General features: G+C 42.1%; 15 protein-coding genes and 1 non-coding gene across 17 annotated transcripts; 8 read left to right on the top strand and 8 right to left on the bottom strand.

Moving 5' to 3' along the window:
• Positions 1–1,437: 1,437 nt before the first annotated feature.
• Positions 1,438–6,960, bottom strand: arxa (aristaless related homeobox a). The gene is made up of 5 exons (XM_070928347.1): positions 6,771–6,960; positions 5,898–6,459; positions 4,408–4,453; positions 2,425–2,756; positions 1,438–1,699 (listed from the first exon to the last, which is right to left on the bottom strand). Exons 1-5 carry the CDS (start codon positions 6,958–6,960, stop codon positions 1,438–1,440), a joined length of 1,392 nt encoding a protein of 463 aa, XP_070784448.1.
• Positions 6,961–19,197: 12,237 nt separating this feature from the next.
• On the top strand, positions 19,198–26,129 carry hgd (homogentisate 1,2-dioxygenase). The gene is made up of 14 exons (XM_070928394.1): positions 19,198–19,212; positions 20,474–20,545; positions 20,898–20,986; positions 21,084–21,189; positions 21,383–21,442; positions 21,538–21,629; positions 21,768–21,802; positions 21,921–22,000; positions 22,285–22,384; positions 22,916–23,040; positions 24,835–24,939; positions 25,088–25,214; positions 25,593–25,774; positions 25,898–26,129. Exons 1-14 carry the CDS (start codon positions 19,198–19,200, stop codon positions 26,039–26,041), a joined length of 1,332 nt encoding a protein of 443 aa, XP_070784495.1. The 3' UTR covers positions 26,042–26,129.
• Positions 26,130–26,608: 479 nt separating this feature from the next.
• On the bottom strand, positions 26,609–28,638 carry ndufb4 (NADH:ubiquinone oxidoreductase subunit B4). Its single transcript, XM_070928327.1, has 3 exons — positions 28,456–28,638; positions 27,219–27,362; positions 26,609–26,760 (listed from the first exon to the last, which is right to left on the bottom strand). Exons 1-3 carry the CDS (start codon positions 28,630–28,632, stop codon positions 26,698–26,700), a joined length of 384 nt encoding a protein of 127 aa, XP_070784428.1. The 5' UTR covers positions 28,633–28,638; the 3' UTR covers positions 26,609–26,697.
• An 8,133-nt stretch (positions 28,639–36,771) lies between these two features.
• Positions 36,772–41,361, bottom strand: LOC139304569 (uncharacterized). Its single transcript, XM_070928505.1, has 6 exons — positions 41,238–41,361; positions 39,469–39,516; positions 38,215–38,322; positions 37,747–37,863; positions 37,450–37,530; positions 36,772–37,368 (listed from the first exon to the last, which is right to left on the bottom strand). Exons 1-6 carry the CDS (start codon positions 41,358–41,360, stop codon positions 37,297–37,299), a joined length of 549 nt encoding a protein of 182 aa, XP_070784606.1. The 5' UTR covers position 41,361; the 3' UTR covers positions 36,772–37,296.
• A 21,270-nt stretch (positions 41,362–62,631) lies between these two features.
• On the top strand, positions 62,632–152,850 carry myripb (myosin VIIA and Rab interacting protein b). The gene is made up of 17 exons (XM_070928352.1): positions 62,632–62,783; positions 102,810–103,031; positions 128,438–128,574; positions 138,846–138,932; positions 140,532–140,629; positions 140,906–140,986; positions 141,642–141,803; positions 143,710–143,878; positions 144,417–144,943; positions 145,076–145,222; positions 145,324–146,115; positions 146,448–146,510; positions 150,235–150,426; positions 150,553–150,714; positions 150,997–151,092; positions 151,384–151,444; positions 152,807–152,850. Exons 1-17 carry the CDS (start codon positions 62,674–62,676, stop codon positions 152,848–152,850), a joined length of 3,150 nt encoding a protein of 1,049 aa, XP_070784453.1. The 5' UTR covers positions 62,632–62,673.
• Positions 152,851–155,884: 3,034 nt separating this feature from the next.
• prlh2 (prolactin releasing hormone 2) lies at positions 155,885–157,067 on the bottom strand. Its single transcript, XM_070928493.1, has 2 exons — positions 156,905–157,067; positions 155,885–156,090 (listed from the first exon to the last, which is right to left on the bottom strand). The coding sequence occupies exons 1-2, from the start codon at positions 157,065–157,067 to the stop codon at positions 155,885–155,887; spliced, it is 369 nt and encodes a 122-aa protein (XP_070784594.1).
• A 3,173-nt stretch (positions 157,068–160,240) lies between these two features.
• Positions 160,241–160,313, top strand: trnar-ccg (transfer RNA arginine (anticodon CCG)). The gene has a single exon. It is a non-coding gene; the product is annotated as a tRNA-Arg (tRNA).
• A 706-nt stretch (positions 160,314–161,019) lies between these two features.
• Positions 161,020–171,500, top strand: shrprbck1r (sharpin and rbck1 related). Its single transcript, XM_070928314.1, has 14 exons — positions 161,020–161,683; positions 162,916–163,090; positions 164,175–164,252; positions 164,515–164,656; positions 164,758–164,848; positions 165,011–165,332; positions 165,751–165,842; positions 166,064–166,234; positions 168,114–168,274; positions 168,461–168,572; positions 169,020–169,199; positions 169,543–169,641; positions 169,925–170,068; positions 170,277–171,500. Exons 1-14 carry the CDS (start codon positions 161,408–161,410, stop codon positions 170,355–170,357), a joined length of 2,124 nt encoding a protein of 707 aa, XP_070784415.1. The 5' UTR covers positions 161,020–161,407; the 3' UTR covers positions 170,358–171,500.
• A 1,570-nt stretch (positions 171,501–173,070) lies between these two features.
• Positions 173,071–185,369, top strand: oplah (5-oxoprolinase, ATP-hydrolysing). Of its 2 annotated transcripts, none has more exons than XM_070928249.1 (27): positions 173,071–173,241; positions 174,072–174,263; positions 174,722–174,836; positions 175,504–175,627; positions 176,310–176,505; positions 176,728–176,893; positions 177,154–177,292; positions 177,524–177,591; positions 178,117–178,292; positions 178,406–178,531; positions 178,673–178,785; positions 178,871–179,041; positions 179,181–179,318; positions 179,620–179,758; positions 179,913–180,025; positions 180,523–180,674; positions 180,831–180,991; positions 181,086–181,187; positions 181,286–181,460; positions 182,157–182,341; positions 182,462–182,608; positions 182,709–182,843; positions 183,152–183,301; positions 183,435–183,592; positions 183,725–183,885; positions 184,069–184,166; positions 184,504–185,369. In XM_070928249.1, exons 1-27 carry the CDS (start codon positions 173,071–173,073, stop codon positions 184,654–184,656), a joined length of 3,924 nt encoding a protein of 1,307 aa, XP_070784350.1. In that variant the 3' UTR covers positions 184,657–185,369. The 2 variants fall into 2 exon arrangements, with proteins under 2 accessions (XP_070784350.1, XP_070784351.1); XM_070928250.1 differs by having other exon boundaries at positions 178,117–178,273; positions 178,411–178,531.
• Positions 185,370–188,424: 3,055 nt separating this feature from the next.
• foxh1 (forkhead box H1) lies at positions 188,425–192,539 on the bottom strand. The gene is given in 5 exon segments (XM_070928488.1): positions 188,425–189,396; positions 189,677–189,781; positions 190,376–190,867; positions 190,869–190,973; positions 192,471–192,539. Coding segments are annotated over 5 exon segments (1,743 nt in total).
• A 12,371-nt stretch (positions 192,540–204,910) lies between these two features.
• On the top strand, positions 204,911–209,506 carry ppp1r16a (protein phosphatase 1, regulatory subunit 16A). The gene is made up of 10 exons (XM_070928365.1): positions 204,911–205,157; positions 205,777–205,847; positions 206,811–206,956; positions 207,377–207,480; positions 207,672–207,796; positions 207,975–208,100; positions 208,189–208,264; positions 208,354–208,483; positions 208,607–208,769; positions 208,888–209,506. Exons 1-10 carry the CDS (start codon positions 204,911–204,913, stop codon positions 209,428–209,430), a joined length of 1,731 nt encoding a protein of 576 aa, XP_070784466.1. The 3' UTR covers positions 209,431–209,506.
• Positions 209,507–213,777: 4,271 nt separating this feature from the next.
• Positions 213,778–222,917, top strand: LOC139304090 (alanine aminotransferase 2-like). The gene is given in 12 exon segments (XM_070927931.1): positions 213,778–213,830; positions 213,832–213,991; positions 217,828–217,917; positions 218,095–218,203; positions 218,394–218,527; positions 219,120–219,363; positions 219,483–219,562; positions 220,114–220,250; positions 220,448–220,622; positions 221,693–221,848; positions 221,948–222,060; positions 222,295–222,917. Coding segments are annotated over 12 exon segments (1,542 nt in total). The 3' UTR covers positions 222,386–222,917.
• A 69-nt stretch (positions 222,918–222,986) lies between these two features.
• pdia4 (protein disulfide isomerase family A, member 4) lies at positions 222,987–227,256 on the bottom strand. The gene is made up of 10 exons (XM_070928186.1): positions 227,157–227,256; positions 226,499–226,682; positions 226,174–226,379; positions 225,931–226,069; positions 225,555–225,760; positions 225,280–225,438; positions 224,878–225,029; positions 224,446–224,602; positions 224,067–224,300; positions 222,987–223,680 (listed from the first exon to the last, which is right to left on the bottom strand). The coding sequence occupies exons 1-10, from the start codon at positions 227,230–227,232 to the stop codon at positions 223,265–223,267; spliced, it is 1,929 nt and encodes a 642-aa protein (XP_070784287.1). The 5' UTR covers positions 227,233–227,256; the 3' UTR covers positions 222,987–223,264.
• A 1,088-nt stretch (positions 227,257–228,344) lies between these two features.
• Positions 228,345–255,339, bottom strand: LOC139304636 (polycystin-1-like protein 1). The gene is made up of 56 exons (XM_070928558.1): positions 255,155–255,339; positions 254,400–254,534; positions 254,023–254,195; positions 252,909–253,070; positions 252,478–252,791; positions 251,321–251,407; positions 249,731–250,904; positions 249,027–249,192; positions 248,266–248,505; positions 247,879–248,011; positions 247,568–247,771; positions 247,280–247,461; positions 246,965–247,168; positions 246,622–246,785; positions 246,287–246,529; positions 246,062–246,124; positions 245,561–245,785; positions 244,924–244,995; positions 244,677–244,856; positions 244,518–244,595; positions 243,873–244,015; positions 243,187–243,307; positions 242,944–243,076; positions 242,583–242,775; positions 242,375–242,431; positions 241,944–242,267; positions 241,594–241,851; positions 241,405–241,518; positions 241,058–241,209; positions 240,832–240,932; positions 240,328–240,526; positions 240,151–240,234; positions 239,670–239,877; positions 235,679–235,785; positions 235,424–235,523; positions 235,204–235,332; positions 234,924–235,097; positions 234,647–234,833; positions 234,418–234,500; positions 233,852–234,336; positions 233,644–233,728; positions 233,324–233,509; positions 233,130–233,248; positions 232,934–233,044; positions 232,738–232,846; positions 232,525–232,608; positions 231,907–232,079; positions 231,551–231,785; positions 231,188–231,292; positions 230,656–230,796; positions 230,142–230,276; positions 229,782–230,003; positions 229,497–229,649; positions 229,039–229,194; positions 228,802–228,899; positions 228,345–228,702 (listed from the first exon to the last, which is right to left on the bottom strand). The coding sequence occupies exons 1-56, from the start codon at positions 255,337–255,339 to the stop codon at positions 228,345–228,347; spliced, it is 10,206 nt and encodes a 3,401-aa protein (XP_070784659.1).
• LOC139304581 (uncharacterized) lies at positions 236,043–238,712 on the top strand. Its single transcript, XM_070928516.1, has 9 exons — positions 236,043–236,310; positions 236,425–236,466; positions 236,594–236,656; positions 236,944–237,006; positions 237,329–237,391; positions 237,600–237,641; positions 237,727–237,789; positions 238,124–238,252; positions 238,429–238,712. Exons 1-9 carry the CDS (start codon positions 236,043–236,045, stop codon positions 238,710–238,712), a joined length of 1,017 nt encoding a protein of 338 aa, XP_070784617.1.
• A 13,934-nt stretch (positions 255,340–269,273) lies between the features above and the next one.
• On the bottom strand, positions 269,274–271,772 carry skida1 (SKI/DACH domain containing 1). Its single transcript, XM_070928557.1, has one exon. The coding sequence runs from the start codon at positions 271,770–271,772 to the stop codon at positions 269,274–269,276; it is 2,499 nt and encodes an 832-aa protein (XP_070784658.1).
• Between the last annotated feature and the right edge of the window lie 8,032 nt (positions 271,773–279,804).

The following is a 279,804-nucleotide window of genomic DNA, read 5'->3' on the forward strand; positions in this document are numbered from 1 at the left end:
CATTCATTAAACACTACACCGAGTGCAAATGATCAAACACGGTCTCCTGAAATATACACGACCTCGTTTTGAAAATCATCCTTTTTTGTGGTACTTTTCTTTTTTACACCATATGTACAGTTTTCTTTCACACAGTCACGTCATTAGAGACACATCTCAGATCTCAGCTTCGCTCGCGTGTCCTGGAGTCAGACTCAGCGGAAATACCACAGGTGGGGAGGGAGGTGGGGAGTCTCAATTTGCAGCAAATTTACAGAAATCTGGTGCTGACTCGTATGGAAACGACCTCAAATAACCCCGGTTTGATTTGGAGGTTTAAAAATATACATACAGTGGTGCTGCTGAGTGTGGCTGGTGGACAGGCGAGCAGCGGAGAGGAGTCAGGCTTGTGGAGAAGGCTATGGAAGGTCTATGGACCGTTTTCCTTTGGTTCTGGGGGGCGGGGGCTCCTCCAACTCGCCTTTATTATAGACGCAGACTGGCTCAGCCCACATCAATGCATACAGATTAAGCAGTGTTAATGTCGAGCGCTCAGCTGTCCACATTTGAAGTAGCACAAGAATCCTTTCTAAAAGTCTGGTTTCCCCTGTGGTTCTTCAGCTTTTCTGTGTGTGTGTGTGTGTGTGTGTGTGTGTGTGTGTGTGTGTGTGTGACACGACAGATCCTTAAGTAAAAGTAGCCACAAAAAAAAGTACTGTTTTGTAAATATTACTAACAAATTATGTGCAAAATGTACTTAAATTATCAAAAGTAAAAGTACTCCATGCCCCCTGTGTGTGATACTACAATATATTATATTTCTAAATTATTATTACTGATGTGTTGTAGTTGGTTGAGGTGAATCTAATTTTAATATTTTATAAGCTTTAATAAGCTTTTATAAGCTAATTTGTGAATGACAAATAAATGTAGTGTAATAAATATTTCCATCTGAAATGTAGTAGAGGCATCAAATGGAAATATATGTACAAGTACCTCAGATTCGTACTTGAGTACTATGTTACATTCAACCACTAGCACTGTGTGTAGTTAGTATTTTGTTGTGTATGCACGTGGCACACTGTCAAATTTAATTTATTGTCAAAAAAAGAAATCTTTAGAAGAATGTAATCTTTTAAGCTGTTGTAACTGTTATTTAAGTGAAAAACATGTCATCAGAAAGGTGTGTGTGTGTATGGAGTGTAAAACAATGTTACAATATCTGTAATTACCTGACACACACACAAACACACGCTTTTTCTGGCCAGTGCTCTTTTGAATTTGGTCGTGCTACTTTGTTGGGGAAACATGAGGTAACAGGGATGGTTGAACAAGGGGACATCAGGACATCAGCCTCCAGAGGTATGAATGGGTTTTTGGAGGGGGTTGGGGGGGCGGGGGTGTCATGGAATGGGACGTAAGCCTGGGACAGGGAGGCCTATAGCTGGTGTTGAGTGTTCAGCACACCTCCTTCCCCGTGGCTCCGTTGGGGAGGATGTTAAGCTGGGTGAGCTGAGCCGAGTGTTCCTTGGCCTTGAGGCGCAGCGCGGCGATGCTGGAGGCCCTGCGGTCTGCTGAGGAAGAGGAGGCAGAGGAAGAAGAGGACGGGTCAGGGAGGACGGGGCCCGCGTGGGATGGGTTCTCTACAGGAGGGGCGGGCTGACGGAGGAGAGCTGCAGCGGTGGAAGCACTGGTCAGGGGACCCATACTGGAGAAAAGCCTGAGAAGAGACAAAGTTTAAATGATTCATCAAGTCTTATCTTTCAAGCTAAAACTGGATCTTTGCTCTCTACATCAGAGAGCAGTGTTGACTCAAAACGCTGTCTGTATAATAGCAGTAGAAGAAGAAAACCACTGCTTGTTAATTAGGATTTTCACCGTCCCTCAGATGTATTTTATTTCTTCTTCAGTTTGGCTGCAGTTGTCTTAAACCTCTTAAACAGATCGATGTCATCTATTGCATGCTGACTTCTCTAATATACAAGATAAGGTGGAGAGTAGAAGGTTAATAATGCTGTATAATAGAGAGGAAGAAAGCAAATGAGGAGCTAATTGTGGCATATGGAGTGTGCAGTGTCGCCCCCCTCACAGCTTGTCTTGCAGGATCACACGTTAGGTTAATTTATTAAGGCATCTGACAGAGTGATTACACACCACTGTGAATGGTTAACAGTGTAACATATTTGTAATCAGACACTGAGATAAACAGTAATGCAGTGTGACTGAGGATTACTGCATCAGTCGTTAGAGTTGCTTGTGTTAGTTTATTATAAGCTCCGTTGCTGCTGTGAATTTTTCCTTACATGTGCTTGACTGCAAAATTGTAGTCATTTACTGTAAAATACAGGGCTGAATGTGGAGTCCTACAGGTACTGAGATTTGTGTAAATACGTGTAAAGAACAGATATCAGGTCCAAGGGAGGTCTGTGCATGGGTGCAGCTTACCTGCCAAAAGTGGGTCCAATGAAGGCAGGGTGGCGAAACATGGCAGCCGTGCCCAAGAAAGTGCCCAGGCCTAGCGGGGTGGCCAGGGGTGGAGCGGAGCCATTGTGTGGTGGTGGGGCTAGGCCCGGGAAGGCAGCGGCTGCGGCTGCAGCTGCTGTCCAGGCAGACTCGAGGGCAGGGTGGGGGTGATGAGGGAAGGGCCCTCCCTCCAGGTAGTGGCTGAGAGGGTGGCCCGCCGCCAGGGGGCCTGGGAACGGCAGGCCTGACGGGTGGGCCTGTACCCCGGCCTTCTCACGCTTCCTCCACTTGGCTCTGCGGTTTTGAAACCACACCTGAGGGCAGACAGAAGTGATGACACAGGTTAATATGAGCAGATATGGCAATTATTTCATTTTCCTTGAGCTAGAAGGAAGATGTCAGAGGTAGCATCCGATAAATCTTGGTTCTAGGCAGATTGAGATGTTACAAAGAGGCTTGTTGTTTAAAAATATAAAAACAGCTCAATCAATAAATACATTTGCCATTTTTGGTGCATAAAGAGGCCTTTCCTCTTCTCTAAAGGAGATGCTCAGTTGGAGACACATGCTCTCTCATGCTATAAATAATGAAACTTGCTTGTCCTGCTTACATCACAGCAATGTTTCATTGTAATTAACATGACTAGCCTCTATTGAATGTTGTGTCAGTGTAGTCTAATAGTTGTCTAGTTGAGGTGGTGGCCAATAGGCGGAAAGTCAACGGTAATTACCTGCAAGGTAAACCCCGCAGCTCAGTCCCTTAAATCTACTTTCTGTCTAATTAAACCCCCATCCCTGCAGACAGGGCTTCAGATAATTAAGAGCGGTGTTAACAAAAGATCCAGAAAATTACTGCTGAACTGGCTCCAATAACAATTAATGCGCTTTAAATTAAATTCTTAAGAGACGTGGAACAAGTGACTTCCATCCAAGAGAGTATTTAACTTTCCCACGCAGCCACTGTTGCCCAGTTTGCACTGCAGAAGCACGGGGCTCCCACAATGAGCAAAATGTCAACATGAGGAGAGTGATTGAACGAGCGAGCTTGAGCGACAGGGACTGCACACACACACACACACACACACACACACACACACACACACACACACACACACATTATTCCCAGAGGGCTGTTTAGCATTACACAGCCCCTCGGGAATTTATGAGTTTTTATCACCTCCTGATGGCGCCCGTTAAGTGATTTGTTCACCTACGGCCCCTAAAGAGACATCTGTTGTTTTACCGTCGGCCATAACCTCCCGGAGCTTCCACCGTGTTTGAACTGTCTCTCTGGTTATGAGCCCGGGCTTTCGACATGCAAGCCACGCTTTTAGGCGAGGAAGAAAGAGAGAGGGAGGGATGGAGAGAGAGAAGGGGGGGGCAAACACCTTTAATGGTCTCTCATTCGCTCCCAAGTGCAAAGCATCGGATCAATGCAGGTCTATTGCAATCACATAATGGGAAATCAAATAGCATTAGCCCTCCCCTCTCTCTCTCCCTCCCCTCTCTCTCTTATTCTCACATCCTTTTACTCACACACACATCTCGGCCTCGCCCCCTCTCTGTCCCCTCTGATGGGAATTCAAACACCATCTCATCCCAGGAATATAGACAGTGTTTGCTCCTGCACTAAGTGAGCTTTTTATGAATCGCCAGCCTCGGTTTAATTGCCACTAAAACGTCCCTCGTTCGCGTGTAATAACATTCAATAACAGGAAAGACCTTCCCCGCGCAGCGACTGGGGCCATTTAACACATTTTTACTGTAATAAATTACCGCCTCAAATTGGCCCCTTAATCGCTGATCCTCAATCAGTGACGCATATCACCGGTTATTATCCAGAACTGCGCACCAGGGACATTTTTATGGAGGACATAAAACATTAGAGGGTTGTGCTTTTTTCCCTATTTGATTTACAAGCCACAGGCTTCTCTTTTCAGATAAAGATAAACAGAGAGCCACTTACTTGAACACGGGCCTCGGTTAGATCCAGACGCATTGCGAGCTCTTCTCTGAAAAGAATATTTAAAAAGAGAGAGAGGAAGAGGAAGGCAGAGAGACAGGAAGAAAAGATTCAAGGTTACAGGCCACAGTTTGGCAGCAATGTAGAATTGCTGTTTTGTCCCCTCCTGTTGTTCACTGTCAACAATAGACGACGAAAATAGGCTTGATTTTTTTCTCCCCTTCTTGGCATGGGCTGCAGAAAGACGCCATAGCCATATTCAATTTTCCCTGTCACCGATGGGTAGAAATAGGCCTAGTGATTGTTAGATTTTCCCTAGCACAGGCCTGTCACTGTAACAACATAATGGTTGAAATAATGACATCTAAACTAGCCTGCCATAAAGCAATTGACGCTCCCTTCAGCTGCAAGATGGGCTTGCAGTGTAAATTAGACCTACAAGTCGCCTTAAAGTAAATCGATTGGAAAATATGAATAATCCCAATGGGAAGAAAAAAATCGAAAAAGTAGACTGTTGTGTCAGAAAAGCTTATATTTAAAAGCACAAAATTGCGGGTGTATCAATTATCAAAATCTTAATTGAGCAGAAAATAGGTCTGATTTTTTATTTATAGGTGACTTAAATAAAAATCATCATTACATAAAAATCCTAAAAATGTAGCCTATTTTTCTGAAACATTTCTTGCAGCATAAAACCCTCTGAAAGTTCATATAAAGCTCTAGTTCACTCTGTGCGTGTATTTGTGTGTGTACCGGCCCTTGGGCTTGAGGTTAGGCCCGGAGTTTTAAATTTTTTTCACACTGTATTCAGTATCACGTCCAGCAGGTAACCTGAGCTGCAGCGGTTAATTATTCCTCCTGACAATAAAACCGCTGTCACCAACAGGAGCGGATACAGGTAACAAAACGTCCTCATTGTTAGCACTCACAGGCCCTTTGTGTTCACTTATGCAAGGCACGGGTTTGCTGTTTTATGAGGTGTGATCCGCACAGTGTCCAGTTAAAGACGTGTGGAATTACTGGGACTGATTCTGGAGAATGTTATGGGGTCGGAAAGTGTTTATAAAAAATGCAATTAATTATCACTTTCATTAATGGCACTATTAGATATGAAATATTTGTTGCATGTTTTGTGTCTTAATGCGGTTCTTGGATTTAATTTTAAACCTAGCCTTTTGTAATGATATTTATTATAAATAATAATAATAACTATTAGGCTATAAGACACAATTATTGTAGATTGTAATGATAGACGTTTTATATGCATGTAAATTAAAATTCTTGGGCCTAGTTTTTGGTCGTTTTAAATTTGTAAACGCTCATACAGACTTATAATAATAATAATAATAATAATATTAATATTAATAATAATAATAGTAATATTAGTAGTAGTAGTAGTAATTTTATGGAAGACAACATTTTTACATCTTAGAGCAAAGTTTTCCAGACTTAAAATAATAATTTGAAAAAAGAAAATCAACATTTTTTCTTACCTGGTGAAGACGTCGGGGTAGTGTGTCTTCTGGAAAGCCCTCTCCAGCTCCTCCAGCTGGTAACTGGTGAAGGTAGTCCTGTATCTTCTTTGCTTCCGTTTCAGCATCCCTTCCTCCGAGTCACTGCCCGCCGACAGACACACGCTGTCCTCCCCGTCCCTCACGTCCCCATCCCCGGCGTTCAAGCTCTCCCTCTCCTCGTCCTTCGGGGACAGAGCGGCCGCGTCCCCGCAGCTCTCCTCCTTCCCTGCGTCCTCCTCGAACTTCAACGGGCCGAGCTCTACGAGTCCCAGGCTGCCGTCCTCCGAGACCTCCCCGGGACTCTGGTCGCCCTCTCCCCGACTCAGGGACGCGTTCTCCCGGTAGGACTTGCTGCGGCTGATGCTCACCTGCGGCGCTTGGCTGATCTTGAGGCTGTCGCTGGCCTGCTCCAGGAGGAGCCGCTCTCTGTCCAGCGTCTCTGCGTGGTCGTGGAGGTACTTCCCCCCGGGTCCGTACAGCCGGCGGAGCTTGGGGGGCAGGTGCATGTCAGCGCTGAGAGAAAGGGGGTCTTTCGTAGGCCCTGAGAAGGAAGCGTGTTAAAAATGTCAAAATGGCAGCGAATAAGCCAAGCAAACATTTCCCTTAAATACAGTTTTACACCTTCTTGAAGGCATGTAAACAATTCTAGTCTAGGAAAGATTTATTAGCCAACTATTATGAAAACAACGAGACGATTCACCGGGAAACGTGTTGACTTGCTAACTCTTATTGACGCATTAACTACAGACTTTGAGCATAAAACTAGCTCATTTGTTGCACGTTTATCACCCACAATGCTCTCAAATAACCAGCGTCGACTCTCTTTTTAATTTCAGCTGGAAGAAAACTTACTGTCAGCCGTCTTGTCGAGCTCCCCTCTGCCGGGCAGACCCGTCAAACTTTGCGCCCCTATCAGTCTGACCTTACAGGGACTCCGGCGGCCCAGAATGCTGTCTATGCAGTAGGAGGAGAGCAGCGTCGGGGATTTGCTGCTCTTCCTCTCGCCCCGGTCGTGGATATCTTCCTCAAACTGACCGCTCATGTCGACGCTTTGGTTCGTCTAGTTTCGGTAACGCCTGTCAGTCTCCCACTCTCACCCTCTCTCTCTCACTCTCTCTCTCTCGCTCTCTCGCGCGCGCGGTCCGGTGCTCTCTTCTTCTTCCTCTCTCCTCTCAGGCCGGTGTGCCTGTTTGAACCGGGACCGTTCACTCCTCCTCCCTCTCTCCCTCTCTCTCGCTCTCTCTCGCTCTCTCTCCTCTCTCCTTCTGTCTGTCTCTCTGTCTCTCTCTCTCTCGCCCTGCTCTTTCACTCTCGGCTAATGACAGACAGCGGTTTGACTGCCAGGCGCTTCTCCGCTCCGCGCGCTCGCTCAGCATACGTGTAGGCTGTTGTTGCGCGCCTGATTGGCTCGTACGTGTGTATGTGGGGAGAGAGACAGCGCAGAGCTGCTTTATATATTTTACGATTAAAGTTAATTTGAGGGAAAGGCAACAAAACCCGGCATGGAGTGGCTTTTCCTCCGCGGAACGAACTCGGCAGATAAAGTTGCAAAAGCAAAGCACTTTAAGTCACCATTTTTCTCTTGTTGGTTTTATTTTCATTGTACTCCAGTCTGTGTAACGTATATTATATTATAATAATAATTATAATATTTAAAATTCTGTGAGGGGGGCAGCAAAAATCATCTGCACCAGCATGAAATTATTTAATAATCCAAAGATGTTTTTGGCAGACGTGTGCAACTAAGCACAGGCGTGTTTATGATATTAATTAAATGCAACAATGAAGCCAAAAGGTACAAATACAATAATCAGCACAAGACAGAGTGCATAACACAAGAGCACAACAGGTTATTTTTTGTTTGTTGTAAACATTTTGACATGTCACAGTAGAAAGAGCACAGGTGTAAATACAATTAATGAAGGCTGAATTCCATTTAGCTGCTTCAGTTTGTGCATGCTGGCTCACTGTCACACTGTCAGGGCTTACTGGGACACTTGAATAAAACTGAGCCATTGTTAATGTCGTTCTGTACATCTGTAGGTCTACAGAACAGTATTACATTATTATTAGATTAATACAGTACAGTAGTAACAATTGAAGCTGTTGATATTGCTAGCCACTTTTTATGTATGCTACAGGGCGTTGAAGTACCAACCCCTTTTCACAATTCTCTCCCTGATCCCAGTGTTGATATTTACATATCATTTATATATATATATATTATGTTGTTTATATTAGGCTACTTTAAAATTATTTGGAATTTGTACTAATCGAGATAAAAAAAAAAAATAATAAACGAAAATATTAGATTGAAGGTAATAATGTAATTAAATAGGGGATCAGGTTATTTGTGATGATTTTTGTGTAGTCTTAATTCCTCACTACATATATCTGGGCCTACATTCCTTATAGCCTATTTTTTCAGGCCACACAAACTCTGTCTCTTGAATCCTTGTGCCCAGATGAAAGAAAATCTGGCTCGGAGTTTGCATTCAACCTCAAACAGCACCTGGGAAAGCCATGTCAGAGATTGAGTCACGTAGACATAGAAATATCAACACTGGGATCAGAATTTTGCCTAAAACTATTTCAGGTTGCAGCAAAGAAGCATTAATAGGATTAATATCTATCTATCTATCTATCTATCTATCTATCTATCTATCTTTCTTTCTTGTTCCTGCTCTCTCTCCCTCTCCCTCCAATTGCCTGCTCTCTGCTGGAGTTGTGGATTGACTTCAAAAGTGAGGGTGGCGCGACGGTGATGAGACGCCGCACGGGGAGCCGGGATAGCACGCAGGGACTCCGCTGTGGAGAGGGGGAGAGATGGAGAGATGGATCGAGAATGTAATTTTAAATGAAAGTCTATTTAACCCGCTGTGAATGGCATGACCCTTATCCTCGCCTCAGAGCCCATCACTGTTAAAAGGATCATTTTCAGAATTCAATCCAAAAACTTCAGCAAGCTGCAATTTACTCTCTCCTTCTGTCTCTCCTCTCCTCTCTCTCTCTCTCTCTTCCTCCCCTCCGTTATGTATCTGCCCGGGCTCCAGCATCGCAGCAAACGAAAAATAACAATAAAATATAAAGTCTTTTTTTTTCTCTCTTTTATCTATTTTAAGCGATAGAGCTTTATGGCCTTTTCTGTGATTGAAACTGGAATAAGAGCGCCATTGATCTGTTTAGTTAAGGTGCAGGCCGCTTTGTAGATTTAGGGGGCTAAATCCAACCATCTCAGTTTTCTATTATTATTTTTTATTCAACACAAAATTATAACCAACACATATGATATGAAATGTATCGGCAGAATTAGCACTGAAGTAGAAAGACAATGCTTTTATATTAAGCTTTTTATGTGGCACATTCACTCCGTGATAAATTAAGTTCATGTTATCAGACAATACAAAGTCTAATGCATCTATTAAACATGCTGCACTCAGTATTATAATCAGATGCACGCTGTCACCACACGGATGGAGTCAGATTCATTCCACCCGCAACTTTTTTGTGGTGTCACAAACTTCCGAGCTTGTTTATTTGCACGCAAATCAATGTAATGAGTGTAATAACAATATAAAATGTTATGCCTTTTCCTGCGCGGTCACAAACAGACGTGCGTAATACAGACGGGTATTTAGAGTCGCTCTGTAATTTGGGGGCCACAATTTGATTCATTTATCCGCACACTGTTATTAACCCTGTGGAAAAAGAGATGTCAGCCGCCATTTCAGCCAGCAGGACATCCGCGCTTTGTTTAAATGCACTAATTACGCGCATACATTAGAGGGGGACGGAATAGTCAGAGCGCAATTTTCACATTTTCAATTTTCCGTCTATTTGACGTGCAGGTGAAGAGATGGCGGAGAGAGGCCGCCTTCCGTTTCAGCACCACCCCCCCGCCGCCTCCGCTGTATTTGCATAACATCCTAAGTTGATGATATCCAGGGGGAAACACCAGGCTTTATTCTTTCTGTTCGTTTCAAGCTCAGATACTGCTGCTGTGCCACTGTGTGTTCCACCCTCAAAGTCCACAGGCCTTTCTGGCTTTCTTGTGTCATGCACCTTTGCTATTTATTTTAAACATATTCAAGTCAGAAGGAGGGTTTGTGCGTTAAGAGCATGCTAAGAGCACATGCATTTGATCATCTTTGTCCTGAGTGATGCAGGCTGCCTCTGCTCCCTTTCAGCCCGTGCCTCGTCCTCTCCAGTGAAGGCCATGGAAGTGATACTAATGAAGTCCATGATTTGGGACCAGCAGATTGTGCTTTGCCTTGCAGGTCATTCAACTGGCGCCATCTCCTGGACGGGATAGCAAACGGCTCCAACGGGCAAGACCCAGTTATTGTAATGTAAAGACATACACTCACACGTTTATATTCACACATTTGTGTAAAATATAAAAAATAAAAAGTCATTTATTCAAAGGGTTCACCTAGTTATCCTACATTTGCACATAGGCCTATTTTGCTTTCAGTTTTCTGTTATCCCACAAGTTTGTCCCTATGCAACACGTGTAAACACTGAACCCTAACACGCACCAACTGGCTCGTGGCCTTGGTGACGACTCCATCCTCCCATCCATCCTCGCGCTCTGACATAATTGGACACTTGCACTTCTTGAGAGGCAGAGCAGGAAAAGACGGAAAGGAGGAGAGAGAGGCAGAGGCAGAGAGTGTGTGTTGGGAGGGGTGGGAGGCTTTTAAGGCGCGCGTAAGCAAAGTTAATTAGCGGTTATTAACAGCCCGCATAATGAGAGCGAGAGGGAGTCAATTTAATGACTTTGTTAGCGCGAGTTCAGAGCGACAGGCGATGATCGAAACAACAAAGGCGAGCGCGCACGCAGCCATCATCCGTAATTTCCAGCGGTAATGCGGTCTGATCAGAAACAAAGGGTTCTAATTTCGTTCAACTGACTCGATAATTTGTCCTTATGTAAGGAAAATAATTAATGACTTAATGCTTCAACAGAAGTAGCTTTCTTTGGGGGGATTTCGGATGCCTCGTTTGCTGGAGAAGGTCGTAAGGAAATCAATTTCCAGGCCTATAATTATTTACATCATGAATTTAAAACGTGGACGTGTGCCTCTGCTGGCGGTTAGTGCGCAAACGAGTGAGAGTCTATTAGGAGAGGAGAGATGGAGTCTCCAAATCATCTTCCCTCAAACAAATTGTGTGTGGCAACAAATGAGCCACTTGTCATAATGTAGTATTGCAGATATTCCCATTAGAACAAAGAAAATCATGCAGAATCTGAAAGAAATGTAGGGTGTTTAAAGCCACATAGAAACTCAGACCAAAAGATTTGACATTAAAGATCCCTCGTCAGACCAGGTTTGGAGGTTTGACAGATGGTACCTGATCATACCTTGGAGCTCAGCTGAATTGGTGGCCTGTATCTGTTCCCGACAATGTGCCAGGTTATTGTGGCGACTGCATTGCAAAATTATCCGAGGCGTGTGCGTCTTTACGCTTGATTTCATCATTCCACAGATGGCTTGAGTTGGAGGAAAGATGTGAGCGCTATTATCGATTGCGGGGAACATGAGCCGTCTGCGGGCCACTCTTGGATACATGGCAGGTGGATAGGTCACCCGCACGAGAGCGGCAATTTCACGGCCCCCATTGTCTCCACTGATTACTGCTTTGATCACAGGAATCAAGAGCCCGAGACTCTCGTAAACCTACCACGGAGTCCAGGAGCTCGTGAGCTGAAGAGGTCATCATCATCATCATCATCTGCCACATCATCTTCATAACCGTCATCATCATCGCTAGTTGACCATTCAAACCTGGGGTGCCGTGTGTTTTCACAGCCGCATTGCCCTTTTATTGATTGCGTGCCTTAATTTTAATTCGATTGCGCGAGTGTCAAAAATTCCGCAAGAATCATCCTAGTAATGAGATAATCAAAGTAATATATGCAAATCAGTTATGTTGCCAGCTTATCAAAACCGGAGTGCCCCCCCTTGAGTCTGAAGAAGTCCATTTATTCAGTTAGTGGCAATACCTTGCGCAAATGGCGCGATGCAAATGACAGTTGATTAGACTAAATTAAGAACCTCGTTTCTCCCTGACCTTGTCTGAGTTTTATGTAAATTCTTTTTTTCTTGCTTTAATGTGATAAAAATGCATTTTACACCCTGGCCTTTATAAATCTGAACAATATTTTCCATGAGAGAAACAATGGTCAGCCTCAAATAACTCACTGAGTCAATAGCTTGGATGACTCTCTCTGTCTGTCTGTCTCTCACAAATCTCAGTATACCACGACCCCAGTGCAGCTCCCACAGGGACAGAAAGTGTGCCGCTATAACTTCCTTGCTGTGGTGGGAGTGTGCCGTGAAGATAGACTAGGTGTGTGTGCCTCTGAGTGTGTGTCTGCAATCGTGTTTACACGATTATGTGTACTCATGTGTGTACCATAACATATTGTCTTAGGGGACAGAGAGAGTGCAGTTGAGACTTCCTCTCTGTGGGGTGTGTGGGGCCTGTAGATGGGAAAGGAATAAATCCAATATAGATTGCAGGGCTGCGCTGCCTCCCGCTGGGGACCCTCAGACTTGCAGGCCAGGATCGAAGTGCTTTTCTCCCCCTAAATTGGCCTGAGAGGCCGCAGGAGCAGCCAAGCTACACCCCCAACGCTGCGACTGCCTACGACCTAATGATGGTGCTGGGGACAGACACACATATACAAGTGCGTACACAGAGACACCGAAACTCACACACAATCATTCCCAGATTGATATAACATGAGTCGCACACTTGCAGCCGAACACACACTTGGACAAGAAAACCACACAGATATAAACACACCCTCCTTGTTCTCTGATGTTGAACACACTCATTCCTTGTCCAAAAACCATTCACCTCAAGTTTTCCTCTTCACATCTCAGACCAACCCTCGAAACTACCTAGCTAAACTACGGATTTAGAGGAGGTGTCCTCACTACCTGTCCACACACTCCAGAGAGGAGAGGTGAATAGTATAACTGGCACCACACTAAGTGTCTGGACTGATACACACTCCTGCCCTTTGGTTCCCCTACAAGGAAAACAGCACCAGCACCCCAATGCCATTACACTTCTTGCCAAACATCCAGCCACTGTCATTTTGGTTCTGTCCAGGGAGCTAATTCTATTTGTGATGAGATGTCTGATGTGTTGCTGGGTCGGGTCCAGAGACAGTGGGACAAAATATCCTACAGCTGGACATTTGTGGTGGCTCAGTACGCCCCATTACCTGCTCACAGGCCATTTTAAGTTAACTACAGCATGCCACTACACAGCTTATTTGTAGAGGGTAACAGGTTGCAGAGGAGAATACAAAGATATAGAACCACGCATACATATTCACAACTGACAACTGGAATTACTTGGTTTTTGGATGCTACCATGGTGTGAATTGCATATTATTATTAGCTATTGCATTTCAAACGAATATGGCTCCTCCTCTCATGTGTGTACAATTATCTTTTCATAGGAAGAAGAAGATTCATCTTTCAAATATAGATAATGTCATTTTAGTACTTTAGCACTGAACTACACTGTCCTACAAAGGCAGATAGCAGAAACAACAGTTATCAAAAAGCTTTTCAGGCTGGCCAGCAGGTTGTAATACCTTGATTTTATGCCTAATGATAGATTCAAAAAATGAAATGGTGGTTACTGCTACTCTGCTAATAAACTAGCTGGCTTTAGGGGGAGTTTAGCTAACGTTATGGTTTTATTCTCCATCGTGACAGGAGTTAGCTACTGCCTCATTTAGTTATGTGGAATTACCAAGATAGGGTTTCATCAAAATGAATATTCTTAAACAACAGATAACAGCAAGAAGAAAAGCCAATAAGTAAATTTAGTTTTAGCCTTGGCTAGCTGTGGCTATCTCACAAGCTAGCTAACGTTTGACATAGCTGCTTTAACTGTCTTGTTGGCTGTCTCTCTGTGGCAGAGTGTAGTTACTGCGGTTTTACTTATACATTTTAAAATTATAGAAATTATACATTTCTATGATGATATTGAGATGGATTCAGGTCTTGCCTCAATTTTGACCAAATACTTTGGGACTGCATTTTGGCTTTGTAGGGCAGCACAGAGCTCTCTGTTTTCTGTTCATATCTTCTCCTTTGCTACAGGTGTCATTTTGCGCTCTTTAACCTACTAACAGAGAAGACACACTGGAAACAAACAAATTGCGCAACATCGCCTCCGTCATTGTTGTTCGTCGCGGTGGGCGAGACAACGCCAGTGAGTAGCATGCTCATTAGCAAACATTGTGTAAATAAGCAACCTGCACTTTCTCCCACAATTACGTGACGTTGTGCCAAGCAGCACTTTGTTTTTGTTTTGTATCCGTGATCCTGGAGGCCAGGGACATAGAAAAGAGGGATCCCAGAAAGTACAATAAAGAACCTCACCTCCACACACGTCTCACAGCAGATAGACTAAACTTCTTGACCCACCACTGCATTGCTTTTTTATTGTCCGTTTTTTGGCAAAATACTGCACATTTGCTAGACCACACCGCTTGTCAGTCCTGTGTCATCTGGAATCCAATGCCTTGCGAAGCGATGTGCTTGTGTCCCATAGAAAATCACTGTAAGTCATGTCTCATCATACATCATTGGTGTTATTTATCCACTCGCCTCCTTTCATGTCCACTCCGGCTCATCTTTGCAGCACCATCTTGTATTGTTTCTCTCCTTCTTTTTGTCTTCTCTACTATTTTCCACTTTGTATTTTCTCCCTTTCATCTCCATCACCCCTTTCTTGTCTCTCCACTTGTGTCCCTGCTATGGTACATTACATTATGTTTTTCTTACATCAGCCCAACAGTTTGTGGCTATTTCCATGTCTTGTTTTGTTTAATAACTCGTCCGTGGCTGTGAGGAAAGCAACATTGCTATTCATGTGTACAGTATATGCTCTTTCATAATGCAGCACATACACACAACAGCAGAGAAAAATGATTACTAAATACCTTCAATGCAAAGACAAACACATGCAGCACATTTACATAGGCCACAAACAGATACACAACAAAATCCTTTTGACATCAATAATTGGTAAATCCTCTGATTAACTTGTAAGAATTGTCCTTAGAGTGCTTAAGTAATTGTGTTTGTGTGTGTCCTTTTTTATTGCATGCACCCCCCCCTCTCTTTAAAGCACATCTTTATAACCAAGCAATTCCAAAGCAATTTTCTCTGTGGGAGGAGAGTGTAATTTTCTATTCTGTGACACTGTGATGTGTAAGAAACTGGGAACTGGCGCTAAAAGGCGTCTGTAGTGTGTGTCTTGGTGTGGGTGTGAGCCGCTTTAATGGCCAATGCGGGGCGGGTGGCGATGGTGGTGAGCGGGTGCATGTCAGGAAGGCCATCATTTAATGACTCCCAAATAGTGCCCTCCTCGTTAGAGCTATCGTCCTGGAAACACGAGGCTGTGAACCAGGAGAGCGCCACACGCTGCAACAGTCTTTTATCTTCATATTAAACCATTTGCATAACATTACCGCGATAGATAGGATTCAGGAGATACTCAACCTACTCAGGGAGAGACAGAGAGGGTATACTACATGTCCTTGCAAATCTAATCAGCGTTAAATGGAGCTGTCAAATGTGTGTGTGTGTGTGTGGTACTGGATAGCTCATGTCAGGAGTCATTTAACATTAAGCTGCAATAGTGTGTAACAGGGCTGTAATTACAAAATACAAGAATCCAAGCTATTTCTTGTTAGATGTGACATCCAAATACAGCAGTTAGCCACCAATGATACACAAGATGAGGCCAGGTGGTGACAATTCAGATGTCATGTGCTCTTATGTCCTTCACAAAGTTAAGTTTCAATGTTCTTTTCTTTGACATATTGAGCAAATATATGCACAGTAGTAGCAACTCCACAGAATACAAAGAAGTAGCCAATTAGAACAAATTGCATCGCTACCATTTTTTAGATTGCTGGTTTGAGATGATGGTTGGATTTTGTGTGATATCAGCAGGCTAAAAAAAGTCTCAATTTCATGTTTTGTGTAGATTCAACACCTATCCATACAGTATAAAGTGGTGTTTTGCTTTGCGTCGAAAAGAAAATATCGGCCAGCTGCTTTTTCCCTGCTCAAGGAAGAAGAAAGAGAAGACGAAAGAATCTCATTACTGTAGAGAAACAAGAGGAGGAAAGTGTGTAAGCACACACCAATTAGTTGTTGCTACTTGCTACTGCCTGATTAATTTAATCAGAAGTACACTTGATATATATATAAGTACCAGTATGGATGTAGTAAATATGACAAACGGGCAGATACAGCACAATGCACTGCTCTCCTTTAACCATTATAACTCTGGCTATATATTTCTCTATATATAGGTTTGACCATCATCTGAGAATACCTGACTAATGGACCATACAAATGTTTCATATTGTAAAGTATACTGTATGAATGGCATTGCAAAAGCTGAGGAGCATGCTGGAAGCAAAACTGACCTGATAAGATACAATATCATATTGGTCATGTAAAGGCCCTGCACACCGATGGGAAACTCACATGTGATTTAAACTATTTAGCCTGATGAGACCTCTTCTCAGGACTGTGTGGGCATGTACAGACTGTGCTTGATTGACATGTCCCACCTATTGGAGTGGGACAAATTACACCTTTATAATTGTTATTGGTGCATAATCGCATAATTCCCAGCATATATACGCCCAACAGACCCCTGTTCAGATTAAGAACAGGGGTCTGATCACCCAGAATAACCAACAACTGTGTGGGTGTGCAGGGCCTTTAAAGGATCAATTCACCCAAATAACACCATAAGGATCATATGCTAATAAGAGCATATAGCATATAGCCAGGCGGATAGCTTTATTTTCACGAGGCTGAGGTTGTGAACAACACAATGGGATTTTGTTTGTGGTACTCAAAGCATCACCACAAGCTTTATCCTGAAATAATTGTCCCAATGAAAACGGTCCACACCGAGGTCTGCATTGTGTAGTCTTAAGACCAAATACCTGAAAACCTAAATGAAACCACAAAAACAAAACAATCTCCATGGCTAGATGCCACTAGGGGTAGGTGGGATACAATGTGTGTGTGTGTGTGTGTGTGTGTGTGTGTGTTTTAGGTGAAGTGACCCTTTAAAGAAGGTCAGAGTATTGAAGAAAGGGTTTAAAATAGCACATACATTGTAAGTAGATATGAAAGTTTGCGCACTTGCATGTGGCTAGAGATGTCATCACATCACAGAATAGGCTTGTAACTGTGTGTGTGAGAGAGAGAGATTGCTTGTTTATGCATATGGGGATAGACTGTGCCAGGTGAGTGTACCATTTACCATCAAGCCATTGAGTTCAGCAGGCATCTAATAACAAAGCATTTATGGCCCACTTACGCATGCATAGATATAACTGTCAGTCGGCAACAACAGTCTCCTTTCTCCCGTCTCCAGCTATTCCCGCCTCTCTTAAAACACACAGGCACCATCCGGATTGGACCCAAATACTCTAGAATTCTATCATCAGACTCGGGGATGAAATTAAAATCGTTCATTTTCTTTCTCCATGCAAGGAGCAGATCAATTTCCGGAAACTGGGACGTGATATTTTCCTGCCATTGGGCTTTCTCGTCTTTGGCGCAGCACCCTGACTGGCTGCCAGCGGGGGGCCCGGGCCTGACTGCACGCCTCGTCGGAGAACAGTTACTTCTGCCGCGGCGAGTTTATTTGCGCCTCGCTATGAGAATTGCCATCATTTACCCTTCCCCAACACCTCCCAAAAAGAAAAGAAATAGACAAGAGGGGAAGCGAGGCAAGAATGAGAGAGGCGAAATTGATTCTTTTTGATACATGCTGCACGGGGGACATTAGGTACCCCTCGTTTGACCATCTATTTCAAGAAATGAACTGAATAAATTTTGCGTAAAGTAATGTATAGGCCTTTTGGAGGCCTTCTGCTGTTGTTCATATGAAGAATGAATTGCTCTCTACAGCATGCAGACGTTATGCTGTGTATATTATGCCAGTTTTAAGACAGAAGTCAATTAATCATGCAGCTGTACAGGAATGATAACTCACTTTAAATAAAACTGTAACTCAGCTTGTGTTAAGCGTGACAGAATTAAGACCAACTTGATGAACCAGTGGAGCATTACCTCCGGAGAGACGGTGGCCCCAGGTTGGTGGCACGTTCGCCTTCATTGCAGTGTAAACATTTCACTTTGTCTTCAGAATAAACACTCATTTAGAAAAATCAAGGTATAGCAAATTTGGGAGCCTGTAGTGTAGACTCTACTGACTAGATTATTTTGTACAGATGTTTGTTTTGCTGGACGTGATGATGTACATGACACCGTTGTTTGCACAAGCAGTCATGACATCACCACAATTTGCCCATGATGAAATAACAGACTAACACTGTCTGTTACACCATCATTTATAGGCTGCTTATTTTTCCTTTCTTCATTATAGCCTATACAAAGGCTATAATATTTATATTACCAGAGGTGAAACGTAACTAAGTACATTTACTTAAGTACTGTACTTAAGTACAATTTTGAGATACTTGTAATTTACAAGCTATCCAGCAGATAAAGTATTTCAAACCCAACTTTACCAGCTGCAACTTTAAAGTGATGAACACATTAATGCACCAATTCATTATTTTAATACTAATACTTTTACTTGTAACAGAGTATTTACTACACTGTTATTTTTCTACTTTTACTTAAGTACAAGATTTGAGTACTTCTTCCACCACTCTTATTACTTAGTTTATGATAATCTAGCATCCATAGTTTTTCTCTCTTTATCAACATAGCTTAAAAAAAATAAAGTTCATGTCAGGATTGCAGTTGTCTGTGACCCTGGAAACAATAACCTGATACGTGGCCTTCCCTTCCCCCATGGACTGTATGAAATGTGTCCTGTTTGTTACCTGCCTGTTGCACTCAAAGCTTTTAAATGTAGTCCTGGTTCTTGTTTGTCTTGGCAGTGACACCAGTCCTTGTTTGCGCACTTTTTGGCCCTCCGACCGGTCCTCTCCATTTAGCATGAGACCCTGCTGTTGCATCACGGAGCCTGTCAATGCCTAATTAAACCCATATTGAGAAAGAGTAGAAATCCAACCCCCTTTTCTACTCACTTCAAATAACGGCATGCACGCGCTCTGCAGTGGATTTTGGTCGAAGAGAATGCATTAAGAGTCAGGGAAGGATAGCTGCAAGTTAATTTCTCTACCACTGAAACACTTTCAACAGCTACCAGGAAAGTTTTCACAGGCAAAACAATGTCCGGACTCAAGGTAAGGCAGCGTTTACTTCATTCAACACTACTGTAAATATTAGGAAGGTTTATTCCCTAGTGCCTAACTGCGCTTGTGCCCAGCAACAACGGTTTCAGATTAGTGTAAAGGCTAAACGTTTGCTAACATGCTGTGATTCCGCGTTGTTTGGAGACTAAAGGGCCGGAGTAGATCATCTAAATCTTGCACTGAAAGTACGCAAAGTTAAACTGTGCATCCAGCCATCATTAACTTTAACAGAAACAGACCGGCTGACTGAAGGGCGGCGTAGCCTCCGACCAATCAGAGTGCTGCATTCAGCAACTGCCCAGATGTGGTCTGAGACGCTTCAACAGCTTCACAAAACAATAATATTTAAGTTGGAAAGTGTCATTTCAAAAGATTTTTACTTGAGCATTATAAGTTAGTTCTAAACATTTAGTCTTGGTAGTATTGGCTCTCTGTGTATATTAATTAACAGTTTTTTCGATGAAAGCATTTTCACCCGAATAAAGCATCGTTTTCTTGACACTAGCTGAGTGTAATGTCTGTGGGATAAGGGAACAAGTGGAATCGTGCTAGCCTGTTGGCAAACGTTTTCGCTTAAAAGGATTGTAAGAATGATCGTGACTAAATTATTTATGGCTGACAGTTCATGTGATTTTTGTGTCATGTTTTTTTGCCCGTCTTGCTCCTCTAACACGAAATAAACGTATTCGTCTAAGAAAATCTTACTTTACATAACATTCTTTCAAACTGGAGCCTCAAAAACGTCTTTACGCACGCGCCAAAAGCGCATGAACGCGCACATATGGAAACCATCCATGCCTGTGAGTGTCCTTTTTGCAGACTAACAATGACTCAGCAAGATTTCTTTGCATTTGTGCCAAGTTGATGTTTTTTTCCGTGATAGGGGAGACATGGTCACCGGTGATCAGTGCCAGTGTAGAAGGATAGTAAAGTAATATCATAATTGAAATATTGATCAAAAAGTACTGTGGAGAATGTTAGTGCAATTAGTCTGTTTCTGTAACACAACACAGAAATAATGGATGACTGCGAGGGGGAAATTTGGCATAACTGCAGTTTGTTTTATCATAGATCTAATGTGAATCAATATGACAACAATTAACAAAAAGACAAGCCTTAATGACAAGCCTTCACATTTAATTATAACCAGCATGAACACATTTATCGTGCATTACAATGAAGCTGCATGGTGTATTTTTTTTATTTTTTACTTTAACTTGGCTTAACTGGAGTGTCTGTCTTTCTCTTGAAGTACATGAGTGGTTTTGGGAATGAATTCTCGTCTGAAGACCCTCGCTGTCCTGGATCTTTACCTGAGCGACAGGTAACACCACCTGAACACACATGTCATTCATTCATTTGACTATTTTTTTGCTTTAGTGAATGGCATGAATACTTAATGTTGACACCAGGGGTGTTAGGAGGTGTGACTTTTCCATGTTTAACAGGAAAATTATCCCAAGAGGCATATAGTCAGCTCCAGGTTGAATTTATTCCACACATCTATCTCATTCATCATCATTTCTACACAAGTCAAAAAACGACCAGCAGCCTATGTTTTTGGTGATTAAACCGCTCAGAATTTGCACTTGAGCTTCAGACAGACCTGCTAATCCTGTGCGGACACAGCACAGTAGAAACACCTTGTCTAAACACACTGCATTATGTCTCTACAGAACAATCCTCAGGTCTGTCCCTATGGCCTCTATGCTGAGCAGCTCTCCGGCTCTGCCTTCACCTGCCCGCGGACTGACAACAAGAGGAGGTATTCATCTGTTTCTGACATTTAAATTAGCTCACTTACCAATAAGGAGCTTAGACATAAGGAATGACTTAACATTTGGTGCTTTGTCTTTCTCCAGCTGGTTGTACCGCATCTTGCCATCTGTCAAACATAAGCCTTTTACCTCAGTGCCCTGTGGAAATCTAACAGAGAACTGGAACGAAGTGGAGCCTGACCCCAACCAGGTATATAAAGGCTCAAAGGGAAGAGTTCCTGCTCATTTAGTCTTTGCTGCTAGTCTTGTTAAAGCCCCTGAAACATTTTTATTTTGTTTCTAAACCATTAAAGGCCTTTAATACTTCTCTGCACAGATGAATTCCTTTACATTCTCTCTATGTACTGAATAAGTAGATTCTGATGCTGAGGTTTCTCTCACAGCTGCGATGGCTGCCATTCACCATCCCCAAATCTACAGAGAAGAAAGTGGACTTTGTGGCTGTGAGTTTATTTCTTTCTTTCTTTTTTTTAATATTATTCTTTCATTAAAGATTCTCAGTTCACTGATTGGGATTTTGTACGTCTGTATGTTGCAGGGTCTGCATACTGTCTGTGGCGCTGGAGACGCCAAATCTCGCAACGGCATTGGCATCCACGTGTACACCTGCAACACCTCCATGGTTGACAGGTGAATATGTATTTGCTTACAAAATGTGTCCCATCATGTAACAAATAGATGCATTTTCACATATCAAACGGCGACAAAATCTTTGGTTACGTCTTTGGTGATCATTTGCGAGCTTTCTCCTTTTTTTTCTTGTTCCAGGTGCTTCAACAACTCAGACGGAGACTTTCTGATTGGTGAGGAAAAAGGCTGTTGATGTTTTCACTGTCATCTATCATAAGAACAACGATAGCTCAATCCACAGTCCTTCTTCTCCCTCAAATTTTCTTTCCCTTTGTCTGTTTGTCTCTCTAGTACCGCAGCAGGGTGAGATCTTGATCACCACAGAGTTTGGGAAAATGATGGTCGAGCCGAACGAGATCTGTGTCATCCAGGTGAGGTCTATGTTTTTCATCTCCCCAGAAATCTACCATCTTGTCTGCCTCCACACCCCACTTACCATATTTAGAAAGACATAGTTTGATACTTTTCAAAAGTAACCTTAAAAATAGATAACAGTGGAAAGAGGTTTGAGCTACAGAAAGCCTGACCACCAAGATTTGCTATTGCAGCGTGTGTGTTTTCCCAAACACATCCCCTCAGCATCGGTACAGCCCACATTTGATTCATAACAGCACTAAATTGTCCCTCACCACTTCTTCTCATGTGTTTTGTCCAGCAAGGGATGCGCTTCAGTGTCGATGTTTTCGGAGAAACCAGAGGCTATATACTGGAGGTGTATGGTGCCCATTTTGAACTCCCTGACCTGGGACCCATAGGTGTGTTTTTGGGTGATGTTTGTGAGTGTGGATACGTGTAATGTATGTTTATCCTTCCTTGAATTCTGCACACCAACCTCTTTATGTCTGTTTTCTGCAAATCTGTCAACTTTTTAGCCGTGCTAGCAGCATGGCTCTAAAGATGGAAATGTCAGTTGGCTGGTTGGTCCATCACCTCGGTCCATACTGAAATATCTAAAAAATATGTGCAATACTTTATGACCAAATAGCTGCAAAACTAATGGCAGTCCCATCATCCTCAGCTGCACTTTATATTTGGCGCTAATTAACACATGTTAGCATGCAAACATGCTAAACTACAATGATAAACATGGTGAACATAAAAAGCATCAAAGGCAAGGCAGAGCATCAGCATGTTAGTATTGTCATTGTGAGCCTGTTAGCATGCTGATGTTAGCATTTACCTCAAAGTACAGCCTCACAGAGCTGCTAGCGTGGCTGTAGTATTGTTTATAAAGATTTAAATGTTTTTTGTGCGTATGTCTGCATATGTATGATTATGTTCTGCAGGAGCCAATGGCTTGGCCAACCCAAGAGATTTCCTGTGTCCAGTTGCTTGGTACGAGGATCGAAAAGTGGCTACAGGTTACAACATTATCAACAAGTACCAAGGAAAGCTCTTCGTCTGCCAACAGGTGTTTTTTTTTTTGTGTTTTTTTGTGACATTTCAGTGTCTGTGTGTGTGTGTGTGTCAGTACACTCACATGTCCACAGACACTATATGACAGGGGCCCATACATATTGCATACTTGCCCTATTACCCTATTTAGGTTTGTGTTTGCTTCAGTAAACACCATCGAACCGCAAACAATGACTAACAGGAAACTGTTCAAGTGAAGCATATGATCCATTAGGTGCTCCTGCAGATTGAATTGCCATCCCTGATGATTTAATATCGAAGTGTTAGCTGTTATCCATTCAGCAGGTTTCCGCCTCAACTCCCTTATTAGTCTTAATCACTCATAATTAGTTAAGGCATTCTGGAGTTACAGACAGTGTACCTGTGAAGCTTTGCTTTGTAGGAAAAATCCTTCCCAAGTTAAGCATTAATTTCACCGTATTTCACTCAGAGAACGATCCTGCCCCTCCCGAAATGTCCTGTTGGGCGCATAATTGGATCTACACATAATGTCTGGCAGGAGTTTTTTTTTTTACCGAGACAGGGAGGAGGTGGGAGGAGAGCTTTGTCAGGGGTGGGGGTTGGGGGGTTGTAACCGTGGAAACCATGTCAAACCACACTGTTATTATTCATCGTAGGAAGTACACAAGGGCAAGATACTGTCCTTTTTTTGTAGCAAAACAAACGTTTTTCCATCTCTCTTGCTGCCTCTGCTTGACGATCCTCCCCCTGTTATGTGCTGGGTGTCAGAGGTGGAGGCTGCTGGCTGCACCTGACACTCTTTTCCTGGTGTCCACCCTTTCACCGAGCCGGGAGGGTGAAGCTACAGGGGTAAGAAAATAAGGTGGGGGACGTGGGCCTCATCTCAGGGAAGATGCTGCTGCTCCTGTCTGGTCCTGCTGTTTTGTTCCCCCGCAGAGCACTGAAATTGCTCAAATTAACTTATTATTTGCTTGACTGGGCCAATATGTTTGTGTTTTGTGTGCATGTGTGTGCAAGTGCTTGCTCTCCTCCATTTTTTGCCTTCATTTTAATCGAATGGAGTGGAGTTACCATGGATGAATGTCCACGACATTACCTGCGCTGGGTTTCCCAAAGGCCTTTTTGTATGGTAACTACTGTAAATTGTGTGCAGTTAAGGTTTTTTTGGTGTTTATTGGTTGTGAAATGTGTATGAATTCACTTAAGCACATGTTTGTGTATGCATATGTGTTTGTGGGGTTTTATTGTTAGTGTGTATTAGCTGTCCATGTGTGGAGGTGTGTGTGAGCATGTGCTGAAGGAGCACAGAGGTCACTCAGGAGGCAGCTTGAGTTGTAATGAACTATATTGATTTTAGAGCTGCTGTTGAATGCCTTTTTTTCGCAGTGACATTATCAGAACAGAGAAACTATATAAAATTGCTGTGGTTTTAACAATCAAGATAAAGAAATATCTCTGCACCCACTGTTACTGCTGCTCCCTCCCCCCGTAACTGCGCCGCTGTGAGCGTTGAAATACTCAAACTTTGGGAAAGTTTGATTGTAATGCCAATTACCCCATAATACCTGGAGCCTCGTTTCACAAAGAACAGGGGGGATGAAAGAGAAGAAAGAATGAAAGAAGCGCACCCTTTCACAATCAACCCTTTTCATTATGACCAGGTTTTTTTCTCTTTATGTCAAGAAGTACTCTCTCTGGGAATTTAAGATTACAAAGACATTATTCATTATTCCTTTTTTCCTCCAGTGAAAAGCTCAATTTAAAGTCTTATGTGTTTGCTGCTTGGGTAGACTCGTCTTATTTGTTTCGTTCTGTGCTCTGCTTGTAGGATTTCTCTCCATTCAATGTGGTGGCTTGGCATGGGAACTACACACCTTATAAATACAACCTGAAGAACTTCATGGTTATCAACTGTGTGGCCTTCGACCATGCGGTGAGTCATGTTTAACACTCCAGTATATTACAGCATTTTTCGATATACATACAACAAAGGAATGCCTCTTTTCTCTCAGCCTTTGAAGTGATTTGAACCCAACTCTAATTCTCTAGCACGCATGGTTTCACTTGTGATCTTCCTATAGGATCCATCTATCTTCACTGTGCTGACTGCCAAATCCACACGACCAGGTGTGGCCATTGCTGACTTTGTCATCTTCCCCCCTCGGTGGGGTGTGGCTGACCACACCTTCCGTCCTCCATACTATCACCGTAAGACCACAATAATGCACACATGCCTTGCTTCAACTCTAAAGTGGTTTGGAGAAGAATACTTAAAAAAGCAGAAACAATGAATTTTGAAACCTAGGTTAAGACGTGGCTGAATTTGAATCCTAAATTTGAATGGAAATATCGAATTCTGTCTAGTAAGGTGAATTTTGGTCTTGTCATGGAATGAAACAAGCCAGCCAGAAGCTAACATGCTGTATGACTCTTTTCAGCTGAGGTACCACCACAGCACCTTTTGTCTGTTTTCACCGCAGATCTGTAAAGCCATCTTGTGGACATCGGCGTTATAGCTTGCTCTTTATACAGCAAACTGAACCCAGTTCAGTGCTGTGTTACAGCTCCTCCTGCTTGTCTTTTTAGGTAACTGCATGAGTGAATTCATGGGCCTGATCAAAGGCCACTATGAAGCTAAAGAGGAGGGCTTCCAGCCAGGAGGGGCCAGCCTCCACAGCATGATGACCCCACATGGCCCGGACGCTGAATGCTTTGAGAAGAACAGCACTGCTGAGCTCAAACCTGAGAGGGTGGCTGAAGGAACCATGGTAAAAACATACTTATAAAGTTTCAAGGTCAACTAGAGAAGCAACATTAATTTTATATTATAAAAAGATAGAAAGGTTAAATGCCATGAGTGATATCTGTTACATGTCTTTTCCTTCCTCCAGGCTTTCATGTTTGAGTCATCCTTCAGTATGGCAGTGACCAAGTGGGGTCTGCAAACATGCCAGAGACTTGACAAGAGCTACTACCAGTGCTGGGAATCTCTTCGCAGCCACTTTAATCCTGACTGGAAGCCCAGCAAACAGTAGCAAAATAAAGTATAAACCAAATATAGTTGTTATACAAAGATCAAAATCATAACTTCATTTTAATAATGTGACTACCAGCAATCCAATGTTTGTGGAACTTTCTTGGTGTTGTTTGATCAAGTCTGTTGATGAAATTACAGACAGAATAAAGTCATTTATTTTATGCAGACAACAAAGATTTGAGTTGTGCAATAAAAATTAAAACCTGTATGACAAAGATTTGATCAGTGATTGCTATTTAGCAAAAGTTATAGTCTCACTTTAAACAGTGACTTGCTTAAGGGCACCTCAGTGATGAAGTGTATCTCATTTACTTTCCCTGTGCATTTTAATATATGTGGCAAGTGATTTTAGCAGGTGATCTTAGTGTCAACGTTTTCACAACTAAAATGTAAATCCACTCTTGTTGTCTCCAAGGTGAGCCTTGCTGTCCCAGTGTCTGCTGGTTAATATGCCGCACTAATACTTGTCTGTGAATGTGCCTACTCTGGTCTGTGGACACACTTACAACATCATGTGTTTGTCCCACCATTCACACTTTTGTCTCACCAATCAAAACCACATGGCTGTTTTTGACAATATAATTTTATTTGATTAATAATAACTACATGCACTGGCATCACAAGAACATGAAAGAGATCTTTACACATCGCAGCTCAAGATGACAAACTGAATTTGCGCTCGAGGGTTCCAGCTTTAATCTGCTCCTCCTTTCTATCCTGTAAAACAGACGACAAAGAGATGATGGGTTGATACAGTTTCCATGGTAACAGAGTCATATCACCCTCTTCACCTCCTGGACATTTTCTCGACTGCATGTTTTATGAGTGAGCGTTTTATGATTTTCAAGCAGTTTCTTTCCCTCCCAGTAAAGAGAGGGAGACTAACATGATAGCATAGCAGTGTGACAGTTACGGCGAGGTTTAATTTCCATGACAATGGAAAATGAAAGCAGGCAGCAGTCAGTGGGCCGAAAATGTGTATAAATGGTTCTCTAAATTATCAATATTTGTGCCCATGCTTGATGTACTTTGGTCCTGGGTAAAGACCTTAACATGTGCCACACATGGACTTTAATACGCAAAAAGATTGTGTAGTTATTAAACCTGCTGGTGAGTTATGCCATTTATGAAACACTCTGATAATCAAAGAGAGGTCAGTGCATCTTGTCTCATACCCTGTCTGTCTTGAAGAGGAAGTAGAGGCCGAAGAGAGGCGCAATTCCAAACATCGCACCCAACAGAGATGTCTTGAATGTGGGCCTGAAGAACGGGTAGGGGTTACCGCGTGCATGCACCCAGCGTGTCAGGGCAGGGTCTTCCTGTAAAGACAGAAGTATGCAATAAAATGTCAATGATTGCTCTGTAGAAACTGAATATTTGCAGTCGAAAAAAAGATAAAAGTCAAACAGTTATTTACAGCATATTACTACGACAAAGACAGCAAGAGTATTAAAGATAGAGTATGTTGTCATGACAAAACAAGTGCTGCAATCTCTCACTGTGTTGACTAATGCAAATTGATTGGATATAAGTCAGTTTCATTTATAGGCCCAAAAATAACAAATTTGTCTCAGAAAGCTTTAAAATATGTACAACATACATCACTCTCTTTACTTGTGTGACAAGTTGAGGAATTTCAGGCAAGATAAACTCAGTTGTGCGTTACATGGCATATATTTTGACCATGTGCATGTTAATTAGGAGTGAGCCACTGCAGACTGATAAAACCTGATAAACTGAAGTTTGCCTGATTGAAGCAGCTGGGGATTTAGCAGTCTAGCAGACTAGGGGCAGTTTAGTTGCAGGGTTGAAAGGGACAGGTATGTAACGTAGCAGTTATTTCAAATGATGTTTGCCTGGCAAAAGTAGTAATGCCATGTCTATCTCTAGCACTTGACAAAACGTAAAAGATACACCATAGAAAGAAATGTAACACTGATAGTTCAGCTTACACGTTCTTGCACGGACAAAGAATACAAATCCTCTCAGAACACACATTTGAGGGGAGACATATTGAACTGGGCTCCATGTCTTTATACTAGCTTGATGTGACAGTGGATGCCAGAGGAGCTGAAGTTGGAATAAGGCATTTATGAAGTCTGAAAGCATTTTGAATCACTGTAACGTTAAGTTTGCTCAAACATCAGCACCAGTGATCAACCTTCTTCTCGAGTTAGCAAGCTAATGTTACACTTCTGTCTGTCATAAGTAAGCCCGCTCTGATTACATTGATGCCAACCAGCCATGCACGTTTACACAAAGTGCACACACACATGCGACGCTATACTTCATCACTGATATACTTTTGTAAAACTGGGTTCGTCCGACTTATGTGCCCTGACATGTTACCGTTAGCAAGCAGCCTGAGCCACTGTCAAGGGTGACATTGCTAGCTAGCAGGCAGCCACTTACAACGAGCTCTTTTCTGTGCGGGTTATTGAGTTGCGTCTGATACTGCCTCTTTAGATTCGCTCGTAGTGCTGCCCTGTCTTCTTCGGCACGTCGCTGCTCCGCCGAGAGGTTGAAATACTCATTTGGGTCCAGTGTTTTTGGCCGAGTGGCCAAGGGCGCCTCTCGGTAGTCCGCCATGATTGTTTGACGACGGATGGAGTGGGGGAAACGTGAACTCGTGAAATCTCGCGTTGAACGTCCGTATCGTCACCATAGCAACATCAAACTTTCTCTAGCTGGATGTGTCAAATGAAACGATGAGCGCAACCAACAGAAATCAGGACAAGGAAAGTAATTTGGCTGAAAGTGATGATGACTTTCAGTATGAAGAAGTATCTCTAGATGACTGGAGTTTGACAGAAGGGGAGGAAGATTTGGAGGCCACGGTGAAAGCTATTCAAAACCGGGCAGAGGCCAGTGCTGCTGCTGCTGCTGCTCCCAGGCCCAACGCCACCTCCGTCACACACCAACCTGAGGCCGTGGATGACTTTTTACGCAACTTTCTCCTCCAAATGGGCATGACAGAAACACTTGACTGTTTTCAGACTGAGTGGACCGAGATGGCGCAGAAAGGGCTGGTGGATACAGGACGGGTCGGTGTGGTACCGGACGTGTACCATGAAAACAAGCGCCTGGACAACGAGCTGAAAAACGCGCAGCGGGAGGGAGAGGAGTACAGACTAGCGGCCTCTGCTGGAGCTGAGACATTGGTGAGGGTCAAGAAAGCCAGAGACTTCCACCGGCTGCAGCACAAGCGTGTCGTCCAGGAGAAAAACAGGCTCATCGAGGAGATGAGAAAGCTTAAAGTGCAGTGCAACAGCCACGAGCCTGCAGTAAAGCGGATGGACGAAAAATACCGAGCAGTTTTAAAGCAGACCATGCTGGTGACTTTGGAGGGTTACAAGGCCTTAAGACAGGAGAACTGCCAGTCAGTTCCAGTGATCCCACCAAGACCTCCTACATCTGCAAAGAGTCTGACTAGGGTGCTGTCAGTGAAGGCAGATGTTTGTTGAAATAAATGGAAATAAATGGTCTCACATAACTCTCCTCATGTATGCCGTTAAGCCTGTTTTATGAAACTTTCTGTTTTTATCCTACTACAGTGCAGAAGGAAGTGTACTTTACTGCAATAGATTTACTGACTGTTGTCATAAATATTTGTGTGTAAAATAAGATTGTTATTATTTTATCTTGTTAGTTTTATGTTGATCTCATGCTTATCATGGTCTACTTATCAAAGTAAGAGGTGGATTCCCTGTAACAACATCCTAAAGTGTAACATTTTTGGGAAGGTACCAGCGTATGATGTGATTGCTACAAAGATTTGTTGTTATCCTTGAGAGTTTTTGTCCAAACCTCAGGATTCTTGTCTCCATTTCCACACCTTTGCTGTTAACTGTGTGATCTTAAATTTACACTGACTGGTTTGGCACAATTAATATACAGATTGTGGCAGGTAATCAGAGTATGTTCTATGCACTGAAATTCAGATGATCTCTCTCCAGCGTTTTAGTGTTTGTTTTTCTAATATAAATTCCACTCAAGATGAAAAAGTGTTCTTATTTATCAATCTGTCATTATCATCTGTTGTTGAAGTTCAGACACGATGCATTGTAGAATATAACCACAAGAGGGCGATCTTTAGCAAACTTTGGTCACACTACCACAGAGTGAGAATCAGAATCAGCTTTATTGGCCAAGTATGTGTATCATAGACATAGAGTATATGATGTGTACACATACAAGGAATTTGACTCTTGTTTTTCGTTTCATGCAGGAAAACAAAGCCGAACAAGGGTTAACATAAACATTTAACTATTTTGTACATACAAATTAAATATATTTAAAAAGCAACAATGAACAACATACAATGTCTATACAAGTCTGTTTCTGTAAATTGTAAACAAGAATACAATAGTGCAATGGTGCAGAGTGCAAAGAATGCTGGAATAAATAGTGAATGATTCATGTAACAGGTTACTTTATACATAAAGTACGTGGATATGATAGTGTATGCATGTCAATATATAGGATATGCAGCATGCAGGATTTTTATTTGACAATGATGATATGTAGCGACATGTTAAAACAGTGAGTATTTGAACTATAAACTACTATATATAATTATTTATAATTTGAAGGTATAGTGGATGTTTAGTGTTACAGGATATTGCACAGGGATTGTTTCTGACACTATGTCAGTTAACTGTAGCTCCAAGTTAGCCCAGAGAGCAAAAGATAAACCAGTAAAGTACCAGTGCCATTCCTGCTCATATGAATACACATTTTTCCCTTTGACAAACACAGTAATGGCAGCACTTGTCAGCATGGAAATAAGCCACTAAATACGACAGGCAGTGACATTATAGAGCTAAAATGAGATTTTTGGGTACAACATTCATCTGTAGTTGGTCAGAACAAGAAATCCTGGTATTGGCAATGTGCGTTGGAATGCAATATCATCTTCCTACATTCTTGCAGATACATTTCGTTTTGTACAAGTTTATCTGGTTGTTGCACTTTTTGTTACACCGCAGTGATGGAATACAGCCTGTTCACAGATATCTCAGTGGCATTACAAATGGATGATGCAATATATAGATATAACTTCTTGCACAGAAGTTCTTTTTCTCCCCCTGTCACACTTCATACTTGAGTTGTAGAGTACTGAGATGCTGAGAGAGCTCTTTGATCTGGAGAGGCCCAAGCGTAGCTCTACAGTACGTGTGACCAAGTGATTTGTTGTCCTCTCAGGACCTCTAAAGCGCCACCCGCTCTGCAGTTTTAAAACATCCATTTATGACTTCAAAATTCAATGTGAGACCACACTCCTGGACCAACAAGCCTCCCCCTCTCTCTATAATGTTGAGAGAGAGATTTAGCCTCAAATATTAATACGTTTCTGCCCCAGCAGACCTCATGGAGCTGAACTTTGGGAAGTTTCTGAGCTGTGGGAACAATGGCCACAAAAAGTATTTTTTTCTCCCCCATTTTTTTCCCCTTACAGCTTGCGTCCTTCACTGTCAGCTTCCACACCCCTTTATGTCTCTCCCTCCACAGAACATTTGGTATTTTGTTCTTTATCATACATCAGTGATGCTGACTGACGTTTATTTTGATGCACTCACTGTGCAAATCTTTTGACAGATAAAAGAGAGATATGGATGTGATATGGAGATGGAGGCAGTTATAGACTGAGAGATAAAAAAGGAATGAAAAGGCACAGAGGATTTCTATCAGCAGTCTGTGCTACCTTGCAAGGCTTAATCACTCCCAGTAATCAGAAGTTATTTTGTGCTGTTTTGGTCTTTTAAAATGACTTCTACATGCAAGTCTGGCTTGGAAAGTGGAAGTAGGTTTCCTTTTTCCGACCACAAGCTAAAAGTACTTTTCTCCTTATTCTTCACCAAAGGTCCCTGAAGTGGTTTGTGGACTTAGAGACAATGACCTAATGTGTTATGCTGCTCTTTGGTACTTATTCATAATATTTCCTGGCCCAGAGATTCCATTACTCTGCTGCCCTTGAGGAATGTAACTGAGGAATGTAATGTTCCTTTCCACCCTTGTTTTCTTCTACAGTACATAATTGTGCCAGTTTAGAGCCTTTGTAATTTTCACAAATGGTTACAAAGTCAGTGAGGTGGCGGCTGGAGGCTATTTCCAGCCAACATTTTGTACCTCCCAAGCCCATATTACCTTTCCCAGCCTGCCCATCCCTCCATCCCTCCCTCCTGATTCCTCAGGCCTGAGGAGACATGGTCTTTCACAGCCTTTATAAGAAGTTTTCAACTTTGTGGCTCCGTCTTGAATGAGTCGGGCTGATTTGAATTCCTCCCCTGCCTGCCCGACCCCCTTTGCTGCCCCCTCAGCTCCTCTCTCCTCTGACAGCTCTGTCCACTTCACAGCCCGCGACGACCTTCGTGTCATACCAAAGAGAAGGGGGAATGAGAGGGAGAAAACTCAAGATTCAGCCCACTTGGCTCAAGCTGAACAAAATGTGCCTCGTGTCCTTTAATCTTTCTGCCTCTGTGCCTATTTCTCACTCTGAATTCTTTGTCCTGTTTATGCAACTGGGGCTTTGAATTGTGATTGATTCAGAGAGATTGCTTCAGCCTACTTACCAGCCATATATATGATGCGTTGGCTCCTCATTCCTCGAGATATATTTTTAAGAAATGCTGGTTTCTCAATTCATCATCAATTCTCTCTGCCATCCTATTCTAATTTATATCTATGAAATTGATTCACTCTGTCTGAGAGTATTCCCTTCTTAATAAATCAGCTTTCCGTAGACCTGTACAGTGGGCAGCGGGTCAAACTCAGCAATATTTTCTGCTTTAATGTACTGAGCAGGGCAGAGATTTGCCCATGGCAGTGACTCAGCAGGCATCCATCATCTTCAAGGAGAGCTACGCAGATGAATTGCCCAGAGATGGAATTGACAAAATCCTGCATATTTCTTTCAGCCATGCTCATCTCAGAGCACGGCTTTTACGTCAACTTTCAGATTTCTCTGGCAATATTGGCTCCAAACCGAAAGGCGTTTATTGCCTGTGAATTGCTAACAGTGAAGGATGTGGAGATGCCTGATGCCTGTGCTGTTAAGATCAGCATCCAGCATGTTGCTGTTGGCATGTGAACCTCCTAAAACCAATTTTGGTGAAGATTGTAATTTCTTTTCTTCTATTGGGTTAAGCAAATTCTTTAGAAACCCTTTTAAGTATATATAGAGGCTCACAGGAGCCCCACATCAATCTATATCAGTTGATTGTACGTCATTTCACTAAAGGGAAAGTTTGACATTTTGGGAAATACGCTTAGTTACAGATGATATCACTCCCGTGTTTGTAAGGTAAATATGAAGATAAAGCCAAAAGACTGTTAGCTTAGCTTAGCATGAAGACTGGAAACAGGAGGAAACGTCTATCTCTATCTCTGTCCAAAGGTAGCAAAATCTGCCTTCCAGCACCTCTAAAGCTGGCTAATTAACATGCTATATCTCTTATGTTTAATCTGTACAAGCCAAGTTTAAAAACGACAAACGACAAACGACTGCAGTTTTATGTAGGGATTATCTATTTCTTGCCAGTCACTTTCTGAAGTCTTTTCGTGGCCATGAGGCTGCCAGGCAACAAGCAGAGACATTAGCTTCCTGCTGCTTCCAGTCTTTATGCTAAGCTAAGCTAATCATCTCCTGGTTCTACCTTCATATTTAGGATACAGACATACAAGTGTATTTCCCAAAATGTTGAGCTATTCCAACACTGGTGTCTCTCAATTCCTGACTTTTTATGATGATGAGTCATTTATATCCAACAGAAACCATTAGCAACATCATAGCAATCGGTGTATAGTGGTAATTTGTAGCCCCCTAGCTCCAAGGTATACTGAATGACTGTGGCATCAACATTTTGCATTAACTGTAGAGACTGTGACTACAAAGTTGTATTTAAATTAGATTTCAGCAGTGTCAGATACTTTTTGTCTTTTGGTGACAAACTGAAGGGATTGCAGATGGCAGACTGCCTCTGGATGTGCAGACGAAGGCTTTGTTTATAATAAGAAGCTGACAGAGCCTGGAAAAGTCAATGAATTCTGCATTGGCCCATAAATAACCCTCGCGCTGCCATACATGTTGAAAGGTCAGCAGGCTGATATATTGAGCTGACATCACAACACTGTTACTGAGGACTTACACTTATCACACATACATCTCTGTTTCTCTCTCTGCCTTTTCTTCATTAGGGCCAGAATGATGTGACAGGGCCGGGCCGCTGTGACAGCAGTTAGAGGAAGTTTTGACAGGCAGAGTTAAGGAGGCTGTTTGGGGGGAGGTGATGTCAGGCGAGAGACGAGGTGAGGGAAGACAGCCAACGCCCTGTATCTGATCTGATGGGAAGTGGCAGGAGATGAAGAGAAGGAGCCAAATTCAGCCTGAAAGTGTGGTCATAGTCTGAGGTCACAGAGGAAAGATGAGGAGGACCACTCCAGGAATACTGAGCAGGGAATACCTCGTCTTGACTGTCAATCAGTCTGATTCAATGAAGTTAAAAGCTAATTCTGGTTTATTACAGCTTGGGTTAATTTTTTCATCGTTCACTGATTGATTAATTGTTTCTCTAGATGGGGACAACAGCAGACCTGTCTGAATGAACAAGTCAGAGATGTAGCCAGTGATTTGGAAGTCTGGAACCAGCTGAAGTTTTGCTAGAAGTTTTGTTTAAAACCTGTACGATCATCTGACAATGTTTCTTGCCCCATCAGACTTTCCCCCGATTTCAGCAATTAACTCCGTGATTCTAATTTATCACCAATACATATGATGGCCAAAGCTACAGAAAGACCCAGTTTGTAATAATCTGGCATTATCCTTTAAATAGAACAACACTGTTTTCACAAGTGTTTCAACACAAGATGGTTCTGCAAAACCTTAGCTCCTCACTCAGAGTTGATCCTATCTTCCTTATAGACAAACTTGCTACCCTCTGCTAACGTAGAACTTGTTTGTGACTCGTCTTTTCCCACATTGCATGTTGTTTGGGATGAGATGCTCCTGTCAACAGAAACTAATACTTACGCCGTGGTTTCCCCTGCTTGAAAGGGATGTTGACTGCAAGCCACTAACTACACATGAACCTGACTGAGCTTTTATGGGAAATTCTGATATATCACTCTGCTTGCACCATTTCCGACCACAATCCTATAGATTGAAGGCTTCCAAATGATTTTGTTAGTGATTATCATCAGCTTTGTTCTCAACGTCTCAAAGAGATGACTGAACCCAAAGCAGAGCGGAAACAATGCCACACACCATTACACAACCACAATGACTGAAAAAAACGCTATAAGGATTCTCTTTGTGTTGACCACACACAGTGACACACAGTCAGATTGAAGTCTGAACTTTAATTTAACATTTACATCACCAGAGGAAATGGGTTTATATGGTTGATTTCTATTCATAACGTGTCTGTGGACAGTAATGTGGCTTTTTAGGACGGATCCGTTTGTGTGCACTGTCTGCAACTGATACACACACTCGGACACTTTTGCCTCTTTCCATCAGGTCATCAAGCAGGAGTTTCCCAGGATGCATTAGCCCAAAGGCACAGTCAATCAGTGATACCCTGCTGGCAGCCATCACAGCAGTGTGTATATGTCTATATATGTGAGATGATGACAGGGGTGTGAACCGAGGCAGTGTCTCTGTTGTTGCCTCTAAACAGGAATAATAGGATCTTGGTCTTTATCAGAGCATTGCTGTTTCTGAGAAATCACAATGGCATCCTGTGGTGGTTTGTCACCAAGACGACACCAAGACGGTTCACAACCAGCTAATCCAGGTTATCTGATGACTGTCAGCAGCTCGGGACCTTACACTTGTCTATATTCCTCCCAGAGCGAGCTGCTGCAGCATATTCCGCATCATTTATGTGCTTCGGGGAAAATGCCAAGTTTATAAATAACGTTTTGTTGTGTTATTTTCCCTCCTTTCTCTCTGTTGTGTCTATAAAACAATAATAATGAGACTGTGAGTACTGCATGTCTACGTCATGAGCTGAGGGCTTTGATCAGTAAATGAGCGGAGGATGAGTCATCCTATTCACTTAGGTTGCCTTACACTTATACACAGGCTCATTTTCCACATCAGATTGCCTCATACTCTAGATTCTCTGGTGGCCATGCTTTGGGTGGGCCTGAGTACACATTTAGGAATAATTTTTGCTGCTTTTATTTTTAACCCAACATACACTCATCACAGTACAGTACTGTTTTTTCACACACAGGTGACACAGGTGGTTTGTTTGATCTGATAGGCTGTAAATAGGTAGAGACCCAGATGCAGAGCAGCCCTCAAAGATATTTTGTGCACACATTTACGTCAGCGTCCTGCAGAAACACTCAAGCAAATCTTCTGGTCCAGACTGTGTTTCCATTCCTGGCCAAATGAATTAAAAATGACACAAGATATTTAAATAGAAAGGTTGACTCCTGAAACAGATGGTCTGGACTACATTTAGATTTTCTTTCTCTCTCACACACACTACTTGCCCTTGGCTGCTGTAATGTAAGTGGATTAGGGACTTTCTTTGAAAAGAGGTTCTTGCTGGTTTATTTCTGCTGCCATCTTTGCCAACCATACACCATACCTGTAACACTCGCCATCTGTAATTGGAGACTTAGTGGTGTTTAAACCCCAGGATACTTCATTTTATGAATCAGTTGTAGGCAGTGTGCAGAGCCTTGTGTGGGAAAAGTATCGTGTTATTCTGGGAAAGAGAGAAGGAAAGACTGAGCTGCCACAAAAACTGTTACTCAATTTCTTAATGGAGTTCAGAGTGTAAAACCGTTATCCAATTTCATAGAGAAGTCTCCAATGGAGCTTAAAGTGCTAAATGTTTAAAGACTTTTACACCATGTGTCTCCACTAAACCTTTATTGAAATCCGATACAACACAAGAAATATTTCTGCAAAAATATACCTCCAATCTTCATAAGGAATCTGTGATTAAATAGGTTACAACAAAAAGGCAAACTAGAATATTATTATGGGATCTTTTGTGACGTGACTTTATAACATGCAGGAATATATTAGAAACTTAAAATAGTATATATAAAAAGTATCCATAAATGCAGTTGAAACAGCCATGGTGGACACACACATCAAAGTTCTTATTCCAAATGTCTTTTTTGGTTTTCACACCAATCTTCAGTTAGTATACATGTTTTTTTTGGGGGAAAAATATGGACACATTTGTACCATGCACACCCTTTGGTAGACTTTGCCAAATCTTTGGCATTTTATTTTGCAGCGCTCATCTTCTGTATGCTTCTTTTGGGTCTGTCGTTCTGTCCGTCATTCAGTGGATCTCCCTGGAGAGCACACATCATGTAAATATTCATCAAATGTTGTATATGTGTGTGTAGGAGAATACACTCTATAAGATGACTCACCAGGACAGAGAGAGACCCAGAGCGACCTGTTTTCCCCCTCTTAGGTGGATCGATCTTCACCTGTCTCCTTGCTCTAGTCACCTAGAAGTAAAATCCCACACAGACGAGAGTTGTTTGACTGACATTATCTGAATGATGGCCTGATATCAAAAAGCCATTTCAACAAACAGATGATACCAGCGAGTGGACCAAACTGATCCAATAAAACCAAGTAAGGTGGCCTTGTAACTCTTGCCTGCACATCCGGCCTCTTTGCCCCAACTGTTCCTCTGCTCGGGGGTTGCCATGGAGACTCACCTGTAGGGGGTTGGATGTCTTGTCATTGCTAAGGAGGGAGAAGGAGCCGACGCGGGATTTACGCTTGTTCTTTTTCTTAATCGCAGCTTGAGCCAAGTGTCGCCTGGACCTGTCAGCCTAAGAAACCATAGACACAGGGATTAGTATATACATTGATACACACTGTACAAACATTTGTGCTCTCTTTGAATCCATTAAATTGAATTTGGAAAACCAGCCACGTTTTTTGAACATTGCACGATTATCTCCCTCTCAGTGCAGTGTTAGATATACAAAGATGTACTTTTTTTTTATCAAGTTAGTGAACAAATAATGTGGTTTCTGTGGATCATTTCTGTATTTCAACACATACAGATGACACAGTATGACTAAAACTTCACTGGATCTTTGGCAGTAAACCAGTCCCCACCTCCTCTGCATTTGGCTTTGCTGCCTCTGACTCCTGTGTGACTAACAAGAGCGGTTTACCTGGATGAGAGTATTAGGGAAGCCTTTGACAGAGACGGCCCCAGGCAGGCTGGAGTGGCTCAGGTGTGTGGGACCCCTCCGCTCCAACTGTCTCTTACGTCTGAAAACCTACAAGGGTGAGACAGTCACAACCACGTCCACAACCACAGAGAGAAACTCTGCTCCTGCACGTCTCTCTGTGTGCATCAAGTCTTCTGTGAGGTGCTTACTGAGTGGAGAACATAGTTTTTGTTTTGTTTGCCCCCTGCCCTCTCATCCTGTCCTGTCCTGCTCTGTCTTGTCCTTGTCACATTCAGTCTCCTTGTTTTTTATTGGCAGTCAAACTCCAGCATTAAGGGGAGTAAACTGCAAAATTATTATTGTCAGTGGCCCGGCCATTTCCTGCATTGATCTGCATGTAAACGAAGCACTGCTATTGATCCACTCGTTTTCCTAATAAATGGACTGTCACTTTGAGAAACAACAGGTTTCAGTTTGCCTATTAGGACTTTGTGGTACATTTACAATGGTACCGCAGGGCCTGGACTCCATCAATGCCCCCCCCCCCAAGTTATATAAGTGTGGAAATAAAAAGACTTTCTCCTTTTTTTCCAGTCTGTTGAAAACAAAGTAGACTACATTAGCTACAAAATATTCGCCTCGCAATCATTTTGCGACGCCATTTAAAGTGCTCACAGTGATTGCTGTTGACCTACATTTTGATGATTGTTTTAGTTTTCATTGTGGCATGAGCTTTGTGGAATATTTGAGAATTCGCTGCGGCACAACAGCTGTACAGTTTGGAGTTGAAGGATGATTGCAATATGCATGCGTGTTATTGCAGAGATGCACACATTGCTAGTGTGTGTGTGTGAGGGAGTTCAGTAACTTGTTTGTCTTGTTTCTCTCAGCAACTGCATAGCTTCGTCACAATCACATCATGTCCCCATTTGTATCAGTAATACACAGTAATTATTCTGTTTACATGGATTAACACAACTGCGTTTTGTGTTAAATAAGAATGAACTCACACAACCCATCACAACCAGCCTCCCCTCTCCACACCACTCAATCTCCCTCTGTCGTTTATTTCTGCCTCGTCTTTCCACTACCATGATGTCTTTTCCCTTACCTTCCATCTGCTGTGGCTTTCCTATGACCACGAGACAGACTCCCTCAGAGTTAAACCTGCTCTGAACTGGACACAGAAGACCCAAAGGATTTGGTCTTAAACAAACAATCTTGAGTAGGATAGGAGCAAGTGGAGGCACATACCTGTCCTTCAGTTAAGGATAGCGCCCTCTGCTGCTTCTGATCGTCATACTGAAAAGAGGAAGAGGATCAAGAGTCAACACTGATGCTGTTTCTATCTTTCAAAAGTGGATTTACATTAATATAAAGAAATGAATATTCTTACACTGCTGCAACTCAATACATTGTTTTCATACATAGCACTGTTCAAGCACTAGATGCTGCCAGTGCATACTGTGAAAAGCTGGCCTGTGCATTGTTAACTATTTATGAATATGTGACTGTTTGGTAATTAGTTCTCCTGTCCTGACAAAACAAATAATTCTTCAGCACCCAAACATGGCAGCATTTCTGGAAGGAAGCTGGAGCTGTGATCTTCAGGGTGTTGACGACTTTTTAAAATTGAGCTGTATGTGTGTGTGTGTGTGTGTGTGTGTGTGTGTGTAGGAGATTGACCAAAATTCAGCCTCCATCAAAACCTGCCACAATCCATCTGGCTTTCTGCTGTTGCTCACGTTATGTGTTGGCGAGTCCCATAAATGACTCATTTAATGTATTCCGCTCCATTATAAACACAAGTGACCTCAGTGGGAAAAGGCAAAACACAAGTAAACTAAACCAAATGTAGCCTCTGAAAAGATGCTGCATCGGGTATTAGTTAGTTCCAGCCACATTTGAAGCTTATAATTGCGCATGCTGTAATTACAATACAAATAACTGCTGCAGGAAAGCACATATGTGGCACAAACTCCCTCAGATGGAACAGAATTCCCACTGAAAACTTTTTCATGTGTGGGTGAAAATCCTCCTCTCTCCTCCTGCAGCTGTCGGATCCGTTGTCCAGATGAGGGTGATTACTTTGGACAGAACATGAGGACTGTCCACAGAAAAATGCTAACCACAGGTTTAAAGTATAACAGCCGCTAGCCACATGAAAAGCCAAAAAAGGGAGCAGAAAGATTCTGTTCCACAGAAAGGGTGTGTTTTTGGTGTGGTGGCATTATGGCTGTAAAAACCATTACAATGAGACTTTGTTTCTGTTAGAAGAAAAAAAAATTACATGTCTCCACAGGTCAGGGTTAGACTGTACACGTCTCCTGCCCTCCTGAAGCACACTTGACCACAATTATCGTCACTGCAGCCTCTTTCTGAGGAGTCAGAGTGAACTTACATTCCTGCAGAGTTACTGGCTTCCTCTGACCTGAGCTACTGTATCAACACTGACCACACGTTGTCTGAGCAAAAACTGACTAAATCAGTTTGCTACCAGTCATTTCAACCTCTTAAAGATTATTATTCTTTTCATGAATTATACTGATTGATACAGTGAATCCTACATTCACAAATGGATCATCACATGGAGGAAATGTTGGTTAAAAGAAGCTGATGAGTTAGAGACAGATTTTTAAGCTTTGAGTCAACTGAGATGTACAAAAGAGGCTCATAGAAACGTCTAAACTATTTTGTAAATTGACTGTAATTTGAAAAGTTGTATAAATGCTATCTCTTAAAATTAAAATCAAACTGACTCAATGTAACGTTAGAGATGCAGCCCCACTTTCCACTGCCAGCTTCCTTCCTGTCCTTACTGGCCAAAATGCTGATAATTCTTTTCACTTTCATATGAGAGAAGTTAGTTATTATGCAGTTTGGTTCCAGCAAACAACATTTAAATAGACTCAAACAGGCTGCACTTACCTCTGTAGCACAGATGATGACTGATGCCTAATGAACACCTTGGTCACCACTGTCCTTCCCTTAACTATCACATCCATTAGAAGTACGTCTCTTACCTGTCCGTCTGCGGTCTGTCCTCCGACACACAGCTCTCCCTGTGTGGCTCCTGAGCAGTCGAGGGCGTGTGACAGCAGGCTTGCCTGCAGGCAGAGCACGCACAGCCAGATAGTAAACCCCATGATCCAGTCAGGAACGCGAGTGTTCCCAGCCCCTGTCAGCTCCCTGCTTTATACTCTCGGCTCTGCTAATGGGGAACAGATGCAGGGGAACGGGAGGCCATGCCAGCTTCACGCAGACAAACAGCCCACCACAAGCCTGTGCTATGCGCCAGCCAGTGGCCTGCGGTCCTGCAGAAACATGTCAGACATCTTGAGGGGCCTCCCCTTTAAAAGCTGCCTCCCCCTACCCCACTACCCCTACCTAAAGAGGAGTATGAAGGACATTTTCCACTTATGCCTGCACTGCTCCTGCCAAAGAGAGTGTGTGCTTGTGTGTGTGTGTAAATAAGGGAGAGCACAGACAGAGTTGAGAGAGAGAGAGAGAGAGGAAACTTGTGTTGTCAAACCTCTGTACATAACAAATGAAAAATTGGTGGTTTGGTTCTTGTAATGCCTTGAAGAAATGTTGCATTATGCAGTGAATTTGTCTCCTGGCTCAGTCTAGATGAATGTCTTTCTACATGTATACGTGCAGCAGCTGTTTATACAGTTGTGCACTGATCCAACACTTCAGCAAGCCTTTTAGAATTACAGTAATTACTCCTTAGTAGACTTCTCAGTGGAAAATACAGCAGCTATCAACTCTGTCAATCCATCTTTCAGCTTGCACACTTCTGTTGACTGAACGCTGGCAAAGGAGATGAAATTGTGAGCTGTGGATAAAAATCAGTCTATTATGGTTTAGGGAAACTACTCATGATCAATTGGGAAAGAAAAACTAAAAAAATGAAAAAAAGGAAAGTAATGTTTTGAATGGATTTTCTCTAAATTGTACAGTATGTTTTACATTATATGGAAAGCATGTTGAGGGGGGTTAATGTACCTCTGTGGGAGCTTATATGCCCTTTAAAACATAGCACACCATAAAGAATGCATCTCCTGAAGGGGCAAGTTGTACATGAATAGGCACCCTGTCTCAAGGTGTATTACAGGATGGAAAGAGTGAGTGAGAGCGAGAGAGACGAGAATAAAGTCTAATGTCTTCAAGCCCTCAGGCTCCGGGCCACAGAGGAATTGTCTCCTGCTGCGACTGGAAACATGCACTGCTGTGAAAACTGTGCAAATGAAAGGTTCATTTCCGGACCAAGACAAGCCCTTATACCACTTCCCTGTCCTCTAGCATATCACTGAAAGATGTTGCTTCTTACTCAACAAACTTGAAAAAGATTGTGAAAGCGTCTGTAATGTCTCTGACAATTTCCCAGTGAGTCACAGTTTGAGAGGGGAGAATGAGAGATGGTTATTCATCTTCATCCCCAGCTCCCAATCCCCCCCCATCCCCTTTTTTTCTTAGATATCTTCCACGCTGTGTAGGACCCATCGTCGCAAACATCTCCCTGGAGGTTCAGCAAGACCACTGGCTAGACAGCTCCTGGCTAATGATGTGAATTGACCGAGGTGATGTTTAGTCAGGAGACAAAGGAAGGAAAGAGTGACAAATTACCTCAAAACAGCAAACCTTGCTCTACTAGGCAGCCAATCCAAAATGGACTCAAGTCTCGGAGTGGACAAACATGTCAGCCATTTTACTGGATTGACCAAGCAATTTATTCAAGCATCATTCCTTCTGAGAATCACAGTTTGTGCTTCAATTTAAAAAACATCAGATGACTTCTTGTAAGGCATGTCGAAAATCATGTAACCAAGGTTACAAGTTTACATTAACCTCTCACAAACCACAATGCGGCTATGTAAAGAGAGTGACACAGTGGGGGGAGAGATATTTCATACTCCTAATCCCTGTTATTCACTCTATGCTTTCAAGTTTAAAGTAACTTTTTTAATGCATTTCAGGGAGTTAACTGTAAAAAAAAAAATTGCTATGCAGAGCCACTCTCAGTATTCGCCTCCCCTGCCTCCCTATGGGAAGTGTCATTCATCAGCGGCTCTGCTTTGAGCTGCTGTCAATGTGTCTGAGGATGATGCTCTACGGCTAGCAGCTGTTGACCTTGTGAAAAGAAAAAACACCCCTTTTTCCCCCCTCTGCACGCTGTCTGCTCTGACCAGAGATGAGAAGACAGGTAATTTGTGACACATAAATACTTGTAGAAATGTGTTTGTGTCTGTGCGTGAGGGTAAGCAACAAAGCTGTTGGGTAGCAGGATGAGAGAGGAGAGAAAACAGGAAATGTGAGGAAACAACATCTGGATTAGGAGGCATGACTCATGAAGTAATGGATGTTTTGAATTATGTAATTGAAACATCGACTGTCTTACTGCCCCATTTTGTTAAAGGGTTGGCTTGCCCAAATTACAGGGAAGCACTTTCTCACTTAACTCTAATGGTATCTATTCATGCAGATAGTTTTGGTTTTATTTGCCCAGATTTTGAGATATCTGTGTCTGAAAATAACACCCAATACTATGGAGGTGAATGGAACTTTGTTTGTGGTGGTGAAAGCATTGCAAAAAATCATTTAACTTTCCAGACACATTGTCCCTGTTACATAAGAACAATTTTTAGTGTGGCACTAGGGGTAATTTAAAATATTTGTCTTGGTGAGATGGTTTAACTGTTAAAGGAATACTTGATGCTGTGAGACATACTTTTATCCGCCTTCTTGGAGCTACAGCAAAGAGACAGTTAGTTTAGCTTAGCATAAAGACTGGAAACAGGGGGAAACTGCTAGCCTGGCCCTGTCCAAAGCAAAAAATTACGTCTACCAGCACCTCTAAATAAACCACATATAACATGTTCATTAGTGAGCTTTAGAAGTGCTGGTAGGGCGGATATTGTAACCTTTGGAGGGAGCCAAGCTAGCCGTTTCCCCCTGCTTCCAGTCTTTATGCTAAGCTAAGCTAATTGGTAACTAGCTTGAAATTGAATGTCACGACATGCGAGCATTATCAATTTTCTCATCTAATCCTTGGCAAGAAAGCAAAACAAGTGTGTTCTGTCAAGACTATTTATTCCTTTAAAGATGTGTTCAGACAGAAAGTGAAGGGACTTTTTGCAGTTGTACAAACTGTACATTAGCTTTAAAATAGCTAGCAACGGAAGTAACGTGTAATGTGTCTGTGTGTGTTTAAGTTCAGTCTCTGTCTTCTCTGTCTCTGCTTTTTCGTTACTGTATGATTAAGAAGCAGATTCATAAAGTTCTGGGACACATGCAAATATTTTGCTGAAGTTGAGACCTTTTTAACTCACGCAGATGCGTCTTTGCATCAATTTGCTCCGTCTTGGGGGCGATTTTGCTTCTAATTGTGTCTTTCCATTGACCTTATGTGCAGTTGCACTGCCTCTAAAATTTGCATTGCATTCTGAACGCACAGAAAGAAAAAACAGTAAATTAAGAACTACAACTACCATTTATCGCTCTAAATATGTATTTGTATGTGCATGTGAACAAAAATAGCCAAATGATAGTCACTGTGTGTGGATTTACTTCAACCTTGGAGGGCACATAACATGCTTCCAGATTAAATGAACCACTGACACAACAGTCAATTAGCCCCCTTGTGCATCAAGGTGAAATTTGTCCTATTCAGGCCTCCATTTGGCAGACCAAACTCAGTCATGCTCCAAAAAGCACTTTTTAATCATGTTTCTGTGTTATTGTATGCATATGTATGTGTGTGTGTGACAAATGAAGAGAACTCTAATGAGTTTGAAGGGTAAAGCAGTGTGTGCATACTTTATGTCAGGTCTTGTAGATAATAATGAGTGCCTGAAACTCATGTCTCCCCCCTCCTCTCTGTACAACTGGACAGGCTTATAGGTCTGATTGCAAATCGATACTCCTCCACAGAACATTGTCCTCTTCTTTTTCTATGCGGCTGCTTTGGTAACAGCTTTTGAAAGGTGCGAGGGAGACAAAAGCAGTGAGGCTTTCAATCCCCTCATGTGGAAACAGCAGAGGAAGCCAAGGACGAGGCTGAGGAAAAACAGTGCAGCTGTGCTGCAATTTGTGTGTTTGTCATTGAACAAAGAGGGATCATTGTTTGGTCTCTTATATTTCACTTTCCGTTTATGTGTCCTTGGCTGTTTGAGCATTAGCATGCTCACACAGAGGAGCGCTCATTTGACTCAAAGTGAATCTTACATATATCATCAGTTACAGGCAGTATTTGTCTTTAATCTCACATCTGTACCCCGATCTGTACCCCCCCCCACCCCCCACCCCCGCAGCAGTATTTTACTGAATAAAAAGGCACTCAGCAATCACAGCCCTTATTTTCCCACACCAGACAGATGAAATACAGCTTTATTCCAAGCAATCCTTTAAATCCGTCTACACATTACCATAACTTATCAATTTAGACATCAAAGCTGCCAGGAAGAGAAAACATGCAGTCTGTACATAATCAATTAAATGGTAAGTCACCGTGGCTGAGGGCTCAGTGGAAACGTGACATATACACAAATAACTTAAGTGGTTTTAAAATAGTGGGAAGCTCCTATCTTAGTGCACAAAGGCAAGAAAATAGGCCCGGGGCATGTGGTAACATTAATCTATAACAATAAAAGGCCTTGCAGTGAGTGCCTTGTTTACATTATGGTTTGCTGAGTTAAAGCCATTTCATTACGTCTAAATGAATTTTTTGAGGTTTTGATATGATGACTGACAAAATGTGATATGTTAAACATGGGTGCTAGCATTTATGGATGTAAATGATTTTCTTTCCAGTTATAGGCTTTGTTGACAGACATATAGTCTAGATAAAAGGAGAGCACAGGCTGTATGCAGGTTGTCATACAGGTCGTTTTACATGGAGCATGTTTTTTAGCTTCTCTGGATGAGCTTACTTGGCACCATGGCAGCATTTGATAGCTTTTCTTTGCAGATGAGGCATACCAGCGTGGGACAGCTAGCTTCCCCTCTCCACTAAAAGCCATAAGCCAAATAGCTTTCATTCTACAGTACAGATTTTTGGTCATCTTTTGGTCTTAGCTGCGGCATAACTGCATATTTAGCAGGGATGTTTTTGCTGCAGTGATTTTGATGTTACTTGCTTATTTCTTCTGTTTTGATATGCTTGAAACATAATGTGAAATGCATTAAAACAATGGAAATGAACAAATCCCGCAGCACCTTTGCCCATCACCCCACTTCTGGAACCACTGCTGTAGGGGTCATTGAAAAGCATGTGGGACATAAAGCACATAGCACATAAAGAGGATGGATTGGAGGAAATAGGTAAACAAAAGTAAATCCCAACAATTCATTGCAGAATATCTCTCCATTTATACATGTCGACGTACATGTCGATGTCGAAACTCTCAAAGAATAATATACTCTGTACAAGTCAGTGTCTTTGAGAAGATGTAAGATACCATGGTTGTATATAAGTGATACTGAATTGTATCTTTATGGAGACAATGATGAGTAGGAAAGTGCTAATTAAAGGCAACTTGTCCGGTTATTATCACTGGACACCGACCATTGTTCATTCAGCCAAAATACTAAACACGCCATCATGAGAGAGTGTCAGACGTAGTATGGGCCGTGCCCTCTCACTATCTCTCATTTATATCCCATCCTCTCTCTGCTCTGGTTACCATGGCAGCAAGGAGTTTGATTCAAACAATGCCACTGAGGGTTGAAGCCTTTGACGAGAGGAAAGAACCGACCATATCTGTATCTGGGTGAGACAAGGTGTGGACAGGCTCAGTCTGACACACGCATTATTACATACATGTCATACAGCTCTTCGTCTATTTTTATTGGGTGAATATGGATCCATAAAGATTTGTTATTGTATTATTCAGATGCAGAACTGAAATTCTTTTTTTGTCTTTGGGAACATTTTATTATTGACTGCGGAGAGCCCACTAACAGGCCTTTTTGTTTTTTAAAACTGATTAAGTGGCTTTTTGTTCTATACCACATGACAGATGTCTGTGTGCTCAAGTGAGGACTTTTTGTCTGCAACTTTGTCTGCACAATTAACTTGAACATCGTACAGCCCTTGGTAATCAGCAGCAAACCAACTCGCTCCCCAGAATGGGAGAGCAAGATGTTAGCAGAACTTAAATGTGGTAAAAATAATTTAAAATGGTTCTTGTTAATTATGTGCTTACACGTCACTGTGCTACTTTGTTGCATATATAGAAGTGCCTCAATCACAGAAAAAAACTTTCCAAATTAATTTATTTTCTGTGTCTTTTTCTGCCCTTCATTGCATATTAAGTAAAAATCTAAACTAATAAAAACACACTATCTGCAAGCTGCTAACAGTTACCTATTACACACCAAGCAAACATGGAGCAACAATAGCATTAATTTAGAGACATGTTTCTGTCTATCTGATGAATGTAAGTCCAATATTCACTGATCTAGCTGTGCTTTAGTCTCCATCCTCATTAGCAGCTAAATGCTCTGCTATGTTCACCAGCTAGCAGCTGATTTTGTTTGTCTGCCATTTGTCGCTGGGCAGGTAGCATACAGTGGGTCAATCAAAGCTTTAATTCTTTTCTGAAATCAGCTCTTCTGCTTAGGCTTACCATGAGGTCTATGAGAGCAGTGAGACTGAACCAAAACAGTGAAGTTGAGGGCTGTAAAACCAAACCAATGAGCTGAAAGATGCTAAAATGTAGTGATAGTTGGTGATTCTCTGTGGGTTTGTCACTATAAGCAACACCTTTCACATTACACATAATAATCTGATCCATTGTTAATATAAAAATATTGAATAAGTGCAGCTTTAATTTGTTGCATCATCAAACTGGTGCTAGCATGCTTTGAACTAGCTTGTGGAAAGTAGAGGTAGTGTATCTCTGTACTAGAAGATAAAATGAATTGAGCCATTTCATTAATTAATTTACATTTCTTCAGATATCCAGGTGCAGTCGCAGGCTGCTGAAATGATCATAGTGTGGGCTGAAGTTCTCATTTGCTGTATGTGTTAACAAGTGTTGCTGAATCTCAGACCTATTATAGAAATATCTCACAGAGCTGGGTGGCTAGCAACAAAAACACCTCTTTTGTAAACAGCTGTGGCTAAACTTGGCTGGAGAAAACTATTGGCAAGCGAACCGGGAAGTGGAGTGGCTGGCAAATTTACTCTCACTCATCCACATTTGTGAACTAAACACAGGAAAGTGGGGGTGGGCTTGTTCTCAGACTTCTGTGCTGCGTGACTAATATAGTCTGCAAGGAGACTGACCAGACTGTCAATATGTTGTGGTTTCTAAACACTGGAAGGGGAAAGAATTAGTTAGGGGCTACTGGTGGCTAAAAGGAATGTCTTAAAGTATGAGTGCTAGTCTGGAAGGCTTTGCACTGTACAAAAACACAGAGGGAATATCTGACCTTCTGTTGTCCTGACACTTTTCCATGACTTGCCATGTTCATGCATTGCCTTTTTGTTCACTTGTTTGTATTCAAATGAAAATCAGTCTTAATGAACATCTGCTGTGAAGGTATTTTGCAGCACCTGAGAAAACTGGCCCCATCCAGTGCTACCAGCCATGGCTGAGTCATGTACGGCGTGTCCAGGAGGGTAAGGCAGTTATTTTCTATTACGAGTGTGATTTTCCTCAGCTCCTCCTTTAACTCATTACTCAACCCAGAGGACAATCAGCTCTTGTTTATTAGCTGTAACAGGGGAAATGGCTTGATGACTCCCTTCCGCCACCGAAGCCCCATCCACCCTGGAGATTTCTGAAAATGCATTCATCAAATGTCAAAATATTAAATGTGAAACAAGCTACTCTTTTGTCCCCTCTCCATATGAAATAAAATACATTGTCTTTACTCCACACTGTGAGCAACAGTACAATGCATGGAGTGACTCACTATCTTTGTTTGGTGGTTGTGATGCTTTGTTTCCAACACTGGAATGGCCACTTATGGGCAATTAGTCATGCTGAGTAGGCAGAGGCTTCACCTCCACCTCGTCACTGACAAACACAAGAAAATCTATGTTTAAATGGAATAAGCTGAGCGGCTGCTGACTAAAGGAGCCGTTGGTAGTGAGAGCGGAAATATGTTGCTCATCTTGGCGTTAGTAGATAGACAGTAGAGGAGTTAACACACATTATTGTGGGAATAAAAGTAGGACCTTTAATCCAAAATCAATACTTTGACCAAGAAGTCTGTGGTATCTCAGGCCTTTAATACTTTAATAGTTTGATAGTTTACTAATTGTTTTCCATTGAATGTAAAATAATTGGATATGCTTCATGGGCTTGTTAACATCTGCTTTACAGCCACTGCAGTTTACAGGGTAATCATATATAATTCTACTCAAGAGAGGTCTGTCATTCCTTGCTGTTGGAAATGATGCTCTTTATGTCTTAACGCATGCATCTGGACACACTTTCCAACTACAGTGCACATATGCACAGTTAAGCATTCACACATTGTCAAATGTAAAAGGCTTTTTCGAATGTCAACTCTAAAAGTGCTTTAAATTAAAAGTGAATTCTGCAACTTTCCACATGTTACCCTAAAGGTCAGCGAGAGGTAAGTGAAATGACGTGACCAATGAAAGTGGCTCGTTTTCTGATTTTCTGAGGAAACAAGAATCGCCCAGAGACAAATGTCGAGTGTACAATGGATTATGGGATATCAAGAGTCACAACGGATGCAACAACATGCTGTGTAAGGTAAAAGAAGGCTTCATATGATCCTTGAAATGGGACACACCTTGTTGGCAACATATTTATTCTACAAATGTGGACTTTAAAAGAGGTACGAGGTAACACACCAACTACCTCAGTTGTCTACATCTCAGAGGAAGTGGTCCGGCCTTGAAAAGCTTCCCCCTGAGAATCACAGGAAGGAGATAAGTCAACAGGAGCAGGATAATACCACTTTTAACAGGGGGAGACGGAGGCAGGCTTATGTACTGAATGTAGGTCAATATCGATCATGGATCACTGAAGAGAGACTGAATGTTGTCGCAGGTGCAAAAGCCTGTCCTTTTAGGTAAGCACATCGGATGCACCTGCTGTCTCCCTGCAGAGACGTCACTGCGTTTTTATTACAGGAACAGGATCTCTGGGTATATTCAGAGTCACACTGATGGGTTTGAGTCTATTTTTCTCAATGGTACAGTGGGATAAACAGGAAGGCACTCTTTGCTTTCAAAATGATGAATCCTCTATTGTGCTGGCTGGCTTAGTACTAAAACTGATTTAAAATACACCATTGTTATGCAATATAAGTGCAACTAAAAGAAGGAAGAGTTGTAAGTAAATAAACTTAGATTTAAAGGCTAACTTGAACTACAATGATCTTGTGACTAAGGTACATTTACAGGTTATTTTTACCTGATGAAATTCAGTCAATTGGAAGATCTCATGAATACATTTTATGGAAGAGGATAGCAAGCAATTTTGCGTCAAGAAACATTCAGCCGTCTAAAGTATCAGCAGTAAACAGCAGGCTTTTGCTGTCAGAATCCAGAGGAAAAATGCAAATATTCAGATACTGTCATAAAATGGCTACAAAACGCTTCTGATTGGCTTTTCCTACAAATTATAGACTGTATCTAGAAATTAAGAAGAATCCCTACAGTTGAAGTGCATGTTAGCGTGTTGACGGATTTGCATAGTAACCCTAAATCCCCACATTTTGGATAGCAACTCTAAAATGTATTATTTTATAGCCACATTAAAACACTCTTTTTGGTGTATGCGTTATATTCAAAACAACAACTTTTGGGTATATTTTAGGATTTGCATTGCTTTTGGTCAAAATAACAAAATCATGTATCGTATCTTTCAATACCATTATGTCAATAATTCAGAGCAACCAAGTGGCAGGTTTCATTTTGGAGGCCCCCTGGTGGTTGAGCTTTGCTCATGCCTTGTCATTACTTTGTCCAGTGGGTACACATTTGACAGATTGATGTTTTCTGCCTGCATGAAGTTACTGTAATAGTACAAATTGTTGCCTTTCCAAAAGAATCACTGTTACATGTTTCCCGGACAAAACATCCATGAATCAACTCTTACTGGCTGCTAACATATGTTATGATTCCTTGGCCATATATTCGGTTTTGAAGGCTGACATTTGGTTGAAGGACGAGATCATATAGTGTGCAGTGAAGCCCTCAGAGACAAGGAACCTAAAATGCCAACATACAGGCTGTGGAGCTGTAATCTGTCTCCAAACACACAAAAATACTGAATGTCACAGCAAACAACCCCCCCCCCCCCCACACACACACACGCACACACACACACACACACACACACACACACACACACACACACACACACACACGTATGCACGCACAACAACACACAACATGTGACATGGACTGACAGCAATCATAACTCCTCCAGCAGGCTGTGAGGACTCCCATGCTCAGAAAGTCCATCACACATTGTTGACGCATGTTAAGGCAAGCCCCCCCCGACCTGCTGATTGCATTTTCACATGGTAGCTTCTTAGGATGACTGCTGCATGAATATACCCTCTGTTGCCTCCTGTGAGCTTTGTAGGATTATTAAAGTGTGCAAATGCACATACTCTATTGTAAAAGGCAAAATCTCCCAGGCAGAAACATTAACAATACCCACTGTATGTAGCCTTTTAGGAAATGGGACGTGTTTGACGAATAAGCTACAAAATTAAGAGATCATACTTTTATTCATCACGGGTCTGCAGACGTAAATGCAAGGTCATACTGCAAGTGACTCAGCAGCACAGCATAAAGCATAAAGCACCAGTATTACTGAAGCATGAGGCCTTTAATGAGCTTTACTCAAACATATGTGACCAGTTGCCTTAAAGTTGCACAAATGTGCTTGTGACCAGAGGATTGCTGATGTAAAACCCTAGTAGAGTGAGGGGTCTCACTCTACACTGGAGCCACTTAGTGACCTACAACAGAGAAATGGGACTGTACTGGGATTGTACTGGGAGAGTCCATGCCCAGTAAAGTCACTCCTCTTTCGATCCTGTCATGGTGACAGCTCCTCTGTTCTGGCTTTAGTTCACCTGATTAAAGTCAGCATTGTGAAACTAACTGTCACTTTTGTTGTCGTGTTAACACCAGCTGCCCATGTGGTTACATTTCAATGTGTTTGCTTCCTCGGCTTTAACTAAATCTTGCAGACAAAGCAAGTAAAACAGCTGTTTTACAGGCCAGATGTGTGTTATTTAAATCGCCCAGCAATGAGTGCTGAACTATAATAAGCACACTCATTTTAAGGTGCTCCACTGAGCATTCGCTACGCCGCCATATCTGCTCAAGTTAAAGATTTGAATAATCCCTGCCTCTGACCTTCTAGCAATAATTGCCAGGACCTTATATTTCGACGCTAGGCTAATTCTAGCCATGACAGTACAGCATATACAGTAGAATGACGTTTCTATTACTGTATATTTTTAGCTGAAATATTTTCTCACTTGTTTCTAAAAATGTGAATTTGAATCGTGACCTTACCATGTAGCTTTTAGCAGTTAATGTTAATGCAATTTATATGCAGGCCATGACTGCACACAGGAGGGAGAGAGAACAATAGACAAGTAATAATTTCAATAAAAAGTGATGCAGTTGATCTGTATGTCAATCTTTATTGTGTAGGAATTTTACACAGCGTGTGTGTGAATGCACCTACATGGACTGCGTGCTCTTTGGGCTTAAATATTTGCAGTACATTTGGTGTTTGTATTATCGGTGTACATTGATATGACTCTGATTAAAATACCTAAGATTGCAGAGAGACTTGCCACTGCAGAAGCATTGTGACTGTTTTCTGTACGTATTCTATGTAGATCAAGGGTGTGACTGCAGTGAGGCACACAGGTTTCCAGCACACAAGTCCATACTGACTCATGGAGGTGTTTTGTGAGGTGAAATAGGGTCTAATATGTAGAATATGTGACTTTGAGCAGTTCCCCTGACAGTATCTATTGTAAGATGCAGCCTTAATTAGACTTAGGGTAAAGAAAGCAGCGTGATTTATAATCTCCATAAAGTAGCCTATTATTGCAACGCTAGGTGAGCTCTTTATCTTGTTAAAATGTACCTTGTTGAGCAAGTACCACAGCCCCAGAAAGTGTTTTTGCAATGCACCACTGTCAGCGTTTTATTCCCAGAGGCTGTGTACTAATAAAGAGAGCAAACAGGCAGGTTTGCTCTGCCAGAGCACAACTCAGGAAGACAGCAGTGGCCCTGATAGATAGATAGATAACAGAGAAACACATTATATTTATATTTAGTGTGCATTGTGTATTGATGATCTATATTTTTATTTTCTATAATTCCTCTAATATTCTGTAGGAAATAATGTAAGTATTTGATTTCTTGCTGAACTGGAATTTGAAAGTTGAGTAAACAGTAAAGTAGTGAGATTGTTTGGGAGACAGACAGAGACGTGAATCTGAGAGATAGACGCTGGATTCATTGGGATGTTTTCATTTCTCTCTGAGGTTAATTGCACTGTAACTGGCTTTGTGAATGGAGCAGCCAGCCAACACAGTGCCGCCTCCTCCTCCTCCTCCTCCTCTAGGAGCAGCAGTGCCAGATTGGAGCGCAGGATGTCCAGGTGCCAGCAGAACAAAAAAAGGGATTAGATATCAGATCAGCTAAGCACGAAACAGACCCAACTATCTGTGGTTCCCACATTTCCCTCACGGCTCCATCCCGACGCCGCTCTGTGTCACCATGAACACAGGAAGAATCAAGGTTGGGTGCCAATCCCTCACCTCGCTCGCCGTGCGCCCTCCCTCCTCCTCCTCCTCCTCCTCCTTCTTCCTCCTCCGTGTAATACAAACCTCGTGATCGCCCATTCAGCGATTCCTGCGTTTGCTGCTTTGGGGGGTAAAAAATAAGCCGACTCGCCGAAGGGCAGGCAAGCCAAAAGTATCTGGGAGACAGACAGGTGTCGCGGAAGTTTACACTTGCAGAGGCGCATCCCTCCGCGTCTTTTTTTTGTCATTATCTGGGATAACGTGAAAGAGACTGTCACTGGCGGTCATCCGGCACCCACTGATCCTGTGTAAGTGATTCTCCACATCAACTCACTGCGAATAGGTGAATGTTAGCCTGTTGTAATGAGCAGGAAGGAATGGAGACTGAAACATGAGCCTCAGAGTCAGGTGTCTGCTCTAGATGTGTGATCCGGAGGCTCGCTGCATGCATGCTTGCATACCTTTAATATGAAAATGCACGTTTCTGCGAAATGTCTCTGATCACTGATCTTCACTGCCGTTTGCTGCGAGCTGCCTGCTTCTCTGCCCATACATAGGTGCTAAAGCTGACATGTGTCCCCGCAGGGTTTCACACTGATGTTGTCATGCAGTCAGCTAATGTGGCAAGCTGAATGACATGAATAGGTGCTGGTTTTCAGATGAGGAAAGTGCGGATGTGAGGGGCGTGTAATCAGGTGAATTTGCCTCACAGCTCCTGACACAGTCCAGAGAGCTGAAAAGAAAACTAAAAACAGGTCCAGGAGGTGCAGGATGTGACTCATCTTTGTGTGTCGGGACACTCGTACACGTTTTGGTTTAATTAGCAGGAGTCATGTTTTGCCTCAGAGGCTGCAGAAAACCCCAAAGGTATGCAGACTGAAAATCCTTATTTGGCAGCCCCTCTGAGTGGGTGTGCAGGTGGGTTTATTTCTGCTGTTTTGTTTTGTCACCTGTTGACAATAACACTAGGTCATCTTGGGAACCGTTTTAGGGAGACACCATGATTGCATTCACCCACATACTTGGGTGAATCAGTCTGCTATTCTGAGCAATTCATTCAAGGAAGAAAAAATGAAGAGAGAGAGAGATCACTCAGCCAGAATTACAAACCCATTCTTCTCAACACAGTCGTTCTCAACAGTTTGTCACATGCACAATGACTCAGAGGAAGATTCAATTAGCATCTGTTTTGATTCTAACACTTCGGGTCAAAATGTGTTTGCATGTATGTGTACTGTGTGTGTGTGTGTTTTCACAGATCAGCTGCAGTGCTCTCACCTTGCCAGCCTCCTCTCTTGCTCTGCATAGAGTGGTAATTGGCCAGGTAGTGATGGATGTGACACAGCAGGTAGATGTCAAACAGTGACAAATGATCAAGGGGCTCTTCCTCATATTGAGCCGCCGGACAGGATTGTGGGTACAGCACAGGAAGTGGTGCATCTTCACCAAACATGAAGTCTTATTAAGCAAGTTTAACACTCCCACAGTTGATTGGCACACACACCTATTTAAGGTGGGAATATTTTTATCCACAGTGTTGGCTTATTTATTTCTTTTTTCAGAGAACGCAATGGTGCTTTTATTCTTTTGCTAATTTTGCAGTTGTATTTAGTGACACATGACAAGGAAAACATCATCCGAAATAGCAGTACTATAATAGACCTTTTCCACAGCAGACATTTGTAGAAAAGCTCAGGTGTTACTAATAACATTAATGATGGCTATGTTCTATTAAAGTGTCCCAGAGAGCCGTGACAGTGAGCCCGCATGTACAATACCAGGACCCTGAAACTGAAGCAGCTAAATGGAATTCAGCCATCATTGATTTTATTAGTTACACCTGTGCTTTTCCTTTGGTGACACTTCAAAATGTCTTCTGTGAAAAAGGCCCAAACATCAGCAGTAGAAATGATGTAACAGGTATGCATGTCATTTACCTTACATTTTCAAGTAAGGTCCAAGATTCTTTTCTACTGCTGACATGTTTCAACTCTCTCTGTGTGGTGTAGTGTAGCTACTTCCCATGTGTTCAAATAAGGTGTGTATGTCAGAAAGGTTCTGGCCACATTTCAACATCCACAGTATGTCATACAGATCATTTGCTTTTCATAGACATTACTTTTTTGTCCCTGTAGCTTGACGGTTTGCTTCAGTGGTGGTGGAGAAGGGTTTTTACCACATAAAAAAAGGGATGTTAATGCATATTATCTATTGTAATTATCGCTGATATTGCTTTTTAAAGGCAATATCGGCCATATTCTGCATATTATACAGATTTTTTGCAATCATTTCCCTGCCGTAACTCATTTGCAGATGCTTATGGCGTTTGTAACCACTTACACCACTCTTCCCTGAAGGATGTTAGGGTTATTCATACAAATATGAATGAGGTTTCTTGGTGTTCTCATAAATTCATGACTGCTGACAGGCCTGTTCACACTATGCACTGTGCTTCCTTACGTTACAGCTGGTCAGATGGTGGAGCAGTTGGAGGAATAGAAATTAAGCTGACATGCAGAATGTGCCCTCAGCTAAAAGCACCATAGAATAGTCCTGTTGTCCGCTATTCTTGTTGCTTCTCTTTTCTCTCCTCTTGGTGTCATTTTGACAGATACTGGTCATATCCTGGGTTGCAAAACACATGTTTCTGCTGTCATGTGGACGTAGGAAGACAAACGACCAGAGAGACAAAGAAAGGCCATCACTCACAAAAACAGAGCTTGGGTTTTTAAAGGAGTTGCAGTGAGCCATTCCCACATATTTTCAAACCCCCTAACCCTAAACCCACAGTGTACAAGTGGAATCTCCAGCACATATTTCCCATTCATAAATGCGTCACACAAACACGCTAATACAGAATGAATGGCTGTTAATGCAGATCTGCAGAGTCAGTTCACTGTGTTCACCTTCAGTCCAAATAGTCATTTCAGTGAAGTCGTTCTCAATCTCCTTCCCTCTGGCTGTGACGAAACGCTGATCCAATGGAGAGTGTCTAAAACAAGCAGTTCATTTAGCGCTTGGCTGCACCTGCCCTTTTAGTGCTCCAACAGGGCCTTGTCCTCAGCTCGCCCGTCCGCTGCTGACTCTCTGAGGTGATAGACGCCAGCAGAGCCAAGTGCTCTGCAGCGCCATGTAGGATGTGGTTTTGTGTGTTTTTATTTGCTGTATTTGGGATGGGATTATCACTGTGTACATATTTTCATTCAAGACGTGGCTGATTGATGCACACGGTGTGTCCTTTGGGGGGGAAATACAGGTTCCTGTTCATTCTCCTGAGATGTATCAGTATGACCTATTTTCCCTCTAAAGCCATTCTCTCTCTCTCAGTCTGAACGTGTTGCTGTTGTAAGCTGACAGTATTACACTGGCACACTTCATTGTAGTGCCACTCAAAATGTGACAATAGTGACCAAAGTTATATTTGTATATTTTGTAACAATTGTTGGGTGTGTTTCAACTCAGATAATGATGCTGTTAACAGTAAACCACTTGTCTTCAAAACTAATTCACATATGGATTGTTCAAAGGTTACAACTGATGAAATAATGAGCTGTAAAAGAGCATTTTACAAGACTTACTTCCAATCATCTGGCTGATTGGTACCTGCAGCAGCCGGCTGTAGATTTACAAAGTAAATCAAAATCATTTAAGTCCCCATAATTCCCTGGATGCAGCTCTGAAAATAAGAGACACAAGATCCTCGTGGGGAAAATGAGCTGCTGCAGCCGTGACTACCATGAGTATATAGAAAATACCAAGTGAAACTAAAACACAGAAGACAGTTTCAACAATAGGAAAGTGTTAAAAAATGTATGTAATGTTTGTATTGATTCTATAGCCCTGTAGGATGTAGAGAACTTAAGTGAGACAAAGAAAGAATTTTTTTTTATCTAGAATGAGTGCCACATGAAAATACAGCAAAAAGTGTATTACTCTTACAATACATATTTTATACTTACTTTGCAAAGGACTTTTTGTGACATGATTGTATTTACAGATCTTATCTTTCCCGAAACTGTGGTTGTCATGCGCAGAATGCGAGAATTTCTAAAATGTTGCCCCTGAACGTAATTTGGGGTTTTGCAGAATCATCTAACATTGACATTGTTGTCTAGTGATAGGGTTGGATAAATTGTATGTGCTGAGACGTGCACACATACAGGTAAACTGTACTGATCAGAGACTGTGTGATCAACAGGAATGTAATAATCCCCAGTATAGTGTTTATCAGCTGAGGTCAGGGCTGTTTGGGAAATGTGTTCTATGCAATCTAATAGCTGCTGGTAAAAAAAAGACAGCGTGAACCTCCGAGAGGTAGAGTCCACTTTTACATCATCTAACCAAGATGGTGTTCAGTTTAGCTGACAACCACTCTTCACAGAGACATCTGAACGAAATTGGTGGAGCACTGAACCACAGAGAGATTCTCCAATCAGTGTCACTTAAGGCTTGTCTGTTGGAATAGCCCACACTGTGTACAGACTGATAGCTCATCTGTGCTGTTGTTGAGGTGTGTTAGTGTTTCTGCAGGTGTGGTGACAATGCTCCATGGAGCAAGCGTAGATGTGATACATAATGTGCATGTGTGTACATTGTGTGCGCCAAGTGAAAAATGGATTGGCTGTGTGTACAGTTGCTGCCCTCAAGTATGTGCGTCACTAAAGCTTCAGAGGCAGACACTCTCACAGACATAAAGGATGCTCCATCCCCATCTTTGACACCACTCACTATAAAATGGAGGCCTGAATAATTGCCTTCCCCTGTGGCTATACATTAATGGCCATACAGTAATGGTGCATTAATCTCCTCTATACCTTAGGGGAGTAACAGGGACTGAAGACAAACATGTTAGACCAGCCAGTCGCGTTTGGTGTTGTAATATGTTGCAGAGCAGCTGCTAATTTTAGTTTCTTCATAGACTCATTTAGGGCTGAGAAGTTGTGAATGTGGTTTTCTTCGCAAGACACAGAGCTCTACAGTGCAGTGCTGTGAGGAAGTCTTCACCACCTCTTCATTTTTCAGGATTTTTGCAGAAATGTCACTCTAAAATGAGCTGAGATACTGCTGTGGGTTCCAGTCATAAATAAAGAGTCTAAGGGAAGAATCTGAGACCATGATAGTCAATGTTCAGCTGTGAAAAAGATACACCCCCATTGCTTCCAATCATGTCAATAGTTACTGTATACAGGCCAAATTTTGTTGGACGTTGTAAGATTGTTAGACATGATATTGGTTATATTTAAGACACTAGTTTAAATTAAAATTTGTGTTAATATGTGTGATAATATCATCCTCACCTGCAACAAAATCAAACAAGGTAGCTTCTATATTTTTGATGGCTCTGGATAGAACTTTAGGATTGATGATGTGTGATTCACTTTGCATGATATTTGAGATCACTATTATTGCAAATCCTCAAAGGAGTAGTTCAACATTGTGGGAAATATACTTTTTTGTTTTGTTGTTGAGAGTTAGATGACAAGATTAATACCACTCTTGCCTGGGAAACAGCCAGCAGCTGCTTAGCTTAGCTTAGCATAAAGACTGGAAACAGAGGGAAATGGCTAGCTTGTCCGGCACTTAACCAACAGTATAAAACACAACCTGTCGTTTTTGCGCTTTTGTACGGATTAAACAAATTAAATATTAGTCTTTATTTTAAGCTAAGCTAACCAGCTGCTTGTTTGTAGCTTCATATTTACTGTATAGATGTGAGAGTGGTATTGATCATTTCATCACCTGACCGATGGCCATGATTGAGCACTTTTTTTTTGCTACTTTCGCTTACTGATACAGTGAAGCTAGGGCAACTTCCTGCTCATCTTGGACACACAAAAATGAAACTGTACTAAATATTGGTATCATTTTGTTCCTCAGATTACTTGTAATTGCTACTAGGACCCACAAACGAATACTGTCAAAGTCAGAACTCTGCAAAATTCAAGGAAATTGCTTGAGGGTTTTCACCATACTGCACCATCAGGATAGGAATATTTTTGTGATCATTTTTATTGCCACCAATCAAACTAATTCACCAGCAACATTAGAATGGGGATGGAAGAAGGTTTTAAGAGGACATTACATATCTTACTGTAAAGAAAATGGGCGTCTTTATGGCACCTTGAGCATGGGGGTGTGCCAACAGGCTAGGGTAATACAATCCATTGCCTGTGATATGTAGGATCAGTCAGTATGTGTGGAGAAATGCTGGCACGTGTGCGTCCACATGAGTGTGTATTTGAACACTTTGTGTATAAAATGTGATGCCGTCAGACTGGATAGCCTTTCCAGAGGCGAGGGCAAGGTCTCGTATCACAGCGGCTGAATGAGGAGCGTTTGCGAATGGCATTGTGACAGTCTGTGTTTACACTGTGTGATACCAAATGTCTGAGACTGAGCGATTTTACAGCTTTTTTTCCACTGTAGCTGAGAATGTGACAAAAGCTCTTTCTCACATTTTATGTGTGTGTTTGCAATTGCCCTTGTGGATTATTATATTCCTACTTGACTCATAAAAGCATCTGATGGAGATATCTGCAAGGATGAAATGATAATAACAGATAATGAAGATGATGATAACTTGAAAAACAATATTCCTCTGCTTTCGGTGATAGTTTTCATCAAAATGACAACCACTCAGACAAATGAACTGAAGTTTACTTCACTGTGTAGATGCTCGGGGACATCCAGCAGTGATTGATAATATTAAAATGTGACTTGGGAATAAATGGAGCTCAGTCACCCAGTAAAACATGACTTGTTGGTCTACATAAGCTGGATCACTCGCTTTTCTGTTTTTGTAAAATCTGCCAAAGTTCACCAGCAGTGTGTCTTGAGACGGGCCCTGAGCTGAACTGGATTTATGAGTAATATGCTGAGCGAGAGGAGAGACGCTCTGTCGATGAAGCTATTGGCCCAATAATAGAATCGACATAATTGTCTGGCCTTCTGAGTCATCATTGCTCTCTCCACTGGCAGTGCTCTCCCATCTTGTTTAGACGCTGCAGTTAATGGACCTTCTCCTTCTGTCCATCTCCCCATCTGTCTCTGCTTCTCTCTTCCTCCTGTCATCCCTCTGTTTATTTCTATGGGCCGGCCCTCCATCTCACCTCTCCATCATCCTTTCTCCCCTTCTTTGCTCATGTCCGTCTCACCCCACACATGACAAATGTCAGACTTGTTTTTAAGTTAGTTCACTCACAAACTTAGTCAGGTCTCTAACCTTTAAAATATGAAGCGATTTACTGTAAAACCTTTATTGAATGTGGTTTACGGTCAACTATCAAAAAGTCAAATACCACAAAAGATTTCACCAATATGCTGTGTAGCTGAATATCTTATTTTAACGCCCTAGTTAATGTAAGGTTTGCAACTGGATTGCTGCCAAGTGCTAGAACAAACACCCACTGTGCCACATACCAGACAAGCCAAAAAAAACAGAATCCCACAGGCTCCTCACAGCTACCTGCCTGCTTTGCATATTGTATACAAATATACAATTTTATTACACAGAAGGCGAATAGATGCAGACAAACAGAATTGTGTCGTCATAAACGCACTCTTAAATGTCTCAACAAAACAAAGAAAAGTTAAGTTGCAGTCTGTAGTTATTGTGTACATCGATGCATTGAAGTTCAAATTTAAGTTTGATGAACACAAACCACAATTCCCCTTCCAGTATTCATTTGCGTTACAGTAATCAGTTATTGTGTTCATTAATGATAGCCTAATTGCTTAAAGTTGTTTCTAAAAATCAGGTTTTCGTTATATACAAGGAAATTCAATGTTCCTTGTGGCTCTTGTAAATCCCACCAACACCGTGTTTTTGCCTCCTTTTCATAGGTGGAGAATTTTCCCTGCAAAACTGACGCAGATAGTGTGACCTCAGTAAAAGCAGCGTAATCATCCGCTGTTAACATGTCTCCTCCTAATATTTGCCCTTATGCAATGAGGAGAGACACTCCAGCCTGGTGCATCTGTTTGATAAATACAGCACGTGTTTGAGGTAAAATAGGCCACATCTGTGTGCAAAAAAGTAAAATTTGGCCCTGAGTGTATTTGCTCATCACGTTTTAAAGATGAAGTTACTGTTTTATAGCATATCACAAATATTATCAGAACATTTCCAGTCTTTGTGGTTTGTGGTGGGCAGTATTTGTTTTCTTGGTTAACAAGTTCACATCCACTCATCCACTTTTCAGCTGCTCAGAGATCAGAGTTTATGCTGCAGGCAAGCAACTGGCTCCACAATATATTTTGTTCACAAGTCGTAAAAGCAAACATTGCAGCATTATATGCATGGTGAGGTTGTGCCTTTTCAGTGGACCTTTATGTTAAATCTCTGCTCTATCAGGCTTGCTGTTGTCAAAATGTGACTTTTATATTTCTGTTCATTATACCATAAGCTGTGCCAGAGAACTATTGATGTGGTAATTCTTTAGCCAATAGAGGTTGATGAAAGTCATAAATGACTGAATACCAGGTGTACAAGAGACACTTTAAGTGTCAGCTCAAAAGAAGAGAGCAGATTCCACAAATGCCCAAACACATTTTTAATTTCTCCATCCCTCTGTCTTCCTCCAGGGTTGTCCCAGCCTCGGCCCCCGGAGCAGCAGAGCCCGTGCCTCTCCTCGTCCTCCCCTCTTGGACCAGCAGCAGCTCAGCGTGGCGAGGCCAGGAGCGATGGGCCGGAAGCTGGACCTGTCGGGCCTGACGGACGACGAGGCGGAGCACGTCTTGAAGGTGGTCCAGCGGGACATGAAGCTGCGGAAGAAGGAGGAGGAGAGGCTGAGGTGAGACGGGATTCCCCTGTCATCACTTTTTCTAGTACTTTTATACATTTGAGGCAACACACACAGCGAGGAGAGGAGCTGATGAGGAGAGATGGCATTTGCCTGTGAGCCAAAATGACCAGATATAGTGGTTTGACAGCTGACAAAGACACTCACCATGTGTTAGAAATGTCTAGGGTTCAAAAAAGCTAACACGTCTGAGTCTGCCAACAAAACTCCCGGTTGTCGGGTAGTAATGACAAGTTTGCTTTTGTGCACTTTTATGTGAAGTCTAAGACCCATTATTTAAAAATTACTACACATTTGGAGTGTAAATCTCTTATTATAATTGTAAACACATATGCAGTGTGCTAGCTTTACAGCTATACAGATGTAGCAACAGTAACCGGGGGGTTCGGAATTAGCAAATGGTCAATTGCAGGTTTTAGGCAAACTCAAAATAACAGCAAATCTTCACAAAATACTTCATGGTAAATTTAATCCATCTGTTGGTGAACTAGGACAGCTGCTCATGCTATCTTTCCAGCTGCAGTTATTTCTTTACAGGCAGTATGGTTTATCACAGCACAGTTGGGGGCTGTGAGGAGGAAGATGCTTGTCTTGTATTTTCTGCTCGCGGGCTGTCAGGTCTGTGGGGGTCACTCGGTCTGGGGGCCTCGAGGCTCTGCTCCGGTGTCACAGCTTCTTACTTAACATGCGACAAGTGCTGGCCTGTTCCTCCTCCGCACCTCCTGCCCTTCACTTCCTACCCTCCCTGTGACAGCCAGCAGTCAGAGGGGATTCAGTTCGGTTGTGACAGGCCTCCATGGGGGTTTGGCCATCAAACGGGTGATCTGCTTTGTGTTGTTTCAGCAGAACTACAGGGGGAAGTTTTAGTATTAAAGCTCCAGTGTATCTAATGTCACAACAAAATCCAAAATATGTTTCTTGCTGCGTTTTAAGTTTGGTTGTGCCCTATAATTTAAAAAAAACAAATATGCTCCTTTAACAAGCCTACCTACCAGGCCTCAGCATCAGCGATTTTGTTGTGGAGATTTTATGTCTTTCTTCAGATTTGAACGGTGATCCTCAGTGGTTTTGTGTTCTTGAGTGGATGCCATGGGTGATTAGGCTGCTTACTTAGAACACAAAACATCTTAGCTGTACTCTGAGGGGCATAGCGAAGTTGTTGCACAACCCAGATAGCAGGCGTTGGTCTGCGCTGCCTCAAACTCCACTTATTTTCCCAGAAATCACTTTCAAAGCAAAGATGGTGTATTCCCAAATTACTGGGCTGTAAAATGTTCTCCCACCAAGCTGTCATGAATGATCAAAAAGAAGTTATGCCTCTCAGGCTTTTATTACTGCTGGTAAATGCAAAAAGATGAGCGGATTAACGTTGATGTAGTAGCAGGCAGATATCTATTAGACAACAGTTCTTCATAAAAGCAAGCAGACTCTGTTTTTGCAGCCTTATTGAGTTATTATGACTTGTTAGATGTTTTAAAAGCTAGGTTTCCAAAGTAGATACTAGATGCAAACTGACTGAGTCAAATTAGCTTGTGTTGGCAGCTAAAAGTGCTGACACATTTGACATACAGATTTATTTCCCTCTTGTTTTGTTTTAATTTGTGTATTTACTATTAAATGTTTCTTCAGGCAGTGCCTCCTGAAAACCTAATTGATGTCTCAACTCCCTCAGCGTCAGTGTTTAATACACTCTCTTTTTGTAATTTATTCACAGTGATGGAAAAAGTAATCAGATCCTTTAACGAAGTAAAAGTATAAAATAACATACCATAAAAACACTCCAATACAGTTAAAAGTTCTGCCTTCAATATTTTACAGAAACAGAAGTACTATTAGAAACATATTCTTTATGTATCAAGTCTTGGCCCCTTTCAGAAAGTCATATTACTATATGTATTATTTACTGCTGCATTAACGTGCAAGCAGCATTTTAATCTTGTAGTTGATCAACATGGAACTGTGTAGTTTAATCTAAACATTTTATCATATTTCATTCGCCAATAATATGTATCTAGCAACTGTAGCAGTGGAAGTGGAAGAAATACAGAGAGAAGTAAAAATCAGAAAATCAGAAAATGAAAATACAGAAATATTTCAAACTCGCAAGTACAGTACTTGGATAAATAGAACAATTAATCAATTAACAGGAAATGAATTGGCAACACATTTGATTAATTAGGATCAGTTTTTAAGCAAAAATGCCCCAAATTCAGTTCCTACTTCTCAAATGTGACAGACAAGCCAAGAACCAATAGATTGTGATGTTATGAATGATTTTTTCCCAGTTGAACAGCAGTGTATGTCTGTTCCACCTCTGATGTTATAACCTTATTTAATTTCACTGCATTCCAAGGGATCAGTGGACGTACAACTTCAAGTGCATGAAATTTATTTGAAGATTTGAAGTAATAACAAGTGCTGCTCACTACTAAATACTGCTACTCCATTTCATCTTAAGAACAAGGACATGTCCTCTGCCAGTCTCAGGCTCTGGTGGCCTTCCCTGTTGTTGAACTGTTGTCTTGTGAATTGTTTTGCATCAATCACTTTTTTTACTGTATCTGATTAAAGGACAAATGCTTGTATGTTTGTCTTTTGTGTAGAAAAAAGGCAAAATAGCCTTTCATACCTCTCAGTGTTGTTGCAACTGGCCAGGTTACGGAAAGAGACAGAAAACCCATTTGCCTTTCATATGTCATATAAAATGTTTCACATTTCACAGTATAGGAGTATGAAGGCTTGTTTACAGCAGATGGTCGCTGAGTGTTTCAGTAGATAGCTGTCTCCCTGTGGGCTTTTCTCTTCCATGCATGGCTGACATTTGTTTTTCTTCCTTGAATGAAGTCAGCCCTGCAGAGTTGTAAATTACCCTGTTGAAGGATTCATGGCATAGTTTGTAAGCCTCAGCTGGCACTTTCAATGCTCCATTTTAATTTACCCCCATGCTGAATAATAAGAAATGTTGAAACACTTAACTGATATTACCTTCTGTCTCATAAATACTGAACTGTAATAAATATGTAAATAAATTGATGCACGCAGCTATAAGCCTAGTTAGGGGCAGTCTACACTGTTTTTTAGTTCACCTAAAGTTGTAATGTGGGCAACTGCAGCTGGTTTATGATGTCTCTACACTTTTCATGCTTTTATCACTCTGTGAGGGACTTTTTATTATTATGTTGTATATCATAATTATTGTTTGTTTTAAACTGCAATGGAAGTAAAAATTAAACACGAACTTTGAAAGAGCTATATCCTTCTTTGAGAACATGACCCCATGAACAAGAAAATACAGGTTTAAAGGCATTGTAATATATCATTGTATGCTGATGACACTCCGCTGTACTGCACTATCAAAAGTAGTTTGACTAATGTAAATGATTGAGAGACTGGATATGGTACTTTTTAAAAAAAAAAAGTAAATGAAGATAAAACTGATCTTTATTAGTAGCTCAACTGTAAAACCATTCAAAATACATGACGGCCCTGCACACCCGTGGTGCACCTATCAGTGTTTTGCCTTATGTTGCCAGATTAGACCTCTTCTCAGGACTGTGGAGGTGTGTACAGAATGTGCTTGATTGACATCTCCCTGACCACCAGTGGTGCTATGGAGAGATGTTTTTAAGAGCGGGGTTCCCGTTTTATTAGTATCCCATGCATGCTGACAGTCGGTGGCAGTAATGTAGCAATGTGCAAAAACAAAGGCATGGAAGAAGAAGACTGCTAGCAGGCAAACATGTAAGTAAACAATGTAGATCTGTGGGTTTCAAATTTTTTTTTTTAATTGTTTTTAACTTTGTTTAAAAAGAAAAGTTCAGAATTACATCTAAAATTATGATAATTATCTGTCAGACAAATGACATAGTGAAGCCTGTTAGTACATTTCTGAATTGTTGTGTCCATATTCACACTTGAGGCATCTAATTTGTGCTCTGGGTGTCCCAAGAGCTCGGCTTGAAATGACAGGAAGCTGTACCTGTGCTTCTTTACCTTTAGTTCATTAGCTTTTGCAGACTGTGGCTGTTTATGTTTTCTGTGGATCAGTTCTCTAATGTTGTATTCTTCTGTTTGTTTTGGTGTTTTCTGCTTGTTAGAAATGGCTTTAACTGTGGAGCACCATATAACTATGAAAATAAATCTTTAGTAACTTCCGCATGCACCCCTGTTGCTCTGCTGCTAAAGAGTGTGAGTGTGATTCTGCCAATTAGAGAGGGTGAGCAGCTCAACCTCTGGCCTCCACCATCTCAGTGGCCATCCAGCTGGAGAGGCTCATTATGGAGTGGCAGGAAGCTCAGGGGAGTGCAGATGTGGGCCTACTTAACAAACAGCACAAGCACTCCAGAGGGAGTCGGACTGGGAAATGATTATAGATAGAAATAGCTATCCACCACTGCCTCTGTGTGAGTGCTGAGAAGATGGCTGGAGCTCCAGCTATTGGTGACTCTTACGGGTAATTTGCTCTCATTGTTAGGAAGGATCCACTTTACACGTGTGTCTGGCAAGTCCTTGTATGGATGAGGCCAATTACTGTACCTGTAACGCTTACTCCAAAACTCATTTCAATTGCAGCTGTGACGAATCTATCCCTCCTATTGAAAGGCTCCACACTGCTTCGGCTTCTCTGTGAGTGTTGAATAAGGGGAAAAAAAGATTTGGAAACTGAACAATGTTCCGCGGATAAGTCTCAATTATTTGTGAAGTTGTGGACTGATGCTCTCCATAGTCATTCTCTCTCCATCGTATCTTTCTCAATTCCTGGCCCTTCATCAGAGGGTGAAATTTTGCATCAGCAGTTTTAATTAGTCAGTAAAATAGTGACTGTTTTTGTAATGAAGTTGTGTTCAGACAAGTGAGGCTGAGCAGTAACAACAGACATCTTTTTATCTTCTTATTAATGTTTGACCTTCTGCCTTCCCATCTGTAGCTGTTTTGTTGTAGGACTGACTTATAGTATTTGAATCTGCACCCTTTATTTATTTAGTCAGATTTGACCAATGGGTCTAATATGTCTAATGCATCCAAAGGCTTCTGCTTCTTTCTTTCTTTTTTTATGCCGGATGTTGTTTCTTTCAGCTCTGGTGAATGCGACAGGCAGGCAGGTACAGGGAGCAGGAGTCACACCGGGAGGCGAGGATCTTTTTGAAAGAAGGTGGCAGAGGATGTCACTCGGTCAGGGAACTGACCTCTATTTCCTCCTGTATATATCCTCCCGGCTCTCAGTCTAGAGATGACACAAATACAGACACACACTTAGCTGTCCACATAGCAAGAGGACAACTTGAAAAAAAGTATGATTTTTGAGCCAAGATAAAAGCCAGTCAGGTTCTGTTCGGCCCAAATAGCTTGGTATTCATGACGATCGATAAATTGATGTAATTAGATTTCGGAGCACAAGCAGTCAGAGGATATTGCCCTTCTTTGCAGGACGGTCCCTTTGGGCTGCAGTGCCATCTCCTCTATTAAAGCAGCGCTAAATGGGGACAGATCAACCTTCTGACATCGACTTTCATGCCTGAGGTCATGTCCTTTCACAGCGTCGGCTCAGATTTCAGTGTATGCCCACAGTTGTTAAACTTTCCTTGTAGAATATTGAATAGTCTACTGTATGTGTTAGCTTGTGTTTTGGTTTGATGATTTCTTTAATGAAGCAGGTTTCCCAGACTCGTGAACTATTGACCTGAACTTCTCTTTGTAAAGAGAAAATCCTGAACTAGTCCAGCGTAGCTTTGTGGGTGGTTGAATAGCTCCATTGTGTTAATCAGATGTATTATTCCTTTCTTCTCCATGTCTGAGGTGTTTATTCTGTGCCATAATCCAGTGTTGGGTCCTATGTTAACATGTGACGTTCTTTCACATGAAACAGCCCAAAGCAAACACACAGAAGACTCTAAGACCACAGCTTTATGTGGCTAAGTACCCCACCTCCCTCCATCTTTAGCATGAATGTATTTTTATGTAGCAGCCAGAGAAGCGGGTCTGGATAGAGTTAATTTCAGTCAGCCTGTTGTTGTGGCAGTTGTGTTCTCTTGGCTGCGGTTCTCTTTTGGTGGGGATTAGCTGTGTTATTGGTGTGGGTTATTTGTCTGAGTCATGTTGATGTGGATTGTTTTTGATGTGGAAGTGCTGTGTGTGTACGTGCTGATCTCATCAGCACTGAGTGTGTGTGTGTGTGTGTGTGTGTGTGTGTGTGTGTGAGAGTGTGAGTGTGTGTGTTAGTGAGCAGGAAGGACAAATCCTTCTGACCTTTTTTCTGTAGCTACATTGGCAGGTGTATTACAAGTATAATTTTCACATTTTATGGTCTGCCAGGGTAACATTTTGATTGATACAGAACCCATTTGTGCTCACTGTGATGGATTTGAACTGTTAGCAACTGCTAGGCTTAACTTCCTTTATGTGAAGACCCTCCTTTCTTCTTACATCTTATTTATTGTCTTTGTCAGTACATCACTATAGTATTTTTATTTCATTTTATTTTTTTCATCAGGGCTGATCATTATTGTTTGTAATGATATGTAATGGTAGTGTTTGTTTTGACTTTTGTGCTGTAGATGTTTGAAAATGTCATTCTTCTGGTGGACAGGAAGGTGTGCAGATTTATAAAGGTCAAAGTGTAAATAACCTGCAACAGGAAATGTTTATTTCAAGTAGTCATCATGTTTTCAATACAATGACAAATGACAAAACAAGGGGGTGCTTATTTTTTCATTTGTCATTGTATTGAAAACATGATAACTCTTCTCTCTTCTCCCCTTGCTGTTTTGTGAAAGCACATGGAAGCAGAATGAGTTTTCTTGCTGACTTCTGATCAGCTTGGTTGTGCTTTAATTTGTGTTCATGTGTTCAGGGCTGTTGAGGTGATCTGTACAGCTGCCTCAGACTCTGTGATTTCTAATTAGACTTAGTAGATGATATTTAATATAATTAAACTTAATTAGCCGACAGAAATAAAGCCCCCCTGACCACGGCAATTATGCAAGGACATGCTTACGCATACTGTGTTCAGTCTCTCTCGGATACACACACACACACACACACACACACACGCATACGCACTGAGGTCCATTTATCAGAGGTGCAACAGCTCTTTGTATTAACATAATGCAGTCCTTACAGAAAGAGTCAAACATCTTATCTCTTAGAATTTGAATATTAAAATACATTTTTAAGATGATAAATATCTTTTATGTCATGATATATTTGCTCTTATTTTAAAAGAAAATACTTAAAATTACTGTATAAAAAGGACTCTAGGCCTCAGGAGTGTTGGGCTAATATGCCTGATTAAATATTTATTTCAGTAGTGTCTCATTGTTTGTGGCTGCTGTTGAAAATTTAATTTCCACTTTACAGCGAACGTAATAAAATTCAAGAGACATATTAACATAAACTAGGCTGCATAATACATGTAATAGAGTATCTAACTCTCCTGTTTGTGGGGTGGTTGTTTACCGTCTTGAGCAACAGCCTGAACAACTGCACCGGGCTCGCCTCTCTCCATGTTCAGACCGCTTTGGTTGAGCGTTGAAAGAAAGAAAACGAGTTTGGTGCTTGAAATTCCTAAAGAAGAAAAGTGTGCATCTCTGAGAACATCAGTTTGTGTGTGTGTGCCTGTGCATTAGCAGTCTCACCTGAGCAAAGTGTCCTAAACCAGACAGCGGTTTACAGCGTCTGATGGAGGAAGAGTCTGATTTCCCCTGAGTGTGACAAATCGGCAGCCACGCAGCACCGCCGTCCTCCTGGAGCTGCTGAGCCCACTGGATCGGCTGATGAGATAGTGAAAAATAATCCACCGCGGCTACCGTCGCTTTCATAGTTCATATGCCGCTTTCCAGCTGACTGAGTAGATAGATTTCTCCTCAGTAACCTTGCCTGCATGAACGTGTGTGAGCGTCTGTATGTGGCGCGTTAGCCTCAGCTCACTGAGGGTCAAATGGAGGTGAACGGATCACCGCTCAGCCTTGTCTTCCTCCAGATAAACCTGAATACATTTCCACCTAGATAGACTCCTGAAGTTATCTGCAGAAAGACTAAGACAGACTCAGAGAAATCGCCTGAACTGTTGCTTTTATATTTGTCCAGGTCTGCAGTGATTACTTCTGCTGCTGGCCAAATGTCAAGTGCTGTTTCGAGTCAGAGGAAAATAGTTGGTTGCAACAGGACGGTGGTGTTATCTCACTCCCCGTCTCCTGAATCTATCTTCTACCTTCTCCCCTTGTGATTTTCTCATCTATTCTGTTTCTTCCTCTTCCTGCTTTTCCATTAGGTGGTCCTGTCCTTCCAAACCCTGTCTATTTCTCTCCTCCTGCCTCTGTAGATCCTCATTAGCAGCAGCCATGTTGTGTTGAGATGGAAGGCAGTGTTGGATGAGCTCTGTCCAGAGTGGAGTGAGTGATGCTTAGCCAGACAGCAGGGACACTTTGCCTTTTTGTCTGAATAATCACCACGCTTTTCTCACCCCTGTCTGGCTCCTCATTATACCCAGGCCAAGAGACACAAGACTCATTTACCCCTCAACAAGCAAGTCATTCATCCCACGGGCCTTAGCTCCTGTGCGATATTGAAGTGATTGAACTTCTTGCCAGCCGTGTTAATTACGAGGGTTTGTGCTGTTTGCAGGGGTGTTAGGCGGCAAGGCAAAGGTTCAACTGCGCGGACACAGTCGGTTACCCACAGCTTCAGAGATGGGCCTGTCTTTGTGGGATTTCAGAATGAGAGAAAGTGAAGGATCCTCTGTGGGATTTACAAAGCGTCTGAGAGGTGAGGAGGGAGACAGACAGCACACTCTGTACAAGGTGCAATCCGACTCATTACAGAAAGTGAATCCCCTCTTCCTTTTGTGTAACCGCTGCACTGTGGTGTTCCTAAACCCTCTCTGTATTCAGGTAATGTTCTGTTCCAGTTGTCTTGTTCTGAGCTGTGTTTTTTTTTTTTTCCATCACCCACTCCAAGCCTTTCAGTATGCTGTCTGACACTAAATGGTAATGCTGAGGAGGGGGAAATGGAAAGACTTAACATACAGCTGCATCATGTGCTTTTAGATTTTTGATCAGCAAAATGTGGAGCCTGTGGAGAAAGTTGTTTCATATGTTCCTCTCACCTTTTCATTCAATTTCTCTTCAGAGATTGAGTATATAATCTCAATGTATGCAATAACTGCATAGAGTAAAAAAATGTATGCAATGTATTTTGTGTATTACTCAAAGAACCAAGATTCGATCAACATAAAAAAATAATCAATTGATCACTTTAGTCATTTCTCAAGCAGAAATGCCAAACAGTCACTGCTTCCCGCCTCTCAAATGTGAGAATTTGGGTTATATCATTGAAAAAAGTTTGTCGGACAAACAGACATTTTGCATTCATGAAATAATCGATAATGAAAATAATTGTCAGTTGCAGCCCTACAGGATTTATTTGCATATGTATATGTTTAAAGGATCCATATTATGCTAATTTCAGCTCTGTTTTTTTATTCAGGGATTCCACTATAGTAGCTTTGCATGATTCACAATTCAAAAAAGTCCTTATTTATCTTCTACTGGCCCTTCATGCAGCCCCTCAGTTCACCATCGCCGTTTCAGACAAACTGAACAACCTCCAAAAACTTGAAGAGTAGTCCTGAGCAGAGCGGTCCAATAACTTAGACAGACTGAGCGGGTGGATGAGCGTCCCTGTACTTCATGGGCCTGCTCTACCTGGAGCAGATGACCTGCTGGGGGCGTGGCTGAGTGCTGTGACTGTATAGTTGTGACATCACAACCTTACGGAAGTCCTGACGGCACGTTTAAAGGCACAGTTTCTGAATACGGGCTGTGTGCATTTCTCCGTGGACTGAGCGTTTTGATACTTTTACAGTATTTATACAGCACCTAGACCTGCTTTATAATCAAACAAGACATGGAAATCTCATTTCCTACATTATGGGACCTTTAATCTCTAGCTGCCACTTTGCAAAAGAAAGAATAAACAATTTGACCTTTTCAGCTAAATTAGCTTTACGTTTGAAATATTTGCTTGCAAGTGTGCTGCAGATTTTGAAAGATTAAGAGGCATTGTCCTTAGTCACAGGGCTTACTAGCATGCCTCAGTTTGTGGACCAGTTAGCTGGAAAATGCTTTCATTCCTCGTGAAGGCTCCTGAACTAAGCAGCACATCAGCTGAGGCCTGTTGGCAGCACGTCACATCATCGATGACGGGCAGCGAGGAGAGTCTGCAAGACGTTAGTGCTAGTAGTACGTCATCCGGGCTGCACACATGCCGAGACACATGGAAAACACGCACACACGAAATTAAATTAGTGCTGAGCGTTCCCTATAGTCCTGCGCTCCATCCATCCTATTAGATGGGGATCTCCCTCTGCTGCAGCATCTTTGACTCCAAACCTCAAGAGCTCTAATTTATGAGATGAACATAATCAGATAAACCTCCATACATGTATAGAAGAGGGAGACTCACTTGTACTGTAGGGTTGACTGTGGAGCTGATGGTGAGGTTAGCTGGTTAGCAAGGGTTGCTACAGCGCCAACAGATGGGAGTTGAGGGTGGGGCAGTGGAATGTTTTGCCTCATGTTAAAGACCTCTCTGGTTAATTTTGGACGGTCATTGATTCTCATTTTCTCCTCCGCTGGATCTAGAGTGTGTGTGTGTGTGTGTGTGTGTGTGTGTGTGTGCGTGTGCGTGTGCGTGTTTTGGGGGTTGGATCTCCAACTCTCTTTGAGGAAATGAGCAGAACCCAATCAATACCTCCCTCGGGACTGTTCCTGTATTCCATCAGTCAAAATAACACTGACACACACTTGGACTGTGTGTCAAATTTCTGCCTCTTTGTATGTTTGACCCTCACTGACCTTTTTCCACCTGTTTACCTGTATCTTTCCTGCTTTTTCTCTCCCCCGCCATAATAAAACAGAAAAGTGTGAATATGTGTGTACAGTATCTGTCCCGTAACCCCACCCCTCTGTATTGGCATGTGGAGGTGATGGCCTTACGTAGCTGATATGCTCATACAGCTTTGGTGTGTATGGGCTCTCCCTTACAACCCAATACTAAGCAGCTACATAAAACACTCTCAATTAAAGCAACGCTCTTTTCTCACACTCATAAGGATTATGGACTATACTTAAATCACCTCTTAAAACACTTTTATGACTTAGTCCTGCTTTCATGTACAGTCACGGATTTGGATCCTGCCCACTTTTAATGCTTCTTTTTTTATGGTTTCTCTACTAAAAAACATTAATTTAATGCATCTTGTTATTCCTGTTTTATTATTCCTCTTCTTTTGCTTATTTTTAGCGCCTCATGTGTTTTACTATTCTGGTTTGATATGCCATCCTGTCAAGCACTTTATAAAAGCTGCGTTTACGTAAGTGCATTAAATGATGATGCTTAGCTTAATCATATACATACTTTTACTACACAATAATGCTTTTAAGTAAAGATTTTAGAGGAAATGTAATAGAAACCATTTAATTGCGTCACTTCTGCCCACTGAAGAGCTGGCTTTCTCTCTTCTTTCCCATAATTCCTTGCACTCATCAAACTGTGGCTTCTCAAAGTGTGACGTTTGATATTTTGACAGGAAAAAACCTAATGAGTCTCTTGGTATTGTTGACTCTTCAAACGTGTGTGTGTGTGTTCATGTCTGTGGTAGTGTACAGTAACTCCAGGTTTCTTGGAGCCCAGCTGAAACAGTCCCCGTGAAAACTAAACAACTCTCCCTACACTTCTCATGACCTTCGACCACAATCAGATTAAATACAGAGAAGGACATACCAGATCATTGCTACCTCCAGTTTATCCAAATTAAAGATGTCTAAAGTAAATTGTTAGAACCTTCACTAACCACTGTCCTGCCCTCTAATCAAAGTAAAAGAACTCTTAAACTTCAAGAAATGTTATCTCAAATATACAGAAATCTGGATTTAAAGATTGTTTTGTTGCATAAACAATCATACTTGGAGCATTAAAGGACATTAAGTAAACCAGAGATTCAACAACAACGTACATTAAACAACACACACTTTGAATTGAATTAGCCAGACATGCATGAAGACGTTTTCCATGACTTGTAATCAAAACAACCCAATAATGACAGCATAAAGTTGTCCAAAGAATCTGCGTCGCCACCATTAATCTTTACTGTGGCCTGGGGTGAGAGGAGCAGGCGCCGAGCTTCATGGCATCATGTCATAGGACACCTGTGAGTCAATATCTGTCTTATTAATGAGTATTTAAAGCATGCATTAGATACATTCATTGACTTTCCTGTTCATTTACTGGAGGAATGTTTTTTTCTAGATTTCCCTCTGATTGAGAGGGGTGATCTAAACCTTATAAAATATTCATTCGTTCATCATTGTTATAACTCTCTATTTGAATACCTGTAATCTTTCTGCACACGCTCACCCATTTCTGCTAAGTCAAACAAGACCCTCTCTATTGTTTCATCATTTAGGGGTTGCCACTCTACCACCGGTGGCCTTTTTTTCATGTGTGTGTGTTTCCCAGGGGAACCATGGTTGGTTGAGTGACTGGTTTCTGGAGATTATGAGTCACAGCTGTTGCTGCGGTCGGCTCGCCCGCCCCTGTTTAATGACTGCAGGAGTCGTATGCTCTGATAAAACCGTTGCTTTAGTAGTAAACACTCTGCACATTTCTGAGCCCTTGAACCTTTAGCCCAGATTCCTGAAACAAAATGCCTGATCCGATCATTTTTTCTAGCACTTACAGAAAATACTAGAGGGGGAATCATCAGTCAGATTAATTTCATTTGGAAAGAATAATCATGTAACTTCATACAGCATTTCATTTTTAAAGGGACACTCCACCAATTTTACATATCAAAATCAATTTACTAGTCATAGGGAGCACCGGCCCTGGTTGAAGCATTATCTTTTGGCAGTCTTGCAGCTGTTTTGTCATTGTTGATTTGAGATTTGTTAACTTTTTCATCAGTTTACTGACTTGCCATGTTAACCATTATGTTAGCTATCTGAAGCTAATGTGTTGCTAATGCAGCATTCTTGGTAACTGTTAATGTAGCCTACTGTTGGGCTAACCTGGCTGTAGACTTCTTTATGTGTACTATTAGTTAGCTACTGTGTTATATTTCCTATGGAGACTTAGCTAGCAGGGCTATGGAGCAATGTTTTCATGAGTGGGTCTCCATTGTGTTTGTTTTCATGCATGCGCTCCAGGATGCACATGCACGGTTACGTGACAAACGTCCTCCTGGTTTCACACTGTTCTGCTGATCTACAGGTGGCGGTAACGCATCCTGAAATAAAGCAATGCGCTAGCAAAGGCAGTGAAGAAGAGGTCTGCTAGCAAGTAAACATGGATGTCAACAGTGCACACTTTGAAATGATCCAAAAATTGGCTTAGCAAATGTTTTATGAGGAACGAAATGCATTTATTAAGTCTGTTAGACCTCAGAGATTCACACGATGCATTGTTTCCGCCTGGTAATTAATGTGACATTAAAAATCAAGATATCTCGACCACTGCAGAATTGATTTTAACCATTCTAGGTTTTTTATCTGTCTCTTGCAAGTACTTCAACTTTATAGATACTAAATCGCTGGGGTGCTATTTTAAGGAAAATCTAATATGTTAATGAGATCATTTTACATCTCAGGAGAACATTTAGGACTCCAACCTGCCAAAGTCAACTGCAGAATATGGACTCGCTCTGTGTTTTTCCACACTCCCGTCTGTTGGTCTCAAACTGTCACTGGAGGTCAGGAGACGAGAGCTGAAACGTGAAGTCTGTCTGCGATGTGTGATTTGTTGAGGAGAGTGTGGCGACTGCAAGGACGGGCAGGAGGAGGGCCAGACGGATAAGAGGTGGAGAGAGAGAGAGAGAGAGGGAAAGGACGGGTGAGAGGAGGGAAGACAAACTGTTCGAGGATGTTTTTCATCCGTCCTTGATGAGACACAGGAGATGCAGATGCTGAGAGCTCTGCCCCATTAGCCGAGGCTGCTACTGGTTTGTTACAGCAGCTGCTGTATGTTTGTGTGTGAGAGAGGAAGAGTTCCTGATCAAATCTATACTCTACGCGTGCGTGTGTGTGTGTGTGTGTGTGTGTGTGTGTGTGTGTTTGTATGCAGTATCTTTAAAGGCCTCAGGGAGATATATATATATATACATATATGGCTTTATCTCCTGCTCAGTATCAAAATGAAGATGAATAGCGCAGCGTTAATCTCTGGCTGTATGATGAAGTGCACACACTGAAGGCCTTTTCTTAAAGCATGCTGCATTAGATGTAGCTGCATATTGCTGGTGATTGATTGTGTGTAGGGGAGTCACACCTCCTGCAGTATAACTGATTGATTTTGTGTTTTCGGGATGCAACTTTAGTGGCCTGAGTGGCGGAAGCCCACCTCAAAGAGAAAGCGTCTACTATCTTCCTCTGCTGTCATAATCCATCCTGATGTGTCTTCTCCTCTCAAACAACAGCTCAATTTTTAAAATATTTTTTGGGAGGCAGTGAGATGCAGCTATGTGGCAAAATAATAAGCAGTCAGTAGAGGAGCTGCTCGCTACGATGGAGTGCCACACTTTAATTACTCCAATTACTCGCTGAATCAAAGCCAGCTGATTAGAAAACTAACTCAAACTGTAGGTGGGCTTTTGTTGCGATGATTCTGTGTAAAGGGTGGCTGTGGCTCGCTTTTGGTTTTGTCACCTGATCCCGTCATGTCTTTCCTCTTGCCTCTCTACAAGCAACTCTCTCTCTCTTTGGCTGTTTCTCACTCTTCCCATTTCTCTCTTTGATGATGGTGGTTTTGGCAGGTCTGCTAATACCTTTCCCTGACATATATTCCACTTTTCAGTACCCTCAGTACCTCAGTCCAATATCCCCGCTCTCACCTCTGTAGTTAATCACGGCCCTGGTAATGTTCAGCCATCGTAAACACTTAATTCTTGGGGTTGTACAGTATATCATAGCGTAGGTGGATTAGGCCCGTGGCACACTGCTCATCTGCTGGTACACATTTCAGTTCAGCGCTGGATCCCAGCCAGCTCTGCATCTGCAATTACAGTTGTGGTCAAGTGAAGGAAAGCAGTGGTGTAGTCGAGGACATCTGGAGACATGTGGAAATCATATCCAGACTTCTCTTTGTCATTTAGGGAAACCCAACAGTCATCTTTAATTGCAATTAAATATATAGCAAGCCTGGGTTACGTCCTGCTCACTATTTTTAGCCGGATTAACCACTTTTTTTTAGCTGAAGTGGAGAAGACAGATTGATAATCCAATGAAATGTTAACATGGGATGGTTTAGTGATGTAGCGGCACCACCTGCGTTTCTCATCGTGCGACTGTTTTGCCGGGTGCACAGGAGTCAAACTGACCCTGTCGCCGTCCTGCGTTTTTATTGGAAGCTGATTGTGTTTTATGACTGTGTCCTCTCTCTATTGAGGGGCTTTCGCACAGCTGCACTGCTTGGTTGCCAGGCTGTGAGACGCTAACCCAAATATGTTGATGGAGCACTGCCACTGCTCTCCGAGGGGTTGCCAGGCGCGACCGCAAGTTGGATTGTGAAAATGAAATAGCAAAGAATATGTTCTGTAAGTGGGTTTGAGAGCTTAAAAAACATGTAATAGCATACACTGTGTTCAGACAATTTAGTTTTGTCTCTGTACTCCGGCACATTAGATTCAAAAGGAAACAATGACTCTTGAGTGTAAAGTGCTGACTCTCAGCTTAACTTTGAGGGTGTTTACATCCATATCCAATGAACCATAAAGAAATGGTAGCCATTTTTATATACACCTCCTAAGGGTATAAAGCACTACTGTTCACCCAATATAGATGTGAACACCCCCAAACACCCTCAAAGCTGAAAGTCAGCACTTTAAACCCATTGTTTCTTTTGAAATCCAGTGAGCTGGAGAGCAGCCAAGACAATGAAAAGCACATCACTGTCCAAATACTTACAAGACTGCACTGTAGTGTGGTGCTCAGCCAAAGGTGGCCTATTTATGTCCAACAATCCAACTTTTTCCCTCCTTTTTTAAACTTTCCTTGATTAAGGAATAGTGGCTAGGAAAGCAAAATTCCTCTAAACCATTAAAATTCACTCCCAGGCTCCAAACCCTCTCATCTGTGTGCAGTTTAAAATGACCTTCTCTGCTGGGCCCATAGGGAGCACTGTTGTCCATGTTGTCAGGAGCAGGCTGGACTGTCTATACATGGCTGCACTTTGTTCGTCCCACTGGCTGACCACAGGCCTCAGACCAGACTGAGTGACACACAACACTTCTGCCAGTCTCTTTTTAAACCACAACCTCAAATCAGAGCTTTTTTTTTTTTTTGCCATACTCAGGCCTAATGCAGTCTACGTCTGTCTTGTTTTGTTGCCATAAAATATTTGCTGTCAAGGTTTGCTGTCAAAACTATGTTTCAAATGTTCAGTAATGTTCAGGAAAAAAAGATATAACATCTATTTTAAGTGCAAAGAAAAAAGGGTTTTAGTTTTTGGTGATTGAGAATTCAGCATTTTCTCTCTGGCTTTTTGTTGCCTCCTTGAGATGAAAAGTCCAGTGTCACTCGAGGTCTTTATCATTTCTCCATGAGAGAACTGTCTACAGTTTATAACACGTATAATCCATTAATTATAATATTTAATAGGCTCTTCACTGCTTTTAGTGCCCTCCTCTGGACTCAGGTGTCATTGCACATTTTACTGTCCTCCAGTGCTTTGTTTTTCTCAGTTTGGGCTCATTAGCTTCATGTTTACTCATGTCTCAGGTTATTTTGTGATTATACTATTATACTGGAAGGGTGGTTATTATACTTACAATGTTGTGTGAAAAACGACAGATGACTTTGGTATGTGTAAGTTCTCATTAGGCTTCAGTGTGGCCCTGAAAAATTAAATATCAGTGTCATTAAGTAAAGTGTTTAGTCAGTCAAAACAGAAGCTCCTGGTGGATATTGTCCCTGTGAAAACTAACCATTCCTCCCTACTTTCATTTCCGGAAGCATCCAGAGGATGGACAGATGCATACGCACACACAGAGACACACACTGTTTCAGGGATTTCTAAAAATCAAAATAGGCTTTCTTGTGGTTGTGTGCAGTTTTTGATCGTGAGAGTTCAGATCTGTGCTTGTGTGTTTATGCCTGTTGAAAGGAGACAGATTTGTATATCAGAGAAGAGTTCCATTTTATTCATGGGAAATATTGAATTAGAAATGCTGTTACAAGGCTAACACTGACACTTTAATGCATCTCAATCCCAATTCATCTAGACATCCAGTCAAACTTGACCGTGTTTTCACTTGCAGCAAGCCATCACAGCACAGACAGGCTGTTTGGATCGCACAAAGTCCAATAAGGCAGTGAATCGTATCTTTGAGCGGTGCCCGGTGATCGTAATAATTAGCAGGCCGAAAGAAGACGCTCACATAACATAGCTCCAGACGACAGCGTGGCTCGAAATAGCCTGAGTACTCGAGCAGGCAGCACACCGCAGAAAGAGTTGACAGGGGAAAAGAGCGGGAGGATGTGGGTGAGGAGGAGGGCAATAATTAGCTGAGCTTGTCATTCTAGTGATTAAACACTGATTTAGAAGCGTGCTCAGTGGGTGCGTGGAGTTAAATCGGCTGTACTGCTGTTAGTAGCGATGTGACATGTGAGGCCTGGGTCACTGCACTGCAATGCAGCAGTGCCAGAGTGCAGCTCGCTGATGTTTGTTTGTTTATGTCAACACACCAGATGAGTCTGCTCCTGAACAGTTATCCCTTTGGTTAGTGTTTGCATTGTTTCTATGAGGAGTGCTACTTCACCTCAATTCCATAGGATGATAAACGATTTTCATTAATGCTGCTGAAGGAGCTTGTTGTTTTTCTGTAAATATCTTCAAAATGGAAGATGAATTTACTGCACTGCCCTAATAAGTGTTTGTCTCCAGACCTGCAGGCTAAACGCTCCAATAAGTAATGTGCCTTGATGGTTTCTGTTGACAATAAGTATTATTATCCCTCTCAGCAGATACCTACCCTTGCCTGATATTAAAAAAAGGTGGAACCCCTCTTTTATAATGTTAAAATTAATAACTACAGACATTTTGTTTGAACTCCTCTGTTCTTTCCTCTCTACGCTGTATCCCTGAATAAAAGCACAACTTTGAAACTAGAACCTTTACTCCGACTATGCACAGCCGCATTGATGAATATTGCATGAGCGCAATAAATCAACTGTTCTCCTTATTTTCTCTTACACTGCTTTTTAATTTTCCACTAATTGTGAGAAAATTCTCCACTTTCATGTTATGCATCATTCTCCCCAGACAAACCACAGTATTAGTGTTTAGTTTAGATTAATGTTGAAGTCACTCTGGTGCATTTGGGAACCGTAGATTATTAGGTAACAGAGTAACTCGGACTTAAAGCGAATGTACAAACAAAATGATTAAACGACCTTCCTTATGCACAGATGCATCTCTTCTCTATAGTCTCTTGTTGTTGTGGGCGGTACAGTATCACTAATGGCAGATTTAGCTATTTTATGAGAAACACAGTGCACCCAGTAAGCCTCTCTGTGTACATGAGGTATGATTAATGACTGAAAACAAAAATAATATCCAACTAAATAAATAGCAGATGCAAGTGGGAGGCACTTCTGACCCATAGAGCCTGTTTAAAGCTGCACTAATCAATATTTTATATTAACGAATACTCAAATGACTATGTGTAATATGAAATCCACATAGAATTGCACCCAAAATCTGCAGTTCCTCTCAGCTCTGTGTAGCATTTCAGCATCTTTCAGCTCCTTATTTTAGTTTTACAGCCTGGTTCACTCTCACCCCTCTAAGAAGCATTGTTTTCGGCCAAAGCAGGAATCTGTTTTCTTTTTTAGAAAAAATGTGAATATAATATAATAAACCCACTATATGCTAGCTTCTCAGCAACAAACGGTAGAAAGGCAAAGGTCGCGGCTAGCTGGTGAACACAGTGTGTCACCTAGTTGCTAAAGAGCCAGATATTTCACTCAGGAGTTGGTCGAGACCAAAAACAGAACTAAAGACATCAGCTGGATGTGCAAATAGGCAACTGTTTGCAACAATTTCATAACGTGACAATATGTCAATGTTGAGTTTCTACTTTGTTCTGCTGCCCCCAAGTGGTAAGAAAAATAAATGATTACTGCTTTAATGTAAAAGTCAACTTTAAATTTGAGTGGAAGGCAAATCTTATCTTTCTCATAGTGTTTTAAAAGCTATTTAAAAGTTGGTACCAGTGGTGTTGGAGGTGTTCTGGCACAAGCCTACAGTCTGTGTCTTGTTTCTCAAAACTGAGAGCTTCCTTCTTAACCTTCCTTTTAAACCAAAAGATTAAAATCAATAAGGCATGGGAGTTTTAGTGAGGAGTCACCACTCCAACAGTTTCGTGGAAGAGTAGGTTTTAATATTTTGTACAAACACAGCTTTGGATGAACACAAGGTATCTGAAAGTGCCAGTTTCCTGGTTGTTTCCTTAAACACTGAAACCCGTTGTGTGGAGACAAAAAGGCACATATTGATTGTGTCTTGCAGGCCGGTTTGTGCAGTTAGTCATTGGAATGGTGGATGCAGCAGTGACACCTTTTCTCCACTATATCTTGTCTCTTTCACCTCTACTTTGCCTTATTGTAGAGCTAGTTTTTATAACCGTGCATACTATAAAACCAAGCCTAGATGAAACGTATAAATACACGAAATGAATCATTAACAAACAATATTACTTAATGACAGGTAAATGTAAAATATAAATTTGAATCCGTAAAAAGTAAATTATGTAAAATCTGTGAAAATGAATGTTTCATCTTTACCTCTTTTTACCTCTGGCAGAGCCAAGGGGTCTGTGCAGCAGAGTCATTATTTAATAAATTATGAATCACAGTCTTGTTTTTTAGTCCCTACATGACAGGAAGACTGAAGTTGTAATTTCATCGAGCCAGTTCTCAAAGTAACACTGAGCAAAGTTACACTCTCCACCTGAAAGAAATCTTGCTGTAGCAGCTCAGATTGCGGGGCGCTGCAATTTATGGCCCTACTTTGTATTAGTGACACTTTATTATCCTAACGTGCTCTACGTTCAAGTTGGATATATTTATGAAGTAATTTTAATAAGAAAAGGGGTTTGCAGAACATTCAAGTGATTTACAGAACGGTCAAGGGCGTAACACTCTCAAACGAGAAAACAAACACTGCAGGTGAAGACATGATGCTAACTGCAGCACTGACTATTAAACACTTCGCGCTTGTGCAAAAAATATGAGGAGATGCACAGAGAAAATGCATAATAAAGTTGTCCATCCATAGACTCTTGACACCTCAACATTTGTCCACGCTCCCTGCCCTTCCTCTTCACCTCCTGTCCTTCCTGATCTCTCCTAGCACCTATTGAAGTCTGTGTTGCCCTCTGAAATCTTATTCCTATATTACGGTCATATTTTAAGGACTCAGTTTGGGCTAACTGCGGATACTTTATTGTTTTGTACTCGCTGGCAGCTGCGGTGGCACACATTCTGTTTACCACAGGCTCCCTGGGGCCCCACATATCCTGCAATACCTCGATAGTGACTTGCATTATGATAGCATGTTATAACCTTTTTTACAGCCTAGGGCTGTCGTAAGCTACAGTATAGTTTGGTGTTTCAGCTTTATTTGTGCTTTGTCACAATGTCAAGGAGAAGTCAAATATTTCTAGCAAACTACTGCACAAATATTTCAGATTCTGAAGAAATTGCATATTACACATGTTATAAAGTGGGCACATGGAGTTTGAAAGATGTGCATTTTGCAGGCAGAGAGAGAGTGTAATGAAAAACACTATTGCCTTGGATTTTGGTACTTGTAGGATCCACTGTTTTTGGAGCTTGACCCATAAGTCAAGATATCTCAGCCTCTGCTGCTTTGATTTTAACCATTCTTTTTTAAATCTGTCTCAAGTTTAACAAGTACCATGGTTGTGATATATTGAATCGCCCTTTAATCTGTGATATGACGTGTTAATTAGTGAGTTTTAGAGGTGCTGGTTTGTTACTTTTGGACAGAGCCAGGCTAGCTGTTTCACCTTGTTTTTAGTCTTTAGGCTAAACTAAGCTTACTGGCTGCTGGCTGTAGCTAGCTAACAGACATTGTATCTTCTCATCTCACTCTCAGCAAGTGTATTTCCCAAAATGTCAAAATGTTCCTTTCATTTTTCCCTCATTAATCCAAAAAAAGAAAACTGTTTGCACTTTAGCAATGGTCCTTGTTGGTGTGGTGAGAGGCCAGTGTAAATTTGGATCTCACAGTTTGGTGTAGAGGTGTGAGGGGTGTGCAGGCTCAGAGGTGGCTGTAGAGAGGGTTATGGGGCCTGTAGCTGTGTGTGAATCGAACTGTGTGGGACACAAGTGTAGCTGCAGTAGCAGCAGTGATTCATAGAGTAATACTGCCCACCACTGTGTGGAGTTTCAGGCCTACTGAGTGTTTGTGTGTAGGACTGTGTGTGTGTGTGTGTGTGTGTGTGTGTGTGGAAAAAAAAAACACGAGACAGAATGAAAGTGATATTGAGAGATTGGAAATGAGAGGAAAACCCAAATACATTGGACCAAGACCAGAAAATCCAAGTCAGTGTGTGTCTATGTGTGTCGTTTGACAGGCGTGCTCCTTAATTACCCTCACTCCATCTCCGACTCTCACTTATGCCACCTTGTCAGTCATTTCCTGTTGCCATAACAACGGTGGCACCTGCTAATGACATTGGCTTCGTTTTCATCTATCTGGAGATTTAGGATTAAGAGTCATCAGCATGGCTTACACGTATGAACGCATCACCACAGAGACACGATGAACCGCTATTTCATTATTGCATTACCTGTCCAAATGAAGACTACACCGCATATGTATATATATATATATATATATATATATATATATATATATATACACATATATATATATAACCACGATTATCTCAAAGAATGGACATATTATCCTCCAGATATTGGATGAGGAATTTTGCAGATGTCTCGCATTGAAATTGCTTGTTGAAATTGAAATTTCTGTCTTCTCATCAACCTGAAATTATACTCGACATGCTCATACCCAGCAAGGTATCATTGCGCAGCAGCTAAGCCTGTCTTAATGTAGGGATTAATGTCTAGATAAGGATTTGTTCAGCATTAAGCCACTGGGCATTGATGCTCATCTCTGCATATCATCCCAACTGTGAGTGCACATGTCTGCTGATACACAAACAGATGTATGCAGAATGATGCACATGTGCAGTTTTGTTAATGATAAAGGCAATGTGTTGGGGGAGGGTATATGTGAGTGTACTGAAAAGCATTAAAACATTACCCCCAGTTGTGAATCCTAAAAATATATGTGATGCAGTACATTTTTTGGATCACAATTGTCGAGCTATTTCTCTGTACTGACTGGAAGCAATCACCACGAGTCCAGCGATGACTCATCCATGTGTGTTGCGCACACACAGACACACACAAACGCAGTCTTTCCAAATGCTAATCCGTTTTTGTCTCTGCTCTCTACCCACTTTCATCTGGAAATCCCTGTTTGTTTGCTCCAATCCACTGTTCCTCCCCCTCTGTTTACCCTCACTATCATTCACTCCTTCCCCTTCCCTGTCGTTCTCCGTCTACTTTCTTTCATCTCGCTTTCAGCCCGTCCCACCGTCTCTTGCTGTCTCCTGTAGATTGTCCCCTGTCATCGATGTCTGTCATCCTCTGTCTGTCTGCAGTGTGTCTGTGGCTCGAGGCAGTGTTGTCCTCTCATCACCACCTGTCATCACACTGATACTTTTAAGGACACAAAAGACCCCATCCCACCCCAGTATGTTCAGACCAGTGCAACATAGTGGGTTATAAGTGGGGGAGCCATGTTGCACAAATAAAGGCTTTCTTGCCAAGAGTTAGATGAGAAGATTGGCACCACTCCCAGGTCTGTCCATTAAGTATAAAGCTAGAAGCCAGGAAGCAATTAGCTTAGCTTAGCATAAAGACTGGACAGAGCTGTTTCTCTGCTGCTTTCAAAGTTCATAAATACACCTGCCAGAAATTCAAATATTTTTTCACTTTGGTCAAAGCCAAGCTAGCTGTTTCCCCTTCTTTATTCTATAGCTAAGCTAATCACTTCCTTGCTCCAGATTTATACTTAACAGATGGACATGAGAATGGTATGAATCTTAGCTAACTCAAGAAAGCTAATAAGCTAATGATATTTAATCTAATGATGATCTCTTTCTTTAACCAACATTTTGTCTGCTAAATGTAATGCTACATGCAAGGGATTATTAGCTTGGCATAAAGACCGGAAGCAGGGGGAAACAACTCTGTCCAAAGCTCAAAAATACGTCAACTAAGTAACACATCTTTAATTTGAATTCAATTTAAAAAAATGTTTTACTTTGGACAGAGCCATGCTAGCAGTTTACCCCTGCTAAGCTAAGCTAATCACCACCTGGCTCTAGCATTGTACTCAAAGGACAGACCAGAGAGTGGCATTGATCTTCTCATCAAACTCCTGGCAAGAAAGCAAATAATCCTATTTCTGAAAATGTCTGAAAATCTGTTCCTTTAACCATGAATTGTTAGTAGGATATCACGTTACAGAGAGATTGAAGGCAGGAAAGGACGCTCAATGATTTTACTTGCTAAGTAGTTGACTGCATTTTAAATGGCTGATAAGAGCTTGAATTATCTGCAGTCACGTCCATTTTTGAGGCCATTTCTGGCAGGATAAATCAGAACCCATGATCTATACACTGTATCTAAATCCATTTTGAACTTTCCCTTGGCGGTGGCCCATAATTCTCTCAGCCTGTGCCTATGCCAGCCAGGTTAATCCTCATTAACATCTACAAGATGCCCGGGGGAACAATTTGTCATGTACATGTGTGGGGAGTGTGAGAGAACCACACTCTTACGCACACTTTCAATCTACTGTAGTGTCTTGAGCTTTTTAATGAAGATTTATTTATCCTGCAAATTAGGAACATACAGGTCACGTGTCAGATCCACTTTAGTGAGATAAAGCAGCAGCTATAGGTTTAATGATTGACTCTTATGTTTGGTTGAAACGACAATAAAGTTGTAGAGGCAGCAGAAACAACTAAGGTACGGTACATGTACTTTTGATTTTCAGACCTAAAATTTTACTTATTGTATTATTTTATTCTTATTTCATATATTGTAGTTATATATTCTTATGCCTCCTGTTAGAGGTACATACACTTGCTACTGTGTTGGCTACACGCTCTTTGTGGCTAAAATGGGTGCGAGGACAAATAGTGCCAGAACTTTCTGTGGATGTGGAACTGTCTTCCCCTTCCTCTGGGCAATAATTAAGCAGTTTTTAATGAAGTTACAATCATTAAATGCAGCTAGTAGATAAAGAGGCGTACTGTTAGTTACTGTCTGTTTACGAGCTGTGTTGTCTTCTAACGCTTTCCCCCTCCGAGGCCGGGTCATAATAAATGGGAAAAGGCTTTGTTGTCACTTTCGAAGGTCATCTTCAGACACAGCTGAATTATTAGAGGCTAGAATTGATACACACTGTTTGAAGTCGCTAACAGCTTTCTGTGTTTTTTTCTCTCATTGCTGTTGTTTCCTGACATTTAGCTTTGTTTTGTGTTTCTTATGTTTTCACACAGCTATATTCTTGTGTAGCTTTTCAATCATAAATTTACTTTTTACGCAATTAGTGTTTAAAGCAACACTAGGTGAGTTTTGACCACTGGGGGGCACCTCATGAGCTTCTGAAAGTAATACCTGGGTCTTTAGCCTGCTTGATGAGATTCTTCATCTAATTTACCAACGTTAGCCATCAGTTTACATTTACATTGGCTCTTTAGTGTTTAATGTTAGGCAGGTAATTTACACCTGGCCTGTCTGAGCTTCTTTGCTGGAAATCATTGCTTGCCTGGTTGGTGAAGACATTAAGACTAAATTGTATGTTTGGGTTGGTAAGATATAATAATGAGTTAAAAGAGGCTAAAAGCTGCAGCTGAGTTTTGTGTAAAGGATAAGTTGATTAGGTGATTTCTTACTGTCCACAATTCCAATGAATAGACCAAAACCTTCATTGTTGTCCAAAAACTTTTAAAATCCAATCAATGAGCCACACTGTTACACTGGGTGTCATTTTCCTTCTTTGCAATCAAAATGGGCACTGTATTTTATTTTTAGTTAATCCCACATACTTAGGAAATACTCACTATTTCACTAAATCAGCGGCTGAAAATAGTCCCCATCAAAAGCAAAATTTACTCCTGTTTGAGTCACACTAACTAAAAACTACAGTGCCTAGCTGTTTTAGGAAATTATTTGACTTTTTCCAAAATGAAAGTATATATTTGAGAACTTTTTTTTTTAAAGATTTGTCTTCAGTAGGAATAAATGGGGCTGAGAGCCGCAGACAGGCCGGGAAAGGTACTGAGAGACAGACTAACTCATTGTTGGTTTGTCATGGGATTTGATGACAATAAGGAAAATATGCAATTATCACTTGCCCTATCCCAAACTCCCTGTTGGTCCTGAACCACAGTTGACACTTCCACAGAGTCACTATCAAAATGTTAATTTGCTAATGCATGTTAGAATATTTCCTCTCAGGAATAAACACTTTGAATTTGTGATGTCGTTCCATCATCTGTCATAATTAAAAGCAAAACCCTGCAATATACACTGTAGTCTGTAGCTCCTTGGTGTCATTTTTTTGCCCTTTATAAACTTTCCTCTGCTTTTAGAAAAGCTGTTTACATTACAGTTCATAATCAGTTGGTGGTATTTTGCCCTTTTTGAAGGCAGCCCGTTCCTTGGCAGTGGGAGACAGCTGACGGCAATCAGATGGGGAGATAAATGGCTGCCATCGAGGCTGTCTGTTCAGTCGAGAGTTGGGGTTGTGAAGGTTGACACTCACTGATGGTGAAGTAAACACACAGCGTGCCCTTGCATGCAGACTGCCTGCCAAGTCTCTGATCTGCCAGCGTTGGATCTCAACCGAGTGTTCAAGAGACGTGCCATATCAGTGTGAATGGAGTGTGAGAGTGTGCATGAGAGAGATAAATTACATAGTTGTGATTCTGGGAAGAGGTAGAGCGTGTCGCTGTGCTGCAACTGATAACATTACGGCTGGTTAATGTAATAACTGTCTCAGATATTTCACTTTAATTGGTCAAACTATTTAATAAAACGTAATAATATAATGAATCGTCAGATAAGGTAACAACATCACATTACTGCATTGACCAGGAATTATTACTTCGTAAAAGGTGTAGCTAACTTTTAACTTAGAATGTAATAAAAGGAATCTTAAAGGAATGTTATTACACCAATTAAAATACATTACACATATAACATAAAGTAGACTGCACTTAATTACATTTACAGTTTTTATTGCATTTTCATTACATCTAAGGACATTTTATAGCATTCTGAAAACTTGCTGTATATCATTCGACTGACTAACACACACCGTAGTATCAGCTGCTACTGCACTACCTGTTCCCCTGTGTGTGTGTGTGTGTGTGTGTGTGTGTGTGTGTGTGTGTGTGTGTGTGTGTGTGTGTGTGTGTGTGTGTGTGTGTGTGTGTGTGTGTGTGTGATCTTTTCACCTTGTTTTGTAATGTCAGTGGTGGTGAAAGTGTCACCTTCTTGTTTTTTGGTTTGCCTGCTCTCTCATCTCTTGTAAACACACACACTCACTGGGACACCTATGTACAAGGAGCTGTCTCTCTGCTCTTTAAGGCCTTTAAGCCACAGTGTGAACTATGAGTCAATGTCAGGTTACCAATGGAGGGGAATAGATGGAGTGTCAGGGCTGTGTCAGTCCTTGTCATGGTTGTCTCTGGGGTTTGTTACTTCATTGAATTGAGTTATTGAAGAGATGACTGGCCAGGGACACCCTAGATCCAGAGCTGCAGTCAAGTCCAAGACCCAGCACAGCCGAGGTCAAGTCAAAATAGACTAAAAACCCAGACTGACAAATATCCTTAATGTGGGAACACATTAACGCATAAATTTTGACATGTATTGTCGAACAGAGGATGAAAGAGCACATTTATGTCCTTTCTGCTATTCTGCCTTTCTCATATTATCTTATTTTGATGATAACACTATTACAAACTGAACATCTAAATGTGTAGAATAGATAGTAGTATACTTATTTTAGTCTGATTATAAGCACTGCCTTCTCGTCCTACCCTGACTGCACGTCATTGATGACTCGTGCTATAAGCTGACAGGCGTTTATGCCTTCGTAGCTGAATGCCATGAGAAATGGCTTTCTGACTGCTCGGACCATCCTGTAATGGATGAGCCATTTTTTGCCTCCAGCTGAATTCAATATCATTGTTATTCTATGTGGCTTGTACAGCTGCAGAGTGTGTGCTGAGAACTATGTGGCGCGCATGCTAGGATGCATGATTGCGTGTGTGTGTGTCTCTCTGTCTCAGCGTATCTGTGTACATGTTTTGGCAGCAGCTCCTCCTGGCTACACTCTGAGGGGTAAACAGTGAGTTAAATTGCAGTAATTGCTGAAGTGAAACACTTTTAAGTCTCCTTTCATGTTGCAGTAATCTCCCAGGTAGTCCTGGTCATTCAACCTCTGCCTCAGCTACACCTGTCCAGCTGTGATAAATCTCTTTCCTCCACTCACTTTTTTCTCTCTCTCTTTCCCTCTAACTCAACTGCTACAAGAAAGCGAAGGTGACCGAAGCAAGGACATAGTGATGTGATTTTCTCTCTATAAAGCCTTTCTCCCTTCGCAGTCGCTCTCCCTCTCTCTCTTTCCCTAAATCCCAGATGCCTGACTTGTGCGATTGTTTGCTGCAGAGTATTTAGTGCGCGTGTGAGCATATGTTTTGGTTTGGTTGAACACGAGTGCCTCTGTGTACATTTTTGTGTAACTTCAAGATTACACACATGCACACTTCCACCTAAGATGAAAAAAAAAGCTTTTATCAGCGAGAGTGCCTCAGGAAATAATAACCACTGTGGAAATGAATGTGTGTGGTTTGAAAGAACAAGACCACAGTGTGGTCTGGACTCCCTGTGGTGTAAGCTGTCCAGATATCATATATAGAGTATTATGTGTGTGTGTGTGTGTTGAGGTAATTGTATTTATGAGTGGTTCTATTGGGTTGTTTAAGGACGCTTGAACATCATAGAGTTCACTGCAGCTCACAGCAGCCATTATAAGAAAGCTTTGTTATGGGGTTAAAACCATTTCAATAGAATGCAAAATGAGTATGATGAGAAAATACGAGTTTTTGAATGCAAACTTTATTAGATAATGCCTGCACACTAGTTTGGCCTCTCATAAACATCAGTGTTATAATCTGATTTAGTTGTATTCTAATTTAAATTCACTCCTTTGTGTTAAGATGTGCATTATAGTTCTTATATTTTGGAAATATGAGCTCCTCCATCTGTGTGTATGCAGCATGTGCTGTTGGTTCAGGTTTGACTGAGCCACTGAAACAGATCCAGGGACTGTGTTGTTTTATTTTTTCCTTGTGGATACATAGAAAAGGGGAATAAAGACATTTTCATGTTGCTTTTTCCACCTCTGTGTATTGCAAGTGTGAATGGCCAGCAGCAAGTTGCCTGACATGCACTGTTAGGCACAGAGTGTCTCTGTCTTGTTGACTGTTGATTTGCCACCTGCACTGTATTATCATAAAGCCAATATGCATGTCTGTCAGTCGTGGGAAGTGCATTAGGCTTGTTGGTTCGTTATCAACGCTGATCCGTCAGCAAACAGGGCCACATGGACATTATCAGTCATTATCATTTGACCATTCTGTTTGTTCCTTTTTACCTACTTTATAAATCACTTATTTGCAGGCGTATTATCACTGGATTTACTGTTTAACGGAGGCACTCATTCAAAATGCACTTAGCATTTTGAAATGTGCAGCCTCCCTGCTCTTTGTCATTAGCGATCGTTCTGGTGCTCAAATCAAAAGTGCTGTGCAGTTACAAAATGCCCTCCTTTCTCCGGCTGCAATCAATAGCTTTTTCTTCTACATTCAATACCATATTCTGCCTTCTCTCTCCCCAAATCACCTCTGACAAACTGCTGCTCTCCGTGGGCCTGACAATGAAGCACGGTGGTGGGTGTCACAGAACCATCAGTCACACTGCAGCTGTGTATGTGTGTGTTCTGTCTCGACATTCGTGTGTATGGAGTCCACATGCCCTCTTCCTGCTGTTGCCAGAGTGTGTAACGGATTGATTTGATGTGTGTGTGTGTGTGTGTGTGGATATCAGTGTGGGTGTGTGGTGTAATGTGACAAGTGTCAAATGTGTCATGGATCCACAAAGACAATACTCTGCCTCAACACACACACACACACACACACACACACAGTTACAGCAGGTGGGCTATGGCTGCCAGTCAGGCCCCCTCAGAGTCTAATAGGGATCTGGAGTCCCGGTCAGTACGAGAGCCCGGAGCCCCCATTATGTCAGAGCCACAGCCAAACCCCTGTCCCCTGTAATTGAATTGGCATCTCCCAAAAATAACTCCCTCCTCTCTTCTTCTTGGTTCGGCCCTAATTATTCCTCTCTGTCTGTCTTATCCTTGTTCATTCCTCTTTATTTTTCCCCGCATGCAATGCAGCTCTCCTTTCTCATCACAGGGGAATTCAGTGAGCGAACCTCTTGTGCAGCTCCGCTTCTTTGTTGCCACAGAAATAGCCTCTCGTTCCCCTGGCGGCTATCCCAGGCCTCCTCTTAACATACAGCGGCACATCCTCTCACACCCAGCATATATGCACCACACAGCAATATTGTGTGGTACAGTTGCTGCTAACATTATCACTGAGTAGCGAGATAGAAGATCATTGTTCAACTTTACAGGTATAACTGTAGCTGGTGCCTCACTCTATATGACACATTTATATGAAACAAGCTGTAGCATATTTGCGGCATATTGTAGACTGCCATTATTCCCTTGTGGCAGCCTAACAACAGATTGACTCTCCCATTCACTACAAACAGTTCACCCCCCTCCCTTGATGGAGGCACTGGTGTTAGATGTGTGTTCAGTAGCTGCCCCCCCCCCCCCTTTTCTTCCTCACTTGGTATCTCTCGGTGTGGTTGATGCTTAAGCAGCATTCTTGGCTCATTGGGTTGGATTTTCCTATGTGAATAGAGATTATTCAGCAGAGGAAAGAACAATCTGCGCCTGTTACTGTGGCTTGTGAGGGCTACAGCTGCTAATCTGGGATGTAGCTGGAGAGATGGGATGAAGGGATGAAAGGAAGGAGAAGTGGCGTGATGGAGCAGTGGAGTGTTTTGATGAAGAGAAGGACATTGAGGTGTGGATTAAAGGAGGTGTAGGAAAAGTCTGAAAAATATACCTGCACACTGAATATATACTCCAAAAGTAGCCTTTTTTGATTATGACCTCCGTTTGTCTTTGTCGGCTGTGTGTGCTTATGTATCTGACATTTTGTATCTGAGGTATGAAATTCAGTATTTTGAACTTTGTCATAAAAAGTAGCTTTGCTGTCCTGTTTTGCCCATCTTCTCTCTTGACACATGGAAATCTTCTGCTCCAGTTTCAATTTTCTGGAAAACGATTATGCCCGTTGCAGAGAAAGGATGGTCAAATTAAATCCGTATTCCTCTCCTTGAATTTAATCGGTCAATAATGAGTAATAGGATGGTCAAACAATAATACCAGAATGCAAAATGACTGAATTCCTTCACTTCTGAATTATCTCTCACCTTGCTGAGTTTGCAGTAAATTGTCTATGCATGTTATTTTTCTCCTGCTCTTTATCTCTCTCTCATTTTCTCACATAGTTGCCACGCAGGCAGGCCGTTCTGATTGGAAACCGTTATCAGCAGAGCACACATTTGACTTGGATTGTTTCCCAAAGTGAGGGCTCATTATTGGCCTATTGGATAATCGTCACCAGCCAAAGTTGGTTCAGAGAGAAGTCTTCCCATTATCCTGAGGCTTCATTTTAGCTCCGGGGTTCACAGAGAGGAGAGGTGATGGGGGGAAGAGGAGGGATAAGGAGGCTGAGTAGTGCCGACGTATAGAGCCCATAGCTGGAGTGTGTAACGCACAATTTTATGCACTTACAGGCTTGGATGGATGGTAGCACATGTTTAAAAGGCATCAAAAAGTCACAAATTGTTCTCAAGTAAGGAGAAATAATGGAAGGGCAGAAGAAAAGAGGTGAGGAAAGAAAAGGGAAGAAGGTTTAGGAATCTGAACGAAGAATGAGGTTGAAAAAAAGACTGTAGAGAGTTAATAGTGAACGTGACATTATCTTAAACCAGTGGTAGTGTGATAATCTGCCTGGAAGCTGTGTGTAATTGATTCTTCTCCTGCATATAGCCTCTAATAATTGCTCCGACTTGGCCTGTAAAGCTGTGGGTAAACTCAACATTAAAAATGCATTTGGCCATGTCAATATTAACACTCTTAGTACATGCATATGCTTTAGTAACGTTATTACTCTATGTATGCACTTACTGTAAGAGCCAAAAGTGAGTGTGGGCGCCAACTGTTTAAATTAAAATCCGATTATACTAATGCAGCAGCGAGTGCCATGAAAATCTCTGCAGATCTAATGCATCACCTGTGAGAAGATGATCTGCAGGTTAATGAGTTTAAGACAGTGTTGTGAATGACATATATGACTGTAGTTACAGTAAATCATGTTAATGAAGTGAACTGAATTGATTGGAACAATTAATAGTCATTTTGTTGGGTTGGTATTGAGTCTCAGCTGGACCTATAGATCGGAAGCACTTCCTTCATCTTTACATGCCTCCATCACTCACAGAATAGTCTACGTCCCCATGTGTCTTTTATATGTGTGCATGTCTGTGTTCATCCATTCATGCATACATGCCTGCATGTGTCCTTTTTTTCCCATAGTGTTTACTAACATGTCTCTTAGCTCAACGGGCTGGAAAGCCTGCAGGATTGATGTGATGTATGTGGAGAGATGGAGCAGGTCTTTATGTGTGTTTGGTGAGGCTGCAAGAATGAGTCCCTGTGGGAAAACTTACCAGGGGGGTTCAGGAGAAGGAGGTGGGTGTTTCCATTCTGAGGCTCTGTAGGAGGAACTTCTCAGGTACTGTGCAAGGTGTTCAAGCACAAACATATGCACACACAGTTTTTAGGATCCCAGATATACAAGCCAGAACAGCTAAGAATATGTTATATGTTATGTATAATCATCATATCCATAGGACCAGCACCAGCAGTAGACTGTCACCCACAAGAAGGTGGATGTTCTGACATTTAGGGAACTGAATACCTCTGGGATTTATTCTTGCTGTGACATTATGTGAGATCTGAGTGTGTGTGTGTGTGTGTGTAGGTTTATGAACTATTTCAGTACCATTTCAAGTGAGAGAGAAAGAGAGAGGAAGGGAAAGCAACAACGGCAGCAGCATCACGTCAGCCCTGTTGTGGTCACCTTGAGCTTCTCATACGCTACCTAAAAGAAAGAAAAGACATATTGTGCATAAAAAGCATCCACTGCGCTTGTTATTTGATATTGAAGATGAGAGAGAGGGAGAAGCGAAGAGCAGAGAGAGAAAAGAGAGCGAGTCTGTGTTTCGTCTTTACTCATGCAGTGGATGAATAAACCACACCAAGGCCACCACAGAAAAATGAACATGATTAATAATGCATGTTGTATAAATTAGCCTCATTCCTCTCAAAAATACAAAAAAGTTTGAGCTCAGTGTTTAAAACTAGGTTTTTACCACAGTCAAATATATAAATAATGTTCAGAGTGAGAGTTGAGGAACCAAAACGTGGTTACAGCCACTTTTTAGCCATGCTAGCGTTGTTAGTCATGTTAGCAAATGTCAATATGCTAATACACTAAACTAAGATGGTGAACATGGTTAAGATTAAACCTGCTTAACGTCAGCATGTTAGCCTTGTCATTGTTAGCATGTTAGCATTTAGCTCAAAGCACCTCTGCAGTCTCACAGAGCTGCTAGCATAGCTGTTGACTCTTAGCCTTGTTAAATTACAATTTAACAATACAACAATAAAATTATTAGTGTTTTACATTAGCGTGCTCCCTGCTAATTCTTCCATGCCTCTGTAATATATTGTGTTCAGCATTGATGTTTATCCTCGACAGAACCGCTGTCATCATTGCACCTACGCCTTTTATTCATTTTCTCTTTATTACATAATGCTATTTTGGGTCTGTTTCCTTATCATTAATTCTCTTGTACTTGATGGAAACTCCATTTGCACATTGAGGACATTTTTTACTTTCTTTCCCTTTTGTCACAGTGAAAAATATAAAAGTATAAAGACCATAGGCTAGCCGTAATTCATTTACAGACTGCTGAAAGGAAATTCTGTCTCTTTGCTTCCTACTGCCTGTGAGGTTTCAGGAAGTAAATGTTGTCTTTGACATAACTTTGTGTTTTTGCTGATGAATATATTTTTGGATGTTTTTTAATCTTTAAGTAGTCGTGACATTGCAATAAAAGTGAAATCAACTCCACAGCCCCACTGTGTTTGGACTGAGTAACCTGCAGGAGTTAATGGCAGAGTCCTCCAGGTGTCAACCAGGAGAGTTTGGAGGAAGATGACAGGCTGCGGGGATTAAATCTCCATCACTTCAAGTCACTCAGCCCTTGATTTTACTGGTCAGAGAAAATGACCTTGTTTGCTGAATCTCAGCTAAAAACTCTCCACTGTTGTCAGATATATACTTACACTGATTTTCTGGAGTTGGCCGGAACTGCTATTTATCAAATCTCTCTTGGATGAGAGTGCTGTTGCAGTCAATGAAGTTGTACTGTGCAGTCTGAAAGGAATTTTAGCACACATCATCATCTTGCCGTAACTGTAGACTTTTGGGGTAACTTTATCTTCCTTAGCCTGTCATTCAAATGCTTCAGGGCTGCCTAATCGATCAGTGGATTATTCATTTGTCACTTTAAATGTTTTACAGTGATAAATATATCCTTGCAGATGATAGGAATGCCCCCTCTCCACCTACAGGCAATATGATTTCATCTCACCAGCCTCCCCACATCTGCACCTTAATCAACAGCTTGCCGACAATCCCAACACCCGAACGCCAGAAACCCTCTAGCTTGAAATTTATGACCCACGTGCCAGTCTGCCACTGCATTGCAGAGGAGACAGACCATTGAGATTGTCCACAGTGGTTCTCTCTGCTCTCCCTTGGAGCTGGCATTCACGTTGGGTGAACTGGGTAACTCGGCTTCACCCAGTCGGGGTCCAAATGCAAATTTTGCACTTCGATTGATCCAAAATTTGCTCCTGTTCTTACTGCTTTTTTTTTTCCACCCCGGAGGAGATAAGAATTTTTTCCAGCTCTAACAGCACACAGCTTACAAAGATAGAAATGCATGCACACACACACACATAACACACTCTCACAGGCACACACACACAACACAGTGTGTTAATATGTCGCTTCAGGTCAAATGACTGCAGGAAAGGATCCCTAGATACAGACACACACACACACACACACACACACACACACACACACACACACACAGGAACAGGAAAGCAACATCTTCACACTTGAAATTGCCTACTTTCAATTAAAAGCACCTTAAGCACTTGGAAAGCCCTCAATCAATTCACAATTACCAAGTGCATTTAGCTACTGTACACTTGAAAATGCACATCGACCCAGATCAATAGAAACACACACTCAATCTAACACTTGCATCAGCCAGGTGTGCTCCCACATCTCTCTGCTCCATGCCTGTATGATTTACTGGTGTAATGGTGAACAGTAGATGCTGGTGTTGTTGGGTTTCCGCTCCAGCAGGCGGATCAAAGACTCTCAGCTAAATTGTAAATTCACTTTCTCCAAGATCCTCTCCTCGGCTATACCAACACTGGCTTTAACATTACTCCAACATGGCTCCCTCTCTTTTCTCCAGTACACTATCTCCTTTTTTTTTTTTTCATCTTAATTGTAGTGGCTCTACATTCAGAAAGTCATACTGTAAATTGCAAAGTGACATTCTCTGCACCTGGGTATTGTATATTCAGTGTTTATGTGCTGTTATGTCCTCTAGTGTGCATTAATACATATCCCGACATATGTAAAAATCCATGTGCATCATGAAAAGCTTTAACACCACCCTGTGTGCTGTGAAACAGGGTTCAATTTATGCCATTTCAGATTTTAATAGCCCCTCACTATTTGTTCAATAATTACTTCCCATTCCTTATGCATGGAGGTCTCTCCGGGGTTATTTTATGCGTCATGAAACATAAAGGTATACAGTATTATGCCTTAAGAATTAGATGTTGAAGATGCTTAAAAAGTTTAACTGTTCTGATTGTTATTCTGATGCTCATTGCTCATTCTTTTCTTACATATTCAGCTAATTGCATCCCCAGCAATATCTAAATATCTATCTTTTTCCCATAGTCATAATATGGCTACTGATTTCTGTTGTGACGGCCTTGTTTACTTAGTGATGAATATTCTCATGCTCTTTTCTCATCACTTTTTCAGAGATGCTGCCAGTGCTTCAGGAATGGAAATGTTTTCTAATAAATCACCACATACATCATATTGGTGTTGTTTTAGCATTCTTGTAATTTGAGCTTTGTTTTATGGTTGTCTAGTTTAAATAAATTAATTTACTCAGTACCATATGTTACCCCCACCCTCTCTTATGACATTAAATAAATAATTACGTGACCAGGAGATGAATTGGTATCTATAAATACAAACACATTAGCATAACATTACGTATTCTAAACACAATAGTGTTTACTTTGCACCTAAGCTGATTCATCACATTGCTATTGGTCAGCAGTGCATCAGTGTTGAGAGGTGTAACTCTTAAGCACTGCGCTGAGGAGGAGAACAGCTGCTGAGAGGGCGATACATAACCTAAAAAAAATGCAATTGTTTTTGTTTTGTGGCCAGGCTGCCGCTGGACCTCCAAACGCCGTTACCTTGATTACAAATATGGCCATAACATTAATTCAGCTTCACCCGGAAACTTAAGCCTGTCTGTTGGCTGAAAGAGAAATGGGACGTAAGGAGCCGTAGAAATGAGGGGACTCTGAAAAATAACTGTGTTAATAGATCGCTAGCAGAGAGAGCGAGAGCGAGAGAGAGGAGAAGCGGGGCAGACTTTCATGGAAAATGAAAGATGAGAGAGAACCGAGTTAATAGATGTTCAGCACAAATAATATTTGCCAGTAGTGACAGGCTGTCTGAAACACACTGCATCTCGTTAAATCCACATACCATTCTGCTGCCCTGATTTTAAGTTACAAAATGAATTGGTATTCAGCCTTGTGTGCTCTGTTCTCCTCTTAAACCCACTGTACCCTCGACACATTTGCATAATCAATGTAAGACTTTGGTTTCTTGTAAACTTTCAGCATCTAAAGAACTTTGTTGTTGTTCTTAATTTGTCCAGAGCTGCGACGATGGATCAAGCTTGCATAATTAATTGTCTAATGAGCATGTTAGATTCTATGAGGCGGGATGTTAACTCACTGAACAGATTGCAGTGGGCACGTGCATTTCTGATGTTCATAGCTGAATGGCTGCTTTTGTCTGGAGTTAACCTTGCTCTGTGTTCTTGTGAAGCATTTAGCAGATGCAGCAGAGAGCAAATTGGCTTTCATCTGTGGTTAGTCACAAGTTTTTTTCATCGTCTTCACTTTCTCTCTTTGTCCAAACTGCAGAAATGAACGGAGTCCCAATACAGTTCCATTGAAATAACAATTTCCTTGCTTCAAACCTGTAGTCGCTGCCCACAGGAGCAGAGATATCGATTAGGTGTTGAACTGGTCAAATGTAGCTTGTGGGTGACTATAACCGAAACTAGTTCGTTAATCCACAAGAAAATTAATCTGCATTAATCTTTGATAATGAATTAACCGTTTCAGTAATGTTTCATTCTCTGTTTACAGCTTTTACAATGTGATGATTTGCTGCATTTCTTTGGGTCTTGGACTGTTGGTCAGACAAAATATATACACTGCTGCTGGAAAAAGACAGGCACAGCACGGAAGGGAACATGAATAATCATTCATGTATCAGGTTTTTTTTTAACGCCCATTATAGCCTCCTAGAACACATTGTGAAGATGTCACCTTGTTCTCTAGGAGGCTATAATGGGCTTTTTGTGTTTCAAAACAATTCATTGATTTATCCAGAAAATAATTAGCAGATGAATCAATGATGTAAATAACCATTGCGACCTTGAAGTTGACCATTACCAAACTATTATGACAGAATTGAAATGCGTATATTGAACAAGCTGTATTTAATTGAATGACCGACCTTAATGAATTAATAAAAATGTGTGGCTTTGCCTCGACTTGAAGATGAAAGTGTGAATGTTAATGAGTTTAACTTCAATATTAAATGAAATCACTTGACAGGAAAGGTGCCTTAAGCCAACACCGTGTATGTGTGTGTGTGTGTGTGTGTGTGACAGAGGGGGGGGGTCCAAAATCAATTAACTCTGTCTATTTGAATGTTGAACGGTAAGAATTAGTAGCTTAACTATAAGTTAACATTACAACTTTCTGTAACTGAAAAGGGTACTTTGCTAATAAAGAGTGACTCCTGTTATTTATTAGGAGCTAATTGTACCTTACTGGCACCTGGATGACCCACATGTATCTACTGTCATGGCTGCTAGATGAGCACAGGTTTCCGTCTCATTAGCAGAGATGTGAGTTAATGCGAAGGGACGCCAGGCATGACGACCCCCCTCCCCTGTCCTTGGATATATGTGTATATTCGCACACTCATTTAATTAAACGGCCGGAGCTAGCCGCCATAACTGAGCTGTTCATTAAACCCATATCACAGACACAGAGAGGCAAAATGAAACCTGATCTTAATCAGAACTGAAGGAAATGATTTCCAGACTGCTTCTTCCAGTTATTGAGATCTATAAATGTCTGCTGCGTATATTTGGTGTACTCTGTTTTGGGGTGTGTATGTTTTGTTAACCAGATGCTACAGCTCAGACAGGAAGAGTCTCTTTCATGCTGCTTGGAGGTTTCTTTAAATTGTTTTAATTCGATTGGGGGCTGACATTTCCCAGCAGCTGTGACCTTGCATGTGTATGCAGAATACAAAACCTCCCTTTGATCAGTATCTACAGGATACATGTGCCTACCACTGCCCTTCAACACCCCCAACCCCACCCCACCCCCCCTGCCGCCGATTCTCATATGACACTGTATATGAAATGGTTTGTTCATCTTGTTAATATGCGGCTTCTAATGATGCATATGAAAAGCAATCAGTGAGGCAGCAGAGGCTCCGCTTGAGGAGCAGCGTTAATAACTTAGGGAAGTGGGAGATTGCAATGCCCCCACTGACACACGTACACATATTACACACAGGAAATCCACAATATGCTGCCTTCAGCACTCAGTTTTGCTATACACTTAATTCTTCCACGTTTGACTTGGTGGCTTCGTTGAGGTCGGGGTGCCTCTTTTGGGTGTTTTTTGTTTGTGATTGATGTGTGTTTCACATGTGTTCAGACACATGGATTGTTTTCTTGGTATAAAGGATGTTTTTGTTTTCTATATTTTGCACATATCTGTTAGCATATACTGAACATGGCATCTGCTTTGTACAGTAGTTGTGTGTGTGTGTGCAGGATCAGTGAGAGCAGTGTACGCTGTAACCTGGCTGCGTGTAGTGTATAGAAGAGCAGCTTAAATAATTTACTCACCACCCATCTGAGCTGAACCCACTTTCACACCTTGCCAGCAGCAGCAGCAGCTCTATCTCTGCATCTCGGCCTCCATTCACGCCTAATGACAACTGACGGATGATAGGGTAAACATGGTTAAACGTGTTACTTAAGCCCCCCCTCCTCATTGTGTATTATTATCTTAAATATAATTGACACAAGTGCAATATATACTCATGATAAAATGTTTATGATATGAATGTAAAACATTACATAATTTATTGTAGCCTCTGCCTATGGTGCATTGCTCAGTCAGCACAAATCCTACAGAGGAAAAACCCATGTACATAATTTATGTGAGCAGTCGAGTACAGGCCTCGGATAGCGAGGCTGCTTTGCTGGTTAAAACACTGATTAACAACTTATATTATCCAGTCTCTCTTTTCTTTTTATCAGTCGTTGAATATCAACATTTACTTGGTAACTTTAATGTTCTGTAATGAGCAAAATATCAGTGAATTAGTTGCAGCTGTTGCAATGCCAATATCAGCTGTGGCTTTGGATTTCCTTTTATTTTCAAACAAGCTTTGGTCAAGTATTTCAGTCTATAATCCTAATAGTTCATTAGTCTGAACAATTCTCTGCGGCGTTAAGATTAGCGAGACTGTGCTGCTCTTTATTGCTCCTTCACTGCTGTAGTTTGAAACTGTAATTTTTTGGACTGAAGCCCAAACAGTTCTCCAGTCTGACTGTGGAGGCTTTTTTCATTAATGCTGTGTGCTGAACATCACCAGCAAGGGAACCTTCAACTCTGCACTATTTATGCCAATTTCCTATCATCATCCTCATGCTCGTAGTGCTGTCCACGCCTTAATTAACAAAGATACGATGCTTTTTATTTTTGTTTGAGGATGCAGAAGACGTGCATGCCCTGCTCCCCTCAGCTGTGTTTTGACTGATGTGGGCAAACAAGGCATGACAGGTCCTCCCAAATTGAAATGTCAGCCATCACGTTAATTCCTCAGAATCAGTGTAAGACAGAGAGAGGGGGGGGGAGAGGGGGGAGAAACGGGGAGTGGGGAAGTGTTTTCACCAAACCCATGACCCCTTCTGCCCTCCCCCCTTTTAATTTTTAATTTACCACAGCATCTCCAATTATTCTGCATCGCCGTCTTTCTCCGTTTTCACGTTCTACCTCTGGACCAGATTCTCACCACCCTCTCGCTCTCTCTCTTCCCCCTCCCCCTCCTGTCCTCTCTCTCTCTCTCTCTCTCTCTCTCTCTCTCTCTCTCTCTCTCTCTCTCGATTTCAGTGAGATGAAACAGGAGCTGGCGGAGGAAGGCAGCAGATGCTCCATCCTCTCCAAGCAGCACCGCTTCAACGAGCACTGCTGTATCCGCTGCTGCGCGCCCTTCACCTTCCTGCTCAACCCCAAGCGCCAGTGCCTGGACTGCCAGTACAACGTCTGCAAGACCTGCTGCACCTACAACAAGAGGGACAAAGCCTGGCTCTGCTCTGCATGCCAGAAGGGCAGGTTAGTGTTTTCACACACATTCACATACACACCGGCGACAGAGACGCGAGAGATGTAGAGTAATGACAGAAGGATGAATGGGGACGAGGGATACAAGAGGAGCTGTGCATTGTAAATTGGAGAACACTGAAGTTGAGGGGAAACTGGGATGGAGTTAAATGAATAGCGGGCATTTATGGAGGAAAAAGAAGGGATTAAGAGAGGAGGAGTGTTGATGGAATATGGGCACTGAAGGAGACAGATGTGTGAGGGGAAAAAGTGAATGAATGAGAGGGAACGCAGGACTTTGATGGAGTCAGCGCTGCAAGGATGGGTGTTTTTAGGATTTTGTTTGGTTTATGTTTTGGACTCTTATATTAATATCCAATGGAAAATAATTGCTTTCAGCTTTAGTTTCCCTGCCTTGTTAACATTCCTGGGAGAAAATGAGGGAGAAGACGGGGCCATCAAGGCAGACGGTAGTGGAAGGGGGGGGTAGAAGAGGGAAGGAAATTGAGGGAAATGTGTGTGGTGAGGTGAAAAGAAAATATATACACTGCTGCTGGAAAAAGATATAGACACAGCAGGGAAGGGAAGATGAATAATCATTCATGTATCAGGGTTTTTTTTTCAACAATTTCTTGTGAGAAATCTTTGTTGTTTTTTTGTTTCCATCTGCTTGTTTTGAATCCCCAAATATCATCCCTGCTCACAAACTAGAAATCAGGGTTTCAGAGAGAAGAAGAGAGCGAACATTTATGATTTAGAGAGCAAGAGAAAACCATCTGAGGAGCAGAAGAGGCAGGGGAACACGCTACAGCTGGTTGTATTTGAATTTGTTACAGAATGTGTGTGTGTGTGTGTGTGTGGCTGTTAACGTTGTTTATACATGCATGTCTGTCTGTCCAAAGCCTTGGGAGTTGTTCTAGTGCCCGACTCACCATTGAATGATTATTAAGCTCTATCAGTCTGGGCAGCAAGGGTGGGGTATTAGAAATACTATAACGCTGGAGTGTGTGAGTCAGTCTCTGTGATGTATTCACAGCAAAATCAGTTGTGAGCTGGGGATATTAGATAAGCGAATATGCATCATATGTACACATATGACTGTAATGTGTCTTCTTAAGGGTCCATATGTGGCATTGCCATTAATGTCTTCCTAAAAACACAGGTCTTTGGGTGTGATTTAGTACCTTTGTTGTGATATTTAGAGTGCAATGTTTCAAAGAAGATAGCAAAAAGACAGAGATGCAGGTGTGTCGGTGGAGCATTTTGAATCTTCTGCCTGTGTGTTAAGGGTGGGGGTGGACAAGATTGCAGAGCATGACAAAGCTGTCCAAAAATGTGTTGCCCCTCCACTTGGCCTTATTTCTTCCCCTCATTCCCGCAGCTCCGTCTCTTTTTGTCTTCCATTGATTTTTGCTGGATGGTGTATTGAGTTAGACCCGCTGCCCCGAGCGCTGGTGTATGAGACAGGAGGGTGGAGGAGTGGGAGCAGGAGAGACAGCGAGGAGGAGGAGGAGGAGGAGGAGGAGGAGGAGGGAAAGGGATGATGGCAGTCAAAAGAGGTGGCAAGGTTTGCATCGATCACGTCTTCCCCCACACTCTCCTCTCTCAGCGTGTGTCTCTGCCTGGGGCTCAGTAATATTCTCATTAGGGGTTTAGACTGAGTCACAGATGGGCCTGATGTCACAACATTGCCGTCTACCAGCTACATATAAATACAGCACTTTTCATTAGCGCATTAAAAGGGCTTAAATCTGGTTTTAACATGAATTACTCCCTCTCCGGGTGGAGTCGTGTCATTTGGAACAGTGATTTACAGCTTGCACAAGTGTCGAGCTTGAGGCTGGAGAAGCCCGAAACATTATTTTGGAAATAGCTATTAGTCCACCGTTGGCGTGGATGATTGCAAAGAAAAGGCATTGATTTGATGCTAAATAGACTGTAACTGTTTGGAAATAACTACAGCGAGAAGGGATGCTTTCTAAAAGAAGAGGAGCTGTTGTGCAGTAAATACAATGCTAATTAAGTTTTTTTGTTCTTGTCATTTGCATGTTATTTCCAATGATTTCAAGAGAGAGAATATGTGAAATGAAATACAGAGTCAGTCTAAGTCAAGTTGAAAAAAAAAGCATTACATTCATTCATAAATCAACTTATCAGGATCTTCTCCTGAATGTCAGCGTTTTTTGGGCTCTTTTTGAACCATCTCTGAGGGAATTCTGCTGAAGCGAAATGCAAAATCAAATCGCAAAGGGAACAGACCGCCAAATGGTCTCACTCGCATGCACCGGCTGTCCATCAACATTCACAGTGACGTGGCCATGCTGCTCGCAAGTGCGATCCGTCTAGGGAAAGCAGATTTGTAATCATCACACACATGGACACACTTGGAAGCTAAAGTCACCCACTCGCACATGGCTGCACATAACAATCTATGCATGTACATCCAGGCAGACACATGCCTGCAAGCAAACAGACATGTGAGCATGTGATGCATTGATTATGTAGGTTAATTACATTCATGAGCAGCTGTAGTTGAGATGTACACGTCATTGATTGGTTGAATGTTTCAGTTTTTGTCAACTGATATGTTTGTTGATGGCAGATGGTATATAAAAGAGAAAATACTTGAATCAGCAGCTTCGTCATAACACCTTCTTAACACACACACACACACACACACACACACACACACACATGCTCATACACATGCATCAAACACAGCTTTGCCTCCTGAGCGAGTGGGACAAGCATGACCACTTGCAGTCTGGTGGAATTAACAGCATCCTCAGCGCACACACACACACATACCCACCACACATCAATGGTTCGAGGAGAGAAGTCGAAACGTTTTTTGTGGAAACTGAAAAGTAAATTTTTCTTGTTTTGGCTCCACACCCAAAGCAGTGCGGGAGAATGTTAAAGGGGAGAGCAGGAGACGAAGAGAGATGAAGGTCAGGAGCGAGAGGAAGACGGGGAGGGCAATAGGAGGAAAGAGATTAAGAGAGGGGATGACAGAGGTGGAAAGTGCTTGTCCCAATCATCTAAGAGGGGGAATGCCATTAAATACTCTTTTTGTTTTGACTCACACATTGAATTGTTCCTCTTGCTGTTTTATAGTCTTTTCCCTTCTCTACCTTTTTAATTTTTTGGTCCTGTCCTTTTTTATATCCTAACACTCCCTCTCTCTGTCACGTCCCTCTGTCTACCTGATGAAGCCTCATTTGCCACATTTACATTTGAGCTGCTGCACCTCTCTGTGCAGAATCTTCTTAATCTGCAGAAATGGAGCGCTCTTAGCCTCTCTATACAGTCCTCAGGCCATAGGAATGTATATGTATATGTACCTATATATGCAGCGTGTGTGTATGTGCGCGCAGTGCAGAAATAGCAATACACTAAAGTGACAAACTGTTCTTACCACTTTATGGCTTTCATAATCTCATCCTAAAGCATGACTGCGAGGAGATTATAGCATCTGCTGTAGACCTATACTGTACTGTACATATGTACACACACAACCACACACACAAACAAACAGGAGAGGCTTACACATAAGCACATGAACACTGTATACCCAAGTGCGCCCACAAGCACACACACCCTTACTGGACATTTTAATTCAACTGAATTACCTTTTACCATTAAATTCCTTTTAGAATATTTTAATCAGGGGGACTTAATTCTCCATGCATGGAAGCACATCATTGTACTGTGGATAAGTGTGTGCATTGCAAACAGTCTGTGAATACACGCGCAAACACACAGCCGCACACACCTCTCTGTCTACATACACACACATGTACACACACACTGCTGCAGTTATAGTGCGACATTAGTAGTCTTTTAGATGTCAGTCTCAGCGAGCTCTGGCGCTGTCATGGTGGTGTAACCACATAGCTGACAGACAGCTGCACACACACACACACACACACACACACACACACACACACACACACGCTGGTTCTTTGAGATGGGACCGAGCAGAAACTGATTGGCTCGAGGGCCTCAGGACACAAGCTAACAAGCACGTACAAACGCTCTCTAGCCGTACTAGTAGCTTTGTGCTGTAATAGTTTATTCATGCACACACTCACATTTACAGATATCACATGCACATCACATCCATTTATTGCTACAATAGTAACAGGTCTTGCTGTTTGTTTTCAGCTGTAAGGGGAAGTGAATGGATGGTTTTTACTATATCAACCCAAACTGTAGTAGTTCAGTAAGTGATGATCCAGGTGCTGATCAACATCAGGTGTAAATTCTGCCTTTTTTATGGCCAAGAAATTCCCCCTTTCGATATAACAAAGTGTGCATCAGCAGCTATGGAATGTCTGTCTTTTCTCAGTACTACGTCTTCATTTAACTGATTAAAATTGTAGATGTTTTATTTGAATGAATGAATCTTCTTGTGGCTTCATGCTGCTGTTTTGTTGTTGTCCACAAAATGTAATATTGAAATCCTTTTGAGCTTTTAAGAAAATTAGATCCTCTAACTCTTTCATTGATTTTCTTAAACAGGCTGAGAATCCTTTTTGGCATGCTATAACAGGCTTAGGAGTTATGTACAATCACATTTGCTTGTTAAAACACAGTATTGAGAGGCAGGAAATTAACTCTATTTTGTTTCTATGACCCTTCACCCGTCTGTCTGCTTCTTTTCGCCTGCCTCCATATTAAGATCCCCATACAAAAGTGCACATGAATATTTGAACATTTCAAAATGATCCCACAACAATAGAAGTCGATGTGTTTCTATAAAGACACCAGTGCTATAAACTCCATGAACTCTCTCTTGCTGCTGCCAGACAAGCACCTGCGGCTAGGAGAGGCAGAGAGTCACAGTGTGATCTTTTTCTGTCCTCCTTGCGGGGGTATTTTTATCGGTAAGCAAGACAAGTCTTAGACAGGAGGGGTCTGCCCTACAGCACCGAGCTGCAGATGAAATGTGTACACACCGCCACCGCCGTCTCGGCTTTAATAAGGCATTTACATGTCTGTGTCGGTTTGCTTCTTCCTGCTTGATTGCTCTGTGTTTTTGTCAGGTTTTTTAGCAGCTGGATGGACGATGGATTGCAGGACTTATTCTTATGCGTTTTTCCAATAAAGAGCCAAAACAGCAAGCTGCAAGCCACGGTAGATGAAGAATAGAAGCCATTCGTCACGCTGTGGCACTATCAATTTGCAGTGTGGAACTTTTAAACCACACAAGACAACATTAGTGGGAAAGAAAGTTGATGTGTGCAGCCATATTTCATGCTGCAGTCACCAGATACCTACATGTAAACGTGCTCAGGATTTATAAAGAGCTATTTCATTCCAATCAGCACACAAAATTGACTCAATCGGGTGTCTGAACATTCCTGTACTTAGTACCCAGGAAGCTTTTTCATAAATTGAAATGGTTTGAAGAACGCAGAGTGCAGCTGAACCAACTTGCAAACCCCTCATCTCTATGAGCTGCAGGCACAGGAAGGGAGAGCCACTAATCACCCTCTCTCCTTCCATCTCCGCGGCCTTGTCTCGTGTCCAACCCAGCTGACACAGGAGCAACCAGTCGATCGTAACTCTTGGTGGTGATTTGCACTTTAAACCCAGTCGGGCACGACAGCAGGCGCACACACACGGAGAATCTCCTAGTGGTCTTGCCTTTGCTTTGATTTAAATACCATGGTGTCATTAATTGATACATAGCCTAAATCAGAAAGCGTGCTTTAATTTTACTGATGTAATTTGCGCATTTCCTTTTAAAACTAATTACTGCTGAGTTTTCAGGCTTGAAGCAATCTCAATGTGTGCGCAGTACCTATCTGTGTGTGTCTATACTGTGCTGTGTGTCTGTGTGTCCTCTATGAGTGTGTGTGTGTGGATTCCTACTTTGTAACTGCTGCCCATTGTGTGACCCCTTGTGTCCCATGCAAGCACTTTTCTCTGTAGGGGTTGAGGTTTGAAAGCAGGTGATAAATCACTGCTATACAGGTAAACCTGTGAGTACACACACATACTGTACAGACACACACACAAAAAGAATCTTGAACGCTCCCTCTTGTGGGTGTGTTAATTTCTGTCAGTTGTGTGAATGCTGTTGTGTGTTATTTTGCACATATTGCTCTGAGTCATTAATGCCTCTCTGACTTCACTGGTCGGCCTCCCAGGCTTCCTCCGTTTGTGTAGTGTGTGTGTGTGTGTGTGTGTGTGTGTGTAGGTGGGTGTGACTGAATCAGTTACACCTCGTCCAGTTGTGAACCCAGTTAACAGTGAAGCAGCACAGTCTGCAGTTCTTATAACATCTACCTGCAGGTTTGTTCATTTCCTGATTGAGGGAATGTGCTTCATGTGAACGGGGTCATTTGTGGCTCACAGTGCTCACACAGCAGGTGATTGGAAATCTCATGATTCCTAAATCGGTTTATGCAGTAAGTTGGCTGGTGGATCACAACAGAAGCTTGTTGACCCTTGTTTTTATTGTGGGTTAGTGGGATTGGTGACAAAAACTGTTTGCCACAGAGTGGAGCAAGACGCAGGTGACACCCAAAAACACTTGCTTGCTTGTACAGCTTATAAAAACCCAGTAATGCTGCTTTATAGTTGTGTGTTACATTCAAGGGTCAAAATCTCATTTTGCTTTGAGCCTAATTCCCTTCTAGATGGGTAGTGTTAGTGAGTTCCAGAGAGTTTAGAAAGTTACTATTTCTGCTAAAAAAATCAGTATCAATATCCTTGGTTTTTGTTTTGACTTGTGTACTTATTTGTAGTAGTTTTTATTTAATTCTTGTTTCTAAGCGATATTGTCTGTATTGGTCATTTGATTGGTGCAATATCTGTGTGGGTGGACTCTAAAAATTGTTTGTAATAACATATCAACTGCCAGTTAACCAGCTGGGGGGCTGCCCTCTTTTAAAAAATTGAAAAACAGGCATATTAGCTGCAGAATCATTATAGTTTATATTTCCTTACACCAAAAATGAGAAGAATTCAAATTTCAGTTTGATTTTAATGCAGCAAAACAAGCCAAATATATTCTCCAAGAAGGTTCAAACTTTACAAAGACTTTAGGGATTTATTTGCAGCTACTGTTTGATCCAGCGCCGGGGCTTTGCTGCTGGTGAAGAACTTAAGTCAGTTATGTTTCGATCATGGCATCATGACTTTTAATCCATCTACAAGCATTTACAAAGGACAGTAAGCACTGCACACTGATTTACTCAAATAGAAATTTTAATGTCTGTATTGAGTCTCTATTCCCTGAAACCTCCCCTCCCCACGCTGTTGGCTCTGGACTTCAGCGGCTGGTTCTGCAGATGTGATCTATGAAAAACATCTCCAGCGTGGGAGGCGCCCCACAGTGCAGCCAGCCGTGTCTCATATCCTGGTAGGCTGGCAGGAGAGGATGTGAGCTGCGTGATTGGCAGATGAAGTATCTGCTTTCCGATTTAAGAATTAAGTTTGATGTCTTTCACTAAACTTTAAGATCGCTGTTGCTTTTTTGTCCTCCTCCTCTGTATATTTTCTCTGTATGAATTTGGCCTGAAATGATAGAAACCTCTCTTAAGATGCTGGATGAATAGTAATCTTTCCTCCCCTCCTCTAACTTCACCCCTCACTTATTTTCTCACTCTCTCGCGCCTTCATCCCTCCCTCAGGCAGATCATGCCGTCTGATCTCCTGCCACAGTGAACTCTCTGTAGCATAGAAGAAGTAAGATATTGGCACCGCAGGATTTTCATACTCAATGCACATTCCTCGCCTGTCAACCCAAGAGCTCCCTTTAATGAAATGAATTTTTTTTCCAATATCCTAGTATTTCCATTTATACTGTTAATAATTATAATAGTTGTATTTATAGAGCACTGTAGAGCACATTATATGTATGTATATATTGGATATATGCTAAAGACACACAGCAAGTTTCCAACATGTCTGTTTACTTCAAGGGTCTCTGGAGAGTTTTAACTCATCTGCAAATATACTGATCATGTGTCTTTAGAAACTGCATTTTAAGTTAAGTTCAGTGCTGCTGTGTTTTCATTCAACTCATCAGTTCAGGTCAAAGGACTACACGTCAGAAGAACTCATGTTTATATTTTCAAGTGGTCTCTAGATATTTTAAGTTGACTTAACTTGACATTAATGAAACTTATTACGGGCTCCTGCTGTCCTCCACCGTGTTGGTCCAACGATGCTAAATTTCATCTTACCTCCTCTACGACTGTATTGTATGTATTGTACATGAGTGTAATGAACTGGTGGTAAAGCGAGTGATTAATAATTACATGCAGTAGCATATCAGAAAAGAAATTATAACATGCAAATTACGAACTACTTTTAAACACATCACTAAAAATGTGCATTTTATTTAGGCCTTTTCAACAGAGTCCAAATTTCCTCTTCTCAGATTCACATTTCCCTTTTTGTTATCAAGCAGTAGCTAGCTACTTGCACTAGCAAACGCAACAGTTAGCTTGTTGTATCAGCCCTGAAGGACTGTTAAGCTCAGCTCTGTTGCAGCCTCGGGCCTCGCTGCCTCAGCTGTGCAGGCAGGACCCACAGCGGGACTACGGTGGCGTTTGTTAGCTACTGACTACCAGGTCAGTATCAGTGGTACCAGAATAATTACAGACTTTTCTAAATGTAAATAAGAATACAATTTGGCTGTAAGTCTTTAAATCAAAGAGAGGCGTCTTTAGATGTGAAGAAGGTGAAGACAAATGGAACAGAGATGGAAAAGATGGGAATACACACATTTAAAAGTCGTTTGCACTTTTATTTTATGAAAAAGCTAAAAATGTCAATTTTATTTTAATATTTATAGGCAGAATAATTAAATTAATGTAGTAATTGACAATAAGCATTTTAAAACTTGCCTAAGAATAGTTTATATATAGTCAACTGCTTAATCAATTAAGTATCAATTTCTTTTTTTAACCAAAAACTATATTCAGATTATGTGACTATATATTACAGTGAACACTTTCTTTGAAAAGACCTAAGACGGCAGGCTGGTACTCACCAGAAGTCTTTGAAGCATACGCACTTGCATGCTGAGAAATATAATACACACAGCTCACACACATGCACTTTGTGGACTTAATGCTCTGGGAAATAGAGCCAGTGTAAATGAATAACAATTAGCAGAATATGCTAATGTGAGTATCCCACTTTCCCTATACTGCTGGAGTTCTGAAGGACTTCAGATGGTGTGTATGTACACACCCTTACTGCTCTCTCTCTCTCTCTCTCTCTCTCTCTCTCTCTCTCTGTGCTGCATATCAATGGCTGTGCATCGCTCCAGGCCTCTGTCTCATTGCACCCCCTCTGCCATTTTTCAGCACTTTAAATGAGGCTTAGCCGGCGCTTCGCTGCAGAGCTGACTGCACTCCGCTCACCTTGTTTAGTCATGATTTCCCACCTGAGCGAGGAGTGTTGTTTGATCTCATTTGTTTAAAATCATCTGATGTTATTAAGTCCATACCTGCTGGGCTTCTGGGACTAGCAGGTTGGTGCTGGCCGGCTCCCTGTATGCTTGTCTGCTCAACCCCTGTGGTCAGCTCTGAGAGTGCAGTCTGGAAATTCCTTGCATGTTCTTCTTGCCTTAGTCCTGCTATATTTTATAAATAATGGTGTATTTCTGGCATTTGTTGTGGCAATTTAGATAAGACAGTGATTTTTTTCAGTTAATTAGTTAACTTTAATTAATCAGTATATTCATAAATGCTTCACAAAACCATCTGTTTGGTGGAGTAAGTACAGAAAGAATACAGAGACAAGTTTGCCATAATTGGAGACTCTCCATACGTACAGTCATAAGTCAAGCAGAAGCCCTGGATCAGTTTCACAGTAACAAATAAACAGGAGGCAGGCTTCCACAACTCTTCCGCCATTTTTGCTGTGGACCTGTTTCTGCTACAGAGGACGATAACATGCAGAAAGTTATGGCTTTAACTTGCTTTACAAAACTTGTGTGCATTTATCAAAGAATATCTATTAATTAATAATAATAATATTAATATTAATAATAAATATTGACAGCTCTATATTTTAGCTGTTGGCAGTTGAAATACCACAGGACATCTTGCAGCAGGTAGCTGCTATACTGCTGAAACACAGAGTGGCCCAATGCAACCAAAACAACTGGAAAACAATAGGGATCGCTCTCCCTCCCTCCCTCCCTCCCTCCCTCCCTCGCTCGCTCTGTCTCTGTCTTTTGGGCTATTTGTTCAGAGCAGCAGCAGGGGAACTCGGGTGATGCTGTCTGATTCAAACGGGATCAAAGCAGCCGTTCATATCAGGGCTGCCAATGGGAGAGAAATCAAAGCGGCAGGCATACACACATGCACACATATCCAGTTGACGCACACATATCCAGCTGACACACACACATACACAAAGTGAGATGCACTGTGTGTACATCCTGCATGAGAGCTCACAAATACACAAACAGACACATATTACACACAAATGCTCGGGAGGTCACAGCATAGAGCCAAGACATTTTGTGCGTGTACATGTATATGTGTGTGTTTGTCTTATTCTCCAGTTTGTATCTTCTGTGTGTCGGGAATGAGTGTTGTTTCATGTGATGGTCTGATGGTCTGAATAGACCACTAACTGACCCACTGACTCTGGCTGCTTTCAGTCTTTTCTCATTTCATAAAAATGTAATTTGAAGACATAACATTTGACTGTGCTATCTTACAGTGCGTATTTCTCATTATTTTTGCCATTTTATAAACTAAACAATTAAAACAAATGCTAATCCTAATTGAGGGATTAATTAAGGAATGTAGATTATTGCTGCGCCTTGTTAATGCAGTGTGGCAGGTTTTGTTGGTTGAGCATGGGACAGAGGAAAGTTGTTGTTTGCAACTGCGACAGTATTTGTCTTATAAGTCCACATGAGCTGGACACATGTGCATGACAGAACAAATAACATATCAAACTAACTATTCACTGGTGTGTGAGTGTGTGTGCCATTTGTGTCAAGTGTATTTGCTCTCACCTGCAGAGGTGAGCTGCGGAAGCCCTGCAGGTTCTGTAGTGGCTGCCTGAGTTGCAGATTCATGCATTTTGAATGAAAGTCTCTCGATATATCTTCCGGTCCCTCTCTCTTTCTGTCTCTCTCTCACTCTCACTCTTTTACTCATACTGTCTGTCGCTCTCTCATTCTGTATCCCTCTCTCACTCTCTCTCTGAGGCACTGAATCTTTTCCACTCTGCGATCATTTTTTACGCCACTAAACAGCCGCAGGACGCACGTCTCCACACTCTGTTTCTGTTTACTTCAACACTTTCTGAAGCGTACACATCTCAGGCAAATTGGTTTCAGCAAACACTTTTCCCAGCCAGAGTGAGTGAGTGAGTTTGATATCCTCTGAACCTGCCTCCCTTCTCTTCCTCAGTCTGCACTGATGGTAAATATCAGATTGCCTGCCTACCTGCCGGAGGACACACACTGACGTAATGGCTTCCACCTGGTGTCACTGCCTCAAATACCTGCTGGCAGATAAACAAGACATATCTCTGCTCTCTACAAACACACACACACCCTCTCTCAGACACGCACGGATGTAACACAACATGTAGGACAAAGTAACAGCTGCAAAAAAGCTTATTCAAACATCAACAGAATGAAACAAACACAAAGACACAAGGGGACAAACAAGAAAGGGAAGGAAGAAATGAGGCTGATTGTAGGCTAAACACGTATTTGGGTGAGCTCGTCATGCACACTAATCCCTTTCCTCACCACCTCCACATGCCACAACGCACACAGAGCACAGAGCCTCCATCTTGCATCGGCTGTAGTTTAGTCTCATGGTATAGAGGAGACGGCTGTCCCCCCTTCAAGGTTCATTTAACTAAACCTAGCATTTACATTCCTCACCATGGGTTGTTGCTTGCCTATCCTCACAATTAGCTTTCAACCATTTAGATTTACATTTTCTACATTTATGTGATGTTTTCTTTCAGTAAGAAGTTACATAAATAAACATGAACCAAGCAGACAGACAACTTACACGGCCAGCTAGTTTGATTATCTTATTTTGTCTCTTGTTTAAAGGTGCCCTGTGGAGCTTTCTTGTAAACAAACAAAAGTTACATTTACATTCAGTGCTACTCAATAAAACGCATTATTTTCACCCTTGAGGTCTAACAAAGGTGTTGAGTGCATCTCCTTCCTCATAAAATATCTGCAAATCCAATTTTTTAAAAATACATTACATGCAGTATCATTTACATCCATGTTTACCAGCTTGCAGTCTTCTTCTTCCCCCCTTTGGCTGGTGCATTGTAGGATATCTTGGTGTGTTACCGCCACCTGTTGATCAGTAGAGTAGTGTGGCAGGAATGACCGTGTCACTTGTTTACGCACTTGCATGTGCGTCCTCACGATACAAACAAAATGGAGACCCACTCATAGAAAAGTAGCTCCACAACCCACTAGAGGTGCACAGGGAAATGTTACTCTCCAATATGAGTACAAACCCACAGAGGAAACACACATATATTAATTTAGTACAGCACACGGTTAAATATTAAAGACAGACAGACAGAGATTTAATGCATGCCTTGGTATAAGAGCACAGTAATTTGTCTCTAATGCACAAAGAAAAATTAAACCACAAAACACTGTGAATGAGCCCATTTGAAGTTGTTGAGGAGATTCTTTTCATGACAGATTAGTCTATAAAAATACTAAGCATATATAGCTGTGGGGCAAAAGAGGTAAAAGAAAAAAAAAACACCCTTGTATAACAATACTATCCTATCCTTGTGCACTCGTGAACATTATAGAAAAGGCAGCAGAATTATATAATGAAAGATGCAATTGATGAGAAAATCTATTAGGCATTTAATGAGAAACTAGGGCAAGTGTCCCTTGTGCTGACGACGGTCATTAATTAAGGCTTCAACGGAAAAATAAGTTTTAAAATCCATCAGTTATGCAGCCTATGAGAGAACATAAAACTCTTCCTCCTTTGTGTATCACTTTTGCTGCTTCCTCTCGTGCCTCAGGTGCCAAATATCGCACATTGTGTGTCTTTTTGTAATAGTCCTATGATGTCTGAATAAAGTCATTATGAACATTAAGCCACTACTTTAACAGATGAAGCCAGCAATGTGTTTGTATTCCATGTCTGAAAACCAGCAGCTTGCAGCGTAGCTGCATGTCTGTCCATACATTGGAGTATCACCTTGATGTCTGCACTGATCACACTCAGAGGTCATTGATAATGATCAAAACAATTTCTACTGAGAGGCAGAGAGAGAAGGTGTGTGTACGCCCCCGCCTTCCACCCTCCACCTCTCCACCTCTCTTGCTTCATGGCTTCAATTACTCAGTGTGACGGCATTAGCATGAATAATGCAGTGGTCCCCTGCCCTGGCCTGGAGTACGATGTACACCTGTTTGTGCACACTGACATGAGAGAGAGAGCAAAGGTTCTTATGAAAGTCCAGCTGGAATAAGAACAGCAGCAATGCAGAAGCTGAAACAGCAATGTGTTAAACTCTGCTCATCCAAATGAGTTGAATCAATGAACTCAACATTCCCCTCAATATGTAGCTGTCATTATTATCCAGCATTTCTGTGTTTAATACTGTGTGCAGCTGAGCTTTTTTTGCCCTGGGATGTTTTTGCTTCAGGCTCCTCTGATGCTGTTGAGGGATGTTTTATCCTAATGAGGCTTACGTGGGTAATTAAAAGGGCTAGATAAAATGTACCGTAGATTAAGAAATTATAATCCAACTGCATGCTGAAATAGTTTCAAGGCCAAAATGTGTCCACTCACACTGTGGTGCATTTTTTCCAGGTTGGTAGTGTGATCAGCAAGTCACGCAGGGTAGGGTTGACTGTCACAGGTGCCATCGGTTGATGAATGGTGCTGCATTTCATCTATATGGCATCCATCTCCACATGCAATCTGTTATCCTCGCTCTTACTTCACACCATCACCCTTCTGCAATATGCAGTCTGTTCATATGATCTCTAGCCTGATAATACGGCATCCATCTGCGCATGACCACACTGTTACAGTCTGACCACCATCATTTACATCAAACATGAACACCATCCCTTTGAATATTTAGTTTTTCAGATTTTAAAGCTAATATGAACTGTCCTAGAACCCATTCAACAGAGGAATCCCAGAAACGCACCATTATTGACCTCAATCATTTGATACATTTGTCTCCTGAATATCACAATTTATTTGATAATCTGTTACGCTCTACTGTTTTAAGAAACTCTTTGTTACTGTGAACATTTTCTCCAACTAATATAAGATAGAGATCAGGTTCTGATGGGATATAAAGACTGAGAGATATGCATGAAGTGCAGAGACGGATGGATGCAAAAGGCAGTAAAGTCCAAGCTCGAAAAACAAAGGCCAACAGTGGCTATTAATGGTATTTCAGACCAAAGTAAAAGGCTGAGGGAGATTTCTCATCTTCTGTTCCCCTCTCAATCCCTCCATCTGTCTCTGTCACCACAAAATCAGTGATGGCAAAGAGAAAAACACCACGCTGTAAATGGGAAAGGACGGATGAGTAAGAGAGAGGAGATAAACGTGTGTGTGTGTGTGCTTGCATCTGGTGTGTGTGTGTGTGTGTGTGTGTGTGTGTGTGTGTGTGTGTGTGTGTGTGTGTGTGTGTGTGTGTGTGTGTGTGTGTGTGTGTGTGTGTGTGTTTTGTTTGTGATCTGTGTGCCGCGCATCAATGATTCATCGTCATCCGTCTCCCACGCCCTGTCTGCCAGACTGGGTCGGGAGATGGTTGTTTGCTCTGTACCAGTGTGTCATATGAGAGCTCAAGGTACGATCACGTTTGCCTCCGACCATGAAACTGCCCACTCTCAGCACCAAAAAAGGATGCGATGTCACAGGTCCGATTGAGGTAAAAAAAAAAATATTGAGCAGAGTGATGAAAATTCTGTAAACATTTAGTGAGAGTGACACAGCAATTTGTAGTCGTGTCTAGTGTAATTTACAGGGTGATGACACACCACAGGAATAATTCCCGCTTCATTTTCAAACCCAGTATACACAACACTGTTTCTTTTGGTCGACTACGCACATTTGCAAGTTGAATAATGGTACGCTTTGACCTGCGAGTCAGCTGGATCTAGAACTGAAAAAATGAAACACGTCTTTGAATTTCACAGTCGCATGAGCTTCAATTAAAGAGCGATACCAGTGAGTCCACGCCTTTATACTCCATGGCAGGGGACAAGGACATGATCCCTCACTGGCTTCCCAACACCTGAACACAGCCAATTGAAAGGGTGGAGTTACTCCAAAGAATAGTGTTCCCTCATGGTACCCATTAAAAATGCAGCGTCTTTCTCTAACTGAGCATGGCCAACACGTGTATTAAATGCGACAAAACTAACACTAATATACAGTACTATTAAGGCTTTTGCTAGCTTTTGGATATGTACTTGAGCTAATGGTTGGTTGATACGGCATCATGCAATCTGCACTTCAGTCCATCTGCGCAATCCACCACTCTTTCAATCACAGATCTATGCTTCACTTACTTTATGTTGGATCCAAATATGTACTTATAATGAAGACGAAGCAGAGAGAAGATTGTGTTAAATTTCCAGCTGTTGTTTTTCTCCACTCCACAAAATAATAATATATGCTTTCAATGCACATGTACTTGTAAACACAACATATTTGCATTGTAAACACGAATTTGCAGGGGGGGGGGGGCGGGGGGACATCCATTCAGACAGCAGATATGCAGTGAGATTGAGAACAAGAAGGAATACAAAGACAGGAGTTATGAGTAGAGTCTGCTGTTCCAGCGGCAATTTTTGTTTCTTGGTTGGTGTTGTGTGACTAACTTGATGGGAACTGCTCCCAGGATGAGGGCAGCCAGAGGCTTGTTTGGGAAGTGGGCCATTCATTGGTTTTCTAATCGGTGGGAGTGCAGTGAAATGGCTAACTTTATTGGCCTGTTTTTTGGTTGCCTTTCCTCCAATGAAATGCAGTGAACAGAGTGGAGGATGTGGCCCTCAGGTCACTGAAACACAGGAATCACTTCAATAGGAAAATACTTACAGACGCAAACACATGCTCATAGACAAACCACACTCTTAAATGTAATATAAGGTTTGTTGGGACTATTTAAATGCCTTTAATCTTTATCAGAGAAAAACAGAGGTGTTCTTTCGGCAATGCCATTCATAATATCTGTGAAATGTCCTTGTAAGATCGAGCCAGACATGCTGGTGTTCGTGATCAGATTTCTGGATATGGATGTTAAAGCCATGTGTATCTGACTGAGTCTTTATTCCCCATTTGTGTTTGGATTGCAGTGTTTTAGTCTTTAACAGGCAACAATCGGCATTTAAAAACATTACAAATACTCAGAGTTAATCTGATTTCTCTTCAACTAAACATAAAGCTCTGCTTATGTTATAAATGATACTGGTGCATTAATGGGAAATGTCTTTAAAGCCAAGGACGTGTGCTCTGTCTGCAGCATAAACGCAACCTGAAACCTTCCTAATCTGTAATTTGCCATCGTGCAAACAGGAAACGAGTCGAACTTTTGCATTTCCATTAAAGTCGGCCTTCCTGTGGTCATAGAGTGGGTCATTGCTTTAGACAGGTACCTACCACAAGTGTCAAACCTTGATATCTGGAGCTGTTCTTTAACTCTCTGTGAAACACTTCCCATATATTATGTTCCTCTTTGGCGAAGAAACCTCTTTCACAACTTCCTGGTTTATCAGGCACACACACACACACACACACACACACACACACACACACAACTGCAGCCAAAGACAGTCTCCCAGCTTCCCCTACTTTTCCATTGAAGATCGATTCACGTGGATTACATAGACTGCTGCTGTGGTTTGAAAAGGGACTTCTAAAAATAGATCCCATGGAACAAATGCCCCCATATGCCATGGACTCCACGATGCCAATAAAGCAATGACCTTTTTTTCTTAACCTGCTCATTGTGTCCGTCGTTCCCCCCTTTGTGTGTATTTCCCTTTCCCTGTTTGCTTCTGCCCTCTCTTCCCCCTCTGTTGCTCCTGTCTTCATTCTCTAACAGGTGACAGCAGTATATGTAGCCTGGTGTTGTCAGGCTGTTTCCCTCTGCTCCCTAACAGGCTGTTAAGACTGACACGTCAGTACATTGGGCTCTGGCAGCTTCAGTATGCTATTCCCCCATTGTCCTGGTTGTCCTTTTCTCATTGTCTGGGGTTTGAATCAGGTTAATGACCTTTACCCAATGCCTTCCTCCCTCATTCTCCACTGACTGCCTTTACATTTTATATAGTGTACCTATATACACCTTACCATTTACTGTGATCGTACCTTATATGATTACATGCGAGATAAACTTGATTGATTATAGCTGATATTATTATGCTGCTGAGGTTACAAATACTGGCTGTTGGTAACTTGTGAAAGAGCCTTTCTGCAGGATGCATGGTTGTTGATTGATACATTGGCAGTTAGGAGGACTGATCCTTTGATTACAGGACAATCTCAATGACAACATAGCCACTTTTAAGTAACCCTACCACCCTGTATGTGGTGCAATAGAGAAAAAAATAAATCTTTTTAAAAAAGCTTTCTTGAGCACTCATTGTGTAATCTCTAAAATCCTGTTATTTCAGTGGATTTTCATTTCCTGGCCGAGGTGTTTGATGACATTAAGAGGATAAAACCAGGGTTCCCACTCCGACAGTGACCTAAAAAAGCCTACGAAAAGCCAGCTATGCCACCTTATTGAGATTTAATTACCATCATGGGCTTTGTAGTTCCCTCAAAGGACATTTAACAAATTAATTTTGTTTACAGACATTTGCCTCTTTCAGCCTCTAATCATATCACGATTTTGGCTCCACATAATTGCTCAGATAAAGGCTGCAAGGAGCTGCAGCTTTCATTATTATCACAGAATAGCCAGATGGAGAAAGACTTGCATGGTGGAAAGCGTAACCGCAGTCTATTCTGTCACTAGATTTCCCACATTGCTGGGCTGCTGCAGAGCTCTGCCTCTCCGCATGCTCCCCTTAAAATCCCATGTGGTGCTCTGGTTGTGCAGAAGCAGGGGCTGAGGCTGAGAGCAGATTATCTCACTTTTCCCATATGTTCTATACAGTAAAGCCACACAGAAGTAAATATACTGCAGCCTGTGATAACCTGTGTTTGTGCAGCTTTGCCATTTCATTGGGAGAATGTTTTGGCCTCTGTGGAGTGACCTATATCTGATATCATTTTGTACAGACCTCCATCCTGAAATGTCCCACATGTGTGCAGCTGAACCACAACAAATGATGTGACATCTGGCCAGCTGTTATCAAAGCCAAATTGTGGTCCATGCCCTCACCTATTTTACTCAAATGCTGGATTATACTACTGTGTGAATGTTCTAGTTTTGTTTGAATTCAGTCATTCAGTGACAGTAAAAACAACACAAATTGTAGTCTCTGGTAATTCAGACTGCAGGCACTTGAACACAGATATGATGTGTATCAGATAATGAAAAGGTTAACGTTAAAAAAACAGACCAAATTCCTTGAAAAAAATGAGTTAAAATACTTTCAGCTTTAAAATGCATTATGGACGAGTCTGTTATCAGGAACTGATAGTAAGCATTACACAGGATGGCCAATCTGAGTAGCGTCCTTAGATTCTAATTAGCTGACTCTCAAAGACTTACTTTTGGACATGATAGGACAAAATGCTTCACAAAAATGAACTGAAGTGAGGTGGGGTTCATTAAAAAGCTGCTCTGAAGTGAGATGATAATAGACTATAGTATTACAGTACAGTGATACAGGTACAGTTTTAATACTCTTCTTACATTCATCTTCTGATCTACATCGGAGAAAGTGCGATCTATTGCTGTGTCAGGATGTACTGGTACCAGTATATCAGGTGTCAGATGTTAGGTTGATAACCTAAAAGAGGATGTGGTATTGAAGAAATTCCTAAAGAGTTTTATGTAACATTTCAGAAACATTTCTGCCTCGTCCACACAGACAATATTAGATGTCTCTAATGGAGAACTGACGATTTAGCTGTCATGTTTGTTTTTAAACAAAGGGTAAGGGTCATGGTCTAATCCTACTTTTCATTAACTGATATAGAATCAGTATTGGCAGTGTATAAGTGGCATAATGAAGGTCTGACAGTTAAACTCTTAAAAATCAGGACTACTGCTTTAGGAAACCATGTGAGAAGTTGGTAATTCACTTTTTCGGCCCTCTATCTATGCTCTGTCTGAGAGGACTTTGTCCCATTATAACTAATTTCCAGTCTTCCGTACCGTGCCACGGGCTCTCCCAGCTGCCGACACATTCATTTGTAACACCCCGAATGGTGAAGCTGTGTGATAAAAAGGAAGAAGAGGAGGAGGAAGAAACAGAGGAGAAGACAGAGAGAGGGGGGGGGGGGGGGTTGACAGCTTTAGGATCTGGAGAGAAAGAGCTAGCAGGAGGAAGAGATGGCAGAGTGAATTGCCTAGATTTAGACTTTTAAAAGACACAGGTAAGTGAAGTGAATGTAGCGGCGCACCCTGCTGTGAACCTGCAGTAGCTGTCTAGGTTAAATGCTGCAGTATACCAGACGCACAATCAAAATTGTGCAGGTTTAAACTGCTGTGGAACTCACGCTGCATGCAAATGTGTCTCCAGTCATAGGGGCCTGTTCATTTAATGACCCTCTGCACTGCATGGGGGAGCCTGCCAACCGCTGTGTTATATATAAAACGGAAACAGATGCTTAGTGATTTCTATAGATCTTGCTCGCATGGTCATACACTGTAAGGGCACACATCCTCTCTCAACATAAGAAGCCTTGTCTCAAATGAATTGATCTAAATTGTTTTGGTTGCAGCCCGGCCGTTTTGCTTGTATTTGAACAGAGTTTGGCTTTTGCAGACGATATTTCCAGCTGAGGTGTGTGTTTTAGACTGAGTGCGCCAGTGTGTCCAGCAGGAGCACAAACATGTAAAAGGGAAAAAAAGGAGGAAGTCTGTGATAATGATAGAGGCGACAAGAGAAGGTAGAGTGAAATTAAGAAGAGAAAAGAGAAAGAATGCGTGAACATCTCTAAACACCTTATTATACAGGATGAGCTCTGTTTATATTCCTCTTCCTACCCATTTGAATGTCAATCACGGAAGTACTTGCAGGTGATCAACATTCTAGCTGCTTCCTGGAAATGTTGTTTACAGAACCACTGCTGTGAGCGAGTTGTTTTCCTGCCTGCTGCAAACCAGATGCAGTTTTAAATCATACCGACAGGTTAGTACAGCTGTGCCCTGAAAATCTCATAGTCTAGGCTTTTTAGCAATTGACCCACGACCTTGTCCTTTTGTCCTTCGGCCTGTTCTGCCAACACTGAATATATTTTAAAAGAGTGTTTTAGTGCTGTGGTGTAGCAACACAGACGGCATAGCGCAGAGAGAAACAATACCTAAAACGTGCAGACATTTTCGCAGCACATGACAACCTACATACGCCTTAAGTATATAAATACATGTAATCTCTAAAATGAGTTAGCACTAAGAACTGAACATCCAAGTGTCCTTGCTGGTAAAGATATCTATATGCATATTCACTCATACAATCTCTGTTTTTCTCTCTGAGAGAGAAACATTTCTTGGTCCTTTTTTTTCACAATTTTTTCTCGTACTTCTCCCTCTTGAACAAATCTGCTCTGACGTGTACAAATACACATCCGCAGAGGCGGCAAGAGATGTGGATGAAAGGCCATTAATTCTTGTTTGGAGTTAGATTTTCTCCTTGTCCTCATAACAGAAATTAATCAATATTAATATCCCTCCCCTGTTGTGCTCTACATTTTTTGAATGGGCCCGTCTTCAGCTGAGGACATATTTGGGTTGCAGTTTACATATTTGTGTAACAGATCAGGGACAGCAAGGCAGAATAGAGATAAGGCAAAGTTTCTTTCAGCTCATAGGGCCGAAATTTGATTTGCCACCACGCTGCTGTCATTGAGAAAGACACTGAAACTCCATGGCTTCTCTGACCTTTGACCTCCCTGTGGAGGAGGGAATGGGTAAAGAGACATTTCTCCTTCAGGAATCCGTAAATCCATAAAGTATCATCAAACACAATGCTGATTCTTTTAGTATTCCTTTATATTGCCTTTTGCAATATTTGTTATGTGTGTAAAACCAAACAAACCTACATTTAGGTCATTTGCAAGTAAGAATGTCCAGTTTACTCATATTAACATTGTTGTCAGGTGATTGTTTTCCTTTAATGAGAATTGTACTTTTACTACTCCAATACATACATAGATATCAGCTAAATCTTTATCAGTTAAACTTTACCTTTCAGCTGATATCTCATCATGTCCTCTGTGAACAAATATTAGCATAACATTAGTTTTACTGTCTTATTCCCTCATATAAATTGATTTTTCATGTGTGCCGACAGTTTTATTCCTGGTACACAATGACAGAGTTGATATAAAGAAAGAAAGATTGTACTGGATTTAATAAGTCCTCCAGCCTTTCACTCATTAAGACCTCACAGCTCGAGGGCTTTAACTTCCCCAACATCAGGCACTTTGATCTAACCTTGGAGCTGAGAACAATCTAATTTTTCGTCTTATGTTCTTCTATTAACAAGAACAGCCACTCTGCAAGTCTTCAGAAGAAACTAGAGTCTATTTGATGTTCTGTTAAAGTCAACCCCCACCCTTCTTTCTTCTCGCTTTGCTCCCATCCCTACAGCAGCCTCAACAGAAGCTGAACCAATTCATTAGAAGGCTCAGAAAGTCAATTATGGTAATGGTTCCCTCTGCCAGGGGAGGTGGAGACTCAGCAAAGTTAGATACTTTTTATTGCACTTCTATATATTCTTCTATATATTTTATTTAGACCTCGTTTAGATGTGCAGATCAATCTTCTGAAGTATAGAGGGCAAAGGGCTTGAGGGAAGTGAAGAGGAGAGGATGAGAAGATTCCATGCAGTCGAGCAAAGGCGAAGTGATGATAGAGGAAGGATAGGCCCGGTGTCAGGAGACCATCCGCAGGAATCCCTCTTACTTATTCATGCAGCAGTCGAGCATCAGGGAGTCTCCCAGCCTCATTGTGAAATGTGTATTTGCAGAAGCTCACACAGCAGTGCAGCTCTTGCTTGAAAGCCTCTGCTTATCCACTCTACTCTCCTCCCTTCTTCCTCTCTTTTTTGATCAGATCACTCTAGGGAAGCGATGTCATGCTTCATTCATCGAGACGCCTCTCCCACTGTCCTAAATCCATCTCTCTCTCTCCTTTTTTCCTGAAAGGGAAAGCTTGGCTAATTTCAACAAGTTTGTATAGCTGGCATGGAAGGGAGCAGATGCCTGAGCTGAAGTTTGCATTTACTTATCATCAGTTTTTGTGCCAATTTGAGTGACAGGCAGAGGAGTGAGAGCATTGCACCACCGTGCAACTACATTCAAAGCCAAAATGCATGCACATTAGAAAATATGGTAAAATGAACATATTTGGAAAGTATTGGAAAGAGCAATACTGGCATCCCTATAATACTCGGACTGAATAGCTGACTTTTTTGCCTGGGACATGTAGCTTTAGCCTCAGTCTTTTAGCATGATATCATGCATGTAGCAATCAAGTTCGTATTTAAAACGAGTCAGCTGGAGACAGCATTTTCAAACAATTCATGGAGCTAACATTAACTTAGCTAGCTGTAGCTACAGCTGAGAAAATCTGCCAGAGACAGTTGTCATTTCAGCCACCAAGATCCGGCTAGACAAGAGAAGCCTGCTTTTGTCTGCCTCTGTCTGAAATCATTGTTTCAATTAAAAAATTAAAAGATTTTTGAGTTGTAAATCTGCCATTATCATTGAAAACTGCATACAAGCTGTGCAAGAATGGAGGGCATAGCAACAGTAAAGGGGGGTGGGGTTTGGCAAATCATTTTGAGGGTGTAACCATGCATGCTGCTCAGGTATACAGCTTAATTTGAAAGTTCCACTCAAATAACATATCCACCATATTGCAGCCCTCGCCTGTTCTTCAATCACCTTTTCAGTTCAGAGGTCGCTCCCTGTGGCTCCCTGTGGCTCCGGCTCATTTCAGAGTACAGGTGGAACCTATTTGTATTTCTGCCTTGTGTGATGCTGCCTCAACGCTGCGGTTGCTCTCCCAGATTCATTTCTGTGCCTTCTTCCTCGGGGGAGATAAAAAAAAAGAGCCAGGCCTCTTCGCTGGAGCTCGGCAGCCACCATTAGAGCGAGGTTGACCCGTGGCATGAAATTAAGGAGCTGAGGCCCATTGAGCAGCCCAGCTGATGGAGGCAGGGATAATAAATCCACTGAGAAAGAGGAAGGGAGGTTAAGAAGGAGGGGGGTGGGATGGATGTGGCAGCCCATGCAGCCTCAGGGGCACTCAGGATCCCTTTATTAGCATGGCTATTTTCACCCTCTCCTTCAACGGCCTGTCTCTTCATTGAGCAGAAGCATCAACACACACACACTGAAACAGTCTCTCATGTATGGTGTGTACTCTAACTCTCTTCCTGCTCTTTCATAATGAGGAAGCTGGAGTCAATGACACATGTGGCATGTATGTAGAGTGTGTGTGTCCCTGTTGATTAGAATCCCTGAAAGACTTATTTGACCTTTACTGGACGCGCACAAAATGTTAGTTAGTTGTGTGGGCATCCACAAACCTTTTAGTGGGATAGGTGCTACACAGAAAGGTCAGTGAAATAAAATGAAGAGGTAAAATCATAGCTACCTTAAGGCTGTATTTCATATTATCAACAATTCCCATAAAATGACCAAAACATCTGTGGAGCTCAGCCCCGAGCCCATTCATTCCTCAGGTCTGTGGCACAGAGGAATATCTATATCAGGTATTAACACTTGCTAGTAGGATCAATTCATTATTGATTTAGGTCTTTTCATGGTATTTGTTGACTTTAAGAAAAATCTAGAATATCATCAGCCTCATCTTTTAGATGTTTCGACCAAGCATGGTCTTCATCAGGCAAATACTGTACCCATGTTAAGACAATGAAAAAATGTCATCACCTAATTATTGTATCCATGTGTGTTCTTTGTCAGTAGTAGTTGATAAAAAACATCAGAATTAAAAAGTGTAGAAAAGTCAGTAACTCAAGAAATTATGTTACAGTATCAAAGTCCACTCATTCTATTAAAGAATACACTAATAAAGAAGGTGTCAGGCTAACGAGACCACTGCATGTGAATGCTGACAGCTGAAATACATCGCAAAGCATAGCTGAAAATACAGAAATCTGAAATCTTTCTTTCTTTCTTTCTTCCTTCCTTCCTTCCTTCCTTCCTTCCTTCCTTCCTTTTTGCCAGCATTCACTCTAATAAAGATTACAACAACAATAGTGTGAATCAGCATTCACACTAATTTATTTTTATGCACAAAATGTTCATATATACAAAAAAGGAAACACACATAGGTACACTAATACACTCCTACTACTCAAAAGTTGCACTTATAAAAGCAGTATACAGTATAAGTATATGTAAATATGCGTGTGTGTGTTTCTATAGCATCTTTCAACAACAAGAAAAAAATGTGTACATAACACATGAACAGTGTGTAAATAAATACAGTGTGTTTGTGTGGTTTTGTCTCCTTAAACTGTAAATCTGTCTTTGTGTGTTGTGTTTGTTTAGCCTCAGTAATGTTTGTGACAGTGGCACGAAAAAGCAAAAGAAGAGCAGGAGGGACTGCAAGATTAAACACAAAGTTGGCAGAATTTCATGCAATCCTACGCAACACTGGCGCAAAGGGAGCGCTTTTCTGAGGGCTTTTCATAACCCCCTCCGTTATGAATTACTGCTTATGTAACTGGTTGGCATTCAAGTACCAACCGGCCGTGCACCAGGAAGAAAGGCCTGGAAAATGATGTGACGTCACATCTGAAAACCAAAGCATTCACTGCAGTCATACACAGTACACTACGCAGCTTGGATTCTGCATAATATCATTGTAAACAAATACTTTTCATATCTTTGATACAGCCTCCACAGAGAGAATAAGGCACCATTGAATCACTTTAAAAAGCCAATTATTTCATATCAAAGAGCAGGGCTTTAAATATGACAGCCACAGTTGTGCCTGACTCAAATTTTATTGGATTGTATTCCAATAAGAATAAGAAAGGCTTCATTCTTTATTAAAATAATTTTAAAAGTCTAGATCTGGTTACCTACACTTAAATAATGAAAAGACACTCAATTTAAGCAGATTTTAATGGAAGTCTTGGCTTGAACTCAAAGTTATAATCCTGGTGTAATTATAATAAATGTTGATTCCTGCCAGTTTCTTGGCCATCTGTTCATTTTTGACTTAATATCATGTTTTCTTTCTTTCTTTCTTCCCTCCTCCCTCCCCTCTTCCTTTCTTATCTGCAGGATTTTAAGGACACAGTCGCTGGAATGGTATTATAACAATGTGAAGAGTCGCTTCAAGAGGTTTGGCAGCGCCAAGGTTTTGAAGACTCTTTACAGAAAGCACATTATAGAGAGAGGAGCACTCTCCGATCTCCCAGGTAACTTCATCCATTTGTGTTTTTTTTTAATCAGCCATGCATGCTCTTTGTTTTTGATTGTAGAGCCTTCTGTCTCCGTGCAACATTGTGTCATGTTGTGATGAAAGCAATTTTGCCGATTTGGCCAGAGACGCAAAATAACTTCCTCAACTTGAAAAAAAAATTGCTTCATTTGAGATTGAGATTTTGGTTGGACATAAACACAGGAGTAAACACAGACAAGCTCACTTGATTGCTCATTAGTTTGCTTTGTTAAATGATCACTCACTTTGTTTCACACATTTTGTTCTCTCACTGGCTGAGTCACTTAATTACTTTCTCACTGGTGTGTAGAAACACATATTTTACCACAGACACACACACACACACACACACACACACACACACACACACACACACACACAGGGTTAAGTTCAGTGTGGTTACATGGAACTGTTTGTATTTTCACTCTTTTTACACTTGGTTAATTCATTTAATCATTTAATCACAGCATTGTTTATTTGAGTTGAGGAAACCACTTTCTCCCATGGCTGCAGTATAATTTTGAAAGCACTCCTTGTTGCTGTTGCACCTGTGGATGTGATGTGCATTTTCTATGTGTGAGTCAGGCAGTGTTGGTGCTTGTGTGTCAGTGTTGATGGTGACAGACTATGGGTGAGCTGCCCCGCAGGACTCAGGACCTGCCTGTTAATCCCTGCGGTGGCTCAGGCCACTTTGCGTCCTCTGTGAATTGTTCCCGTGCAGGACAGCAGCAGGGCAGCTTTTATCCAGCATCCCCCGCTCCAGATAACATTGTTTTGACCTGGCTGCAACATGATCGGTCTGCCTTTGCGGCTGACTACGATTATTTCAAACCCTGGTACATGGGATTAAATGGATGTGCGCAGAGGGGATAAATCAGGTCAGACTTGAGGTAGAACTGGATGAGGCTGAGATGACGGCATGTTTAGGAATACACTTTGACCACAACTGAAGTTTATTTTGTTTGTAATGTATAAAGTGATATGGTAGGCCTGAGTGATATGGACAAAATGAATACTATGCAACCCACACAGTAGAGGATTACAGCTACAGTATAACTAGCTGGCAATGCTAGTACAATTTATGTCTGTTATTATAGCAACATTATCACATTTCCCTTTTTGCAGACAGCACGTCTGGCCATTGTGAAAGCCATGACTATCTTTACGGGCTAAAATAGCTAGATTTGGCTCACTGGAAATCTAAAAATATGTTGGTCAGAAAGAAGCTTATAAGTATTTAGCCTAATAACATGGTACATAAGTTCGGTTCAGTTCAGATCTTATTGTCCTGCAAGAGGAAAGTATTTTTTGCAGCAAGGCAGCACAAAAACATTAACACCTCCAGCTGACAGACATTTTTGACATTTTATAGTTAATGTACTTCATTTTACTAACATGATAGATCTCCACTCTGAGTAGGAATCTTTCCCAGGATAACCATGATTGTTGTTGATTCTCCTTCTAAACCTCCAGTTTTCTGATTTTCTCTCCACTTTTCTCCCCCTAATCATCTATCCTCCTCCTGCCCCCTTACCACTCCACTCGTACTAGCTCTCTACTTTCCTCTATTTTCTGCTCTCCTCTCCTCTCCTCTCTTACATCATCTCGGGTGGAGATGGAAGGATTATGTGACTCGGCTGCTGGTCTCCCAGCTCACATGCGCCCAGCAGATTATACCGCTTCCAATGCTCAAACACATCGCCGCTCCCGCTAACTGGCTAGCTGACTTGCCATATGATTATGGATATACTGTTTTGTGTGTGCATGTATAGGTCCTGTGTGGTGCTTATGTGTATCTAGATATTGAAGCCTCAGTCAGGTCTTGTACAGGAGAACCTAAGACTTATTGGCTGGAAAAGATCTGGCATCGTTTTTTTCACCTTTAACCCACCTCCTTTATGTTATATATCAAATTGAATTAAAAAGAATTGTGAAAATGTCAAAAGAAAAAAAAAGCCAAGGCTAGACCTGTCAAAAATATGACTGTTTTAACAAGTCTATAACAGCAACAGATTATCATGATGTGTTTCAAGATGTCTGTGCTTTCAATAGAGCAGAATATTATGAGATTCTAGTTCAGCAAGTAAATCAGCACTAGATTGGAAAAAAAATCAATTAGATAAAGATGTTGCTCATTAACAAGCTGATGTTACGCCATTTCGCTCGGTCTACTTTGCTCCAAGAAAAGGAGCTTTTGTTATTTTTGCCCAGAAGCTCTGCCAGAGAGTCTTAACACTGTTCTCCTCTCTTTATGCATATAGGAAAAGCAGCCACAGGAATGTAAAACATCCTCGTAAACTGTTTCCCAACCATATGTGAAATATAGGCTGCATCTATACGTGTGCTAGTAAAGAACGTTTCATTTTTTTAATTTATTGCCAAGGGGCCAATGCTTGTGAAATCAATTCTGCACAAGTGTAAAATGGCAGCTGACATGACAGTCGGCGAGAGAGATGTGGCTGTTTTACATCCGTCATGTCCCCAAAGAGAATGTGTGACCTTCAAACCAACAGGAAGAGAACGGGGGAGCGAACGTTTTATACTTCCGTGTCCATCATCTCTGGTGGAAGGGAGTAATGCTCCTGTGTGACCTGTAACAAATACCATACCACCCTCTGTGTGTATATATATGTGTGTGTGTGTGTGTGTGCAGGAGGAAGTGAGAGCGTTGCTCTGCATGATAGATGTGGCCCCTGGAGAGTTTTAACATTAAACATGGATGAAGTGTTGTTGGCCATGTACTGCAACAAGGAACAAATAACATATCAGAGAAGAAAGAAAGAAGACTTAAATGGAATCATCCATCTATTTTCCCTTTTTGCTTGAGCAGCGGAATTTCCTTTTATTTTCATAACTGATCCAAGTGCCTCATTAAGTGGATCAGCAGATGCCAGGCACTGATCCGAGTACCTATTGAATTAGTAATTAATGCCTTGACGCCTGTATAGCATGAAATGAAACAAATGAATATGCACTGCAGTTGTGTTTACTCATACATTAATAAATCCTGAACTGTCACAGAAAACAGTGGACACACTGTATAGTGCTGTGGTAAAAGATTATAGAAATAAAAACTGTTCTTTCAAGTAAGATAAGCTCATGGAGCAAATGAAAATAACAATATCAGGGCAAGCGTCTAAGCACATTCTTGGGATTAAGCTAGTCAATAGGCTTAATACAGAAGAGTTAAAAAATCAACATGTAAGGTCATTACCTCAAAATACATTTGCTTTCTTGCCAAGAATTAGATGAGAAGATCGATACAACTCTCATGTCTGTACACTAAATTTGAAGCTACCGCCTGTGGCCGGTTAGCATAGCTTAGCATAAAGACTGGACACGGAAAGCAGCTAGTCTGGCTCTGTCCAAAGGTGACAAAATCCACCTACCAGCGACCTAAAGCTTAATAATCAACACGTTATATCTTTGTTTAATCTGTACCAAAAAAAGGTGTACAACACGTAGCTTTACAGGGGTTTATGTGCCGGACAAACTCCCGGTGACAAGACTCCAGGAAGCTGCCAAGCTGCCTGGCTAAGAAATACTCTGACACATAACAACAAAAAAGATATAATATGTTAATTAGTGAGCTTTAGAGGTGCTGGTAGACAGATTTTGTTGCCTTCTGACAGAACCAAGCTAGCAATTTCCCTCTGTTTCCAGTCTTTGTGCTAAGCTAAGCTAACCAGATGCTGGATGTAGCTTCCTATTTACCGTACAAGCATGAGAGTGGTATCAATCTTCTCATCACACTCTCAACAAGAAATTAATAAGTGTATTTCCCAAAATGTTGAACTATTCCTTTAAAGTTTATTTGAGGACTCGTGCAGACATATCGAGTCTCTACTTTTTCGTATTTCTTATCTCTATACTTTGCTGTGGCTTTGTGTCTCTCTAGAATTCATCCGAGGGGTTTTACATTTGTTTCCACCGTTATAAATCGGTATAAGCACACTGGCTAATACTTTTACTTTTACTTTTTTTTTATTTTTGTAACAGCTCAGCTTTTCGTTTAATATCTCTATCACAGAGTCACTTTTATACATCACTCTCTACCTCTCTAGTTTGATTTTATAGTATAGCATCATAAAATTCACCATGAAATGCAATGTGATGAGTCTGTTATGAAGTATCAAAAGTAGGAATGGTGATTTTTTTTTTTTTTAACACCAAAATCTCATTCATTTCAAACCGGGAATTACTGTTGTCCCACTTTTCTCCTGCCTTTTGTGTTTGCTGTCACATCCTTCCAAATGTCTGTGGGAGGCTTCCCACCTATCCAGTAAGACGAAGTTGACTCGAGAAATGCTCAAACATATTATCACCTCCAAACATGCTATTCTCTCTGGTGGGAAAATTCAGAGAGAGAGAGGAGAAGCAGAGGAAAAGCTGTGCAGTGTTTTGAAGCGTCTTTTCAGTCCGATAACAAACGAAGAGATGACGTCCTTGTGTGTGTGCACATCTGTCTGTGTGCATGTGTGTCTGCACTATATGTCTGGCGTTAATACGGCTAGACAGAGACTCAACCAAACCTGATGGCATCAGAGAATGCAATGATGCACTTTATAACCAGGCAAGACAGGTTTCAAAAAGACAAAGTTATTTTTCTTTGTCTTTGATGTACAATTACTTTAAATTTTTGGCAGTAAAAAAAAAAATACTCTGTCAATCAATCCATTTTTCTTCACTGTATGTGCTTCATGTGTGCTTGTGTTTTTACGCTCTGGAGGTTTGATTCCGTGTCTGGATAGCTACACATGCTCGACCAGAGCTGCAGTAAATTAAAGTATGTGTAGAAAATGAGTCAGTAGACAGATGACTAGAGATAAACACAGGAACGGCATCAATTTCTGTGTCCATTTCCAAAGCTGAGAGGTTATATTTCCATTTCAGAGTCAGATTGTTGTTGGCTTATGGGTCATTTGATTGTATTTTGTGGTGATCGTGGAAAGTTTTTCTCCATCATCACATCTCCATCGCCATTATGCTACGTTTATGAGCCAGTGACAAAGTCTGACGTGGGCTTTCATTTGAGCTGTAAAATCAAACCCAAACATTGCAGAATAAACAAATATGAACTCTTAACAGGTGCTGCAACCTTGCAAATGGGATCATTGTTCAGTGTTAATTAAGGCTTTCCCTCCACAGATCTGTAGATGTGTCTCTGAAATCCTAGTTCACTCTTTGGCCCAATTTTTATTTTGTGTCATTATGCTGAACAACCGGTTGCAAATTCTACCACTTTGTGTGGACTGACCAAGGTCAGATAATGAATCTCCAATTCATTTACATTTTTCTAGCTGTGGGGACTAAGGGTTAGGGTTTTTTTTGGTTTGTTTTTGTTTTTTTTACAGCTGTTGGTTGTAGCAAAGCTAAATTAATACAAATACTAGTCACTGTGGTTATATCAGGAAAGTAGAATAGGAAAAGAGGATAGTGCACTATGCTGCTGATCCATTTCTGTCCAATGAGTGGTTACTTAGCCAATACCTGTCTCAACCTTCAACACTGAAATGGCGGTGCTGTAGGTTAGATGTGGCTAATCTAGTGGTTCAGTGCCAGGACAATGTGAACATCGACCTTGTTTCTGCTGCTCTTCTCCTCTGCCAAAATAGTGAAGCAGAATGTAGCAACAAAACACAAGGACTTCCTGATTCACCTGGTCTTTCAAGAGATTTACTAATTCAAGGCTTAAAGCAGCACCTTAAAAGATAAACCTGCTGTAAGGTGACTCAAGCACTTTAGACCACCGCGGATGAATCGCCACTTTTTGGGTCATTGCTATTGTCTGTGTCCTTTTGAGCTGAAAGCTTGGTGACTCAGAGTACAGTGCTCTGTCTGTAGGGATTGGAGGGCAGAATGTTAAACAGGAGCCCAGAGCCACTGCTGTCGAAAAGCAAACAAACTACAGGGCTCGGACCACATTGTTGTCAAGAATGCATCTGACTATTTGTGTGGTGCTTACACCCATGTACACAGCTTGCCTGCATTCATGGACATATGTGTGTAGAATGAAGGAGATGTACTGAAAGCTCTGACCTTTGTCTGCACAGTTTGCATTCACAATGGTATCTGAATCACATTTACCTCCTTAGTCTGATCGGTTTTTCAGGGGTATTTTGTATATTTTTTGGCATTTGGGGCATATACATACATACAAAATGCATTTGAAATGGGAAATAGCCATTCATTTTACAACATACTAACATGCTGTGTTTAATCATAATATAGCTCACACTTTTTTAAATCTGCTGGAAACAGAAGACAATGGTGCCATTTCAACCAGTCCAACATTAATATTTCAATTATTGAGCTTTTTGCTCCATTGTTTTATGTTTTTGTTGCATGCAGTGGTTTGTGTGGGGCTAACATTTTCTTCTGCTGTTGGCTGCATGGTGGGCTCTTTTCATTCTGGGTAATTTTCTGCTGCGTTGTTCTTAATCAGATATATGCATTAGAAGGAATAGACCAATTGGGCTCCTTTTAAGTCACAGGGGCCTGCAGGTGACAATAGTTGCATTATGAAAATGTAAAAATTAAATTAAAAAAGCTATTGCTAATTACTGGAGACATTTGCTCCTTCATTTTGAATTCCACCTCCATCATTTGAACTTTAAAGGCCATGTTGGCCCTGGGACCAATTTATTTCTGCACATACGCACCAAGACACACACTTGTGAATGCTGCAAGCACCACCTGTGGGTCAGTATTATGGATAACAAATATTCAGCATTTCATAAGAGTGCAGTTTTGAAAAACACCCTATTTCATTTGACTTGTGGTTTATTTTTATGACAGATTTAAATTACACTGGCATCATGTCCACAAAAGGTGAGAAAAAGCGTTATCTCCCAAATAAAAGAAACTGAGCGCTGGTTTGTTTACTTTCCACTACCTCCCAGCCTGTCGTGATGTAAGCAGACATCCTGTCGGTTCAGCCGTTGTTCTGAAGACAGTGTTTATGAGACTGTGTGTGCTGCCAGATGCTGCATTGTAATTGAAAGGAAACCGTCTGGACTCTCCTTCCTCCTCCTGCTGCTGCTGCTGGCACTTCAGGAACGTTAGCTCTAAGTGGAGCTTTACTGGCTCATTTATTTATACACTCTCCTTTTTTGTTCCCTCTGTCTCTCTGTCTTTCACTCAACTTCATCCCCTCAATGAACACGCAATTTGCAAAAAATCTCTACATTTTTGGCATAATTCTTTGATTTCTTTGGCATCAAATGCTCCCATCAAACCATATACAGTGAATTGGACTCTCTAAATTGCCCCATTGGGCCACGGCACTGGCGTGTCGTCTCACACACACACACACACACACACACACACACACACACACACACACATACACATACACATACAACACACATTTGCACACTAACTTGCGGTGTGCAGACAACCTTGCAGATGCAGGCCACCACTGTCGCCTATGTGGTTACCATGGCAATATCGAGCGACTTCCTCCTCCACTCCCCTGAGTGGCGGGAATGGCAAGTGATGAGGAACAAACGTGAGACGATGGTCATGGAGAGAAAATACAGAAGTTGGACATGAGGAGGAATATACTGGACTGAGACACACACACACACACACACACACACTCTGACCTTCCATCGCATCTGTAATGACAAGGCAGCAGCGCCACTCTGTTGTGTCACACGTATCATTGCTGCCTTGTCATATGTGTAAAAGTACAGAAGTACTATCAGCAAAATATTATTCAGTATTAACAGCAGAAATACTCATTATGTATCAGTGTTTTTACTACATATAGGATATTATTTTATTATTGTTACACATGGTGTAATATGTAAGAGGCATTTGTATTTGGAGTTGGAGCTAGAAGTCTCAATCAGCAAAGTAACCACAGCTGTCAGATAAGTTACCCAATAGAAGGGACTAAACAACACACACAGGTACATTTTCTTGCTTGACCAAAATAAATATATAGGACTGCTTGCTGCAGGCTGCATCCATATGACTGACAAGTGACAGCAGCACTCGAATATCTCACAGATGGCCAAGTGATGCTGACAGGCTGCTGTGACAGAGGTTGACATTGGTATGTAAACAGTGCAGAGCCGGTGTCGGCGTGGGATGAATTATCAGGATACCCAGTCCTCAGGGGCTTTCTTAGTCTGTATATTTGTGTATCAGCTTCCCTGTGTCTCTGTCGGTGTGTGTTTGTGTGTGCTGCCCACCTGTCTGTGTTTGATTCCTGCGACTCACTTTCCCTGACAGCAGAACTATTGTGTCTACATTGTCCTGAGCTGCTGCAGGTAATTTCCCCACCCATTGTCCCCTTCCACACTGCTGGAAACTATAATTCAGCTCTAACCAAGCGAGAACAGTACAGCTCTTTTTAACGCTGCTTCAGTCAGAGAGAGACAACTCTGGTAGTGAAGGACGGGTGGAGCGTGTAATGGTTTGGAGACTTGTTACACCGTGCTACGACTGGGAGGACTGGCATCGAAATGGAGATACACAGGACAAATCAAATACACACTCCTCAAATTGGAGCTGGACGCACACACACCTTTTGGGTGTAGCTACAGCTGTTGCCCGTAGTTAGATGTGTAGAGAAACCTCAAACATTGTCTTTTGTGGCTGAGTTACAGCGTGTCACTGCATGTCACAGTGAAGTAATGTAAGAGCTTGTGATTGCTGGCTTACAGGCTCCGCACTAAAACGTTGCAGTGCTTTGACAAACAGCAGTTCATCTTGCAGTAAAGCCGAAATAGTATAACATATCTGACAGCTGGCTGCATTACTGCTGCTGTCAAGGGAGGGAAAAAGAAGAAAATGGCTTCTTTGATTTTGATGTATTTGTTTTTATTTGCCTGGCTTCATACTTTCATGTGTTGGGCTCAGTACAACCCTTCTGAAATTATCTTATTAAGTTTATTGCTGTTTTATGCAAAATATGCGTATTTTAGTAAGACACACACTTGTGGCAGACACCAAGTCCAACGGCAACAATGTGGCGTAGAAGAGTGACGGCTGTGCATGCGGCTGTATTCCTGGCCGTGTTACAGTCAGCTATGGCAGAGATCGGTGAGTGACTCTGGCTCCTTGCGGCCTGACTCGCACCAAACCACCGCGGGCATTCGACTGTCTCTGTGCACTCAGCCAGAAACTGTTGCCTGTCCAACAGGAGCAGCAACAGGACACTGTCAACTAGATTAATGTTGGAGGCGATGAGACCGGCCAAGGATGGCAGTCATGGAGTTTGGTTGTGGAACAAGGCCTGGGTTTTGGATCGGAGGTTTGGGTGTGGTTTTGGCTCCGATTAGTGGATGGAAATGAGCTAAAAGTGAGGACCAGAGGTGGAGATGGAGCCAGGGTGCTCTTGTGTTTTGTCTGGATCGGTGTTTGAGAATGGGTATGTCTGTGGTCAGGGGGATGAGGTGGAAATGTACCTGGAGTGTGGTCAGTCAGAGGACTTACTTCCCCCATTCCAGAGCATTATATTCCACCTTGGTGGTCTGGCAAATCCCTCTCCTGCACTGTGCTGACAGTTTGTCTTCTTAATTAGCTGTATGTCCATTTATATTCTCTTCATTTTTACAGCTGGGCTGATGAGAAGGCACAGGAGAAATGTCTAACAGGAGTTAATGGGCCACTAAGGGAATATGTGGTTTTGAAGGCGGGGATGCTGTAACCACTACACCTTCTCTGGGCTTTCACGACTCTTTAAGTAGACCTGTCTAAGAATTACAATCACAAACTTTCCATTTTGGGTCACACAAATGTCCCTTTGCTGTAACTCTAGATTACGGAGTTTGTTTGAAAAAGACACTTACATAAATATAGCACTAACTCACAGAGGACTCGGCCTGAATGAGCTACAACATACAAAAAGTATGCTACATGCTGAAGCTTATGTGCACTGAGAGTACGCCTGTGATAATTCCCAGTGTGTGAGCAGTCGTTTTCTTTCAACTGTCATTTTGTTTCTTCTTTTGTTTTCTTTTAATGCACAATAGGGACAGTAGAAGAAACAAGTCAATGCAATTGACAAGATGACAAACTGGAGTTGGGAATACAGTTGACGAGAGTACAAAAAGGGGTTTTAGTGGCATTGTGCACAGTGTAACCTACTTTTAATGTGGCAACAGTGTAAAGGAATGTGCAGCTACATTATTATATGGTATGATATGAGCAGAATATTTGCATTTCTGTGACAGGTGTCAGTTTGAAGGCTTTTATCTGAGGGCTTCATTTGTCTTCTCTCGCTCCCTCTTTTAGAAAGCAGTGTTCACGAGGGAAGCACCGGCAACGACAATGATGGCAGCATCTGTGGCAGCGACTCCGCCTTCTACAAACAGAGTGAAGGTGAGAGATGCGGTGATGAACGGGCAGCATTTTGTGGCGGTGCAGATGGGTAATTTCAGCCACAATTATAATCGACATTATCTTTTCCACTCTACAGTTGTTGTGTTGCCTGCTGTGCCATATTGATTTTTTTTCGCCATTTGTCCCTTTTCCCATTTTCTTAAAAGGTTGAGCTTTTATGTTTATTGCTCATTAATTGTTGTCGCGTGTTTAGGGGAGGATGGGTGGGGGGGTCACATCAGTGCTACACAACACTAGTGACAGTCCTCTCTCTGCACACACATTCAAATTCACACACAAACACACAAAAATCCACTCAATACACGTAAAACCCCCGTCTCGCACAAATGCACACACACATAAATTACAGCCTCCTACACACCACAGACAACAAATTTAGACACCCATGCTTGCGCATTTTACTGCACACACACACCTTCATGCACAAATAAATATGCCAACAACCAAATAGCCCCAACCTAATGATAAAGCTAATTTAATTTGTTTGCCTGTAATTATGAGTTGTTCATGCAATGACCAAGATCTGCCATTTAGATAATGGCAGCCCTTGAGAAGCCCACAGACAAACGGTCTCTATGTGTGTGTGGGATCTGTGTTTGTGTAGTTATTTCCAGTATGAAAGAAATTTTCATTTCAACTTTTGGCTAAAGGGCTAAAGCTAGGAATAATAGTTGTTTAGAGCAAAGGTTCCCAACCTTTTCTGCTGTTGACCCCTTTAAAGAGTGCTCCACCGATTTAGCACTGAACTTCTAAAACCCTATCGGACTCATGATGGACAGTTTAAAAAAAAGGATCCAAATTTCAATTGATGCAGCAGAACCAGAGATATCGTCTCTATACCGTCTTTATTTCATGCATGCTTCTTCCTTGTCAAAACCAGATGCCTACATTACCCACAACGCAATGCGACTGCAGACAGTCCAATCAGAGATTCAGGTGTGCTATGCTAGTAGCAGCGAACGTAGCTTCAAGCCGCTGGCCTCAAGCAGAGTTGAGGAGCAGGTTACAGAGGTCTGTAACATTACTTCCTTCTAACTCCTCACCCGCACATAATTTTCATTGTCAAACTTGTAGTCCTCAGACCCAACTAATGCTTTACGCAGCTCCCTCTGGAGCCACAAAATGCTTTATACAACCTTTTTTTTTTACATATTTAGTAGCACTCCCCAAGACCTGTAATAGACTCAATGTATACAATCAGTGGAGTTCCCCTTCAAAAGGATGTTGTGTGAGCCCTTGTCACAGCTTCCATATGTCCACCAAAGAGTCATTTGTCCCTCGAACTTCTCAGATAGTTTCACATGAAAACACATTAGAGTCCACTAGACTGTCAATATTTCACAAAAAACTAAGATTACTGTAGGGAAAAATCATAAAATACATCAATCATCTTATGACCCTTCAGATTTATCTCGTGACCTATTGGAGGGGTTGCGACCCGCAGGTTGGGAACCCTTTGATTAGAGTAGGAGTTAATTATTAATTAGCTATATGTGTCGGGCAGGGGTTATCTGTAGGTTGTTACATAGGTTTGATATCTCTGAAATGTTCCTGTGTGGGTGGTGTGTGTGACATTAGGACACAGTATGGCAGAGACGCTCACAGTCGCCCTGCGTGTTGCTGAGGAGGCTATAGAGGAGGCCATCGCTAAGGCAGAGGAGTTCAGTGACAGCTTGGTGAGACATTCCTCTGTTCCTCTTCTCCTTCTTTCTTGCTCTCTCTCTCTTTTCCATTTGCTCTCCATTCCCCTCTTTTCTCTCCCCACCTTCTCTGTCATGGCCTCTTACTTCCATCCTCTCCTCTTGCCTCCCTCTCGGTCTCAGTATCAGCGCGATGCAGTCATGGTTTTTGGCTAAGACGTCCCTCTCCTGGCAATTGACTGTCGCTTTGAACAGAATATGTGTATATATATATGTGTGTGTGTGTGTGTGTGTGTGTGTGTGTGTGTGCAGGAGAAGCAGAATGAGGCTCGGTATCTGCGGGACCACAAAGAGGAGCTCATAGAGGAACTTGCCACAACTATTGTACAAAAAGTAGGTTGAGTAAGAGTACGTCTTATATTTGAATGTTTACTTTCCCCTTAAGTGAAGTCAACCTCATTCAAGAAAATGAAAATGTAATACATCAAGCAAGGTCCCACCTCTGTCTTCCCTTTGACAATGTTAAACAAAAGCATTTCCATTGATATTAAACTTTGGTAGAGAGATGGCACAGGAACGCAGAAAATTAAAGTTCTCCTCTTTTGAAATTGGAATTACAGCACCATATGAGAAAAGGGCAGAAAGCCTTTGAATATGATATATTAGTTGGAATTAAGATTCAAAGTTTTAATCATGTCTCCTAATTTGCATACACATAGTGAGTGGAGACAAAGTTTGCAGTTGTTTGATTGCTTTTCAGTTTTAATTAACATTTGTTGGCCATCAAGTCTTTGAAGGTGAAGTAAAGAAATGTTTTTATCTCCACTTTGAGGATGTCGGTGCATAATATTACATGAGAATTCAAATGGAAACTGGATTATTGGTTTTAAAGTTTCATTATAACAAATTATTCATGCCTAAGTGTAATGGGATTGCATTTTCATTTTTCTAATTTATTATTTAAATAAAGCTCGCTATATGCTCACAAACCTTGCAGCTCTCTCATTTTGTCTTCTTTCACTTCCTTCTTCCTCTATTTCCTTCTCAGATCATCCAGAGGAGGAAGCGTTCAGAGATGCAGACAGAGTACGACTTTGTCTGGCCTCAGCCTCAGTCCCTGATCCAGCCCAGTGAACTCCCCTCTCCATCTCAGCCTCAAGTGTCTTCACAAGGACCACAGGACCCCCTCAAGACCTCCTACTCCCTCTGGGTCAGTCTCTCAAACAGTTAAAATGCCAGCCATATCCGGTGAAGTCAAAACAAAATCGTCCTGCCGGCGGGTGTAAACTGCTGAGTCTTGACCAGAACTCTTCTATTGTGTTTAAAGAAGGGTGGTTTGTTTTTTCCCAGTGATCAAGCTGTACAGTTCTCACTTCATTTCACAGCACATTCAGTGTAATGTTCCTCTGTCTGTGTTTTGGTATGTGTTCCTCTGGGTGGACCAGCCGCAGTTTAAAAAACACAGGAATGTTGTGTTTGGCAGAAAATCACTTTAACCTTTCAGTAGCACGGCCACATATGTGGTGACATGTAGCATTGTATGTCTTTCTTTGCCTGATATCCTCTCTGGATCTGTTGTATTGAAATCCAGTGGTGAGACTGTTAATTTGCAGGATTAAGGTGTGGATTTTGATGCTGTTCTGGATCCATATGCAAACAAAAAACTTTAAAGTAACTAATTTAGAGGATTGGTTGGACTTGGCAGACACTTTGAGTTTCATCTGCTGTATGTTTTGCCATTTTCCTCAGGATAAATGGAAAATAGACCACCAAGCAACAAAATAGACCCATAGGTTTGTTTTGCTGTGGATTTCCCCCTTAAGTAGGCAAACGCAAAGCATTACAAATGTGATTTGAACCCATTCTGATTGGTACCTGAGAGTGGGCCAGAAGAAAATTCAAAGAAGACAGTTTACCTAGCATCTTTTCACTAAATGCTCCAGGTTTGAGAAAAGTCCACACAATATGGTGACAACACACAGGTTGTACAGACACACAGAGATATAAAGTACACACAGGAACACACACACAGACAAATCAGCAAAGCACACACACCTGGCAGTGGTTCACTCTACGAGTCAGCAGGGACCCTGTGGAGATTTGTCATCGTCCCGTGTGTGAGCGAAGCATCAAAGCTGCGCTCCCCGGGCCTCACCGTTCTGTTTCCCGCTGTTTCACTCAGCGAAGATCAAAGTCCTGTGAAAAACGAGGGGATCCTCCTCAACCGCTCGGCTCCCGCCACGGGATGCTCTCTGCAAACACACTCACTAAAACACAATCCATGCAAATCCACACCAAAATCTGTGCTGCCTCAACACTGAGCTTTAGGGTAATCCCACCCTTTGTAAGAACTGTCAGACAGTTCAGTTTATACTCAAACCTACGTCAGTCCTTTCACTTGGACTGACATAATGCCCCTCATATTGCCCCCTTCATTCTCAGCGTCTAAAGCTACGTCCCAGTGACATACCAAGTTTAATTGCATATCCACAAACATTGACTGCACAGTAGGAAACATTCCTGTTTGATCCAACCCTAATCTAACCACAAAACTTCATCCTAAACCTAAAATAGTCCCTTGTTAACAAGAGGACTGGAAAAATGTTTTTTTCTCATTATAGACATTTTATGATCATAAGTAAAGTTAGTTGCACCAGACCCCCCCCCCCCCCCCCACACACACACACACACACACACACACACACACACACACACACACACACACAGATGAAGAGAGACTTGTAGAGCTGCTGCTGTCTCTCTAGTTGTTTAGTTGTTTTCTAGCGCCACCTGCTGATGAGAATGTTGACTCACAGCCACAATTGTGCAGATTTCTGCCCAGACAGGAAGTCGACTAGCCAGATGGTCCAAGTGCTCTCCTTTATATTGTGGAATTACTTTATGTGGATATTATATGTGACTGTTCCTGGCCACTGTGCCGCTGCATCTGTCCAAGCAGTAATAATCTGTCTGGACCTCCTTTGACTGAAAGTCTATCTGAAGGGCCTGCTCAGCCTCAAGGGAACAAAAGTAAAATTAGGAAGAGGGTACAACTTTCAACTTTATATTTTCAGAACTGTCAGTCATCTATGTCTCAAACTTGTGTGTGCTTGCAGCGCTCACGGTCAGCGTTCTCCCTCACCAGTGACGACTCCCCAGAGAAGGGTCCAGAGGAGGAGGGTGCCGGGGCGGGCGGTGGCTTGCAAGAGTATGCATCTCTAAAGAGGGAGGGCAAGGCCACGTCTCTACCCACCTGGAAGAGTGTAGACCGCCTGGACAACTCTAGTAAATACCACACTCACAGACTTTTAACTTATGTCCATAGAAATGATCTTCTGGCACCATAAAGGGTGTGATGAAAAGGTTTTCCATCTTTCTTTCAGATTAGGCTTATTCAGAATGGGAATGTCATTTACTTGCACAAAAATCAAGGTGCTTTTTTGACATAATTACAGTTTTCCTACAATGTATCCAAGCCATAACTAGCCTTATTACGTAAAACTTAGAAGTACTTCACCTAAACACTCATCCATGATGGGTTAAAAGGTGACAATAAAAAGTTTGTAGTTTCCAAAGATCTAAAGTTTGTACAAAGGCAGAAACTATTAAAAAACTCCATAGAGACTTCTCAAATCAGTACATATCTTAATATGCTCTAAATAGTCATTGTTTTGTCAAAATATGGCAAAAAAATACACTGCTTATGTTCTCAAACATCATAATTTTAGATGGATTTTTACTGTCATACAAGTATTGTTGAAGAGTTAATCTTATAGACTAAACTCTAAACTAAACTTCCTGCTGTCTGCTCATTCTCTTCAAGGTGCATCCTCAGTCCTCCAGAGCCCAGACGGTAACTGGATCGCTCTGCACAGCTCACAGCTGTCTCGGCCCAGCCTTCTCACCAAGAGGAAGAGCCTGGTGTTCAGCGTCTTGGAGAAGGAGTCCGGCGTCGTCTCAGCTTACGACGAGATGGGATCCGACTCGGAGGAGGACGATGAAGGCGGCTGGGGTGCGGCATTGCGACAGTTCCGACGCAAACTGTCCGATGAAACTTACTATACGGACTCGCAGCACGACCCGGAGTGGACGTACACCCAGCACCTTCCCATCACCTCGCCGTCCTCTGGCCAGTACACCAACACGGAGACTCTCAACTCCGACTCAGAGGCCTCGTCTGTGCTATCTGCGTGTCCTCGCAAGTCACCTCACAACCTGCTGAGGAAGAAAGGGCCGTCGGACACACACCTGCACCCTCATCATCAGCCGCTCTACCACCAACACCTTCACCAGAACTTCTCTCCATATCCACTCCACTCTGAGGCTCTGGATGTGAACTTTAACCCTAAGGTGATTTGTGATTAAGTTTATCATATGTTTTCTGAAATGTAACTAGTGAATATAACTGTCAGATAAATGTAGTGGAGTAAAAAGTACAATATTTCCCTCTGAAATGTTGTTAATTTGCATCACTGTTCCCAGGTGATGGGAGACAGCAGCGAGGCTGAGGAGAGGCAGAGTGACCCGGTCCGAAGGTCACGGCGACGCAGGAAAAGCAAGCGAGAGTCGTCGGCAGAGCAGAGGCCTGCAGGCCAGAGCCACACACAGTCCATCTACCCTTTAGTACAGGTAAAATATCAGTAGCTAGTGTTTTCTAATTGATTCTTAATAGTAACTGACTTTTAAAGATTATTTTTGCTTTCTTCTGTCCCTTTGTTTCCTCACTCAAGGAGAACAGTGGTTTTCTACTCAATGCCCTTCTGAAGAGGGGTTTAAGTGAGGAACAGTCAGTACCTGACGCTCTGCCAATGGCCACAGCTGCACCAGACGCCTTCAAAGTAGATGCCATGACACCCGAGCCAGAGGACTTGGACACAGTAGCCCCAAACTCAGCAGCACCCAGCCCTCCGCAGCCCCACTCTCTGGCTCCGGGGTCCCAGCACTTGCCCAGCAGCTCAGGGCCTAGAGACCCTCTGGAAGAGGAGCTGCGATCCAGACTCAGCCAGCTCATCAGCCGTGCCAACAGCAAAGACAGCAGCTCATCCGAGGAGGAGGAGTGCACAAAGCGGCTGGCAGACAAACAGACGGACAAAGAAAGTGACAGACAGCGAGAGAAGACGAGGCCAAAAGACACAGAGAGAGAAAGGCAGAGGGCAAGTGAAAGATTAAGAGACAGGGCCAGCAGTAAGGAAAGAGAGAGAGCAAGTGAAGCAGGGGAACAAGTGAACGGACAAGAGATGAAAAGAAGTGAGAGACTAAAAAAGAGTCTTTCAGTGAGAGAAGACGGAAAAGTTAGGGAGAGGAGGTTAGAGAGAGGAGTGGAATGTTTGGAAGAGACAGTAGATGTCCAGGAGCGAAAGAGTGGAGATAAAAGAGAGCTGACCAGACAAAGTAAGAGACAACATAAAAGAGATGTGGAGAAGGAAGCAGAACAGAAAGGAGGAGCGAGGAGGAGTGGATCCAGCGCAAGTTCACCTGCTATTACACCTTCTTCCCAGGAGGGGGTGCTGTCAGACAACCAGGTAAGGAGATTAGAGGGTAGAGTAGACTTGTATCCACCACTCAGCTTCTGCTTTTGTCGCTGCCCTGTTAGTACTGTCTGTCTGTCTGTCTGCCTTTTGATACGTCTATTTTTCTTTCTTTCTTATTTTACCCTCAATCATTCTTCATCCTCTCATCTTCCTCTCTTATCCTTGTATTTATGTGACAATCACTGCTGTCCTCACCCTGTGTTTCCCTTCTTTCTCTGTGCTTCCCTTCCTCTTCTTTTTTGGTTGGTCTGTGTGTCTCTTTGTTGGTGTGTGTGTGTGCGTGTGTGTGTGTGTGTGTGTGTGTGTGTGTGTGTGTGTGTCAGGAGGGACAGAACGACTTGGAGCAACAGCAGAGGCTTCAGTTGCTCTCCTCTCTCTTACAGCAGGTGAGATATCAGCTAGAAAAGCGAAAAGCAAAGGAACTGCCACTCTTGTGGACATACAACTATAATTAAACCTCCATCTGACCATGCAGCACACACACACACGCGCACACACACACACACACACACACACACACACACACACACACACACACACACATATATATATCCGCACCTGCATGCATGCACACATAAAACTTCATGCATTTACTTATCATGTAAATGCACAGGCATATCGGTACAAAATACACGATGGCTGGATGCATGTGTGATTAGGCTGAATGTCTTGCTGGTGGTGTATTTTTTCATATTTATGCAGGTAATAGCATGTACAGCAGTAGCAGAAAATAATGCAGCTGTCTAAACATAAATGGTAACATTTTTTGTTAGTCCCTAAAATAAAACAGCAAGGTCTTCTTTCTAGACCTCCTGCTTTGCTTTGTGGTTTTCAAGAATTATACTGGAAGACATCCATCACAGAAGAGCTGCAAATATCATTTTTTCATTAATGAAAGCCATAAAAGGTCAGAATGCAGCACAGCCTCAGGCCCAGTTGTGTTTTGTTTTCATTTCTTTTGAGTGGAAAAACTGCCTCTGTGCTTTTGCTGTAGCTGCCACTTTCTTCATCTACAGGTTTAAGCATAGATGAAAACAAAGTACACTTTTGTCATCAGGAAGTTCTGTGAAATGCAAGAAATTAGTAGAATCAGACAAAGATGGGTTGACTGTAAACTACAAACACAAATATCTCCTGAAATGCATTGAGCATGAGCATCCTACATGGATGTAAGTAAATTACAAGAGACATCCATATATTGAACAAATGAAAATGACATCCTTTTAAATATAATAAAAGGTCATTAAAAACAATGTAAGTTCAAAACACTGGTGCACTGTCACACCATTATGTTAATAGACACATCCTGTTATATTACAGTTTAACACATGAGCTGCATCCCAATTTTATAGTGCATCCTAATTCTAAGCATTTGAGAATGTAGTGTGTTCATAGCAGAAAAGTGACAAAATTAACTATAAACTATACAAAGATGTCAGTATGCATATTAAATCTGCTTGATTTAGCGTGAGTGTGCTGTTGATGTATTACTATTGTCCAATGCTGTGCACAAAGGAAATAAAGGAGCTTTTTTATTTTTTCTTGTGAATTGTAAGTGTTGGTGCACATCTTGCATTACTTCCTGTAAAAAATAAAAAGTAAAATCTATAATCCCTTGGGTTAAAAACAGTGTTCCAGTGATGATATTTTCACATAGTAAATCCACTCCATTTATGAACATACGGAAGTCAAAACCCACACACAATGAGGTAGATAGACACATAAAACACACACTCACACTTGGACATGCACTTATGAGCTCACCTCCTATACTTGTGTTACATATGAGGCGGCGTTGTCGATGTTGGTCATTATAAGGGCTCATATGAGTAATGCTCGTCTCTTACAATGTGTATGACACGTACTGGTGTGGTGGTCTATTTTTGTTGGTTTTCACAGCTCCCTTTGAAACCCACCACTGCTCAGTTTGATATGAATAAGGGAAAACGTGACAATGACTGTGATGTTTGTAGCTTTTTTTCTTAATTTTTATCAAATGTAGACACAAAACGAGACGTAAAACAACAAGGAAGAGATTCAAAACAACCACCTAGTGATGCAAAACGACCACAAAGAGAAATTAAATTACCACAGAGAGACACAAAACAACTACAAAAAGACTACAAACAGTGCGATGATGCCGTTTGTGTATTGTGGACTTTTGTCTGTGTAGGAGCGGTGGGGGGCCTTTTACATGTCTGTGTCCAGGACCCCTTGTCTCATAATCTGTCCATTGCTGTAGGCTATTTTGAGTTACAAATAGCCGCTATTTATTTATATTATTATTTCATATCAGAGTATTTAAAGTACCAGGGCTCTAAATTTGAGTCTGAACACATTACCAATATGCCCCCCTTCTTTTGCATCTGGCCTCTCCATTTAAACATTTCTATTAACTGATATAATTTTATTACTAAACCACAGAACCCACTTATATTCCACAGCCACTCAGATTTTCCTTACTTACATTATGTTTCCATCTTAATATCAAACCAAACTCTATTTTTTTACATACACTAAATTTATCTGTCAACGTCAATAGCAGTGAGACGTGTATGTGTGTCAGACTTGTTTGATCTGCATGGTGATGGCCTGGTTCTTTGGAGTGGATGAGAACTCCAGACTCTCACCTAACATCCATTTCTCCATCGACCGACCCAAGTCAATATCTCAGACCGTTCATCTCTGCTTCTCATTCTTTTTAAGATCACTGAATGGTGATTCAAAAAGAAAAAAAAAAAGATAAGAGGTTTGGTTTTCTGCCTCTCATCTCTCACGCAATACAGTATCTCGTCTTGACCAGATCATTGCTCCCTCAAACCACCTAAAACTCTGCCTTTCACACTGTCTGTATGTCTGAGAGAGGGATCAATAAGCCTCCGATCCCACTGATCAAAGCTTCAGCCAGTGATTCATTCATTATTGAATTACATCTGTCTCTCTTCACTGCCTTTTCCTTTTCTTGCTCGTGTGTTTTCATCTATTCAGAGAAAAAAACCCAGCAAGCTTTCTTTACTTGGCATCTTCATCATTGAATTATTATTTGTCCCAGACGGCCTGAATTTGGAAACAGGTTTGGATTAGGATGAACAAGCTGCTCCAGTAAATCGAGACACTGTCTGGCAGCAAACACAATGACTAACATGTCTTTTCATGTCTGTCGTCTCACTTCTTGTAGTGAGGAATCTCCGCCCGCTTATTTGTCCATCCATTCCAAAATGAATTACTTGAGGCTGTGACCTTTAACAACACTTTTTTGGAGACTCATATACCAATTGTACCAATTTTTAAACTGAAAGGTCAGAACAGAGGGTATATACTTGGGTATTGCTTGTACTGGACATACAACGTGTGAAAATAGCTGATTGAGGTCTTCTATTCACTGCAACATCCTTTAACTGATCAAAGCCTAAAAAATAAAAGATAAATCACCCCTCTGGCTTTGTCTTGAAACCTTCTTCGCCTCTCCTCCTCCTCCTTCCTCACTACTGCATTTCTCACCCTCAGTACTTTGTTCTGCACCTTCTGATTGCCAGCATGTGCGGACGTACATGTTCACAAAACAACTGATTAGGCGACAGACAAAAGAGTGACAAATAAGTGTGTCACCTGCAAAAACACAAACCTTTTAGGTTAAGCAACGTTAGGTTTATTTTCTTCCATTAATTTTCATGTTTTTTTTCCACCCTAATGATCTTATAATGTGCCACAACTGTGATTGCATAATTGCATTTTGTTACATCCCTTTGCTTCTTGAATGAAAGACATTTTTTCATTATCAGTATGTCATTACGCTACATTAAGCCTTTGTTTTGTCTTTAATGTGATATTTATAGATGTTATATAAAGGCGGCCCAATGTTCCGTACTCACACATTAAGTCCTTTTGCTCCCAACATCTCTCAAAATGTTTCTCAGTTCATCACTGATCCTAATTTTTGTGGCTATTTCATTTCTTAATCATGAAAGTTCAATATTTTTTTGCCTCTTTAAGCTGTTCACATGAAGACATGTAGATTACTGACTGCTGTACTGTGTGTGTGTGTGTGTGTGTGTGTGTGTGTGTGTGTGTGTGTGTGTGTGTGTGTGTGTGTGTGTTCTCCAAATGAAGCAGAAGTACTCGGCGGCCTCTCTCTGCAGCATCACCACAGAGGTGCTGAAGGTTTTGAACGCTACAGAAGAGCTGATTGGTGAGGCAGGAGGTGAGAGCTACACCCCGTGTGAGTCCATGAGTGCTTCTCCCATCTCCAGCAGCTCAGAGACCCGCAGGCTGGACCAGAGGCTGACCAAGATGGAGGAGAATGTAAGCTAAAGGGCACCTTAACCCAATAGTTTTATTGTGGATGCAATAGTGGATTTCCACCCAATAACAAATGTTTGTTTGAGATTCGATCTTATTGAAAATTAAATGTTCTTCTTCTCTGTACAGGTGTACCTGACTGCTGGTGCTGTGTACGGGCTTGAGGGGGCGCTGGGGGACCTGGAGCAGTGTGCCCGTAGAATTAGCAGTGGCACCACAGACACAGAGCTGGCATTCCTGGAGGACCAGGTGGCCACCGCAGCCGCTCAGGTTCAACAGTCTGAACTACAGGTACTGAAGGGCTTTGTCCCTTTTCTCTGCAGCTGTCTTCTTCTTCTTCTTCTTCTTCTTCTTCTTCTTCTTCTTCTTCTTCTTCTTCTTCTGCTTCTGCTTCTGCTTCTGCTTCTTCTTCTTCCGTTGTGTTTATCCCAAACAGCTCAGAACAGAAAAGACTTTTCTCCCAGCTCAGTAATACTGTTGATCACACAAATGTGAACTGTGATTAGTGCCACACTAGGATTGTATGTTGTATTGCGTTGTTCTTTTTAAATTAATTTTTTTTCTACTTTTAAGGTATCAAACATTGAGGCCAGGATATCAGCTCTGAAAACAGCTGGGCTGAATGTGACTGTCTGCAATCGCTTCACCAAGATCAAGCCAAACGCTAAGGTAACTCGCTGCCCTTCAATTACCCTAACTCTCCCACACAGCCATATATGCTATCTTTATCTGGTTGTGTATGATAGCATGTTATCATAAGGTACTGCTATGATAAGTACTATTTGTCTTAGGATGATCTGTATCTAGATATCTATCACAATCCCCCTGAGGTTTTGTGGATATGCACACAACTACTCTAACTCACTAGTACTTATGTAGAACACATAGCAGCTCTAAGTCAGGATGATTTCTTAATTCTTCATGTGTATGAAGTGTATAATACGAATTCTCTGATTACAGCCCCAGACCCTGGACTCATCACGCCATCAAAGGAGGAAGCTTCCAGCCCCTCCACTGAAAGGTACCAAACAAGTTTATTTTGCTCAATTCAGAGAAAACTATATGTACACACAAAGACAACTATGCGTATGCAGAAGTAAATACAATTTAAATAGGAAGAAATATAATCTAAACTTTGACTAAGCTGCCTCTCAAATCTCAATAACATTTCTGAGAATAATTTGATAACTGAATGCTGTCTTACGAAGAGACGAATGAAATAAATGCAATAGCTTTTAATTATGTGTCTGTCTAGCCTTGAGTGTTACATTGAAACTAGAATTCAAAAAACAAATAAAAGTATTTGCCCAAATTGGATTAGCAAAATTACTTCCATATCAACCAGCTCAAGAAATAGATCCCCAAACTCCCAAATGTGAAAAATTATTTCCTTAAGACGCCCCAGTGTGTGTGTGTCAGTATATAGCTTCAGTTACATATGTGTAATATATATGCATTATTAAATACATATATGTATTTTAACCATTTCCATCCTGAAACAGGAGCTACACATTTCATTTCAATCTTGGAAAGTTGAATAAATGATCCAAACTTGAATATATTTACTGCTGTAATGCTCACCCTGCTGTACATCCCTCTACTCATCAGTCATCAATAGGTTAAGCAAAAGTAAAGTGAGTCTGCTAACCTGTGCTGACTTGTACAGTACATGTCATACCCTCCTAACCACAAACACTGTTTAACGGCCTTGTATACACATATACTGTGTGTGTTTGTGTATGCGTGTGAAACAAAGGCAGCCAGAGATGAGGAGTGAGAGAGAGACGAGTAGACACTTTTATTCACCTTTAGTTAGCATCACACATTTTGTGCTTTGTCCTGAAAGAAGAGATCGGCCACTGAATGGATGCAAAAATGAATACGTCTACTCGAAAGGGACTAAGTAGCTGAAAAGCTCCATTAGATGTGAAGCAGCCAAATGGAAACACCCACAGCACAGGAGGGTAAGGCTTGTTTTATCAACCAACAAGAAGTCGGTCCCTTTTCATGTCGGTGAATGGCCTTTTTCTGTTGGGGCTTTCTTTATTTTCATTTCTGTCTCCTTTGTTTTTTTCTTCACCAGCATCCACACAATAGCTCTTATTCAGGGTGGCTTTTTCAGCACAGCTCCAAAGACTGACAGCAGGCAGGACAATGAGGCAGAATCAGTGACCAAGACATGTAATCATATCATTGATTCCAGCTTAGGGCGCCTTTTTTTTATCAGTCCATCGTGCATGGTGCTCTAAATCTATGGCTGGGAAGACAAGTCAGCTGTGCTCCTCTGGATCATATGTTATTGACAGTTTCTCTTTTTCTGGAAAAGCTTTTTGCAGCTTTTTAAAAGACTACTTTGCTTAAAGCTGTTTTTTTGCCATTTCAGAAAAGTTGGAGCCAGAGCAGCAGGTGAAAGTGTTTCGGCCATAGCGACAGTCAGCAGCACAACGAGTCCCTCAGGGCCACTTCGGAGCCCCAGGGACGGGGGGCCCTCTCATCCAGTGCCTTGACCCAGTGTCCGCCTCCAGCTCCAGGCCAAGCAGGGGCCAACACCTGCCCTGTGCGACCCACCAAGCACTCAGCCCTCAGCCAGGCACAGTACCGCCTCAGTCAAACATGACTGGCTTCTTCTTTTCCACTTTCTCCTCCATTTTCTCCTCCCCACCATGCATATAACATCAAGCAAGGATGACTCGACGGTCGGTGTCTCTGCCTTAAAAATCTGCGAACACTCCTCATGACCCAACTGAAAAAGAATATCTGTACAGACAAACTCTCATTTCCTTTTTTTTATCTGTTTGCAAGAGTGTCGTGAGTTACTGTACAATGACGATGTGGAAAAATCATGTAAAACTTTCTGTGATTCAGTGTCCCAAAAAGAGGCTGGGCCGTGTTTTATACTGCATCTTCTTTCTCACCAAACGAAATGTCATGAGGAATCTTATCATACTGTAAGCCCCTTCAGAGCTTTTGTGGATGATTGTCCTATTTTTCACACAGCTATCAGATGGTAATCCTCATTTGGGGAATGATTGTAACACCTTTGACATTTTAACCATATAAAACAATTCATGCACTTACCAGAAAATAGTATTTAGATGTGCATAGTATCAGGACCAAAACCTTTTTGTCCTTCCTACCTGCCACTAAAATTGCTAGATGGCAATAATGGAACATGAAGCACACTTTCACAAATCTGTCATTCTTTGTAAACAGCCTCAATAGTTAAAGAAACAGTTTGGGAATTTTGGGAAATATTAGCTTGTTTTGGTAAGAGGTACAGGAGAAGATTGACACCACTCTCATGTCTGTACAGTAAATGTGTAGCCAGTTAGTTTAGCTTAGCTTTAAGACTGGAAACGGGGAAAACAGCTAGCCCGACTCTGTTCAAAAAGTTTTTCAAAAATTAGCCTAGCAGTATCTCACTGATTAACATATTATATTTTGTTTGTTTAAACAGTACAAAGAGGAAGTTTTTGTTAGTTTTGGACAAGAGTGGTATCAATTTTCTTATCGAACTCTCAGCAAGAACATGAAAAAGCGTATTTCCCAAAATGTCCAACTATTCCTCAAATAAATGCAAACTATAATGATCTACTGGGGAATTGCGCTCCCTTTTATTTAGAACAGGAAATGCTGACAACAACTGCTCAGTAGACACACACACACACACACACTACAGCCTTAATGTGAAAGCTGTGAGCTTTTACATTGAAATTAGTCTAAATAGGGTTTGATTGATGTCTGAATGTCGGACAAACGCGGCTCAACATGAATCTCCATAGGTTTGACATTCAGGTTTATCCTTCCCAGCCTTCCCTCCTGCAGTATTCTTCAACCCAGTCATTTTTCTTCCTCTCTGTCATTTTCTTCGTTTACTTTCAAATGTTGTGGCCTTTTCTTTGAACATAAAAAAAGGTATTTTCATGTTTCCCCTTTGCTGGGCCATGTCCGAACTTTTGTGTTGCATTCAGAAAATCTTGTAAAGATTTTTACATAATGAAGTCTGATGGGCTATATAACAAATGCCATGAAACCATGATTTTGTTACAAGCAATTTATTTTTGTACTTACTGAACGTTTTTATGCAATACCACTGAAACAGGTACTATTGCAAATTAAAGGCTTTATTCTCTCCTCAAAGGAGCCCTCCACAGTCAGTCCTATCAGACTCTCTCATGTGTGATGACTCAAAGTGCTTTCAGTGTATGCCTGCATTTACCATTTGAGATTCTGCCAGTAATGACGATGGTAAATGTTACAAAAACCAAGTCACAACAGGCATTTTTGGAGCGGCTAGTACGATTCATATTGTATTTGTACTCTTTAAACACTAGGTTTGAGAATATTGCCTTTCATTTTTTGGTTATTTTTCTTTACTCTGTGACCACTTACATTAGTCAGAATCTCAGTTAGACATGCATACAGTTGTCAAAGTTTTTGCTGTCGCTACAGCTCGAGAGCAGATTTGGATTTTCTGATAGACAGCTTGAACTAAAAAGTGTGATGATCTTCTGTATGAACGATCTACCCCTTCTATTAGTGACCTTTTCAGCCTTTCACATCTCTGGTTTTGCACATTGATCCTGTATTTTTGTCAATCTTGTTCTCCAGAGGTGTCGATGTATAAAAGCATGTTTCTGGTTTTATCAAAAATTGATGTAAAATTTCCCGTGAGAAGCACAGCCACAAGGGTCCAATCATCAGTGTCCTGTATTTTTCTAATGTAAAAAAAATAATAATATTATCTCATCACAGAATTTGTTAATATATGTATATGTGTGAAAAGATGGATATGATATAGAATAATATGTGTATTGCCCAATCATAGTTGACCAATCTTTCAGTGTTGTGTGAAAGAGACTGTGTATAATTGTCATGACTTGTAGGGCTGGATGCACACAGGAAGTTTAATTTACTATTATAACTGAGTCCCAGATACTCAGAGATGATGAGATTCACTCAGAGCTGAAAAAACAAATCTAACTTTTGTTCCTGTTTAAATCCAGTGTGAATGACTACAATGAGGTTCACTGTGCACAGCTCCACATGGGGGCAATCACTTTTATGTGCAATCGTTTGTTGCAATCCATATGACATGTTGGGGAAAATATTAACAAGCAAAAAATACAGATTCTCTATGTGCCACAGTACTCTGAGGAAAAAATGTGTTAAGAAATGAATAAAATTTGCAAACCGAAAGCTTTTCTCTTTTGAAAGTAAATGTTTGTTACAGGAAGGCAAAGAGATGAACAGATATAATCACAACATCCTGGTTTATTAATCAATATAGAATGCATTTTTATGTACAGATACATTTGGAGAATGGATCCTATCAACCAAGGTCTCATAACTGACACCAGAGAGAAACAGTTAAGAGCTAGAGCAGTAGAGTATGTAACCTCAATCAAGATAAAAAATGAATACACTCTGAGTTTGTGGATGAAGGGAGGATGACGCGCTGTCACGGTAACCAATCCCTGTCCTCCCCATCCAGGACTTTCCCGAGGTTCTCCTTGTTTCTGAGGCTGTTGAGCAGCAGCGCCAACATCCTGACAACAGGCTGCATCCCCCCACTGCCCAGAGCCTCCACGCTGCTGTGCCTCTTCCCGAAGCGCCCAATGGGTCTCACCCCACGCCCCACGTACCAGAACGGGTCTATCTCTGGACCTGGACACCAAACAAGCACATCAGTGGCAGTGACAGTGATTGTTATGACCAACAGAATTATAATTTTCACAGGAAATATAGGGAGAAATGATTTATTGGTCTTCTATATATGTAATCTTCCACTCATTCATTTAAATGAGAATATGAGAGATATGCTGAAGTAACACTGACTTCTAGAACAGTATTGTTATATTTATTGTAAGTACAAATAAAAATAGATTAATTTACAGTGTATTACAGTAGCATTACAGAGTTTATATAAAAATGTATTGTAACAAAACATTCACTCTTCAACCTCTGTGCAATCTAAATCATTTAAAATATATTAATATACATATTTAAATGTAACCATTGTGCAATAATACCAATTAATACAGCAATAATCTCTGTTTTATATATAATAATAACATAGTAATTGTACTGTTTTTGTACAGTCAATTGAGACAAAACAATACTATTGTACTACTGTAATATGATTACATGATACACTTGTGTACCACAAATTAGTGGATGAGGATATCTCTCATTTTGAGCTAAATAAAAAGTATTGAGCTTCTCTCTTTAAAAACAAATAGTTAATACTTAAATGCAGTAAATGACCCCTTGAGACTCAGAGAGGTTTTTCAAAATGACAACGTACTTTCTAACAGAAAGTAGAAGGTCACCATGAACTAACCACTAAGAGCCACTAACGGACCATAAACATACTGTAAAGAGGAATAAAACACTTTTATCCTCTTAAATCTCGATGAACTACTTCAACAAATTCTGCAGGTTACGACAATAAAAATGGTGTAATAAAACCAAGCCTTACTTCTGTTGTCGACATTGTGAACAATGTGGAAGTCGTGCTCCACCGTGGTGCTGTGCGCGCTGCTGAGGCAGGAGGACAGGAGGAGGAGCAGCGCCAGAGCTGCAGGCAGCCAGCGGCTCGTCAGGACGCAGTGCCGGACATCAGCCGCTCTCCCAGGCAGCATGCTGCGGAGTCGCTCAAGGCACTAGAGAGGGCGGAGGGATGCCGGTCAGTAACCTATCACTCACACTGAAAAGAGAAGGCTGAAGAAAGCTCAAAAATATCTTCAAGTCAGGTAAAATCATTAAAAAAAATGTACAGGGTAGAACATGATTTATAAGAGATGAAAAAATACCATGAAATAGGATGAAGTCATTTAAACCTCATCACTAACCAAACACACTATCATGACCTTTATAAAGTGCATAGGGGGGTTGCTATAGAAATATCACAGGCTATTCCAGTCTATCAATACAATATTATAATTATTCACCCCATTAGTGGTGTAGCACAGTTGTGTTAGAATACTTAACAGAAATTCACTAGGAGTATCTATCATAAAATAATTGCCTAAACACATAACTTATGGTATCCTCATTCTCTTGTATTCAATACAGTGAATGTGTTAGGCTGTAAAAAAAAGAAAGAAAGAAATCTATAATGGAAAACCCCAAACAGTAGCTCCTTACCCTGAACTTTGGTGACAGGCTGAGGTCAGCTGGCGGAGGTCTGAAGTCGTTATTGTTGAGCAGGTGTGCTGCAGCTTATATATCCATGCTGCTCATGTGGTTGTTGGATGATGAATCAAGAACGTCAGTCACACAGTGATCCCAGACTCAAGGATGCATCACCACCATCCCCCCACCCCTCTCTCCCCTCCTCCCACTCTTTAAACCCCCTCATCTCTTTGAGAAAGGAGGGTTTGGTTTTGGAGCTTTCTTGATGTCTGGCACGCAGCAGAGCAGTCCATCAAGCAGTCAATGACATGCGGACAACTTTAAATTAGTGAACATGGGGAGACCCACCACCTCAAGCAGGCCTGTCAGACAGAGACCCAGAACTGTGGTGGGTGTTTCTTGATTTGCCTTTCATCAATCAGCTTGATTACAAGGGACAAGGCAGGACAAAATCTTGAACAGACTGTCTTGTCACCGGAAACTAAGCTTTTGGAACTTTCTTAATGACAATCAGCTCCAAACACCAAGGTTATAAATGCAAACAGCTCACACTACAAGCTCTCATGACACAGATAAGAACATGTGTCTGATACTGAAATTCCACATTAGAGCATTAGTGTCGGAAAGATAACATTTTAAATCAGTGACAGCAAAACCAAAATATCAAACTGATTCAGGAAGGAGTGAGAGCTTTAAATATACTGCATGTGCATGCCAATTCATATAATGCCAAAGGACTTGCCACCTGTACATGCTCTGAGAGGTGACAGTGATGAATCACAAGTGAGAGGCCAAAGTGAGGAGGACTTCACTTTCTCAAGTGTATTCAGGTGTAATGTTGCCTTGGGGCTTAAAACAATGTCTGTAAAGGTCACGATAGTATGTGACAGTGCTGCTCAAAAGGTAACCATGGAGCTTAACCTTAAGATGTGCATTTGTCTTTTATTGTGACTTATTCAAGGAATACAGGCTTATTAAAATGCTGTGAAATTCCCATGACTGCTTGTGGCATCTTTGCAAAACCAAGTCAGTGAATTCTGCTGTAGATGTAGGGCTAAACTGATTAGTCAATTGGTCAATCTACAGAAAAGCAATAATCATTTAATTGTATTTTATATTTTTAATATTTGCTGGTTCCAACTTCTCGCATGTGAAAACCTGCTGCTTTTCTTTGTCTTACATGACAAGAGATCATGACATGACATAAATTGAATATTTATTTATATAAATATGACATCTGATATCTGATGTCAGTTTCCTCACAATACGTATTTTAAGTGGGTGAATCTTTATGATCCAGTTGAAATAAATTTTACAATATCATTATCTAAAACAGTAAAAAAGAATATCAGGATTATATTATTGTCCTACGTAGCATGTGATGTATGTGTGTGTCCATGTGCGTATGTGCATGTATGTAGCTCCACCCTCGGGCAGCACTTTGGTTCTCCTTCACACATTAGGGCAGCCATAATTTTGTCATGGACTGAGATCAGATGGTATGATGCAGACACGAGCGCTGCCTGTGGGAGAGCATATGGCTGCCTGCAATAATGAGAAGATAACTACCTGAGGATGTGCAATCACCACAACAGGGAATAATCCATGGAGTTAATTTGATTCATGATTATTATTTGAAAACATAGCAATTTGTTGCATCTTAGATGTCATGAGCAGGTGTGAAAGGTTTGGTGCTGTGCAAAAACGCAGAAACAGTTCAGTTCATCTCTGTTTTGTGGGTAAAATGTGGCCTTGTTGGTGCTACTCATGAATAGACCTTTCTAAGAGACCATTCCAAACCTCTTTGCCCTTGAATCATCACCTCTCTAAACTCACTACATTTCCATATTTGATTCAAAAACCCACTGCTTAGGTCCGTCCACTTGGTCCCCGGTTGAGATGTGTTCTTTTGTGTCACAATGCTGCCTCTGACAAGTGTCTGGTTGCTCCTCTTCAAACTATATCATCATGGTCTCATCAGCTCCTGATTGAATGGCTTCATCTCGCCTGTGTCATCGCTGTTTCTGTGAATGGAGGCGATCACTGGTCAAGTCACAGTATGAGATGACCTGCCAAACTTCCTACATCATTACACTTTTACAATTTTTGAGGGATCGTGACAGCACAAGCAAGAACCGTGTCCTATGTATCTATAAAGAGCAACTGAGTAAAGGTATTTCATTCAAGAAAATAATGGCAAAGAGGATATTTCCTTAATATTGTGGGGCATGACGGCCCTGAGGAATGTGGTATTGATTGAGAAAACCCTGCTTGCAGAATGATTAACAGTTTGAACCTGCCAAGCTTTGTGGTCTAAATCATTCTCTTTAGGCGCTACAGTATATTTTGTTAATTGCCTCGTAATTTGTGACCTACAGAGCGTGTGGGCCGGGACTTTCATTGACCATGTTTGGTTGACCCTCTTTCTTAAAAAAGCTTCAATTGGGAAGTCTCTTCGAAGGTATTTCCTACTATTGTAGGATTTCATTCAGAACAAAAGGCATTTGGATTGCAATTTTACTAGTTCCTCAAACGTGAATGTTTCACAATACCAAACACACATCTCAGTGGTTTCAAGGACAAAAAAGACTTTGCTTTGTGATGTAAAGATTTTAAACTTAAACTTGTACTCTATGTATACAGTAACTCAACAATGGATCAATTCTAATCATGCTGTTGCGGCCCTGTGGCCTAATGGATAAGGCATCAGCCTCCGGAGCTGGGGATTGTGGGTTCAAGTCCCACCAGGGTCGTGTGGGTCTGGATGACATCAGAATTATCTGACCTAATTTATAACATCTGTACATCTGCATCTTACACTATAATGAAGTGGCTGGAATACCTACATAATCCTCAATCCTTTATTAGTTCACAATGCAGAAGGCCTTTTCCTGATGTGTGCCATACAATATTGAAAAAGATGTCAAAAACAAATTACATCAAAATCTTAAGGAACAGGAGAAGGGTAGTCACAACACATTTCCTTTACGTAAACAAAAGTAGCAATACCACCATGTAAAAGTATTTTGTCATGAATAAAAGTCTTGCCCTCAACATTTTACTTTAAGTGCAAATTTTATCAGCAAAATATATTTTAGGTATTACAGATTTCAGCAGTTATTATGAAGAAGAAGAGGGAGGACATATAACTTTGTATATGGAATGCTTTGCTGCCCCTTTGTGGTTAAATATGTGCACACACACAAACTGTAACACACATACTGTATATAATACCTAATGGCTTCTGAAACCACAAACACTCGTCTGAGGAATAGCACATTTGCGTAACATTAAAATCTTAACACAAAGTCGGCTAACGGGAGCTAACAAAGCTCATTTGTCATATAGCTAATTAAAGCAACAACCTTCATGAATATTGTATGACCAGCATACGTCACCCCGCAAGCAACGCATGCGCAATACGAAGTGAAAGCATACGCAACAACAACATACTCAGCGTAACCATAATCAAACTACTGTCAATAACCTTGGTGTTAGAAAGGTATGGGATATCCTGAAGAACATTATTATTGCTTCGCAGCTAAAAACAAACACTAAATCTGCCTGCAACGACGCTATAGCGAAAACGGAAGAAGAGAGAAGTGAAACCTCTAGCTTGAGCTAATGTTACACTTTGGGAAGTCTCTCCAAACTGTTGTCAGACTCGACCCACTTGCTTCCTGTTGTCAGTGTGGGTATTAAATATCCAGTGCCGATATACAATGCGGGAAATATCGTGAAAGGATAACGTTACTCAAACCGACGGCAGGTAACAGCGCGGGACAGGAGGTGAACAACCCGGACCCCGTGTGTTTGTGTTTGTTTTCTACATGAGTCTGTTGGCAGGATGTCACTGAGTTCAGGCGGTTGGACTCAAACCCCTGGCTACACAGCGGAGCAGTCCGCCGACCTCCCCGGTCACTATGGGGCCTCGGAGTCACAACTCGGCTGCCACACCGTCCTCATGTCGGTTCGGGTGTCGGTGTGCCATTCTGGTATTCGGCCCCTGTGCCTTCCGGGAGCAGGTGATGAGTCACTCCGCCTGCAGCTCAGCATGGACCCGGGGAAATCCGGGGAATTCCGGCTGTCGCTCCAGGACAGCAGCGGGACTGGACGGAGTGTGGTAAGTTCACAGCAGCAGGGCAGCACTAGTGCTGGTCTTGTTGTGGTGCGCTTTGAGTGGGGAACACATGAAAACACGTTCAAAGGAATACATTTTATGCCCGATTTGACTCCATACTCAGTGCAAGGATTTGGTGTGTGGAAATGGTGAAATAAAGCTTAATTTACACATAAAGCAGTGGTTTCCAAAGGTACTGGCTTGTGTCAGTTGATTTGTGGTAATGAGTTTCAGCACGTTTATTTAGAAATATGCAACATGTAAACATCAACTGAAATAATAAAGGGATTATATTTCTTCTACAAGACAGGCCCTCAAGATTGACTAAAACATTTTTTGGTACATCAAACTAACTTGCAATAACCTCAAACTCTTTGCCACACTGTGAGCTGGAGCTGGAACTTTTGGGCCCATGAGGGTCAGGGCCACTTTGCCCAGTTGATAATTCAGCATTGATTGGGACCCTGTAATACGAAGCAATGTCTATGCATGACCTCTCATTACACATGAGTGTATACTTAAATATTTTTACAGGCCTGAAGAGGTAAAACAATATTAATCATATAGGGACCCCATAGAATTAGCCTCCTTTGCTGGCTTCTGTTCGAAATCACTGGTTGAGAGGACAAGGGTTCAGGCGATCAAGGGTGCTGATGAGTAGCTAAACCCTGATCTTACTGGAAAATGCAAAGAAAGTATCACACAATGCACTATCAAGCCTGAAATCAACAGACCTTTGAGTATTGGTCACATCTCACAGTTACATGGGAAATTTACATACAGAGCCTTTTTTGTTAGTTGCATTTTTTTAAACAGATGTTATTACAGCTTTTGAATATTTAGTCTACACATGTATTTGGTTGGAAAATATTAGAAACACCTCTCAGTATAATGCAGTACAATTCAGCAGCTTGGGAAAGTTCCATGCAAAGCCTTAATTGTTTTTCATTATTTACATTTTTTACATTTTTAATTTTTTTTACATTTACAGGATAATTCATATTTGTTTTATTGTTTGACATTTTCTGAGTAAGATACTGTAACAGTGCATCTATATTTAAGTTAGTTATGGTATAATGGAATGTTAGAATTATGTTTTTACCAAACCAAGTGCACACATGCAGTGACACACGTAGTTGCCATTTTTGCATAACGTAACCTGTGATTAATTTACGTTCCCCATTTTTTCCTACCTCATCTCCCCTCATTCTTGCTCTCTCTTCCTCTTTTTCCAGACCATTGCAGAGTTTGATTTGGGGACAGTAAACTATGAGGTGAAGTCACCAAAGTGCCATGAGCTGAGTTTGGCGGTGCCTCCACATGACCGCATCAGCTTCAACTTCCGCTGTGAGCAGGAGGCCCAGGAGTGGGCTACGGTGGTGATGTCTTCATTGAGAGAAGCACACAGAGGTCAGTCAGCCCTCTCGACATGTACTCACTGTTCTTTTAGATAACAACACAGCAAAAAGGTAGATGTAAGAAACCCCTGTTGTGTATTCTCAATTTATGGATTTAATTTGCCCTGTTGTGAACTTTTGTGCAAATTCAGCTTGACATATCAAACTGGTTATTTACTTATTTGAACAAAAGAACTTTTCATTGCCCTGCTGGCTTCAGAGGGAATTTCAATAAATAGTTCTGTGCTTGCTTAGATAATATGCCCTTGTGTGCCCACTCACGTGTGTGTGTGTATAATGAAAGAAAAGGAAGATGAAAGTATGTGTAGTAAAACTGGTAATAGACCAGCTTTTGTAACCACTTTTCGCTGACAATCACAAATTGCACAAAGCAACTTGTAACACAAACTCAGGCCCATATTTTTCATCTAACTTGCATAGTGTAGTGCGAGGTACTGTACACTGGGCTCAACCAGCTGAGAGGAGACCTTAGGATTAGACCTATGACATGCATAAAGGACATGCTGGTCTGGGAGCATTTTGAGATACTTCAGGAAGATGTGATTTGTCTGGGCTTCTGGGAATTATACATAGCGACATAGAGAGTTTTTCTGGACTCTCTTGCCTAGCATACAAACCAACATAAAGTATGTGGAATCAGTGTTGTAAGTTACAATGTAATAGATAAATTATCCCTGTGGCAGCAAACACAGAAGTCTTTCTGTTGACTGATCTCATTTTAGGATAGTGGGAGGGGTCAACAGATGCTCTCCCTGTAGTTGTAGCAGCATAATAATGCATTAGATAAATGAGCCAAGATCAGAGATCATGCTCACTGTGTCTTTCTGATGAAAAAAACACGAGATCAGATATATTTATTTATATAATATTTATCTTGTTTTTCTCTATGTTGCTGTCTGTTTTACGAAAAAGTATCTCTATGAGGACAATATTAAATTTAGATGAGCAGTTAAAGATACAGCTACAGACCGAGCAATCAAATGTGGAAAAGTTGAATGAGTCTTGTTGGTCTATTTCTGTTTTCTATCTGTTTATCTAAATGCTTTTTTCTGGTTTTCAACATTTCTCGTTGACAGTCGCCCCTCAAGATAATGGTCCACAGCGCCCCCTGGATGGTCACCTTCCTCAGAACACCTCGGCCTTGCAACAAACAGGTATGAACACTGAACATCTTCCTGCCAACATAAATTATTATCTGATCTTTTTTTTTTTTTTATGTGTGAACTAATTCACTCATTTATTCGCTCATTTAATTCATTCATTTATTCATTGAATCATTGTTAGCCCCCTAGTGGCTTTTTGGAGGTATGGCAACATCCTCTGCACACATTTGCCCATATGTTCACCTGTGTGGGCTTGTCTGTGTTTCCTTGTGCATGTGTGTGTGTGTGTGTGCGTGTGTGTGTCCATCGGTAGAGGAAACCTGCATAGAGCTGACCCGAGCCATAGAAGCAGGTGACATGCAGTCGGCTTCTGTCTTTGCTGCCACGCTCGCCCGACAACATGCCACGCTGAAGATTCAGCCCTCTACCAGAGACTATGAAGACGCAGAAATCAAGTAGGAGCATTGTTTCATTATAAAATGTGATAAAAGTTAGTTTATGACACAGTTTATGCGAACTATGTGCCTAATGGCCTGTGTTTCATTTTATCTATCAGCTTGGCTGTTGTAGTTGAGGATTCTTCTTCGTCCTGTTGTGTCACGGTGAAAGTTTTCCTACATATGACTACCGCAGCGCTGAAACAGCAGGTTAGTCTGAAGAATGCTTCTCTTCTTCATTTGTGTCCTGAAAGAATCAAGTCAGTAAATTTTGTTTATATTGCCCAAAATTACAACTCACATTTGCCTTACAGGACTCACTATCAGTCTTATCTAAAAGGTCTTTCTTTCTTTGGCTTTCTGCCTCCTCAGATGTTTCTTGAGTATGGCTTTCACCCACGGGTGCAGCGCTGGGTGATTGGCCAGTGTCTGTGCGCCGACCAGCGCTCTCTGGCCTCATATGGAGTTCATCAGGACGGTGACACGGCCTTCTTGTACCTGCTGTCAGCCCGTCATGCTCGCTTGACCCTCCAAGTTCTCCAGCAGGACCAGGAGAGTGCCCTCCTTCTCAGTCCTCCATCTCCATCTCTCCCCACTCCTCCCCTCTCTGCTACCTCTGCAAATGGCCCCTCATCTCTGGACCGGAGGCCTTACACCACCCTGCCTCCTAGACTCCATACCAGCAGCAACAGTGGTGAGTGATGGCATTAACATTAACGTTTCGTCACAATTGTCAGATCAGATTTGCTTTAATTTTTCACTTTCATTGAGCACACACCTGTTAATTCAGTGCTTTAGACGTCTTGTATAAATTGTAATATTCTGATGTTGTTCATTGTGGTGTATTACATTTGACAGTGAAGTGTTATTTCTTTTAGGCCTATTTGTAAAGGGTTTTAAAAACTAAAAAACCAAAGGAGGTCAGTAGAACAGATGATGGTAACCTCTGACAAAGAATTGTTTTAGCGTTTGCACTTGCACACAGTACATATGTCAAAGGTTACGTACATAGAGACACAAAGCCATTCATACATAAGCTTAATGGGCACACATATTCACATGCAGATATTTACTGGTTGCTTATTGGATACTTTTTTCCTGAAATGTTTCAGGTGGGTCAGAGAGAGGAAACGTGGGTGAGATCAGAGATCTAATCAACCTAGAGATGCCTCAACTCAATGAAGCACTGAGCCCCTCCACGCAGGTAATAGACAGCAGTTATGGTGGTCGTTTAATTATTGTATGTTCAAGTGTTTCTTTATTCACACGCTGTTCAAAATGCTCAATGTTTGGATAAAATATGTCATAAGAAGTCATTTGATATGATATAAGTTGCATGTTGTGCCGTTTCTCACATGTTAAAACATAAGGTGAATTTCAAGAAGACAATTGAACAAAGAATAAAAGCACCACTTTGTGCCTTAGGGTTGGTCGTGCCCTTCTTGCACTTACATTAACAAACCAACGCGGCCGGGCTGTGAGATCTGCAGCACGAACCGCCCTGAGAACTACGTCATCCCGGGGGGATACCGACCTGACGCACTGGAACTCAGACGGATCCAGCAGGAGAAGGAGGCTATCAGACAGTACCAGCAGGTATGAAAACACACTCATATCTATACCACCGAGGATACCATGCACCCACAGTCCTACATATACAATCATACACCTGTATGTATGTATGTTGTGTATATGTCTTTCACCCCTATATATTTGGGGTACCTTAATTTGGTGGCAGTTACATAAAAGGGTTCAACAACAAGTCTGGGTCAAATTAGATTTTGTAAAAAAAGCTGCAAGGCAACGCAGGGCTCCAAATTGGACAAAATACTTAAGGAGAGGGCAGTATGAAATTGATTCAAAGTTGACATTTGAATTCAAATTTGCAGGCTCTCTCTCAGGTTGACTCTCTTCTCTTCTGTCTCTGTTTTTTTGAAGGAGAAAGGGAGAAGAGAGGTGCTGAGGAGTGCTGGGGCTCAAAACAACTCACTCCTGTATAACCTGGACCAGGACTACTGAACACACACAGACACAGGCATACACACACTGTTTATTTATGTTTCATTCACAGTTTGAATTTGTAGCACCATTTTCATCGGACACTCACTTTTAGACCAATCATCATGCACAATGTCTATATGCTGGAATTGAAAGCATATGGTTCTGTTGTTTCTGGAATGTCTGAAGCCTATTTAAGCCTTATTTCAGCCTAGTATCGGCCAAATAAGCAACAAAGGAGGTGGCGTAGGTGCGTCCCTAGCTCCAGTGTTTTGCACCTTCATGAGATCCTACAGGAGAGAAACTGTATGAGAACGGTTGATTTCATGCTCTATGAAAATGTGCCAACTGTTCTGGTGAAAAGTAGAACCTGAATGATGCTGAGAGTTTAAAAACATCTGACAAAGATGGATTTTTTTATCACATAAACACATAATGAACATTTTTCCCCCAGAGGCCTGTATCATGAAGTGAGTCCAACTTATTCTTGCTCTCTCGGGATCACCTGATTTCACTGAGCCTAACATTGGCTGTCCTGGATGACTGGCATCACGAAGCTGGTTATCAGCTGGTTCTGGTAAATCTGGGTTCCTGTTGAGTTGTTGATTACAAGTGACATCATCTGAACCATGAATGAAGTACTTAATATGAAATTAGATTAAACGGTGATACCAGCAGGGAAATTCAGTTATAGCGATGGCAGAAAGTGGTATTTAGAAAGATAAAATGTAAACAATATAATCTAAAATTATATGTCAGAACAGGTTTCAGAACTGAATAGATGAACAAACTATTATGAATTTGTGCACATAAAAAAGTAATGCAAGACAGAGAGGAGGGAGGAGAAGAAAAGTAGTTAATCATGGGAAATATTATATAGTTATAGTGTGTGCTGCAGTGATGGAGTAAGAGTGCAAAAGCATTCACACAGTCAGGAATCCTGTCTGGAATTAAATAATATAGGTGTTGATCTAATCCTCTGATGTTAGCCGTCGAGAGTAGGTTACCATGGTGATCTACCCCAGCAAAAAGTGAGCCAGCTTCATGACAGTGAAAAACCTGAGTGAAGCCCAAAGATAGCTAGCTAACCCACTAATCTCGCTTTGTGGTGCAGGCCCCAGCAATATATATTGCTGGATAACCATGATCACTGTTGACTTTCAGCATCAAGTGGCTTTTTTAATGAACTCCTGAAGAGCAGAGGTTGCCACTAAATTGAATGTATTAGCCTAATTGTTAATTTTGCAATGTTAACTGTATATACTCTGTGAAATGGATCAAAATAAAATGTTTATACACAATGTGTGTGTCTGCATGTGTACGCGTGCCTGTACATGTGACTGTGTGAGGGTCATTTAGCTTATAATACTTCAATTTTATGCATCACCAATCCTTGTGCACCTATAACAAAAACTAAAGGGAAACAGTTTACAGAATATACTGTTAACCTGCCCAACAACACCACCCTTTGTGCCAGGCAAGGGAAGAGGAGCGCAGGGAGAATTTTGCCCGGCTGGTGATGATGGACGGCCAGGACCTGCTGCCTAACCCAGATCCGGTGGACTGTAGGATCTGCTACATGGACCTGCAGCCTGGAGAGGGGGTCCTACTGAGGGAGTGTCTCCACTGCTTCTGCAGGTAAGAAATTAACGAGTGGAAAAGTGGTGTCATGTCAAGGGAGGGAGAAAAAGGGAAAGGGGTTTTGAGAATGAAGCAGGTGTGTAGCTCAGAGAGGGGCTTCACTGCTTCTGTAGACGGGAATATCCTGGATGTTTCTCATGATTCAGATCTGTCTGTGCATGTTTGTGTGTTTGCCTGCCCCAGGGAGTGCTTACGTTCAGTTATCATGCTGAGTGAGGAGCCAGAAGTGTCCTGTCCCTACAGAGATGACACGTATTCCTGTACCTGCTCCCTGCAGGAGAGGGAGATCAGAGCTGTGAGTTACACTGACTAGTACATACCTTTCTAACTGCTGTATTATCAGGTAGCACCCTAAAACATCAGCAACATGTAAATAAATCTTATTGTACATCGTTTTTTAATTTAGCAAGAAAAGCTCCTTTCAACTCTGTCAACGCCAGCCAAGAAGCTGGAGCTACTGCTCTGCTACTGGTTTTCAGCCCAGACTTTGACTTCTCTCCCTGTGGGCAGCCTTCAGCTGCTCCAGCTAATATGAAGCCAACTTCTCCAGCTGCTACATGTTAAACAGTAAACTGTGATGCAACCAGGACTGCTGAGCACAGCCAATGGTTTGAAAGTAGCCACTGTGTTGTGGAACATAGGACATACAGTGTTCACCTGCAATTGTTTTCTTTACAACTAAGGTTATAAACTGATAGTGGTGTTATTAGGGTTAACTAGTCCCTCTCTCCTGCTTTTACAGTTGGTGTCAGCGGAGGAGTATGAGCGCTGGCTGCAGAGAGGTCTGTCAGTGGCAGAGTCTCGATGTGAGGGCAGCTACCACTGTGCCACTCCAGACTGCCTGGGCTGGTGTGTGTACGAGGACACAGTCAATGTCTTCCACTGCCCCGTCTGCAGGAAACACAACTGCCTGATTTGCAAGGTAGGAAATATATACAGTATATACACACAAATAATACAGTATTTGATCATTTACTCCCATAGTTTCTAGGATATTGTCTTGCTGTACTCAGGGTAAACACATGAGATTGTGCATTTAATGTATATATGAGTATATGCCCAACCATGGTACAAGATTGTACCATGCACTAATCAATTAGTCACAGCTAATTAATAATAATAATAATAATAATAATACGTCCTTTGAAAGAAGAAAGTGGCACTACACTGTCTTTAAACAGGCTGTTTAAAGACAGAAATGTTTCTATCTTAATGCGTCAAATGCAAAAATTGTGTCCCTGTTTCTATTTTTCTTTCCTCTTCAGTCTATCCACGAGGGAATGAACTGTAAGCAATACCAGGATGATCTTGCAGCCCGTGCTATAAATGACTCTGCTGCCAGGAGGACAACACATCTACTCAAGGTGAGCTGTAATAGGCACTTGTGAGAGAGAGAGAGAGAGAGAGAGAGAGAGAGAGAGAGAGACCCCCTCTAAACTGTCTATCACTGCTTTTGGAAATGCTATCACATGTACAGCATTAGAAGAACTTGTTGATGGTATGTGCAGAGATTGACTCGGAGATGGGTGGCTTTGTGTTCCACGTGCTCACAGATAGAACAGAAACTGGCACCTTCCACATCCTCTCATCTCATATTCTCTTCTTCCCTCTTGTACTTTTTGTTCTCATCTTCTGTCTCACAAACAGACTCTTGTGCAGTCAGGGGAGGCAATGCACTGTCCCCAGTGTGGCATCATTGTGCAGAAGAGGGATGGATGTGATTGGCTGCGCTGCACTGTCTGTCACACTGAGATCTGCTGGGTAACGAGAGGACCCCGCTGGGGGCCTTTGGTAAGAAATCCTTCCTTTTTTTCCTCATGGCATATTTTTTGCTTAATGTACCCTTTTTTTCATCAAGAAATCTGATTATAGTCTCTCCAACATGTCAGTTGCGGCCCTTATGAAGGTGTACAGCCAAATCATGGTGGTTAAAAAAAAAAGTTTTTTATTTGCAAGGTAACTCAAATGTTTGATAACTTTTATTCTGATCCTTTCCAAGGGTCCTGGAGACACCAGTGGAGGATGCCGCTGCAACGTCAACAATCAGAAATGCCACCCTAAATGCCAAAACTGCCACTAAGAATCTCAAGAGTGGTCAGATTGTAACTGACTACATTGTTACGTACAAAGCATCCTCCTTGTTATAACTGGAGACATTCTCAATGTCCTCTCAGCAATCAGACTAACAGAAATTCCATGTTGGCATTTAGCTCTGGCTCTCACAAACATGGAAATGCAGGATGTGTGATTTTCAACCAGAAAGTGTTCAATATAAATTAAATGATCACATCTGACTGTGATGATGATAAGGCGAGATAGATGTATAGAGGGAAAGAGTATTAACTTTTATTGCATGAGGTGCTTTTTTAAATGATTGCACCATAAATGTAGCAATACAGGTGTGTTGTTTTCTGTTTCCGGTAGGTTACATACCACTGAACTGAAGTGGCCTTATTCTTGTGCACAAAAGCTGTAGCAGGGTGTTTATGATGAAGTTTTCTGGGAAACGTGACAAAAATCTTGTGCAATTTTCTGCATAGAGATAGATCAACCAAGCGTACGTGAGTTGTACATGGTTATATATTTTGTGTCTGTGTGATAATCAGACTGCACGTGCGTCTTGTCGCCAAAGAGGTTTGAAATGAGAACGTGTCTGACTGTTAATCTGTTGTTGAACTACCTGACTGAGTGGAACCAGTGCTGTTTGCATGAGTTTGTCACTTCTGTATTTGACAAGCAGTGCAGCTCTTGCCTTGGGTGCAGAGGTCACTGAGACATGACTGACATAATCAATGAATAGCAGAGTGTATTGATTAATAGTCGTTAATTGCAATACTTGAATACTTTCTGTAAGAGAAGGCACATGTAAACACAATATGCTCATATTCCCATGAAGGAACTCAAATATGATATGGTGATATTAGCCAGCTTACTTACATACTGCTTTTTTTGTTATCCATGGAATATTTTCTAATTCATCTATGCATGAATTTGTTATTCTAATACTTAATGGCATTCAACAACACATCCTGTATGACCTTGCGTAGCCTCACCAACTACACTCTCTGTTACCCAGAAAAAAAACCCTTGCCCTCAACTACACTACTGCCCCGCACTGACAAGCCATGAATAAGTCTTCACTGTTACTTGTGTTAAAATATCAGCTGTGTTGCTGATGAAACCGTTGTGCCTTAATTATCAATAAATACCCTTTAAACTCTCAGACGTCTTTGTGTGTTTTAACCATAGACTCTATATAAATATATAAGTCCATCCCTCCATCCCTTAACTCCAGCACTCCAACCCAACCAACCCCACTCCCCTCCAAACACCCCACCACCCTAAAGAGGGTACATGTATAGATACTCATTTTCTGTTAAAGGTCCCATATTGTAGAAAGTGAGATTTCCCTCTTTTTTTTAAATTATAAAGCAGATCTAGGTGCTATATAAATACTGTGAAAGTATCAAAACGCAGAGAAATTCAAAAACTGCCTTTAAACGAGCCGTCTGAAATGAGCATAATATGGGACCTTTAAGATGACACCAGACTTCCCTATGCATCTCCATGTGTGCATGCTGTCCACACACGGCGACACTGACACCTGCTGGCGATTTACTGCTACTACAGACTGACACTGGCATTAGTACTGAATAAAGCTGCCCTCTCATATTTAACAGTACACGAACAGTCTTCCATTCGACACATAGAGACACATTTAGTGCACTCTAAACATTTTACGCTCACATTCAGGACAACACTCATTTCGATAGTCGGCATATGACTTCGTGTGCTCCTCGCAGGGGGGCGGAGTTTAAAGCCCAGCCAGCCAGCAGCAGCAGCAGCACAGAGAAATAGCTGCGACCTCTTGAATGTGGTTCCTGTCGTAACGAGGCCGGCAGAAGGATCTGGCAGTTACTGGATTATCAAAGATTAACACTCACAGGTGAGTAAAGATGTCGTTGCGTTTACCGTCAGATTTTAGCTTCGATGCTTTGAATTCGGCACATGCATGCTCCCCTTGCACACAAACTGAACGGGTTGTACCCGCAGCACGACCCTCTTAAGTATTTAGTTCACAGCTCATTTCGAGTGCTTTGAGGTAGTTCTGGTTTGTCATGTTGCCACTGTCATTGCTTGTTGCCTCTGGAACAGCTCAAATCTAAATGAGTCTACTCCTGCAGACTCCTTTGCGAGTTGATGGTGGTCTTGTCTTACTTTATGGTGGCCGTCTGGCTCATTGATATTCCTGCAGGGCTCCTCGGGGGTTTGCATGTTCTGCTGTGATGCAATATTCCTCCAAAATTACATCAACATTTGTAAAAAAAAAACAAAAAAACATGCCATATATAGACTCAAACTCAAACTCGCAATTCTGACACGCTTTGTAACAGCCTATATAAATCTCAAAGTATGTGACAGTGAGGGGAAACAAGCCAAGTTAAAGTTCCTAATAAATGATGAATACATTTGATTTTAATATAAACAAATTTTGTTTGTTTAGACAAAGATAAGCATGTGATGTGGCGTTTAGATGCACTAGTAGTGTAGGAAATGTGAAATGTGGAGCCTAGTAGAGAGAGAGACAAAAACAATGAGAGGAGGGCTGGTTTATGTAAACTGGTTGATTTAGAGATTCAGGCAGAGAAGGAGGGTGCAAAGTAGTTGTGACATTGTATTGATTTTGTGAATGAACAGGTATTTCAGCTGATCCCTTATCAGTCCTTCTCTCTCTCACCCTCTCTGACTCCAGTCAGTCTGAGACTCAGGAGCAGCTCTTCTCTCTCTTCGCTATGGCTGAGACTAAGGGGAAATTCGACTTTGCCATCGACCGGGGCGGCACCTTCACCGATGTGTTCGCCCGGCTGCCCGATGGTCGAGAAAGAGTCCTGAAGCTGCTGTCCCGGGACCCCCAGAACTACAAAGACGCTCCCACTGAGGGGATCCGCAGAGTCCTGGAAGAGGTAACGTGATGGGTGAATGTATTAATACATAGTTTTCTTTACAGTTAATATTACATTTATACTGAGAATTTTGTGGAATTAGAGGTCAGATGGAGATGAAGAAATACAGCTGGTGGTTGCCTGAAGTCTTAAAAGTTATGAAGGTTGTTACTGGAAACCTATTACACATGTTGTTAGAATCAACAATCAAAGATTTTCAAGACGTCTTCACTTGGAGGTCCCAAATCCTAAGCTTATGTGCCTTTCATTCAAATTAATGTGGATCAGAGCTTTAACATAATACTACAACATGAGTCTGACTCAAGGTCACACCTCTGCTGATGTCATTTATACCAACAAAGCTGTTTTAACTGCCAAAACAAAGAGATTGTGTTTGTAAGTGCATGTAACTTTGTGAGTGTAAAGCAGACTGTTGCTGAAAAGGACCTAGCACGCCTAGTTAAAAAAAAAGAAGCAGGATTGAACATTCAAATAGATTTATATGTTGCCACAGGCATGAAATGTACTGTCTGTATGCAGTCATGTAGTTGGTAGAAGAATGTACATTGCAATGATCCATGTAGGCTGAAACTGTAAAATCTTTGTGTATTGTTTGATCATAAATGAGCAGTAAAACTAAAATGTGAAGCAGAAATGATTTTTGGGCTGTATTGACTAAAACGTGGAGACTATAAGATTATTAATGAGCAGACAGCATGAGAGCAAGAAAGAGACAAAGACAGCATATGGAGTCATGTTATTTAATATCATGTAATGTGTAATATTACTTCACTACATCATCTGTATGAACAGCATATGCTGTATACATATTTATGTGAATTTATTGACAGGAAACAGGGTGGGTCTTTCCTCGCGACCAGCCTGTAGACACTTCTCTGATTGGCTGGATCCGAATGGGCACAACGGTGGCGACCAACGCGCTACTGGAGAGAGAGGGAGAAAGGACTGCTCTCCTGGTCACGCTGGGCTTCAAGGACTTGTTGCACATTGGCACACAGGCCAGGCCAAAACTGTTTGATTTGGTTTGTAATGCTTGTTCTCTTAACCCATGAATATATACGTTGTCTCATGTTGTTTAGCATCTTTATGTCTTTTTGTGGTGTTCATTAGTGGCCTGGGTACGGGTCTAGTGTCCCTGCAACACAAGGTTTAGTCATTATCTTGTGTTACAGAAACAGGGGGCAGGTCTTGGAGTTTGTCCCCAGACCAGTTGTACCATTAATGGTTTAAGTGGTCACTTATCTATGAAGCTGATGCTCTGTTACAGAGCAAGTTGTCAGAAACGCAGCAATAGAAAAGGCTAAGTAGAATAACACAGTATATTATTCTGCAATAAACTATTTATTTATTTCACTTTATTGTTATTTCATTTTATTGTACTTTACATTTAAATATTTGTATATATGTTCTATGTGTGTGTAGCATGAATTTACATAACGTGTGTGTGTGTGTGTGTGTGTGTGTGTATACACACATACAGGAGGTGGCAGTTCCTGAAGTGCTGTATGAGGAGGTGATAGAGGTGGATGAGCGAGTCGTCCTCAGGCAAGATGGCTGCCAGCTGCCCAGAAAAGATCCCAAACGTGTTGTCACAGGTGTGAAACGCGTGTTCTCTCTTACAAGATTTGTAAAGTTTTGGTCGAAACTGTAAATGAGTCACAAACTTGTTCACTGTAGATTTTTAGCCAAAAAAATAATGGCCAGCAGCGTGGCTAATGACAATGTCAATCTGTTGGTCTGGTGGCCACCACTTTGGTCTAGACTGAAATGTCTCAGTAATACAGTAGTAATTAGATGGATTGTCACGAAATTTGGCACACATATTCATGTCCCCCTCAGGATGAATCGTAATAACTTTGGTGATCACTTAAGTTTTCATCAAGCACCACAATCAGGTCAAAATGTCAATGTGTCCAATACTTTGGTTTACGACTAAATAACTAATGACATTCCCACCAGCCTCAGCTGTACTTTTATGTTTAGTGCTAGTTAGCATATGTTAGCATGCTAACATACTAAACTAGGATGGCCAATATGGTAAACATACCTACTAAACATCAGCGTGTTAACTTCGACTTCCAAATCTCCTCTCTGGTTATCCTCAGCTTTCATGAGTACAACAAAGGCAATACCCTGTATTTCTTTGTTGTAAATGTAGGAATGTAAGCTCGGCCTACTGGCACACACGAGAGCGTTGCCTGAATGCTTTACATAATTTGAAATAATCCTAATAATCTCTGTGTGTGTGCTACTGTCCCTCAGGCAGTACGGGGGATTCTCTGGAGGTGTGGAGGGAGCTGGATCTGGAGCGAGTGGAAAAAGACCTGAGAGGAGTTTTGTCCCGCGGGATCACCAGTCTGGCTGTCCTTCTGCTGCACGCGTACACGTCAGTAGTACGGCTTGTTTTTCTACAGTTAGGCATGAAGGCATATTTACTCAAGATCCTAATCTGATTTCTTGTCCTCTCTTTCTTTCATTAGCTTTCTCTCCATTTCTCCAAGCCTAGAACTTAACCTCTAACTTACAACTCTCTCTTTCTTGTTTTTTCATTTTGCCACTGTATGCTGAATTGTGCAATTTTTGCTCTCAATGTCTCTGTGGGAGTAGAAGTATGTACACTGTACATGTCAGAGGTATCTGGTGTCCAATAGCCTGTTTCTGTTGTATAAGTAACCCATGTGGTTTACTGGGTGGAAGTTCATGTTTCCCTTCCCATATTTTCTCTCTTTACTTCTGGCCTACTCTCATTTGTTCATTGAAGTCCATTCACACTTGCAGTAGCAGTCTGCAGACTTGTTACCTCTAGTTCTTAATAAAGAAAGAGGACAACGCAGTTGAATTCAGTTGAGTTGAAAAGCCACGTTCACGTGTCGCAGACAAAGCACATGCATACTTTCTTTTGCATCAGGAAATAGGTGGTTTGGAGGCCTTTAAATGATAACACAGACACCGTACACGGTAGAGCAGCCGTGAAAGTGCTGACTTGCCTTCCAGCTCCACCCCATTCCTCTCCCTGTGTGTGTGTCTCTCTCTCTCTCTCTCTCTCTCTCTCTCGTTCTCTCTTTCAGATGGTCCGATCATGAGAAAGCAGTGGGCGCCCTGGCACGTCGTCTGGGCTTCACCCAGGTGTCTCTGTCCAGCGAGGTCATGCCCATGGTGCGGGCGGTGCCTCGGGGCTACACCGTCTGCGCCGACGCCTACCTCACACCCAAAATTCATCAGTATTTAAAAGGCTTTACCTCTGGGTTCAAGGGTGGCCTGAAGGTGTGTTCTGGTGTGTTTCTCACATCAACATGTGTATTTTTCTTTGTTTTTGTATTGATACAAAATACCACATTTTCTTTAGTCAAATGCTTAGTCTATGGAGCTTTAAATCAGGTCACTCATGGCCTCCAGATGTTCCAGTAGCTGGGTGTTAGTTTAAGACCCTGTTTCATCTGAACATTGAAATGATCTCTTCCATCCCTTATTTCCCTCTGTCCTCAGGATGTGGACGTCCTGTTCATGCAGTCAGATGGTGGTCTGACACCCATGGAGCAGTTCTGTGGTTCGCGGGCCGTTCTATCTGGCCCAGCAGGGGGTGTGGTGGGATACGCCATCACCTCTTATAGCCAGATGGAGAAAAAACCTGTGATTGGCTTTGACATGGGCGGTGAGTAGGGGGAATGCTGAGGAATACTGTACCTTACTGAGTTCACAGACTTTGTGAGGAACTCCCTGCCATTGTTTTGTAGTTCAGTTTACTGTACATCTAAATTGTCTCAAACTTTGGTTATTGCATGTGATACTTTCTTTATTTCTGACTTTCACTTAGTGTTACAAATGGTATTAAGTGCATAGATTAATTACAGAATGATTAAAGAAAAAGCTAAAAAATCTGTTTTAATAAAGGAGCCTGCCGTTTTTCTCCAGGAACATCCACTGATGTAAGTCGGTACGCTGGCCAATATGAACATGTGTTCGAGGCTACCACAGCTGGAGTCACTCTGCAAGCACCTCAGCTGGACATCAACACTGTGGCTGCAGGCGGAGGATCACGACTCTTCTTCAGGTCTGTTAGTCAGTCTCCAGTCTTGACCCATCTTTGATATACACCTACGGTGTCATTAGGTTAGACCCCACTTTAAGGTATGTAGAATATGAATACGGTTTCATCAGAGCTGGTAAAGATACTCTTTCTGTTTGTCTGCATCCTGTTGTTTGGTTTTATTTTAACCATTTTATGTTATTTCCTTTTGACTTCCTTTCTCTGTTTTCTCTCTTTCCTTTACTTCCCTCTCAGATCAGGGATGTTTGTGGTTGGACCAGAGTCTGCGGGGGCACATCCTGGACCAGCCTGTTACAGAAAAGGTAACAGACAGTTTTTTACGCTTTCTCTCAATGGATTATTGTCATTTCTTTGGCTCGCAGCCTGGTAGATCGCAAACGAAACATTTCTAGGGCATTTCCCCCATCTTCGGTGGTTTCACCCTTTCTTTAAATCATTCTCATACATCCAGCTGATCCACGCAGAGCTGGGATTTCTGTGCTCTCAAATCCTGCTCCCTTCCCCCTTCTCTGGATTGATAATCTGGTTTAGCTTCATGAAGGTTGGAAATTGGGGCGACTCCAAGTTTCAACTGAAAACTGAAGCTCGCCTCATGGTTCTCAGTTGGAGCTGTGACGTGTGTTGACAAAAATAAACTTGACTCTGACTTCATTGTTGATGTTCCCTGTAGGAGAGTTGGGTAGCGGTTAGCTCCATTTCATACAACAGGGATCTCTAGTGCGTTCCTGTTTCTCAAAGAATTACATGAAATATGTTAAAGCATCTTACACAAAAGCAGCCTTGATTATGGAAAGACATAATACTGATTCCCTGTGGGATTTTCCTAGGTGGCCCTCTGACTGTAACCGATGCTAACTTAGCCCTGGGTCGCCTCCTCCCCTCCTTCTTCCCAAAGATCTTTGGGCCTGGGGAGAATGAACCACTGTCCTTGGAAGAAACCATGAAGCATTTCTGTCATCTGACCCAGGAGATCAACCTCTTCTTGTCTTCTAACCAATCACAGGCACTAATATTTAGCATACTTTATTTTAATCAGAGTTTCAAATATCCTTAATAATTCTGTAAGGGACTATTAATGATAAGGCTAAAATATGTTTTTTATGTTCTCATTCGCAGGTTAGTGCAAATGGGGCCAATCACTCGCACAACAGCAAGTCAGAGATGAGCGTGGAGGAGGTTGCTATGGGATTCATTCGCGTTGCAAACGAGGCCATGTGCCGGCCAATCAGAGCTCTGACACAGGTATTTTGGGTTTTGAAGTCTCAGCTCCAGCTTGGTGAGACAGTAACACTGAATGTTTGGTTATTAAATGTGTTAAACATTTAAAATCATGTACTTTTTTTCTTTCGTTCTCTCTCTCACTCCTCCCCCATACCCTCATAGGCTAAGGGCCATGATACATCTCAACATGTGCTGGCTTGTTTTGGGGGTGCAGGTGGCCAACATGCTTGCGCTATTGCCCGAGCCCTGGGGATGAAGACCGTCTTCATACATAAGTAAGAGTGATAGGTTTTGTTTCCATGGTGTTTGTGTGTATTTAAGAGAGAGCCGTACTCATGTGTATTTGCGTGTGTGTTGCAGATACAGCGGCGTGCTGTCAGCCTATGGCCTGGCTCTAGCTGACGTGGTGGAGGAGGTGCAGGAGCCGTGCTCACTGCAGTACGTGCAGCACTCCTTCAGCGAGCTTGATCAGAGGGTGGAGCGGCTCTCAAAACGCTGCCGCGATACGCTCTGTGCACGCGGATTCACCAGGTCAGCACCCACAAAACACTGAATGGTTTGGGGTTAACCTTATGCCCCTCAAGGTGTTAATCCACACCTTTTCACTGTTAAAAGAACCACTGATACTCACTGAATACATACATTTTTAACCATTTTTTATCCTTTTCAGCAGTCAGATAACCACTGAGGTTTTCCTTCACCTGCGCTACGAGGGCACCGACTGCGCTCTCATGGTTACCGCTGCCGGTTCCCCCAGCAACGCCCAGTCCTGTCTAGCTGGAGATTTCCGCGGTGCCTTCACCAAGCGGTCAGCTCTTTGTTTACTCATTTGTTCAATGATTCATTTGAATGATTGGCTGCAACACGCATTTACTCATGAGTGGATAAATCATTGCCACTTACACATCCGCTTCTCTGCGTCCTCTGTTTACATTGTATAAGCAAATACAGCATCTAGTTAATGTGTCATTTTTCCATAGGAGATAAGCTTAGTACACTTTGAGCGGACATTTGTTTACTCTGCTCATGGTTTCTAATGTTCCTCTAACCTTAATTACTCTACCTCCTTCTCTTATGCGAAGCCTCCTGTGTTGTTTTTCTTCTTTTAGTTATCTGAAGGAGTTTGGATTCACTATCCCAGACAGACCCATCATGGTTGATGACATCAGAGTGAGGGGTTGTGGGAAATCTGGTATCAAATCAGTGTATAAAACAAAGATGGGACACGGACAGGCCAAACCAGTCACGGTACATGGACGCTCTTATACACGCGCAGCTGAACATATTGTATACATGTAAACACACACTTTTAATAACTTAGACAGGGAATTATAGAACCATCTTGTTGAAGCCTACACCTTTTAATTAACTTCCCTTCTGTTCATACACTTCTTCTTTGTAGATGACCAAGTGTTACTTTGAGGAAGGTCATCTGGACACCCGTGTGTATCTATGGGACGAGCTGCCCTGTGGTTACAGCGTCAAGGGACCAGCCATCATAATTGACAAAAACAGGCAGGCATTTTCCCCTTTTTGCTATTACTAGCTTTCAAATAAACATCAATGAATGTCCCGAAGTATCGGTACTGGCTGAAATAAAGCCAATTTAAATCAGATCCTTTCTTTACTGAACTCTACTGCGTTTTGCTGGCCTGCTAGTGTTGCATACAACTGCGAGTGTTTCTGTAGTGTAATATGTCTTCTCTCTAAGTCTTCTCTCTTTCCTTTATATCACATCAATAATTTAAGCTTGTGAACTTGTCAAGTTTTGAATCAGGGCCTTAAATATTTGGATATTTAGTAGCTTATGAAAAGCAAGGTGTGCTAAACTTGGAAGGCTACAGCTGTTACTTCAGTGTGTGTGTGTGTGTGTGTGTGTGTGTGTGTGTGTGTGTGTGTGTGTGTGTGTGTGTGTGTGTGTGTGTGTGTGTGTGTGTGTGTGTGTGTGTGTGTGTGTGTGTGTGTGTGTGTGTGGGTAATTTACATTTCAATTTTTTTGTTTCCTCCATCAGTACCATCCTGGTGGAGCCGTGCTGTGACGCCCAACTGACAGAAGGGGGCGATGTTTGTATGACTGTCGGCTCTGACCCTCACTGCGCCCTCGGCACTGAGCTCAACACTGTGCAGCTCTCCATCTTCTCCCACCGCTTCATGAGCATAGCAGGTAGTACACCAACAGAGGAGTGAGGATGAGGAAGGAGTGAAAGATTGTTGGGGAGCAACTAGGAGAAGGAAGGCAGAAAATGAGGGAGTCATCATAAGTTCAGTGTTCATTTGCGATCGGCCTGCTCAGTTGTGTTGCATCTCTCTTCCTCTACAGAGCAGATGGGTAGAGTTCTCCAAAGAACCTCCATCTCCACCAACATCAAGGAACGTCTGGACTTCTCCTGTGCTGTGTTCGGACCAGACGGTGGTTTAGTGTCCAACGCACCCCACATCCCTGTCCACCTGGGGGCCATGCAAGAGACGGTCCAGTACCAGGTGAGGGATGTGTACAGTTTAGACACTGAAACACTAAAGAATTAACACCCCATTCTGACAGAAAGGATGCTCTGTTTTTTCTTCTTCTCTGCAGATCAGATCATTGGAGAACAAGCTGAAAGAAGGTGATGTGATTCTGAGTAACCACCCATGTGCCGGGGGCAGCCACCTCCCAGACCTCACAGTCATCACACCAGTCAGTCCGTCCAGCTGTCTGTCTGCATTCTCACTCTCCTCGTTATCAGCCTTTTCTTTTTACCACATATCTCTCCTTTCCTTGTCTCTCCACCCCAGGTGTTCAGGAAAGGGGTGAGCGGTCCAGTGTTCTTTGTAGCCAGCAGGGGGCACCATGCTGACATTGGAGGCATCACTCCGGGCTCCATGCCCCCCCATTCCACCTCCCTTCAGCAGGAGGGGGCCGTCTTCACTTCCTTTAAACTCGTCACTGGGGGCGTTTTTCAGGAAGAGGGTAAGAGAGGAGGTGGTGAACTCGGCATGAATGTGAGAGGCTGATGAAGGCAGGGAGGAGAGATAATACAGAGCTGTTGCTTGTCGACAAGTCAAGATAAAGAGTCCTTGCATTGTATTTTTCAAACCATATTCCTTACAATATCAGTGACTTTGCATATTGTAGCCAAATAACTACAAATAGCTGATACTTAACATTACTTACTACCAACTTTACGAAACAAAAAACAAGCGTGAATGCTGATGTGAATTTGGTAATTTCTCGCATTAAAAACTTTGCTGTTTAGCTGCAGACTGACATCTCATATATCAGTCTTTGAACGCACCATCAAGGTGCGTTTTTTTAAATATCCACTGCTCGCAACTGTGTTATAAAGCAACAATAACGTAATTTTAACAAGAAAAATGAAGGGTGCAAAGTTTCATTATCTGTAAGCTGACGTGTTTTAGCATATTGAAGTGAATGCCAACCGGTGGAAGGTCAGAAAAAAAGAACTTAGTATTTGCTTTGGGAAATGGTCAGCAGTAATCTTGAGTATATGTGTACATACTGTGTGTAGTTTATGAGCTCTAAAAAGAGCTCATGAATCAACTTGCATCTTATTTAACATTCACTTTCTTCCCATAATGCTTTTCTGTTTGTCTCTTTTCCCCCACTGGATTCCTCTCTTGCCTTCTCCGTCTGTCTCCATATCAGCTGTAACTGAAGCTCTGATGGCTCCGGCCCAGTACCCAGACTGCTCTGGGACTCGTAATCTCCATGACAACCTGTCAGACCTGCGAGCTCAGGTGGCAGCCAATCAGAGAGGCAGCCAGCTGGTGGGGGAGTTGATTGACAGCTACGGGTTAGCTGTGGTCCAGGCGTACATGGGATACATTCAGGTAACTGTGGCTACAAATGAAATGGAATAAAAGGAAAAACAAAATATTGTTATTCAGAAAAGTAGTGGTAGTAACTACTGCTGGTGTTGTACTCTTACAGCCTTTGTGTTCATGTTTCAGAGTAATGCAGAGCTGGCAGTGAGGGACATGCTGAAAGACTTTGCACGTCGTCGACGGCAACAGACTGGATCCTTGGAGGTGGAGTCGGAGGATTTCATGGATGACGGGACACCAATCAGACTGCGGGTTCAGATTAATGAAGACGAGGTGAGCTGGAAGAAAGATATAAACACTACAAACTTGCACAAAGTCAGGTTGTCTCTGAGAGTGAATATGCAATAAAATGTAAAAACCTCCGTCACCACAGGGCAGTGCGGTGTTTGACTTCACAGGGACGGGAACAGAGGTTTGGGGGAACTGCAATGCTCCACGTGCCATCACCCTCTCCGCCCTCATCTACTGCCTGCGCTGCATGGTCGGACAGGACATTCCCCTTAATCAGGTAAAGAGGTTTATTCCAGGACCCCTGGATAGGTTTTAAGGAGATTTTTAGAGGAGGCTTGATTACGTGTTTTTTGGCAGGCATGCCCAGTCAGGCTGCTTTGGGAAGTCATGGTCGAACTCTGAATGCTTCACCTTTTACTGTTATAAACCAGATTAAATGAATCAGGTAGATGTTTCTTTACATCTTCTGCATGAGGCTTTTGGCTGTTTGTTTAGTAATTATTCCTGTACTTACAATATTTCATTCCAATTAACCACTGTTGATGTCGTTTTTTCTATTAATCTGTTTCCTTTTTTCATATCCAGGGCTGTCTTGCACCAGTTAAAGTCATCATACCCCCTGGCTCAATCCTTCAGCCGTCCCAGAATGCAGCCGTGGTTGGAGGAAATGTACTAACATCCCAGAGGGTGGTTGACGTGATTTTTAGGGCATTTGAGGTGTGCGCTGCTTCACAGGTGAGAAAAACTTGATTTGTACATAAAATGTACATTTCTCCTAAAAACATTGTGTTTTTTTGGTCAGTTGACTTGGTAAATTGATAAACAGGCCATTTGTTTGCTTATTTATTGTTATTCCTCGTTCCGTCAGGGCTGCATGAACAACATTTCATTTGGCAGTGAGAGGATTGGTTACTATGAGACAGTTGCCGGGGGAGCAGGGGCGGGGCCAGGCTGGAATGGGCGGAGTGGAGTTCACAGTCACATGACCAACACTCGCATCACTGACCCCGAGATACTGGAGAAGAGGTCAGACAGGAGTTCAAGTTTTAGACATTTAAAGTCTAAATTTGTTGTCTCCAGTAATAATTTAATATTAGTAGTTTTTAATAGTTTTTTAACATTATTGGTCTTTGTTGCTGCTGTCCATGCGGTATTCAGATATCCAGTCATTTTAGAGCAGTTCTCACTGCGGCCCGGCTCAGGAGGTGCAGGAAAATACTGCGGTGGAGATGGTGTGATGCGGAAACTTCTGTTCAGAAGCAAGGTGGTTCTGTCTGTACTGACCGAGAGGCGATCCACCCGCCCCTACGGCCTCCAGGGTAAGCTCTGACCCTTTGAACCTGCCTGCAAAAGTCCTCAGCAGCCATTTTCATGTTTTGTATTGTGTGTATTTTGCCTCACTAAACTAGGTTTATTTAGTTTTGACATGATAGCTTTTTGTGACTATTGGCCTCTTTCTTACTTGTACCATATATCCTCTCTAACCTGTCTCTGCTGGTTAGGGGGTGAGGACGGTACAGCAGGACTGAACCTGCTTCACAAAGCGGATAACCGAGTCCTAAACCTGGGAGCCAAAACCAGCATCAGCCTTCAGCCCGGGGTAAGACTGCATAGAGTGTATGTGTGAAAGAAATCCTATCCTAGTATTTACCATAGTAATAATAAACTGAATTTTGTTATTTCACATGAAAAAATATTGTATTCTGATAACAGAATTGAATTCCTAAATACATCAAAATGATCATCAAATATAATTCTAAGCAAACATTTTAAGATGACTTCAGATATGAAACCATAATGTGCTTCATTACTTCTGCAGGTATGGAATAGTATACTGTGTCTCCTTTACATTTCATAATTTTGATGAGGTAAGTGTTAGGATAAACTGATGATTTGTGAGCTGAATCCATTCTTTATCCGTGCGTCTCCCCCTACAGGACATGTTCTGCCTCTACACCCCTGGAGGAGGGGGATACGGAAGAGAGGAGGACGCAAACAGGAGACCCCAGACCAAGCGCAGGCGCTTGAATGAGACTTTCCCTGAGAGAGGCAGTGTCTTTGAATACCGCATGGCACAAGAGGGAGTGTGACAAGACTTTAGACAGAGAGGGAGAGTTAATAGACAAGTCAGAGGAGGTGAAGAGGGAAAGAGGAGGAGAAAGCACAGGAACTCAAGCAGAGTGAGTGATGGAAAAGAGTGGGACTCTTTGTCAAAGATACAAAGGTTCTTTAAAATGATCGAGGAAAACGGTGACAGTTTCATCATTATACTGTGAGAAATTAACAAAGCACATACTGAAGTTTGAATGGAAAAATGTGAAGCCTAGATGTAGGCTGGCATCAGAAATGTCACATATTATTATCATGGTTTAAGAAGCACATTCTAACAGTAAGGCTGTGCTCACATTAGTAGGCCAAGTGAGAGAATACTGATATTTCAGGCTAAGGCATCAGTCCGATTAGTGTGATGGACACGTAAGATGTGTTTTTCAGTTAAATTTAACATTTGACTTGTTAGTTGGAATATTTTTCTTATTACTAGCCAAGGAAAATCTGACCCTTAGCAAGTCCTGTTTTGATAATACATATTTGCCATGTTATGTAAGACGGTGTGTATTTTTGCCTTTTGAAATGTTTTTCACTTTATAAATGAACTCCAGTTTAACTGTGCAAGAAAGCCATGTGACGCAGCTGCTAATCTGTTTTAACTGGAACAGCCACTTATCTAACACCACAGTGTCATGATGTGGTTACTGTTCTTCTGTTATTCTGTTACAGGACAGACAAATAAACCCCATTTCTAGTCATGAGAATGAGAATAATCCTCTTTTCTTTCAAAGAAAACAGTAGTTTTGTGTACCATTTTGTGAGTGCAGGACAGGAGGAATCTGTAGAAATAGTAAATTCTGTGAAATGGTTGCAAAGATTTATCAAATCATATTGTGAAATTCACAATGTAGCAGCTGTGATTTGGTTCTTGAGGGATGCCCTGTCTCCATACCATGTTAGTAATGAAATGTTACTCTTGGCCCTTGTTACGTTTAACATTAATTCAGCTCATTCAAAGATATTTGTTCATTATGTAAACAGTTAGCAAATGAAGCAGAGGAGCTGTTCAAATGAGATTACTGCCTCCAAGTGTTATTGGTCAGGGACATGCAACAGTTTAAATGCACCCAACCCATCAAGATCCAGTGTGACTACCAGTCGTACATGTAAATTCATGAGGGAGTGTAGAGATACAACCCAGAGTGTGTGTGTGTCTTTGGGGGAGGGGGACATGTCCCTGTTTAAGTGGTGTCCCCTCCTCCCGTCTTTTGGTCAGGAATGATGGAGGAAAGATGGTGAGGGAGTGCAGGCATGCGTAGGCAGCTGATAAAGAGATAGTGGCCACAGCAGTGGAAGCAGCAGGAGGCTGATGGCTGCTGGACTGTAGATGTAAATCAGCTGGTTGTGTGTGTGTTGGAAACTCCAATATAGAGGCCACGGACTGTGGATCAAAGATAGTTTCCTTGTTTGTAGATCACAATTCCTGTGGACATCATCTGAGAGGATTTGAGACTCTCCTCCTGCTGCTGCTGGGAACAATCTCTCCAGCTTTACATTTTGTGCACTGGCTCATAGTCAGCTTTTAGGTTTTGGGAATCAGTGCTCTCATTATGGGAGTATGTGAGACACAAGCGTGTATCAAGAGGAAGTCCTTATTCATGAGAGTTCAAATGCTTTGTAAAACACAAAAAGGCAAACAGCCTGTCTGAAGATAGAAAATCATTTTGTTGGTAACATTAGAGCAGCATGCTATTAGAAATAATGACCAATAGTCACAGAACACCCAATAGGACAGGAACAGGGAAAATTGTGGTGCAAACTTTCAGCTGTTAAGTAAGAAAATACAAAACTTCTGCAAGAAATTTCAATTTCAATTTCTCTTCAGTTCTTTAAAGTAAACTAGCTACACTAGAAATGTTTTCCCCATGTGAGTTGCTTTAGAGTGTCTCCATTTTCTCTTACTTTATACTTCTACATTACATTTCAGGGGGAAATATTGTATTTTTTTACTCCACTACTTTTAATAGCTGGAGTTACTTTACCCCAAAAATTTCATTTAAAAAAAAAAAGATGTTATAGATTCAACGACCCAACAAAATCTAAAATTGACAGAATTAGCTCCACGTCGACCAGCTACAACTGTAACATGCTGCTCACACATCCATTCATCAGTAATAATAATCTAATTCTGTAATATATAGTATGACACTCACAGGAGACATTTTTCTGCATTATTAAGTTATTTTACTTTTAATACAAAATGCAAATACATTGTACATATTTGCATTTTGAGGAGTTTTAACATTAAATTGTATATTTCTGATGCATTTCTTGTATTGAAACAATGAATGACCGCCTGGCTCTCCTGATCTTGCGGTTTCAACTCTTCCTCTTCTATGTAGCTGAGAATTTAGAGCTTTTTATTTACCAATAGAGAAAATACCACCCTGACTGCAAAGAATTAAATAAGTCTTATATCAACAAACTGAGTAACATATAAATGATAACACAGAATCTGCATCCAACACGAATGCACGTACACACTATAAAAAGTGTCTTAAAGTTGTTTAAGATTGTGCAGTTGCCATATACAACACTGAGCAGCACAGTTAAAATAAACAGCATTTTATTACATACCCTGTTCAACTCCATAACCTTCTTTTGATACTTAAACTTCTGAGCCGCTTTCACTTCAGCTCAGTACTGTACAACCTTTAACAAGACCACAGGGAAATGGCAAAAAACTAACAAAACATTCACCCGTCAAGGTAGGCAGACATTTATAAACAATTTCCTTTGGAAGACGATCATAATGACATCAAAATAGTGCAAATAACCGGCAGTGCAAAGTCCACAGGAAACATATCCCAGTCCATTAAAAACCTGAGGTAGATACTGGTGGTTGTATAGTGGTTGATTGTCTCCAGTGTCCTGAGAATGGGCAGCATTTTCACAGAAAACCTGTCAAATCTTCAAAACACCAGTAAACACTAAAATGAAAAAGGCCAAATTGCAGCATTACTATTCATCAGGTTAGCATGCTATTATAGCTGCACGGGACCAATGCAGACAGTCCAGACTTACTGAAATTTAAGACAGGAAAAACATTATGGTAAACGATTTGTCCTGCATATCTCACAATCTGAACAAACAAGCAATAACACAAATGTGTGTAAAAAGTGTGTAAAAATGGCTGTTTCCACTGAAATGATGCTAGTTATTCACCTAACAATCCTATATTCTGTTTTAAAGGCTGGCAGGATAAACAAGATATTGCGTTTGATACTTTGTAGCTCAAACTTACTGTACGTACAACCTACAGTTTTTCACAAATGCAAAATTCAAGATGAAATTCAACAATACATTCAGCACTCACAATAGGTAGACAACACGTGTAGGAAGGCAATAAAAAACAGTGCAAATAAGACTGGCAGTGCAAAGAGCCTGTGGTAACACAAAGACTGAGGTAGATACTTGTTTTGTTGTATAGCTGTCTGTGAAACCATGTAATACTCCACACATTGATGAGAAACAAGAAGGTATTTGAAAATCTTGACCTTAAAATGAAAACCCTGACTTTCCATCTTGCTAAAAACATTTCACTGTACTTCAGCGTCCTTTTGCATATTAAACAGTGAACATTTCTTGATCTGGAGATTGTGATTGAGACTTGTTTTAGGAGGATCTGCAGCAGAAATATATTTCCTTTGTGGATTTTGATTAAACCTCCCGTCCTGCGTCATAGTAGTTTAGCATCTGTGCATTTTTCAGTGACAGTACGGCACAGTGTGAGTGAAGGAGTCAGTCAGTCAGTACTGAGGGTACCTGTTTAGGGGAGGCCCATTCTGCAGGGTGTACTGACTGGGTGGTTGGTGATGTGAGTGAGAGTTCTGATTGGTTGGTACTAACACGTCAAACACACTCTTATTGGGAGGCACAGATTGCAACATATTGTCCAGGTCCATCATGAGCGGAGGGGCTGGGACAGAAACTCGTCCGCTGGGGAGGATGGGCCAATAGGCATGACTCAAGAAGTGGCCAGGTGCCACAGGAGAGCTACCATAGCCGTAAAGAGGAAGTCCGCCATGCAGCGGCATTAGAGGACCTCCGTTAAACCGCATGCTGGGTGGGGCAACAGCATTAGGGGGAGCATATTTGGCGTGGGAGGTAGGGAGCTCCCATGGAGGTGCAACTGTCTCCCGTCGGGCTGACTTGTGCAGCGGTGGTCTGTAGTCCTCATAGCCATCTGACCCAGCTTCACCATCACGAGGAACACGCTTCCCAGACAGGGACATCCCTTTCCACTCCTCATCAGAGGAGGAGGAGGATGTGGAGGCCGGGCTGGCAGAGCTGGCTGAGGCACTTCGGGCAGAGAGGGTGTAGCGAGGTCGTGGAGGTGGTGAAGACCGAGGGCGCTCCACCTTGCCCCAGCAGTCCCTGGTGGACACATCCACATCCCCAGAGGCACTAGGTGGCCGCAGGCTGTGCAGCAGAGAGTCTATGGCAAAGGATGAGTCCAGCTTGGGTCGGAACAAATCCTCCTGCGGTGGCGAGGGGTTTCTGCAGCGCATAGTAGGGAGGGCAGTGACGGGGGCAGATGATGGCTCAGATTCTGGCTTGTGTCCCTGCAGGATGTAGGGGGCCAGATCCTGGGCAAAGATGGTCTCATCCTGGCGCGACACAGCCGTGTTTTGCCTCTTGAGGAGCTCCAGAGGAATGCGGCTCAACTCCACTGCCCAGAAGTTGCCTTTGCCCTGAGGCTTTCCCGGGTCCTTCAGCACCTACAGGTGGAGGGAGGATGGACAGTGAGATGAGCACTTGGCCCGACAACCTGGTCAAACAGGACCCAGTTTCACAGTTAACTATCACAATGACAGTGAATGAAAGATAACATCTTAAAACTGGTTTGAAGGTTCAATCCAAAGACCCGAGAGCGTATTTCTACACTGATTAAAGAGAATCACAAACCTCAACTCAGAACAGTGAAATGCAAATGTTAAACCTGACAGGACTGAACAGGGATTTAACCGTGGAATTGTTAAACAGGTTCAACATACACACCTTCACAAAGCAGTCATAAGAGGAGAGGTTGTGTCGCACAGAATCCCGCCAGCCCTTGTAGTTTCCTTTGAAGAATGGGAAGAGAGTGCTGATCTCCTTGAGGATCTAGAAATAAAACAAAAAGGAGAGGTTGAAAGTTGATGTTACTGGGCACAGAAGAGAACACTCACTTAGAAGTTGTCTATGAATTATAATTCTGATTCTGAAAAAAAAGACAAGAAGTTGATAATTACACTTCAAATATAAGAATTGAAGTTGTGTGGGCAGCATAACAACATCAGAGTAGCTATACTTGGCCAGCTGAAAGGTGATTTTACCATGTACTGTATATCTTATCACTCTCCTGATACAGATCAGGGTCTGGTTTCACTGCAGTCCAACCTTATCAAAGCAAACCCAGAATGGTATAGGGGTGGTAGTCACTGAAGTGTCACCAAGAGGCTGCTGTTTTGTGTCACTTTATGAACTGTAACAGTCTGTCAGTGTGTCATAACATATTTAATAGAAAACAGACAATAACTATCTATGACCCAACGTGCAGTACTTTATTGCTAGAACTTGTATTTCACCTGAGATGTATTTCAAGTGAACACCACAAGCAGCTCCGTGGGTTAACACACTTTGCGCCACCTCTGTCTAAATTACTGCAAGCACAGCATCCAGCACTCAAACACATGAGCAATAGAAATTCATTCTTACCTCAGATAACGTCAGTTTCTTCTCTGGGGACCTCTGGATGACCATAGCAATCATAGCGAGGTACGAGTACGGTGGTTTTGGATAGCGCTGATAGTTCTTTTTCTTCCCGGCGCTGGTGCTACTCTTCTCCAGTTCACTGATCCACGAGTCCGGGGTAGTAGTGGTTTCCTGTTTGAAGAGCGCATCTTGGGGATTCGGGTACGATGAGCCCGGTGGTACGGCTTTATCCATGAATGCCGCGGCACTGGTGAGGTGTTGGGGGGGCGCTGCGGGCTTCTGCAAGCGCGACGGCTGCTGGGGGACCATCTGAGCCGGGTGGTGAGGCCAATGCTGGGATGAGGTGCTCCGCGCTACACCTCGGGGAGGAAAACTCTGCTGCGCATTTCTGTGGAAGTCAAGTTGATGGTCGTGATGTTCTTCAAGGTGGGGCAGAGTGGGTAGTGCCAAGAGGCTCTGCTCCGGCCAGTGTTTTGTCATGCTGATCAGCTGGGGGGGCGGATCGGCCCGCACGTTCGGGCAGGAGCGCTGAGAGGGGGGAGGGAGGGAGGTCAAAGAGTCGGTCCTTAACTTCTGGCAGACTGCTGGCTCCAGGCTGACTCTATTTGAAGAGCAAACAATTAACAGTTTCATGTAAATCCTGCTGCGTAATCGAGGGGAGAATGGCGCGTTATCTGAGAGGAGAATGACTGATCGCCCCGGGGGGCTGGGGAGGGTCTGTGTACGAGGAGGGGCGAGAGAAAGACAGTAAACCTGTAAATAACCCTTATGATAATATCAACGTGCCACTTACAACGCAGACATTCCCAGTTTGCTTTGGAATCAGTGTTTAGAAGATTTACGCACAAAGACCTAAGTGCGTATTTGGAGTGGGCAATAAATACTCTTAAAACAAACAATAAAGTTTATTTTAACAACTCCATACACAAGGACAACACATTCACCTTTCTATCTCAAGTTAAACCATAGAACATGTTGTTGTTATATTAAATCATCAAGACTTTCTTCTCGAGAGTGACACTTGGGCGCAGAGGCGAAAAGCAAAACTGGTGGGGGTGGGGTAGAAGGAGAGGTCATTTCGATTGAAGCGTACATGCAATCAACAATTTTTGGTGAGCAATATACATAAGGAATGGCTAATATACAAATGTCGAAACAGTACGAAGTTGGCAATTGCAATCATGTGTGAAGCATTCTTTTTGATAGGCCGCATCAAATGAATTAGTCTCCAAATTATTTGAGTCATTGGAATTCCTTTTAGATTGTGAGACTGAAAGTTGCAGAGGCGATTATTGGTGCAGGTGAGCCTTATTCTAAAGAGCCAGCCATGCACATGTAAACCTCTCAAAACGGCTGTTTCATTTTGAGCAAAATGTATTTACAAATCGTCATCATCTGGTGCAGAACAAATCATCTGGTGCGCAGCAGTCGGTGGGTGTTTTGCGCACAGTGGGGTCTCCCTGCGACTATGCAGGATGTCATTCAATGTTGAAGGACTAAGTTTCGGGAATGCATGTCTTTTGTTCAAGTTAACGTAGTGCTAATGTGCAGACTCTTTCTTCCCAGCAAGACAGTGAAAACAAGTTGGATTAGAAGAACCCCCATGGCCAAGCTGGAGACTTGTTCCTTCCCGAAGGAGCTGCTTAGCATGTGAGGAAATACGGGGGCCATTCAACACCATTTGTGGGTTTTCTGGCCCTTACAAGCTGCTAAGTGTTGTCGTTTGGGTAAGACCATTCACACCCTAAACAGGAGCAATCATGTTCTCCCGAATTGTTGGTAACAGCCTCAATATTTTCTCTCAAACACAATCCAAGAAACAACAACCTACAGTAACTTTCTGCATCTACAAACCCTGACATTGAGCTCTAAGGGTTTATTTATGTTCAGTCATTCACCCTTTTTTATTTCCACTACGGATATATTACATCTGATACGGTAAAGAAACGCAACTCTCTTGAATCAAGTGATGTTTGTCACCGGTCGATTTTCACATTGTGAGACTGATATCTAACTGACATCACACAACTTAAACTGTGCTGCCCTAATCCACAATTAAGTGACAATTAACCTACATTTTGATGTGTGTGTGGCCTACCTGCAAAATGTATTCACCTTCAATATAAAGTGCTACTGAGCGTTCTCCTTTGATTGCACCAAATGACATCTGACAACTCCATCATTTAGCTTTAAATTCCCAGTCAAAAGGGGAAATGGCAGACCCTGCTTATCGTGTGATTGCAGACATAAAGAAGACTATTTGATTTTAATTGCACAGAAGCCCTGACATCATAAATAACCCCCATGTGTGTAAAACTTACCACGTGAACTTGCAGCTTTTGTGATTTTGCAGTAAAATACAAAATGTTTGAACTTATTTTCCAGCTCATATGGCCTCCCTACCATGGTGAGAAACAAACCTCCTTCACCTGCTGCAATTTGCATCAGTGTTTTTCTTCTCTGGTTACCACACACTGTTGCATAGTGCAGAAAGTTTGTCCCCCTCTAGTGGTTTCACTCAATCTCCAGTGACTTACACTTATAAATAAAGGTCTCCAGAAATCAAGCTTCAAGAGCGCCTTTCTGTTAAAAAAAATAAGTTTGATTTGATTGAGTTTAATGTTTTTGAAAAATGTCTTTAAATGAAACATGTACAGGCAAACCCCTCACCCATCATACACAATGTTTGGACCCAATTTACATGCCTTCACATAGAAGAAGTGCTTGGTGCAAAAACCCTCTGATTTAAATACAAACTGTCAATATATCTCTTCCTGTCTGCTGGAGTGCCAGTTAATAGGTTTTGCCTGGATTAGTGAGCCATGCATGAGAAGAATGGGAAACCGTATGACAAGGCTGTTCACATAGGCTGATTGTGTCTGGACAAATCCCCCCTAAGCTGCCCTGAGACGCATCCTGAAACTGAGAGGGAGTGGAGGAATGAAGTTTAGCTGATCTGCGATAGAGACTGAGAAAGTGAGAGTTTTCATTAAGCTGTCACAGCTTCATTACAGCAAGAATGTATGACTTTTATTGTTTATTTAACACGGACAATGCACAATACATTCACTGCATCAGATACAGGTGAAACCCCATTTCCATCTGTAGACCATGTGCGGAGGCCACCAGTGATGTGCAGGTTGAGGAAGTATTATAATAATACACCAAAATACTGTTCTGGGTAACAAAAACTTGATCTTTTGTCTCTATAATTAAGAGGCATTTGTGAAACAAAGTTACTTTCACCATTGTACCATTGTAAGGGTCGGTTCACTCAAATTATGAAAAAACACTTTTATTTTGCTTTCATTTAGCGGTATCTAGCCATGCAGCATTTGAGATATCAGTCTCCGAATCTATTTCTGCCACCGCAGCAGTATAACGGAGCGTTGAAAAGTCACATTATTCAATGAAATCAACATCACTTTTCAGACACGGTGCCCCACTTTCTGAGAATAATCCACAGAACATAGTCAAACATGTTCATAGGGACTATTTATTCAGTAGAAAGAAGTTCCAATGAAAACTGTCCCCAGCGTCCAAGTCTGTGGATTACTCTGGACACACTCTGGAAAGATGCATTGCTGTTTAAGTTTTTAAATTACATTTTTAAATGCTGTGAGCACCACAACATTTACCTCCATTCTATTGCAGTGAATGCAGACATCTCAAAAATGGGTATCTAAAACTCTGGGCACATGAAACCAACTGTGTGAATGAATTGGTCTAGACAGCTTGATACCACCAGAGGAGGGAGAAAATGTGCTTTTTAGTTATTTGAGTGAATTGATCTTTTAACAGAGCTGTCTTAATTTGTTACCATTCGTATAAGTTACGCTTATGGTGCTCTTATGAGCTTTTTTTTTTGACTGAACCTGCAGTAAACTACATTTTTAAAGCTGACTGTTAATACGTTTCTTTGCTCTTTTGTTTGATATCACAAGGTAACATTTCATGCACTTTAAACACTATAAAGGTACTACATTGTGTCTTATTCCGAGGACCAGAGAGGTAACAGTAGCTTATGCTCCTCATTGCTTCTCTGCAGAGTGTCACTGCTGTGTTGGCCAGTTCACTGCAGAGGTCAGCAGATCCTGGGGTCGTCACCGTTTATCTGTGTCTAGCAGCTGACTCTGGGGAGCTTCCTCGAGATTAAAAAAACAGTCAAACAATCCAACTGCTTGAAAACTCTCCAACTGCACAGTTGGTTGACTCTGTTAAATTGATACTTTTAATGATGTGCATGTTAAAGTGTGCATGTGTTCAGGCTTGTGTTGAGTACATTGTATAACCAAGAGGGCAAACACACCCTAACAGTTTGTTGTGAAAAGACTGAAGTGCATTCAGATTTGCCAAACCAGACACATGGTATTAAAGCTGACAGTAACTCTGTGACACACACACACACAAACACACACACACACACACACACACACACACACACACACACACATACACACACATAGCTGTACAAACACGCAAACATGCCCTGCCAAGGTCAGTGTGCTTTCTCTTTCTTCTTGTGCATCTGTAAAAAAATAGGAGATAGGTCAGTGTTTTAACACAATTTCCAGTAATACAATTACTTTCATTTAAATACTATATAGTGTTATTTCTGTATTGATCAGCAATGGTCTTGGTCTGTTGAATACATGTTATGTGAGCATTGACCCCCTTGCAAAGTGGTCTGTCCTGTGTAATGTCTGTTGTTTCCAATCAGCACATTTACCAGATTCAAACTAATGCTCCCCTGTAACATAGTTGAGCAATTTAACATCTTAATTTCCTCTCATCTTGACTACCGCAATTCATTATTTACTTGGTGCAGAATGCAGCTGCAAGGCTTTTGACATGAACACTAGACACAAGAGTTCATGTCTACTCAGTCTGGCTGGATTACATTAGCTCCCTATTCAGAATTCAGTTTCTTTTTATTACTTTTAAAGCCCTCCATGGTTTGGCTCCATCATACATTTCTGATCTTTTAACTCCGTATTCTGCACCAATACCCCTAAGGTAAGTTTCACAGTCCAAGTTTAAGACAAAGGAGGATCTTGCTTTTATTATTTTAGCTCAAACACACACCTTCAGTATCAGATCAGCTGAGTGAGTCTATTTCAAAATTTAAAAAGCTGTTAAAACTCCCCCTGTATCGGCTTTATCTCTCTATGTTTGCCCATGTCCTGATGTTTTTTTTTGTTGTATTTCATGGTAAGGTGTCAATTCCGTGGACTGAGTGGACACCATTGTAAAGCAACATAAATACAGTTTGCAGGCTTTGTCGCCCTCTGGTGGCGCCTGTCCTACAGGAGGAGAGAGAGGGCGCAGGTCCGGTTGTTATGGTGAAGCATTTCCCCTGAGGGCTGGCTGCAGCAGGAGGAGCAGGGGACCGCAGCTGATTCAGTTTCGCAGCCGCAGACCTGCCCAGGAGCTGCAACTGACAGTCAACTCAACAGGTAAGATGTCGCCACGCTGTTTTCTGTCGCTTTACGTCGATGTTCCACAACCTTGCTCGGTTTAACTCGCCTTGTACCAGTTAAACGAAGTTGTCGTTAAAGCGACGTAACATATAATTCACTTAAACGCCAGCGCGACTCTGGCTGTCGTGTAGCTGAAAAGTAAGCTAACCTGAGGCTAAGGTGACGTTAGCATGACACAACATCAAAGTTAGCCGACTTTATTGCTGCTCAGTGTTCTCACCATTTTCTAAACAATTAAGAGTCACCCACATAGGGATAAACTCGCTGGTATTAACTTTATCTGCACCCGGGCTTGATGAATGAAGCCAGGTATCTTAAATGAACTGCTTACGTTACCTGTCAGACTAGCCACCTGTTGTGCCTGTCTGTGGACCGCCAGGTAGGTTAGCTAATCTGCTGCACACGGTTAATCCCACGCAAGACAAGAGCTAACGCTTCCGTTGTTAAAGCTTTTTTAATGCCCATTTACAGGTGATTGTGACAAACTGTTACAGTAAATAGTTACAGGGTAGTTATCGGTTAAGTTTACCTTTTTAATCAGGCCGAATATATCAGAGTTTAGTGATAGGGCAATGAGCAAAGTCTTATTACTATCAGTGGTACATAAACTGACATAAATCTACTATATGACACTTCTATATTACAGGCTGCAGCTCATAGTTCAGTGTCAAATAGCTCCAATGTCATCCAGTACCATGTCCCTGTTATATTGATTTATATTGTAAGGTGGGTGGATGTAATGTAAACATTGAAATACATTTTTTGCAGTGTTATTGTATTTGATTGCATTAGATTTGTGCCAACTCTGGCATCTTCTCTCTCTGGTTCTAGCTCCTCCAGTTTCAGGATTTCTCCGCTTTTCTTTGTCATATATGATAGTAAACTGAATATCTTTGGGGCAATTGATCAAGAAAATGATTTGCAGATTAAAACATAATCAAAATGATAATTTGCAACCCTAATCTTATGTTGAGATAAATTGTTGCAAGAATTGTTATCATTGATTTTTGTTTGTCTTGGTGTTAATTTTCCCTCTGATGATCACTGACTCAGGGATATACCATAGTTCACTGACTATTTGACTTTAACACTACATCACTGACTTATTAACCTAAATAAACTCACCGTCATCTATTCTTGTCAAGCCAGTCTTGCTCACAAGTATTCCCATGTGTGGTCAAAGTACTTCTTCAAAAGCATATCCTTGGTATGTAAGGTCAAATATTTGCAGGTTTCACAATATAGACCAAGATTAGCTCGTAGGCTCCTTGATAAACAACGTGTCGGCACACACACACACACACACACACACACACACACACACAGTCAGAGATCTAGGTTGAAATCATAAAAAGGTTAGATTACATTTCAACACTATTCTCTAGTGGACTGTAACACCTGTGATCTTGCAAGGAGACACATTGACTGAATTTAGAGCCAGCATGTGTGTCCTCCACCGTGGCAACAAAAGGTTATCTCAACTGAACAAGCACTTTATTAGATACTCTAGAAGGACAAAGACCATTATAGATCATTATAAAAAGATTTCTTTGTCATCCTAAAATAGTTTTTTCTTCTTGATGAGATAGTTCCAACAAGTTCAATGACTCCAGCTGTTCTTTAAAGGTCAAGCTGTATTGGGTAAGTTTGGGTCTCTGTTACATTCCTTCTCTTATGCATAAACTCCCCCCTTATTTTCTTACTGAGGCATTTCTTTACCATGACGTGCACATGTTTAAATGTGAGAGATTCTGCAGGCGGATGTCATATACATCATCTCATCCTGTGGTCACCATTTAAAGATCCTTTATCCCTGTTTTTCTCTCCACCTCTGTGCCTGCCTTCATGATATGTGACCCTACTTCCTGCTTAGGAGCAGTCAAAGGAGTTAAAGTAGGCTATTCTCTCTGTCTCCTCCCCATCCTTCCTCCTCCTCCTCCTCATATTCTCCCCTATCTACTTCACATTCTTTCCTCCACATCCTCTTGCCCTCTCATTCCATATCCTGTGTCTATATATATACCTCTCCAAATTATGAAAATCTGCCTCCATCACCACTCCATGCACACTCTTTCAGGTTTTTTGCCATGGCCTCTCCCTCTCTCCCTACTCTGGTTCCTCTGTGGCATTACTGAGATTGCTGAGTGATTATATGGAGCAGCTCAAACCATTACACATGACAGGACTTAGGCTGAATTCACACCAAATCAGGCATTGCGGCGATTAGCGCAGGGTTTTGCGGCGGTGTGGGAGTGTCCAGTAACCAGAAATCCCAGCTTGAAGACCGACTGCACGGCGATTAACATCTTTGTACTCCCTCATGGCAGTGTTGTACAGCTCTGGAAAGGTCATCGCAGTTGCTTGGTAAACAGCGGGATGCTACAATGCTACATGGTAAACAAGGTTCTTCTTCCCGTGGGCGTTTTCCGGTCTGATCACCGGCTTACGTGATTGGCCACCGCAGCTTGACTTCAGGTTGTGTTTCTCCTAAAGTTGATTCTGTATCAACGTTTTGCCTCCCTCCTGCTCTATTTTGCAGTCCTTCTCGTTGTCCTCCTTTCAAGGGCTGCAGCTAATGTGTAGATTATTTTCATTGATTAATAGTTTGGTTTTAAATGTCAGAAAAAAGTAAAACAATATACACATGCAGTTTCCCAGAGCGCAATGTGTCCTCTTCAAATGTTTTGTTTTGTCCTACCAGCAACTAATCGACAAACTGTTTCAGCTCTACTTTTTATAAATTAACTTTAAGTTGCTCAGTAACAGAAAAAAGCAACCTGATTATCAGGCAGGCAGTTGAGGTCACTTGGCATTGGCTCAGATAGCATGCGGGATCATTCCCGAATCATCAAGCTGTATTGACTCAGCATTGTTTGTTTCAATGAACGGGAAGGTCCTGCGGGTCACATCAAACAGCACACTGGGCTGGTGGTCCTACACAACAGCTGAGCAATGTCAAACCATGAATGAAACCCACAGCGCTGTGTGTTCTGTTGTGTTCTTGTAAGTTCAGTAACAAGCTTGTACACTTGGGTGCCACCCGCTTGATGAATCTATGAGCTTCAGTTCGTGTGTGTGTGTATATTCATAGTGGTCTATTCATTCCAGCTGTTGAATGAAAGTTTATGTTCCTCAGCAGCTGTAGACAGCCCTTCCTGTTGGGTCATTAGGTGGAAAAAGTCAGAAGTCTACAAATGTCAGATTGATGCAGGGACATTTTTCCAAACACACAAAATGTTTAGTCGTGCTTCTCAGTGTGCGTGTGCTGCCACGCCATGAGTTTGTACAATATTGGTGATCTCACCTCGTCTTTTCCCGTCTGTCTGGGCTCTGCCTGACTCAGAGAATCACAAGGCTCTTACACAGTTTAGCCACGAACAAATTCCCCATTTGTGCCAGGGCTTATTTTATAAGGGACAAAACTAACTGAGACTAACGAAATGCTAGCCTAGGTCGCTGCATCCACTGATAGCAGAGCACAGGTTCTTCACCGGCCTGCTACCCTACAGACTGTTGATAAGAGCTAAGATACAGACAGATGAATAAGGTAAGATATCATAATCACGGAGAAATCCATGTTCATTTTTGCAGCATATTTGCTATTAAATTGATTTAATTACTTTCACACAAAGTATCCATTTGTTATCTTTATATATGGGCATATAAATATATGTGGTAGGTCAGTTAGTTTGTTAATAAGCTTTTTTTTGGCTGTTGTCGGTGTCGGTATAAATTGCTATTTCTCCTATTTGTTTGTTGAATATTTGGGGCAAAATTCCACATTTAGAAAATGAACTCTTGCTTTTTGATTCTGAGCAACAAAATATTTTAACATGACATTGTGTTGTCTCCCGTTTATCTTTCACTCCTGCTGCTAGTTTGCAGCTGATGAGTGAGATACAGTAGGCTGATTAGTGCCAGGCAGCAGGCTGAGACTGGCTGAGCTGCTGGTTTGTCAGACCAAGACAGCAATCTCCTGCTGAGAGGATCTTTAAGTTTTTTTTTTTCTTTTTCACCACACCCTGGCTTTTACTTTGTTTAGTTACGTCCAAATGATGGCCCTCAACTACGCTGTCCAGGAGGCTACTTTCAGACTTGTCTCTTGGCTCTAAAGCATATACTAGACTGAAAGGCTATAGTTAAGAAAGAGTAAAATTTAAAATAAGAACACATAGCACTTTTGATACAAACAGTTGTGTTAAGTATTGGTTTACACAGACAAAAAACAGAGAGGAGAGAGAACGGAGGAGTGGTGACTGACACACACTTGTACAAGGTTCCTACGCACAGCAGGAGTGTGTAACAACAAGCTACACAGATAGACACTTGTAGCCTGCCTTTAGGTAGTCCGCATCAACTCCATCTTCTGCATATTGCCTGTTATTTCCATTTTGACATTTGTTTAATATATTTGTTTGAGTTGCTGCCTAATTATTATGGAACAGGCACTGGCATCATTTCTCTAATGCTCATTTAATAATAGGAACATACATGAGTTAGAAACACCTGCGCTGTGGAACTTCCTCAGCCTAGTTTTGAAATATCCTGACCAGAGAGCAAGTACACTTGTCTTCTATGACATGCACAAATTCTTATGTACTCTATGTACTTTACTGATATTGTGCAATGTTTGATTTACAAGGATGTTGTGTCTTCCTCTTATTATTTAACCCCTTTCTATTCACTTAAGTCCAGTTATTGGTCTATGGGGAGAGAAACCATTACCATACAGACTGTTGAAAGCATTTGGATTGGGACTTGGATACATTTAATTTTATACACAATATTGTGTGTAATATTGTGTAATAAACGGGTTGCAGCCCGTCACATCTGAAGTGTGAGGTTCATATAGAGATCATAGTAGAGTCCTGTTTCAGGCATGTCAAGGAAGAAAATAACATTACTCTCTACTACAGTGTGAGAAAGCAGAGCTGGTTTGCTTCTAGTGATGTTTTTTTTTTTTTTTTTATGGTTCTGTGCAGGTCAAAATCCTCCAGGAGAGACAATATTGCTAAGCCTGGGTTGACCTGACTGCTAGACACCAAATAAGTGTGTTTATCTGGACGTGTGTTCTTGGTGGGACATGATGTGCCTTTCATCTTTGTGTACCAGGACTAGCCAGACTCAAGAGTAAGCATCATACTGTCTGAGCCTCTGCCTTAGCTCCATTCCCCCGATACCCTGCACTGATTGGCTTTGGCCGAGATTTGAGTTGTCTGGCTCGCTCGGCCAAGACAGCTAATCAGGAAACATTGTCCTGTGCCCTGATGTGTGTGTTTATGCATGTAAATGTATTATGAGTGGGAGAAAGAGAGTATCTCTGTAAATATGATTTTGCAAGTGTGCATGTCTCATAACAGCCTTTCCTTTTTTGAATCTCACGCTATGTAACAAGTAAACATAATTTTTATTGCTACATCCCTAACCAATGACCCATTAAATGCAAAGCTGATCGCTTGTCTAATGTACCAGCATTTGAACAGGTATGATCTAGCTTAGCCTGCTGATGCGGCCTCCATGAGGTCTATTGTTGTCCATTAAGAAACACTTGAAGTCTATATAGCATTTAACCTGTTATCAGGCATAAGTTCTTGATGAGATTATTGTCAGACAAGTGAATGAATCTAGGCTAAGAGTAAGTTTGAGAGATGATATTTGGACCAATTGACAGATAGAAAAGGTCTGTGTTGGTTGTTGCTGTCCTTTAGAATATCCTGATGCTTTCAACATGGGCTTGAAGTGAGTTTACATGTAAACAAAAGTTTTGCTGTTTTAAAGGAATACTAAAAGCCTCTTATCCAACATTACACAGAAGTAGTAACATTGCCATTAAGCTTCTTCGACCTTATATCTTAGATTTAAAAGTTGGAATTCGGTATGTCTGTGCAACACATTGTGACCCTGCACTTACAGTGTAAGAGGCTGAGCAGGTCAGCACAGATCCTGCAGTCAGGTGAGCCAGTATCTGAGTAAGGGTGGAGACACAGTAAACCAGTTTCATTGTCACAATCACATGATCAGTAATTGGTGCTAAAAGAAAAATAGATGGAGACAATTGAACACGCATAAGTTGTCTGCTCTGTGTGTGGCCCACACTGTTGCTTTATACATTAATGTTATTTTAGATTTGGAGCACAGAAGTCTCATTCACTTCTAACAGAACGTTACAGATTTCCATTGAAGGCAGCCTTCATTGTCACAATGTTAGGTAATCTAAAAAATTCCTGCCCCTGAGATGTGCTCTGTCACCAAATTGAAGCTGAAAGAACACCGCTTGTTTGGAAGCATCTTGTTTGCAAAAATCAACAAAGGCGAAGAGCAACAGATGAATTAAGTAGCTGTATTGTAACATGTACATGATCTAATCTTTGTTTTTGTTGTTTATGCCTTGGCCTGTGTGGAAGCCATTTCTCACCACTGCTTTTGACATGAACTCTCATCAAACAAATTTTTGTTTTACTTATAAAGTCTGATGTGAGTAATTGGTTTCATTTGTGAGTCACACAATACTAACATTTAAGATTGGGATCTTTATTCCACTGATCTTTCAGATTGTCTGGCATTATCCCACTAATACAGCAGTTAAGTTCCTGCAGGGATTTTCCCTTTTTCTCCAATCCTTTCTCCCTTCAAAGCCACTTAGAATACCACATAGCTGTGGTTGAACATACTGACCAAAAACAGGTTAGGCTACTAACTCTGTATGGCCTGGATCTAATTGTTCCTCGAGGGTTTGGCATATAACACGTTTGTTTCCTGTTGACCTTTTAACATGAACATGGACTTTGGACACTGTGGCTTTTTCCTGTAGGAGGAAGACTTGTTAAAGAAAGTCGCCTCATGGATTGTTGGCATTATAAATGAAACTAACATTCATCATTCACGCTACTATTACCTCAATCTAAGGAAATCCTTACATTGTAGCTTGTGACAAAGGGTGAAAGGTTAGGTGTCCTATAAATAGAAGGAAGGAGCAAATGACAAATGTCTGAGTAACTATTGATTGGTAAGAGGCCAGATGGAAACTATGACTGGTCTCCATATATATATATATGTATATATATATATATATATTTATATTAATGTACAGAGGGCACGTTTTATAGTACTACTTTTCATCACAAGTCACCATTTATACCATTTTAAGTCAGGATTCATACATTGCAACTAATAACTTTATTCATGTTTAATGCTGTATACATCAGTTACAAGCCATAAATAACAAGATGTTTTGGGGTCGCTGGATTGTGAAAAGTCCCTTTACCTGGTGTTTACCCTCCTAAAGCAGCACACTTATCTGTTTAGATCATAATTGACCACTCTGGAAAAGAGTATCTGTACTAAAATCAATTTATTAACAACTTATTAACATTTATTACTGTAGACTAATGGGTTATTAGAAAGTGTGAAACATTTAATACTAGAACTGCATTATTACCAAACAGAAAGGATAAACACCAGCCAGAGGGAATTTTCACAACCAGGCAACTCCAAAGTTTCTATTATTAATGGTTTATAACTGATCTGATGACCATGGTAGTCATTAGTTAAACTGTTTTATAAACTGAGCTTTATTAAAAAGTGGTACCTAGGAACTGTACTGACTTGCTGTCTTGTTTACATCACCACCAGTCTAATCAGCTGATTTATGGAGCGCCATGGTCTCCCCACCTCCCACCCTATCAGGTAGTTGGCGGCATGCTGCAGTGGCTCTGTGGCCCAGGACTACTGTCTTGTCAGTCACTCTCTCTATCTCACTGAGTGCCTCTAGTTGACCTTCCTCTCAGCGCTCACAGGCCCAGGCCTAAATAATAAATGAGTAGCCCTGAAGAGAGCAGAGTGTGTGTGAACCACGTAACTCACCTGGGAAGTCAACGAAAGGTAATGCGAGCGATCTTGCTGACCGAGGTTGCCAGGGTTGGTACTCGCACTGAAACATGTCACACACCAGCTATTTAACCGCTTTTCCACAACATCCCTCTCTGTCTTGCTTTATGTGTATAGAGATGGCAGAGAAGTGTGTGTCGGCTGCAGGGTGTGTCAATCATTAATGAAAAGTGTCCCACTGTCTCAGGTTTCCTTCGGGAGAGGAGTGGGAGAGGAGGGAGTAGGGTGAAGGTGCTCAGAGGTTAAAGATAACAGGATTAAGAGCGCAGCATGCGTACATTATACTGAAACACAGCACTCATGTGTATTCTTCTCTCTCCTTTCCCACAGTTGCAGACAGAAGATGTCGTTGAAACCTTCGTACCCAGCTTTGTTCTGCTGAAGACCTGCCAAAAAGTGCACCAACAACAGCGACAAGTTGAAATAGTCTCGTCTCACCACCACGGGATATTTGAATCCTGTCACTGTCTGCATTAACTAAAGTAGGCCTTGTGAGAATCCTGCAACACTGGATTTGTCGTTTACTGCCACCATATTTTCACTGTGGATTCTCAAAGGCTTGCCCCTTTGTTGGATCCAAGTCTTGGACACAGTCACCATCTCCACTTTGGATTAGAAGCTGAGGTGGAGCATCTAACCTGGGGAGTAGTTTGACTCTTCCTTTCCAGCACTCTCTCCCCTCTGTCTGTCTCTCTTTGCCCCAGTGGATCATTGGCCAAGTTACCCACAGCTGACATGGATGGAAGGACTGACATCTGGTTACAATCCACAGCTTGGATGATATTGTGGACATCTTTCTCTTGCCTTTTTTCCATGGCACGATAAGAGTTATCATCTGAAAGATGGGAAAGAGACATTGCAACTATTCTACGTGTTGCTTACTTCTGAAGTCATGGAGATATCCGCCACCTGATTGTACAACATAAGTTGTTTTCATTTTTTTATGAAAAGATATTTGTACAGATAAACTGCAGCATCTTTTTGTACTCTCTCTCAGGCCCCAACATAGGCCTGTTTGACCTTACAGAAGGGCCTCTTTAAGAGGCACAAAGGAGGCATATGAGAAATTTGGAAACCTGAAACTTTAATATTTAATATCCTCATGGACTAAGAGAAACAAATAGGGATAGAGAAGCAAAGCCGGCGTGACTGTTCATAGTGTTGTGGTGGCATGGCAGCAGATCACGGCGAGCTGCTGGCTGAAATGGCCACAATCGGGCGTCTGAGTGCCACCGAACGCCTGAAGCACGCCCAGAAGCGCCGCGCTCAGCAGCTGAAGACTTGGGCGCAGATGGAGAAGGATGCAGCACGAGGGTCAAGAGCCAAAGCGGATAAGAAGAAGACACGCACCACCAAAATTACATTCCCCCACGCCGTCACCCTGCTAGATGCAGCTGCACGCAATGACTTGGAGGAGGGTTGGTAGAAATACACACACTCGCAGAGAAAAGTCATGTTAGCGAACCAAATTGTATGTACTGAAGAGCTTTAACACTACTCTTTATTAAATTAGAAGTAAATCAGTGAAGCACAAGTATTTAAGGGAACTCAAGACAGGATGACAAGTGATTTCAGACTATTCTATACAAGACTAATCCAGGGCCTCCCCGCCCTGACCAACATGTGAAAGCAGTCCCACTCTAAAAGTCAGGGGATACTATGACCTCTGCATTTGGCTTCTTTGTGTTGTATTGACATGGTGCTCTGTAAAACACACGATTCAAAGGAAGTGAATCATACATAATTTACTCAGGATACGTCACAGTTTATTGTAATAGTGGAGGCACTTTGTTTTCAATGGCGTTATTAACCGCCGTAGGATCAAGGCTAATTATAGTGGCAAATATTTTAAGTTCATTGTTAACCTACACACAGACACGCACACGCCGAGTGGGTATCATTTCTTCTATCTATTTAGGGCAGACAGATATGTGCCAAGTGTGTTATACTGTTTATGTGGAAAGGACTCTGCCCAGGTGGTCAGTCATAATGCTGTTCGTGTGTGTTTGTGTGTGTATATGGTTGTGCTTCTTCTAGTGAGGGAGCTGCTTAACAGTGGCGTCAGCCCGGATCTGGTCAACGAGGATGGACTGACAGCCCTACATCAGGTACACACACACACACACCTTATTGTGGAAGTCGCCAGTGCTCTCCAAAACTCTCTAACATGAGGGAATAATCTCGTAATGGGTTCGGATTCAGAAGCAAATGTGGTTGTCATAACCAAAAGGCCCCATACACTACTTCCAGCATTTAGGCAATTTAAGTGTCTGCCAGTTAAACATACACACTCTCACGCATTCAGCAGCTTACACAAGCGCAGCCCTGCAATAGCTGGGATGAGGTTACTTGCACAGTTTTACACTAACACTGCCCTTAACAAGGCAGGTCACCTTTTGTGCAGTGTGTGTGTGTGTTTATGTTGTGTGCGGTCCCAGCTCTCAGCTCACTAAGCACTGTTTGCCTTTATTTTGTCTGAACCAAGTTATCTTAAGTCAGTTTACATGAACACGCTGATTCATTCCCACCATTTTAGCTTTAGGGCCAGTGTTTTGGAGAGTGAGGGCAAACTGCTTAGGGTTACATTCCTTTCCTGAACAGTCAGATTTAGAAGAAACCAAGATGTGTTTTTGTTTGTTGGGACTTTGAAACACACAAATCTAAAGCTACAGACAAACCTTTACAATTCACTTGGGCACTTTCTCGCCCTTCCTGTTTTGCTCTATGTCGTTTATTTCTCTTTATAACTTAACACACACACATGCTACTATAAATTCATGAGAGGGTTATTTGTGAGCACAGAGAACTCTTTATAAAAGCAGTTGACTCTGCTATTCCCCGTGGAAAACTTAGTGTTTACGCAGCACCAGGCTGGGCCACGCATGCAAATGTTTTCTATTACACAAGACAGTATATTAGGTGCCATAAATATTCATGCATAGATTTATACATTTCTCTTTGTGCTTGTTTGTCTGCAGTATATGTTTTCTATCATTGTCTGTGCCTGTATGTTAGTTCTTCCCTTTGCATTCATATGTGTATATACATTTTCATCTGCCCTGTCTTCTCAGTGCTGCATTGATGACTTTGTGGAGATAGTGCAGTGCCTGCTGGATGCTGGTGCCTGTGTGAATGCCTGTGACAGCGAGCTGTGGACACCGCTGCACGCTGCTGCCACCTGTGGACACACTGGACTGGTGCAGCTCCTGATTCAGGCGTGAGTTCTCACATGAATTTCATAATTTTACTGTGTCAGCCCCACATTTATGCATCCTTCCTACCGTAGAAAGTCTCTCCCGCTGTCAAAACAGTAAAAAATCTAAATGTAGAAATTGATCAGCTGATATATTGTGGACTTTTGTCCCAACGGCATTTGGATGAATGTTGCTTTATCCTTCCATTCATGCAGAATTTATATTATTTTCGAGACCAAAGTATAAATAGACTGAGAGCCTTCTTGGAGAGAGTTCCTGGTTTAGATAAACAATGCAAATATGGCTGCAGCTTGATTCTCAAAACACTTTGCAAGTGTATGAATATTCTTGAGCGGCCGAGTACATCAGGGTGTGTCACTGTCTAGTACTCTAATCCAGTTGTCTTTGCATATGGGTGTGTGTGTGTGTATGCATGCTTCTAGTGGGGCTGACCTGCTGGCTGTCAATGCAGATGGCAACATGCCCTACGACCTCTGTGAGGATGAGGCCACCCTTGAGCTGCTGGAGATGGTTATGGCTGAACAGGGTCAGTGAGCCGAGTCAAATCAATTATTGAATTGTCAGAAATTGTTGTCTGTTACATTTGAAATAAGGTGGCACTCCCTAATAACCAAACCAAAACTAAAACAAGTATTCTCCCACTGTTTGTGTGTGTGCTAACTGCTATCATTGGCTCTGTCCCTGTGCATGTGTTCATATGTGTGTGTCTGTGTGTAGGGATAACTCAGGACCGTATAGATGAATGTCGAGGGGCTAAAGAGGCGGCCATGCTGGCTGACATTCAGACTCTGGTTCAGAATGGAGCAGACTTAAACACTCAGGACGATAATGGAGCAACACTGGTGAGACAGAGGGACACATACTGTATAAAAAAAGAAAACCAAAGATAAAAGTTATAAGCCAGGGATTTTAACCATATTTGTGATCCCAGGATGCACAGTTCTAGAAAATTCTGTCAAAGGAAAGTTAAAACCTCCCTCGGTCAACACTTGAATGATCAATGTTGAACGTCTCTTCCAGCTCCATATAGCGTCTGCAAACGGCTACATGTCTGTGGCGGAGCTGTTGCTAGAGCACAGGGCTCAGGTGGAGGTGAAGGACTCTGATGGCTGGACGCCACTACACGCCGCCTCCTGCTGGGGACAAGTAAGTGCTGCACACAAACCAAAGCACAAGAACCTTCCACTTTTCTTAAATGACCCATTTAATAGGGTTGTTTGTATTTGTTCCATAGATTCAAATGGTGGAGCTGTTGGTGGCCCATGGAGCCAGTTTAAACACCAAGTCTGTCCTAGAGGAAACGCCTCTGGGTAAGACGTCTCTCAATTATAGCTCTGTTGTCAGCATCACTCCTTTCAGACATTCCAGTGTCTAACTTTTGCTGATGCTGCCTTTTCAGATGTGTGCATGGATGAAGAGGTCAGAGCCAAGCTGACGGACCTGAAGCACAAACACGATGCCATCATGAAGAGCCAGGACCGGCAGAAGGGTACACTGCAAAGACGAGCCTCTAGTACCGGCAGCAGAGGGTGAGCGGGGACATGAGGCCAGGATAAAGAGAGCCCAGTGGAACCAGAGGGTGAAAACCAGCACATAAAATAGCAGCTTGCAGCTTAGTGCTTTACTGTTTTTTCTCTTGTTTGTCTGTACAGTAAGGTGGTGCGTCGCGTCAGTGTGAACGAGCGCTCCAGTCTGTACCGGCGGGAGCACCACAAAGAGGCCATGGTGTGGCAGGAGCGTGGCCGACAGCCAGAGCCACAAGATGACGATGAGGACAGACAAACGGACAATGAGCTGCACCAGCACGCCACCATGGTGAGTCAGCTCAGTGTTGTGGAGTCAGTGTCTCGTTATTACTGTTTTTCTCACATTTTCAGAGACTTGAGGCTGATAAACCGAACATGTGTTCTTTGATGCTCCTCTTTTGTTTCAGGTTGCTGGCGGTGGAGCTACATCACGTTTAGAGGAACTGGAGTCTGCAGACAGGAAAATTGTGTCCAGCCTAGGTAATGGAGGGACCTCTGTTTCTCTGGCTTCTTCTGTACCTGGAGAGCTGTGGAGTGGTGGAGGTCGCATGGATCGCAGCGCCTCCTACCAGCTCAGCCCTGCATCTGGAGCCGGGTTAGGGTCTGGGTCTGCAGAGGGCGGTGATGGGGCAGACAGTATGACTCGGGAGAAATCGCACCACACCCTGGCTGACCTGAAACGCCAGCGGGCAGCTGCCAAGCTCAATAAGTACCCAGCACCTCCACCACCCCTGCGCCCTTCCTTAGAGGAGGAGCCTTCTGTATCAGCGGCTGAGGCGACAGCCACTCAGGCCCAGCCAGAGCTCCAAATGACACCCAACCCTGAGGAGGTGGCCTCCCCAAGCCAGGTGTACTTCACCCCAGCCAGTGGAGATCCTCCGCTGCTGAAACTCAGAGCCCCTGAGGAGGACCAGTCTAACAATAAGGAGCCTTGCTGTGGACTCATGTAGACAACCTGACGGACACAAAGACACACACACACACACACACACACACACACACACACACACACACACACACACAGACACATACTGCCTACAGAGTAGAGAAGCTGGGCATGTTACACTCCAAAGTGGCAAAAAACCTTTCAAAACAGACGTGCTTGAAATGAGTCATTGAAGACTGTAAGTTAAGGCCACATGCCAATGAGGGTTTGATCTACGCTGCATTTCGGTGAACTGAAGTGCAATCGTTATGCTTATTTAACCCTAAACCTTTTTTGATCAACATGATACACACTTTACACTGAAGGTCCTAGCATTCCCTGTTGCTCCCTCTTATTTAGTGACTCAGAGGAGAACTACAGATTCCAGTGTTGCAATCACAAGCACAGGTTAACTTTGCTCAATCTTTGTTCATTACTTTACTCATCTCTTACTTCACTACTCAACTACTGGTAGATTAACATATCATTGAAAAGCCTTAGAATCATGTAAAAGTTGAAGTATCCATGCAAAGCTGAATGAAATTGAATTGAGAGCTCCAGATGATTTGTTTGAAATGAAGAATGAGGTTAAAGTTCTGTTTTCTTTACTGAGTGCTATGAAGGGTACGTGATCCACATTTGCATAGATCTACATTATAAGCAAAATGTTTTTTTTGTGTTTGGGAGATTGCTTGGTCATGATAGTTTCAATACACAGTATAGCTATTCTGAATTTATTTACACAAAGGTGTAAACAAGGACTGTTTCCTTGCTTGATTATTTTTTCTTGGAGTTTTTTTTGTTTTGTTACTTTTCCAGTGCACAAAAAGCCTACATTTCATTATTTGTAATGCTGCAATTTGTAAATGAAGTGTTTGTCTCTAAAAGAATGGGAGCTAATCTATATTTAAATCAGTGGATAATTCACTCAGCCCATCCTTATCACTTCTAGATTTCTATTTTTCTGTCAGTATTTCTATTTTTCTACCCTCTGAATGGAATCAAATTATTTATTCTATCCGATACTGAATATGGCTTATGGTGTACACTTCTTGTACCATTTTTTAAAGATAAAAGTATGATGGCAAGATATTTATCAAAGAGATGATATATTGTTTTATTGTCAAACCAAGTAAACTTGTGATATGATTATTTGTCAAAGGTTGGTGCCTTCTTTAGGTGGCAGATTTGATATAGGTTCGCAATGCTTGCACAAAGTCCCACGTGTGAATCTGGTGAGCAGTGGGATAAAATGATCTATCAGACATGGACTCCAACTTGATGTGCCGTCAAAGCACTCTAATTTCTGTATTGCATTTCAGTTTTGTTAGTGATTTTTACTGAGCCCTGTTTAGAAAAACAAAATATAAAAACATTATGTTTTCACAAATGATTTTTGCATTAGTTTTTTATGCACAAGGTCTTATTTAATGTATCTGAGCATTATGACTGTTTATGTCTCTGAGTCTTGTTTAAAGGGGGGATCAGATGACCATGTTTGTAAAGAAAAATCAAATGGATGTTGGAAGCTGGTTAAGGGTCAAATAATGGCCTTATGGTTAGAGGAGACAAGATACCGACCTTTATCTCTAAAGTCTAGGATGTCTCCCCCTTGTGGTAAGATTGAGCAGTTGCACATTTTACACACTTCCCCAGGGCCTTTTCTCCTCCCGTTACATCATACAGTCACTCACTTTCAGCACATCTCGAATGTCACAGCCCGTCCTGATCCATCCGCCAGAGCAGCACATGACACACGTAGTAAACACTCCAGTACACTCAAGTTCTAAAAATATTACATGTAGATAAAACTGTATGAACTCTTGTAATGTTACTGTAATATTTCAAGTTGCAGCCTTGTCTTTGAAAACTTGTTTTATCCTTTAAGACGCATTTACCAGAACTTCAGCTCTACCCTGAATGCACCCGCAGATTTTCACACTGTCCAGGACATGTTGTTTGTGGCCTTGGTAACAGCTGTGCATGGGGTGTGTTAAAAATGGAACCTGCTTATGTTCAGACATGTTTTGACTGTGAGCCAAGGTTTCTGAGCTACTGGGCTTGGTCCTGTAAATCTTCACATTTTAGTAATTAGAGAGCTTGAAGTATTATCTCTCATGCGGCGTCAGTCTTTTAAAGTTACGTATAAGCTAAATGAGACAGACTGTGTCGTGTGATGCCGCCAAAATACACACTGCAGCATGACACACGAAAGTCACAGGGGCATCACATGCTTGTATGTGAACCATTTTAGTTTGGGATATCAAATGTCTTTCCCAAGCCCTTTCCAAGACATCTACGGGGGTTTCTCTGTCTCGCACTCCTGTCCTTCTCGCACGCTGACGGCTAATTCTGTGGCCCTGTTTTTCCTACCCAAACAAACAACAGGCAAAGGAAGATTTTTGCATATCAGCCTCTGCCTTCTTTGAAATCCTGCCCTCTCAATAGTAACAACTTGTCCCTCTATGAACTCTATAGGTGGTTCTTCTGGGGCAATGTGATTCCCTCTGCCCTTACAAGAATGTTGAACCTGCATTCGGAAACAGCAGAGGCTGGTATGACGTCATCTTTCAGCAACACTGTGTCATGTTATGTTCTGCCTGGTTTGATAAAGACCTGGAAGGCACTGTGAACCATATAAAAAATACAGAAAACTGTTTCTCAGTCGTTTCACCTTACTATACCTTAATCCAAACCCAACCTGAACCTGCCTTAACCCCAACCAGTCCTCTCTGCGACCCCTAACCCCAACCACAAAGGGCAGCTCTACACAAATCACTATCTGAAGGGGAAAATGAAGAGAATGTGCATTAACCTTCTGCAGTCCAAGGGTCTTTCTCTAAAATCTCCTTGTTCATAATGCAGGGCACATGACAGATTAAAGGATCCCTTTAACAAAACATGCTGCCCCATGATCCCTTGCAAAACGAAACGCAACACACCCAACCAGTGTTGTAAGATACACACCCTTTATGTCACAGTGGCAATCACAATAACTAACACTAAATGTAAAGCTCCTCAGTGTTCATGTTTATGAGACGTTCATTTATTCCAAGATAACTTGATCCTTCGACTGTACAAAATGACACAAGTATCATGGTCCAAAACACTGCCAAAGAGTAAGTAAATACATTAACTCAGTGACTGTACTTCAGTACAATTTTGATGTCCTTAACGTGTTCCATGTTATGCTACTTAATACCTTATAAATATAGTACTTTTTACTTTTACTTATATTTATTTGATGACTAAGTGGCTGTAGCTAATAAATTCATGGAGGTAGCTACTTGTTTATTTTCAGATAACAATCTTCATCCAAAATTGTATTTTTATATTTTAAATAAAATATGATTCATTTTCAGAAATTAAAATACCAAACAATATATGAAGTTAAAATTAGCCCCAGCTTTACCAGCTACAGTATTAAAACATTGTTTACACAATAATGTGTCAATAACAATCCAGCGATCAATATTTTCATTTTCCTTTTTTGTAAAATCATATGTCAGTGTTGTGTTTATAGCTTGTTCCATAATGAAAAAAATCAATTATTACTCCTTTAATGTAGAAATGAATTTTTAAAGTAAGTGTAAACACAGTCTTGTCTTTGTCAGAGCGTTTTCAAGTCATTTAAAACTTGGTATCATATATGTATATACCATGTATATTCTGGGATGAACTTACACCAGACTGAAATGTCCTGTATAACTACACCTCTTTCATTCATCACTTTTGCTTGGTGGCCACACACAAATTTAAGTATGAATGTTGGTTCTTGTTTGCTGGATGTGTAAATTGGCCTGTGTTTGCCCCCTTTATGAGTTGAAACCATGTTGTGATTGGCTGCCTGCAAGTGGCAAACAAAAAACAATATGCGGGTTGCGGTTTTGAACGCAGAAGTGTTTTTTATATTGTTGTATTGGTACTTTTACTTTAATTAAATACTTTTTACCTCACTGCAAAACACTCTAATGACAGTTCATCAAGTAGTCAAGTCTGTTCTAAAAGTTGCCTCTTAAACTTTAAAGCTTTTTCTTTAGCCATTGCTGCACGCGAAGGGCCCTTGACGTAAAGTTTTTCCGACAGCACGTAAAGGCGTCATTTGGCACGCTGAATACACAGGCGAAGTCAGTGAAGAAGTCCAGCCAACCATGAGCAGGAGCGAGCGAAGGCGTGGCGGCGGCCGGTGGGAATATGAACAGCGAGAGGCTCAACTGTCAGTTAAAGCTCAGAGGAGCTGGAGGGAAAGTAAACACACACCAGCTCAACCGACTCCTGCTCCGCTGCCGAACAACTGGTAACAGCTGATACACTTTATCTGCTCGTGTACAGTCACAGCAACGGGTTTATGTTCACGTGTGATATTTCTTTTATGTTTCAGATATCAGTCCAGTGTGTGACATCGGCGGAAAACAGCGTGCGCGTGACATAAAACAAAAATGTCCCAGCAGGCAGTGAACGGGGGCCCGTGCCGGGGCAAGGTGCTGACTTTGGACAACATGAACCCCAATGTGAGGCAGGTCGAGTACGCGGTCCGTGGTCCCCTAGTCCAGCGGGCGGTGCAGATAGAGAAGGAGCTGAAGGAGGTAAAGTCTGCGACACACGCACGCCCCGGTGCACGCGGGCCGGAGTAAAGTTTGATAATGCACGAGGAAAAAGACAAGAAAGTTAATATTGCAGTAGTGCTGATGTGGCGCTGTGGTGAAGTTATGAACAGCAGTTTTATTTATTTAAATCAGGTGGCACCACTGTTCCCACAGACAGTTTTATTCATGAGGGTAAAAGCGGATATAAATACAAATTGTGAAATCGTGTGTGGGAGAGGGAGAGAGGATGAATGAATGGTCCGCACAGCTGTTGAACCACTACAACAGCTGGAATTTGACTTCAGCCAACAGACCGATACAAGTCATTTTTTGCCTAGAGCTGATGGTTTTATTTTTTTTTCAAACACCTTTTTGGAAATGTGCTTTTTCTGAAAAACACTGCAGCTCGAAAATATAAAAAGTGCCTCTCAGTGGATTTAGGGACACACCAGCCACTGTGGACAGTGAGCAAAACAAAAAGTGATTCCCCTGCTCTGTTTCCTGGAGATATGGTAAGAAATTAAAGAGAGGGGAAAGAGAAGTAGCCCAGATGAATAAGATGGTTGCCTTGGACAGTTTTTGCTGACAGGCGGAGGGAGCAGAGACAGGACGTAGACAGTAGGTCAGTTGCAAGTCCCTGCATGACAGCAGTGGTGGGCCTGTTATGTTATGCTTCTGCACTGCTGTGCACAACAACTCCTATTACATTCTGCTCTGGAAATATTGATCCACCGTGGTTTCCTAAGGAAGGGCAAGCAGGTTGTACAGGAGTCTTTTTAAAAGCTGTAATGCAACCCTCTCTGCAGTTATGTCATCCTCAGAAGACACGTAATCAGCAAAGGGGACAGTTCTAGCCATCTCTGAGTACATCTCCCTCTGCTCTTGCCTGAGGTGGCAGCGGGATCCAGAGTGGAGGATGTGTATATCGCTTAGGGTTATTATGTAAGATGAGAGGATGCATTCTCTGTCCTCTTTTGTCTCTCTGGGTTTGCTCACCTCCCTCCTCCCCACAGGGGAGAGAGTTCATTGGACGAAGCCGCAGCTGTGAGGCCCAGCAGCGTCAGAGGCCTTTATCTGCAAGGAGGTTCAATACAAGCAGCCCCAGTTCTGCAGAAAGTGCCCGAGTTTGTGGTAGTCCACTTGTTTTTCCTCCTCTTTTATGAAAGGCAAACCAAATGTTTGACTGGAATAACTAGAATCATTTACTGCCATGACATTTCTGCTAATGAATTATACCAGTTTATGTTCAAACAGGTCAAATCCAAGTCCAGAAGAGAGACACATATATTTAGTTTAGACAAACCTGCTTTCTACAACGTGTAGATAATGCGTTAGGTCAACATGACTTGCCTTTAATAAGGTGTTGACAAGTGTTTTTCCTGAGAAAACATAAGGATGAAAAGCAAACACCAAGTTTCCTCCTTTCCGTTTACGTTCACCTGTTAGACGGTGCTGCCTGTGGCAATGCAAATGCGAGTGAAAACAATCTGAAATGTGAAATCCAGGAGTCCTCAGAGGGGTCAGGAGGGTTTGCATTGCTGCAGCTGACCAGTCATCTGTGCGGTTGCTTCCTGTCAGATCTGTGACTGGAACAATTTTACTGACAGCTCAGCAGATTTTATGCAAGTGCATGTGTGCGCTGGTGTGGTGATGTCCCTTATAAATCCGGCACTGCAGTAAGCTAATTCAGGCTTGGATCTCAACTGCTGGCAAGTCTGCATTGTCTGTGACAAAGGAGTGGCAATAGTTTGTTACATCACATCACAGAAAATCTGCACCTTGTGGTTTTTTCCAATACATTTCTACTATTCTCCTGAGTAAACTGGGAGGCTTACTTTCATCTCAATTGGCATGTTGTTAGAAATAGTATTGAGTATATGAGCAAAGCAGCAGTGGCTATTCATCAATTTGCATTGAGCAGTTCCAGCATGACTGAGCGTTGTTAGAGGGGTGACAGTCTCAGATTATATCACGAGACTAAGTGAAATGTGAATTCAGGCCAGGCTCCATTCAGCCCGGTGAGCCATGGGGTTTCTTGGCCTGGTTCACTGGTCCGGCCTGTGTAATCAGTGCCTGGTGCTGAGTGAGCAGGAGAGCGCCGTGCTGAGCCGAGGGAACCGACTGGCTTCTCTCTTTCCCCCCGAGAACAGCAGCCTCTTTGTTTCTCGAGAATGAGGCGCAGACGAACTAAAAAGGTAACGTGCTGCGTCCACTTTCTTCGATTTCAAACAAGCTCATATCACGCTAACCCAAAGGGCCTTGTAGGCCTTGCTGTGGCTGTCATGCAAGGACATAGAAATGATAATATTGACTCAGTCAAATGGAAAGTCCTCCCTGTGCCCTTGAAGGCCTTTTGCCTGGTATTTTATCATGCAGAACACGCTGAATCATGACACGGATCAACAGTCAACAGTATGCTTTTTGAATATATTGTATTATTGTGTATTGTGTATAACATATTGCATTGTAGTGCATGAGAGTGTATTTTTTCTACGTTCAAAGTACTTAGGTTAAGGAGAGATTGACTGTGGGAAAGAAAGACAGGTTATTCTCACCTGGGAGAGCTATGTAGTACATTACCACTACATAGTCCACTTATATTCAGAATGTCAAATGTTATGAAGTAGGCCTAAATGTAGGTTTGGATGACTACAGTTCTGTTTTAGTGAGAACAGTTCTCAGTTCTGTAGCTTTCTGTTGCTTTAACTGGATAGAATGACATCAATTTGATAACCACCAAGACATGTTTGCACTCACCTATCCTCAAACACCTGAGGCAGGTTTCGGCAATCAGAATCAGAAATACTTTGAAAACTTTGAAAGAGATGGTTACATCACATTGACCTGCTGGCAAACAACAGAAGCTAAAGCAAAACGAGTCCCCAACCCGCTCTACCCTGCTCTACCTCCCGTGCAACCGTGTTAACCACTGTACTAATGACTATCAGTTTATGTCATTTTGTCATAATGCATTTAGCCAAAAGGTCCTCATGATTATCACGATATCTATCTAAACCTTATTGCTGAGCCCTTGTTTGAAGTAACAGGGGACATCTATAGTCACATTACCTCCTCTGATAAACAGCAACAGCTGCAGCATGTGGTGACCAGCAAACAGACTTACAGGCACCAAACCAGTGTGCAGGTCCAATTAGGTCAAAAAGATGAAGGTGAAGGACTTGCTGATTCAATGAAGGCGGATATTGAGTTGATAGAAGGAGCAAATGGTTTAGATGGAGGAGAGAAATGATAAAGACTCATCATGCGATTGGATTAAGCCAGCCATTCTTGAGCAAGTCCACCAGAAACAGAGGGGGGGTTTGTGTCTCTGTGAGCCCCAGCATCAGCGTCATCTCTGGCCAGGCCAGCACTTCCTGCTCCACAAGCCAAACCAGACTCTGTGCCAGGGTCTTTGTGAAACAAAAGGGTGCTAACGAGAGAAGATGCGTGTGAGGTGACGTGTCCCTGGTGTGATTTACATTCTGAGCCATCAGGTGGTCACGACACAGATGATTGGGACATGTGATGTAGTTATTAATCCTCTGTCTCTGAAAGACTATATTCCCACCACAGGATTGTCTGAGGCCTGCAGCCAATATCAGTAAATCAGATTTTGTAACCTGAGTTTAGTAATGTAGACCGGTTGTGCAGATTTGTCTCTTTATTTTACTCAAAGATCACAACTGCAACTGTCTCCTTCCCACTCAGTCCATGTTACGTGTCCAGACACATCCTGTTTGTTGCTGTCACGACATGTAAGCGATAGGTTCTCATTTGTTTCCACTTTCTCAGTATTTTCTGCACCTGTTCCTTATTTTCTGTTTTCATCTTTTCAGGGAGTAAAGAAACCTTTCACGGAAGTCATCAAGGCTAACATAGGCGATGCACACGCCATGGGCCAGAAACCCATCACATTTCTCCGACAGGTGGGAGCACTTTTGCACATTTTTGCCTCAAGTCATTTGTGTGCTTGTGTTTAATGAGCAGGTAGCACTCATTATAGTTACATGTAAAACTGGACTTACTGCATTCACACATATGGAATGTGTCAAGATGCCTGTTAATGTCAGACATGTTGTGATTTTTCTGTCCACCTCTCTCAGGTCTTGGCTCTGTGTTCTTACCCTGAACTCCTGGAAGACAACAAGTTTCCAGAGGACGCCAAGAAAAGAGCACAACGTATTCTCGAGGCCTGCGGAGGCCACAGTATAGGTCAGACAACTCCCCCCTCGCTCCACCAACCACATTTTACATCCCCTCCTTCCAACACATACGTCACTAGCATCCACCTCCATTTGCCTACTCATTAATAATTTATTTGGACAGTCTGCACACTATTTAAACAGAGCTGATCAATGCAAAGTGTTCTGTTTGAATCAAAGTTCATTTTAATGTGTTCAAGGGGCCTACAGTGCGAGCCAGGGCATTGAGTGCATCCGTCAGGATGTGGCACGCTACATAGAGAAGAGAGATGGTGGAATCTCCTCCAACCCTGACAACATCTACCTCTCTACTGGGGCCAGTGATGCCATTGTGGTATGGGCACCATTTTATTCTTCTCCAGAAAAGTGCTGATATACTGTAGGCCAGGCCACGAGCTGATATGCTGCCCGACAGGTGACATACTTTTGGTATAATTGGACTATGAATCCGTTCTTTATCCAGTTAATTATATACTCAGCCGTACTTTGCACATGTGTAGCTTTACTCCACCCTCAGACCTTTGTCACTGTCAATACAGCTTTCTCCAGTTTTATGCAACCTAATCTGGCTTCTGAATGGCCTTAAGGTACACTCAAATCCTGCACTACAAGATATCTACTGCTGCCTGCCGCGTTCAACTGACATTTTTGGCACACTATGTAGGTGTGTTCGTTTACTCTGCTGTCATAAAGTGGATCTGTTCTGCACTCTGTGAGCACCGTTTAGTCTCTGGGCATTTCTGGGTGCCAAATCACTGGGCCTGTAATGCTTTGTACATTCTTCCAAATATCGTCTTCAATTACTTCTACCCTCTCAACTTTCCTCCTTTCTTCTGCTCTCCTGCTCTCCTGCTCTGCTGTGTTTTCTACTCCCCCTCCCCTCCTCTCCTTTCCTTCCTCCTCCTCCCTACACCTCCTAATCCCAGACCATGCTGAAGCTGCTGGTGTGTGGCGAGGGTCGTGACCGCACAGGAGTGATGATCTCCATCCCTCAGTACCCTCTGTACTCGGCCGCCTTGGCAGACCTGGGTGCTGTGCAGATCAGCTACTACCTGGATGAGGACAAGTGTTGGAGTCTGGATGTCGCAGAGCTCAAGAGAGCCCTCAATGCAGCCAGGCAGCACTGCAACCCCCGCGTCCTCTGCATCATCAACCCCGGAAACCCCACCGGTATGTCTGGTGATAGCATTTTCTTCATGTGAAACAAAACAGTTGCTGGAAATGTTGTAATTTTGTCATTGTGTGTGTGTGTGTGCACACCTGACTTAACTCTGGTTGTCCTGTGTTAGGTCAGGTCCAGAGCAGGCAGTGCATTGAAGATGTGATCCGATTTGCTAAGGAGGAGCATCTCTTCCTCATGGCCGATGAAGTAATACACCAGTGTCATTTCCTCAATTCAGAAGTTTTCTACTGCCATAAAGAACAAAACTAGTGATGTTGAAGCAGGCGTTTCCTTTTTCTGCAAAGGCTGCCCGCCTGCTTTCAAGTTTCAACCCATACACAGAGCAGCGCAGCAATCAATTTCCTGCTAGTTGTCCTCCTCATGCATTTACACCCAACAGTGGTTGACAAAACATTAGAAACACCTCTCGATATATAATGCGGTCCAACACGACACCACCTCTAACCATGGCCTTAAAAATGATCATATAGATTGAAAAGTAAAATTTACTGTCATCCTTGTTGATGACTGAATACATTTCAAATTGATAACTGCTTTTCAAAACATTTAATAAAATTCCTTTTTTGAAAATGGTAACATACTCATTTAATTCATTGCATGTCCATAAGCTCTTCGTTGCAGCTTTTGTAAATAAACTGCACATTTCAGTTCATTCTTTTGTCTACAGAGTTTATTTTATGGATAATGATGTGTTTTTAAATAAGGCTTTGTGTATTTAAGCTGTTTTCCCGTTTTAGGTCTACCAGGATAATGTGTACGCAGAGGGCTGTAAGTTTCACTCCTTTAAGAAGGTGTTGTTCGAGATGGGACCAGAGTACTCCAGTACAATGGAGATGGCCTCCTTCCACTCCACCTCCAAATGCTACATGGGAGAGTGAGTAGCTGTACACACACACACACACACAGAGACTAGACTTACATTTTAAACATACATCAGCTGTTCTTGTATATTTATACTTAAATGACTTGGAGTTACTTCTATGAAGTAAGCTCCTGTTGCTGACGTGTACATCACCTGTACTAAGAGTGCACTTTGTGTTTGACTTACTCCTTTCTGTTTGCTTTTGTCAGGTGTGGATTCCGTGGAGGTTACATGGAGGTGATTAACATGGACCCTGAGGTGAAGGCCCAACTCACCAAACTGGTGTCAGTGCGTCTGTGCCCCCCCGTACCCGGACAAGCTCTCCTGGACCTGGTGGTCAATCCCCCGCAGCCTGATGAGCCCTCCTACACCATATTTATGAAGGTATGAAAAACACACACACACACAGCTCCTAGCAATGCTCTGAGTGTATGCAAACACTGTATTTACTTATGTAAACACTCATAAACACTACGCTATATAATCCATACGAATAAAGCCTGTAGAGAGTGTTCTGAGTGTGCACAGCACTCTGTCAGCTGTGAATAATCAGCTTTTGAATTCTGAAATGCTACTACGTGTGTTAAATTGTTTCTGTTAAAACAACTCTAAATTATACATTATGTTCTATGTCACAACTTCAAGAGTAGAAAAGAGGTTTGAGCTTTGCAAAGAGGATCATATGTATTATGCATGCTGTTGTAATGTTGGAAGCCTGTGTCATTAGGTTGATGGTCATTAGTATGTCCATGGGTAATATAAGTCTCCAGCTGGAAAAGATTCGTAATTGTTTAAATTAAATGTTCTAACCGAATCAAAAATCCTGTCCCGAGTCATCATGTGTTGTATTTGGTGGAGATGTACTACTCCCTCCCACCTTTAGAGGGTGTGATTTACACTGGAACAAGCACTTAAAAAGCACTTTGTTCAGCAGTGTTGCAGGCTGATTGACAGATAGTGGCCCAGTGTGGTAGGCTGCATGTTGTCATGCCTCCACTGGCCACAAGGAGGCCAAAGGACTGACAAATGCTGGGTTCAATTCAGGGGTCGAACCCCGTCCCATTTAAAAGGCTTCTCCAAAAGCAGCCTTTGTTGCCCAAAATGTGGAGAAATCAGTTTGTCCTTTGAAGAACTCAGTATCTCACAATCTGTTGTACAATTCATAAAGTTGGGAAATAATCGTGTGTATTTTGCAGGTATTTGGTTCAGGTGGTAAATGTATCACATTGTCCAACTTGTACCAAATTTACCACTGATATTTACACTTTGTTGGTTGTTGGCAACCACCTCCTTTGTTAGGTTAGCAAGTCTCATTCAGGTCCAGCCTGACCTTCAGGTCCTCTCAAAGACTCACCTTCATATAATGCACATACAGTATAATATACATATTTTGTGGGTTTGTATTCATGTGACCTTTCAATCCCTGACAGCTTTAACTTTTGCCTCCCCTTCAGGAGCGGACAGCTGTACTGGCAGCTTTAGCAGAGAAGGCCAGGCTAACAGAGCAGATCTTCAACACGGTACCCGGTATCACCTGTAACCCTGTGCAGGGCGCCATGTACACCTTCCCCCGCATCACTCTGCCTCAGAAGGCCATCGACGAGGCGAAGGTCTGCACTACACACAACCTTATCTCACCGATGAGCATCACCCTGATTTACTTGTCTGTGTGGATGTGTTCAAATGTGTGTTTGTGTATCCAACCACAGGAGAACGGCCAGGTCCCAGACATGGTCTATTGTATGAGGCTGCTGGAGGAGGAGGGTATCTGCCTGGTGCCGGGTAGTGGCTTTGGCCAGAGAGAGGGAACCTTCCACTTCAGGTCAGAATGGCTAAGCTGGCAGCTCTGTACTGTCCTGATTCAAAACATTTGTTCTTCGTGAAGCAATTAGTCATGTTTTTCTGTGCTAAAATCAGAACATTCAAATTTATTGTTCAGAAAGTGTTTTTGTAATGAAAGTCATTTGGATCAAAATAATGAACGTTAATCAGTGTCTGGTTTAACTACACCTGTGCCAGTATTGCCATTAACCCACATCCTTCTTCCTGCGTGCAGGATGACCATCCTGCCTCCCACTGAGAAGCTGAAGGTCGTGCTGAAGAAGATCAGCGACTTCCACGTACGGTTCACACAGGAGTTTTCATAACCATCCCCCACCTTTCCACTACATCTCAAGAACCAGCTCATTCAGTGCCAGTATCTTCAAGTGCCTTTGTGTGAAGGAGGCAGTGGCCTCAACGTCGCCTCCTGCAGTACACATCTCTCACCTCAAGGCTGGATTCTCACTAGATCAGATTTTAGAGATTTTCAGTGTTTTGCTATCAGCGAAGAACCTTGAACATTTACTTGTTTAGACAGTTAGTGAAAGCTAGTCATGTGTACATACAGCATGTGAAGATACAATGATTCTCATTAAGTATTACTGGGCCATGTTTGTAATGTTCAAAAAGATGTTATAGTGCTGATTGTATGTCATCTATGGAGTTTAAGATATTTCAGATGTTCTTGTCTCAGAAGCTGCTACAGGGTCATCTCTCTCCTGCCAAGACTTACACAGCCAAATTAGTCAGAAGTATCAATTTAATATGTTAGGTGATTAAGCTGATTGGCCATAGAGCCATTTTATTACTAATGTTTAAATTGTTCTTAAATGTGATTAAAACACTTGTTTTCTTAAATGTTTGGAATATATTTGCAAAACATCTTCCTGCTTGACCTGTGTTGATTTCCAGTCACAAAGAGTCACATTTAAGTGCTGGCCCACAAAGCCGCCATAATTTTTAGTTTTATTTAAAAAGACTTTATATCTTGAACAGTGCTTACATGCTTTTAGAAACAGAAGAAAGCGGAATCTCTCGGAATGAACAGAAACTAAAAACGATGATTGAACTTTAATCATCACAGCAACTCAGTAACACCATTAAACCCCACTACGTTCCCTTCACCTTCCCAGAGGCCTCAGCGTCCTCTAAGACTCCGCTCGAGCACGGTAAGAGTTCTTAGCTACTTGTCGAGAGAGACATTTTCAAAGTTCGTCTCTATTCTGTGATAGCTTTGTGGCGTGCTTTTCCAGGAACTTGCTGAGCCCCTCTACCGTTCTGTCTCCACCTTCTAATTTGACAGGGCTCTGCTTGCTGTTGCTTGGGGCAAAGTATATTGTGGGGAAGCCCTCCACTTTGTAGCTCTCGTTTGGCACATCGTTGGCTGTGGCGTCCATCTTGGCGATCACCAGGTTCTTCTCCCCCTTGTACTTCTTGCCAAGGGACAAATAATCAGGTTCCATTTTCTTACAGTGGCCGCACCAGGGAGCATAAAATTCGATCAGGACGTCTTTCTGAGCATCCATGACGATGTCGTCAAAAGTCTTTCCTACCACAACCTTAACTGGTCCTTTGTTGTTCTTTGGAACTGGCTGAGACTTGATGATGGGTTTGAGCTTTCCTGTGGACAGGAAAAAGAAATTCAGAAGATTTAACTTTACTTATGTTTCTGTAGATTTTCCTTCACCTTTAGATTTTACTTTGATTGCAATTCGAGGATTTGGTCAGTGCTAGACTAGAATGTGTTTTAGCCTATATCATTGTATATGATAATTCTTAATGATGTTAATAATGATAATGATGTTTATTTATTTTAGCACAAATTGCAGCTAATAAAATTCAGGAGCTGCAAGGTGTTGCGTTGTGCATGTGCTGCCATCACATGGTGGAATATTAATCTATACCGATATACAGATCAAAAATGAAACTTGGCTTTTCTAAAAATGTCTGAAGAAAAGCCTACATGTGCCTCACATTGCTAATCAGACAGGCTTCTTTAACACTCACCTTTCTTGAAAGCCATAACAAAGTCTCTCAGCACATCAGAGTCAAACTCCTCTGGCTCCATGGCAAACTTTTTGCCTCCATCTGCCAGAATTCCCACATTCACTTCCTCCCCGCTCTCGCTCAGGCCCAGGCTCTTCAGCTCTTCTGCGTAGTCCTCCTCATCAGCGATGGCGAATGTGTACTCTGGGAAGTCCTTGGCCACCTCAAGCACCTTGGACCTCCAGAACTGCGTAGCTAAAAATGAAGACGAACAAGATAAGGGTTTGTTACTGCATCGTAAATCATCCAAAATAGCAACATTAAGATTACACCACCACCCCCAGATACCAGGCCACATAATAGGTCAAACCTATTAACCTAACTCTAAGAGGAAACTCACCTTTCCTGTAGTCAAAGCTGAAGTCAACTCCATAGTAAACAACCACCAGGGGCCGCTTGGCGTAGCGCTTGGCATCATTGCTTGGTTTTCTGTGGCCCACCAGAGGAATCACATGCTTTTTGAAGAACTCCTGCACTTCTGACACCGATGTAGAGTCCTTTTGTGATAAATAAATGAACGTGTCTTGAGTGTGACTTTTTCCAAATATATCAGAAAACAGAGACTCTTTTTAAAATGGATAACGCAGCACTTAAACAAAGTGTTTGGCAGGTGAAACCCCTTATAGCTAATCCAGTCTATTTATACACCGATACTGGAACTGAAAGAAAGCACAGGCATTTATGATACAGTTTCATACCCCACGAAACCAATTCAAATCACAACTAATAAAAAAACTAAAAGGTAGACTGAACATGATAAAACAGACAGTACCTTCACTGCGAGTGTGTGTGACCCTGGCTCGTACTTGGAGCGGAACTTTTCAGGGTGAAGGATGACAATCTGACCGGGCGAAGCTTTGAGCAGTTTGATCACTTCAGAGCTGAAGGAGTGACGGAAGGTGAAGTCTTCCCGCAGTGCATTACCTGCCGGGCAGACAGACAGACAGACAGACAGCAATGAGAGAACTATCCACATGTCCATTTGAAGAACAACAAGAAAGAGTTTTGGACAGTAGTTATTAGAACTCTGACCCTGTAATGGATTACACAACTCAAGCAAAGCTTCCTTTATATTATATAGACATGAACTAACTAATAACTGCAGTTACAGCACATTCAGTGGTGACATTATTGGCCAGTTGGTTTAAACACATCTCCAGCTCATGGTACTTACAAGCCTCAATGTAGATCTCATAACCTGCGTCCTGTTCACTGGAGAACACGCCGACTATGACAGCATCGTCACCGTCCTTGATGAGCTCCTGCACCTGTTTGACAGCCTGGACCTGCTTGGAAGGAGGCCCTGCCTGCTCAGCCATGTAGTCAACAATGCCTACAGGGAAAGGGAAGAGAAGGAACCGGCTGAAGAGAAATAAAATGTGTAAAACAGCAAGGACAGATCTGAAAGTCATCCATAGTATAAATGACATTATGCAGTAAGAGACCTACCATGTTGCTCTCTGGGTCCGTTGTAGTCGAACACCTTGCCTTTCCTGAAGATCTTGAGGGTGGGGTAGCCTGTAACTTCAAAGCGTGAGGCGACTTCAGACTCCACGGTGCCGTCCACCTTGGCCAAAGGAATGGGAGGAGAGCGCTGGCTCAACTCCTTGGCTGCCTTCTCGTACTCTGGAGCCAAACGCTTACAGTGTCCACACCTGCAGGTCAGTTATAATGTTATATATGAGGAACATTTAATTAGTCTTAACAGCTGCTATTAAAAAGCACCACTTATCACTCCAGTAGGTGTCAGTGTGTCACTTCTACGCCAACAAAGCAGTGGCAATTAAACCATCTGAGTTTTACAATTGACAGTCTGCTGACTGACCATGGAGCGTAGAACTCCACCAGGATGATGTCCGCGTTGTTAACCGTCTCATCGAAGTTGTCCTTGGTCAGCACCAGTGTTGCCTCAGGAGGGGGCTTCCAGTCTGGCTGGGCCACCTCTTTCATCCGGGCCACAATAGCTGCAACACAAAGGCATTCACATATTTACTGCCAAATTATTTTCAAAAAAGGGCGTCAGGTTTAGTTTGAGAGGCCGTGATGATGCTTAATGAAATGTTCCTACCCTTCTCTGTCCTTTCTCCATCGTAGTCAATAGGTTCCCCATTTTTCAGGATCTTGATGGTGGGATAGCCTGACACTTCGAACCTGTTCCCTAACTCAGTGGCGACTGTTGCGTCCACTTTGGCCACAGGGATAGGAGGGTCGTTCTCTTTAAGAGCCTGGGCGATTCTTTCATACTCTGGTGCAAATTGTTTGCAGTGGCCGCACCTAAAAAGGGACAAACAAAGAATACAGACATATTTCAAATGTTTGCAGGGATATTGAAAGTAAGAGGGAAGTGAAAACACGTCAAGCAAATTTCTCAAGCTGGGGAATAAAAGACGTACCATGGGGCATAAAACTCAACCAGAACTGTGTCTTTGCCCTCCATGAAAGTGTCATAGTTGTTGTCGTTGAGAACCAGCACTCCATTCTCTTCTTTCACTTCTGTGTCATCATCATCATCGTCGTCGTCTTCCTCTTCATCATCACTGTCCTCTTCATCTGTCCCCTCCTTCTCCTCTGCAACATCTAACCGCAGAAGAGAAAAGACGAGCTGATTCCAGACATCAAAGTGCTGCTTGTTTTACTCTTAGATCAAGTAAACAAGGCAAGTATAATACCTGTAGCACGTGATAGCAACATACATCCTGTTTGTAACTAAGGGATACACCTGTACTGTCACAGAGTTACACACTGACAATGTAACGTTACAACAGAAAAGGGACAACTTGCATTAAGACTTTGGTTAAGCCTAATGTTAGTTTTAACACTCGCAAGCAAGGTAACTGCATATTTGTATGTGTGCGGCAGTCCTGTTGACATTAGCTGACCTGTCCTGTTAGCTAACGTGCTAACAAGACTAGCAAGATCTACAGTAACTTAGCTAGGTAGTTTGCATAACAATAACTTGCCGGAAACACACCCCAGCTGCGACATAGCTTTACATGAATTACTCATTCAGTTGTAACAAACACATAAGGTTGTTAAATGGCTCAAACTTACCATCTTCACATCTGCACACAGTTGCAAAATGTGCAACGCCGAGCAACACAATCAGCAGCAGAGCAATCTTCTTCATTGTCCACAGATGATACGGCCCGGTGTTAACGACGTGCTTCTAGGAAGTAGCCGGCTAATAAACTTAGCTAATAACGCTGATGAATGTCATCAAAATACTGTCGGCTGCACAGATCCGCCGTCCGGATCAATACTGACGTGTGGCTGTGGACGCCTTGGGCTCGTGGTTTCATACAAACTAATCACTTCAGAAATCACATACGCCGCCGCCTCCGTCTGGAACTTGTCTGACTTGCCACGTTGTGATTGGTTCGCATCACCGGCTCTCCTCCAATCACAATTCGCCACTCAATTAAACGTTGGCGGATGCTATTGGATACTTTTATTTATTGTTTCCCTCTTGGACTTCCATCCTTGAATATGGGCCAGTGGGTTAGCGAGAGACATAGAAACTTTATTTAGTGATAGATTACATGATAGCTTGAGTGCAACTCTGAAAGACACATCTTTACGTCATATGATACACAAACAATAAATATTCATCACAATTCGGTCTTAGACGCCGAGGGGTGTTAAATATTTAGATAGCAAATCTGTATCATCAGAAAAAGCAATATCTTGAGGGTATATCTTCAGACAATATCCCAGAAGGACTCACAATGTATTCTTATAAAAGATATATAAAATAAATTGACACCAATGACTTTTATAGTTTGCTAACAAATACTGCTTTACATAACAGATGTATGACACTTAGAAGCATAAATAAAAATACAGTATAGTAGTCAGCTCTAAAGGAATCAGGATTGACACTGCAGAGCATTTAAACCAAACAGATATTTATCAACAGCTAACTAATATGCCTGCAGATTTGATTCCTTATTGTAAAATGAGTAAAAAAAAAAGTATGCATTATCAAGGTTTATTTGTGTTTTGTGAAACAATCATAAATTGTCCATTAATCAATTACAAAGTCACGAAAAACTAGTTATCAAGTTTTTGTTACAATGCCTTTTTATAAAGTGGTGGTTATGTGATCCAGGTAATATCATTTGCTAATTAAACAGATGAAATAAGATGCTGGGCACATAAAATACAGTACCATTATATACTGTATATCTTAATAGAATAGAAAATACAGACCTTTGAGACGTCTTGTTTTTTAAAAGGACCCTACTGTTTATATGGCTCCACACTCCCAGGCTCCTCATGGACCAGAACTTCCACCACCACCTCTGAGTGGGCGGTCTGAGTTTTACTTAACCAGTAACTGTCATTGGTTTTAGTCCATGGGTCAACTTGCTTCTCCAGAACATCTGTCCAAACCCTGACGAGTGATGCTGACTCTGGGAGTGGCGGGTCGTTTTGTGCCTCTAAATGAGTTTGGAGCTCTCTGTCTTTTGGGTTGTCTTCAGCTCTTGTTCCAGGTCGTTGTTGTGAATTATCCAATGTTACGACAATGTCTGAGGAGGAATTGTCCCTTTGGCCTCTCTGCTGCAGGATCTGCAGTATCTGCAGTTCAAGCTTGGACCTGGTAACACAGTGTCATGCAGAATTCTTATAATTTTGTAAATTATTATAATTTCAATTTTTGCCTGAGAATGAGTAGATGCTAGACAAATGTTATTACCTGAGCAGGGGAGATGCAAGTAGGCTTTCTCCACGGCCACTGACATCGGTGTGATCACCAACCATTGTCTCTTCTATCAGTTGTGTTTTCACAAAGTCCTGTAACAGAATCACAGTGTTCACACAGCTTTCCAGAAGACACCTTTTTAAAAAAAATGTATTGTGTGTGAGAGCAAGTATGAATGTGGATGCACAGCGTGTCCTTTTTTTCTGGATATTTGACATGAGGCTAACTCGCCTGTGCGTCCATGTTGGGGGGCTCCTGTATGGGTGAGATGACAGGACTGTCCTCCTCCCTGTAGTGATGGGCTTTGGGGTGCAGGCTGTTTGAGAGGGCATTGAGTCTGAACAGCAGTTCATCCACTAAACTTTCAAACTCCTCAAAGTAATAAGTCTGAAAAAACAAATATAATGAGATGGTGTGGTGTGAAACAGTTGAGGAGGTACAATAAGAGCTAACAGGATTTATGGGAAATGTGGTCTGAATTTTAAGAAACACTCACAATAGCATGAGATAGTCCAACCACCAATCTCAACTGTTACACCAAGGTAACTTGACTATGATATAAAGATATTTTGAATGCTATAAACCAACTTTAATAGTCTGTATACTGTATTTTTTTCAATAAAGAATCACAGTTTTAGAGCTAATTAGACATTTTGCTGTTCTTATGGACTGAGCAGCTTTTTCTTCACCTTCCCTTCCACGTGATTTTCAATCCATGCTTGTCTACGCTGCCCAGAGACCCGCTGTCTGATGTAGCTGGCTAATTCTGCCATGGTGAAGACATTCCCCCTGCTTTGAGATCTTCTGGCACTTCTGACCAATGAGGACACCACACCTATCACCTACAAGAAAGAACACAACAGTGATCGAGAATAAGTCGCGCAAAGACTTAACATGTGCATACATCAGTCAGTCTCTTATCCATCAGTCCCAGTTTTTACAAAGAAAATAAATCTTAAGATGATGTAGTGCATATGTACCACTGCTGTCCACACCACAGTGGAGGACAGATGGAGAACTCCACTATAAAGGAAATCACGCCCAGGCAGGAGGAGGCCTCTAACAACCCTGACACCCCAGTAGTGACAGAGCAGAGTCTGAAGGGAGCGGGAAAGTGAGCTGAAGGCCCAGGAGCTTTGTACGAACAGGAGACTCCACACGCAGGACAGCACCACCATCAGGGTAAGACCTGAAATCTGGGACAGTAGAAGGAGATCATTTATATTCTTTGTTTCCAAACAGCACTGTTTGCTGATGATGTAATCATACATATTTTGAAAACTGTGACCTGCTTTTTCGAAAATACTGGTGGTATTGCTGCACAATGTGCTTACCATTGGCCAGAAAAGGCTGGAGAGTGAGCGGATGAGGAGTGCAACAGAGGTGGCCACGGTCCTGTTCACTCTCAACACAGTCACGCACTTGATGGTGAGAAGGAAGAGAGCAACGCCACGCAGAGTACGAATATACTGCAGACACAAAATACATCTTAATCCCTCTAAATCATTGCTCTCTTTAAAACCAACACCATGATCTCTACTGGGCTTCTCAACCTCAAAGTTGGGCTTTCCTTGTGTATAATAAGGATGTGTTTAACAAAAACAACAAATCTTGTACACAGTGTGTCTTCTTTAAAGTTATGTTACATGTAAAGTTTTGATAATGTTATGCTACTAAACTACTCGTAATTATCTCTTTAAACATGAGGCTCTTTCATTTTCCAAAGGAAGGTACTGTGATAAGTTAAAGCAGAACAGGCAGTGACCTGTTTTCTCCATATTAAATATTTGCTTTCCGTCTCTCCAGCCCTCTTTTCCCTGCCTTCATTTGTCTCTTTCTTTCTCTCACTTGTTCCCAGGTAGCCAGCAGGCTGACATCAACGTGGCCTCTGTAGTTGTGTCTCTGCAGCAGCTCCACAACCTCCAAGATAATAATGGAGTGATAGATGTAATAAACGTAGTATAGTAGCGTTACTATCAGCAAACACACCTGCAAAAGAGAGAGAGAGAGAGAGAGAGAGAGAGAGAGAGAGAGAGAGAGAGAGAGAGAGAGAGAGAGAGAGAGAGGGGTATATTTCTACAGCAGTAAATCATCAGGTACATGTCATTCTCTGCACCCATGCTGTGTGCTTTGACCTTCTAATACTTTTTTTGTGATTTACTTCACAGGTATGTTAGCTTAAGAGCTGCAGGTTACTTTACCCTTACAGCTAGGTCATTGTGATCCTGTTTGCATTAGTGTGTGGCCGAGTGTGTGTGTGTGCCTGTGCATGTTTCCATGTGTCTACTGTATGTTGGAAGTCTTTTAGTCTCCTTTTAAAATCATTATGTAGAAATTAATATTTTGCCTTTGTGTGTTTGTTCATGTGTGGTAGACTCACTTCCTGCCAGTTGCAGGGTGCCCTCCAGTATCCCAGCAGCCCCTGCTGCCCTACAGTGTACACTTGATCACAGAGTTGCAACAGAGACAAGAGAAGGAAGAGGAGCTGGAGGGGAGGAAGAAAAGACATGAGGAACGTTGTGGCTTTTTGACAAAAAACTGACCTAAAATCCCATGAGAATTTGTGATTAAAATGTGCAGTGTTAGTTCAGAGTTAGTGTCATTCGGTCCAATATTCTTTTTAAAATCGGCTGAATCATCAGTATTTAATGTTTGTCTGTAGGTTTTGCTTCCTCAGCTGTTGAGTGGCTTTATGATGGTGTTGAAGACTAGTTGCTTCTACTGATAAAAGGCAACATTTTACCTGGCACACCATAACAACATAGTCCCACACAGCAGGAGAGTGATACACCCTAACTGACTGGACTTTGGCAGAGGGCAGCAGGACACCAGTGGGGCTCTGCTCAGCGAGCACAGTCACACCGGTGAACAAGTTGGGTGCAGGGCTGAACAAGGTGAACTGGACCTTCACGGCCACCATCTGTCCACCCAGCCAGCCATCTGAATGCAGGAGCTTCAGTTTGGACGCAGCGTCAGACCTGCAGGAGAGCAGAGGATGACTGAATGATGGTGGCGGTGATATTATGGACAGAGTTGACACCACATTTAGAAACACTCAAACATTTCCAACATGTGTGTGTGTGTCTGTGTGTGTCTCACTTTGTGTGGCCTAAGCCAACTGTAGCACTTGGTCCTGAGTAGCAGTCCAGGTGACCACATGTCCTTGGAGGTGTTGCCATAGGAACAGCGACAGTGGATGGTGGGTAAGTGGATGGCTGGCTCCCAGACAAGAATAAGGGAAGACTTTGTGGTACAAGAGCCACACCAGAGACCTGAGCAGTAGAACAAACAGTACCAGAATCAGAATCAGAATCAGAAATACTTTATTGATCCCCGGGGGGAAATTGTACTAGCCAGAATCATAAATCAAAGGTAACACTTGTAGTAACTGTGACACGATGGTAGCTTCAATAAACGCACAGTACAAGAATTCATTCATCACAATGTAATACATTCCTTGACAGATACTGAAATGTACCACTGGACTAAGACAGAGTGAATGTTTGAGAAACAGCACTCTCTACAGGGGAGTTAGTGTAAAACAGCAGTACAATGACAGAATACCATGTGACTGATTGTTAGCTTGAGGCAAGGTAGTTCACTGGATCATTCAAGACAGGCTGTGGGATGTGGTTCATTTAAATGATAAAATGAGTCTTTAGGTTAAATAAGTATTGGAACACTACATGTAAAGGCGAGTCTCCTGTTGTTATTTACCTGGCCCTGAAATGAGCTGCACACCTCCGTCTTCCACAGGATTGGCTCTCCGATCAACATGTGGGACTGGTGGATGACATCAGACTATTGAAATAAGATGTTTCCTTTTTAGTGGGGTATAGAGACTCACACACAGGGTCGGGGTAAATAGTTTTCATATTTTCATTGAATGGCATTGGATGGATGAATCACTGCAGAGCTCTTGTTGCCTACCTCAGTTGTGGCGGATATATTCTTGTACAGTAAATTAAGGAGACTGCTCTGTGCCCACCTCCACCAGTCCTCCTGCTTTTGTATGGACAGAAATGCATTCTCATGGCCCCTGTTGAAAGATAAAATATGAGTTTGGAGTTTGTTTATCAGACAGCAACAGAGACAAAGAGAGACGGCGTGTGTGTGCAAATGTTACCTTGTAAACTGTTTTCTGACAGCTTCATTGAGGTGGTAATGATCAGTGAATGAGCTGCCATAATTTATACACAGCATCAGGAAAAGCATGGAGCCACACACAGACAAATCCCTGGAAGACGAGAGAAGGAGATGATTCTTTATACAGCTTCAAATCATACACAAACAGGTACACCCACATACACACACAGACACACCTGAGGGTGTTATGGATAAGAGCCTCTCTTCTTTTTTTAACACGAGTCTTCCTCAGCTCTGCTGGACTCGGTGGGCGCACAAGACGGAGGTACCGGGCTCGCTGACGAGCCCCAAGCAGCTGTCAATCAGAGATAATTGACTTAGATAATGTTTTAATAGAACTGATGATAACAGAATAAAATAGAATCATCACCTTTTGAAGGTATGAGCAGCTCTCCTGGGGAAAGGCAGGTGTCCCAAACTGCTCTTCTGGTTGATGAGTGCCATTGTGGCTCCACAGTTTTGAAGTCTCTCTCTCAAACTCTCTTATAGTGCAGAAACTGTGGAAGTCTGCTCTTTTCCTGTACCAGACGGAGACAGTCACCGCCACTGTAATTATCTGTAAAAGACACACATGTTTTCTATGTACTTTTGACTACTTGTGAATTTATTTTATAGGTGATTCCAATTTAGGATTACTTCAAATGATGATTTATTTTAAATATAGTTTACAAAAGGCTGGTATTAGTTTACCAGGGCTGGCTGGATGAGGAAGATGCAAGACATCAGGGAGAAGAAAAGAGAGTGTATCCATAGCAGAACCTTGCTGCTGCTGAACCTGACACATGAAACACACACACATACACATAGTCTCGACTCTGAGACATTCAGTCATATAACACGAGATATAAATCATCTTTCATTAGTCAGTATTAATAATAAATCAATTATCATCTACTACCTCATTCCCAGCACTGCAGAGAGCACCAGGCAGGAGAGGGACAACAGCAGACACAGTGTCCAGGCCAAGTAGTGACACCACTGAGATACTGGTCTGAATCCTCTCCCTTTCAGCCTGCTGTGACCAGATGACGCTGCCTGGTGATGGCTGCCTTCCTCAAAGCCGCAGTCCGATGAGCATTTCCCGTGAGAATCTTTCTCCTTCTGAATAGCTTGACCTCCATCCCTCGTACCAGACAAAAGAGCTTTCTGGGTTACATGAAACCCGCTGCTTTCACTTAAAAGATCAAACTCTTTTCCCTGAGGTGCTTGATCAACATTGTTCCCCTCAGTAATCAGCAACAAATTTTGAAGCGCTGGTCCTATATTGCTCCCAACTGCTAGAGCTTCCTCCTTTTTTATGACCACATCTTTTTGGATTGCAGCGTCTTTGTCTGTGTTTTTAATTTCCAGAATTGTAGTGGATGCTGTCGGCAGGTCGGTGCCCTACAACACGAGAGGAAGGGTCAGATAGGGCTGAAAAATGTTGTGAGAACAAAGACATAGAGACAGAGAAAAAGGTGTAACCTGGTATTTCCTCCTCCAGGCTTCCTGTGCCCACTGCTGAAGACTGCTCCAAGAGAGATGAGGCTCAAACATACCGTCAGTCACTGAAAGGGCATCTGCAAGAGGACAAAACAACGAGGAAATGAGGAGAAATAGGAAGACAGGTGAGGAGACAAGAAAGAAAAGTAAATAAAAAATTGGAATGATGGATAAAGCTGATTAATTATGTTCTGACCAGAATGAACCTCACCTTCAAAAAAGTCCTTTTCAGTCTTTCTGCCTTTTGCACGTTGGACTCCCGACCCCGTCAGCTTGACCTCACGCAGTCGGAACAGGAAGGATATTATTGCTGCTGCAGGCAACACTGCCACCACACTTAATACTCCTGTCGCCACAGAAACAGCTGATACATCAACAACGCCCAACTCAAACGGCAACTGCAAAGAAGGGATCGGGAACAGCAGCTTTATGGGTAATATGTTTTGGAACTCTCATGCACCAAATAAAAAAAAGTTTTATAAACCTACCTGATCATCCATTTGTGATATGATCACTGTGTTGACACATGCATACCCTAACAGCAGCAGCAGGCTCACGCTAAGTCTCTGAGTGTGTGTGAACGAGTTAGGGCAGGGGCAGCTGTGCACAGACATCCAGATGTGGTGGTCGGCCAAGTAGTCAGATAGCTTGAGAAACAACATCTGCAAGCACACAGGTGGAGACCCAGGGTCACATGGGAGAAGAGATTAACAGATGTTTGGGGCTTTTTTGTATGTGAGTGTTCAATAGTGAATGTGAGCGCTCTACCTTAGCAAAGCCTATCCCCTGTGTACAAACTCGCAGCTTTCTCTCCACCCGGCCATCACCTTTGTTCACAGCCAACCAGCACTGACTGACAAAGAGCCAAGCACGTCCCTTCACATGCCCTCTGGTCACCTGTATTAACAGTAGACAAACAAACCATTCTTGAAAGTCCAAGCACGGAGGGAAACAGCACATTCACAAACACTAAACAGGTCTACCTTACCTCAGATACCTCCACTTGTTTGAGGTACCAGTTTGGGGAGGGTCCTGAGTTGTCATGCCAGATGTGAACCCCCCACACTGGACCCAGGTTGTCTGCTGCACTGTGGCATCAGAGACAGAGAATACATTGAGAGTTTATAGGTGAGCTGTAAGTATCATGTAGTATTGTAGTAAAATGTGAAGCATACTAGAAAAAAATCAACACCTTGTTTTTTTATCTTGTTGAAGATAAAATTTGGAGATATTTGGATTTTACCTGAATATAAAGGTGTCTTGAGAGTTCCTCCTGAACAGAGTGCATCCTGGGACTTGTAGTTCTCTTGTCTGTGAGAACCCATATTCACCATTCAGCACTATGTAAACCTGGTAAACATATGGAGACATTAGTACTAGACTTCATTGGCTTTTATAAGGATAGCTTAGTTTAACCCGAGTCTGGGAAACCAACCCGAACACTGAAATCAGCTCAGTGTTCAAGGATGTTTGGAGTTATTTTCAATTTGTTATCAAAGACATCTGTTTAATTCTCACAACAGTTGACCTGTTTTACATGTATATAAAGACGGGAGCAGAGTGAGACATGTCAGACTGCATCTTGCTGTCTAAACAGGTGACTCAAGATGAGGAGCGCTGCAGTTCTGCTGGCGTTGCAGCTCTGTCTGCACTGGACGTGGGCTCAGGGTGAGAGTGGAGGAGCGACAGGGAACGATATCACTCAGTTTGAGACTCAGGGTGTCAAAGCCACTAATGATCTGAGCAGCAGCCAGACCAACATCATCACTGACGTCTGGGCTGAGCTGAAGGAGCTGAGAGACATGGCCATCCAACACACGGTGGAGCTGAAGAACAGCAAGAGCAAGATGGAGAAGGTGGAGCAAGAAAACACAGGTGACACATATCATAAAACATACTGATTATCAGTCACATAGGTCTGCACAGATTAATGCAATGTTCATTAATGGCACTAATTACTTTAAGGAGTAACTTATTGCTTTAACCCAGCCACACAGGCCAGACTGACAGCCAGTGAAAGCAAGAATGCAGGTGAATATATATCCGTTTAAGATACAAAATGAATTCATGTTTGTTATAATTTACCTATTTGGTCAAGCTCCAGAGTCATAATAAAGCTTGTGAAGTGAAAAACCTACAATAAAAAATGTGTTCACAGTTTTAGAGGCCAGAATGAGCTCCAGTGAAAATGTGGTCGAGGAGCTCCAGAGAAAGAACATAGGTAAGCTACAAAATCTACATGTAAAATTTGGTATAGTCCTGTATGTTAGCAATGAGAATATACACAGACTAAGAGAAGAGTAAGGTTTGTAATTAACATTTTGGTGGAAAAATGTTTTTGCAGTATTGGGGGCCAGAATGAGTGCCAGTGAAAACAAGGTGGGGGAGCTCAAGAGAGACAACACAGGTCAGCTATAAATACATAAAAAGTACAAACGGTATATTATGTTAATGATAAAACCACAAGTTCACAGTAAACCTTTTGGTTTACATTAAACGTGTTCACAGTTTTGGAGGCCAGAATGAACACCAGTGAAAATGCAGTCGTGGATCTCAAGAGCGAGAACATGGGTAAGCTGCAAAAACATTAAAAAATAAAATAGTCTGGTAGAAAACATGTTGTGTAAAACTCTCTCAAATGTGATGTGCAAAAGTGATGGAAGAGGAGTAAAAATATTTAGCAGAAACATTTGCATTTGAATGAGGTTTCACACGTGGATGTTGATCAACTAACCTACCAATTCATTTTTTCTCTTTATTGCAGATCTTCTGGCAAAAGCAACAGCAAGCGACAACAAGAACTCAGGTCGGATTAAAAAGTCATCAATGAAAAATGTGAAAACTGACGACCATAACTCTATTTTTTGATAAAAATGTCAAAATGTGTTCATAGTATTGGAGGCCAGAATGAGCTCCAGTGAAAACGAGGTGGAGGAGCTCAAGAGAGAGAATGCAGGTAATCTACATAAACATCAATAATAATAAAAAAAAAAGTAAACATTGCATACTATGTTAGAAAATTCTCTCAGGTGTTATGTCTAAAAGTGAAAAAAGAGGAGTAAAAAGATCTATTTAGCAGAAACAAGTTTAACATATTGATAAGATATTACATGCTGTTGATCAATTATTCATTGATTGATTATTCATTTTTCACTTTATTGCAGATCTTCTGGCCAGAGTAACAGCAAGCGACAATAAGAACACAGGTAGGCTTACAAAGTAAATAAAATGTGAAAACTGACAACATAACATACATAATTCTATTTAAGATAACGTTGAATGTGTCCACAGTGTTGGAAGCCACAATGAGTTCCATTGAAAACGAGATGGAGGCGCTTAAGAGAGAGAACGCAGGTAAGCTACATGAACAGTTCTTAAAAGTCAAAATGTCAAAAAATGTCAGCAGTGAAAATGGAACCGGGAGCTAACTAAGAAGCATATTCAGTGCAGCAGATTGCAGAGTGACATTATTATTAAATAATTATTAAATAATTATTAAATTCAAATTGAATTCAAAGCCTGCTGGCTATCAGCATCCACATAGCTGCAGCATCACCATGCTGTATGCTTGAATATCATTATGTCAATGAGGAAAATATTCTTTAAACAAAAAGATGTGCAGTTACATTTGTTCATAGACTGTACATCAGTGAAGTTTTCTCTTTGTGCATCTTCCACTTTCACACAGATCGGCCAAAGGTGGCCTTCTCAGTTGGTCTTACTGATGCAGGACTAGTTGGACCCTTCGACACTGATACCACACTTAAGTTCAGTAAAGTATTCACCAATATTGGCCAGGCCTACAACCCAATTACAGGTACTCAGCTCGTTCACCTTCACACATGAATGTGCATTAATGTACTTTGCTACAATGACAGTAGTTGCAGTTTTGATTTGGGAGGCATATAAAGAGCTCCTACAAACAAAAGGGAGAGGTCAGTCAACAGTGAGAAAGAGACTTTTGACCCGTCACTGTTTTCTCCTCTGATGCAGGTATCTTCACAGCCCCAGTCAGAGGAGCCTACTACTTCAGATTCACCATGTGGGACAACCGCAAGTCATCTTGGATGGGTGCTAGTCTCTATCACAATGGCAAGAGAATGATGTGGAATTCAGATTACAGTGATAGCGTCGGCTACATCACAGTGTCTAACGCATTAGTTCTTCAACTAGAAAAGGGGGATGTAATCTACATGGTTCTTGCCTCAACCTACGGTGTTTCGGATGAAACCCAAAATCGTACCACTTTTGATGGTTTTCTGCTTTTCCCTCTCTAAGTGCAGCTGTAAAGTACCCACAGGTCATTTTACAGTAATGTTTTAACATTACTCTGTTATAAATAGAAATAAAACTCAATTCAAAATTGTCTGTGTGTATTGTCTGGTTAGATGAGTCCTCATGGTTGTTCAACATTATTGTTGTTATTTTGAAAGCTTTCATTATTAAAAAACATAATTCAAACTACTTGTTGTCCCCTTTAAAATCAGCTCAGGAGTTTTTTTCAATTTGTTATCAAAGACATCTGTTTCATTCTCACAACAGTTGACCTGTTTTGCATGTATTTAAAGACGGGAGCTGAGCGAGACGTGTCAGACTGCATCTCGCTGACTCCAACAATTATTAAATATATCCTTTATTTTCAGTCTACCATACAGAAGGCAACAAAACCAAACCAAGAGAGACACACTCACATAGCCCGACCAAAGCAATTAGAAGCAATGTTCCTACTGATTTAACAGAAGGTGCAGTTTAAGAGTTTTGACCCCTCACTGGATTTCTCACTTGTTGCAGGTATCTTCACAGCCCCAGTCAGAGGAGCCTACTACTTCAGATTGAATAGGTGTTAAACTGTATCACAGTGACAAGAAAATTACTGGTGTGCTTTGATACAAATGATGACATTGGTTATGTCATTATATCTATCGCATTTGTTCTTCAACTGGAAAAGGGAGATGTGGTCTACATGGTTCTCAGATCACACTTTGTTATTTGGGATGATTCCTATAACCGTACCATTTTTAGTTGATTTCTACTTTCTAATTTCGACAATATCAAACAAAGTCTACACCGTTGACAGCAGACATTACAACTGTTTCATGAAGGGAGACAAACACTCTGTGGTGACTGCAGGGATATCCTGTTATCAAAGTACTGTGAAAGTATTCCTTTTGATAAAGACAATAATATGATTCATCAAAACTTGACTGGTTTAAAGGAACAAAAAACAACCTTACCTTTGCACTCATACATGCTGCAGAGCAGACACCAGTGTGGACTGTAACAGCGTAGAGATACGGGTCACACGGGGAGTTGTCAGAAAGGTAGTGGACTCTTTGATTCGCCTCGAAGACAACATCAGCTCTCTTACACCACACCAACCACGGGATGTACAGGCACACACACAACACCAGCACACCCAACACTGTCAGATCACTGGACACACTGGAGACAGAGAGGGAGAGAGGCACTGGAGGATGTTTCATTCTCATTTTAAAAAAGCCTCAAAAGTGCAAACAACTGAACAGAATGACAGTGAGGCAAATGCCTGCTTCTCAGAAAATGACTATTCTAAAAACCTTTCTCTCATTTTTTACATTTCAAAACAGATCACCCGATGATTATCAATGTCCAAATTACTGCCACAGTTTAAGGAACAGAGAGATTTCGTTTTCTCTGGTTAAACACATCATCCAAGTCTAAGGAGGATGAGGTCACCTTAGGAACGGGTCCAGATCGGTTGTGTCATGGCTGCTCTGGATCTGCTGCTGCGCCACAGTCAGCGGCCTCAACTGGTGACAACTGAGACAAACGGCAAAACACCAACAAGCAAGAAGTGATTAATTCATGTGAATCATCACAATGTACAGGTATTTCTTGTAATCCATTCTTTACCTGCAGTTGACTGCAGACGTTGAGTGTGCTTGCTGCGTCCTGCAGCTGTGGTGAGTCCAGGCCCCCTGGTGGCCGTCCCAGGACAAACACAGGCTGCTGTCCACTGTGAGACTGTAGCTGACCTGCTCACTCAGGTGCTTGTGTCTGGGTGCTTTCCCAAAATCAGCATTCAGCAGGGCCAGGTGACCCACCCCTGCAGCTAGAAAGTTTCAGGATGCCGTCAATCCCATTCAATTTTGAGCATACTACCATGATGAGTAAAACTCCTGAAATGACATGCATTGACTGAATTTCTGAAGTAAATAACAGACCATGTTTACCTCAATTACCTAAGTTACACATTTCAGTATAAAAACTGTCTTCAGAAAGGGTAAGGTTGTGTTTTACTGGATGATTAGTTTGATAGATGCTTTATAGAATGGCCAGTACTTTAACAGATGGAAAGACCAGAGGGAGGAGGAGGGACAGAGCTGAAAACCGATAGATGGAACCAAGATGTCTTACCACTGAGGCAAGGTGGGGGCAGAGTGAAGCGTGTGGTGTTGCTCTCCCAGTGGTGAATCCTGTGCAGATGGTGCATGCTGGGGGTCGGCCTCTCAAACATTCTGCCACAACAGAGTCAAATTCTTGCATTTTCCTCAAAAACTCATTACATTGTGTTATACGATGTTGCTCTTACTATCAGATGATAATTGCTATAAAACAACAACCCGAGTCATGGTAAGTCTACCTGAAGAGCAGCATGATGGGAAATGCCTTGTTGAGCGGCGGCGTGAATGCCAGACTCAGCTGGATGGCCTGCTGCAAGTGCTCCTGGGTAATGTTGAAGCTGTGGTAGTTGACCTGGCTGCGCAGGAGGACGTACTCACGCGTAGAGCTCTTCTGCAGAATGGATGAGATCACATGTGGTTGGAGTTAGTCACCCGAGCTCAATAATCACATTAAATACACACAACTAGCCTTTTCTGGTGTTACTGGCCGCCTACTTTCATTGAATAATGTGCTCTACTTTAGTGATGTAGTGCAAATGGAGGCAGCTTGCTGCAAAACAACAGAAGAGAAGAAATAACAACATACATTTCTTGGTGGCTGTTGCAGCTCGATGTTTATTGGCTGAATGAGGGAGCGAACGGGGATCTTTCTCCTCGTCCTGCACTCGTACAGACTCAGCTCAACCACTGGTCCACTCAGCTGGAAATCAGCAGAGGAGAATGAGAGCAATGCCTACGCTGTTCAATCACTAAGCGTCATCGTGTCATGTCTCACCCTTCCAGGATAGTGGGCCCAAGTGTAAGGGCTGTGGGTGAGCTCAGTCAGCATGCTGAGCACACACGGTCGCTGCAGTCCGCTCTCAGTCTCTCTACTGCGATGAACAAACAGAAGCTGGATCAGGGAGGTTGGCATGTCGACTGTTGTTGAGCCACTGCTGATGACTGTGGAGCTTTGGTTTTGGTATGTGGCGTATAAGGCGATACGACCTGCGCTGACTTTGTGCTCCTGGGCCTCGTGGAGCAACATGTACTTCTGAACAAGAGAGAATTGACAGTCGAGAAATAAATGGAGGTAGAAAACATGTACATTGATGAGTAGATATGCACAAGAACATGTTGTCTCACCAGCATCAGGTGTGAAGCAGTCTGCAGAATATCAGCAACAAGCTGCACTGTCTGCTTTGTTGAAATCGATCCTCCTCTTTTAGAAGCGGCTATGACATTTCTGATGTTTCCATCATGAGGGTCTGATTCCTGTTTAATGTCAGCCATTTCTGGTGCAAAGTCATCACTGGTGACAGACGCTTGCAGGCTGTATGAGAGCAGGGTGACCAGGGTGTTGAGTGTCTTCTGGTCCAGGTAGTACCAGACTGGAGCACTGGACTCTGACAACTGATCTGAGATGACCTGAACGTGAACCGTCACTTGTCTTGCACTTGCTAATGTCACCTAAACAGGATAAAGCAAGAATGAGAAACACTTTTCATCTTTCAGCATCTATCAGTGACAAAGAGAGTCAGCGAAAAGTCCATGAAAGGGGACAACCTTCCACCTACCTGACGTGTAACTTGTAAAAGGTTTCTGAGAATGCAGATGTTGTCCACCATTGATGCCTACGATGAAATAACATGTAATTAAAATGCTGTAAAAAACTGTATGACTGAGAAACAGGAAAACAGAAGATTTGTTTTAATCAAAAATGTGGTTCTGTTAATCTAGGTTTCGTACAGGTCTGGGTGTGTGTGTGTGTGTGTGTGTGTGTACCTGTTCACTGCTCTCGAGGTCACACGCTGTGCAAATGAGCACATTGCGTATGTGTCTCTGTGTGTGTGCGTTAGCCTCGGTGTCCAGGCTGAGTCTGTTGAGGATGCTGGAGAGGAGACTGATGTAGTTACGGACCTCCACGCTGTTCCCGAGCCGCACCAGAGCCGACAGGTTCCTCAGAGCCGACTCTGAACTGGACAGAAAGAGATACTAATAACACAACAGTATAATGGTAAGACAGTAAGTTAGTAAAATTTACAACTCAAGACATGATGGTAATACAAAGGTTGACCTTGAACTGTAGTGTAGTACACAGAGTACACCTCTACCTCTGACAAACATAACCATAACCGTTTCTTACAGCTCCAGACCAGGGTCAAGATGAGAAGAAGAAGAGGTGTCTCTGAAGAAGCTTGGCTGGACTCGGACGGTGACAGGACAGGGTTTAGTGGCCGTCCCATACAGGCTGCTTCTGATCTCTGTGTAAATAGTTACTACAGGACCAAAAATCAATCACTCAATTCATGAAAAGGAAATCTATGCAAGAAGTGTGTGTGTGTGTGTGTGTATGTGTGTGTGTGTGTGTGTGTGTGTGCGCGCGCACCTTTATAGTCATCACTGGGGTCACCAGAAGGAAGGTTGAAGTAGTACTGGAAGTCTCTCCCCCGATACAGCACCCTGGGAGGTTTGTCACCTACACTGACGCTGTACTCATACAGTAAGTCCTTCAGCACACAGACACACAAACACATGTGAGGGTGGACATGCAGGGAACAGTGTACACAAATCAAAGCTGGAGGGTACATTTACACTGTGTCATGGTGCTTATTTCTGTGAAAATATCAAAAACCTCAATTTTCCAAGTTAATTGGATGGGTAATTAGTAAACATGAGGTAGTAAAGAAAAGAGCCCAGATATGGAAGTATGATTCAAAAACTTCTTTCAATTATAACAATTAAATATGTCTATATGTCTACGCTTATTGCAGCTTTAAGCATTTACAACAGTACTTGTCTGAATATCAAAACCACCCACTGACATTTTATTTTTAGTTAGGAGTTAGGAAAGATTTCAAGCTCCCCTGCATGATCTAGCAAAATATTCTTTAAACCTAAAAATACGTAAAGTGTTCAAAGGTTGACACTCCCATTGGAGGAGAGTCTGTATGAAAGAAATACTTGGAAATGGCTCACATACAGAGGACTTTAAATAACACCCATCTGGTACAGTATGCATAATAACCTTTACATCTTTGTGTGTGTGTGTTTACTGTATAAAACAGGACACACCTCTTTCCCCGAGGTGCAGAAGATGCTGAAGTGTGTGTATAACTCCATTCCTTGGATTGGTTGCACCTGGCACGTCATGCCTTTTGGAGCAGGACTGGTTTTTAAGAATAGCTGAGTCCGGCCCAGAAGACTATCATGAGACTCTGAGTACAAAAGCTCAGATTAGCATCCAGATCCATCCCTTCAACACAGGACTGATGGTGTCGTTATTATTTTACTGTAGACACCACTGTGGTAGTCCCCATGCCAGAGAACCACGTTACATCTATTCTGCAACACTCTACAGAACAATTAGAACAATTAGAATAGAGTAATTACATTTTGCTCTTCAAAGTCAAAAGTAAAAAAACATTTAAAGACTTTTGTGATGAAGGCATTTTTACCCTCGCTGCTGTTATTACATTCAATTAACATTAACATTTAGCCTCAACTATGACTTCTTTGTTATTAAGTAATCTTAGGTGCTTATGTGTTCAGAAAGAGCTCTCTGGCCCATCTTTCAGGAATTATGAAAGACAATTGTATCCAACAATAGAGCCTGGTTCAAAACCCTTCCTCACCTGGATTATGACTGATTTTGGGTTTATACTGAACTGTGCAGAATCTGTATTTCAATTTGAAGTTCATGTTTGTTGTGAAACTTACTGGCAGTGACCTCCAACATGTACCTGCTCCCAGGCCTCAGACTGAAGGGTCTGAAGCTGAGCAAAGGGGAGGCAATTCCTGCAAAGATGAAAGGAGAAAGAAAGATGACTAAAGGCTGAGATAGATGGATAAAGACAGTGAGTTTCCTGAATAATGTACCTGTGTAAGTGTAGGACTCAAAAAGGCCTCTGTCGACCGGGTCTCGAGGTAAATCGAGCAAGATTGGCTCCTGGATCATGACAGAGGGCCTGGAATCCACCAGATTACTCCCCTCGTCTTCATGTACTGCTGGATCAAACCCTGAATCATCTCCTGGACCGAAGCTCTCACCATCCACACCTGGGAACATGCATGAGTTAATACACAACCTCCCACAGTTGTGATTATTAGCAAACATGTACTGTACCTGAGGGTCTTCCTGCTGAAATCCCCGGGTCTCCTTCCTCTGCACTCATCAAGGGAACATCATAATCTGAATCTGGAATAGAGTCAGCTTTAATGCACAATATAGTTACAGACTGAAAATCTACACAGACCGTGTATATGTAAGTATAATTAAGTACTAATTGGTTTGTTTCCTGTTTTCCCTCCTTTGCTCTGGGTTGGTTGCAGGTTGGAAAACTAACTTTTTCACTTCATAAAACTATTTTGCTAAAGCTTCTATAATCAATCATTTTAAATGTAAAAATGGATAAAATTAACATAATGTAATGTCAAAGTGCTTTGTAGTGACAAACCCACAGAGAATTATCTCAGACCCTGCAGCTCCTCTCCGCTCTACGGAACGGTTTTGCATTTTTAGCTAATTTTAGTTTTTCAGCCCAAAACGGTTTACTGTTTTGTTTCATTCTCACCAGTTTTATTTGCACTGTTACTAGACACAGTAGGCAGCTGTTTTAGTGAAAAAGCTCTGATAAAGCCATGTTACTTTATTCTAAAAGCATCAAAAAGGACCGTTAGTCAAAATCACTCAGAAATGAAATAATTGTAATAATAATAATAATAATAACAGCATCACAAATATCATCTCAGTTTTGTCTCACCTAGTCGACCTCCAAAGTCTCCGCTCTCCAGGACAGGAAAGGAAAATTCCCAGTCAGCAGAGGAGTCTGAATCAATTGGGAATTCACTGATAACGTCACTCTGGCCAAAGTGGTCTGAATATGGGACGCCGCTGTTGTCAAGGGCAAGTGGCTGGTATTCAGAGGAGGAGTACAAAGGCTCTGGAGGGTCAAACTCCCCCAGAGGGTGATAAAAGGGCTCCTCTCCTGGACATAAAGAGCATAAGCTGTTAAATAATTCATAAACTATCCATTTTACTGTAACTATGACCTTGCACATTATTACTCCTTGTTGATTTTCCCTATTGATGTCCATGTCTTAAATGCCTTTAAGCTAAACATTGTGAGCATGGTGAACATTCACATATTCACACTTTTCTTCACAATATTTCATTCCAATTTACCTACAGAATGAAATCATTTCCATTTTAAACAACAAAAGCGAGCAGCACCATGGCACCATGCACAGCTGCCCAGGCTTACCTGATCCTGCTGTTCTTATGTTGACTAGAGAAGAGAAAGGCGAGGGCTCGGGTTCTGTCAAACCTGTGTGAGGGGGAAAAAGAGAGAAGTCAAGGTTAGTGACATGGTGTTATTTTCTCTTACAGTATGCAGAGTTATGCCATTGGTGTGTTTTTACAGAGGAAACCAGTTGGGAAGCACTAGGGGTCGCTGGTTTTATCTGACCAGTCACATTTAATTACACACCAGCCGTAGTTGACTTCTTTCTGTTATTCTTCGATAATGTTCCGCTGCCAGTCGCGTTCAGATTGAGCTTTTTGGCTTTAGTTTCAGAGACACTCTCAATCAGAGAGGTATTGACAGCACGGGTGTAGTGTTGTGAACCATCTGTAGCAGGTGGATGTAGGGTGGAAGGAGTCTGAGGGGAATCGGCAGGACCCTCCATGATGGTGGACGGAGCACCGAGATCCATTGTGTAACAAAACGGGACTACAATAGAAAAGAATAGAATTAAGGTGAGGCTTTTTTCTTACAAATGAAATAATGGCAATTTACTGGCACATATGTCTTTTATTTTTTACCTTCTATAACAGGCTTGGAAGACGCATTGACCAAGTACAGGCTCCAGGTGTACTGGATGTATTTTGGGGAAATATCACAGCCTTCACACGAGGCGCTTACAGAGAAAGACTGATCCCAGTTCAGCTGGTCTCCCTGGCACTGAGGGCAGTAAACTGGCACTTTCCTGGGATGAAAACATTCAGGTACATGGTAAGAGTCACAAGGTGTATCAAGGTACACTACACTCTTTAATGGTGAAAATTTAGCAGTTCAAAAGAGAGAAGAATCTGCTTGTTAATGCACGTCCATAGTCTTCAAATATAGTGACGGGGGAAATGGTGATTTTTTTTAAATAAATCTCACCCAATCACATTTGATGTTAATGTGAGGAAGGTCTCTGATGAAGCTGAGCGATCACCGCTGTGGATGGTGAGCGTGAACTGGAACTGATCGAAGTTATGTTTTAGGAAACTAGCAGGAAATGTGAGCACGGGGGTTGAAGTGGGAACATCGTGGTGGAAACATGAGCTGCTGATGGAGCTGACTGGTTTACACATCCAGCTGAAGCTGTGAAGAGGAAATCAGAAACGGTGTTGAGTTTGAGTGCGCATGTGAGTCAAACCTTTAAAACAAGCACACTCTTCATATCCATATCCATGCATCACACTGTTTCTGTACCTGACTGGGTTCATGGGGAAGTCAGGGTCGTGAGACCTCTGCCCGTCCATGGTCACCACAGTGGTGTCCCTGTTGTTAATGAAGACGTTGTTGCCGCCCTGGATGAAGGCCACAGGTGGGCTCGGTATCACCTGCACTTTCACACTGTAGTTACTGTACACCACAAGGCCAACAACCTGAACCTGCAGAGCAATGACAAATGTCTGTAAATTCAGGAGTGGGACATTAATTCTTGTCCCAGGTCAGAGTTAAAGGGTCAATGCGTAACAGTTTTCGTCCGCTACTTACCCTGGCTATGGCAGTGTAGGTGTCATAGTGCAGGAGATGGCTGGGAAGTACGAGGCTCTGTCTGTGTGTGTCTATGAGGGGCAAAGGGAAGACCTGTCCTGCAGAGTCAAACAAGGTCCAGGTGTAGTCAAGGCCTCCTGAAATGTCACAGTCAACTTCAGTCTCATACGTCACCCCCAGACGGATAACCTCATGTCTTCGCACCTTGAAAAGAGGAGAGGAAAAGAGAGAAGATGTGGAAATGTAATGATCTTTTTAGTTATACTTTACTGTACTACACGCATGTCAAGGTCCTGCTGCTAAACATGTACCTGTAGTCTGAGAGGCCCCATGTTTTTGACTGGCTGAGGCTGACAAGGCCGGTCCACAACAAAGATGAGACTACTTAGAGAGGCAGAGCTGACCAGGTTAGACGCGGTTACTTTCACTCTGAACTCTCCTGTCCTGCAGAGAGTGAAAACACATACACTAAATGTACACATGCAAAAATAGGATGTTAGCAAAAGCATGTTTTAATTTGAAACAAAAGTCTGAACTCCCTTATCAAGGTTCACTAAATGAAGATTTAGAAGAGAAAATTGGGAGGAACATTTCTGTTATACATAAGTATAAAACTGGTCCACAACAAATGGAAACTATAACTCAACCGATACTGGATTTGTGAGGCCGATAAAGTCAGCATTGATAGTGGAACCCACCTGTGGAAGACATGCTGCTCCGTGCTCTGTCCCAGCCTGGATGATCCATCTCCGAAGCTCCACAGGAAGCTGACGTCAGTTCCCACATTGACCCGGCAGCTTACCGTCACTGTTTGGTTCTGAAGGACAGAAGCCTGGTGGAGCAGCCTGTTGAGCTTCACTGCTCTCTGAACTACCAGCGGGAACACATCGGAGGTAAAGGAGGTCTGGCCACTTGACATGAATACAACTACATCATACCTGCATTGAAGAGAGGGGGATGTTGTAAATACTAGCCTGTGTACTGGAAAAGGTACTATTCAGGGAAAGATTCGTCCATGAACTGTATCTCCATTTATTCTCATTAATAAATGTATTTTATGAGACAAATTTTGATTATTTCATTGCTTAAATGTCTTTATAACTAAATAAATTTTTTTTAATGATATTTAGGATTCGAAAGATCTAAAACTAAACCCCTACACACGCAGCCCTGTGTTTACATGCCTCAGAATTTGTTTAATGTACACATCTGAGCTGTGACTATCTTTTCTATCTAGGGTACACAGTTTACAGTTATGTATACGCACAAGCTCTCAAATGGATTACTCATGGATGGATAAAAGGAAAAGACAACATCAAAACAAAACAGTGGAACACATGATAATAATCTTAACAATCTATAGTTTTTTGGTTATTTTGAGTACAAAGGGACTCTGCAAAGTTATGGAGTCAAAGAAGCATCTACATTGTAGTTTGAATATTTCATCTGTGTCTCATACCTGCCAGGTTCGTGGTATCTTTTGGTGATGGACCTTGAGGTGGTTCTGGCTGATCTCGAGTCTCCAAAGTGCCAGAGGAACTCCACAGGGTCTGGTACTTCAGCCACAGCCAGGAAAGTTATATCTGTACTTGTGGGATAAGCTTGCTTTGCTGCATAAATCCACACTGTTAGGGGGCAAAACAGACATCACATTGTCATTATATATAAATATACTGTATATACCGTTATAAATGCTTAATGACAGAGATGTATAGAATTATGTTGTGCTAACATTTTGTCCCAAGAAAGTGGGAAATATTAGAAAAGGTGGCCCTGGAAACACTGAAGGAACGGAAGAAATCGGCCTGATGTCCCATCAAAGACAGATTAAAAGACACCTTATGAACAAGCATCTATTTGATCATTTTGAAGCTTACATTTTCTTTGACAGAGTTAAAAAAAATGCAATAACCAAAGCCAGAAAATAACTCTAAAGTTAGTCTTCAACAGCTTAGAAGTGTCACGTTCAGATAAAAGCATGAGAAATCATTGAACTGAATCTGCATGTAAAAAAGAAATCATTGGATGGTGCCATGTGCAAAAGTAAGACATTTACTGAGACATTTACTAAACAGTTACAAGAAAAGAAAGTCACACACACATTTGTGAATGTTCAAATGTTTTGTACAGCTCTGTGGGTGTTAATTAAAAACACTTCCTCACCATTGTCAGCCAGGTTGTGGACAGGACTTTGACTGGCAGGTGGTTGCCACATTGAATTAACTCTTATTTGTGGTGACGTCTTCCTGTTCCCCTCAATGCACACCCTCACGCTTTTGTTCTGAGAAGAGACTTGATTCTCAGCTCGAAGCTCCACCACAACTGTCCCGGTGTGGTTGAAAAGCAAAACCGCCGTTGCCTCTTCTCCTGTCGTGTAGCTGCTGTTGCTGTAGAGTAAAGTTGCATTCACCAGCAGAGACACAGTCACATTTGACCCTGCTGTAGTGCCAAATAGAACTGAGTGGTTTTGATGTGTTGTGATCATGCTGGGAAGCTTCAACACCAGCTCTCCAACTGGATCTTGAACAAGGATGTGTGCGCAGAATGAGGCCCAGCTGATTGGGTTCAAGGCCTTAACTGACACCTTATAACGGCCTGCTATTGTAAGAGACACATTTACATTCCATTCTTTGGTCGTCCTGCTCGTCACAGTAACATCATCCAAACTAAAAGTCCAAATCACCCTTGACCCTATTCGGCTGGCGGGGCTCACAACCTCCAGGCTGAATTCTGCGTGTGTTGAAACTACTGACTTCCAACTCCCAGAAGGCCGCAGGGCACATATATGCTCATACACCATCAAGGCGTGAGGCAGGACGGTGGAGAGCAGCACAGACGAAGGATCAGAAGTGGAGAGGACAGATGCTGTGAGGCGATACTGTCCGGCAGTGGTGGGGAGGTGGCAGAGAAGGTGGAGGTGCAAATGGCAGCTGGAACGGTTGGAGGTGTGGAGGAGATGAAGGGGGACAAAGTGGTGGGTATCAGAGCGAAGATACAAGTGGGAGCCACCATGACAACTGATGTTATTGGGGATTTGACTGAGATTGTGGTCATAGCTGATGTTGCCACGGTTGCTGTTGTTACAGTCGTGATCATTATTGTTAGTGGTGTTGTCACTGATGTTGCCATTGTCATTGCTAAAGTCTCCTCTGTCAATGTTGCTTAAATTATGCCTCATGTTAAAGCTGCCATGCTCAGTGTTCAGTGTGAGGTTGAGGGCAAGTAGGTGCTTCATGGTGGTGAACAGCTCCACATACACAGAAACTCCCTCTCCGGACGTCAGCTGATTCCCCGATACACTCACTCTGAGGTCAGAGACGGCAAGATGCACAACCACCTGCAAGTGCACACACACACACACACACACACACACACACACACACACACACACACACATGCGTTTAAAGGATAAGAATAATGGTCATATTTTACATTTCTCTTAATGTCCAATGTTGCCCAAAAACTATTAAAAATACATGAATGAGCCACACTGTGGCCCTGGGTGACATGTCCCTTCATTACAACGAACATGGGCTATGTAGTTTCTTTTGAGTCATCCCAACCCCGTCACTGGGCCTCTTTTTAACAATGAAACTATATATTTGTGAGCAGTTTTTAAAGATTATGTTGTCCGTAGGAACCAGTGGGCTTGGAGCTGAGAGCCACAGACAGGCAGACTTTTGGTCTTAATCAATAGTAAACATGAGGAGGTTGAAAAAAATATTTGCAGCATGATGAAAGCGGAGTACTCACAACATGTATTGTCTCCTGTGTCCATCCATAAGCACTGGAGGCGTTCACTGACACGATGTGAACTCCCTCTGTTTTAAAGGTCCACTTCTGGAGGCAAATAGAATTACAATCTTTTAATTTGTCAGATTGAAAACATGACAGTGAGTTGATGAGGAAGATTTGAGATTAAATATTTTTCATTTTAATACCTTTTTCTTTTTTCTTTTTCACATTTTTTTAATATAATACCTAATTTATCAAATCACCAATAGAGAACAGCATTCTTTCCATTTTTTCAAACACAAACCCCATAAATTATTTCTATTTGCTTAGTTTTTGGTGTATTTACCTACAAAACAATTAATGAAAACTAAGCTCTTTAACCTAAATGGATGTGGATCCAGAGACACCTGGACTCACCAATATTACAGGAGTTTGATCCGCTGTTTAAATAAGATTTGCAAAGGAACCGATTAGTGTATCTCTCTATAATGTTATTGATTGATTTATGATGCTTATGTGAACTTTTCACATTCTAGGTGTTGACCCCTTTTAAATAAGAGAGGTCAATAACATAATTTAATGTGAGTAAAACTTGAGTAAATGTTTATTGTTGTTATCTATGGGTCCATATCATGGTTGCTGCCAGTTTCACCAAACATCTCCCAGGTTTCACTGATTAGTTGAATTACTGTGATGAGCTTTCAGATGAGACATCTTTGTAATTCTAATGAAATGCATATTGTAACAGAATATTTTTTTCTCACCAAACCTAAATTCTACATATATTCCATATATTTGAAAAATAAATCTGATGAGAGATATATTTTCAGTTTTTAGCTTTATATATTTAGATATAGAAAGGTTTTAATCTTTATGATGTTCTTTGTTATAAAGCAGTCACAAATAGGATGGACTCTAAACATGAGCAGGCTGACCTTAACATCATTCATTCATTGGATGTAATGCTGAAATGTTAAATATCTCTTGTTGTCATTGAATGTGCATCATTTAGCTTAGACTACGAGGTTTTGCTCATTCATGACATGTAGAAAAATCCATTATTATGACTCTGTGCATTGGTAAGCGTTAAAAATAGATTGTGATCAATTAAAAAGAGGGAACATTTCATTTAGAGATGCATCTCATAGTGGTGCTGTTTCCTCAGCTCTACTTACCACAGTGCTGTTCAGACAGGGAAGGAAAGATGTCTTTACACACTCCATCTTTTCCTCTTTTTCCTTGTGAGTAAACCCCCATGAAAACTCCACCGGCACACCGTCAGCCATGTCTGCCTGCAGTGTGACGGGGTCGCCCAGGTATGCTGCCTCCACTGTCTCACTGTTGGCGTCTGTCTGCAGGAACGGGATGCAGGAGGGGACACCCAGAGGACCATGAAGCACAGAGATCACCACGCTGTCTGGAGAGGGCTGCAAGACGGACAGGTGGAGGGTGGAGGAGAGTGTGGAGAGGGGGTTGGAGACACTGACATCTAAAGAGAAAATGACGAGAGAAGCAGAGAGACAGAGGGTTAGCACATAATAATACATATTTTTAGTTAATTAATTATTCATCATGTAACTAAATGCGTTTGCTCTTGTTGACTTACTGATTTCATGTTTTCCTGGAGTTTCCAAAATCCAACCACATGACACAATAAAGGAGCCATCATCCAACACGCTGACATGATGTGAACTTTGACCTTTAGGGGTCCTTTCCTGAAACTCAACAGTGACATAAGCGAGGTCCTTCCCACCAAGACCCAGAATCCCTACAAAATAACAGAAAAACTCAGTAACATATGCTACAAATATTCTTTTTAATTATGTGAACATGAATCAAATATCCAGATATTTTCTGTGTGTCTGTGTAAATATATTATTTCACATTAAAACTCATTAACAAACACATTCTGAATGAAACATTGTTTAGCACAGCACAGATAAAATATTTTCTCTAAATTAATGATTAATTTATGATAATTAGATCTAGAGCAGTTATTTTGTATTACATCATTGTTCATATTCATAATTATTTAATTTACATTATTTTGAAATATATAATATGAATACATTATTGTTGATAATTTTCAGCCACATTACACAGTGTGTCTGCAGTTGTTAAGAAACAATAATTAAAAATGTGTTTGTGTTTGTTCAAGCTTCATGTAGCTTGTTTCCAGTTTATATTCAAACATGTAGAGCAATACATTTTTTGTGAGGTGGCTTTGACTGTGTTTTGCAAGTACATCATTTCTTTGTAAAAGAATTGAACTTTTAAAAGTTAAAATAGATAAATATATAAACACTGACTACACAGATGCTGTCTTTCTAACATTCAATCTACAGTTGGAACAGTCCTGAGCATGGATACTCTCTCAATGTAATAATTTTAACAATAATTTATAATGATAAATATTGTGATATAATTAATATAAATTGTAAATAATATAATTAATTATATAGTATAATTAATTCAAGCAAAAACTCAAAGTACTTCAAGTCAAACCATGACGAATATACAACTGACAAAAAATGAAATTACAAAATTACAGAGTCAAAAAAAATAAATGTGAACTATTATAAAAAAGCATTTTCACTTATACGTACAGGAGAACAAACCTCTTTGCTGCGTCAGAAAGTATTTATAGTACAGGAGTCAACCTATGTGCAACTTGAAGAGTCGTATTTCCAACAACTGCACCTAAGTAAAACACAGCTGACCTGTGGGCTGGCTGGGGCGTCCGGCCAGGCTTCCTGAAACCTCCACCACAAACGTCTTCCCAGCCTGCACTCTGTGTGGAGAGGTCGACAGACGGACGCTGCGCAGAAACGGTCCTTCAGTTCTGTAGAGTGCCACACTTCCCTGTCCACCTCCAACAGGCAAGTAGAGGACACTAGAAAAGAAAAGATTCACAGTATCCAAACACAGAAAGCTTCAGGGACTGTGGTACTGACAGGCACATGCCAGCTCATTATTTACACACATATGAATTTGAAATGTTTTACTCAGACTGAGTTAGGTGGCATTAAGAAGATATCAACACATACTGCAGGTTTGTGGATCAGGACTTGAAACAGACCAGAGAAGCCATGCTCACCTTTGTCTCTCAGTTTCTCTTCTGATGTCCTTTGTCCCTCCATTGGAAGATGTGTCGAAACACTCACTGGCCACCAAACCATGTTGCCGGTTGCCACAGTAACAGCCCTCTGAGGTCAGCGCTGCAACCTGGTACCTTCCACAACAAATACTGAAAGTCAATAAAAAACACTGCATCCAGCTCATCGAAACACACTCACACAAAACCCAGAGTTCATGTCAAGATGTTGTGTGACACTTGTGTTTTGCAGCAAAGCTTCATGTTATAGTAAAGAATAAAAAGATGAGTTATTTCCATAATGTCTCAGTTATGCAAAATATCTCTGACTGAGCCCAGAGACCAAAGCACACATTTTATTTTAATGTCTAAGGCTTTTTGCTTATAAATAAAAACGTTTTAAGCTCCTTGAGTTCATTTTCAGATTTTTCTCATAAGAAGAAAAAATTGCAAGAAAAGATGGACTTCCATGTCATATATATATATATATATTTTCTTTTTTACAAAATGGCCTGTTTAATTAAATTCTGTTATCTAAAATGTTTCAGAATGAGAACATCACAGCTGCACAAATACAGTGTTTGAGGGATTTATAAAAGAAAATACTCTAATATCAGATTATTAGTGGAACCGTTGAGAAACTGCTGGTCCCAATAAGAATAATTTAAAAAAATCATACAGTGGCTCCTCTCCGTAATTTCACACACACACAAATGCAACTGACTCAACGTGCTCTTTTACAGTTCCCCTCAACTCACCCCTCATCCAGGCAGCGTACGGAGCAGGTGACCGGGTCAAGGTCACGGGCACCTTTGGGTGCATAGACACTGTTGCTGGCGTTGAAGCACCCCACGAACCACGGTAAATCCCCGTGATCAGCCGCACAAGAGCGATGAAAAAACTGGTGCAATGCAAAGAGCGTGTGGACGAAAAGACTGAACATGTCTGAGGCCTGGAGCAGCAGGACTGCGTCTGACGAGGAGCAGGTGCACTGACACACCGAAGACTCTCTGCATACAAGGTGTGTGTGTGTGTGTGTGTGAGGTGAGAACACAGAGGGACTGTATGCAAATGAAGGAAAGAGGACGCTGCTGCCACTGAAACGGGATCACAAAGAGAAGCGACCTTCAGATGAAAGGCCAGTTAATACGCTGCTGTGAATTAAATAAGTCAGCCACCGTGTATTTGTGACGGTTATAATTAAAGGATTCAAGGCCGCAGTGTTGTGTCTTTCCTGTGAAGCTGTCTTTACTGAAGCACCTTTCTAGCATTTTGTTTATGGCGCCATGATGTTTAACATCTTAGATGAATCATCTGCCCTTTAAATGTGATGATGTTCCTTCTAAGTTTACATGTTTTAGTGGCACGTGCTGTTTGCTATGCTCTCCATTCACAATTACAAAATCACAATTACAAAGGTCACCAGTCAGTCACACTCAGCTGAATCCCGGAGTTAGGGCAAAACAACGCCACTTCCAGGTGTGCAAAGGCTGACGTTGCTGTCTGAACTGCTGGTTGTTTTGTCACAAACACTGCAGCATGATGTGGCTTAATGAGGCACAGAAAATCTTGGCCACATTAAACTAAACACAAGGAAACTGGAGTGGAAAAAAAGAGGAACCGGTGCTGATATTTTGTCACCACCCCTTATGCAAACAAAGATTAAAAAAAATGATTCCGTTAGTCAGCTGTTATTAAATCGTTTCATTGAGACGAACTGAGCTGGCCTACAGTGACCTGGCCACGCGCCCACCTGCTTCATGCAGGCCTACGGTCTGTGTCACGAGGAGGAGGCGAATTTCTTTACAGCCACGTTCGTGAGACCAAAAGCTGTCAGAGCCACGGAGCCGAATCACATTATTGATTTGATTGAACCCGTCTGAAGCCGGTTGGACCACTCGAGGGGCCAGAGACACTGATCTCAATTCTTTCATGAACACACAAAAAAACCACAACATCTGGAGTCTTCAAAAGCACCCCACAGCAACCACATCTCTGTTTTAATATGTCAACGGGGACATGGTGCCAAAGTCTTCTTTTTTTTTAGGGACCAGTCTCGGATCATCAGCAGCCGACCTGAATGAGCCATTATATCGCCATAAAGCAACGTCCAACGCGGAACAAGCTGCAGCATGAAAACACATGACTCTTATTGAGCTTTTTGTTTTATTTTGAGTCTTAAAATATTTTTCTGACAGGTAAAAGGACAACGGGGTGACACATCCTACAACAGAGCTTCAGCCGTGTGTGTTAGTGTCTTCAGTTGTCGCTCTGCTCGGGTCGAGGTCGCCACTTGTTGGCTTAATTCAAGGAGATTCTTCAAAGACGTCGTGTTAAACTGGACCTGAGTGAAAATGATCTCACCAGCAGTGGCAGCCTATCTTTGAACTTGGTTTAAGAAAAGGTAAGGTTGTGAGCTCCGGCACGAGCTCCCTCTAAAGACGCATATTTTTTGCAGAGTAATTCTGGGATGTTCGGCTGAAAGCTGCGGAAAACACAACGGAACCGGTGAGAGTCTGAGTCCAGTTTGCCCTGTGAGCCCTTTAGTGAAAAATAAGCGTCCTCTTCGTGCCTCTAACTCCACCGATCCACCTTAAAAACCTCTTCCGGTTTTACAGACATCCCCTTTAAGAGAGTGCACCACTCCTCCGCGCGGCCGGCAGGGGGCGCCGTCAGACCGCGGCATCCCCTCGAGCTGGCTGCACCGGAGAGAGGCGCAGCGGGGGAAATCATACACATTCTCTCTGTCCATTTTTTATACGGAATACGCGCAGATTTCGTTTCGTCTCTCCGCTCAGGGACCCGCAGACGTCTTCACATCATAAAAACACAAAGTACACACTCACGTGACCACAGAAACACAAACTACTCTTATTTGATTTCCCCCAAAAAACTAAATAGTGGGATTTTTTTATTGTTGATTTAACAGATTCAACTGCATACATGAAAACAAAACAGTCGTGGGAGTGAAACCTATATTTACCTACATATGAATATTAAATTTGGATCATTCCATGTGAATTAATTCATAGTGAAAATACATAATGCTTTATTTGCCTCGGGACCCCCCGGAGCCCACTCACGCACCCTTGGAAGTCCCCGGATCACACTTTGAGACTCATTTTCCTAACCGAACCCGAACATCAATATGCAGCAGCGCTGTGGTCGTGACGCTGCCTACAGTCCCACCCCAGGCCTGCTCTAAGCTCCAATAACCTGCTGAATTCGTTAAGCGCTCGCGGTGTTTTCAACATGTGCACGCGGTGACACAATTAACAAACGATTAAGTCAACGAAATCTTTCAAAAAGAAGCTGCCAGACCCGCGCTATGGCGCTGCGTAACGGAGAGTCGTAACAAACGGACCGGGCGTTATGTAAGCGCGGGCAGTCTGCGCCCCAAACAGAGGACACGGAGTCCGCTGGAGAAACCACTTCAGCGGACTCCGGTAGACTGGGAAGTCGCTGGCTGTGGAGCGATATTGATAACAGATAAAGTCATAAAGGGGTGTGGAAGAGGAAAACCAGCCCATTAATTCAGTTTACACACATTTTTATTTGCATAATTTTAACGCTTTCATCGGCTGACACTAAACCCCAGGAGAGGGAATTAAAGAGGCTCGACTACATGTTGACGAAGACATGCCCTTCTGAGGAGATAGTAAAATGAAACAAAATTGAAGTTGTTCATATGTTGAGCAGCGACTGGAGGTCACCTCATCACAAACAAAGTGTTCTCCAGTTGAGACATTTCAATAAAATAGTTTCATAATTGCTTCTCCAACAAGCAGAGCTTGGCCGTCCGATCATGGCGACTGCAACTTCCTCTTTTCTAACCAAATTATTTTACATTTTCCTGGAGGAAGAATAAACTTGACGATAATCAGGCCCGATCTCACCAGCCTCCATCTTCCTCAACAATATCAACTAATGACCCACGTAGCAGCTGGAATACTACTCTTTTTAATCAATTCATGTTTTATAAAGAAGCACAATCCCAATATATTTTAATTAAAGAGCTTCTGAAAGCCAAAAATACATGCAGGACACACACAGTCCTTCTGACACAAAGGAACTATTAGATTCAAATAAATCCTTTGTGAATCTTATCAGATTGTGAAAGACATTTGGTCTGACCACAGAGGTCTCTCATTGAACAACTCCATGGCACTTTGAGTGTAGCTTTCTTAACATCTGTGGCTACATGCAGCCTCCCCTTTCACTTCTTTCATCAGCTTTGTGATATGTGAAATGGAGGCAGTCAAACGTTTTCTGTTTTGGAAGTAGTCCGGGCCCAGAGAGGCAAACAAAAAATGATGTTGCCAAAACACAAATGAAACAAGATCAGCAGATTATAGGCAGTCAAGGCAACTCAAACAACATAAAAAAAATAGATGGGGTCAAAGATAAAATGTGTTTTATTTGAAGAAAGACTAAAAAAGAAGCATCTGTTTCAATCTTGCTTCACATAAATGAAACATCTTGTTCAGCTTTAGTCTATTCTAGTCTTTTCACACACACATATATATTTCAGTAAACTAGCTTTTATACTTTGTATTTCAAGCAGCTGCATCTTTCTATCTCACCTGAAAAACACACATTTTGAATGACTAATAAAATATCACGACGTCCTGTGTCTCAATATTACATGATCATTAATGAATGAGGCCGAACTCGCAGTCACACATGAATTAAAACGTCATCCAATCAGCTGCATTAAGAGGACAAACTGATCCCCTCAAAAAGTACCTGGTTCTCCTCTTTGTGCGCGGAGCTTGTTAAGGGGGGCTTTGGGTCTGCAGCGTGTCCTAAACCTCTTCTTCTGGTCCTTGTTCAATGCGTTCACAAATTAATTTACAAGCTGCTCGGCCACGAATCCATAAAGAGACGCCTGGACACGCAGGACAAATTTCGAGGTCATGATAAACCAAGAAGTAAGCAGTACATGTGGGAGCATATCTGAGAGAGGCCAAAGTAGAATGAATGTGTCTGCAGAAAGGTAAAAATAAATAAATAAATAAGCAAAAAGAAAACAAGGTGTCATACATGATTTAACAGTCATCTACAGTTCATTAAGTAATGGGTAATTAGGCAGCAGGTTTAGTGATCACATAGAAAAACAATGCATTGATGGTTGAATGGGTCTATTAGAACACACGAGTTAATAAAGCATTTATTAGATCCTAAAGGTTTATGAAAGCACGAGTGGCGTACCCTTATAATAAACTGGAGTAACCTTAAAACATGTAAGTTAAACATCCTTATTCAAAAGCTATTTGACAGTCGCTCTGTCGCTGTTTCCCCCAGGGGGAGGGGGGTGGGTGGTGGGGGGGGGGTCAGCGGGCTCAGATTACACTCTAAACAAGCCTCAATCAGGCCAAATTATTAACCAGGATCCGCTGTAACACGTAGATATTATCAGATCTGGATCACCAAGAGCTGAGTCTGCTGTGCTCGACAACAAGGGCTGGGGAGAGAGAAAAAAACACATCAGAAAATTAGTTTAAGAGGATATTATACAACTCACATCACAGCAAAACCACTGTGGAGCAAGAAAACAGATCAATGCACTGAAGAAACATCAGGACACAAAATGTCAAAAGTAAACCGATACCAACATTTTATATCAAAAATAATATTCTGCTGCTACTACATAAGATTTAAAAAATCCACAAAGTATTACTGTCACTATAAAGTGACAATTAGGCCTCTAAGTAACAGTATGAACTCAATATTGAGAATATCACTTTGTAGGTCTTAATGCAAATATGAGTATAACTGAAGAAAGAAATAAAGGTAAGATCATTGTTAAGTCACTATTAAACGTAACATTTTAGCTCTATAGAAATAGCACACAGGATAAAGTGATAAAGAATATAAAACTACATGATTTTTAAAGGAAACTTCAACTCATTTTTCGTTCAAAGGTGAAAACAGCTTCGAAGTGAAATAAGGTCTAAATAAGGAGTTAGTTACAATGAGTCTTGAATCCACAGCTTTCCCCTTTGTCCCACACCCTGAATACCCGACAAAAAAAGTGGGTGAAAAACGTTGGCTGAAACCTTATCTGGCAAAGGCCCAGACAGCCTTTAAAAAAAAAAGTCTCCTATTATATTTCTCACCCAATTTAAGGAACTTCACTTGAAGAGGAGAAGAAAGGAAGCTCATCCGCTCAAATCTGCTTTTGACACATCACGTCTCCTGCCTGCGTGCCCTGCAGCAAAGCAATAAGCTGCGTTTTTCATCTGTCTGACGTGTGACATATTGCCCTAACTGAAGAAGAAGGGCTGTAGGTGAAAATATCTCTTGTCGACTTATAGGCAAGGGCCAATGGCACTGACATCCTAAACAATAATCAACAAGCTGTGGCCTGAATGCATGTAGGCTACTGGTAGAAATACAGCTCATTTTTATTAAGGGTTACTTCCATTTTGTATAATATATTGATGTGAATTACATACATTTTTTGTGTGTCCTGTATCAGTGTGGTTGCAGCAGTGGAGGAGGTTCTCTGTTGTGTGTGTGTGTGTGTGTGTGTGTGTGTGTTGGTGGCTTTTCTCCCCGATCCAGCCTGGGCTCCTTGTCCTAACTCCCTGGTATGAGGGGTCAAAGGTCACCGCCGTGTTCAAATCCCCCTATAGTGTGTAAAGTTCTCAACATTATAAAAGAGAACTAGTGTCCAGATATTAGTTTTCAGGCCGTGGAACATTTTAATCAGCTGATATACACAGGAGCTATAAATTGTGTGCCCTGTAGGACTGCAAACATGTTACAGTTGCTTCTATCAAGTGTACCAAACAGACTGCAAAATATGCATTGAAAATTGTCACATGGTTATCACAGTTTAATTATTTGTAAAGAGTTCTACGACCTCTTTTCCTCTTTTTGATGGAAAGTTCTCCAACATCTTTTAGACCAATCTCTAAAAAATTGTGACCAGTAAAACCAGTGAGATTAACTGTTTTAGTGTAAATACATTGAGAAAGCCTGAGGGTTTTTTTTGCATTAATAACATAAAGGTGTAAATCAATGTGAAGATGTGCCCTCAAATGCAAATAATATGTTCTTGTTTCAAACAAGGTGTTTCTACCATAGCTTACAACAAAGAAGCCACTGTGAGTGTGTGTGTGTGTGTGTGTGTGAGGGAGAGAGGAGGAGGGGTTCAGTTTAAAAGGCCAATCATTTATTGATTTCAATACAAACACTTTAAGAAAATGTCTTCATAAACAGTAGCCTTCCTAATTCATATTTACCATTTGCTTACCAATGAGTGATTTATTTGTATATTTTTTTTTATCTAAAAGAAACTAATAATATCAATTAAGGTGTTATGACTTATAATAGTAAGTTCAGGATGGCCGTTGAAACATGCTCACACATGGCACGTGTTCAATCATTCATGTAATGGGATTAGGCAATTTTAAAAAATGAGCAACAGGAATTTCAAACTTTAACTTTGTTTATCTAAAATGTGGGTCGCTGAAAAATGACTTTCTAAAAAATTGGTTAAATGTTGTCTTATTTTACGTCCATAGAGATGACACGTGTTTGTCTTCATCCACACTCATATTTCCAAGTGAAAACAACATTTTTCTGTGTTACATTGACTGACCGTGTGAATTCTGATGAGGTTTGAAAACTACATAAACCGTCTGTATAGTTTTAAGTTAGTAAGTGCAATTTCTCACAAGTGTTAAAATGATCTCTACAAACCCACCAGTATTGGAACTTAAGACAGTTTATAATTCTTATGCGTAAACAGTTTCGTATAGGTCTGTAAATGATCCTCTAGTTAAAACGGATGAATAATTCATATACAAACTGTTCATATAGCACACAGCTTTATGAACAGTATGTAGAAAACAGAGGCCAATGGCAAATAGTTTTCAGGTTTTACAAATAAAACTCTAAATATGCTGGTATGTTGATACATGGCAGGATGGCTGTGAGAAGAGACTTCATCGGGCCAGTGAATGCCTCCCCGTGATTCTGATCAGCTGGCTCACACCGATCGCCTAAACACCGGGCTTATAGTTGCACCCGAGGCCACTACACGTCACCGAACCGGGCTTGTTGATAACTGATTGAATTGTTGTTAAAAGTTGCTCCAGTCTCCATGCTCCATTCAACATTAGGCTACATCTGGCTCTCTCCTGTCCGCAGAAAAGCCTTTACAAATGGAGTTGAGCTCCATGACCGAGCAGAAGCCCTCTGGTGCTGGTTTTCCCCTTCCTCCCCCCATGCAGTCCCTCTGGCCAGGGAAATCCACAAGACTGCAGCTCTTTGGGCTCCCCGTGTCTTTTCTAAACGTGTTTTCAGCGCTCTAGGGTCAGTTATTAACTCGACAGCATTTCAATTTGATTTACACGTGCAGGCTAGAAAATACACTTCAGCAAAGATATCATTTGGTGATCAGACATCTACTTTTGGTAGACCATTAATGATAATAATGATAATAATAAAACGACAACACTTTGTAAATTAGCCATACATATTTTTAATCATATTATATATTTTAATCTATCTTAATCAAACAAATCGAGGTGTGTACATTTCGTCTGTAAATATCTCTAAGCTTAATGTCTCCACACCAGAAAAGACCACCGTTTGTCTCTACGGACAGTAAAAGTATAATCATTTTAATTGTTTAAATTGCAGTGGGAAAACTAGCCTATTTATTATTCAGTACTTTGAAAATACACTATTTTGGCGGTTGAGTGTGATTTTAAAAAGGAGAGGCTGCAGCAGCGGCGTTGTTCCCATCTCCCCTCCTCACAGGCCGCCATCCCTCCCTCTGACCCCGTGTCTGTGCAGGGGGATGCCGGGTAAAACCCAGCAGAGGCAGCGCTGTTTCCCCGCTGTTTCCCCGCTGTTTCCCCCTTCACGTTAAGCCACCATCGTGGTGATGGAGGCTGCAGTGAAATGGATAAACGTGGCTTTAGCCGAAATGTAAATGAATTCGTGGGGATGTCAGTTTGTATAGTGATCAGTGACCTAAACTTCGGGTTGGTTGATGGAGTTGACCTAATTAAAAATCTCTTAAGTCTTATTTGTAGTTTTGTATCACTCCGGTCTTAATGGCTGCATGATTATATTAACATTATAATGTTATCAGCTCCTGACCTTTGCACTACTTATTTTTATCTCGGACTTTTAGGCGTATTGTTTGATTGCCAGTCACTAAACACTTAAAACGTAGAGGCTGTAAAGGGAGAAGTTTGGGGGTCTTTTGTTAAAAGATTAAAAACGTATTTGTATGAAATCAGGGTTGTAAATAAAAATCTAAATATTGGGATGCAGTAAAGCTCTCGATAGTTCTGTTGTCCACCTCCATATATTTTTAAACGACAGTCCTTCATGTAACTCCAACTCTATTTAAAGTCTATTTAAAGTCTGTACACCTTCACAACTGTTGAAGCGTGAAACTGCTTTTAGCTCATAACTCATAAAGGTCAGAATATGAATACTAAGAAAAGAGAAATACAGAATTGGGGAGAGAAAAGACCTGATTTTATTGTTCCTTTAATTCCACCCTGTTTCTCAGATCTGTAGCTTGTATAAGTTCATGTTAAAGAGGGAAACGCACATGGGTCACAGAGGGGAGCCCCCTCAGTTCAGCGCGTGGAGGAGCCATTAGATTAGACCGACTTTTTCCTCGATGGGGAGAGTTTGTTTTACACCTTAAACCAGAAGCTCTGCTCGCTGTTAAATCAGACTCATATGGGGACACAGGCGCACTTAGACCCCGCGTGGTGTTCCACTTACTTAAAGGGAGAAGCCTTTATTTTGAAATTATACAATTAAATAGAATAAATGCAACGATTTCCCCCCACTATTAGCTTCATAGTCAGAATTCTTGGCGCAGTGTTAACACTCATCTAAACGTATATACGTGTATACGTGCACACATGCCGATTGGTTTGTTGCACAGAGCCTCAGTGTAATCAGGAGCTCAAACCTGAGTTCAGTATAGTTCTATAGTTTATGTAGGCCTATTATGATAATCTCATGGGTGACGCTGTTAAGTGTCTCTTGCATTGTGTCAGTATGAGAAGTTGTTGTGCAGAATCAATTTAATAATATATTATAGTTATTCTGATTAAAGAGACTGAACTTTTTCTAGAATTCTAGTTAAAAGATGGACGTTTCTTTCAGCATTATTTTAGATTTATTGTGTTACAGAAGCAAAGCAAAGAAGGAAAGTGTATGCATCGAGGCTTCAGTGTTAAGTTTTAGCCCACATCTTCTGCTGCCTGAGAGAGAGAGAGAGTCTGCAAAACACACACACACACACACACACACACACACACACACACACACACACACACACACACACACACACACACAAATATTTTACAGATCCTCCCCAAGTGGCTCCAAAAGGTCAAAAGATTTGTTTGTTTTATTAATATTTTAAACCAAAATATTGTGAGCTGGTGGTTGACCCTGTGCGAAGGGGGTGAGTGGCAGGCAAATACTTTACAGCTGAGAGATTAAACATAAAAACGTCCTGACAGCTTTTATCGGTCTCCGTGTATTTAATTGTCTCAAAGATCAATGCAAAGTGCTGACCCTAACGCGCCATGTGTCTGTCAGCATTACCCATAACTTCGTTTCCCAAACATGCAGCCACCGTCTAATATCATTTTGAGTACAATCAACGGAGCTCTTTAGAAAACGTTATCTCTTTGTTTTAATTATTAACAACAATTTGTAGTTTAAGGCTTTTAAGGTTTTGTTCTTTGTCACGTATTCTTTCCATTGTTATTCTATAGAAGTTACAGTCTACTGGTTCCCAATCCGCACTGGAATTTAACCCTGAAACGCCAGCAGTGGTATAATGGCTTGCCTCTGCTCCCACTATGGCCCCTCCAGGCTCCAGCAGCAGCAGCAGGCGTGCCGGGGCCAGACAGCTTGCCAGCCCCGGCTCCCCTTCTCAACCTCGGGGCTTTGGCCTGGACCGTATACCGTAGAGTCCCATTAATCAGGGAAACATCACGTCAAACATGGCAGATTGAGCGAATACGGGCAAGTCTGGTCAAAAGCTTCTTGGAGAAGTTGCATGGTCCTGCGCTGCACACAATATTGTAAAAGTCGAACAGCCTTTGGGCGAGTTTAGCTGTAATCCTGTGTCCATGCAGCAGGTACATATGGTTGTGAATTTTTTATTTTATTGTATTTTATCCCCTATTGTGCCACGATGCTCTGGATTTTGGCTACAGGAGTAGCACATATATCGTTGTTTATTGAAGGGAATTGTGATGTTTTATTCGACACGTTGACCATCTCTGCACGCGAGCTCAGCGTCCCTGCAGGAGTGTTGTTCAAGCCAGCTTACTGAGGTCTCTCTCTCTGCTTCATGTGTTAAACGGGGTAGGCTTGCACCACCTCATGTGCAGTGGTTGGAAATGCTGCATGCGTAAATGTCTGCGGTTTGCCTCTTGTTATTATTGCAGGCTCCGCAGGCCTACCACTTCTTCCGTTACACACCCCTTGAGTACACCGGGGAAGGGATTCCCTCACTGCTGTAGGAGTTTAACCGAACTGAAGATGCTGTGCGTGTGTCATCTTTGCGGGATATTTACCATCAGTCATCATTAAATGTGTTGCATGATTAAACTGCCCACAATGTGGATAAGCACTGCTGTGGATGTATTTGGGGTTCTATTTCTTTTCAGATCTGACACCTCTTTGCCTCAGGACAAAACTCTTATCTGTTATTCAATTGAAGACTGGATATGTCTAATTTTCGCTAAACGCCTCTAAACGTTTATGAAATGACTCGTGTTACATAGTAAATTGAAAGGCTGAGGACATTTAACGACAAAGTAGTGCCTGATATATAAAAGATGAAAAGCAGCTGTGTTTCCCAAAATGAAACATAATAAAAAAAGAAAAGGGAAACCCCAAAACAAAGTTTAGAAATCTCTTCACGTCTTTGTTTTCATACCCCCCCCCCCCGACGCAAACCCAATTTCTTCATCCTTAAATCTGTTTGACCCCCCCTCCTCCAATACAGCACATGATCCAAGTCAAAAGAAAAGAGAAAGAGTCTGATAATTACACTCAGTCGCGTTTAATGAATGCTTCATAATTAAAAAAGAAAGGGAAAGTGCTTCAGAAATCCACTGTTCAAGTTTCCATTTCGAGTGCAGTTGTCCTATATAGTATATTCACAACAAAAAAATCGATGTACAAGAAACCCCAGAAAATTCACAAAAATAAATATTCAGTTTTATATAAACAACCAGTGACTTCAAAATTCCCGGTCAAAAACCTGACCTCAAGTATTGTATCAAAAAAGCGAAGTAAATGAGTGAATGAGGAGGGCAGGGAAGTGGGGAAGAGGAGGAGGAAGGGGGAGAGGGTGCATGCAGCCTCTAGCTGCTGCACGATGCAATTGTTTACATTGATAGCGTCACTGTCAGAGAGCTATTTGTCTTAGCGGTGGAAAGGCCCTCCCAACAGGCCATTACCACCATCCCCGTCCCTCAGCCGCGCATTGTGAGTACTGCGTGAGAATAGGCTGGTGCGTTCAGGGGGGCAAACCCGCACAGCTTTGGGCGCAGGCTATTCCTCTTCTTCCTATGCCGTGCAGCCTATGCTTTTGACATGCGGATTAAAGGTTGAAAGCTTCGCTCTGGCAACGCAGCCCCCCCTCCTCACACACACACCCTCTCAACCCTGTGCAACCCCCTCCGTTTTTGTTTTTTTTACTGCTAGCCTGCTCATATACCAGCTTGTGTCATGGCTTCAAAAATAGCCAGTTTACAGGCTGAGAATATAAGTTCAAGTTTGAATTGTCGCTTCCAGCCTCAGAAATAAGGCCCATGGTGCGTTTGGGGCTTCGTGGCTGCAGAGTGGTGCTTTAATCACATGGTTAAACATCTACCATATGTATCCACACCGATTTAAGCAGAGTGAAAATCACTTTTTGTACATTTTTTCCCTCTTTTTTTACAATCACCCATTAAATAGTTTCTACAATCCTCTGAATGAATGCACCCTTTGCTGTGCCTGTGAGGGGGCTGACATCATTCACGGGCTTTGGGTTTGTTGTGATCTGGCTCGCCATAAGCTGGGCCTCTCTTTGTCGCAGACTGAAAAGCCTACCAATTAGCAGAGCGCGTCCTGTACTGCCCTTAAAAACATCTACACATTTACTTAAAATACCTACATGTAGGTGCAACTTCAACCACTTGATTTACTTCTGTTTAAAAGGTGTGTAGCCTACACTGAAGTCGGAGTAGCTACTGCTGAATTAGGAGGCTAAATGAAACAGGTCTAGGACAGGCTTTACACTCTGAGCGGCCATATTCAAAAGATGGTGATGCACTTGACAAATAAAGAAGGCAATATTTTAAAAACTGATTGTATTTGTGTCTCAGAGAGGAGCACAGGCAATAATAGAAGGAAATAATTGACGACCCCCCCAAGCTCAGATCGAGACAATTGACTTCCACTAAAAATAGAATAATGAACAACAGTGACTTCACGGAAATTAGCATATTATTAAATTATAGGAAATCAGAAAATCACCATGGCGTGGTTAGAAACTCGCACGTGGCTGAATCCTACATATTCAAATAGCAGTCAAGTGAATGCAGTTCAGCCTTTGTGTCTACAACCAAATTAAACAGTCTCATGTTTAGCTGGGTTTTTTTTTCTATATCAGCATCTCTCAGACATCATTTCACAGGCTAGTCAGAAAAGCCTAAAACTGAAACAAGACCCCCAACAGTATCAAAGTGCAATGCATTTAAGCCTATCTCTTGTGCTTGTCGCATTGTTTCTGAATAGCCAGAGTAGCTAGAAGGTGTTTTCACGCTGTTTTGGTGCTGTTTTCCCCTCTGTGACTCCTGAATCACATCCCTCCCATAGCCATATCACAGTGGCTTATTTTCGAGCTCTATACGCAAACACAGAAATCGGTGGCCCAAGTGGACCAGGGGGGACATGAATCGAGTCTATCGTGGGACCGAACGTGCTATGAAGGTCTGAGCCTTATTCTTTTTGATTGTCTGTAGTACATAAGGCCTGTGTTGTGTCTGGGCCTGTGTCTGTGCGCAGTCACACGGATGCAAACCAGGAAATACTTCGCAGAAATAAAAACAAGACTGAAAACCAGATCACTAGAGAAAAAAAAACAACAACCCCACAACCACCAGGAATAAAATCCTGTCAATCTTAATAAAGGCTTAACTGTGAGCATGTATAGATAGACATTAATAAACCAATGTTTAATCGTTCTCTGAAATTGAACACTTGGACACATGGGCCACTGTGGCCACGCTGGTCAGCATGACAATCATGAAAGAAAACACAGCTTTGATATATAAAATATACCATGTGGCACAGAATGGTAAACCCTGATTTTTTTTGATTTACCAAGTCAAACTTGCTCTCAGTCCCAGCCAGATTAATAGTAGCCTCATCTCAAGGAATGCTGAGGGGTTTTTTTTAACCCCTTTCCTATTTCAGACAAAGCACAAACCACTGAAACCCTGGCACCATACAATCCAACAGGTCGAGCATAGAAAAGCGAAGAAGAAACAATCAGAAAAACAGTCAAGTAAAACCCAATAATAACATATTGCTTAGGATTGATAGCTTATTTTAAACACAAGTTTTCTTTAAGCATAAATCCACGAGCGGTGTCTCACAGTCCTGTGGGCGTTTTCTGGGGCTCCAAAAAGGGGGATCTTGTGGGTTTTCCTCGATCAAACTTCAAAACAACGCGGAATGTAACCCCACTCAGAAAAAACACCGATAAAGTTGCGAGCAATTTGGTGAGCTCGAGTTAAGACTCCGGCTACGATTAGGTTGGAGATGGACACGGTGGGGGCTTTTGGTGTTTGCTTTTTTGCTTTAAAAACCGGCTCAGTATTTCCTAGTTCTCTGAGCGTGTGGGGGAGGGAGAATCTGGCCGCCTGGCTGCCACCTCCACACGGGGTGGGACGGAGGGGGAGGCCCGGGGCCCCTCAGCGAGTTCAGGGAGTAAGCAGGGCACAAATCCCCGTCGCTGCCAACAACCAGCGACGGCGGGGATGGGAAATTTGCCATCAGGCTGAAAGGCATTTTTGCAGGCGATGCTACAGTGCTCGCGTTGCTGCGTTTGCGTCTGCTCGGTAAATCCTCCGTGGATACCTCCTCCCAGCCCGCCAGGCGAGAAGAAGAAAAAGAAGAAGAGGAGGAAGAGGCAGCCTTGTTGACCCTGGGCACGTTTTGTTTTTTTTGCGTCCTGGAAACTCGGGATTTCTTATTCCCTAGCACCGGAGCCCTGCAGTTTTTGTTCCTGTGCTCCCCCTCGTCGATACATGAGGCGTCCTGGGTGCTCCAGCATTCCTGAGGGCTACAGGGGGATCTAAGGGCCACATCATGGCTCCTCTCCGTGGCTTTAATCACGCTGCTGAAAAAGTCCCCGTGTTTGATGGCTCCGCTGGGATATTGGTCATTGCTGCTCTCTGCCTTGTCTCCTTTACATTTGACTACAGTGGCCTGGCTCTGGTATTCATATTCATCACAGCTTTCCTCCACTTTAACTTTCACATTGTGGAGGTTGAAGGGGGGTGTCCTGGCTGTCCTGCCGCTGTCCGAGTGGGGGGTGGCGGTCACAGAGTGCTCCTCCGCCTCGGTCTTTATCTTTTTCAGTGGAGTGGGCAGTGTTAGGCTGGTGGCTTTCGTCTCCCTTTTGTCGGTACATTTGGGGATCTTGGCGTCTTTGTCGTGGTCACACTGTGCGCTCAGTCCCTGGGGGCACTTGATGGGATGCCCCGGTGTCCTGCGTGAGGGGTGAAAGGCCTTATTCCGGTTAGGTCCCGGGGAATAAGGGACCAGCTCGTCAACAGGGTCGGCCCTGTTTGGATCAGCTTCAAACGCCCTTTCCCTTTTGGACTCAGTGAAAAAGCTCTCCCCGACAACAGTGGAGTTAAATTTTGGCTGTAAGGGTCCCGGGTCCTTTCTGGTTTCACTGCATATAAATTCACATTTCTGACGTTTCTCCGGTCGGCTGTCGGCTGTCTGTGAATGGGCAACATGGCCCAGTGTCCTGTGCTGTTTCTCTTGTTGCTGCTGGTTGTTGTAGTGAAACGTGGGCTGCAGGACCAAAGGTGCTTTAGTGTTGAGAGTTTTGGCGAGAGAACCGACCCGGGCCCGTCTGAACCGGATGCTCTGGACCGAAACACGACTAGAAACGGAGCTCGAGTCGGACTGAGAGGAGCTCTCTTCCTCGTCTGAGCTGACCTCTGAACTCTCTGACTGCGTGTCGTCTTCATCCTCGCCCTCCTCTTCCTCCTCCGAGCTCCCGGAGTTGCTGGTGGTGGAGAAGCCGGACCCAAAGTCCGAGTCCGGGTACGCCCGGTCTGAGTAGGTGCTGGACTCGGTGTCGCTGCTGTAACTCTCCGGGAAAGTCGGCTCGTGGTGGTGGTGGTGATGATGATGGTGATGCTGGTGGTGATGATGATGGTGAGGTCTGGGGTCAAGATAGAAATCCGGACCGAGGTGGAAAGCACCAAAAGAAGTCCCGTGACTGCCGGATGATTTGGGTTGTACGAGCAGCACCGGTGGTACGTGGTGGTGCGCGTGTCTGCTCCTGCTCCACGAGTGCCTCGCGCTGTCCCTGCCGCCGCCCCCCTCGCGCCTCCTCTTCCTTTTGTGAAGTAGGTCGCCGGCTGAGCGCGAGAGCCTGGACTGAGCAGCTATGGCGGACTGAAGCACCACCGGCTGCCGGCTCACCGCGCTCCGGGAAAACGAGTGCCTTTGGCTCAAAGTAACACGGTTCCCTGTTATTTTAGCTGTTTCATAGTTTTTAAAGTGTTTGTGATTGGACTTAGTCGCCGAACGGTGTTCCCGTCCATGGGTTTTGTGGTAAAATTGAGGTAGTTTGGAGTCGGTAAGGCAAGGAGTCAGCTCTCTCCTCCTTCCCGTTTTGTTGTGAAGCGTGAGAGTCTCCGGGACACCGTGCAAACTAAACCAAACTTTTTCCTTCCACAGCTCGGCGTCCGCACCGAGGAGCCCCGGGGACGCATCCTCACCCCCGGGAGAACACGCGGCTTTCGCTTTCCTTTTGTTGGACTTCAACACCCGCTCCGTCTTGCAGGAGAAATACAGAGCCTCCACATCCTCCCGCGATATGAGAGTGCATTTAGCGGCATGGAAAGCTATAGAGTTTATTGCTTTGAGCTTCCGCAGCTCCTCCAGGTCGCAGTGGTGCTTCTTCACCTTCAGGTGGTCCATGCGCTTGTGCACGGTGGTCCGAGGGATGTTCTTCAGCAGGTCGGTGAAGACTTGAGACAAAGCAAACATTTGCTTGCCTTTGATGAGCAGGTATCCCAGTCTCACTCCTTGCATTTCCTCAAAGCCACACTCCAGGTCTCCCATGTTTTATGTATCCGCTCCAATGTATTAATCCATGTAGTCACTCTCTGTATATTATGGATTTACCAGTAAATGGCATGGAGTCGCGAGCTCAAGGCATCCTGCTCATACCTTTAATCCATCCACACTGCTGCTGCGTCATGAAAATGCAAACTTTGACATGCAGAGTTAAATGGAGCTGCCGGTGTCTAATAGGTTGAATGAGCTGACAGCATCCACTCGTCGCCCCTTGCCCCGGTCCGGCATGGTGGAGGAATGCGACGGAGGCGTCCACCAGGCCGGGGCTGCTGCTACCTGCCTCTGCCGGCTCCACTCCCCTCTGGACGGCAGCAGGACGAGGGGTAGGTGTACACCACTGCCTCAGCCAGAGGGATAAAATAGCGAGAGGAGAGAGAGAGAGAGAGAGAGAGAGAGAGAGAGAGAGAGAGAGAGGGAGGGAGAGGGAGTTGTGAGGGTGGAGGGGAGGGAGAAGAGAGAGAGAGTCCGAGACAGAGAGAAATAGAATAAGGGCTAAAATGCAGCTGCTATTCTGGCTGCTGGTTGAGCCACAAATAAAATGACAGAGAGGGGAGGTGCGCCAGTCTGGAGACACCTTCATCAATTAATGCCCTCGGAGTCGACGCCCATTGGACGCCGCTGACAGGTGATGCAATAAAAATGGATATTCCATCCCCACCCCCTTCCACACCCTGCCATTACAATAGTTTACAATTGTGACCACAGACTCCGCTGTTTGAGTAAATAATGCAGTTATGACAAGTTCATAGTTAGCTGGACAATAAGACTGCCGAACATTCAACCCAGCTCACAGTGCGTGTACATCCAGAATAGGTAGCCTGAGCCTGCAAAGTGTCACGATAAGACTGGAATGTATCGTGCTATTTCCTTTCGTCCACATCAAAATGCATGCGGTAGTGGTCCTTCGATTGCAATCGATTATGTGTTGGTAAAATGACTCCACACTCCGGCTGTTTTAGCCGGTTTGATGTGTGTTAATGCAGCGCAGCTTAAACAAAGACATTTCCTTTTTACACTTGGAGAGCTGCTTTTCCACGTTTAGGCTGCAGCTCTGACCAAGGCTCAACTCATCTGCTTTTGTTGGCTCTAGCTTTTCAGCCATATGATTTTTTCCCCTGCTGGTTGGCTATAGACTGACCTACTTACCCTACAATATTTGTTCAGACTGCCTAGGCCCGTATTCATTTGTCTTGCTATATGTTAATAAATCCATCGGTCTTTCCAATGTTTTTATACAGTTTCCCCTGTGTGTGTGGGTGTGTAATGAATGTGCTGTGGTGTAACACTGTTAATATATTAGGCTATGTATTAAGGCACGCAATTGTTATCGTTGGTGATAAAAAAAAAAAGTATGAACACACCGTCAAACTCTAGAAATTATATTCTTGTGAATTTAGTGGAGTCATGCTCAACAGGCAAATCCCTGTTATATTGTAGCCTAATTTTCACCCTGGTGAAACAACGTGAGCAGTGATTGGACAGGCTGAAAGTGCACAGTCAGGGTTGCTTTTCCCACAAGATTTTCCAGACAATGTAGGTTAAAGCTGTAGCCACTTAATAAATCCAATTAAAGATCTCCCGTTAAATAAAACATTTTAACGGAACATCTTGGAGCTACAAATACAAAAATATTTTCAATAGCTATATTACAAAATATACACGTTAATAAACGGTTGTTATGATAATAATATTTATAAAGACGTTACTATCAACAAGTAGCTTTTTATAATAGGAGGAACAGGAATTGGCTATTGCGGGTCTATTGAACATATCGCAGTCAACTACTAGGCTGTTTTATTTCTAGGAATTATATTCGTTTCTGGTGTCATGCATAAATACTTTGTACACATTTTCACATTTTGTCTACGCGCATGTGCACACCGAAAACACCTAAATACACACACACACCGACATGACTTTTCACTGAGCATGCACACAAAGCAAGACAAGCAATCGGAAAGACGCACGCGCACTCCTTATCGACACCCACACACGCACACGCACACGCACGCACACGCACGCATAGGCTACATAGAAAGCAGAGGAAACGTAGACTGAAGCCACCGTACAACGCTGTCCAAATAACGTGATGTGTAGTATTTTATACAGGCTAATTGTCTGAATTACCGGTATGCCTACAGACGACTGTTTAGACTGGCTATTGTGTTTCGCCCCTGAGCCATATTTTTTCAATACTCCCTGCGTTATGTTCCGTCTTTGTTATCTATAAAACACGTGAGTCCCTTGTGGCCCGTTCCTCACGGGCAGCGCTGTGGGCGATGGGGCCAAACTCAAGACTGGGCATGCTCATCTCCACAATGTTAAGCCTATTTACTTATTTACAGAGCATTCACTGTATGTTGAATAGCATCGATGTTACCTTGGTGTTACATCAAACTGCGTGTCATATATGTAGGCGTTGTTATTATAGCTCCTTGTTAAACCTCTCAATATGATTGGACCATGTCCACAATATCCACAATCTATGCAATATTGGTCTGTCGAGCATAATCACTGACGTGCTGGTCATGGACTTACAGACAAGATCGAGCATACCAAACAAGAGAGGGAAAACTGTATGAATGAGACTTAATGAAAAAAAATGTATACATACAGACTATATATAGAACCTGTAGCCACCACACACGTGTGCACACGTATTTGGAGGATTAGGGTCATAGTGTTGCACCTTGAAATGTCAGCCTATAGGGACGACACTTTGTGGACTAAAAATATTTTTATTTTTTATGGTTTAGCCTTGTTGCATCTAATTTAAGAGTTTACATTGCAGTGCTTGTGCGTATTGTGGCATAGAATCGTAGAGATAATTAAAAGTTATAATTATAGTTGCCTCTGGAGTGAAAAATCTCCCATTCATGAAGTAGGTTATATTTTACTAGATAAAACGTAGCAGGCTGTTGTGCATCGCACAGTGTGGACATGAGGGGTTAGCCTCAGGAAACACACTTTGTTGAAACACACGAGAGATCAGAGTGTGTGTTTTTGTTTCTGTGTGCAACTATCAGTCAATACATGTCTTATAGGCTGCCCAATCAACTCACGATCAGTTAACTCCCGTTCAACTCCCACACACCCATGGGTCATCTGACCTGCATTCTCGTCGCTTTGAAAACAACCAATGACCTGCACGTTGAGATCGTCTCGCTCTGGTTGCAGCAAAACTCGCCTTTCACGTGCTGATTCCGTATGACAGCATTAATACACGGGGCATGCGGAGTTTCACGGATGCAGCAGAATGAAGTGAGAGGAGGGGCGGCTTGTTGAGGTCCGGATCCCCGGGGGAATAACTCAGATCCCAGAGCCACGGTGCACCGTGCCCGGCCTGGGAGATGCAGGGAGGAACAGACAGGCAAGGCTTGTTTCATCTCACGTCCTGACCACCGCGTCTTGCCCTTTCAGGAACCTGAGTTTTGTTGGACACGATACGTATACAGCACAGCCAAGAGTTTCTACTTAAATGTAGAAAATTTAAACCCATGTAAAATAACCAATTCTCTTCTATTGAGCTAAACTGCTCCACGTCCAAACTGACCATTCATGTGCGCTTTGCATGAAATACATTTGTCCTATAGGCTATCATAAATACATCTTATATCACAAAATAATGATTAAACAGAAGTTGCAATTAACAACATTTTGCAAATACAATTTCACATAAATGTGGTCTCTATTGACCAATGCTGTTGATGTGAAGACGTACAGGCTTTCATACTTAATAACTGAATAAATATTAATGACTTAGCCTACTTAATGTACTGTCTTACCTACTAAGTGCCCCACCCCCACACAGACACGGTTAATTTTCGGGACACATGAGAGTTTAATGATGATCAAGAGAGCAAACAGCAATAGTCTGTTCATGAGAATTCAAGTGCAATATCCATGAAAATATTATTACAAATATATAAAAGAATTCTCAGAACATGACAAACTTGATCAAATATGACCAACAAAATATGCTTCAAAAGGACAGATAAATAAAATAGATAAAAATAGTTATTGCTGTCTTATAACATCAGGTTGAATTTGCTAAAACATGCCAGTGAAGTTTCTGATACATCGTGATAAGTGCCCCATGCTGACTCCATGGTTCATGAATTAAAGCTCTCAGCGTATCCCAAGGTCTGAATTGAGGGCCAACTAAAAACAATAATATAATATTGTAATAATTACCGAATAAAAATAACCTTGTGTATATATACATATTTGAGTATTTCCAATTAAGACCAGGCACTCTTTGTTATGCAGATTTGTGATGCACCAGATGCCACAGGGCACTTATTCCACCCTCTCCTGCGCCTGGAAATCGGAGGGGGGTTAGGACGGGGGGAGACGAGACCGAGTGGCCGAGAGAGACCTCAAGCACGGTGGAGGTTTCTTACAACAGCTCGCTGTGTGCGCGTGATATGGGGGAAATGCCTCAGACGACCAAATCTTGCACTTTCGACTCATTCCTAGGGATGGACATGAGGCTATTCCTAGTTTGATATGTTTGTGTTACAGTGAAGGGGATCCACCAAAACTCACTTTAATCTGATATATGTTTAGAGTCAGTGCCTTTGTGATCTAAACTCATGATACATCTAAAAGTTAAACATAAATGAATAAAACGTCTGCTGTTGTACCTACTTTTTTTTATTTTCCACTACTTCACTGTGGAAGGCCGGTTTAATGGGGGAGATAGACGGATTACGGTAAGGACACGGCCTACACACACGCGCACATGACCAATGAACACATATGACCAGTGCTCCATAGTTGTGTGCAGTGAGTGAAATTGTTTGAAGCTTAAAAACCCGAGCAGGTCAAGCTGATGAAATTTCTCTAGCGCCATTTATGGATTATAAATAAAATTGGCGCGTTGGTTTCAGTTTAACAGGCTTGCAGAATATATAGAAAGTCCACACACTCCATACAGGCTGGGTGTGGAAAGCAGTTTCTTCAACGAGGTTTATGTAACTGGTTCATCTGGTGAATTTCATACATTTTTTATAAGCTCACTGGCCATAAAAATCTTTCGGTACAGGCAAGATTCCAAACTCGTCCACTTTTCTAACGCTCATCAAACGAACGTGCTGCTGCTGCTGCCCCAAGTCATTTGTTTTGCATTGAGTTTTATGGAGACACTTGGTCAAGGAGGCGCGGGCACTTGTAAGAGCATAGACTTTTTATGACACAAATCCACTGCCCCATGCCAAAACAATGAATTCCTCTCCACCCCCCACCACCCCGGGAGAATGTGATTTTACATGCAATCCGAGCCTGAAGTGTGTGCGGACAGTGGTGGGGGGAGGGCTCTCTTCACCTTTCACCCTGCCGTGTTGGGACTACTTTTTTTCCCTGGGCCCCTGTGCTACTCGCCGTGGTGTAACCGAGAAAGAGGCATTATGGCTCGGGAGCGTCGGGTTCATTTAGCTGTTCAGGTCATTTCAGTGTTTGGAACTCTTCACGCTTTCCCACATCGGGAATCACACTCACCAGCAGATAAAAAAGACTAAAATTTCTATTGGAACAGCTGAAGACTATTAAAACGAATACATTAGTTTACTGAAGTGACTGGATTATAGTCTTTATTTCTACAATTGTTCTTAACACTTCATATAGTCTTATGAGGACATCGTATGACACAGATGGGAAAGCACAGTCTGCCACAATCATTACAGCCCTTACAACAGATATTACATTTACCATGAACCCCAAGACAGACATGCAGAATCTGACCAAGTATGTTGATACTATAGAGATAAAAATACTACTTAGGGTATCTATAAAGTCTGGTATATAGCCTATAATTTCTGCCTAAATTAATATCAGGCTGCATTAAATTTAATGATGCATTTATTGGGGTTGCTGCAGGTGAATAATCTTAAATAAAACCTACTGTATTAGCTGTAGTCATGCAACAGGGAGATGGGCAGAAGGGATGAAGAACTTGTGCTGTACTAACTCACTGCTTTGTCTGTGAAACACCATTTTCATTGTCTCTATTTAACTTGGCTTAAAGAATAACAGTTGGGCTGAATTTATATGGTAGGCTAAGTTGTGTAAAAACTGCTAAAATGTCACCCAACACACATTTTCTCGAACTTAACATAAACAATGTTAGGCGGTTTATTTTGTTTAGCAAGATCTATAGGCCGTATAGAGTTTACATTCTACATGACACCCCCGAAAAACACCCATTACTCATTAATAAATTGATTTGAAACAAGCATATGGCATCCGTTTGGGAACACAATTGCTTCAAAATAAAAGCTCTATACTTAGCTGTCATTAGTCATTTGCTGAAGCTTATGAGCTCAGTCTGTGAAAACATTCCTCCAAGACTGCTTTAGTTTTCTGCGGAGTTCCCCGGCAATGCACACACACACACACACACACACACACATTTAGGATGCATGTTTAAGGACAAAATTCAGATTTTATTACTGGTGTGGTGTTTCTAACAAACATTCCTGGCTCCCGGGTCCTTCTGAGAATTTATAAATGTCAAGAAAACACATAAGCTTTAAAAGAGATGGAGCTAGGTAGGCAGGCAGGCAATCTATAAAGAGCAGTAAGCATTAGATAAAATAAATAACTGGCAGGCAGTTAAGTAAGTCCAACATTTGTGTATACAATGCCTTAATACAATGCCATTTCAGATGCAGCTATAAGTCTGTGGGTGTGGGGGCTGCTTTTCCCAGTGCCGTCTTTCTCCCTGTGTATTTTACACCTTCCTCACTCTCCACAGACAGAGAGACCACAAAACTTCACTCAGTCTATGCAAACATACCCAGAACCCAATCATGAGAGCGCTCTGACTTTTTAAAATCTGAAGTGCTGTGAAGTCGGCTTTCTGAAAATTAAATGTAGACCAAAAGAAACAAGAATAAGTGGGAATATGACTAAATAGTTCTATTAAAAAAACTGCAAAATCAATGAAAATACCATAATTGAATACGTTTTTTGAGGACGTTTATTTCTACTCTTGACTACTGTACTGTGCAATTAAAATAGGCTACCGACAGTGCAGAATATACAGGCAAAATGTTTGAAAACCCTGACAGAGTCAATAGCCTATGACATAAATCCTGCTCTATAGGCTACATTTGCATTGTGGGAAACTGTGGCATGTTTCTTCAGCGTGTTAAATCTTATCTAATCTACCATTTCTCTGGCAAGACGTGTTTTTTAACGTGGCAAAAGAATACAGTTGAGAGAAGACAGAGTCCAAACAGACTCAGGCCTGTAGCAGAAACACTGTTGCAGTGGATTTAGAGATCCCCTTCCAAATACCAACTTGGTAGATGTACAGTATCAACAATAAAGCTCTAACATATAGCATCTAAGAGGCTGCCTGGTTATAATCAAGCTCTGAGTGCTATATGTACTTTGAGGTCACCAACAGAGGTTGGAAGTGGACAATGTTGCTGCAATTTTCTGTCTCAGAGACAGCTCTTCTCTGACAAACCGAGGAACATTATACATGATTCGCGCAGACTTTGACTTAATCAAGTGCAAGTTGTAAAAATCATTTGCCATTTTCAGTGTTTCAGTAGCTATATGGGCCCCTCCACAACCACTGCCCCCTCCTTCGCCTCCCTTTGTTCTCTCCAGCTCTAATAGGTTTTCCCCTGCCACACACAATTCACTTTTTTTCCTTTTTCCCCAGCTCCCCATCCCTCCCACACCCCCTTTTAGTGCAGTGCCCAGTGTCGACTGGAGCATTTGAGCAATTTGAAATTAAAGCAAACAATGGGCAGGCACTCCCAGGGACCTCTCGCTCACCATATTACACGGAGGACGCTCGTGTGCTCTTGCGCATTATTGGCAAGTCATTACGTTTCTCTGGAAACCAAGAGCGGGAGCTCGCTCAGAGGAATCGGTGATGCAAGCAGCAGCTGAGTGCTTGGAATAGTGCGCGTGTGTGTGAGAGTGTGTGTGTGTGTGTGTGTTCTAGAGCATCCTTGGCAACAGCGTGGGGATGCTGTCAAAACAAAACTGTATATTGACA

The sequence above is a fragment of the Enoplosus armatus genome, chromosome 21 (genome assembly GCF_043641665.1).
Source record: "Enoplosus armatus isolate fEnoArm2 chromosome 21, fEnoArm2.hap1, whole genome shotgun sequence".
NCBI lineage: Eukaryota > Metazoa > Chordata > Actinopteri > Centrarchiformes > Enoplosidae > Enoplosus > Enoplosus armatus.

What these genes read in the sequence shown, in the direction of transcription:
- LOC139304569 (XM_070928505.1), bottom strand. Translation starts at nt 41,360, where the DNA reads ATGGGGTTTACTATCTGGCTGTGCGTGCTCTGCCTGCAGGCAAGCCTG. An exon ending in TCCCTAATACTCTCATCCAG is followed by an intron (nt 37,864 to 38,214) that starts GTAAACCGCTCT and finishes ATGGTTTCTTAG; the next exon opens with GCTGACAGGTCCAGGCGACA. An exon ending in AGACATCCAACCCCCTACAG is followed by an intron (nt 37,531 to 37,746) that starts GTGAGTCTCCAT and finishes TTTTACTTCTAG; the next exon opens with GTGACTAGAGCAAGGAGACA.
- ndufb4 (XM_070928327.1), bottom strand. Translation starts at nt 28,632, where the DNA reads ATGGCGGACTACCGAGAGGCGCCCTTGGCCACTCGGCCAAAAACACTG. An exon ending in CGCACAGAAAAGAGCTCGTT is followed by an intron (nt 27,363 to 28,455) that starts GTAAGTGGCTGC and finishes CTGTCTTTACAG; the next exon opens with GAAGACCCTGCCCTGACACG. An exon ending in TCCTCTTCAAGACAGACAGG is followed by an intron (nt 26,761 to 27,218) that starts GTATGAGACAAG and finishes TCTGTTTTACAG; the next exon opens with GATAGAAAGGAGGAGCAGAT.
- skida1 (XM_070928557.1), bottom strand. Translation starts at nt 271,772, where the DNA reads ATGGGAGACCTGGAGTGTGGCTTTGAGGAAATGCAAGGAGTGAGACTG.
- LOC139304636 (XM_070928558.1), bottom strand. Translation starts at nt 255,339, where the DNA reads ATGTTCAGTCTTTTCGTCCACACGCTCTTTGCATTGCACCAGTTTTTT. An exon ending in TCCAGGAAAACATGAAATCA is followed by an intron (nt 252,792 to 252,908) that starts GTAAGTCAACAA and finishes TTTTCTCTTTAG; the next exon opens with ATGTCAGTGTCTCCAACCCC. An exon ending in AGATACCACGAACCTGGCAG is followed by an intron (nt 248,506 to 249,026) that starts GTATGAGACACA and finishes TCTTCAATGCAG; the next exon opens with GTATGATGTAGTTGTATTCA.
- prlh2 (XM_070928493.1), bottom strand. Translation starts at nt 157,067, where the DNA reads ATGCTGCCTGGGAGAGCGGCTGATGTCCGGCACTGCGTCCTGACGAGC. An exon ending in TCACAATGTCGACAACAGAA is followed by an intron (nt 156,091 to 156,904) that starts GTAAGGCTTGGT and finishes TTTGGTGTCCAG; the next exon opens with GTCCAGAGATAGACCCGTTC.
- ppp1r16a (XM_070928365.1), top strand. Translation starts at nt 204,911, where the DNA reads ATGGCAGCAGATCACGGCGAGCTGCTGGCTGAAATGGCCACAATCGGG. An exon ending in CCGCCTCCTGCTGGGGACAA is followed by an intron (nt 208,101 to 208,188) that starts GTAAGTGCTGCA and finishes TTTGTTCCATAG; the next exon opens with ATTCAAATGGTGGAGCTGTT. An exon ending in TCTAGTACCGGCAGCAGAGG is followed by an intron (nt 208,484 to 208,606) that starts GTGAGCGGGGAC and finishes TTGTCTGTACAG; the next exon opens with TAAGGTGGTGCGTCGCGTCA.
- LOC139304581 (XM_070928516.1), top strand. Translation starts at nt 236,043, where the DNA reads ATGAGGAGCGCTGCAGTTCTGCTGGCGTTGCAGCTCTGTCTGCACTGG. An exon ending in CAGTGAAAGCAAGAATGCAG is followed by an intron (nt 236,467 to 236,593) that starts GTGAATATATAT and finishes ATGTGTTCACAG; the next exon opens with TTTTAGAGGCCAGAATGAGC. An exon ending in GCTTAAGAGAGAGAACGCAG is followed by an intron (nt 237,790 to 238,123) that starts GTAAGCTACATG and finishes ACTTTCACACAG; the next exon opens with ATCGGCCAAAGGTGGCCTTC.
- arxa (XM_070928347.1), bottom strand. Translation starts at nt 6,960, where the DNA reads ATGAGCGGTCAGTTTGAGGAAGATATCCACGACCGGGGCGAGAGGAAG. An exon ending in TAACCGAGGCCCGTGTTCAA is followed by an intron (nt 2,757 to 4,407) that starts GTAAGTGGCTCT and finishes GTCTGCCCTCAG; the next exon opens with GTGTGGTTTCAAAACCGCAG. An exon ending in ATTGGACCCACTTTTGGCAG is followed by an intron (nt 1,700 to 2,424) that starts GTAAGCTGCACC and finishes GTCTCTTCTCAG; the next exon opens with GCTTTTCTCCAGTATGGGTC.
- hgd (XM_070928394.1), top strand. An exon ending in ACGAGATCTGTGTCATCCAG is followed by an intron (nt 22,001 to 22,284) that starts GTGAGGTCTATG and finishes TGTTTTGTCCAG; the next exon opens with CAAGGGATGCGCTTCAGTGT. An exon ending in AGCTCTTCGTCTGCCAACAG is followed by an intron (nt 23,041 to 24,834) that starts GTGTTTTTTTTT and finishes CTCTGCTTGTAG; the next exon opens with GATTTCTCTCCATTCAATGT.
- shrprbck1r (XM_070928314.1), top strand. Translation starts at nt 161,408, where the DNA reads ATGTCACTGAGTTCAGGCGGTTGGACTCAAACCCCTGGCTACACAGCG. An exon ending in ATTGAGAGAAGCACACAGAG is followed by an intron (nt 163,091 to 164,174) that starts GTCAGTCAGCCC and finishes TCTCGTTGACAG; the next exon opens with TCGCCCCTCAAGATAATGGT. An exon ending in GACCCCGCTGGGGGCCTTTG is followed by an intron (nt 170,069 to 170,276) that starts GTAAGAAATCCT and finishes ATCCTTTCCAAG; the next exon opens with GGTCCTGGAGACACCAGTGG.
- oplah (XM_070928249.1), top strand. Translation starts at nt 173,071, where the DNA reads ATGGCTGAGACTAAGGGGAAATTCGACTTTGCCATCGACCGGGGCGGC. An exon ending in ACCAGCCTGTTACAGAAAAG is followed by an intron (nt 177,592 to 178,116) that starts GTAACAGACAGT and finishes GGATTTTCCTAG; the next exon opens with GTGGCCCTCTGACTGTAACC. An exon ending in CGTACATGGGATACATTCAG is followed by an intron (nt 182,342 to 182,461) that starts GTAACTGTGGCT and finishes TTCATGTTTCAG; the next exon opens with AGTAATGCAGAGCTGGCAGT.
- myripb (XM_070928352.1), top strand. Translation starts at nt 62,674, where the DNA reads ATGGGCCGGAAGCTGGACCTGTCGGGCCTGACGGACGACGAGGCGGAG. An exon ending in AGACCTCCTACTCCCTCTGG is followed by an intron (nt 141,804 to 143,709) that starts GTCAGTCTCTCA and finishes GTGTGCTTGCAG; the next exon opens with CGCTCACGGTCAGCGTTCTC. An exon ending in TGACCAAGATGGAGGAGAAT is followed by an intron (nt 150,427 to 150,552) that starts GTAAGCTAAAGG and finishes TTCTCTGTACAG; the next exon opens with GTGTACCTGACTGCTGGTGC.
- pdia4 (XM_070928186.1), bottom strand. Translation starts at nt 227,232, where the DNA reads ATGAAGAAGATTGCTCTGCTGCTGATTGTGTTGCTCGGCGTTGCACAT. An exon ending in TGTGTGCAGATGTGAAGATG is followed by an intron (nt 226,683 to 227,156) that starts GTAAGTTTGAGC and finishes TTCTGCGGTTAG; the next exon opens with ATGTTGCAGAGGAGAAGGAG. An exon ending in GTTGAGTTTTATGCCCCATG is followed by an intron (nt 226,380 to 226,498) that starts GTACGTCTTTTA and finishes GTCCCTTTTTAG; the next exon opens with GTGCGGCCACTGCAAACAAT.